The 243,793-nt window shown below is 38.4% G+C and overlaps 3 protein-coding genes and 1 pseudogene across 14 annotated transcripts; 2 read left to right on the forward strand and 2 right to left on the reverse strand.

Moving 5' to 3' along the window:
• Positions 1 to 18,897: 18,897 nt before the first annotated feature.
• Positions 18,898 to 54,453, reverse strand: FGF9 (fibroblast growth factor 9). 2 transcript variants are annotated; one of them, XM_077868401.1, is made up of 5 exons: positions 54,322 to 54,453; positions 52,823 to 52,894; positions 51,379 to 52,174; positions 42,437 to 42,540; positions 18,898 to 22,211 (listed from the first exon to the last, which is right to left on the reverse strand). In XM_077868401.1, exons 3-5 carry the CDS (start codon positions 51,653 to 51,655, stop codon positions 21,966 to 21,968), a joined length of 627 nt encoding a protein of 208 aa, XP_077724527.1. In that variant the 5' UTR covers positions 51,656 to 52,174; positions 52,823 to 52,894; positions 54,322 to 54,453; the 3' UTR covers positions 18,898 to 21,965. The 2 variants fall into 2 exon arrangements, with proteins under 2 accessions (XP_077724527.1, XP_077724526.1); XM_077868400.1 differs by lacking the exons at positions 52,823 to 52,894; positions 54,322 to 54,453 and having other exon boundaries at positions 51,379 to 52,487.
• Positions 48,200 to 66,316, forward strand: LOC144295842 (uncharacterized). 9 transcript variants are annotated; one of them, XR_013362945.1, is made up of 7 exons: positions 48,200 to 48,442; positions 50,406 to 50,715; positions 50,810 to 52,929; positions 55,239 to 55,297; positions 61,014 to 61,099; positions 63,389 to 63,468; positions 66,080 to 66,316. XR_013362945.1 is itself a non-coding variant. In XM_077868402.1 (4 exons), the coding sequence occupies exons 1-4, from the start codon at positions 53,074 to 53,076 to the stop codon at positions 66,095 to 66,097; spliced, it is 321 nt and encodes a 106-aa protein (XP_077724528.1). In that variant the 5' UTR covers positions 53,005 to 53,073; the 3' UTR covers positions 66,098 to 66,316. The 9 variants fall into 9 exon arrangements, 1 of the variants encoding a protein (XP_077724528.1); XR_013362943.1 differs by lacking the exon at positions 63,389 to 63,468; XR_013362948.1 differs by lacking the exon at positions 55,239 to 55,297.
• Positions 66,317 to 70,151: 3,835 nt separating this feature from the next.
• On the reverse strand, positions 70,152 to 70,912 carry LOC144296463 (small ribosomal subunit protein eS1 pseudogene; annotated as a pseudogene).
• Positions 70,913 to 115,675: 44,763 nt separating this feature from the next.
• Positions 115,676 to 242,583, forward strand: MICU2 (mitochondrial calcium uptake 2). 3 transcript variants are annotated; one of them, XM_077868404.1, is made up of 12 exons: positions 115,677 to 115,918; positions 149,662 to 149,806; positions 174,747 to 174,778; positions 174,890 to 174,965; positions 194,843 to 194,890; positions 195,870 to 195,952; positions 213,102 to 213,167; positions 225,205 to 225,302; positions 235,451 to 235,622; positions 238,988 to 239,096; positions 239,978 to 240,135; positions 241,944 to 242,583. In XM_077868404.1, the coding sequence occupies exons 1-12, from the start codon at positions 115,709 to 115,711 to the stop codon at positions 242,046 to 242,048; spliced, it is 1,302 nt and encodes a 433-aa protein (XP_077724530.1). In that variant the 5' UTR covers positions 115,677 to 115,708; the 3' UTR covers positions 242,049 to 242,583. The 3 variants fall into 3 exon arrangements, with proteins under 3 accessions (XP_077724531.1, XP_077724532.1, XP_077724530.1); XM_077868405.1 differs by lacking the exon at positions 213,102 to 213,167 and having other exon boundaries at positions 115,676 to 115,918; XM_077868406.1 differs by lacking the exons at positions 174,747 to 174,778; positions 174,890 to 174,965 and having other exon boundaries at positions 115,676 to 115,918.
• The last annotated feature ends 1,210 nt before the right edge of the window (positions 242,584 to 243,793 follow it).

Raw genomic sequence — 243,793 nt, forward strand, 5'->3', positions numbered from 1 at the left:
ATTGAACCCAATCTGATTTTAAGGCCACAAAATCTGACCTGCACTGATCTGAAGCTATGTGTAGACTTTACCCAATTAATGTGACACATTTTTTGGAGCAGAAATATGAATGCTTTGGAATTTGAGATGCTATCACAGATCCTACTGGTGGTGTCACATAATATATGGTATGTATAATGTGCCACCTTTCTAAAATCTACAACATTCCAAAACCCAGCAGGCCCCAGGGGAATGGGGTAGCAGACATGTCCCTTCCAACAGCTCTGTGAAGGACAGAGGGGAGGGGCTGTGATTTGAGGAGGGGAGTCCTGATCAGCTGTGGCAATATATTCAAATGATGGCAGGGGGTGGTGATGGGCTAAACCATGGTGTGGTCAAAGGATAGAGAAAAGGAAATGATTTTGAAAAATGATTTGGAGAGAAATCAGCAAGATTTGGTGTCTGTAAGAGTTAGGTTAGGGTGGGGGCAAGGACTCCAAGTCTTTTGCTGAGTGTCTGTATGGATTGTGGTGTCACCTTAGAGATGGTGTTCACAGGAAGTAGGGCAGGATTAGGAAATATTGTATCAGGCTACTCTTGAACACACTGAGCTGGAAGTACCAGTGAGACATCCAGATAGGGTTGTCTGACAGGAAGTTGAATATACAAGTCAAAAGCTCAGGGAAGATGTTTGTCAATGTGTGGTGGCAATTTAAATTTTGATAAAGTGATCCCAAACAGAGGCAATTCAGATTTTCCACCTGGCAAGCAGAAGAAGGCAGGGAGCATCTGACTGGGCTTTCCAGAAATTCCCCAAAGAAAGTCTATCATGTAGAGTTGAGGCAGGTGCAGGAAAGCAGAGAAAAGGCTCTTGAGTTGCCCTAATTGTCTGTTCTTCCTACTTTCCTTGAGCTGGCTTGGTCACATACAAAGCTGCTTGCTCACATTGGGCCCCATTAGCACCAAACACCTCTCCCTATACAGCCTCCCCTACTCTCCAACCGTGGTCAGTATCCACAACCTCTTTTGTTAATTCCAGAGAGATGACTTATCAGGTGAACAACACAGTAGCAATCCAAACACCATCATATGCCAATAAAATAGAAACCTCATTGTTGACTTTCTTTTCTATTGTTATATAGGTGGAAGAATGTGAATTTGTGCATCTTCTGAAATTGGTGCAATAAACAGATACAGAATCTTCTGAGCTGACTTTTTGTTAATTATAAGTAGATATAATAATAAGACAATCCTACATCCTTCCACCACCACACTTTTCCTAGTATTGGATTCTTTGTATACATATTTTTAGTCTTCTCCACATAATCTTTGAAATGGCTTCAAAAGTCATTTGTAAAACACAAGTGTGTCCCCTAGTAATAAACCACTGAATTCCAAATCAGAGAGAATGTATAACAGTGTACCCACCAAACAGTCACCACAAGGTGGCTTTATTCAAAAGTGTAGTTCTGGAACAGAAAATAGACAATGGAATTGCCAACAACTGCAAAGACATTTTCTATGACACAAATTCTTCTCAATAAACATAGCACACCACTTTCTGTTTTTGTCCTTAGAATTTGTTACTCATTTCAAGTAAATAGAACTCTGTAGTGAAAGACCCAGAATAAAGCTGCTAGAGATGAAGGATCTAAGAACCGAGTTTTAGGGAAAAGGCAAGATGAAATAAAGCGGTTTAACAATATGCTGTCAGTAATATCTTTCTTTATTTCTCTTCTAATAGCCCAGAGTATGTGGGCTGGATGCTCTCCTTGAGGAACTAAGGCTTCTTCCTATCACTGTCCACCATCCCACTAGCCCCTAGGACACTGGGCTTATCTTACAGTCAAAGTTGAGTCTCAAGGTCATATGTGTTCCAACTTATGGGAGAGTGAAAGATGGGGGAATGAATATGTGATGTTTGTGGTCCAAGTCCAAAAATGCCATAAATCTCTTCTGCTTGCATCCATGGCTAGAAATTAACCAGGTGGTCAAACCTAGCTGCAAGGGAGGCTGGGAAATTGAGTTTCTAGCTGGAGAGTGATGAAGTCAGCTACCCACTAGTTGGGAGAAGGGAAGAATGAACCAGAATCAACAGTGGTCCCCACCTATCTGCAGTTCCTATATCATGTCCAGTGACAAAGTAAGTCCAGGCAGGTACTATATCAGGATTCCTGGGTTACCCATAGGCCAGATCTCCTCTGTATGAAGATGAAGTAAACACACTCAGAAGATTTAACAGAAAGAAGTGTGCATGTGATTGGGATACATAAAGGGAAAATTAGATCACTGTCTTCTAAGGTAGATTGTCTCTCACTCTCAGGGGAAACAGAACCAAATCAAGTCACCACTTCTCTTGCTTATGTTTGTTTCAAACTAATAGGAGGAGGAGGAACAAAAGAAGAAGGAGAAGAACAAGAAGCTAATGCTGGGTCATCACTTCACCACTCTGGAATGTGGTGAAGGTGAATGGGATTGTGCCTTCCCTCTGCTTTGCATTCCAAGAGGCACTGCAGCTTGCAAAGGACAGTCCAGACTGCAAGTTTGGACTGCCAAAGCAGAGTCAGGAGGAGCACACGGAAATCCACTATGATTTAAGAAAAATGCTAGGTGGGAATTTCCAAAAAAAAGAAATCTTAGCAAACAGCACCCTTCTTATGTTGTAATACAATATAAAGGAGAAAAGCTTGAGCCAAAGTCCGAAAGCCTAGGTATAAACACAGATAGAGCATGAACTAGCTAGTTTGCTCTCTGTAAAGCAAGGACAGTAAGTTTCTTGTCATGTTATCTTAAGGATTCAAAAGCAAGGTACATGAGGATAGCTGAGATCTGATGAGTGCTTACTGTGTTGAAAATACTTTACAGATCCTCACGTCCTTCATCCTGACAAGAAACACTGGGCACGTAGGAATAGAGGACCAAGCTCAGGCACAAAGAGGCACACAGCTTTGTCCCAGGCCACAAAGTTGGAATAAGTGGTGGAGATGGGGTTCAAAGCCAGGCAACCTGATTACAGAGTCGGTACTTTTAAACCCAGTGCTAAGTGGCTTGGTGGAGAATAGCTATCTAGTAAATGTTGAAAATGATACTAGTGGCAATTCCACTATTCTTAAAATGTCTATTCATCTCATTAATCTTCCATCCCCTGAAAAATGCAAATAAATATGCTTTATAAATTAATATCACCCAAATGTGAATTGACACCAGTATGATTAATGTTTCACCGGGTTCTCAATCTCTTTTTCAAATAATTAATCAGCACAGTTGGAACATGTGATTCTTAAGTCCAGTAGATTCCCAATTAGTGTAGGCACAATGCTATATACCGCAAGGCACATATTGGTTTAGTTTCTATTGAAACAAACCATAGCTGATTTATTTATTTACTGCCCACCAAGTGAAAAGTTCTCATTCTAGTTGTAGAAAAGAAAGTTGAGGCTCTGATTGGCTCTCCTCTCCTTTATATATAACTTGTTTTCAGACCATTAATCCATAACCCAATGGTCTTGACTTTCATGTCATGTCTTAAATATTAAATATTATATCTCGAATGTGAGGTAGAAAGGATAATTCTGTCATTGGATACACACTGTATTAATTCTTTCCTCTAATCTCTCACAAACTTCACAGCATGGTCTGAATTCTGGCATTTGCTTCAAATACTCAGCCCTTTCTAGACAACAGTAGCTAATCAAATGGGTTTTTAATCTGTTCATACATTTGTCACATAGCCCTTAATATAGTTCCTTGAGTGTGTTCAGAACCATCGGGTGTGGTTCCCAATTTAGCCTCGTGACAAGCTGTCACGTGTTTCTGAGATAAAAACAGCTAAACAGGAATTTTGAAACTTAACTCCTGTTCCGAACTAAAAATATAGAATTAATCATTACAAAGCATCCCCAAAAAGGGACTCTATATGATACTATATACACATTTTGATTTTACTGTTGGTTTTTTTGTTTTGCTTCCACATCTCCTTTTTTGCACACTTTAAGTCAAGTCTCTCTCTCTCCTAAGGAATAGTGTGCCATCCCCCTATGAAGCTTCATTAAGACTGAGGTGGGGGCCACTTTCTCAGCCATTGTACATCAGGAAATGCTCATCCTCAGATTCATCTGCCCTTCTCTGGCTGATCACTTGAGTTCAAAACAGTCATAAAACACAAATATTTTAATACTCTTTCCCTTCCTCAGAATTCTTCTCCCTTTGCCTGCTAGTTAGCAAATTTTGGAGTTCTTCCTTGATGGGAAAACATCAGGCTATAGGTGTAAGTAAGGAGAGCTGACTTATTTTTGGATTCCCTGATGTGCCAGGCTCACACTAATATCCATCATACCATTTTATCTATGTAATGGCTCTGGAAAGTTGATATTGTTTGCAATCATTTCATATTGTTTATATTTTCATTGTGGTGTAATTGGCATACAATAAACTACACGAACCTACATAATTTTATAAGTTGGACCTATTTACACTCTTCCAGGAAATCAGGATCATTAACAACACATCCATCATTCTAAAAGTCTCCCCATGTCCCTCATAAGTTCTTCCTCCTACTCCTGCCTATCCTACTCATCTCCAGACAACCACTTTATATAACTCTACCTCAGACTGAATTTTCTAGAATTTTGCTTAAATGGAATCATATAGTACATATTCCTTTTTGTCTAGCTTCTTTCATTTAGTAGAACTGTTTTGAGATTCATCAATGCTGCAGCTTATTTCAGTAATTTGTTTGTTTATATTTTTGGGCAGTATTCCAGGGTATACACAATCTATAGTTTACTCATTCACCTGCAGTGTACATTTGGGTGTGTTTCAGGGTTTTTGGCTATTATTTTAAAAGCTGTGTATGTCTTTTTTATGAGCATATGCTTATATTTCTATGGAGTACATACATAGGAGTAGAATAGCTGGATCATAGAGTTAATATATGTTTAGTGCATTAAGAAAGCAACAAAATGTTTTCCAAAGAGATTATAAAATTTTACATACACCAGCTGTACATGAGACTTCCAGTTCCTCCAAATTCTCACCAACACTTAGAATGGTCTTTTTTTTTTTTAATCTTCATCACTTTAATAGGTATGTAATAGTATCTATCTCTTTCTGGTTTTATTTTACATTTCCCTAATGAACAATGATGTTGGGTATCTTTTAATGCATTTACATGCCATTCATAAATTCTTTGGTGAAGTGTCTATTCAAATAATTTGCCCATTTTCTTGAGTTTTGATAGTTATATAAGGGATAAAATCCCTGGAACATATAAGTCTACACATACTTTGCAGACTGTGACTTCCTTTTCATTCTCTTAATAGTATCTTTGAAAGAAATTGTGCCTTTTCTGTGTTGTATCTGAGAAATATTTACCTAACATCACCAATAACTTTTCCTTTGTTTAATTCTAGAAGTTTTATAGTTTTTTGTTTGATGTTTTAGGTCGATGATCCATTTTGAGTTAATTTCTGTATACAAGGATGTGAATTTAATCTTTTGCAAATGGATATCCAATTGTTGCACACCATTTGTTGAAAAGCTGTCTTTCTCCACGGAATTCCCTTTGCACCTTTGTCAAAAATTAGCTGTCCATGCTGACAAGGATGTACAGCAACAGAAACTCTCCTTCACTACTCATGGGAATGCAAAATAGTACACAATTTGGAAGACAGTTTGATGGTTCTTACAAAACTAAACATACTTTTGCCGTATGATCCAGCTATTATAATCCTTGATATTTTCCCAAAGGAGTTGAAAACTAGTGTCCACACAAAAACCTGCACCCAAATGTTTATAGGAGCTTTATTCATAATTGCCAAAAACCTGGAAGCAACCAAGATGCCCTTCAGTAGGTGACTGGATAAACTGTGGTACATGCAGGCAAGGAGATAGCATTTAAGGTGAAGGAAAGAAAGAGAGAAAGAAAGAAAGAAAAGAAAGAAAGAAAGAAAGAAAGAAAGAAAGAAAGAAAGAAAGAAGAAAGAAAGAAAGAAAGAAAGAAAGAAAGAAAGAAAGAAAGAAAGAAAGAAAGGAAAGAGCTATCAGACATGAACGAAACTTCAGTGTACAGTATTAACATCGGTGAAAGTAGCCGATCTAAAAGCACTACATGCTGTATGATACAACATTCCGGAAAAAACAAAGCAATTGAGACAATAAAAATATCAGTGATTGCCAGGGGTTTGAGGGGTGGAGGAATAAATAAGCAAAACACAAATGGCTTAGGGGGCAGTGAAAATACTCTGTGATATTATAATGATAAATACATGTCATTATACATTTGTCCAAGCCCATTAAACATATAACAAGAGTGAACTGTAATATAATTTATGGACTTTGATTATGAAGTGACACTGTAGGTTCATCAATTGTAACAAATGTACAACTTTTATGAGGGATGTTGATAATGGGGAAGACTATGCATGTGTGCAGGCAAGAGGCATATGGGATATCCCTGAAACCTCCCCTCAATTTTGTTGTATACGTAAAATTGCTCTTAGAAAGGCTTCATTTTTTAAAGTATATAGAAAATAATGAATTTAGCATATCAAATCTATTTTTCAGTGATTTTATTGCTAACTTACATTTTCTTCATGGATGTTTGTTTTCTAAGATAGAGAGTAATAAATATATTTTTTTATTTTTTTTAAGATTTTATTTATTCATGAGAAAGAGAGAGAGAGGCAGAGACACAGGCAGAGGAAGAAGCAGGCTCCATGTGGGGAGACCGACTGAGCTGGGACTTGATCCCTGGTCTCCTGGATCACATCCTGGGCTGAAGGTGGCGCTAAACCACTGAGCCACCTGGACTGCCCTGTATCTTTTCATTTATCTAGACCTTCTTTCATTTATCTCAACCCTGTTTTGTGGTTGGCAGCGAATTTATCTCAACTATCTTTTGTCATATTTACCCCTAAATATTTTTATCCTGTTAAATGTTGTTTTATTTCAACATCTGATTATCCATTAAGAATTTGCAGAAATACGATTGATTTTTTTGTATATTGATCCTGCATCCTACAGTCTTGCTAAACTAATTTTTTTAAGTCTAGTAGCTTTTCTGTGGATATCATCAAATTTTCTACATAGATGATTGTGTCACTTGCCAAAGAAAGACATCTTCCTACTTTCCAATATGGATATCTTGTACTTCTTTTCTTGCCTCATGACTCTGGCTAGGATCTCTAGTGGTAAGACAGGACATCCTTGTCCTCTTCCTCAATTTTGAAGTATAGCAGTCAGTCTTTGGTAAGTATGATGTTTATGTAGTGTCCTTGTAGACCTTTCATCATAGTGAGGGGATTTATTCCCTATTCCTAATTTGCCGAGGATTCTATCAGGAATTATTTTAATTTTCTCAAATGCTTTTAGTGGTGTCTATTAAGATGATAATGTTATCTTTTTTAGCTTGGCAATAAGATGAATTACATTGATTGATTTTTAATTGGTAAATCAACCATGTATTCTTGGGATAAATCCTACTTCGACATGATATATGATCCATTTTACATATTGTTGGATTCAATTTGCTAAAATTATATTTAGAATATTTATGTCTATCGAACGTTTAAAGAAAAAACAATACCTATTCTACTAAAGCTGTTCTGAAGGATAGAAAGGGATGCAATACTTCCAAACTCGTTTTATGAGGCCAGGATCACCTTAATTCCAAAACAAGACAAAGACCCCACCAGAAAGGAAAATTATAGACCAATATCCCTGATGAACACAGATGCAAAAATTCTCAACAAGATACTGATAGGATCCAACAGTACATTAAGAAGATTATTCACCATGACCAAGTGGGATTTATGCCTGGGATGCAAGGTTGGTACAACACTCATAAAACAATCAACGTGATAAGTCACATCAACAAGAAGAAAAACAAGACCATATGATCCTCTCAATAGATGCAGAGAAAGCATTTGACAAAATACAGCATCCATTCCCGATCAAAACTCTTCAGAGTATAGGGATAGAGGGAACATTCCTCAGCATCTTAAAAGCCATCTACAAAAAGCCCAGAGCAAATATTATTCTCAATGGGGAAACACTGGGAGCCTTTCCCCTAAGATCACAAACACAACAGAAATGTCCACTCTCACAACTGCTATTCAACATAGTACTAGAAGTCCTAGCCTCAGCACTCAGACAACAAAAAGAAATAAAAGGCATTCAAATTGGCAGAGAAGCCAACTCTCCCTCTTCGCAGATTACATGATACTGTGCATAGAAAACCCAAAAAAACTCCACCCCAAGATTGCTAAAACTCATACAGCAATTTGGCAATGTGGCAGGATACAAATTCAATGCCCAGAAATCAGTGGCATTTCTATACACTAACAATGAGACTGAAGAAAGAGAAATTAAGGAGTCAATCCCATTTACAATTGCACCCGAAACCATAAGATACCTAGGAATAAACCCAACCAAAGAGGTAAAGGATCTATACCCTAAAAACTACAGAATACTTCTGAAAGAAATAGAGGAAGACACAAAGAGATGGAAAAATATTCCATGCTCATGGGTTGGAAGAATTAATATTGTGAAAAATGTATGCTACCCAGGGCAATTTACACGTTCAATGCAATCCCTACCAAAATACCATGGACTTTCTTCAGACAGTTGGAACAAATTATCTTAAGATTTGTGTGGAATCAGAAAAGATCCCGAATAGCCAAGGGAATATTGAAAAAGAAAACCAGAGCCAGGGGCATCACAATGCCGGATTTCAAGTTGTACTACAGAGCTGTGATCATCAAGACAGTGTGGTACTGGCACAAAAACAGACACATATCAATGGAACAGAATAGAGAACCCAGAAATGTACCCTCAACTCTATGGTCAACTAATATTTGACAAAGTAGAAAAGACTATCCACTGAAAAAAGGACAGTCTTTTCAATAAATGGTGCTGGGAAAATTGGACAGCCATGTGCAGAAGAATGAAATTAGGCCATTCTCTTACACCATACCCAAAGATACACTCAAAATGGATAAAAGATCTAAATGTGAGACAAGATTCCATCAAGATTCTCCTAGAGGAGAACACAGGCAAACCCTTTTTGAACTTGGCCACAGCAACTTCTTCCAAGATACATCTATGAGGACAAGAGAAACAAAAGCAAAAATGAACTATTGGGACTTAATCAAGATAAAAAGCTTCTGCACAGCAAAAGAAACAGTCAACAAAACTAAAAGACAACCTACAGAATGGGAGAAGATATTTTCAAATGACAGATCAGATAAAGGGCTAGTATCCAAGATCTATAAAGAACTTATTAAACTCAACAGCAAAGAAACAAACAATCCAATCATGAAATGGGCAAAAGACATGAACAGACATTTCCCCAAAGAAGACATACACATGGCCAACAAGCACATGAGAAAATGCTCTGCATCACTGGCCATCCGGGAAATACAAATCAAAACCACAATGAGATACCACCTCACACCAGTGAGAATGGTGACAATTAACAAGACAGGAAACAACAAATGTTGGAGAGGTTGTGGAGAAAGGGGAACCCTCTGGCACTGTTGGTGGGAATATGAACTGGTGCAGCCACTCTGGAAAACTGTGTGGAGGTTCCTCAAAGAGTTAAAAATAGAGCTACCCTACGACCCAGCAATTGCACTGCTGGGGATTTACCCCAAAGAGACAGATGCAGTGAAACAGCAGGACACCTGCACCCCAATGTTTATAGCAGCAATGTATACAATAGCCAAACTGTAGAAGGAGCCTCGGTGTCCATTGACAGATGAATGGATAAAGAAGATGTGGTCTATGTATACAATGGAATATTACTCAGCCATCAGAAAGGATGAATACCCACCATTTGCTTCAACATGGATGGAACTGGAGGGCATTATGCTGAGTGAAGTAAGTCAGTCAGAGAAGGACAAACATTATATGGGTTCACTCATATGGGGAATATAAAAAATAGTAAAAGGGATTATAGGGGAAAGGAGAGAAAATGAGTGGGAAATATCAGCGAGGGTGACAGAACATGAGAGACTCCTAACTCTGGGAAACGAACAAGGGGTAGTGGAAGGGGAGGTGGGCAGGGGGATGGGGTGACTGGGTGACGGGCACTGAGGGGGGCACTTGATGGGATGAGCACTGGGTGTTACACTATATGTTGGCTAATCGAACTCCAATAAAAAAAAATATACAAAAAAATAGTGTTTATGTCTATGTTCATGAGGGATACTGTCACTTTCTCCTCTTACCATGCCCTTATTTGTATTAATTCACAAAACAAATTTTAAAGTAATTTCTTTACTTCAATTTTCTGAGTTTACTTTAAAATTGTATTACTTTTTCCTTAAGCGTTTGGTAGAATTTACCAATTATCCCTCTGAACCCAGAGTTTAATTTGTGGGAAGGTTTTTAACTACTAACATAAAGTTAATTATGAATTTACTAATGAATATTAATATAAATTGTCATGTATGTATGTATATTAATTTATTACATTAATAATATTGTATTAAATTTTAAATATGATAAATATTAATAAAAATAGGGCTATTCATGTAATCTACAGCTTCTTGGGTCAGCTTTGTTGTTTAGTAGTTTACAATTTCAAGGAATTTGTCCATTTAATCTAAATTGTTTAATTTATTCAACATTAAACATTAGCAATTGTTTCTAATATTCCTTTATTTTATTTTAACATCTGTAGAATCTGTGGCAATGTCACCTCATCCTTTTGATATCTATAAATTTGTGTTTTCTTTTTTTCCTGATCAGTTTGGCTAAAGATTTATTGACTTTTATTAATCTTATCAAAAAAACAGCTTTGGGTTTCATTAATTTTTTTCTACAGTTTTTATGTTCTCTATTTCATCAATTTCTTCTCCAACCTTTATTTTTCCTTTATTCTGCTTACTTTAGGTTTATTTCCTTTTATTGTTCTAGTTTCTTAAGATGGAATTTGAGATAATTGATTTGAGAACTTCCTTCTTTTCTAATATAGGAAGTTATTTCTACAAATTACCCTCCAAGTATTAATTTAGCAGTTTTCCACACTTTTTGATGTGTTGTATTTTAATTTGTTTGTATTCACTTCAAACCACTTTAAATTTTCACTTCTAATTTCTTCTTCAGTATTGTTTAGAAGTATGTTATTTAGTTTTCAGTATTTCAGATCATCCAGAGACCTTTAAGCTAGTTGAATTCTATTGTGATCAGAGAACATACTTTGTATGACTTAAATTATTTTAAATTTATTGAGATTAGTTTTATGGCTCAGAGTATCTTTAAAAATATTCCTTGGCCACTTAAAAAAGAATATATACTCTGCTCTGGGGGCCAAGGGTAAGTGTTCTATAAATGTCAATTAGGTCAAACTGGGTGATAGTGTTGCTCAAATATCCTATATTCTTAATGATTTTCTACTTGTTCTATCCATTATTTAAGAAGGTTATGGAAATCTCAAATTATAATTGTGAATTTGACTATTTCTCCTTGCAGTTTTATCACATTTCATTGCATGTATGTTGAAGTTTTATTTATTAGGCACACAAATATTTTGGATTTTTATGTTCTCTTGATGAAGAGACTCCTTTTTTCATTATGAGATGAGCTTCTTTATCCTTGATATCATGCTTTGATGTGAAAACGGCTTTGTTTGATGTTAATATAGCCTCTCTTTTTTTTCTTTTGTAGGATGTTAGCATGGTATATAATTTTCCATCTTTTACTTTTTATATTTCCATCTTTTTACTTTTAATCCATTTGTGTCTTTAAAGTTTGTTTCTTATAGGTAGTATATAACTGAATTTTGCTTTTTTAAATCCAATCTATCTCTGTTTGGGGATATTTGTACCATTTACTTTTAATGTGATTATTAGTATGGATAGATTCAAACCTATCATCTTATTATAACTCTTTTTTATCATTTTAGTGATTTAGAGTTTTATACCACACATCTTTAACTTACTGTGATATTATACCAGTTTATGGATATATAGTATGGGAACATTACAATAACATACTTCAATTTATCCCCTTCCTGGTTTATGCTATTGCTGTCGTGCATTTGACTTTTACATGTGTGATAAACCCTACAGCACAATGTTACTATTTTTGTTAAACAGTCAATTATCTTCTTAAGAGATTTAAATAAGAAAATTCTTATGTATTTGCCCATGTAGTTATTTCTGGTGCTTTTCATTCCTTGGTATAAATCCATAATTCCAATGTGGTTTTCTTCTTCCTGAAGGATTTTAAGATTTTAGAATTTTTAACATTACAATTAATATCTACAATATTTCTTACAGAATGGATTAACTGATGATAAATTATTTCAGTTTTCGTATGTCAGAAAAAAATCTTCACCTTTGTTTTTGAAATACATTGTTGCTGGGTATATAACTCTTGTTCAACAAATTTGTTCTTTCCATACCTTAAGGATGTCACTCTTCTGTCTTACTGCTTACTTTGTTTCTGAAAAGCTGTTATCCTTAACTTTGTTCCTCTGTATGTATTACGTGTTTTTTTCTAACTGGTTGCTTTTAATATTTTTTCTCTTATCACTAGTTGTCAGCAATTTGATTATTATGTGCCTTGGTGCACTGTTGTTTTGGTTTTCACATTTATTATGCTTTAGTTTCACTAAGCATCTTGGATCTTTGTGTTTGTAGTTACTGCCAAATTTAGAAACTTTCTGGTCATAATTTATTCAAATTTTTTTGTTTCTTCCCCTCCCTCCTCTCCTTTGAGGATCCCAATTATATTAAGCTGCTTGAGATTGTCCCACAGCTCACTGATGCTCTATTCGATATTTTTTTCTCTTCTCCTCTGTCTTCCTTTTAGTTTCTATTGCTATAATTTTGAGTGCATGTACCTTCTATTTTGCAATGTCTAATCTACCATTAATCCCATCCAATGTATTTTTCATATCACACACTGTGCTTTTCACCTCTAGAAGTCAAGTTGTAATCTTGTTTTGTACCTTCCTTGTCCCAAAATCCTCTTAAAATATGTAATATAGTTATAATAATTTCAATTTATTGTTCTGTTTATTCTATTTGTCAGTTCTACATCAGATTGAATTGAATGATTTTTTCCTTCTCATTATAGGTTGTATTTTCCTGCTTCTTTGTATGTCTGGTGATTTTAATTAGATGACAAATATGTATTTTATCTTGCTGGGTGCTAGATATTTTTTATTCCCATAAATTTTATTGTGCCTTGTTCTAGGATGAAGTTGGCTTAAAATAGTTTGATCCTTCTTGGTGTTTCTTTTAAAATATGTTAAATAAGGGGCACCTGGGTGTCTCAGTCAGTTAAGCATCTGACTTTGGCTCAGGTCATGATCTTGGGGTCCTGGGATCAAGCCCTGCATCAGGCTCCCTGCTCAATGGAGAGTTTCCTTCTCCATCTCCCTCTGCCCCTCTCCCCATTTGTGCTCTCTCTCTCAATCTCTCTCTCTCTCTCCTTCTCAAATAAATAAATATTTTAAAAATAAACATTAGATGAAAATAAATAAATAAAATAATAAATGAAATACTTTAGCTGGGACTGCAATAGTATTTAGTCTGAAGCTCATTATTCTTCACAACTGAGGCAAGACCCATCTGTGTACTGTACCCAATGCCCTATGAATCTTGAGGTTTTCTAGTCTGGCTGGTAGAAAGAGGCACTATTCTTTGTGAACTCCAAGTACTGTTGGAGGGCCACCTCATAGGGTGGTCTTTTCTCTATCCTGAGGTTATTTCCTTATACTTATGTATTCATCAGTGTACAGCCCCTTTCTAGAGAAATACTAATCAAATGTATTTATAAATTGGTCATACATTTGTCACATGCTCCTTAATATAGTTCCTTGAGTGTGCTCAGAACCATTGGGTGTGGTTCCCAAATAAGATAGCCTCATGACAAGCCATCACATGATTCTGAGATAAATACAGTCACACAGCAATTTTGAAACTTAACTGCTGTTCTAAACTAAAAATATAGACTAAACATTATAAAACATGCCAACAAGGTATGATAAATTACATCATATTAACTTAATGCATGTTTTATTTTTCAGAGACATTTTTTAATTCAAAGTGAAACCAAGAAAGAATTCCTTTTTGAACAATTTTAAGCACCCCATTGAATGAAAACCAAAAGATCTTCAAATGGCATATGTCCATTATTTAAAGTACCTGCCTTATTTTTTTTTAAGTACCTTCTTTAGAGAGATGGTACTCTGCTTCGAATCACACCCTAGGTCTCTTCTCCAAGAAGTAATATTTTATATAAGAAGAAAAACTTAATGACAATTAGTTTATCACACTTTTACAAGGGGTAGGCATAAGCCAAGTGAATATATAGTCATACTGTATATGAAAACAAATTTTATCAATTGTTTTTATTTTCATAATCCCTCGAATACAGTATATAACAATAATTACTTGCTGAATAGATTAATTCGTTTCAATGAAAAGTTCCCTTCTTTTAAATTTTGGTCAGGTTCTAAATCATCCATTAGGCATTACCTAGACATATTGAAGAATTATGGGTTTATCTAAGAATAAAACTCCACAGTTGAGCGATTTTTAAAAGTTTGTTAAAAAAAAATAAAAGCACCAAATGTGATCCATGACTACAAAAAGTAACTTTTAGTTACTCAAACTCAACAGTACTTTTGTTATTTCTATTTTTAGTTTTCCTATAATCTGAACTTCTGCTACTTTAAAAAAAAATATGACCCAAGTGTCCACAGTAACCAGCTAATTAGGACATAGAACAACTACACTGAGAGGCAGTTCAGCCATTTCAAGGTACTAATGCATTTGAGAACACATTTAGGACCACGTGGAACACAGAATAGGGCCGTGGCTCATGGGTATGAGCTAGAGGTGACTAAGCTGTATTTTCAGGCAGGTTGATTCCCTTCCTTCAACAGGAAGCATTGTTAAAATAATGCAATTCTTCCACATAATATCTATATGTTAAAAGGAATAAGTATTCTGCATCTGGAACCAAATGAAGGCTCTAAGATGAATGTAGTAGAATTCAGCCTTCTTGCTTGGAAAATACGCCAGGAGAAAGAAACAGAAAGCATGTATATGCACCCAAGAGTCACCACAAAGTTTAAAGTTACTGCTCTGAAGTAGATCATCAAGAGAAATAGCCTGATTTCTAATGTTCCACTCATTTATCAAAGAGTCATTTATAACTGGAATCTATCACACTTCAGACATTGGGCAATTGACAGCATCATGAAAATGTCCTGCCCTTAGATCTTACCCAACCGGAGAGGGTAATGGACAGTTACCTCCTGAAGGGTGGAGAACTTCCTTCTTTGCCATTATGCCCTGCTTGGAGTACTGCTCTCATTCAACTAGCCCTCATTTCCTAAGCCAAATTTAGGATCATAAACCTCTTCTAGGAAAATTGCAAAGACCACCCATCACATTCCGTCAGTTCTATTTACCCTATAACATGGACCCAAATATGTGTACTCTTTAAATGTAGAGTAGGGAGAAAGAGACCAGGAGAGTGGAAAGGCAGGACACTCCTATAACAGAAAAGGAAACAGAAGCAAAGCAACAAGGAAATCAGAAGCTGATTAACCACAGGTGTGTGATTGTGATGAACCCCAACAATGAAAGATGTAACATTTCATCTCTCTGGTATTAAAGCTGCGATTATATACCCATTTATATCTCAGTGAGGTGAATTCTATGGAAAATATTTCCTCAAGCTTCATCAGTTCTTTTAACTTCACCGAGTTCTGGCACCGTTAAAAGATATCACCATTAAAAGTGATAAACTTTCAGAATTCCATTGCCTTTTCCTTTGGATTTTCCTAGAGAGGGAGAAATGAAACAACCGGCTCTGGTTTGGATTTTTCTCTCAAAAGAAACCCATTTACTGTCAAGAAGAAGCTCATCCATTGAAAAAATCTGTATCATCAAATCTGAGGACACTCTTTTAAAATGCTATCCTCCTTAGAACAATAGGATTTGAATGGGGTTGCCTCTGAATTTTTATATATTACTGCAAATCGACCACATAGTTGAAGAAAGTGAAGTTCATGGAAACTTACCAATGTTGTCCTAATTGCCTTATAATGTGGACATCCCAGGCCTATAGTATCTTAAACGAGTATTGTATGTTTGTATAATCATTGACATAGAAACTACCCTGGTATTTAAGATCAGAATCGTCTAGGGTTTTTTCTCTATTAAAACCTCAACACTGCTCCATGTTCTATAGCAGTTGTTCAATACATATTTACTGAAAGAATGAAGTGCATGTTTTAAAAATTATGTTTAAGGATGCCCAGGTGGTAGTCTGTGAAGCATCTGACCTCTGGTTTCAGCTCGGGTCCTGATCTTAGTTAGGGTCACAGGATCCAGCCTAGAGGCTCTGGACTTAGAGGAAGTCTGCTTTAGATGCTCTCTTTCCCTCTCTCTCTGCCCCTCATCTCCTCCTCTGCTCTCTCAAATAAATCTTTTTTAAAAAATTTATGTTCTATTTTACCTCTTTTATTATCCTATAATTTAACCACTATCATATTGTGGATTTTGCCTGTGATGTAAGGCAAATGTGAGAGGGAAAACCGTAGTGAGTAATATTAACAAAAACTAACAGAGTCACCTTCCTCTGGATAGAAACCTACCAGGAACCAGCAAAAGAGCACAGCCTCAGAAAGGATAGGGCAACAGAGCTGATCCAATGCAGAAACTGAGTCTGGTCATCTCCATGAAGCAATGCCCCTTCACCAACAGTGGGAAGCCCTCCAAGACTGATGCTGGCCAAGCAGCCAGCACCTTTTACATCCTCAAGCTCAGTCACAGGCATCCAAGGAACATCAGTAAAAAATACGATGAGCCCAAATTCTCCAAGTATAAAGTACTTTTTTGACACAATTAGAATGCCAGCGACTACAACTTTTTCTGTACCTCCTATCAGCTTTCATATTTCACCTGACACATCACCAGCCATTAAGTCTGTACCAGGCACACTATGTCCCACAGCCCCTGGTGCTCTCCTTACCACACGTTCATCCAATACACCAGGATGCCTGTTTGTTGAAATGCTGTGTGTGCTATCTGGAATTGTGCCTATTTCTTGCTGATGCCAGCTCCACACAACAAAACCAAGGAGGGAGGGACAGGGACAGAAAAGAAAAACAGGGCGGGAAAGAGACTTTGGTCAACCATAAAGTGATGTTCAGAGTACGCCTTCCTTCTGAAAGAAGAGTTATAATCAATATTGGCACAGGCTAAGAAAAGCCCTCTTTTCATTAGTCATAAATAAAAATTTCACAAAGCTGTCGATTTACCCTGTACATATGCATACTCTAGAAGCCAGAGGCAATACCCAGGTGGAGCTTGCAGAATGTTTTGCAACACCCCACAAAATGGTTAGAAGAAGCCTGCATGAATGTTTTTTAAAAATACATTTCTCCAAGCTGGGCCACGAACACTCGAACACCGTCAATAATGCTTGTCCTTCCCCTGTGTGAGGAGGGCAGGACCAATTATTCAGCTTTGAATGTCCTCATTACACTTTTTCTTTTAACTCTTTAGTTCCTAGCATCAAATGTTCCTGGTTAAGTCCACTGATAAATGAGAATCGTGACCAAAAACTCTTATGTCAGTAGAAGGATCTTTAGAAGAGACGGGAAAAAAAAGAGCCAGTTATAAGTGCAGCTTGCCACAGGCTCCTGAGATCTTTGGTATGCCTACAATTTTTTTCAATTAGGTTTTAAAAATGTTTTCCAAGATATAAGATGGAATGTCATTTGGTGGGTAATAACAACTCTTCAGAATTTTCTTTTACCATTAACCAAAGTAACAAAGAGACCTCACTTTGGTGTTTCATTTGCCTCCCTGGTAGCCGTCATAATACTCATCCAACTTTAGAGCCAAATGTCTCTCAACCTGATGACTAAGCCAGCATAGAAGCAAGAGGGAGAATACACATTAAGAATATTCATTTTCACTTTCTTTCCAAGGAAAATGATACAAGAGGTTATTTCTTATTTCCACATGTTCCTCTCTGGTGAAGAAAATGTTACATCAAAAAATTCTTCTGGATGATGGAGGTTAACTAAAGTTATTGTGGTGATGTAAGTAAAATCATTATGCTGTACACCTTCAGCTTATACAGTGACACATACCCATTGGGTCTTAGTAAAACGGGGGGGGGGGTGGAATTCTCCTAAATACCTAAAGGAAAGCAGTCAGCAAAGCACACTGTAAGTAAAAGAAGAAATCACACTCCCGGTCACTGTTCACACTTCGGTAACCACACCTATTGTGGTCAGGGCCACTCTGCAAACCTGAATCCTGAAATTTGGGGCTATATACTGAAGGAGGTAGGCACTGTCTATCCTTGTAATCCCTCCCCATTCCACTTTTAACAACAAAATATCAATTCTAAAATGCTAAACATCTATGGACACACAGGGCATTATGTGGCGTGTATAACACACATACATACGCACACCTACGTGGGGCTGGGTGGCTAACACACCTTTCTGAATCCATCTGGCATAGCTCCCCACCCGCCCACAGTTTCATTGCTCTTTCGTGCAGTGGATCCACCACAAGCAGTGGATCTAAATAAAGCACACTTCAAGGTCAAATGATGCAACAAACAGAATTTGACCTCAAACAATATGCCTCTGTCCATTCACTCATCCATGTAAATATGTGCACACGCTGCGTTTTGCTTGCTGCAAGTTCATGAATCTTTATCCCAGATTACTCGTTTCTTCATCTAATGCTCACAGAAATGAAGAGACATCTGGATATGTTTGTCCTCCCCCTCCACCCTCCACATCCCCCCATCCCCTCAACACACACGCAACAGCTGTAAGAGCAAGGAGAGCATGTTTTTAAAATTCCATTGGTTCATGTAGGCACATAATCTGAAGCAGCTCCAAAATGGACATCAAGTAAAAAATACCAGTTTTCAAAAGTCTGTAATTATGTATTTACACAAATTACATAATCCTGTATGTATTTACATACAATTACAGATTATCAAGTAAATAACACAATGTTGTAGTGTTAATGAGATGAAATAGAAGGAAAACACCATAAACTAAAGCCATTCATTTATCTACAGAACAGGACCTGGCAGGGACAAGTTCCCCAACACTGACCTGGCATGTCCTTCACACTGCCTGGGGACATTCACATGACAGATGGGAGGGTGGTTCAGTCTGTGCCCATTAAGTCTCTGACCAAGGTGCAAGTACTGGCACCAGTAAGATAATGGTTTGGCTATCTGAACATCTGTTTGTGAAACCTGGAACCACCCATCCCACAGTGGCTCGGAGCTGCCATCCAATGGGCTTTGGGTCTCTTATGACAAGAACCGGCTGCAAACCCACTTGCTCTAATGCCCAACAGGACAATGCCCACGCCAAAACCCTGAGCCATCTACTCTCCCAGAACACTTATTTACATAAATTGCATAAGTCAATATTTATTTATTTACAGACCATTACAGTTTATTGTATCCATTGCCAAAAGCATATAACATTTTGTTTCTCTTTAAAAAAAGAAAAAGAAAAAGGTACCAAAACAAAATAACTCCAAAAGTAGACGTTAAAGTAGCATTTTCTGGGAATGCATGGAGATTTTAATCTTTTTCACAAGTTGGTTGCTTTCTTTTAGGCCGATCATCTAGCATCTCATGCTACTTCAAGATTACTTTTGGCTACCTCCTAAAACCAATTTCTTCAGTGCTAAATAGTGTACCTATGACATCCTAGAAACTTGATTCTTCCCTGTGGTCAGATGTTTAATGTTTTCAGCCAAAAATATTAAATGCCTTTCGGAAAAACTGAAGCCTGAATATGTGCACATTTTAGCAGCAGCAAAGGGTTAAGTAATAAATAAGAATACTACATCTCAGAATTAAATGCAGTTTCTGTTTAGAAAGTTAAAAAAAAAACAAGAAAATAAATGAAGAGGACATTCTGAGTTTATCATAAATCAACTATTTTACATTGCTTCTGTCCCCTCCCCCCAAATATTTCTTAATTCCAAATGTGAGACTTAGTTTTTCCTTAATGCACATCAGCAGGAGGGCTCTGCTACATACTCCAACTTGGCCTATAGAAGGGCCACATGTGCTCATGGCAATAAGTCATGCGCTTCTACTTCAAAACAGCTTTAACTCAACAGTGACATACTTTTATTTTTCATAAAGAATGTGCATCAGAGCAAAACAAAGTTGGAATATTAAATTTTAAAATTAGTTACATAAATCCCAACACATTTTTTAACTGTCACTTTCAATTTCCCAACATAACTGGCTAGAAAGTGTTATATGTGGTATGAGAATTTGTTATAAATTCCTTTTTCCTAAATATTGCTTTAAGAATTTGGCTCTTTTCTCCTTAGTATATAGTAAGAAATAGTCTTCCTTGCCCAAGGGCAAGTTCCAAAATTATTGCTACTAAAGAAATATGTTTTCTTATGCTTTTCAGCATAAAATGTTATAAAAGCCTTGTAAAAGATATTCTATATAGTAACCTCCCCTCTAAAAAAATTGAGCGCTTGTGAAGACCATTTTTAAAAACAAAACATAGTCAGCAAGGATAATACTTTCCCCCTCATTGTCATTATTGATGAAGATTTGTTATGTTGCACGTTTTCCTTGAAGGGTGCTATTCCCATGTATTACGACGGTTCACACCAAAAGCAATTTTCTATAAAAGATGTTACAATGACCCCTATGGTACTTGTATAACGTCATATTTGATAGCCAAGTACACAAATAAAAAGTCTCCAAGAATGATCCTGTTTAATCTGACTCTTGTCCCTTAAAAAAAAATTTTTTAAAAAATCTGTGCTATATAAGCTCTTTTTTTTTTCGTTTTGAGGATTCTAAATCAGTACAGTGTTTGATGTTAGTCCTGTTGTCCTGGAGATCGACTAAAATAAAAGCATAGTTATTGTTTAGCTTTGGTATATTCTGTAAGAGATTCAAACACGTAGGCTAGATACCAACCCTTGTATTTTCCAACCGTGAAGTTACAGTGATGGAATAAGTCACTTATGAGAGAGGAAATATTACAGACACAGAATAAAAGTTTGAGACCCAGTTTCTCTTTAATCCTCTGGGATAAGCTATGAAACAAGCAGTCTGAAGAGTGAATACTCAGTGTCATGAATGATGTGCATAAGTTTACAATAATACGGGCACAAAAGAGATTGTCGCCTTTAGTACATTAGGGTCATTAGGATTTCTCCTATCCATGCACCGTTATATTTACTTGCATGAATTTACCACAGGTTCGTAGCGGACTTTGCCATTTAATGCTTACAGAGCCTAAAGCTTCCAAAATGCCTATCTGGCCTGTACATATTTCATTAAAAATAAACTCTATATAATAAATAAATATATAAAATAAATAAAATGTTGCCTTTGGAATTTCTATAAATAAATTTAACTTTTTTTTTATTACTAAGAGGTCTTTGCTTTAAATTCACTGGGATGGCACCAGTGAGCCTTAAACTGAAAAAGTCTTGTAAGTAAGACTGCACCCTCCATGCCTTTGCAAATGCAGCGTACCCTCGCGCAGGCCACCAGCCAGAATCCTGATGAGTCGAAGTATGGCAGCTGTGCTGATACAAGGTGAAGGACAATTGATCAAAAATGTAAAAGCGCGTCTAAATCCCAGCATGCATCAGGCCGTTGTCCTCTCTGCTTCTGCTTCTCTTCAACCTCCCCTGCTACCCATCCACACACACACTCACACTCCCGCTCAGCCTCCCTCTCCTCGGCTCACAATAGACCGAGCGAGTGGGCGGCGGCGGCCCTCCAGGAGGACAAGCCTGTAAGTGCACAACAAAATCAGCATGTTCCCCTCCAAGCCTCCATCGTACAGAATGCATGCGGCAAAGTTTGGCAACAGTGGAGCTGGTGTGATGACACAGCTAATCAATAAGAACCCACCGCGTGAAACCTTTATAGTGGTTACTCTGTTAAGGGCTCAAGTGGAGAAATGGTCTTTGTCAACTTTGGCTTAGAATATCCTTATATAGTTCGGGTACTTTGTCGGGGTCCACTGGTCTAGGTAAAAAATGGGTGAATTTCTGGTGCCGTTTAGTCCTCGTTCCTTCTCTTGGGGTCCCGTCTTTATTTAATGCAACATAGTATCGCCTTCCAGTGTCCACGTGTTTATATAGATTCGAAGAGTACGTGTTATACCAGTTTTCTTCAAACTGTTCTCTGAATACACACTCTTGGGTTAGTTTTTCCTGTTAAAACAAACAAACAAGCAAACAAATAAATATTTTGCAAAAGAGCTGTTTTCTGTATTTGAAGCAACATTCAATGGCTACATAATATCACTCTGATGAGAAAACACTGATTTTAACCCAGTTTAACCATTGGGATGTATTTTCCAAAAAAGTGCCTGGCTATATAAATTTAACTACGCTTAATTGTTTTTTCATAATGGCTGAAGTGCAAAAGATTCCAAATATTTTCTGGTTAGATTTCTTTTCATACATCAATTATTTGAAAGAGACAAAGAGACAAAGGATGATCAATGCTTCGAGTTGTTCCCATTTTTACTACAGCAATTGGATTGGTGACCATCCTGCAAGGGAGAGCCTTAGCTGAAGCCAAAGGTTCAAATACCCGCCTCATCTTTAATACATGTTTTACAAAGTACTTGCCCAACATTCTCAACAATCACACTGTTGTCAGAATCCCCTGCCCTCTGAAGCAGTAGAGTTTACTTACTACTCTAAGAGTGCTTTTCAAACTTCAGGGTTACAGAACAATCACCTGCATTGCTTCTTTAAAATGCAAATGTTCAATCTCCAATCCTTTAAAATTCGGATCCAGAAAGTCTGGAAATATGCATTTTTAACAGGCCCTGGGGGGAATTCTGATACAGTTAATCCCTGGTTCACATTCAAGATAGAATGCTTTCTATGTGACTGAGTCTTCCTGGATACAAAGAAGTAAAAACAATTGTTGCAACCCTCCTACTCCCTTGAATTTAGACAGAAAGAGCCCCCCAACTTAAAAAAGCCACATTCTCAGGCACACATCTACCAACAGAAAAACTGTACTTTTCCCCACATTCCCAAAGTTAAAAGGTTCCCCATTTTCACAGATGAAGTGCACCTCTCCCTCCACCTGAGCCTTATGAAACTCTGGGTCCCACTTATCCCCACAACCCAGAGCTCCTGCAGCCAGGTGTCTCGTGAGCAGTCATAATGACCAGAAACCTCTGCCTCACATCCCAAAACCCAGTCACAAAAGTTGTCCCCTGGAGAAACGGGCCAACAGGATTGAATGGCCTCTTTGCCCCTCTCACCACCGGACTGCAACTTTTCAAATCAATACCTTCCATGATGGCACTTTTTAAAAATTAACACAAAATGACCTTTTAAAAGTATTTCTCTTGCTCTCACCCACCTGGCACCTTACATGAATAAGAAAACAAACCAAAAACCACACACATCCGTGTGCAGACTTAAAAGAGCAGCACAGATCCTTATCTTTGATATTCTTCCCTTTCTGACATTCAGACGCAGAGGACAGCAAACTAGACATCACCAAAATATAGATGTCCTTCTTACATGCACACACATGCACGATTTAGTGCACTGAGTTCACAGACGGCAGCTGCACAGGATCCATCAGATCCTTGCAACGGAGGAAGTCAGGAGAGCAAATGAAGGGGAAAGGGAGAGAATCTGATGAAATCAACAGTCCGATGGAAGGCTGGCTTCCCTACTTCTTTGAGAAACTGAGGGCTTAAGAGCCACTCCAAAGCACATAGGGCCTGCAATCCCCCCCTCCACCAATTGATTATTACTCCTCAAGGCCCTGAAAGGGTCTGTGACATAATCTTATCTCATTGGGCAAGTTCTTCTTAAATCAAATGGGGCCAAGAGAAAATGAAAAAACAATGCATCTGTCAAGGACAGAAATGCTGGGGAAATTTTGGAGCGCGGATGCTGGGTTTGTAGGGACAAAATGAATTGCGGGGAGAGAGAAGTCATCTATGGGCCGCCCCCCCCTCCCAAGCTGGATTACTCCACTGGGGGCCAGGAGGAGGAGGAGGGGGCGAGCAGCTCAGAGGCAGTGGCACCTCACTGTACACAAGGCACCTCACTCTACACACAGAAAACTAGGGGCACATTCTTCTTCTCCCCTCCCCTGAGCTGGGGGATGAGGCTGCATGTGACTTCTCTTTCATCTCTATTAAGACTGACGAAATAAAAATAGTGTGTTAAAGACATTACCAGCTATTTTAGTCTTTACTTCCATCTGTGTAATAAATATTCTCCTCACAGACAAGATTATTCCTGGCTAAAAATGTCTGGTTTGGGTTTGCGGTGATTAAGTAAATTTTCTAAACAAATTATGGTTTTGTTTTTGTATTTTTTTTTTTTTTTTACTTAATAAAATGGACCAGAGTATGGAACTGGATACTGAACCTTTAGTTCCTCAAAAAACATGAAGAACTAATTCAAATTAAGCTTTCTTTTTCTCGGCAGGAAATCATATCACTGATAGACATTTTACTTAAAAACAATAGCACACTTTCTCCTTTTGGAATCATGAGTTAGGTACTGGTTCATGTTTGCTTTGTAGACCTGTCACATCTACAGTACAGTAGCCTTTGTTGGATCAGAGACACACATGTCACCTCAGCAGAAGACAGGTAGTTGGCTGGTGAAGAGCCCACCGTGGTGCCCAAGGGCCATGCAGATGCCAACTCCGCCCTTCACCAGCTGGGGACATGTACGACATCTGTCCTTAACCTCTACGAGCCTCAGAAACTTCGTCATTAAGGCAGGTTAGTATCTTGGGACAGGGCTGTTACAAGCACACAGTCAGAGGACACGCCTGGCACGGAGGAAGGCCTCCATAAACCACGGTGGTTGTTGACATTTTGTTAACACCATAACCTCTCGCAACTGGGACCAACTTTGGAAAACTGCTAATACAACTTCGCCCATTAAATACAGCGGACAGGGAGGCTGTCTGTGAAATGGCTCGTCCCGGGTCGATGCCACAGGACCTCGTTATGATGGGAACAAAGCCACCAGAGCAAGAAGTTTCCAGGAGCCCTCCCTGCTGGATGCGCCGCACTCTGGAGACAGTCCCCTTTTGGGTTTTTTTCTACTTTTCACTAAGCACCATGGTTCCTCCTGACCCCCTCCTCGGGGAGCCTTCTGATGCTGTTTTCCAAAGGGCCAGGCACCAGGAGGGCCACGCAGGGAAACGGCGAGGGCTCACGGACCAGGCTCAGGAATCACACGCAGCAGCTGTTGGTCTAAGATTCATATATGCTTCCTCTCTTCTTTACCTTTACAAAATGTAATTTTCAGAAAACCCTATTCACTTTGGGGGAAGAATGAGTAGAGATTAAACGAAAACAGAGATTATGAACAAAATTCTACAGTGGTAGGGAAGTCACAATCTAGCAAGGGAACACATTTGTTTTTAGTATTTATGAAAAGATTCTCATTTTATATGTTTTGAGGGTGTTTTTTTAGCCCATAAAAAAATCTTTTTAAAAAAAGTTGTAAGCTAAGAAACTGAACTAGCCTTTTCACTGCTCAAAAAAACACTCCCCTAGCAGGCTATGATAGCATTTTTTATATACACATAATGGAACTTTGTAGGCAACCCAGAAAATAAAGTGAATTATTCCACTTAAAACAGTATCCTTTCTAGCCAGCACTTTTTGCGATTCTTAACAGAGTTCAATTGCCTCCTACACTAAAGAGTTGTCTGACTTAACAAGTTAAATGAGACTGTGCAGATATTCCATTGCAAAAGCACAGGTACTTTTCAACTCCTGTAATCATTACACAATTAGTATGATGCCACTCAGATAAACTGACATATCTTAAAAAATTAAAACGATCATTAAGAATTAAAGACCCTGTTACTTTTTTATGCCATGTAAATGCTTTTAAATAATTTCTTCCTCTCATGTGTGATTACATTAACACATGATTTCTGTTTTGGATAGACAGATAAAATAGCAAGATTTATAGAATTACTCTCTTTATGATCATACTCTAGAACTCAGTGACAAAATATTCAGTTGAGGTGACTATACTTATGTATTTGTACTCCACAGTGCTTTTTCTAAATTAAAAATAAGCAAATGAGTGTAAATTGGGACAGCAAAAACATATCAACCTGTATTCTTCTATATGTGCAGAGGAGGAAAAAAGTTTCTGCCTTCAAATCAACTATACACTTTAGAATTATAGAACTCAGATGTTTTAAAACTCACCACATGTTTCCAATGCAGACAGTTTATAGAGTATTCCACTATAAAGTGATCAATTCTTGTTTTATTGTATTTCCATGTTTTAATTTTTTTTTAGATTATTTAACTATAGCTGTTTATGGCATACCTATCTTTGAACTGTTGGATTATATCACTAGGCTTGGGTGGAGAATGTGGATTTAATTCAAAAGTCTACTAAAGTCCATGTTTTGGAACAAAATCTGGTGAATGTTAGCAACTATGGAAACCTCTTTTCATTTTATATCATCAAATTCTAAGCAGTGGGAAAAACTGAAATTAAAACTTCAAAACTTTTACGAATCCTATTAAATCCAAAGAATGAGATAATAATATGAAAATTACAGCACACCCTAGAGAATGTTTAGGAATGTTATAAGATAGACATCACTTTAAGATATTAGACAATTGGAAAATGTGTAGTCCACATGGGCATTATTATGCCCAATTCATATCTATACCCACTTAAAAAATGAAATCAGAATTTTTCAGAATTTGAGGCTCAATAGTTCTCATGGAAACCATACAGGCTTACGTCATATGTATACATAAATATATATACAAATATTTTTGTAGATATATATGGTGTAGCTTTAACCACAGTATCCAAAATGGTTGCATTTACTGAACTCAATGGTTCACTTAAACTAGTTGCATAAACTAGCCCAACCCGTAAATCCGAGGTCAGTGACTCTACAGAAACTAACTTGATCATAGAGTTCTCAAACACTTTGTAAGTTAATGATTTGATGTAATCGCTTGTTCTCATATCTCCCGTTTATTACAGTCATGGTATTTCAACCTCCCTCAACCACAATGACTCGTTCAGATGTACTCTCTTCCTCATTAATAATCTAGCAGTAAAGTCTTAATGGGAGTTCTTGCAAGGATCAGGGTGATTAAATATAATGACTAAAAGGACCATTAATAAGAAGCCAGGTCTTTTAACTCTTCTCTCCTGGGAGAAGTCCCCATATAGACAGAAAGCAACAAACACAGAGAATAGGCAAGAGGGCGCTACTTCTTATTTTATTAGACTCCGATTCAGAGCCAACCCTCTGTGCCCTTGATACAGCTCACCATAAGCCCCGTCTTTCAAACCCCCTTTAAAAACCCCCACTATTCCAGACGGGCCCACTTTCATACCAACCACCCTGGAGTTGTGGGAATAAGTGAATCAGTTGTGCCTGGTCAATATAAACAAAATGAAGCAAGGAGGCAGGCAATTCGGTCTCATCAAAATATAGAGAAAATTCTGAATTACTACATTTTCTGCACTAGTAACAAACAGTAAACAAAACAAACACACACAATGCTCAAGTAGAAGCTGCTTACTTGGGCATTTGGGGATTCCAAGGCCAGGGCCAGGGCCCAGTCTAAATCCAGAGACACACAGACATCTTCTACACCATGTACTCACCTGCCTTGTAGCACCAACAATGCTGCCAAAACAGAACCACGGGCAGGCTAGACAATTCAGGGGCCTTCCTTAAAAGCTGCCTATGGGCATGGATATTTGCTTAGCAAATCACAGTAGCTTGTAAACTTGTAATACATTTCCAGAGATGCAGTCCCACAGAGGAAAAAAACCTTGCTCCAGGTACAGTAGGATTCAACTTTGAGAAGTCCAATATTCACTTTAAGGGATACTTGCTTGTGCCCCTATGCACATGAGGCACAGTTAACGGTTCCACAAAGAACCCCAGGGGAAAAATTCAGGGAACTTCTCTTAGGATTGTAGAACACCAAAGTAAAAAGAAATCACATGTAACATTTCATAGCATAGATGATGGCTGGTAAGAGTAGTAAGTCATCCAGTGACCACTGAAAATACACATCAAAGACCTGCAAACACTGAAGAAACCCCACACTAGGTAAGTAGCACAAGAGGGAAGAGCCGGGAGCAGAACACCCTCAAGAATCAGACTGACACACAATGGCGGAAACATGGAAAGCTGAAAAGCTGGGAGGGGAAATTAAGGAAATAAGGGATCCAGAAAGACAAAAACAATGGAATCCAACTACTTTTTTTCCACAATAACCATCAGATATACCACAGGGAGTAGCTGGACATATTGAACAGGAAATGGAAAAAGAAATTGCAGTAGAGGGCAGCCCAGGTGGCTCAGCGGTTTAGCGTCGCCGTCAGCCCAGGGCATGATCCTAGAGACGGGGATTGAGTCCCACGTCACACTCCCTGCATGGAGCCTGCTTCTCCCTCTGCCTGTGGTCTCTGCCTCTGTGTGTGTGTGTGTGTCTCATGAATAAATAAAATCTTTTAAAAAAAGAAAAAGAAATTGCAGTGGAGGAAAACAGGGAACAACATCAAGTAAGATGTGCTGCATCAGTTGCCCACTGCGGACAGGGCTAGGGCAGCTGATCTGAAATGCAGACAGAATTAATGCTTCCAGAAGCAGCCAAGGGAATAAGGTTGCTATTTCAAGGAAGAAATGAGGACAAGGAAGAAGACATCACTTTGGCACAAGAGGCCCCTTCTTTCTTCTCTCTGGGAGACCATCAGGAGGATCCCACGCTGGAAGGTGTCTCATCTACTACACTTCCTTGCATTTTGGGACACCTGCCACTGCCCTCTTCACCATGTTGACCACCAGAAACATGCCTTATTTGATGAATGTCTGCCTGACCAACAAAGCCTACATTGTAGGTTCTCCCCAGGAGAACTGGCTTAGGAGAAAAACCAAGTCTGACAAGAAAACAAAAAGTCCGCAATATTGTAGATAGAGCACTGAAACCTATCATGGGAAAGTAGGACATGCACATAAGGCAGACAAAATACAACATCACAGAAAAATAATACCAGAACTCTTGAATTTCTCAAACACCCCCATCCCCTCCCAACACCTACAGAGAAATCCTATGTAAAATCTCAAGGTATATAAAGCTTGTCTCCCCACCCCAGTTCTTGGGTCCCTACCTCCTACCTTCAACTGTACTCATGCTAGCCCAGATTCCTCTGGAACCCAAACGTTTCCTCCCTCCTCTGAACCTGTGATACATAAATGGTCCTGATCTCTCAGAAAGTGACCAGTGCTGCTGCTCCCTCCACTTTGAACACTCAGGTGACTGTGTCTAATTCTCTCAAGGCCCCTTTCCTGCTAGAGTGTGACAGCCCACTTCCAACCATAATCAGGGCTGATACTATCAACTAATAATTCCACTGCTCCAAAACCAAATTCATATGCTGACATGGATCCTTCTTAAAACAGTGCTTTAATCCTGGAAAAAGAAACCGTTCTGACAGTAGCCATTCGGGTGCTGTGACAGCCTGGTGAATTTACCAATATGTTAACATTAGAAAAAAGAGTTACAATAATACAAAGGAAAGTAAATCCCAAAGAAAGAAACTTCTTTAACTACGTGGATAAAATAATAATGAGCTACACATAAAAGTAAAGTATCTAAAATTAATCTTGATAAGCAAGGCTTCATGGTTAATACTTTATGATTCCAGGGATGCAGGAATGAAGGAAACACATTTATTTTCAGAGACTATGTCATAAATCTCCATTCCAGAATTCAAGCTTGCAAGAAACAGAGTTTCTGTGCACCTCCCATCCAGGAAGGAGCACAAGAGGCTGTACCAGGGCAGCGTTTCATCACTGCCACACTCGTCCATGAAGAACGCTAAGGGAACAAGCCTGTACTAACGAGCCACTGCAAGCCACGCAGTGTGCTGGCTCTTTTATGGGCTTCGTCTCCTCTCAGCCTCATAGCAATGCTGACATGTGGCTGTCCTTCGCCCTGTTCCACAGTCAGAGCTCAGCAAGTTTGAGTAGACTGCCCAAGGTCGCACAGCTAGCAAGCTGGAGCTGGGATGCTAAGCCTTGTCTTTCCACTACTCTGTGCTTTACCCCCAACTTCGAACTGTTCCAAATGCAAGGAGAGGCTTCACTATTCCATCAAAACATGGCAAATGGGAAAAACCAACCTTGAAAGATAGAGAAAGAAAAAAGATACAGGCCAAGTTAACACAGTCAAGAGAAAACTATCTGAAACATGACAATTCATATGGAAAATAGATGGAGGGATGAAACCTAGAGCTAAGGGTGGACACACAATGGAACATGGCAGCTAAATGGGCAAAACTCATTCCATGCAAAGTAATCACATTAGGTACCATATGGGAAGGGATGTCTTCACTATGACCTTGGCCAGTCTGTTCTTGGAACACCGCACTGAGCTTTGAGTGCTTCATTACAAAGGAAAAGCAAGTCACGATAGAGATTTCAATGATTTATAAAATACCAAAAAAAGAATAAGAAAAAAGGGGATCAGCTTATGTCAGGATTTTAAGCATTTAGAAAGAGGACAGGGCAGCCTGGGTGGCTCAGCGGTTTAGCGCCACCTTCAGCCCAGGGCCTGATCCTGGAGACCCAGGGTAGAATCCCACGTCAGGCTCCCTGCATGGAGCCTGCTTCTCCCTCTGCCTGTGTCTCTGCCTCTCTTTCTCTGTGTCTCTCATGAATAAATAAATAAAATACTAAATAAAAAAAAAAAAAAGAGGACAAAGGAAGACAGATCCGTCTATGTCTCTCCCACTTAACACTATAACCTCTAATCCTGAGGGGGAGACCTCTGCATCAGGGGTGTCAGGAAGGCAGACACTCTTCTCAGCCACCTGTTAGGATGCTGCTGAGGTGTACCCAGTCAAAGGACTGAGAAACGACGTCTATGCACAAGTACAAATCAGTCCCCGGCACGGAGGTGGGAGGCAAGACGTAGAGGGTGGCCTGGCCTCCGCTGTCACTGCCCTGAAGGGTGCAGCTCCCACTTGGCTCCAGGGAGGCAGTCGCCTTCTTTGTGAGGCTCAAGGGCACCTCCCATGCCAGGGCTGACGGTAATGACAGAAGTCACTCCAAATGTCAGCAGTGTAGCCTCTGGCGGCAGCTGGGAAAAACAGAAGCAAAGACCATGGCAGGGGGAATGGAAGTAAAGATAGAATTAGGAATGTCCAGTAGCCACCATGATTCCAAATCCTGCAGCAAAGCTGCCTTCACACAAGCCTTCCTCTCCTAAGGACACTTGCCTGTTTTCTCCATCTCCTTTGTGAATAATCCTCAAGTTCTCTCCTGCTCCAGAATTAATCTCTCCCCTCTAAGTTCCCCCAAATCTTTTTTGTACATAATTCTATTATAACAAGTATCCTACCAAATTATAACTCTTGGTCTGTGTATCTGCCACCCACCCCCGCCCCCACACACACACACAAAGTTGCAAGTTCATGGACCAGTTCTAAGCTCATCCACAAGAGGAAATGCCCTTTGCATTTGTATGTACAGTTGATCTCATTATTCGCCATAGTTCTGTTCTCTGAAGCCACTATGAACGCTGAAGTAGTAAATACCGACACCCTGCTGCCAAGAGAAACACGGGGTTTGGTTCCACACAAGCCACTCATAACACTTTGGTCACATAATCAGTGCATAACCTTGTTTTTTGTGGGTTTCTATTTAAGTTAATATCATAGATTCATTAACAATGAACTCACCTCCAACAGTACTGTGAAGTTCATGCTCACACAAAACTATCTCATTTATCTGGTTTGCTCCATAAGACACGTCACAGCCAACTTGCATTTAGAAACACCAGCTAGCACTTCAGCACTATGCTTGGAGGGATATTTTAAACAGTAAAATCACCAACAAAAAAGTTAAAAAAAGGAAAAATGTGGCATTAAATAGATCCCCAAAAGGATATTGTTTATAGTGTGAGCTGAAAGAAGGCATAGCATCACATGGTAGGATCTCAGCTGGAAACAGGCTCATCAGGCAATTCCCTTTTGCTTCTCCTTGAATGTCTGCAAACGACCATGGAAATGCCACCAGGAATGATTTTAGGGTCACTAAGCAAATTTAATAAGTAGACAAATTTGCAAATATACACTCTGCAAATAATGAGGAGCAAGTATATTTCTAGCACCTACTACAGTACCAGCGTGTATTAGTAGTAGGGGTGTCAGTGATGTTGGCTTCATGAAAGCCAGCAGGGAAGACTGAGGGTGTGAGAAGACTGTGAACAAGCAAGGGTAGTGAAGGTATAAGTGAATGAAGGTGTGAGGGAATAAAGATGTGAGTGTGTGAGCAAATGAAGGTATGAGAATGTGAGTGAAGGTGTGAGCCAGTGAAGGTGTAAGGGAATGAGGGTGTGAGTGAGTGAGTGAGGATGTGAGTGTGTGAGCAAAGGAAGGCATGAGCAAGTGAATGTGTGAATGAGTAAAGGTATGAAAGAGTGAGAGTGTGAGTGAGTGTATGAGTAAGGACGTAATTCGTGAGCAAGTGAGGGTGTGAGTGAAGGTGAGAGAGTGTGTGAGCAAGTGAGGTTGTGAGTGAGTAAAGTATGAGCCAGTGAAGGTGTGAGGGATTGAGGGTATGAGGGAGTGAGTATGTAAACAAGTGAGTGTGTCAGCCAGTGAGCAAAGGTGTGAGGGTGTAAGCAAGTGAGTATGTGAGTGAGAAAAGGCGTGAGGGAGTGAGTATGTGAGGGAGGCAGGGAGGATGTGAGTGAGCATGTGAGGGTGTGAGTGTGAGCAAGGGGGTGTGAGCAAGTGAGGATGTGAGTGAGCAAGTGAGGGTGTGTGTGCCTGAGTGAGCAAATATGCAAATGAAAGTGTGAATGAGTGAGACTGCCCCAACTCTGGCCAGCCTGTCTGGCATGACTGATCCCAGGGCCTGGGAGGCTGACACACTTGAAAGAGGAGCAGGAGGCCATGCGACCAGCATTCGCCTCTGAAACAGGCCGCGGGCGGGCGGGCGGGCGGGCGGACGGGCCGTCCAGGTTCCGCGGGGCCAGCAGGCCGCTCGGGACCCCGGGAGACGCGGGAGAGGCGAACCGGCGGCGGGGCCAGGAAAGCGGCCGAAGCGAGGCGGGAGGCCGGCAGCTGGGGCCCGGTTGCCCTCGTGTTATGCTCTCTTGGTGGCCCTCTCACTCCCCGGTTGCAAATTCACCAGAGTTCACAGGCGCAGGGAACCTGAGCACGAGACAGCCAGGGCCAGCACCCGCACCCGGCACGGCAGGCAGCTACCTGGGTCCAATAGCCACGGCATGGATTTGCTGCTCTTTTCAAATATATACACACGAACTGTTCTGTAACGAGTGCATTTTACAATGTTAACGAATTCACAGCACTTTTTGTCACAATGTATCACCATGAATTTTTTTCAATCAAAAGACACAAGCACAGGGGCCCCTGGGAGGCTCAGTCCTTAAGGGCCTGACTCTTGATTTCGGCTCAGGTCCTGGTATCAGGGTTGTGGGACTGAGCCCCATGGTGGGCTCTGCGCTCAGATGGGAGTCTGCTTGAGAGTCTCTCTCTCTCTCTCTCTCCCTCTGCCCTTACCACCCACCACCTTGTGGTCTCTCTCAAATAAATAAACCTTATAAAAAAATAAAAATAAATAAATAAAATATATATATATGAAATATATAATCACAATTACTACCCCATGGGACTCCCTAACATTTTTTATCAAAAAGGGAACCTTGAAGCACCTGGGTGGCTCAGTGGTTGAGCATCTGCCTTCAGCTCAGGACATGATCCCGGGCTCCTAGGATCAAGTCCTGCATCACAGTCCCCACAGGGAGCCTGCTTCTCCCTCTGCCTGTGTCTCTGCCTCTCTCTGTGTGTCTCTCATGAATAAGTAAATAAAGTCTTTAAAAAAAAAAAAAAAAAAAAAAAAGGTGGGGAGAGAGCCTTGTACACAATATGGTCAGGAACCACTCCAGTCTGTAAATTAACTCTAATCTTCCTAAATTAGGTGCTTAAGAGCCAGGGTCTGCACGGTCTTCTTTAAAAACAAACAAACAAAACAGGTGACTCGGGATCCCACTGACAATACGTTCATACTTTCAACATTTAATAAGTGCCAACTACATGCAAGACACTGTTTTAACTAGTGGCAGTTCCATGGAAAACAAAGTAACCAAGTCCCTGGCTCCCCAGAGCCGCCCTTTATGAAATGGAATTCTATTAGGGACGTGGAAGAACTAGATCCCAGGGGAGGTTCTACCCCAGAAACAGCCCTTCTCTCAGCCTTTCCTCATCAGACACTGAGGCAGCGGGGCTTCAGAAGAGGCAGCAGCATGGAGCAGGGAATCGGAGTCAAACCAAAGAAGACAGAAGGGATCTTATGTGAAGTTTGCACCTGTCATGAGGAAGATTCTACTCCAAGACTCCTGAGCCTAACAAAGACCAGTCCTAAGCATGTTGCCTGGTACCCAGAATCATCCTCCTCCAGAGGAGAGGAAAGCAATCTACTGAGCTATTAATGATTAAAACCAAACCCTTTCCAAGGCCTATAAGTCTCCAGGCTTGTGTTCTGTGACTTTGGAATGTTTTAAATATGCCTCAATAAATCAGTAAAGTTACCCCCACTAAACAACATATACTTAACTAAAATTAAATAAACAAATTGATACATGTGTTAAAAGATGATTTTCCACTAATGGCATCAGTAAAGATGCTAAGGAAACAAATCAACCACAATATAAAAACTAGGCTACTAGAAACAAAAAACAGTTCGAAAATCCTATCTGTAAAGGAAATACTAAAATCCTTCTCCAATACATGGTTGATTCCAGTAGAATTATTTTGTATTCACATAAAGGATGGCAACTCTTATGTGCATGTACTGGACAAAGTTTATTCATCCGCTTATGTTCAAATTGTAATTTGTCACCATTTGACCTTGAATAAGCCACTAAGCTGCTAAACTCTCACTCTCTCCTTCTCTAAAACAAGGACAGCGTAGGAACTAAATCAAATAATATGGTAGAAAATGTTCTTCTGAGGTGCTGCCCTCTTTATCATCAAAGAATTATTACTCAATCCTTTGAAAATTGGCAATGTACATAGGCAGTATAAGGCAGTGCTCTATTACCCAAAATATCCGTTAAAACCACCTATTTCCAGAGCATACTGCTATCAAGTAGATTACCAAACAAATGACCCTTTCATTTCCTTTATATGAATTACATTCTTTGGAGACTATCCACAGGACATGCCTAAACATCTACCATCAAAGTAATGTGAACTGAAAAACCACAATGACAAATTGCTAAGTCTAGTGGTGCCCGGCCATTTGGTATGGCATCCTGTTCCACAAACACTAGTTTATGCTGCTCATTCACACGTTGCTCACGATCACCAGTGCAGAATCCAGTCGAGTGCCAGGGTTGTGCTGCCTCTCTAGTATTCCCACCAACTCTCCTGACTGGACTTCACACCTGCTGTAATGTTTTCAAAACTGGCATCTGCAGATGCCAGGAAGACAAGGGACCAAATTTGGAGGGCTGCAAGTTTTAGAGGTGAATGTTTTCATTTTGTTTTTTCATTTCATAAAAAAGTAAAGGGATTGTTTTAAGGCTATTCTGGACCCTCCAGGTGACTATCTGTAACCATATACTGCCACCCGGGAATGTATTTGTACTAAGTAGTGCTAACTAGTGCTATTCTCACTATCAAGGCTAACAGGAAAAGGAAAAAACACACCTGGCACAACAGCAGAGACCACATGACATCATCTGGTCTCCCAGGAATTGGAATAGGAAGACTTGGGGGGTTAGGGGGACAACTGCCTTCCCAAGGTGCTCCAAGGAACAGGTGGGCTCAGCTCAAAAAACCTTTAGGGCCACACTGACAGTGAAGCAGCATCTTGGCCTCAGTCAGAGTGTATCTTCCATCTCACCAAATCAACCACGCCAATCTGGATTTTCATTGGTCTTAGGTTGAGTGTAAGTTTTAATATTAATAGGTTTTGAATTGGAGTTGCCAAAGAAGAATAAGAAGTCCACATCGGTTTGTATTCAAATGACAGAATAACAAGAATTTAAATCAGTAGGGGTTTCTAGGGATCTGAGACACTTTTTTTTTTTTCCTCTTAGACTGATATATTCCTTCACTCTGGGACAGGTGGATTTACAGGATCTCTCCCCCCTGTACCCCACACCATGGAAACACTTTGCAAGGGAAATCCTTTGACTCACATACCTCTACCCAGCAGAGACAACGGCCCCAGCCAATGTATTTTTTTTCAAGTTTATACACATAGAAAACGTAGTCAAAAACCCATCACACCTTGTTATTACATGGATTCATATAAACCGGAGCCCAATTGTGTCTTTGGAAACAACCAAATCTACTGGGAAACACATGTTTTATAAGCATCTGCATCAGGATGATGATCGGGTTCCAAAGCACTGGTCTGAGGGCTGCAAGAAGTAGGAATGAGTCACTCTGCCATCTACAAGGTCTGGGTCTTTAAATAAGGAAATACAAGACTCTGCAAGCAGGAAACCACATACTAGGTAGTGCTATCGACACACGGTGCTTAAACACAGCAAGGCTCTGCATGGATGCAGGGCGTAAGAGGCTGAATAGCTGGGCCAACGAACACTGACCATATGCCAACCACACATAATGTGTACTGCCAGGCCTTTAAAACCAGAAAGATTTTAAAGACAGAGAAACCGACTCCTAGAAATTTAATCTAGTGGAAAAGACCAACAGGAATTAAAATTCTGGAGAGAATAAAATAAGTGCTGTAGAAGGGATATAAGCTCGAAATCTGCATGTCATCCTTTTGTATCACTTTTACAGATTCTATCCTTTACTTTCCTGTATCATTATAATTGTAGTGATTTTTTTAAAGAAAAAGTGAAATAACTTTTATTAAATGCAAGCTTCTTGAAGGAGATTAATTTTTCCATGGCATTCTTTTTTAAAGAGATATTTATTACAGTCAATTATTCTTGATGCTTTAAAGTATCTCAATAACATTCAGATAGGTTAGATTAAGACTCTAAAAGTAACTATCCAAGCCTTACTTAGAATCTCCTTGATAGGAATCAAAGTGACAAATGTAAACTAATACCCTAATACTATGATCCTCTGGCTGTGTGTGTGTGTGTGTGTGTGTGTGTGTGTGTGTGATCTCTCTACAACACAGGCAGGATATTCTAATCTTCACATTTGAAAGCTCATGTGCCCTAACTTGTCTGCCCTACCCTTACTGAAACTCCTATTCATCCCTCAAGATCCAGTTTAAATATTTACCACCAATGCAGTTATTTAAACACTCTTTCAGACTCCCAAGAAATTTGTGTGTTTCTCTAATATACTGCACTTCACATTGCACTGAATTATTTATAAATATATTTCTCCCTCCAGATTTTGAGATCTTTGCTGCACTGTTATACACTCAGCATAGTGCCAGGCACAGAGTAGTTATAGATGTTTGTGAATGAATGAGCAAACAAAGGAATTGATATGAATTAACACACGATTGCAAGAATCAATCCCTACCCTAGAACCAGAATTATTCAGATTGCCCTTAAATCATATCATGATACACACTAGCAATGTAGTTTTTCCTACTGCCATATTCAAATAAGGGGATCAGAATTCTAAGTTTTCTGAAGAAATATGACCCCATTGACCTCTGGCCTTTTAGATACATTCCTAAAATAAACTTGAAAACAAAAGAATTACATAGACAAAAAGAGAAAACTTATCCCAAAATACATTTTAAATTAATTTTTGCTATATTTTGCTTTACTTTTTGAGTGGAAATCTGCTATTTCCTCAATCTTCTATTAGCCTTCTTCTATAACTCTTTTCAAGGTTTCCCCAGTGTTTAGAAACAAAACATCTCCACTTTAGTTTGCTGAGCTTTACACAACTTCATATAGCTAAAAATTCTTTAAGCTGAAATTTTTAGTGTATAATTGATCCTTGAACAATACAGGGTTGGGGCACTGATCCCTGTGCAGCTGAAAATCTGCATATAACTTCTGACTTCCCCCAAACTGAACTACTAATAGCCCTATGTTGCCTGGAAGGCTTGCCAATAACATTAATATATATATGTATGTTATATGTTACATACTACATCCTTAACAATGAGGTCAGCTAAAGAAAAGACAATGTTAAGAAAACCACAAGTAAGAGAAAATAAATTTACAATATTGCACTGTATTTATTGGGGGGGGGGGGGACACCTGCCTGGAAGTGGATTCACCCAGTTCAAACACATGCTATTTAAGGATCAACTGTATTTCATAGCACAATCATTGCCTGTTTCTTTTTTTCTCCTTCTCCTAGTCTTATCACAATGAAAATGTAACATTTCAGTCACTCCTCATTTCCACTGCCACACCAGATATCATAACCACAAACCCAACAGAAAACATGATACCTAGTCACAGCGGAGCACAGATCACATCTTCATTCCCTTCTCCTGCCTTAGGTAGAGACCAAAAGGAAAACCACCTGCTTTCTTGCCAGCTCTATACGTAAGAGGCAAAAAGATCTTGCTGCATGAACACTTCGTGTACATAGAGAACATCGTGCATTAGGCAGACGAGACTTGAGAGTAAAGCCTAAAAAATCCAAGCCACAAGTTCTTGAGATCCAGAATAAGAAAAGACATCCCAGACATCCAAGTCAAGCTATTCACCTCACAGATGAAGAGAACAAGAGCCCAGCACTTCACTGGTAGTAGAGACAGAATGAGAGCTCAAGTCTCCTGACTCCTGTTGCCATGCTTTTGCCACTACACTCTTTTTCCAGCCTCAGCCTCGTCCCCCTAGGGCTGGACACACCAGGGACAGCATATCACAGCCTAACTCGGGATGGGAATGGAAGATGGGGATTCTCCCTTCCAGCAGAGTTCTCAGTACTGACTGTGTACCTGACCACACAAGCAGACACAGTGAGGTCCATGCCCATGTGTTTCATGAAGCATCAAAACAAATCGCAATGCTTAGTTCATTTCAATCCAACAAGTGTTTATTGAGCACATACCATGTGCAGATGCAGGCAAAGTGGTTGGTGAAAAGTACTGAATGTTCTGCTACAGCTCACGGTTGCTCCCCTTTAAAGGATCCACCCTGGGATGCCTGGGTGGCTCAGTGGTTGGGCATCTGCCTTCTGCTCAGGCTCAGGGCATGATCTCAGGATCCAGGATCGAGTCCCACATCGGGCTCCCTACTGGGAGCCTGCTTCTCGTTCTGCCTATGTCTCTGCCTCTCTCTCTCTCTCTCTGTGTGTGTCTCTCATAAATAAATAAATGAATCTTTAAAAAATAGATAGATAGATAGATAGATAGATAGATAGATAGATAGATAGATAGATAGATGATAAATAGATAGATAAATAATCCACCCTGAGAGGTGACACTCGTATAGGAGTTTTGAAAGGTAATGTTCCCAAGAGTGTGGCAAATGGACTGGAGAGGGAACAAGCCGGATGCAGACAAGCCGCTACAGACACTCTTCCACTCTTCCTTCCACAAAGGAAATCACAATTTGGATATTATTCCTTATTATACTTTCCTCCCAGCAGTTTCCAAGCCTGAAGATACTCTTTACAAGAGAAACTGCATTTCTCAAGCATGGGAGGAAATGGAGGCCTTTCCTTGGACCCACCCCACCCACCCCCTTTGCCCAGCTCAGGTTCTGTGACTGTGGTTTTCAGACAGCTGTGTCACTTGCTGGCCTTGCACCAGTGGGCCCAGAAGCCTGCTCCTAGCCACTCACTCTGTGCACTCAAAAAAGCCCAACACTAGGCAATCAGACTTCCCAGAAAACATGCCAAGATGGGTTCCCCAGCTCTCTGCCCCCACCACAGGCAGAACCATCGCGGACATTGATTGAGTCTACACTCAGGGCACCCTCTAGAGTCCACACTCTGTTCCCAGCCTGTGCTGCAGACTGAAGCATCCAAAGACAGAAGAGCCCCCAGAGGAGAGGAGACATGAGCAAGAAACCACCAGAAGAACCCAGACAGCAAGATGAGGCTCAGGTGGACAACAAACATAATGCCACTGTGCTGAATTCAAAGTTGCATGCTTTCCTTGCCAACCAATCAACTGCAAGAGGCTGTCATGCTGGCAAGTTCATCTGGAAGACTGGTCATCTCTCTCCAGGGGAGGGTACTCTGCAGGGGCATGCAAGGTAGTCCAGGGAGCAAATACAGCCTCCATTTGTGTTTACTCATTTGTTACAACCTTTAAAAATGTTTACCTTAATATGAGTCTTATAAAATAAAATAATCTATATGAACTATATTTTATATAGAGAAGCTTTAAGTAATTTAATATACACTGTTGAAATCCATACTCAAACAAATTTGTTTTGCTGGTGGTATGTGATCAAGAGTCTGAAGATGGTGATGATAAACCATAGTCCCTTCCACCCACTGAAGTTTGGATTGTGCCCTACACACAAGAAGCATTTTACCAAGTTCAAATGTGACCAACTTTATTTAATCCATAAATTAAATTTCCATATACCTAAAAGTGAAAAAAAAATGAGGGGGTGACAAAAGGAGAACATTAGTTTATGTTTTAGAAGTGTGAAAGCAGGGGCCCCTGGGCAGCTCAGGCCTTAAGCATCTGACTCTTGATTTCGGCTCAGGTAATGATCTCAGGGTTGTGAGGCTGGGCTCTGTGCTGGGTGTGAAGCCTGCTTAAGATTCTCTCTTTTCCTCTCCCTCTGCCCTCATCACTCTCCCTCTATAAAAATAATAATATCTGTGAAAACTTCCTTATACCTTGTAGCTTTGCACTTAAAAGTGCTGACAAAGATAATTTAGGCAGTAAATAACTTTATCTAAACCATGATCTGTGTTTAAAAAAGCTAAACCCAGGATGCCTGGGTGGCTCCGCAGTTGAGAGTCTGCCTTCAGCTCAGGGCATGATCCCCATCCAGGAATCAAGTCCGGCATTGGACTCCCTTCGAGGAACCTGCTTCTCCCTCTGTCTATGTCTCTGCCTCTCTGTGTGTCTTTCATGAATAAATAAAATCTTTTAAAAATAAATAAATAAAATTAAATAAAAATAAAACGCTAAACCCAATCTTATGCTTAAAAACATATTTTAAAATAATCTATTCTCTCAAGAAAGCTTTTTTTTTTAAAAAAAAAAAAAAAAAGGACAAATATCTAACAAAATCTACACTGGTTAGTGTAGATTCAAATTTTACCAAGGCAGAGAAACCAGTCTTGCATCATTAAAAGTGATGTGTGCTATATTCAAATTACACAGGCCAGTCACTGTCATATGCAGTGTCTGAGTAAAAGTTTTGATACTACTCCAACCCTTGCATGTGTGTGCACATGCACACACACATATATTCACTTTATGTGGACAGGCAAGGAATATATCTAGAAAACATTTATCCTAATTATATATGAAAATCCCCTTTATTTCTGTCTCCCATTCTGAGTTTCTTTTAATTTTTAACTTTTTGTAGTTTCTAATCAAAGTTCTCCTATTGTAGGTAACATGGATTAAATCCTTGGCCACCAGTAATGGCCAGGAAAAACTAAAGGTTGATTGCACTACAAGCTTTTTGTTGAAAACTTAAGTTTATAGTAACTAATAATCTATGATTCACACTCATCCATTTAGCAAAAATGTATTAAGTTCCTACTGTGTAGCATGCACTGTGTTTTAGAAACCTGCTAGCACAAGTAAAGAGATAACAAAGATCTAATGTCAGTACCCTTCTCTCAAAGCAGAAATAGGGACTTTGTCTCATTCACTGTCATCCCTAAGCACATGGAAGCACCTGGCACCTGCTAGGTCATAATAAATACTTCTTCACTGCCCCCTTCAAGGAGCCTACAACCCAGTAGAGATGGGAAGTGAGACGGGGGAAAAAAAGAAACTCATAATATTTGCAAATAATTATAATATTTTTATATTATTATTCACATACATGAATATCTGACAATAACTTCCATTTCCCTCTTCTCTCTACATAATGAAAGTCTTATGTAGCTCAAAGAAAGGGTTTATACTCACAGCATGGTTGTCTATTTCTAGTTTTAATTACACTGCTTTGCAAAGCTTAGGAGAAGATAATTTCAATTCATTTCAAAAATAACTCCCATTCAATACAAGAAGATGGGATTTTTCACACTTGTGAATTTTTTATTTACTTGATAATTAAAATGGTTTGGCATATAAATAAAGCATTTTCTTAGAAACTTTGGTCTAGTGAAGAGCCAGGGCTGATATCTATAAATAAAAACAAAGTGGTTTTTCTCCAAAAGCAAGAACTTCCAAACAGATTCAGTTTCATTTCTAGATATTTACAATCTAGAGAAAATGCAGTTTGAATCAAATGTGAGGCATAGAGATGATTGGCAAAGTCTCTCACAGTACTTACTGATCCATACAGCTCTCCCTTCTCATTCATCCCGAGGTAGAGTCCACTGTCCACGCCTCGAATGCTGACCAGGCCCACTGCTATACTGATAAATTCCAGAATGCCTGTAAGACAAACGGCAGAAGGCAAAAGACAGGTCAGAGCACAGAGCAATTCCTTAGTCTCAGCACCACTAGGACTTTTGAGAGGACACTGAGCCCAGCTCCCAACTTGGATAATCTCACACTCGTTAAAGAAGTCTCTTCTCTTAAAACCACCTCCTACAAGAGCTGATTTTTCAATTAAACTCTATAATAATGACACTAAAAGACTTACCAACACAACACATAACAAAACACTTTAAAAATGAAAAAGCTAGTATTTACAGATATCCTAAGAAGTGACATAACAGATAAACCAAAATACATCTTCTAAATAAATTTACAAGACTACAATTTAAGAGAAAGCAACTTACTCCCACTTTGTAAATATGAAATTAGTTATTTGTATATGTGTACATATATTTGTGTATATATTTGGAAATATTCTATTCAGAGAATGGTCTTCTGTCCCTAAAACAGGAGTACGAAGTGCTAACCCAAGACCTGATTGGTGTCTAAGGAAAATTATCCAGATCTTTACTGCGTAACTTTATTGAGCTCCATCTGAAAAATTACAATAGCCTATACACATCCCAAATATTTCTGCCTGAACAAAGTATTGATTTTTGCTGTACTTATCTAAGCCTCAGAGAGCTAGTTAAGCAATTAAGATAACATAATATTCGGGGGGGAGGGTGCTGATACCAAAAAAACGCTCTTGATGTAAAATAGGCATGGAAGACTCTACCCTAAAATCAAACTAACATAATGATCCTCTTTTTTAGTTTCCCCTTGCTTACCTCACTAAGAATAACAATACCTAAGCTGGGTATAAATCCAGAATTTTATGGCCATACAACAGCAGCTTTAATTTCTCTAACTATATTATTGTTTTAAGATGATTACCCAACTGTATATTTGGGACAATGCTAGTATTACTTGTGCTAGCCATTTGCTCAATTTTGTCATAAAGTGCTACATTTTGTGTAGACCTTGAGTTAACACATACCAAATACCAAGTTCTTGTATTAAAAATATCTCGAATATTAAAAAATTCACTTATATTTAAGAGTTTAGGAAAAAACTAAGGATAACAGTATGCTATAGGAAGTCTCATGTGACTAATAAAAAAGCACTTACATGGATTTTTAAACAATTAATTTTGCAACTCTCACAAAATAGACTGTGTTGCAATCGAAAGAAGACATGCACTACATAAATCTAATGAAGCAAAGGGCTCCAAGACGATGTAAAAAAAAAAAAAAAAAGAAGAAGAAGAGAGATTTCTTATAAAGGGTATTCTTAATTCTTTGATAAGCACAAAATGTAACAAATATCTTGGGTTTACATTTTATAGAATATCTATCTGGAAATGCAAGACTATTTTCATAAAATGTGAAATAGTGTATGGAAAAAAATATAAAGACAAATTACACATTGTATTTTGGATCTAATAATCCCCAACTCTATATTGGGAGATGGCATCTAAAAGCAGCTAATTTATTACTAGCCTTCCCTACCTCACAAAGCAAATGGAAAGATAAATAAGGAAATATTTCCATAGATTTATTTCACATGAGATGCACTCCCTTATTGACACAATTATTTCATTTCATTGTGCTATTTCTGATTCTTATGATTAAAAATAATTTAGGGATCCCTGGGTGACTCAGCGGTTTAGCGCCTCCTTCAGCCCAGGGCGTGATCCTGGAGTCCCGGGATCAAGTCCAGCATCCGGCTCCCTGCATGAAGCCTGCTTCTCCCTCTGCCTGTGTCTCTGCTTCTCTCTCTCTGTATCTCTCATGAATAAATAAATAAAATCTTAAAAAATAAAAATAATTTAAATCATGGCATTTTATTACCATTAGGAGCCACATGCATACGCGGTGTGTTTTAACTACCTGAAAACACACCACAATATAGGTCGGGGTGATCCTGAAATTAGTGTTAGGAATTCATTAATGTCCAACTTTCATTATAAAATGAATGATAGGACTCATTTTACACCCATTGAGGTCTGACCACTTTAATATCCCATGTCAATGGGGAAGGGTTTAATCACAAAACTAAAAGACACTTGCATCTTCCAACAGGGTCTTTCACGACCTCTCTGTTTTCCCTAAATGGGAGGCAGCTCAGAGAACTAATCATGAATATTCATCATCATTGCCCACCAGGCCCCAAAACGATGGGGTGTGTGTGATCTTACAAAACCATCTGACTAGCTTGTCTTCAGAACAACAAGAAGACTATCAATAACCACAACAATGACAATCATAATAGCTTGAACACTTGAATATTTAGTCTCTGCCAAATGAGAGGCCTTCTTTCACTTGATGCTCAGAACAACCCTTGACATTACAATATTTTAATCTCCACCTCATAAATGGGGACATTGAGGCTTAAGGATGTTAAATAACTTGCCCCCAAGCAATCAGACACCAAAGCCTATGTCCTTATGGATTATGTACATCTTATGATTCTTTTTACCTTTTTTTCATGTATCCATGATTTCTGTACCATTTTTGCATAGTCATTTCCTTACTAGTGACTAGAAAACGTTACCTAGATCAGTCTCCACAGACCCAAGGAGTAGGACTTGAAGTAGCAGAGAAAGTGAAAAGCAGGTGAGTTCCTGTGGCTGTCTATGCTCTCTCATCATGCCGAATTTGGGAAGATGGGCATCCCCTATGTATGCAGACTATTCACCCAAATTGTTTATGTGCACAGAATTAACCTCTATTAAAAGAGTTAAACACTGAAATTATTATTATATATTCTAGAAATGAAAGTATTAAGATATCTATCTGGTTTCTTTTTCTAGCAAGATGTTGATGCTAGAAAAAGAAACCAGATAGGTGTTAATTCATATGCACTGACTTATTGGATCAACAAACTATTATTGGGCAGCCTGGGTGGCTCAGCGGTTTAGCGCCACCTTCAGCCCAGGGCATGATCCTGGAGACCCAGATCGAGTCCCAGTATGGAGCCTGCTTCCCCCTCTGCCTGGGTCTCTGCCTCTCTTTCTCTGTTTCTCATGAATAAATAAATAAAATCTTTTTTAAAAAAAATAACTATTATTGAGTGACCATAAGCCAAGAAATATGCCATTTGTTAAATATACTAAGATGAATAAGATATAGCCTAAGCCCTCTATCCACAAAGAACTTACCATCTAGTGCAAGGAAAGACAAACAGATAAATATGACAATAATGTGATAAAGGCAGCAAGAAGATGTTTAGGGTATGGCCAGTGTCCAACAATGGGTAGCTCACTCAAGTTTGGGAAGGGGAGTCAGAGAGGGCATCCTGAAAGTGAGAAAAGTTTTTGAGGGGCTCTCCATGTGAGAAGGAACTACCTATATAGTGAGCCCAGGTGGAAAAGATTTCATCATCTCAACCCACCATCCATCTCTCTGCAGCTCCTTGAAAGAGACCTCAGAAGAACAGCCCAGCCTTTTATGAGGTCATCCCAGTGACCTAAGGGCAAGCAGAACACCTGAATGTGTGAGTCACAGCATTCCCCCACACACAGAGAGAACACCAATGTTGTTAAGGTCAGAAAGACCTGGCAACCTGGCTCAAGATCCTCTCCGCCCAGATTGAAATCCTTATCATTCCTGGTACCATCTTGTCCACAATAAACTCTATAACCTCTACCAAGTCAAGTAACCTCTCCCTGGGCCTGAGCCAAGTGAGTGCTTCCAACCACACTTATTTGAGCGCGGACCACTCCCCATGTTATCTGTTTGCATGAGTTTGCAGTACAGAGGGCTGCTAGATCCGGAGCAACCCAGGAGAAGGTTTCTGTGCAGCAACATTTCAATGTTTAATGAGCAACAGGAAAGGAACGAAGGAAGGGAAGAGTGAGGAAGAGAAGAAAGAAGACTGGAAGAAGGGAGGGAAGGAATGATGGGATTGTGCCCAACATTACAACCGTGGCCCTCACATGTGTACTGTGGTGGGCTGTCTCTCCTCTTAAGCAGACAATCAAGACATCAAGTCAGAAGAGTCATAGTAATGGGTAGTGATTGAGTGACAGGGGAAGCACAGGTTCGGTGGCTAGTGGCATTTGGCTGTTCTCTTTCACAGGCGCCAAGAGTTCCTTTGAGGATGTGCTCACTGGGTGGGCCCAAGGGGGGTGGGGTCTGATGGGGTGTGAGGTGATCTCTGGCCCACAGGAAGGCCAGGACAGTTCCTGGGACCACCTCAGGCAAATGACCACACCAGACTTTATCCTTGCTCCACAATCACTAGGCGTGAGCCCTCAGCCCAGAGCTCAGTTCAAATAGACCATTAACCTAAACGTGGCCCAGCTCCCAAGAGCCCCTCCACATTGAGCCTCATCCCCAAGGCCATAATGAGGCCAGCCATGGCCAATGGGAGGGCAGGCAGAAGCTGCTCCACTCTTGGCCCATGCTAAACAACCCTCTAGCCTAAGAGCCCCCAACACTTAACAGAGCTGCATTCTTTAGAGGACAAGAATGTATGCAGACTGTGGAGAGAGGCAAGACGAAGCTTTCCAAAACAGATTAACCCCCCTCCCTCCGGAGCTCCCTGCTCACCCAGAGAATCCCACACCAGGGCTGCCAAATCAATCATCTCAAAGCCCCAGATGCAATAAGTCTGAGTCTGTAGCAACTAGAGCAAACCTCAGTTTCTTTAGGAAATGACTGACTACATGGGAGTTTACAACTCCAATTTTTCAAGAATCTGAACCAATCCGGAAGACAACACCTTCAATAGGAAGTCTTTCCTTTAGTGAGGTATTGAGCATGCAGCCCCAGGCCCTGCTCCTGTGGGGTCCTGATGAAGCCTGGCCTTCCTGGCCTTTTAGTACCACCAGGCCAGGCCCAGAGGCTGAGCGGCAGAGAGAAGCAGCCACGTTTCCACGAAGTCAAGCGGTCAATCCACTCGGGCTTCCTCGCGCCAAGTTAAATAGCGGATCAGGACCAACGCTCACTTTTTTATTATTCTGCATTACCATTTCCTCAATTGATTTTCTGCTCACTTTTTTTTCCGTCTAGCAAGTGCTTTAAAGAGAAAAAATATATATATATAAATATATATATATGAAATGAAACCTCTCACTCCCCCAGCCGATTACCCAGAGATACATTCCTTGTCCCTTTCCTCCGTGCTGCACCGGGTCTCCACCTCACCACCCCCAAAGGAAAAAACAAAGGGCTCCCTCAAGGTCCCACCTAAGTTGTCGCTGCCGCAGCTCCTGCTGGGACGCCCGTGAGTCCCCCGCCCCCAGTCCCCTGCACTGCCGCTGCTGTGTCACCGCCAGGCTTGCCAGCAGCTGCAGTCAGTCACCTGCGGCTGCCTGGGGGAGGCAAAACCATTTCTCCAGCACGTTTCCTTCTACCAGTTCACTGCACGTAGAAATGCACCTTCTGTTTAATCAAGGTGTAAGCCCACCCCCACCCTCGACCCACGGCTACTCTGCTCTAGGGAATCGGGAGAGAAATCGGGGTGAAGACACAGTGCCCTGGGGGAAGCTGCAGAGACGGCAGGGAGGGGGGCAGGAGAGGCTGCGGGGAGCGCGCCGGAGCGCCAGGTGTGGCGGAGCTGCCGCAGCCCCGCCGCCCCTCCCCGAGCCCGAGCCCGAGCCCGAGCCCGGAGCCGCGGGCTCCGGGGCCCTCCCCTCGCGCTCCCCGCGGGTCCTAGCGCCGACGCGCCGGCCTCCTCCCGGGCGGGGCTGAGAGCGCGGGCTGGAGGCTCCCGGCACTCGCACCTCGCTGCGGAGGTTGCTAATATTGGGACCTGCCGCAGCGGTAGCGGCGGGAGACCGCAGCACTGCTGCCACCCCGGGGGCCGCTTCTCCCTGCCACCGGATGAAAGACTTAAATAACCCTCCCGCCTCAGCCTCTTCCCCACCCCCACTGCGCACAGCCACCCACTCGGCTCCATCCGAACGCGGGTGAGTGGCACCGCGGAACGCCGGGCGCGCCCTTCCCCCGCAGCCAGCTCCGGACGACCCTCGAGCTCGCCCGCTCGGCGACCCTTCCCCCAACCCGGGCCGGGGCTCTCCTCTCCTCCCTCCCGCGCCGCCCCCACCACCCCAGCCGACAGTGCCAACCGAGCCTAAGGAGTGGAGATGTCACTTCCTTGGCGACACCTTTCTCCAACCTCCAGGACTGGGGGTGGAGTGGGGTGGAGTGGGGTGAGGGGTGACGACGTCTAGTTCTTGTTTGATGATCTCTATTCAGCTGCTGTAGCAGCCGTCCTTGTCTGCTGACCCCAGAACTCGCTTCTTGGGTTCTCTCCACCCTCGTGGTCCCCACAATTCCACTCTCGCATCCTCACTCTCCCCTGTGGATTTACTGGATTTCTAATGACTCGACTGCATTTAGCGAACGTCCTACCCTAAAGGTGACTGCGCTAACATTTTTTTTTTTTTAAAAAGCCCATGGGGGTGGGGCCGTGGAGAACCCCCACTGGAACATCCCATAATCTCTCCAGGCCGGGGAGCAGCCGGGCTGCACCGGGTTCCGAGCGCCCTCTCCGAGGCCAGGATCGGCGAACACACACAATGAGGCTGCCCTGGCCCTGCGGCGGTGAACCCCGCGGCGCTGCCCCTCGCCCCACCCCTCCCAGCCCGGAGGCCGGGGCCCGAGCCGGGGCAGGCCGCGAGCTCCGCTCCCCGAACGCCGTCAACAATAGCTCGGCGCCCCCTGCACCGCCTCGGCGGCCCTTTGTCCCCCCACCCCTTGCCCTGTGGCTCCGGCCTTGTCGGCCGGGCCCCGGACCCACCTCCCGGGCACAGCGGAGCCATCGACTCTCCGAGACCTGGCTGCGTGCTTCGGCGGAGGGAGATGGGTCCGAGCGGACACCGGGGAGGTCAAGGGTACGACCTGCGGCCGGTCCTCGGTCCCCGCCACCCGTTCGGCCGCCGCGGTGCGCGCCTCCGGCGGTTCCCACACCGCAAAGACCGCGCTGCCCGGGGCGGCGGCCGTCGGCCCCGCGCGACCCACACTCACACACAAAGAGGAAGCGGAGGGGCTAAACGTGGGCCAGAAACAATCTCATTCCCTAAACCCCGCCAGAGGCGCGCCAGCCCCTGCCCGTCGCCCCCGACACGAGGCGTCCCTGCAGCGCCGAAGGGCGCGCTCCAGCCGGGTAGAAAGGGGGGCGGAAGCGGAGTGCGTTTAGGACCGCGCGGAGCTGGCCCGGCGGCCGCCGAGAGCGCGGGGGGCCCGGGCGGCCTCGGCACCTGCCGGCCCCGCGCGCGGGAGGACCCGGGCTCCCGCCGCCAGGCGCACCTAGGCCGCCCGCCCAGGGCCCTCGCCGTCCGCCCGCGCGGTGCAGGTGTCCTCGGTGGCCGTGCGACGCCGCACGCTCGGTCCCCCACCCACGGCCGCCCACCGCCTGCGGTTGGAGTACCGCACGCTCGGCACCGGGGCAGCCCTTAAAGCGGCCGGATACAGCAGCACTTGGAGTAAAGTTTAGTCCTCGCTGTGCAACAATCAGACCTGAGTTTATCTGGGGGTGGGGGGGATGCAGTTATATTTCAACTGAATAATTGCCAAGCAAAGAGCTACAGCTTTGTCTTTTCTTTTTTGAAGCAGAGGGGAGACTGCCACAATTTACACTAGGAGGTTCAGCTTGGGGCTTGGGGCTTGGGCTAGGCGAAGAGCAAAGGGAAAACATCCTGGGGATGGTCCCAGACCATCCCCATCCTCACCTCCTGGCATCATCGACAGCCCCACGAACCTAGACAGATAGTTTAGGCTGTGCTCAACATCTGGCATTAAAGCATGAGGAAGAAAAATCACAGGACTTCGTTTTTTACGACCTAGTTTAAGTGTTGTCAGGTGGGTTCACTGAGAAGTTAACTCCTTCCAACAGTCTGGCTGTCCAACTGGCGCTTTCTTTCTTTCTAGTCACTAAGGAGAACAACCGAGACTCCCTTCGCGGGCACTGAGCTCCCTGACACTGTGCTGGGCTCTGGGCGGCCCCCAGGCACCTGTGTGCAGGCATCAGGGTGAGCTCGGTCACCAGCTCTCGGGGCTGCAGCCCTCAGTGCTGAGTCACAAGAACCCTCCTTGGGAAATGAAATCCTCCGAATGCCCTTTAAAATTAGCTCGCAGCGTTTGCACGCGCGCGCACGCACGCCGGAGAGCCACCCAGGAGACCCACGCGGGGCTGCACACGTTAGTGATAACTTGATAGCTGCAAGGACAAACGCCCCCGGTGAGCGTTCTGCCCCTTCCCGAGTCCTGTTCCCCCAGCGCCTCTGCCTCCGCTGCTCTCCGAGTCTAAAATATGACTTTCTTCCTCCCCGCAGAACAATCCGTCAGCAACCTTCGCCTACGGGGTTTTCAGACCCTCACGGTGGGAATAAACAATACGCTTAATTTACAATTCAAGCAGTACACTTATTAGAAGAAAAGGAGAAGGAGCAAAAACTTCCTTGGGCCATAAGATGATAACCACTGCCTCAGCAAAATGCATTTTCAAGTTCTCAGTAGTTAATGATTAAAGCTTTAAACTCGTGCAATCAGCCCATTCAAAAGAAACTTCCTAAACCCCATCTTCCCGAGTATCTGATGCAAAAGAACTAGAGACTTTTGTTATATTTATAAATCATGTCCTCCTTTTAAAAAAAAGTCGCGGGGGGGGGGGGGGCTTTCAATGTAGACTTGCATCAGTGCCAGCGGCAGATCTGCAATTCCCGAGGCTTTTTGTTTTTTCCTTCTTTTTTTTTAAGCTGGCAAGACAGAGACAGAGGGACAGACCCCTTCCCGCATCCCTCCTCCCCACCCCCACCCACCCACCCCCGGGCCGCCACCTTCTGGGTACTTATAACCCGGACAGGTCATTGCACGGACATTAAAGGGTTAATGGTATACCTACCGAATCGGCTGTGGTCTTTCCTGGTTCCCTGGATAGTACCATTGGGGAAGATTTCTAAGTGAAATCCAGTCCTGCAGTATAGCTGCCTCCGCCTGAGAATCCCCTTTAAATGATCCAAGTCTGTGACTGCGGGTCCCCTGGGAAGCCCCCCTGCTTCGGACTGACCCAGGTGGTCACTTAACAAAACCGGACTGTCCACCGGCAACACGGGCACATTCCCAAACGGTACCGCATCCTGCACACCGAAATAGTTCCCAACTTCACCTAAGGGAGCCATCAGAGGACTCGGCTTTTGGAGCACAGGAATAAACAATAATGACGGTATCAACCCAGAAGATATTAGGCGAGGTATATCCAACTCCCCTCCCTTACTGCAGTTGCAGAGAGAGAAAAAAAAAAAAAAAGGTTCTTTTCTTCAATCCATTAAATGCATAAATAAAAGTAATCTGCTGTTTCACTGGCACAGGTTCAAGGTCAAACCACTGATAGTCTAAGAAACCACCACTTTATACTCACACACTGACATATTGATAAACATATCTATGTATCTCTATAGATAGATCCCCAGCTCTTAGCAGGCAGGAAGGTCTTCATCCCATCCGACCGTAATAAGGAAAAAAAATCCGTAGTTTCTCCATTTGGTTTGAGATCAGAATGACCATAGCAACTTAAATGCCTAGGCGTTATTATAGGGATTTTTAAGATGCACGGGCTACGTCAGAATTTACGGATCCCGACTCCAGGAAGGCATGCGCTGTTTTTACTCTAACCGACTCTGCAGACATCAGCATGAATCCTTTAAGGGGAAAAAAAAAAAATCTCACGTTGGCGGTGGCGACAAAATCTCCCCTCCTGGTCCCCCCTCCAAAAATAATAATAATAATTTTTTTAAAAAAGAAGAAGAAAAAAACTTTAGGCGTCCAAAGCTAGTATCCAGAATTCTCCGGAGGCTCGGCAGACGTCCATTGGCTTAGAACGGGTGGCGAGCGGCGAGCGAGGAGAGCCACGGCCGGGAGCTCGCGTGCCGCCCGGGCTGCCGCGAACAGGTGTCGCCGCGCCGGCCCGCGGAGCGTTGTACCGGGCGGAGCGCTCCTCCTGCGCAGCCCCCGCCGGCGCGCAGAGTGGCGCAGCAGCGGCATTGGGCTGGGTTTAAGGTAGCGCCGCGGCCGCCCGGGCGCCCCGCGGTCCTAGCGCCCGTCCGCCGCTGCCGCAGGCCCGTGCCGCGTGCCAGAGCGCGGGACTTCCCAGGGCACAGCCGAGGTACCCGCTTTACAGAGAAAGATGCGCGGAGAGCGCCGGCGGCCGTACGCCCGAGTGTCCTGCGGCACTGCATCTGGTAGCCTAAATCTTCCTCGGTGCATTGGTAGAGGTTCGGACTACGATTGGGAAAGTAGTTTTCACATGGACTCTGTAATGTTGCATTGCATTATAAAATAAAACTTACTTGGAAGAGTTGGAGGGACGTGGGGTTGACTCAGTTAGCTTGAACGGGCACGGCAGTTTCTCTTGCATTCTCCTGCCAGACACACAGAAGCGCCAACTGTGTTGCAGGTAAGCCGGATGGATGTGAGCCCAGCCGTGAGTGTGTGTGTGTGTATCACACACACACACACACACACACACACACACGCCCGCACAGAGGCACCAGTGGCCTGTTCTGTCCCAGGCTTCCCGGCGGCAGGGGTCGGGGCAGGTATGGGTGCAGCCCGCCGCCGGGTCCCGGCCGCCGCGGTCCAGTCGGCAGGGGGGCGCCAGAGGAGCGCCTCGGTCCCCGACTCGGACGGGCACGCGCACCTTTGGAGAGCCGGGTGGAGGAGCGCCAGTGGGCCCAGGTAGGGGAGCCGTGCCGCCCCCGCTGTTTCAGCCCGTCCGCGGTTGGGGAAGCGCCGGAGGAGGTCCGGGGTCCCTCCCTTAGGGCCGCAGGCCCCGCGGAGCCGCGTGGGGGGCGCCACGGGGCCAGCAGCCGCGCCTTCCTGCTCCGCCTCGCGGGGCCGCAAGTGGAAGCCTGAGCTCCGGAGCCAGGCTCCGCTTTCCGCTCGTGGCCGGCGGCCCTCGCGCCCAGCCACAGGCCGGACAAAGACACCCGCCACCGCGGGCCTCGAGGGGCCCAGAGCCGGCGGCGCGCTCCGCTCCCGGGACAGCCCGCGGGCTCCTGGGTCCCCCGAGCCGCCCCTGCCCCGCCCCGCCCCCGCCCCGGCGCCCACCCGCGGGCCACCCTCCTCCCCGCGCCTCTTTGTTCACATTGTCTTAGGGAGGGCTCGACTCTCGGGTCAAGATGGTGAAAGTTGCCGAGACTCGAGCTCAGCTCCAGACGGCAGGACGTTCGAGGGGGCAGCAAAGGCGAAGCGGAGCCGGGACCCCTGCGCCGGGAGGGGGCATCCGCCTTTTGCGGGGGGGCCGCCTCGGGGGTCAGCTACGGGCTGGAGGTGAGACACTGGGCTGGCCCTGCTCGGGACACAGCGGTTTCACCCGTGGACGTAGGGGAGTCGTGAATGTGCAGATTTCTCGGGCGCAGGAGGTGCGGCGACCTGGAGCGACCTTGCCCTGCCCCCGGGGTGGGAGGCGGGCTGGGGCCCGGCCGGGGGAGGCGAGAGGGGAGGTGGTCCTCCCTCCCTGCGGTTCCCACACCCCTTTGCCGCAGTCCCAGGTCATTGGGTGTCCGCGGGCTGGCTCCGTGCGTCGTGCTTACGTGTCGAGGAAGCACCCGAGCCCTGCCCCGCGGCATCTACGGCGGTCACATCCGCGGTGGGCTCCGACGCTGAGTGCCCCGGGGCAGACACGAGAAGCCGGGGCGGCGGGAGGGGCGGGGCGGAGGGGGGTCACCTCTCCTAACCCGCCCGAGTAGCTGGCATCAATCACCGAGGCAGCCGGCGGCGCTGGGCGAAGCGGGGCGGTCCTGGACCCTCGGGGACAGCCTGCTGGCAGGCTCACTTCCTTACAAACCTGGTCAGCGCAGGCGGGCGGGACCGATGGGGAGAGGGAGACCCTCGGTAAGGGAAGGCACGGGCGGCACGTGGACATTTCCACTGAAGACAGGACTGGGACAATTTCCACCAGTCGTCTCCCACCACATTCTTTCGGTCTGAATTTAGACTGTGAGCCAATGAGCAAAGACCATTTCCGCTTCCGAATCCCGCAGCCTCGTGACTGTCACTTTAAAAAGGATGCAGCAGTGGGAGACAGGGCTAAGTAGCTGATAGAGCACTTTCCCGGTTAGAAGCAGTTTGCCTGCTCGAGCATCTACTCTACTGCGGCGAATTTAATCCACATTTCCTCTGCATCCCTAACTCTACCTGCAGGAAGCTTTTGCTGCTTCCTTGTCCTCTTAACTTGCTGGTCAGGTTTCATTCTCTCCTTCTGTTTGGTCCTGTTTTCCTATTACAGTAATGCAAACAGTATCTTTCCTTTTATTGATCACATCCCTTTTTCTCCGGAACTCACTCCACTGGCTCTGTCTGGCTGACTTCCTCAAGATTCCCTTCCAGCTCTGCCATGATCACCAGCTCCTATGTCCACGCCTGTTTGCGTATATTTTACAAGTGTTCTTCAATGAGTACATAGATGTTAAGCTCCAAGAGGAATGAGGCCTTGCTTTCTAGACCTGTGGTGTAATTGGCTTAATAACACCTGCCTTGGAAGATTGTTGTTAGGAATAAAAGGAAAAACGCACATAAAACAGGCAGCACACAATAGACACTTAAGACAGAGTAGCTATTATTATGCTGATCCTAATGTAGTTCCCCCTAGATTTCTGCCCATGAGATATTCAGCAAATACTATTACTGATTTCAATCCCAATGCTCTCTCAGGCTATCTCTTTTTAAAATATTTTAATCCTTCTGGTTTTCTCTTTTTTCCAGTTTGTCATCTTTTCTGCTGATCATTTAGTGCTTACACTCAGGTGGGAATAAATGATGAGGTAAGTGAAGACAGATACAAAGATAAATGAGACTAGAATAGGCATCAGCAGATGTGGAACTAGCTTGTCCAACCCTCCCTGCAACCTCACGATCTACTCCCTATGATTACTGATACCCCCTCCATGGGCCCTGGGTAAGTCACTGTAAATATAGGTTTATGATACATGTATGTAAAAATGGCCTGTAAGCTATGAAGTATCTACAGATGTAAGGAGACCACTGGACAAAAGTACTCTGTCCATCTCTGCTGCTTTGCTCATTAACATGTGTCTCCTCCTCTGATTTCCTTGAACCCCCAAATGCATATCACCAAGGAATACTTTCATTCCTTTCCTATAACAATAGAGGTGTAACTGGGCCTCTGCCCTTCTACCTCCATTTCACACATTCTCCCACTCCCACTTTATAACCCTTTGGTCAAAGGCTTTGGATTGGGAACTGTGATGAGTGTGGAGTGGAGAGGAGTGTTTGAGCAACAGACTAGTGTCTGTTGCTAGTCTGACTCCCATGGACTATGTTTAAGTTTCAATGGTAAGAGGACAGGACTATTGTAGTCAACATTTATTGACTACTTTGCTATGTTCCAGACAGTCTACTAAGTGCTTTTGTGCTTTATCTTTTTAATTTTCAAAACTGCCTTATGAAATCGGTACTATTATTATCCCATTTTACACATGAGAAAACTGACATATTCAGGAAGGGGTACCTGGGTGAGTGGCTCAGACGGTTAGGCATCCAACTCTTGATTTAACCTCAGGTTGTGATCTCAGGGTTGTGAGATCAAGCCCCAAGTCAGACTCCATGCTGAGTATGGAGCTTGCCTAAGGTTCTCTCTCTCTCTCTCTCCCTCTGAGTGTCTGTCCCCCACCCCTCTGCTCACTCACTCTCTCTTTCTCCCCTTCCCTCTCTTAAAAAGATTAAGTAACATGCCTATTGTTACAGTGCCGATAAATGGTGGCGCTAAGTTCATGGGACTTCAGACCGCCATTATGTACACTGCCTTCTATTTTAATAGGCATATACTTCTAAATATTTATAAATGGCATGTTTCCCTAAAATAAATATATAGAAGTAAACATCTTATATACACATAGGATCAATCAGCTAAAAGACATAATAAAGGATTAAAGACCCTAGTTACAATCAGGGTGGGGGAAAGAAAGATAAATTTCCTAGGAATACAATTAACAAAATGTGCAAGATCTAAATGAAGAAATATACTTAAAGCTCCTTAGGGACACAAAAGAATACTTGAACAAATAGAAAGGCATATAGTGTTCTTAGATTTTTTTAAATTCAATTTTATAAATATGTAATCATTCCTAAATTAATCTAAAAACTTAACCTTGATGCTAAAGTTAATATAGAAAATTAAATTTAGGGGTGCTTGGGTAGCTCAGTCAGTTAAGCCTCTGCCTTCAGCTCAGGTCATGATCCCAGCCCCGGCATTGGGCTCCCTGCTCAGCTGAAAGCCTGTTTCTCACTCTCCCTCTGCTGCTCTCCCTGCTTGTGTGCTCTCTCTCTCTCTGTTATTTTTTTTTTTTTTTAAAGATTTTATTTATTTATGCATGATAGTCACAGAGAGAGAGAGAGAGAGAGGCAGAGACACAGGCAGAGGGAGAAGCAGGCTCCATGCACCGGGAGCCTGACGTGGGATTCGATCCCGGGTCTCCAGGATCGCGCCCTGGGCCAAAGGCAGGCGCCAAACCGCTGCGCCACCCAGGGATCCCTCTCTCTCTGTTAAATAAAGAAAGAAAACCTTTTAAAAAAAGAATATTAAATTTAAATTGACAAGAGATATGGAGAGTAACTAGCTATACAATATTTTTTAATATTTTAAAGCTATAGTATCAAAACAGAGTAGTGTTGCTATATGATCTATTTATATTAGAATATCAATAGGGAGATAAAACAATAACAGAATAGAAATCACAGAAATAGACCCAAATACACAGAATAAGTTAATATGTGATAAGGCAAGCAATAGGGGGAGAATGGAATGAACAATTGAGTAAATGGTTTTGAAACAACTGAATAGACAACTGGGAAAACATAAATGGTATGTACTCCTCACAGTTTACATGAGGATACAACCTAAATTGAGCAAATATTTCAATATTTTTTTTAAAAGCCGTAACAAGTACTAAAAGAAACAATGGAAGAATTCTCTTCTAATCTCAGTAGTGAAGGTCTTACTAATTGTATAACAGAACCCAAATGTCTAAGAGGGAATAATGACAAATTCTAACACATACAAAATATTTGTTTAATTGTGTGGAGGGAAAACACAAATTCAGAAGATAAATGACAAAATGAAAAAAAATGTGCATCTCATATCAAGTTAAAGAACTCATTTCCCAGGATACCTGGGTGGCTCAGTGGTTGACCGTCTGCCATGGGCTCAGAGCGTGATCCCAGGGTCCTGGAATCGAGTCCTGCATCCGGCTAACTTCAGAGAGCCTGCTTCTCCCTTTGAGTATGTCTCTGCCCTTTCTCTCCTGAATAAATAAATAAAAACTTAAAAAAAAAAGAACTCATTTCCCTAATATACAAAAAGCTCCTATAAATCAATAAGAAAAATATGACTTCTATTTTCCAGTCTGACATGTAAAGACTTGGAAATCATCACTGCTGTCCACACAAGAAAAAAGTTGGACAAACTAAAGTCAACAGATATTCTTAGATCCCTCAAAGAATTCAGGTCACAGGATAAGCTGCTGCTGTGAAAACTGAAAAGACAGATAGATGTAGAGACTCATACCTTAGAGGAACAGGAGCCCACCTCTGGAACTAGTATCAGTAAGAACACCTAACTGTCATTGATGAATTGTTAGGAGCTCAGTTTGAACAAGCTTGAGAGTTAAAAATTCAGAAAAGGCCTAATCTTAGAAGGGACCCTACACTTTCCTGACATGTACCCCCAAGAGCTCTACCAGATTCTCACTGAGAAGATCTGAGAAAAATTTCTTCCTGCTTCCTTCAGGGAAGGGAGAAAATAACCATTTTGAAATATGCCCAGAGTTCTCTATTCTTCTTAACAAAGCCTGGCCTCGAGAAAAGATATTTTGCCAGCACCTAATCAACCTGGAGGAAGGGAAATATCCACCACCAGGCCCTTCCAGACCTCACTGTGGAGAAAAGGAAATATTCAACTGGGACTTTCTAAAAGACTGAGACCTAGTCATAGGGCCATAGAACATTTCCCCTGCCCCTACATCTTACCATGACATCCAGAGAGCTCCTGTATAGTAAGAAGGATTAGAGCTAAAAGAACTGCAGGACTCAGACCCTATTTTAGAAATCTCTAGGGAAACCCAAAGACAACAAAGGAAACAAAAACAGGGACACCGGAAGAAACTTTAGCCCCTGACCCCATAGCCACTGCAAACAATAAAAACAGCCTAGTTCCTCACCAGATAAATATAAAATCTCCACTAAAGGTGTTTACCTAAGTAATTTTTACCCAAGTCATAAAATCCAGTTTTCAACAAAAAAAATTACACAGCATTCTGAAAGGTTAAAGAATAAAAGCATAATATGAAAAGACAAAGCAAGAGTTAGGAGTTTGGGGATTATCACACCAGGAGTTTGAAATAACTATGATTAGTAAGGTAAGGGCTCTAGTGGACAAAATGGATAACATGCAAGAACAGACAGGTAATGTAAGCAGAGAGATGAAGACTAAAGGAAAGAATCTAAAGGAAATATGAGAAATCCAAAACACTGCAAAAGAAATGAAGAATGCCTTTGATGGGTTCATCAGTGCACAGAACACAGCCAAGGAGAACCAGTGAGATTCCAACATAGGTCAATAGAAAATTCTAAAATTGAAATGCAAAGATAAAGGAAAGAAAGATATGGAACAGAATATCCAAGAACTGTGGGAAAATAACAAAAGAAGTAGCATCCACATAACGGGAATACCAGAAGGAGATGAAAGAGAGAAAAACAACAAGAAACATTGGAAGTGATAACATTTAAGAATTTTCCAAAACTAATGACAGATTCTAAGCCACAGGTCTAGGAAGGTCAGAGAATAATAAGTAGGATAAAAACCAAAAAAATATGCAGTGTATCTCATATTCAACACATATTCCATGTCTAAAGTATAGACAAACATAAAGAGAAAATCTTGAGAAACACCTGGGTCGCTCAGCAGTTGAACATCTGCCTTCGGCTCTGGTTGTGATCCCGGGTCCTGGGATTGAATCCCACATCAGGCTCCCCACAGGAAGCCTGCTTCTCCCTCTGCCTATGTCTCTACCTCTCTGTGTGTGTGTCTGTTGTGAATAAATAAATAAAATCTTTAGAAAACAAAGAAAATCTTGTAAAAGGATAGAGAGGGGGGAGGACATCTTACCTGTAGTGGAACAAGGGTAGAATTACGTTGGACTTCTCCTCAGAAACCGTGCAAGAAAGATGAGAGTGGAATGACATATTTAAAGTGTTGGGGGAAAAAAGAAAAATACTCACAATAGAATAAAATAGTTTACAGAAAATACAAATGGTTCTTAAACATTAATAAATATGCTCAACTCCATTTATATTAAATGCAAAAAACTGTGCAGATATACCATTTTTTACCTATAAATTTGACAAATATTTAAAAATAATATAAAACACTGTGTTAGAGTTTGGAGAATTCAGATGCTCTCATACATTACTGTGGAGATGAAACTTACACAGCTTTTTAAAAAGATTTTATTTATTCATTCATGAGAAACACAGAGAGGCAGAGACACAGAGGAAGAATCAGGGTCCCTGCGGGGAGCCCGATGCGGGACTCCATCCCAGGACCCCGGGATCACACCCTGAGCCGAAAGCAGATGCTCAACCACTGAGCCACCCAGGTGCCCCCGACACAGGTTTTAAGAAGGGCACTTTTGATAATATCTACTTATAAATCACAAATACATAGATCCTCTGACTGAGCAATCTCTCTTCTGGAAATTTATCTTCAATATCTATGTACACATGTACAAAATCACATGTGCAGAAGATTCCTTACTGTAGCACTCTTTGCAGTAGCAAAATAGTGGAAACAGCCTATGTGTCCATCGAGAATGACTGGTTATATGAATTTAAAGAAATCTATAAAATAGAATCTTAAGCAACTTGGTAAAAGAAAAAAAATTGGGAAGCTTTTTGTATACTTCCATGAACTAATCTAATCTGCCATGAACTAATATCAAAGGATATTGTTAAGGAGAAAAAAATACAATCCAGAACAGCTTATATGTTATGGCATCCTGTGTGTCCTAAAGGGAAAACTTTTATATTTATACATGTAAGTAAATATCTCTGGAAATACATACAAGAAACAAAGACAGGGATCCCTGGGTGGCGCAGCGGTTTGGCGCCTGCCTTTGGCCCAGGGCGCGATCCTGGAGACCCGGGGTCGAATCCCATATCAGGCTCCCGATGCATGGAGCCTGCTTCTCCCTCTGCCTGTGTCTCTGCCTCTCTCTCTCTCTCTCTCTGACTATCATAAGTAAATAAATAAAAATTAAAAAAAAAAAAAAAAAAAGAAACAAAGACAATGACTTTCATTGCCTTCAAGAAAAAAAATTATATAGCTAGCGGACAATGGATAGCAAGGAGGATTTTCACTATATACACTTTCTTACCACTTTGAACCACACAAAGTAGTGTTTATTTACAAAAACAGAAGTACGGTTTAATGTTTTAAAGTAATCACATATTCCTCTTTGGAAGGAACGGAAGTACAGTGCCTGATGCAAATGTCTTGAGAGGAACTACAGAAAACATGATCGGGGACCCTGTTCCTCCACACAGCCCAGGTGGGTGAATTAACACATCTCTGAAAATGTAACAGAGTCAAATCCAAATGCTGTTCCTTTCCATCTCTTTCAGTATAATTCTTGTGTTTCCTTAGCATTTTCTCCTGTTAATTTTATCTTTCTTCCTTCCTCTCCTTATTTCTCCTATCATAAAACATGGCTGGGGGGATCCCTGGGTGGCGCAGCAGTTTAGCACCTGCCTTTGGCCCAGGGCGCGATCCTAGAGACCCGGGATTGAATCCCACGTCGGGCTCCCGGTGCATGGAGCCTGCTTCTCCCTCTGCCTGTGTCTCTGCCTCTCTCTCTCTCTCTCTCTCTCTCTCTCTCTCTGACTATCATAATAAATAAATAAATAAATAAATAAATAAATAAATAAATAAATAAATAAATAAATAAATAAAAACGTGGCTGGCAAAGCCCTGGACTTTCTTTACTTCTAATTGTCCCAATATTGGATCACATTGCTAATTCAAAATGCACTACCTTCCACTCCAAGTTCATCCTCATGGCCAGCAAAGCTGCCCAAATTCCAAATGTGACCTCCCCTCCATGTTTGCCTCTTCATTCCCATTTCTCCCCACTTTCCTTTTGGTCACTCCAGCATAACTCATTTTAATTTTTTTTCTTGCCTACTTCCCTAGTTTTATTATTATTTTTATTTCCCCACTTTTAGAATATAGATGGTGTATAAATAATAACAATACCAATAATACTTATCACTCAGTACATGCAAAGAACTTCACATACACTGTTTCATTCAAACTTGATTACAGTATAAATTAGACATCATTACCTCTGCTTGTTAAGGTTGAGGGAACTAAGTTGTAGAGAGCTTTAAAACACTTGACCAGAGTCACACAGCCAGGGAGCAATGGAGCAGGATTCTAATGCAGACCTTCCAACACAAAAGCCTGGGTTTTCCCCTCCTTCTTCTTCCCAGTTTAGGTTAAATTTGTAATCAGACTCCCACTGAGTTATCTGTCTATATTCTCTTCTCCATTTTTTTCTAACTCTGCCCTTTGTTATCATTAACAAGAATGCTAAATTTAATGGAATATCTGTCTGCTTCATTTCTTACACTCCAATGCTTTTTAGTGACTCAATGGGTAATTACCAAGTTAGTATTTTTTAGTAAGTACCTCAAAACATAGACATAGGAAGAATAGAAAAACTTTGAAAGCAAAAATTGTATTAAGAAGAATAAAATAATTCCAGAGGTGTGACTTACATTTTTTGAAGCCATATTTTAAATATAGTAAAGGATGAGCAAAAAACAACAGGCATCTAATTTCTCTTATCTATTAGCCAGCATAAACTTCCTACTTTTGTCAAAGAGTTGCTTCTCTGATTAGATTGGAATCTCTTCACAGTGGGAGAAAACATCTAGAAAATGTTTATTTTTGTACAGCCTATGTTCATTTATATCCATGCACGACTAGATATTGTTGACTATATGCCAGATGTTGCATATAGAAAAGTGGAGGTTATTGCTGATGCTCTATTGCACTAGACAGTGTGTCCCTTTTTTTCTTAGATATGAGGGCTTGATCACATGAATCCAATCAGGAATTTAACTGGTTTGGGGCAGGGTTGCAGTTTTAGGATGAGACTATAGGCCTTTGTCTATAGGCCTTTGTCTATATCCACCCTGTTCCTGGGGCATAGCCCTGCCCTACTTCTGATGGAGAGCCCAGTGGATGTCAGTTTCCTCAACTCTGGGAGATTTCAGACGTTTTCAAACCAGCTTTCCAGGTTCCTTCCACACACACACACACACACACACACACACACACACACACACACATGTCTACATCTGGCAAAAGTCTTAAGGCCAAGAGGAAACAGCCGTGTGCTTGAAGTAGGCCCTGTCCCCCCAGAGGCTTCTCGTTTTTTAAGAATGTAAGCTTGTGGGAGGTTTCATTTGCCCTGTAGAAACTTCCAGCCCCATTCCCCATCATCCTATGAATCCTGATAACTCAGCAAATATTTTGCAGAGAAAACCAGCTCTGCGTGTGAAGCGTTTCAAGTTTCCAATTTGTCACACTAGGCCCTGTATTGTTTAGAGCTTTGCTGGTTTCTCTTCCTTTCATGAGGACCATCTGCCTAAGCCACATCTGATTCTAGACCTGTACCCCAAATCAACAAATGCCACTAGGGCCAAGAACACCTGTCAGTCTTCAACTTGCCTGGGAACAATTCTTCCTTCTCTGTCCTTTTAGTTCATCTAGTACTCATTTCTTCCATGACTGCCTTGTGCCTTCCAAAATCTCATTTTCGTCATTCTTCCAGTTCCTCCTAGTGGCCTGCCTCCACCAACTACGTTCTATCCAAAAGGAAAAGTTTCACATTTTAATCTTGAAGATGTGAAGGTGATTATCATAATGATTCTACCTTATACGTCACCGTGTTTAGTCCTTTCTGAAGGTCTTACACATTCACTGTCTCACTTGGTTCAAGACTTCTCCCGGGATCCCTGGCTGGCGCAGCGGTTTAGCGCCTGCCTTTGGCCCAGGGCGCGATCCTGGAGACCCGGGATCGAATCCCACGTCGGGCTCCCAGTGCATGGAGCCTGCTTCTCCCTCTGCCTGTGTCTCTGCCTCTCTCTCTCTCTCTCTCTCTCTCTCTCTCTCTGTGACTATCATAAATAAATAAAAATTAAAAAAAAAAAAAAAAAAGACTTCTCCCAAGTCTGGCATAGGTAAACGAGGCTACCCGACTGGGCAGGAAATCTCTGAAGCACACCCCCCAGGCACAACTGGCACTGAAGGGGAGGAGGCCTCTCCTCAGTTCTTCTGAGACCTAGCTTGTCTACAGTCTCCAAATTAAGGACATAAAAATAAATGGGAGATTTTTACCACGCTAGACAGCATAGTCTTCAACAACTGACTTGCACTTGTTAGCCTTCATTTACAAGAATGCTTGAATACAGACAGATTCAGTGTGGGATTTAAGATGATTAGTGAATCACCTTAAATCTTCATAAATGTAGGTTTACAACATTTATGAAACAATCACCTCAGACAGCATTTTCCACTGAGTTACTGATTGAAGAAAATACAAAATCAAAAATAACATTCCAAAATTTTCTAAGGATATATATATAGCACTAAAAGTGTACCCTATATGAACCTCCTGGCACATAAATTTCATGAATTATGCTGGTATGTAAACTCACCTCTAGATAACCATGCTTGCTTCTCAATGTTGTAGAACTGGGAGGATATGTTTATCCTTAGTATCTCTCTAGATAGGTTTACCAAGCTGACCTTTCAAAGAAATGGAATGTACAACATGTTTAAGTACCTTCTAGAGAGCTTTTGCAATTCAACAAAGTCCCTTTCACTGTAGCAGAGTAGTTCTATTCAGCTAAGCTGGTCTTTGACATGGTGGCCAGCACTACTCATTAGGTATTCTCTGAAGGAGGTCCAGAAAGTCCCTGTGGTCAGAAATCTTCCCCCAGCATTAATGCATAATTTTTTTTTATTTTAGAAATCAGAGGTAGAAGGGGAGAGAACAAGTCCTACTCATAAATTGGCCAGATCCAGAAGACACAGAGTTAATATCAACTTGCATATTTTACTCAAGAACAATGAAATAGCACGAATCCACAAAAAAGTTAAAAAACATAACCATACTCAGCATACAACATCACTATAGATAATTCTGGGGAAGCATTCTTATTTGCAATATACAGGAGCTACTTGAGGGCAAAGGAAGTGAAGTAGTGTTTTTCATGCTATAATTTGATCATGTGCAATTAATTTTAATTGATCAGTCACATTTGGGATTGTTTAATGTGGCCTTATTTACTTCAATGTGTTGAACACCCAGTAAAACAACCAAAGTTTCATAGTATTTCTAATTACACCCAATATGGAAAGAATGCTGTTACTACTTCACATGAAAAGGAGATTCAACTGACAGTGCCCATTCTTAATCTTTGAACATTTCTTTAATCATAGCTTCATTTTACTTATTTTTATTTATTTATTCATTTTACTTTACATCCTTCCATTTGAGTTGAATGATGATGTAGCACTTTTCTCTGTCAATTTTTAAGCATGTATCTGTCTGTGGATTTCAAATGGGAGGGGTGCCAGTGACTAACCCAAAGTCTAAAACTATGGTTTTCCATAGTTAACTTTTCCTTGGTAAAAATTATTGGAACGTGAACTAAATTTGAAAACATAGATTGAAATGAAGCATAAATAGTCATAAAAGAAAAAAAGACATCCTCACTTTGTCAAACTTTAGAAAAATGCTGGCACTGTATGATACAACATCAAACCAGATATTGAGTCTTTGCCCATATTCTTTCCCATGGAACAAGATGAAAAAGAGTGCTCTCCCACAGTCTGTAAATCCCTTTACCCACAGAAGAGAATATGGTGTAAAATAAGCAGACAAGACAGCATGGCAAACTAGAAAGAGTGCATTTTTTGAAAGCTCTGCCATGGCAGACTGGACAAGCTCTTCAGCGACACCCAGACCAATTTCCTCATCTGTACAATGGGGATGCTAATATTTGCCGCATGCTTGTTTAGAGGATAGAAAGGGATACAGCCGATGTGAAATGCCGAACATCTAAAAGGGGCTTACTTAAAGTACATCTTATCAAAGAGTATAAATTGACTTCACTTAAATGGTAAAGCTATTTTCAACAGAAAACTAAATAAATAAAGGAAAAAATGAGATTTATGAAGATTAAGCAATAACAAAGCAGCAAGCAGGGGAAATTTTAAATACAGCATGATTGCCTCTATACAAAAACTGGCATTTGCTTGGGGTAGGGGTTCAGAACGGAAGCCTCAAGGAAATGCACCAAAATGCTTACACTAGTTATGTTATGACTGTGAATATAAGGTATTTTTCCCTCTATTTTCCAGATTTTCAATAATGTGCTTAGTGTTACTTATATAATGAAAATACTTTTCTTTTTTTGAATTTTGAAAGCTAAATGATGCCCCTTTTTTTCCATAGAAATCACCAACTTCCTAGCAGAAACATTTAAAATATTGTTTTAAATACTCCAGAGGGCAGCCCGGACGGTTCAGTGGTTTAGCGCCGCCTTCAGCCCAGGGCGTGATCCTGGACACCGGGATCGAGTCCCACATCGGGCTCCCTGCATGGAGCCTGCTTCTCCCTCTGCCTGTGTGTGTGTGTGTGTGTGTGTATGTGTGTGTGTGTGTGTGTGTGTCTCACGAATAAATAAATAAAATCTGTTTTAAAAAAATCCCTCCCGCCCCAGTGATTGTATTTTAAAAAAATAATACTCCAGAGCTTTTTGCAGTAATTGCTAATAACGTATTTCATTCGATTCATCATTTATTGAGAGCCATGTGCCAGATTCCAGAAGAAAACAAAATAAACAAGATAGGGGCTTGTCCCCATTCTGTCCCTTGATAATAACAATGCTTGTAGTTCTCCTACTGTAAACCAGCTTGAACATTAAGGCTTGAGGTGAAACAGAGGAGAGAGTGAGAGAGGGGAGGGAGAGATTTATTGCAAAAAATTGTGAGGGCTGACAAGGCAAATTCAAAATCTGTGGGGCAGGCCTGCAAACTAGATCTGCTGGAGCAGAAGCTGAAGCTGCTGGGGGAAGGTGAAATGTTTTCTACCTCAGGGAAAGCCCTCAGTTACACTCAAGGTCTTTCAACTGATTGGATCAGGCCCACTCATATTATCCAGGGTAGTCTCCTTTACTTAAAGTCAGCTGATTGTACATGGTACCCACATGTGTAAAGTATCTCAAAGTAACACCCAAATGAGTGGTTAAATAACTGGGGACTATAGCCTCACCGAATGGATGCATCAAATGGACCCTCATGGTCACCCAACATTTCTGTTTTCTCCTACTTCCTCATTTAGTTAAAGCCACTAGTTTCTTAGCTCATTCCAGACCTCACCAAAAATGGAATTCTCAGGAAATAAGGTCCTTGCTACATCCCTGTCTTCCTGCCAAGGCAGGGGTAACATAAAGCTTGGTCAATTGGGAACTTTATTACTTCGCTGAACCATCATTACATCAAACAAAATCATCACAGAGGTTTAAAAGCTCTCTCACTAGAGAATGCCTTAACAAATTAGGAGAGTAGTCTTATTCCAGGTAGGCTGTTGCCTTAAATTTGGTGAAAACCAAGGCAGAGAGGCATTACAAAAGTCAGTGTAAAGCAAAATCAGCTCCCTATTAACCACAATGTCAAATGTGAGGAGGCAAAAGGTGAAGAACAGAACAGCTATGATCCCTACCCCATGGAGTCCAAAGTTTTTTGATTGTTGTTCTTTATTAAATTTTATTTTTATTAGACAATCCCTTATTTACATGTATTTTAGGCTGTGATCTCTACTTATTCATGCAACTAGCCTTGCTCGTGCCATATGTGTTCGCACCAGTGGTTCTCGCCTGGGCTGATTTTGCCCCACCGGGAGACTTTCTGCACGGTCCAGATACATTTTTGGTTGCTCAGTCAGGGGTACATGGTGGAGGCCAGGGTGCTGCTGAACATTCTAAAATGTAACAAAGAATTATCCAACCCACAATGTCAGTAGTGCCAAGGTTGAGGAACCCTGGTCTAGATTGTCCTGGTGTGAGCTCTGCCACAAATTCCAATCAAGTTCCTCAAAAACTAGGTCTATGGAGAAAATAAGTTGTTAATTCCTTTAACCTTCAGTTTCCAGACTTTGCTGAAATTACTCTTTAAAATCATGTCAGAGTTTTTAGTGATTTTGGAAGGGTAAAATGAAGAAAATATGTTCATTTTTTTAAATGACTAAAAATACTAATGTTCTAGGTCAATTAAAGTTATTGATTATAGATAAACTTTCGGGGCACATGACTGGCTGAGTCAGTAGAGCCTGCGGTTCTTGATCTTGGGGTGGTGGATTTGAACCCCACGTTGGGTGTGGACATTACTTAAAAATAAAATCTCTAAACTATTAAAATTTTAAATATGATAGTATTTTGACATGTCAGTCACGTTGCTGAAACATAAACTCATGAAACAAAATTTACATTATTAACGTTTTAAATTACATATCTCAAGTGACTTATTCAATTTTCATTTATTCTTTAATGGAATTTATATTAAACATTATTTGCTCTTTTCAAAATCTATTTCATCTGAAAAGTAAAATAAAAGGAAGCTTTCTAAATTTTTTTAAAGATTTATTTATTTATTTATTCATGAGAGACACAGAGAGAGAAGCAGAGACACAGGCAGAGGGAAAAGCAGGCTCCATGCAGGGAGCCCAACGTGGGACTCGATCCCAGGACTCCAGGATCACACCTTGGGCTGAAGGCAGGCGCCAAATCGCTGAGCCACCCAGGGATCCCATGAAGTTTTCTAAATTATAGCTATAGCACCCTCATGCCAATGATTGTAATTCACAAATAACACAACATATGTTTTTCTGCTAACAATCCCATATTGTCACTAAAAAAAAACGTTTCTAAATACAATGAAAGTCATGTGTTCTTCATCATCCATTGTATTAGTCAGGGTTGTCCAGAGAAACAGAGTCAATATGATATATACATGTGTGTAAATATGCATATATACATAGAGATTTATTACAGATATTATTAGACTTTGCATATAAAGATTATATGCATATAAAGATTATTATATAGAGAGTGATTACAGGAAGAGATTTATATAAGGAACCGGCTTATGAGATTACAGAGGCCAGTAAGTCCAAAATCTGCAAGGCTGACGTCCCAGTTCAGCTGGAAGCTGCCAGGTGGAAGAGCCAATGCCTAGGTCAAACGCCATCAGGGCAGAAAGTTTTTTTCTCTCTCAGAGAAGAGGGTCAGCTTCTTGTTCTATGTAGGCTATAAACTGATTGTGTGAGACTCACTCACATTTATGGAGGGCAGCTTCAATTCAGCCTGCTGATATAAATGTTAACCACATGCAAAAACACTCTCACAGAAACACACAGAATATTATTTCACCAAATATCTAATATCTAAACTGACACATAAAATTTATCATTACACCTATTCAGGAAGAAAAAGACATCTGAAAAAGGGGAAGAATGAGAAATAACTTACGATGGCCAAGATATGTCTATACACACTGGCATATTACTCAGCCAGAAAAAAAAAGATGAGATTTTGCCTTTGCGACAACATGGATGCACCTAGAGGGTATTATGCTAAGTGAAATAAGTCAGAGAGAGAAAGACAAATACTGTATTAATTTAATCATGTATGGAATCTAAAAAACAAAACAAGTGAATAAATAAAAAGCAGAAGCAGACCTTTAAACACAAGAACAAAGTGATGGTTGCCAAAGGGAGAGGGTAAAAAGATGAGCAAAATGGGTGGGTGGGGAGTAGGATATACAGAATTCTGGTTAGAGAATGAATAAGTCATTAGAATAAAAGGTCCAGCCTAGGGAATATAGTCAATGATATTTTAGTAGGTGCTATATGGAGACCAATGGGAGCTCCACTTGTGAGCATATAGCATAATGTATAGAGATGTTGAATCACTATTGTACACCTGAAACTAATGTAACATTGTGTGTCAACTAAACTCAAAAAACTTTTTATAGTTGGAAATAACATGTTCAATAATAAGGAATCAGTTAAACAGACAAATTCAGCCCCACAACAAAACCATTATTTTCCTAGTGTGGTAGAAAACTGTTTAGTGTAAAAGTTTCTTAAATACCATTGACCAGGCTCAGCCATTATATACATGAATTCTTACAATACCTTGAGAGAGAGATGAGAATACTATTTAGATGAGAATACTCCTCTAAAAATGTAAACCTATTTAGTATACTCAAATACTCACTTATCAGAGCCATTAAATGGAATCATATAATTGGAAGAAAACTTGGTGATAATCTCCAACTCCCCTCAATAGTGACAAAGAAAAACAAGATGGTGATTTAGATTTTTCTGCAATTATTGGCAGAGCCTTGATTTCAGACACTTGAGAATAATAAACATTTATTTTTTTTCATCACAAATGTTTTTATTTGTCACCATTAAATGTCTGAATTTTAAACAGATCCTTGGACTGGTGGTTCATATCCATCAGCTCATTCAACTTTAGCACTGGTCTCATCCCCCCGTAGCTTTTCCAGAACTACTACCTTCACCATGAAGCTCCATGAGTTTTCCCAATTCAAACTTGGGCTTCTTCAGCATTTTTACTTTTCTAACAAAAACATCATGGAGTGGATAAATAGACTGACAAGCTTTTTCTATATCTTTTCTGATGCTGTCTGGAATCAATTTATTGACCACTTCTTTCAAGTCATTTGTCTGCACCTCTCGAGTCATGATTTCCATCATCTTTTTCCGGATTTGGTGGACCTGTTGGTGCTGAGCGTAAGAGGTCTTCCGAATCTGATTATTGCATTTTTTAGTAAAACCAACAAAAAATAGACGAAGCAAATAGCCATAGGTAGTCTTTACATCAACATGAGCTTCAATCATGGTCTGCCATTTTTTGACCATGGAGCACATTTTGTCACGGGTAAGATCCATGCCATGAAAATTAGTCAGGCAGTTTTTGCCCTGCACATCCTCAGTGATTAGCTTGAATTTCCTAAATGCAACTTCATCATTCTGCAGATCAGCAAGACTAACTTCAAAAACGCAACCCTTGAGACCATCAGACGCAATTTTGGTTCCTTGAGTTCTTGTGACTAGTGTTTCTCCAATATTTCTTATATTGAACATAGCTGGCGCTTTCACATCATACCAATCTTTCTTAGAAAATGGATCAACCGCTGTCTTCTTGGCTCCCTTTTTGCCGCCTTTCGTAAGGCGCTTGTTCTTGCCGACTGCCATGGCGCTGCTCTTGAGAATAATAAACATTTAAATATCAAAGTAGGATTTACGCTGACCACTCAAATAAATGGGAAAAGCACAAATCTGGGTTGGCAAAATAATTTGTCACTATTCCTATTTTTTGTTAATGTCAAGATTAGATTGGAGAGATTGCTTTTTATTCTGCAGAGTATGGTTACTGTTGTAGGAAACCCCAGGAGTAGGTCTCAGTTCTGGCTATGCCTCAGTTTTATGTGCAGAGTGACATAAAAATACAGCTGCTTGGGACCACTTCAGACACTGCTAGGATTTCTCTCCTCTTTTAGTAAGAATGCTAATCTAAAGTTTTACTAAAACTTTTGACTTACTCTACATAGACATGCCCAAAGGAAAAAAAAAACAGAAAGGAGTATTAGGCATAGAAATTATGACTACAATTTGGGAAACAGCATTTTCACAATTACTCTTTCCCACCTTTAAAAGTTCTGTATCAGAGAAAGTCTTACTATAGTCATTTCTGAAGTTAATCACACACACAAAAGTAAAAATACAGAATATTGAATTTAATTTGATAAATCTGGGACAAGCCTTTCAGAATTCAGTTATAAGTCTGTGATACATATATCTGTTAACAATATTTAAATATCTAAATGCCACCCCATTCAATTTTAATGCTCTGACATTAATGACAAAAATTTTCCTCTTGTACCATTTGGTGTCTGTGAACTGCAGTGAAGTCTAGAGAAACACTGGCTTTTATTTTCTAGATGTGACTTTTTATTATGAATCTGTTGCTCTTGAACTGAAAAGTGAGGACAGTAACGTTTACAACCTCTGTCAAAACCATTATTAGAAGAACGCCTATAAGATACGTTGAGTTCCTTAGATAAACGGTGCCACAATAGACACAAACTCTGAAGCTATAGCATTATTGTACCTTATCAACATAATCAACATAATCAGAAATTTTCTCTTTCATTGTGCAAAACTAGTTACTGAAGTGCATTACCTCTATTAGGAAGGTCAATACATTGATTCTTAAACATAACTCAATAATTTATCAAGGGACCCTCTTTCCACTGGAAACAGTTTCCTAGAACTGGCTGCCAAATGCAGTTGCTGCTACTGAACCAAGTCTATGTACCAGGAGTTCCAGAACTTTTCCTGGAAATCTCAGGATCCTTATCTACTGCACATGCCTGTGTGCAGTAGAGACTCCAATTCAGTATGTCTGAGGTAGCACCAAAGCATCTACTTTATTTGTTTGTTTGTTTTTATTTTTTAATTCAATTTAGTTAACGTATAGTGTATTATTAGTTTCATTGGTAGAATTTAGTGATTCATCAGTTGCATATAATACCCAGTGCTGTTTCCATCACATGACCTTCTTAATGCCCATCACCCAGCTATCCCACCCCCTGACTCTCCTCCCCTCCAGCAACCCTCAGTTTGTTTCCTAGAGTTAAGAATCTCAGGGGCACCTGGGTGACTCAACTGGCTGAGCATCTGCCTTAGGCTCAGGTCATGATCCCAGTGTCCTGGGATCAAGCCCCACATCCGGCTCCCTGCTCAACTGAGAGACTGCTTCTCCCTCTGCCTATGCTCCTCCTCCCACTTATGTGTTCTCTTTCTCTTTCTCCCCCTCCCTCTCTCTCATAAATAAAAAAAATAATAAATCTTTTCTTTTTTAAAAAAAGAGTCTCTTATGGTTTGTCTCCCTCTCTGATTTCATTTTTCCTTCCTCTAGGTTCATCTGTTTTATTTCTTAAATTCCACATATGAGTGAAACCATATAATTGTCTTTCTCTAATTGACTTATTTCACTTAGCATAATATCTACTAGTTCCATCCACATCATTGCAAATGGCAAGACTTCATTCTTTTTGATGGTTGAGTAATATTTATATGTGTGTGTGTCTATGTTTATATGTGTGTGTGCTCATCAATATATATTTATCGATGGGCATCATGGCTCCTTCCACAGTTTGGCTATTGTGGACACTGCTGCTATGAACATTGAAGTGCAGGTGCCCCTTTAAATCACTATGTTTGTATCCTTTGGGTAAATACCTAATAGTGCAATTGCTGGGTCATAGGGTAGCTCTACTTTTAACTTTTTAAGGAACCTCCATACTGTCTTCCAGAGGGGCATCCACACTTTTAAAGCATGCCCTAAGTGACTCTGGGTGGTGACTGGGGAACCTGCCTTGGGAGGAACTCTGTAGCCTTTGGCAAAGGGAGAACAGAAGTAGGTATAATGACCACACCAGGCCCTGCTCTTAACCTTCCCTAAACTTTTACTAATTATGCTCCCCAGAGAAACCTACCTTCTGGGATCCCTGGGTGGCTCAGCGGTTTGGCGCCTGCCTTCGGCCCAGGGCCTGATCCTGGAGTCCCGGGATCAAGTCCCAAGTCGGGCTTCTTGCATGGAACCTGCTTCTCCCTCTGCCTGTGTCTCTGCCTCTCTCTCTGTGTGTCTCTCATGAATAAATAAATAAAATCTTTAAAAAAAGTAAGAAAGAAAGAAAGAAAGAAAGAAAGAAAGAAAGAAAGAAAGAAAGAAAGAAAGAAACCTACCTGCCCACTCTCTTAGTACCTGCCTAACATTCAAGGGATGAACTCACTCCAAGCACATCTCCAATAGTTCTCCTCTGGGAGATATGTTTGGGAGATATGTTGACTATATATATACATTGGAAAGAAAAGTTTAAAAGACCAACCCAAACAACAGTAAACATATAAATATATTTCCTATGCACATGCATTGTGAGGGGGTTGGGAGTCTAGAAGTGATGAACCAGCCTCCTCCACGAATGTTACCTCAGATGGAAGAAAAATGTCTGCTCTGTGTAAACCCAGTCCTCTACATACAAGTTAGACACAAAACACACGTGTTACTCTACATGTACGGGTCTCTGTATGGTGCACTAGTCTGTGTCTATCTCCCTTAGACAATTTACTGCTTATTCATGTTCAATACATTTACAGCTATTTTGAATTTTTAAATGTAGAATAAATAAAGCTTAAAGATAGTTCATGCCAGTTATGGAAAGACCACGTGTAATTTATCTCATTGTTTTTCCTTCCATTGGCACTGCATTCCAGTTCTCATTGCCATTCTTCCATACCTTTGAGTTTAGATTTCCTTCCTAGCAGGTGGCTTGGCTCCTTCTGTACCACCCTCAGTGGAGATGGCCCCCGTCCTCTCCAAGGTAACGATTCTGCATACACTTGAATCATGCCAAAAAGTCTAATTTCAACTGTGTCTCCCTCAGCTACATAACACTGATTTCGTTATTTTGCTTTTATTTTCCTCACCTTCCAAACTTAGGCTGGAGGTGTGGATCTTCTCTGCACTTTCTATTCAGTAGCGCATGCTCACCAACATCACCCAGATGTAAACTCTGCTAAGTCAGGGCTCTTTGTCCAATATATCCAAGTTCCAGAGAGGTTACTTGAGGGGTTACTCCAACTTAGGTGCTCAATAAAGATTTGTTTATTGACTGAATGAATGTTCCTGTCTCATCTTTCTGTGTTTCGAGTCAGATTATATCTGATAAATAGTATGTTACAGCATTAACTTTGCCTTCAACTCTATCTCATTTCTGGTTTCTAAAAAATGAGGTGATGGCTTTGTGCCAAGCCCCACCTTTGCCATGACTGGTAAGTAAGCATAGTGTCTGGCATTATAGGTCAATGAATGCTGACACCTGGATCAGAAACCAATTTTTGAACAAAAGACTAATGCTAACATTTTTCTTTTCCTTTGTGAGTGATTATGTTTTGCTCAACTTTTGTTACTGAGCACAGTGATTTCTAGAAGAACGTCTTTGGCTTGGAAAAGCAAGGGTAGATTGACTCTCCGATAAAGTAAAAGCTACCTCCTTCACTTTGCCTTTACTCCAGGTGGGTTTGCTGTTGTTCCCTAGATTATGCAGAAAGGAAGGGAAGTCCTGAAAGAGAAATCTGAATAGCTATGAAGGGTCCATTAGACTTTGGCAAAGGCCCAAAGAGACCACCAAGCTTGCTCATAAATGCACAGTGTCTAATAAAAATGTGATGATGATTATTATTATTATGCATTTATTGAGCAGCAAAAATGTGCTAAATTTTAAAATGTATGCACTCTGTTATTCATATCTCCCGGATGGGTGTGTAGAAACTTCTTGCTGTTTGTTTTCCCTGGTAATTGGCATGTTGTTTTCCTGGCTTGATGGCTGCCAAAGGTCACCATTCCACTCACGCTTGAGGTCTCTGTGGCCCAAGAGCGATGCCTAGGTAACCCCACCACCTCAGGCTGGTACCACTTCGTTATAGGCCAAGTTCCATTCTATGATGGAATCAATATGGGACAGGCGTGTTTACCAAGTGCATTGAATTTCTTTGCTCTCTTTCTCCAAAGAAAAACATTTGTTTGAGCCTTCAAAGTGAGGAATTTGCTTCTTAACCCAGAGATCACACATAAAAAAAAAAGTGACTTCATACCTTAAATCTACTTCTGATTCAAAAATCACTGCAGGAAATTGCTGACCTCTTAGGCAAACTCCCATTCTAGTCAGAGAATAAAAACAACAACAAATTAGTTCCTGGGGGATTTCAGGCGCTCCCAACAACCATTACTTTACAAGCACTTTATCAACTCTTAGGCAAAGTGTCACAAAAATATAGACAATGTTTAATATGTGGGAAACGACAACCTGGATTGCCAACCAGAAATAGGTGCTTTGTGAACTGCTTGCTTTCTCTAAATTCTGCAATGAGAAGAGTCAAATCAGTCAATAGGAAACTCTTGTTTTAAATTAGGTGAAATCTGTGATTTTTCCTTGTGCTTCTCCTCTTAAGAAAAAAGAAAAAAGAAGAAAAAGCTATAAGTCACTGGAATGACTCAAGCCAAAGCAGAGAACAAATACTACAGGATTCAACTTGACCAGGCATTATTATACCAGCACACCTAAGGCCGGTTGCTCAAAAGGTTCACGCCCTGTTTGCACCTGCAATTATTTTCATGCATAAATAATCTAAGTCAATTTGGTCACTTGTGAGCTGAATTCAGCACTGTCCCCTCATTCTGAATGGATAAAGGATCATCTTCTAGTGAAATTATATTTTACGAGTCATTTTTGTGTTTGCATGTTGTGGTTGCAACAAACGCTTTAAACGCTTAAACCAATGACAACTAAAACTCTTTAGAACTCAGTACACTACATGTATTTGTTGCTTTCTCTCATCTCCACTTTTCTAATGATGATTAGTCAATAGCTATCATATGTGAACAAACCCCAGGAAGCTAAGGCAAATCTGAAGCCTCTTGGGATTTTTTTCCAAACAAAAAATGTCCAGATTTGAGTCAACCAATGACGCTCAAGAAAAATTATCACAATGAAAAAGACCTAGCTTATCTTGAAATCTACCCAGTACCCATACTGCTGTCTTAATTTTTTTTTCCTTCTATAGTTTTTATATTCAAAAACATTTGCAACTCCTTCAACACCTCGGTCTTTCCACCCAGGAGATGAAGTACATGTTTTCATATTATACCAAATTTACTAACATATTAATTCAGTAAAAATAAATGAATCCTATCATTTGAAGAAAGAGTGTTCGTGGGGAAAAGTGGAGGGGTTTTTCCCAGGTGGGGAGTAGGGTGATGCAAGCGAGGGGCCTGTGAAGAGGGCCTGACAGGCACTCACACAGAGGAGCTGACCCTGCACCAGATACCCCTGCAGGAGAACGCTCTCCTATTCATTCTCAGAGTCTGGGTCCTTCTGGGGACAAGTCAACACTGCCATGACAGCGCAAGACTGGTCTTTCCAACAGATGAAGTAAAGCCAAGTCGCTGACCTTAAAATATGGTGACTCTCACAGCCAGATCTGGAAGCCCCAGTTCTGTCACCAGAGGTGTTAAAACCTGTGACAGGGGACACCCGGGGGGCTCAGTGGTTGAGTGTCCGCCTTCAGCTCAGGACGTGATCCCAGGTCCAGAGATTGAGTCCCACATCAAGCTTCCTGTGCGGAGCTTGCTCCTCCCTCTGCCTATGTCTCTGCCTCCCTCTGTGTGTCTCTCATGAATAAATAAAATCTTAAAAAAAAAAAAAAAACTGTGACAGTAAACCGGTTGGATCATTTTCAATAGCATTGACCAGCTCTCATTCACGCCCCGAGGGAACTGCCCCGCATTCATGGGTTCTCATCATGAAAAGCCTCTTCTGCCTTTTGTCCCTCCCACTTTCTCCAAGATGTTCCCGGTGAAGTGAAGGCCAAGGCCCGGAGGGAGGCCATGCTCCGTCCTTGTTAAACAGAGTGCCCTGGTGCAAGAAGGGGCTGCCTCGGAGGAGGTGGATTTTGAGGCAAGGCATGCTTCCTTCCTCACTTGCTGTTGCAATTTCAGTTTTGGGGAGGAGAATGGGTCAGTGTCACCTTCTGTCTGTTTTGGCTTCCTCGGGAGACACGAAAACCACCTCGACCAGCAGCGCTGAAGTACTGGTCCCTGAATAGACGTTGTCACAGGCCTGTTGTTGCTCAATGAGATTAGTCTCTAACTGATGCACACGGGTCTTATTGAAAAGGCCGGTCTGTAATTGTTGCCATTAGCGAGGCTACCATCAGGCCGTTGCCTCAAACTTCCTGGAGGGACTCGCTGGCGGCTCTGGCAGCCCCGGCTCCCTCATGGAGAACAGCGGGAGCCGCGCTAATTTCCAGTCCCCCAGCCATTAGGGGACAGAAGCCGCTCATTAGAGGTCCTCCCCTCTCAACTCCAATTACCCCGAGATAATGACAGAACATGGAGCACACTGGAGACTTTCAGAGCTTCCCAACCATCCCTCCCATTCATGCTCTCTGCTGATTGCCTCCACAGAAATCGGCCCCGGGCCCCAAACCTCCTCGCAGGCAGAGGCAGGCGTGTCCACACGGTCAGCAGTGTGAACGCGGGGTCACGGCAACTTAAAAGCCGAAGGCTTTATCTACCCTTGAGACTTCTTAAGAGAACGCCCAGCGTAAGAGTAGGATAGAAAAGGTCCCCGGCCCCAGCTCTTCTTCACCTTAGGAGGGAAGAAACTCTCAGAGCAACGTGAGCCAAGTCATCAGGCCCAGACGTTTCCATCTCCCTCACCCTTGCAGAAAGCTGTGCGAAGGTAAAGCCTGAGTTAGGCTTCCCCTCTCCCCAGGTCATATTAATTTAGGAGTAAAAAGGTAGGGGCCGGCAAGCGAAGAGGGAGAGAGGGAATTATTCCCCAGGAAACCAGAAAATCACACAAATCTCCTCTCAAAAGGGCATCTCCACCCACGGGCCCACGTATCAGACCCAGACCGCCAGGTAGGGCCGCAGCCCGAGCCACAGGGACAATTCTTCACACGCTTTTGTCTAGTGTCGCCAACACTTAGCTCCTATTTCTTCCATCTCTTATCTGCCTTCATTATCTATTCATTCATTATCACTTCATTATCGATTTGCACTTTGACAATAAATTCAGAGGCCACAGATCTTTATTTTCAGATCTCTCCACTCAGCCTTTCGGGACACTGAAAGGAGTTTGTGTATTTACACACATGTGTCTACCCTCCTCCCCCTGCCCCCCAGCCCCCTTGGAGACGGCCAGCCCCTTTCTTATTTCGGCGTGCGATCTGCAAAAGTGTCATGTTACTCACGTCTGAACTTATTAATGGCAATGTCTCCATGGTGCTGTAACTGTCTGAATAATAAGAAAAAGTACTATTCAGTTGTTTCACCATTTTAAATGAATCAACCACTTGTTTTCTGTATTATGTAAATATTCTCTCAAATATGCAGAAGCCTATTTTGAAGACTAATATTTTACTGACAGGTCTTGTTCATAGGCACTAATGAAGGAGATGTTTTTCCAGATAATCCAAATAGCATAGACCTCATCTATTATAAGGATATTGTTAGGAGATGAACAGCCCATGTTTTTCTCATGTCCTCATCTAATATTCCCAAGTCCCAGTGGAAAAAAATTATAACCGTTTGGAATGTAATACAACTGTCAAAATTTACATGAAATTAGCTCAGCAAACAGCAAAACATAAGTCACTCTTCTGTTTATCCTGTGCGGGTAGGAAAATTGTTTTTTGCTTCCAGATAGAAAATAAAAACGAAGAATATAGGCGCCCTCTTGTGGAGAGAACCAACGCTACCGCTTAGATCTCACCACATCAGACAGGGTCCCAAACCATAAATACATACACATTTTTGAAGATGTTCGCCTTCCTAGTTATTGCCCAAGCAGACACTTACCCTCTAGGCTAGGGAACCACAGTTTCATTTTTGTACAGGCCAAGGCCTTGCCTCCCAGGCCCACCTGTGCATTACCTTAGCCCCAGGAACTCCATGAGGGGCTACACACAAGGCGCCTCCTCCACTGGAATTTCAGATCAGACCTGGGGCTAGCCTGGCTGGTGGAGACTCCTGCTGGTCTCACATCAGGTTTTGCCCATTTGGGACATACTGAAACCATCACAGCCTTATAAATATACATCTAGTGAAACTGATCCCTCTCTTCATCAAACATTGTACATTAGCTTTATCTTCATTTATATGAATAAATCTTATGATCATTGATCTTAGAGAAATAATAGTGCTGTTCTTACGTGCTAGGGCAAGAGCTCTTTTGCCAGCATTTATTATGATAGATGTTCATTGCTTAGCTGCTGGTGGTCTCTCCCCAGGCCACAAGTGCGGTGAGGACAGAGACCACCTCCCCTTTCCACATGGCACTGTCAGGGCCTTGCACGGTTTCTGGCACACAGTGTGTGCTTTATAACTAGGTCTGCATAAATAAATTCCTTTCAATGCCCAAAAGTGTCTTGCTAGAAGCAGCAGCCTAGAGCCCTATATATAATAAGCAGCACACGCACATGGTAACAGGAAGTAGGAAGAATCGTGATAGTATTGCAAGAAGCTTCCCTTTTGCAGCCACAGGAGAGCAGAAGTGAAATGAGAGAAAAGGCCAGGGACAGCTAAACCTCGGAAGCTGAAAGAAGGCACACTCAACCTAACACTGAGGCACCCAAACCTGAGCGGGCACCAGACTCACCTGGAGGGCTTGTTACTTGCAGCTGGTGGGCCCCCCTCTAGAGTCTCAGACTCAGTAGGTCTGGGTGGAGCCCAAAGAGGTGCAGCTCTAACAAGTTCCCAGGGGATGTTGATGCTGTCGGTCCAAGGACCACTCTTCAAGAACCACTGATTGAAAGCTATGTTTGATTCTCACCACGGCTGCGTATTAGAACCACCTGGAGATTTTTGAAAACTTGGGTTGCCCAGGACAACTGACATCAGAATCCACGTGGATGGGATCCAAGCAGCAGTAATTTTAAAGCCCTCCCCCAACCCCACCCAGACAGAGGGCTTTTCTAGACAGAAAGGCTTTGCCAAAGCCTGGGGCCCAATGCCTGTATAGGTAATCCATTTCAGTGCTGGAAACATCAATAATAAAACATCTCTTTACTGCAGAGTCTTCCCCTATGTTGTCTCATGTGAGCCTCAAACAATCCCAAGAGAAAGAAGGCAAAAGTTTTAACCGAATTTTAGAGAAAAGAAGGCAGGTGGTGACAGCTCTTGGGTTTAAATCCATTTTTTTTTTATGTTAACTTTTGAGTAAACTTTGGAGTAAACTTTTTTTTGGGGGGGGTAAACTTTTAAGTAAACTTGGACTAGAGGTGTTACAGAGGCCATGGAAAAGCTGAGTGAAGCAGTCTGCAGATTGGCAACAACATCCTGAACTAAAAGGGCAACGTGTGCTATCAGAAACCCAGGCTCTCAGCGGTTGAGCATCTGCCTTTGGCTCAGGGCGTGATCTTGGGATCCGGGATCGGGCTCCCTGCATGGAGCCTGCTTCTCTCTCTGCCTATGTGTCTGCCTCTCTCTCTCTCTCTCTCTCTCTCTCTCTCATGAATAAATAAATAAAATCTTAAAAAAACAAACAAACAGAAACCCAGGCTCACTCGGTGGAAGCTGAACCCACGATAGACCTTGTAGAGCCATGGCAAAGAAAGAGATACCCTGGCTTCTCCCTTCCTGCCAAGCTCCTCCTGGAGCCCTTTTAGCCCAACCAAGGTAGAAGCCAGCTGACATGCGAGCTCAGGAAATGCAGCCTACAGGGCTCAGCACACAGTGAGGATCTAAGTGTGAACAGGCCCACAACAGGCCATGTGGACATCAGCAAGTCTTGGGTCTGCCCATATACGCTGGGCCACAGTGGTCAAGTTACCAGACCTCTCAGGAATGGGAGTCTATCTCTCTAGAAAATGAAGATTATACATCTAGACTGAATAACCACATGAGGTGATACTCGCAGTCCCTAGCACAAGCCAGGCACTGAGTTGGCATCTCAGAGGCATTACTTCCCCTCTCTTTACCTGGCCCTCTGCTAGCAAAGCTGTTGGTCTTCCTGTGATCCCACAGCTCCGAAACTGCTAGAAACGATGGGCGCACACATTAGTAATGCCTGAGATCTGAGTGGGGCCTTTTTCCAAGGCACACTGCTCTTACTGCTTCCATTACCATAGATCTCTTTGTGCCAGGACAGCTGGCACTGTCACAGGTGAGTTAGACCAATATGAGAGAAAAGTAGCTATTATGGGCTATGGCAGAGCAGTGTCCAACAGGTGCTAAAGACAGGGTGATGGTCAGTTTGAGGACCTGCTAACAATATTGCCCAGAGGAGGAATGCCTTTACCGACTAGATCAAGAAGGAGGTTTGAGGTGTAGGCTGCCTCCAAAATATTCTTGCCCGTGCCTTAGGTTGGTGGCCACAAGCTAAGGAATTCATCTGCCTCTGCCTTCCAGTAGGATATCCACAAGGGAAAACATTGTCTGAAGATATTTTCATGAACACATAGAGCATTTATTTTTATATCACTAATTTTTATTGTCCATCAAAGGCAGCAGATTCATCTTGCAGTCACCTTTCATCTATAGAAACTGGACACACACTATATAAGAATTAATCAATAAAGACAAGTAAGAAAAAGAAAGGGTTGAAGGCAGGAAATGTAGCTTCATGAATATTTGGTAAGAAGTAAACAAGATTTGCAACATTAAATGTAACAGGGCAGGCTTTGGTTTTGCTAGTCTATACTTAAAAGGCTAAATTACTAAAGTCTAATAGAAAGATGGAGTTTTAAAAAAAAAACACAAAAAATTTTATCTAGAAGAAAGTACTTATCTAGAAGTCAGGAGACCTGGGTTCTACTGCTGGATCCAGCACAAAAGCTTCAAGTCTCTGAGGTCATTTGATTTGTAGAATTAAGGAGTTAATAAATAATTTCAAAAGTTTCTTCCAAATCCAAAATTATATAATTCCTTTATTCAAAAAGGGGATTTAAAATTCCACCTCTTATTTTACTAACATTAGTTTTATTTACCAATATATTGTCTTCATTGTGTATACACAAATCAACTACTATCCCACTGATAGTCAAAGAAGGATTAGGTTTTTTTTTTTAAGGTTTTATTTTATTTATTCATGAGAGACACAGAGAGAGAGAGGCAGAGACAGGCAGAGAGAGAAGCAGGCTCCATTCAGGGAGCCCGATGTGGGACTCAATCTCGGGATTCCAGGATCATACCCTAGGCCCAAGGCCAGCGCTCAATTTCTGAGCCACCCTGACATCCCAGAGGGTCAGGTTTAAAAGAAGCAATATATTAGTAGAGTGGTACACTGACTTCCTCCCTGGGAGGTAACACAGCATCAAAATTAAGAAGAAAAACTCAAGGGACTCCTGGGTGGCTCAGTCACTTAGGTGTCTGCCTTTGGCTCAGGTCATGATGGAGCCCAGTGTAAGGCTCTCTGCTCAGTGGGGAGCCTGCTTCTCCCTCTCCCTCTGCCTGCTGCTCTGCCTACTTGTGCTCTCTGTCAAGTAAATAAATAAAATCTTAGAAGGAGAAGGAGAAGGGAGACTGGAATAGGACTCTCCTTGGGCAAATCTCTGAGCCTCCATCCCCTGTGAAGTCAAACATAGCAACTTACCTCCTCAGGCTGGGAAAGTAAATGACATACATATTGAGCATGATGTCAGGTGCTAGGCATGTGGCATCAGTTATGTTGACCATTATCACACCACACTTAAGTTCTAAGAAAAAAATTTGTTCTTTTTTGTTAGTATACAAGAAATTTGCAGAATATCATACCAAAATTTCTTATTAAAAACAGAGTATCTTATTATAAGGTCAATTAAATCAGCATTCAAATATTACCACATATAATGGACAAATGGGTCTTTTCCCTTTGTAATATAAGAATAATAATATGGGGATCCTTGGGTGGCTCAGTGGTTTAGCGCCTGCCTTTGGCCCAGGACGTGCTGCATGGAACCTGCTTCTCCCTCTGCCTGTGTCTCTGCCTCTCTCTCTCTCTCTCTCTGTCTCTCTCATGAATAAATAAATAAAATCTTTTTTAAAAAAGAATAATAATATATTTTCCCTATTCAGATAACACTTCTATTCCTAAAATGCTTTAAGTACTTTTCTTAAGTATTTTCTTTAAATATCTTGACTACAGGAAATAATCCCAGTTAAAATGTGATGTGCTTTACAGGAAATAATAATTATGATGCAGTTTTACAATCTTCAACTTTATTAGGGAAAATTTATATACACTTTGTCATCTTCAATATTATTTTTAAAAGCATCAGATTTTAAGGTAGATTTTACTATTAATTACTATTATTATCAATAATAATAATAATTATAACCATTAGCCCTTGGCAGCTGCTCAGAGAAGTTAGAGACTCAATAAGCTTCTTCGAGTTTAGCATTTTCATGCAACATATAATTTTAAAATACTGAAAATAGATTTAAACACTAGTAATTCTATATTTGTTTCTTTAATAGTGTTGTGACGTAATAGATTTCTTTCCTATTTAAGTTGTTTCTTCCAGCTGCACACTCCAATTATTCAAAACTCTGGAATTTGCATTAGACTTAGATATAGAGATGCTGGTAAATCTTACTTGAGTTTGGAGTAAAATGTATCAGTTAATATTGTTGGTCTTGACATGCTTTATTAGACTTCTTAATCCAGTTTATTTCAGAGCCTAGAGGCACACGCACACACATACATATATATACACATATATATAAATTTTCGTATTTTAACACCATCTTAAAAAAACTATCAATAAAAAAGTAACAAAATTAATAATTTTAATAAGAATTTAAAAGACCTAATTTCATTAATGTTACACATCTTAAATGTTCTAGAATTGATCATTTCACCTGAGTACCCATTATCAATACTTGCCAGAGAGGAATCTGAAAGTGCTCAACTGCATCAAAGGATCCTGGTAAAATGATAGCATATGTGCCTTATAAAGTTTTCCAAAAATCACTCACCTTTCTCAATCCTGTTTAACTTGCGTTTTTTCAAATATCTTCTTTTATATAAAAATATATATACTCTGTGCTACCTCTATCCAAATTCATATCCACTATATTCTATTTTATCACATTTAAAGAATACAAGTATTTGCTTTGGGGTAAATAAAATTAGGCAATATCTCATTATTCCATACACCTCATCAAAATTAGTCAATTGAGTTTTTATTTTATTTTATTTTTTAAAGATTTATTATTTATTCATAAGAGAGAGAAAGGCAGAGACATAGGCAGAGAGAGAAGCAGGCTCTTCACAGGGAGCCTGATGGGCGACTTGAACCCCAGGACCCAGGACCATGCCCTGAGCCAAAGGCAGACACCCAACCACTGAGCCACCCAGGCATCCCAATTGAGTTTTTAAAACTCAAAGTAGAACTTGTGACATCTAGTGGCTCTCAAATCTTAGTGTGCATAACAATGAGCTATGAGCTTCCAACCAGCAGAGTTGCAATCTAGGTAGTCTGAAAGGCCCTCACACCATGCAACAAATATATTCTGTATAAAAAGCTGTATTTGCTCCATTGCTGCACTTTCAGCAATTAAATTGCAGTAGGCATTCTTAGGAGTTACCAATATCTGGTTCTCCTTTCCTTCTGGAGCCTATGGAAGGTTGTATGTCCCTGGACCCCTGCAGCTGGAAGAGTCACATAATTCCCCCAATAAATATGAGCTGGATGACAAGTGTCCTTTTGGAGTTGATAGAGTAAAGGCTTCATATATAATTCTCTACGCTCTCTTTTCCTTTTACGCCGTGAAAGGAGAGGCCTCACATTGAGACAGTCAAACCAGAAGAACAAAGTAACCTGGGCTGCTTAGTCACAGCATGGAGGACAGGTGCCCTGGCAAGTCCTGTGACCTGCATCAGGCCTTATGTGGGTGACAGATGAACTTTGGCTGTTTTAAACCACTAAGATTTTTGGAATTGTTAGTTAACACCATGGAGCTTACAGGGAAGAAAAATAACCAGCGAGCTATACACATAAGTGCTGTGTTGCATGGCGATATCAACCTATTCCTCATGAAGGGAGAGAAGTTGAAATAAAGACATGACGATTGGGGGGGGGGGCACCTGGGTGGCTCAGCAGTTGGGCATCTGCTTTCCGCTCGGGGCATGATCCCAGGGTCCTGGAACCGAGTCCCACATCAGGCTCCCTGTGGGGAGCCTGCTTCTCCCTCTGCCTATGTCTCTGTCTCTCTCTGTGTGTTCTCATGAATACATAAGTAAAATCTTAAAAAAAGAAAAAGAGAGACATGATGATTTAGCCAGAGACTCAATACAGGTCCAATGAAACCCCTAACTTCCGGACAAAACAAATGTTCTCAACTGAAGTCCTAGGTTTTCCACATACTAATTAACCAAATATGAGTTCTCAGGACATATGTGTGAACTGTGTGGCTCAGCAGTTGAGCATCTGCCTTCAGCTCAGGGCGGGATCCCAGGGTTCCAGGATCAAGTCCTAAATCGGGCTCCCTGTGAGGGGTCTGCTTCTCCCTCTGCCTGTGTCTCTGCCTCTCTGTGTGTGTCTCTCATGAATAAATAAATAAAATCTTTAAAAAATATATGAGTTCTCAATAAAAAAATCACAAAATCAGAAGGGAAAAGATAGATCACCATAAATGAGAGTTAGCAGAAACAACAAAAACAATTTGACTCTCAGGGACTTCAGATATTTAAATTACTATACACTGGACCATAGACTATAAAATACTTATATATTTAATGTTTAAATGGAATGGCTAAAATTAGCAAGCAATAAGAGACTATGAAAAACAAAATATTTAAAAATAAAAATTAACAATCGCTAATTTAAGGTGCTAACATATTTGGGAGAATTATTAGTTTACACATTAGGGCTCACAATGTATAAAGATGTAATTTTGTAACATTAACACTGAGAGTGGGGGCACATAGCTGTAAAAGAGCACTTTTATATGTTATTGAAGTTAAACTGGTATAAATTCAAATTAGAATATTGTAACTTCAGGAAATTAAATGTAATCTTCTTGGGTAATCGCACAGAAAATAGACATTACACACAAAAGGAAATGAGAAGGGAATTTAAACATTTCACTACAAAACACTCAACTAAGCACAAAAGAAGACAGTAATGCTGGAAATGACAGACAAAGGGCCATAAAGCAGATAGGAAATAAATGGCACAATGACAGTAGTCAGTCCCTTCTTATCAACAATTATTTTAAAGGAAATGGATTAAACTCTTCAATCAAAAGACAGAGACTGGCAGAATGGAAAAAAACACATAATCCAATTCTATGCTGTCTACAAGAGACTTGCTTGAGATCCAAAGACACAGACAGGTTGAAGGTTGAAGACTGTAAAAAAAATATTCCATGCAAATAGTAACCAAAAGAGAGCAGGTGTGGCTATACTAATATCAGACAAAATGCACTTTAAATAAAAAAAATTAGAAGAGATAAAGAAGGACATTATATATTAATAAAGTGTTCAATACAGTAAAAATGTTCAACAATTATGAATACTTACACACCTAATGACAGGCCATCAAAATATAGAAGCAAAAACTGACAGAATTGAAAGCAGAAATACACAGTTCTACAATAATAGTTTGAAACTGCAATACCCCACAATGATGGATAAAATAACCAGATAAAAGATAAGGGAAAAAGACTTAGCAGCACAATAAGCCAACTAGATCTAATAATCATATAGAGAACACTCTATCCCAAGAACAGCATACACATTCTTCTTAAGTGCAGGTGGCAGATTTTCCAGGATAAACCATGTGTTAAAAGTTGTTTCAGTAAATTTTTACAAATAGATATCATTCAAGATATCTTCTCTGACCACAATGGAATGAAGTTAGAAATCAACAGCAAAAGGAAAACTGGAAAATTCACAGAATTTTTTTAAAGATTTTATTGATTTAGAGCAGCCCAGGTGGGTCAGCGGTTTAGCGCCGCCTTCAGCCCAGGACGTGGGATTGAGAGAGAGGTGGAGACCTAGGCAGAGGGAGAAGCAGGCTCCATCAGGGGAGCCGGACGTGGGACTCGATCCCGGGACTCCAGGATCATGCCCTGAGCCAAAGGCAGACGCTCAACCGCTGAGCCACCCAGGTGTCCCAAAATTCACAGAATTGTGGAAATTAAACAACACACTATTAAATAATCAGTGAATCAAAAAAGAAGTCACAAGGGAAATTATAAAATACTTAGAAATAAACAAAAATGAAAACATAACACGCCAAAACATGGGATGCAGTGAAAACAGTGCCAAGGAGGAAATTTATAGCTATAAAAACAGACATTTAAAAAACAAGAAAAATATCAAATCAGCAACCTAACTTTACAACTTAAAATACTAGGATAAAAAAGAGCAAACTAAACCCAAAATTAGCAGAAGGATGGAAATAATAAAGATTAGAGCAAAGAAAAATAAATAGAGAATAGAAAAACAATAGAGAAAATCATAACACCAAAAGTTGGTTCTTCAAAAATGTCAACAAAATTAACAAAACTTTAGCTAGATGAACTAAGAAAAAAGAGGGAGAAAACTCAAATTACTAAAATCAGAAATGGAAATGGGAATGTTACTACTAATTCTACAGAAATAAAAAGTGTTTTAAGATTGTGTTATGAACAATTGTACACAAAAAAATTGGATAAACAAGGTGAAATAAACAAATTCTTAGATCACAAAACCTACCAACATTAAATCACAAACAAATAGAAAATCTGAATAAACCTATAACTAGTAAGGACATTGAATCAGTAATTTTAAATTTCTCGACAAAGAAAAGCCCTATACCTTATGACTCTGTTGGTGAATTCTACCAAAAGAAAAGAATTAGTACAACCCTTCCCAAACATTTCCAAAATACTAAAGAGGAGAGATCATTTTTCTAATTCATTCTGTGAAGCCAGCACTACGAAAGTCAAAGAAACAGTAAGAAAACTGCAGACCAATATTGCTAATGAATATTGTTGCAAAAATTCTCAGAAGAAAAATACTAGCAAATAGAATTCAGCTGCATACTAAAAGGATTGTGCACCATGACCCAGTGGGATTTATTTATGGAATTCAAGAATGGCTCAATATATGAAAACTGATCAATGTGATATGCCTTATCACATGAATGAAGGGGGGGAAATTACATGATCATCTCAATTGATGCAGAAAAAACATTTGACAAAACTCAACACCCTTTCATGATTAAAAAAAAAAAAAAAAAACCACCAAACAAACCAGGAATAGAAAAAAACTAGGGGATTCCTGGATGGCTCAGCGGTTTAGTGCCTGCCTTCGGCCCAGGGTGTGAGCCTTGAGTCCTGGGATCAAGTCCCACATCAGGCTTCTTGCATGGAGCCTGCTTCTCCCTCTCCGTGTGTCTCTGCCTCTCTCTCTCTCTCTCTCTCTCTCTCTCTCTTTCTCTCTCTCTCTGTCATGAATAAATAAATAAAATCTTTAAAAAAGAAAAAAACTGCCTCAAAGACATGAACAGACATTTCCCCAAAGAAGACATACACATGGCCAACAAGCACATCAGAAAATGTTCTGCATCACTGGCCATCAGGGAAATACAAATCAAAACCACAATGAGATACCACCTCACAACAGTGAGAATGGTGACAATTAACAAGACAGGAAAAAGACAGGAAACAACAAATGTTGGAGAAGATGTGGAGAAAGGGGAACCCTCTGGCACTGTTGGTGGGAATGTGAACTGGTACAGCCACTCTGGAAAACTGCGGAGGTTCCTCAAAGAGTTAAAAATAGAGATACCCTACGACCCAGCAATTGCACTGCTGGGGATTTACCCTAAAGAGACAGATGCAGTGAAAAACTGAGACACCTGCACCCCAATGTTTATAGAAGCAATGTCCACAATAGCCAAACTGTAGAAGGAGACTTGGTGTCCATCGACAGATGAATGGATAAAGAAGATGTGGTCTATATACACAATGGAATATTAACTACTCAGCCATCAGAAAGGACAAATACCCACCATTTGCTTCAACATAGATGGAACTGGAGGGTATTATGCTGAGTGAAGTAAGTCAGTCAGAGAAGGGCAAACATTATATCGGTTCACTCATATGGGGAATATAAAAAATAGTAAAAGGGATTAAAAGGAAAAGGAGAGAAAATGAGTGGGAAATATCAGCGAGGGTGACAGAACATGAGAAACTCCTAACTCGGGGAAACAAACAAGGAGTAGTGGAAGGGGAAGTGGGCAGGGGGATGGGGTGACTGGGTGACGGGCACTGAGGGGGGCACTTGACAGGATGAGCACTGGGTGTTACACTATATGTTGGCTACTCAGACTCCAATAAAATATATACATATAAATAAAAGTGCCTCAACATAATTAAAGCCATATATGAAAATTTCATAGTAAACATCATGTACAATAGTAAAAGATAGAAAGCTTTTCCTTTAAAATTAGAAACAAGGGAAAGATGTCCACTTTCACTATTTATATTCAACACAGTACTGAAAGTTTTAGCCAGAACAATTAGGCAAGAAAAAGAAATAAAATGTGTCCAAATTGGAAAGGAGGAAGTAAAATTATGTCTGTTTGCAGGTGACATCATTTTACATGTAAAAAACCCTAGAGATTTTACACCCGCACACACAACTGTTAAAACTAGTGGCAAAGTAACAAGATACAAAGTTAACATACAAAAATTTGTTGCATTTCTATACATGCATAAACAGTGAAAAATCTGAAAAGAAAATTACAAAAAATAATTTAATTATCAATATTAATGAAAAGAATAAGGGGATGAAAGACTTGTACAATGAAAACTTCAAAACATTTCTGAAAGAAATTAAAGAAGATTTAAATGAATGGAAGCACATTCTTCCTTTAAGGATTAGAACAATTAATATCATGAAAGTGCCAATACTACTCAAAATGGTCTATAGATTCAATGCAATCCCTATCAAAATCCCAATAATGATTTTTGCAGAAATAAAAAAGCCCATCCTAAAATTCATATGGAGGGCAGCCTGGGTGGCTCAGCGGTTTAGCGCCGCCTTCAGCCCAGGGCATGATCCTGGAGACCTGCATGGAGCCTGCTTCTCCCTCTGCCTCGCTCTCTCTCTTTCTCTCTCTCTCATTCTGCTTCTCGTGAATAAATAAATAAAATATTTAAAATAAAATAAAATAAAATTCATACAGAATCTGAAGGGATTCCAAATTACTTCAAAACCATCTTGAAAAAGAAGAACAAACTGGAAGACTCATACCTCCTGATTTCAAAACTTATCACAAAGCTGAAGTAATTAAAACAGAATGGTATGGACATAAAGACAAACAAATATACCACTGGAATTGAATAGACAGCCCAGAAATAAGATCTCATGTATATGGCCAAATGGTTTTTGACAAGGGTGCCAAGACCATTTCATGGGGATAGGACTGTCTCTTCAATAAACGGTGCTGGAAAAATTGAAGATCCACATGCAAAAGAATGCAGTTGCATCCTACCTAACACCATATACAAAAATTAACTCAATATGGTTTAAAGATCTAAATATAAAATAATAAAATTCTTAGAAGAAAGTATAGGATAAAACCTCATGACATTGGATTTGGCAGGTATTTCTTAGATATGACACATGGCACAGGTAATAAAATGAAAAATATACAAATTAGGCTTCATAAAAATTTTAAAACTTTGGCGGATCAAAAGACACTATGCACAGAGTAAAAAGTCAACTTACACAATGAGAGACAATATTTCTAATCATATTTTCTAATCTAATTTCTAATCATTTTTTCTAATCAATATTTCTAATTCTGATAAGGAATTAATATCTAGACTATGTAGAAACTTGAATAAACATTTCAAAGGTCAAAGGCCAAAAGACTTGAATAGACATTTCTCCAAGTAAGTTATGACCGACCAATGGCCAACAAGCACTTGAAAAAATGCTCAACTTTACTAATTGCCAGGGAAATGCAAATCAAAACTACAATGAGATATCACCTCACAACCATAAAGATGGCTACCATAAAGATGGCTACTATTAAAAAAAAAAAAAAAAGACAGAAGACAATAAGCACCGGCAAGAATGTGAAGAAATTAGAAGATTTTGGTAGAAATGTAAAAATGGTACAGTGGAAAATAGTTCCTCAAGAAATTAAAAGCAGAATCACCATGTGATCCAGCAATTCCAATACTGGATATACACCCAAAAGAATTGAAAAGAGGGTCTCAAGGAGATACTGTACAATCACGTTCACATAAGCATTATCCACAGTAGCTAAAATGTGGAAGCAACCCAAGTGTTCATTGATGGATGAATCGATAAACAAAATATGGTTATACATACAATGGAATATTATTCAGCTTTAAAAGGAATTAAATCTCCAACATGCTATAACATGGATAAACCTTTATGACCTATGCTAGGTAACAATAAGCTGGTCACAAAAAGACAAACAATGTATGAATATATTTATATGAGGTACTTAGAGTAGTCAGAATCATAAAGACAGAAAGTAGAATGGTGGTTGCCCAGAGCTGGGGGAAGGGACAATGGGGAATTGCTGTTTAATGAGTACAGAGTTTCAGTTTTACAAGATGAAGAGTTATGGGAATATATGGTGGTGATGGTGGCACAACAATGTGAATGTATTTAATACCACTCACATAAAAAATGGTAAAAATGATAAGTTTTATGTTAGCTGCATTTTATCACAATAAAAAAATTAATAAATACTTTAATAACAGTTGTTAAAAATTCTAAAACCCAATAAATAAAACAACAGAAAACACAGATGAAGAGGAAAGTCAGTGAACTGGAAGACTGATCTAAAAAAAGAAATAGAATGCATATAGAATGATAGGAAAGTGGAAAATTTGAAAGAAGCATTAATAGATACAGGAGAATGGAAAGTAAAAGTCTAATAGGCAAAAATTGTCAGAATGAAGAAGAGATCGGAGTAGAAAGGTAATGACAGAATTTCCAGAAAGGCATGAATTTACAGAGATTGGAAGCAAAACATGTTTTGAACATGAAAATTTTTTTTAAATCCCCAGCTAGACACATCTTAGTAAACTATTGTTTACCATATATAAAGTTATCTTAAGAGCAAAAGGACAGATCACCAAGAACCCACAACTGGATTGCGAGCAGACATCTCTGAAGCAATAACAGAAGTAGGAAAGCAATAGTATATCTTGAAAAATCTAAGAATAAATAATTATCAGTACAGAATTGTGTACCCAGAAAAGTTGTATCTCAAGACAGAGTTCAAAATAAAGAAATGTCCTGATAAATTAAAAAAACAAGCCAGTAATAGACTATGCTAGAGGAACTTATAAAAGATGTATCCAGGAAAAGGGAAAATGATCTCAGAAGGACGGACTGAGATACAGGAAGGATAAGTAAGCAAATAAGTTGCTTAGAATGCAGGAAAATAATTTGAATCAATAATAATGTTCTATTTGGAAATATAAGGCTAGAATAAAATGTTGAATAAAAATATCATTTAAATTGGGATAAAGTGATCAGCTAAAGTGTTCCAAGGACCTGAACTGTTCAAAAGAGGGCTAAAATGTTAACTTTAAATGTTGATAAGATAATCATGCATAAGATTTCAAATATGAAAATAGAATGTATCCTTTCCAACCAGTAGACAGAAAGTGAATTAAATGAACAATTATTTTTTTTAAAAAATCAATACTTAAAATATAAGAAAGTAAAAAAGCATAGGAAAATGTAGTCAAATAGAAAGCACCAAGTAAGATATTCAAATTGAAATATGTCTATAATCATGATAAAAGTCAGTGAAGTAAATTTGCCAGAAAAAAGATAGGCAAAATCCAGTCATATGCTGTCCACAAAATGCAAAACATACAGATACAGAAAATTGCAAAGTAAATTTTAACTCACCTTTACATATAGAAAAAGAATTCCAGGAAACTAATAAGCAAAAGATAGCTAGAGTAGCTATACTTATTTCAAACAAAAGAAATTCTCTGACCACAAGCACTAATAAGGATACATCACTACATGACCATAAAAAGATTCAGTGCACCAACAAATTACTACAATTACAAAATTTATATACCTCAAAATGAAAAAAAAATACTGCTAGAACTATAGGAAGAAAGTAACAAATTGGCATCATAAGATATGTATATGGATTCAGGAGAGTAACATATTTTTCCCAAACATGAAATAAGACAGGTCAATGAACAAAAAAAGCAATTCCAACTATAACCATAAAAGAATCAGAAAATGCACAAACAAGCTTTACTTATTGAACTTATCCAGAATTGATCCAATAATTAGAAAATGCACATTTTTCTCAAGCACAAAGGGAATATTTACAAAAATTAAAATAAAACTAGTCTCTACATTTAACTGAAATATCACACAAGTCATATTCTCTAGGCACAAGACAGTATATTAAGCAAAAGATAAACAAAAGTCTCTATATTTGGAAATTAAAGAAAATCTTCTAAAAATGGGTCAAGGAAAATATAGTAGTGAAAAATCTAAAACATTTATAAATAAATAATAGAAACACCATATTTGAGGGACGCCTGGCTGGCTCAGTCAGTAGAGCATGCAACTTGAGCTCCATGCTGATGGTAGAGTTTACTTATATACATTACATATATACATACATAAAATTGATATGATTAAATTAAAAGAGAGAGAGAGAGTGGAACCATATTCGAAAACTTGTTAGGGGTATAGGAAGAGCAGTAATTCATGAAAATTTAAAGACTTAGATGCTTATTTTAGAAAAGAATTTACAGGGGTGCCTGGGTGACATGGTCAATTAAGTGTCTGACTCTTGGTTTTGGCTCAGGTCATGATCCAGGATCATGAGATCAAGCCCCACTTTGGGCTCTGTGCTCAGCATGGAGTCTGGTTGGGATTCTCTCCCTCTCCCTCTGCTCCTCCCACTCATGCCCCCCACCCCAAATAAATAATCTTAAAAAGAAAAAAGAATAAAGATGAAATTTAGGTGTACACTTAAGAAAGAAGTTAGTAAGAAGGAAAAAAAGATAAAAAGAAACTACAAAGAAGGAAGTAATAAAAAAAAGCCAAAATTAATTCAATCTAAAAACAAAAACAATAGGAAAGAAATCATACCCTAGGAGGTGTCTGATTTCTTTATTCAGTGATCTTAAACTTCACCTTGCAACAGAATCATATGGAGGGCTTGTTAAACATGGGCTGTTCAGAATCATCCCTAAAGTTTTGATTCAATAGGTCCAGGACAAGCCCAAGATTTTGCATTTCTAACAAACTGCTACATGGTGCTGATGCTGCTGCTCCAAGGATCAAACTTTAAGAACCAGTGATCTAAGTTAATGTCTTTAAATTCTAACCAAAATAACTATAAAAGTACTTTTAATTCTAGTCATACGAGACAAATTATACACATGCATTCTTCTCTCCATTCTGAGACTCTGCTAAAATGTAAACCCAAATAAATAATGAGACCAAGAGGAGTCTATCAACAAGTGAGAAATCACAACAAAGTTCTGGAAGAAAACAATTGGAGTAATGGTTGCAAAGTCCATGATGAAGAAAAACCACAACTTTCTTAAGGTCAAAAGGCTACTTAATTATTTCTGATAAACTCTGGACAGGATCAGAATCAATCTAGCATCTGTGATAGAAATTCAAAGGGGAAAAAAAAGAGAAGGAAAATAGAGCAAAAAAAAAATCAGTAAAATACACACGAACATAATTTGGATTATTTTCTTATTTGGATTACTGAAATACACAAGAAAACCTTAGGATCTACTTGGAGAGAAACATATACAAATGAAGACAACAGTTACCAAATACTGTCAAGCTGGGTAGCTAGGAATGTAAGAAAAGATTTTACAAAAGAAGTAGAACTTGACCTCATTCTTAAAACCACCAGATGTTATATGAGGGACAAGAGTTTGTTTTTTTTTAATTTCCTTTTTAATGCTTCCTCTTCCAACGTAGTTTTTATCATTGATTAATGTCGAAAGTAGGTTACAAAGTCTACTGAACTACTAAGGAGAATTGTTCACCTTAAGTATTTGATACAAATTAGAATTTTAAACATATTCATAACTTTAGTAGTCAAGCAGGAAAAGTAGATGAGAAATCTTTTATTGATAAAAGATATTAAATAATGCAAATATATTTAAAGCAATATATTTTTACTCCAAAGACCATAGAAATCCAGGAATACCTGAACTATATTATTGCCTATAGATATTTGACATTAGAAAAGATTCAAAATAAATTTGTCAACTTATTACTACAAGGAAAAAATTTTAAGGATTAATTTTATTAAAGCATTAATAATAAATACTTAGTTGTACTTTGGGTGCTTATTATTTCTTTAAATTTTGCTCTAAATCATATGTCATTCTTATATGCAATGTCATAGACCAGCAGAGGAATATTAAAAATAATCTAGCCCTTACATTTTACCAATAAGGAAAAGGAGACCCAGAGGTATTGTGTGAATATATTAATTGTTGTGCTCTTATTCTAATAAAGTTGTTAATTTAAAGAAAAGCCTCAATAGCAATTAAATTTTTATGTAGCAGTATAAAATTAAATCTAGCTTATTTAAGCAAGAAGCATTTGTTTGACTATGGTTAATAGCAATCTAACAAACACTCAAATTGCAATGCTCCTTAAGTGGATTTTAATAAAAGTAAAGCTTCATGTGTGCTAGCTTTGCAAATGGAAAACCATAATGTGATTATGGCTGAATCTTGAACAACAAGGGTTTTAACTGCCTAGGCCCACTGTACATGGACTTTTTATGGTAAGTACAGTACAGTTCTATAAATGTATTGTCACTTAAGATTTTCTTAATAACATTTCTTTTCTCTAACTTAATTGTAGGATAACAGCATATAATACATATACAAAATATGTGATAATTGATTGTTTATGTTATCAGGAGGTTGCTGGTCAACAGTATGTTATTAGCAGTTAGGTTTTAGGGAATCCAAAATGATACAGGGATGTTTGTGCAGTGCCTAGTTCAAAGGTCAACTGTACAAACATAATAATTAGTCAATTCATCATCATCTTCATTGGTTTTTTTTTTCTCCCCAGAGGACATTTTCTTGGACATCTCTGAAGTCATTACATTTTGTATACTTTTTAGGAAGAAATAGGCAGAGAGTATGCAGCACCCTTTTGTGAAGTTTCAAATACCTACAGCATTCAATCATCATCCTATTTCTAAACTTCTCTCTTTTTTCTTCCACATATTCTTCTACACTTCTACTCCTGCTAATGTTGCAGTAGGATGTGAAAGACAATCCTTGGTTTCCTTCATTCTTTGGAATTTATTTTGATAAGTTAGGTAGATTTGCTGGTTAGATATTCTCCAAGAGAGCTGGGTTTTATTTATTTTATTGTTGTTCTCCTCAACAAGAGACCAGACTACCTCATATGCTTAGGCATCTATGCTCATTTTCTGAAGTGTCTTCCTGCCCAAAAACTACTTGTATCTCACATGACTCCCCAATATATCTATGTTCATCAGAACTGAATTCTCCGTCTTCAGGCATGTCTTATATTTCCCTCCCACTTATTAACATTTCTGTTGGGGTGAATACACATGAGAGGCTTGTATGCTAGTGCCACCTATTGTTGAAAAAATATATGTGAATATAACTCTTGCTAATGAGACTAGAATTAGATCAAGATTGGCTTTAAGACTACTAAATGATAGAACCACAACTTTATTACAAAAACACTAATGTAGTGGGAGAGGATACCAAACAGGTATATTTTATCTTTGTTTTATTTAAGATTTACAAAGGCTATTTTCATTTTGCCATAGTTAATTGGACTAATTTTATATTTATAATAAGCATAAGCACATATTCCAAGCACAGAAAGGAGTAAGTTCAAATGAAAAAAAACAAATTAAACAATGAGGTGCTTCTCTTCTGTATAGATAAAATTGTCAGTGTTATAGTCAATGCAAAACTTTAAGATATTTTGTATTAATAGTGAAACTTTATACCAACATAGGCATACTTGGATAATTTTTCCATTTAAACTCCAAGAATTGACTTGAAATAAAATTTTTAAGATACTATTTTAAAGTAAAGCTTCTCTTTGTGGCTGCCTTCAAAATTCAAACAAAACAAAACATCCCATAAGATACATTTCCATTCTTACTCTCCACAACCAAGAACTAAAAATGTTCAAAAGTTAGAAAATAAGAATTATGAGGAAAGATAAAAGACACTAAGATTATTTACAATCTCCTGTGATCCTTTTGACTTTGGGTTCCAAGAGAATCAAGAACAGAATTGCCATTGGAACCAAAGGGCAATAACCAGCCTCTCACCCGGGGAGCAACTAACACAATCTTTAACGTCTAATACTGAGCTCATGGGTTTTGGGTGACATTTAGGCCAACTTTTTCTCCCAAAGTAAAAATGCCTTTTGAAATATCTCACAGATGGCCAACCATACTTTTCTTGAACACTTCCTGAGTGGGAAGCCGAAGTCTTCCTGAGCAAGACTGTTCCATTGTTGGACACTTATTACTGTGAGGAAATCCACCTTCAAGTTAAATAAAACTAGACATGCCTCCTGCTTAATTAGAAGGACTCAAACATAGAGGACAAAACTATTTTCCAGTTAATGGTCTGTCCACACAGCTCTCTGTTCTGACTGTGCCATTCAAATATTACAGTAACACTTTTATGTAAATACATTCTACAACCTTTCAATGACCCATTACAAAATAAAAAATCTGTCAATAACAAGACTTCCCTCAATCAATAAACAATTCTTTAAATCAGGCTGATTCCCCTCTGGAATCCATAAGTCTTTTCTTATTCCACTTAGTGTTTTTCTATTTTATACATTTTTCCTCTTTGGACAAAGTTATGTTTAGTAAATGCCAATGCATTTGTTTCTAAATGTTTCTCCAATATAATAAATGTGCTTGAAGTGTAGATACATGGTATTTCCATAGCATAGAAAGGGCTGATCACCCCCTTTCTCTCTAAAATCCATTCTTTAGTTAATAATATTCATCCCTGAACTCAAAAATACTCTGACTGCTCTTCAAAACTCTAAACAAGCATTTTCACTACCTGCTGGACTACTTTGCTGCATCAACATTTCACAAATACTGCAAGACCAGAATAGAATTTTTATTCCCTTCCTCACCACATCCTTTCTCTCTATATGACCTTCTTCACTGCTACTGCCTCCCTTCATGGTACTGCCAAGATTCCAATTGTTCTATATTCTTCCCCATCTTCAATATCCAATCAGCTGCTTGGTTTTTTTTTTTTTATTTTACTTCTATCTTGTACTTCAAATCCTCCTATTCTCCATATCCTCTGCTCCTTTCCTTGGTCAGGTTTTTATGTTCTGACTCCTGGACTATTCAATAGCTTCCTAACTGATCTTCCAAAAGTCCTCCAATGAGAAACGTTGATGATTCTCCATTAAACATAGTATGAAAACCAAATACTTCAATCTAGAACTCAAAGGAAAATCCTTCACTCTTGGATCTTTAAACTTCTCTACAGCCTTATTTTCTACTTCACTTCTCTTTATCCATACCATATACCTGTTACTGTTCTCTCAGAATATATCCTACTCTGTCCTACCTCAACACCTTTGCTCAGTATCCTGATGGTAATGTTCCTCAAGGAATATCTGCTACTTGAGATAACTCTCCATTCTTGAATTCCTATTGCAAACTCCATTACCTCTTCCAAGAGCACTCCCAGTGATAATCAGTCCCTCTTTCCCCAAATACTCCCCAAATACTTTGAACCTGTCTGCAGCATTTATCTCACTTTACCTTATATCTGAATTATTTATATATGAGTCTTTCTCCCACCAAACTGGAAACTTCTTGAAAGCAGGCCTGTGTCTGATTTATATCTGCATCATTTACAATTCTAGGAAAATTCTTTGTTCATAGTGGGTACTTTACAAATATTTGCAGTAAGAATGAACAAAAGTCTCAGGAAGATCAGAGTAGATTAACATATAACATGGTCAGCTCTTTAGGGAATGTTGTATATTTCGATAATGTGCCTTGGGAATTAATAAAACAGGACAAAGGATTTTAGAAGATTGATTCAACCAAAACTTGGTTGACATCAAACAAAAGAATTTTACAAACCCTGTCCTATCATTTGTCCTCAGAATCCTAGATTTAGGTAGTTTTGTTTGAAAAAAATAAAATTTCATAAAGCACCTATAACCTAATGGAAACTATGCAAGTGTCTTTTGAAAGTTCTTTGATCACATAATATATTTCTTCTTTGCTTTTGGGCTCAAAGGAAAGGGATGACAGAGAGACTGAATGGAAAATGGAAGGGGAGGGGGAAGAGGGAAAAGAGACAAATAGAAGGAATAGTGGTAGAAGAAAATAAAAGGCATAAGAAGTAACTTAAAAGGACTAGAAGTGATTTATAATCCGTTTGGTGTCCAGTGTGCTCATCACTCTGCCCTCTGGTCCCGGGTTGTCTTTGATCTTTCTCACGGCTCATCCCATCTGCTCCCTGAAGAAGCTGTAAGGACCAAGGGTCAGAGTAATGTTATTTCTTCTCTTGTTGAACCTCAGGCTCTTCTTGTAGTCCCGCTTCCTTGCTACTCTTATTGGGGCTAAAATCAATGACCTGCATATACATGCATGTGCTTATATACTTCAAGTGACTGTTGTGGATTGAACTGTGTCCTCCAAAAAAGATGTTCCTCCAACATCTTTTTGTTCCTCCAAAAAATCCATAACACCTGGTACTTGTGACCATGACCTTACTTCAAAATAGTCTTTACAGATGTAATCAAGTTAAGATCGGGTCATAGAGGCTAAATTGGACCCTATTCCAGTGACTCCTGTCTTTATAAGAGAAAGGAGCAGGAGATTTGGACACAGAGACACTGAAGCACACACATAAAAGATAGCCACATGATGATGGAGGCAGCTGCCAGCCAAGGAACACCAAGGATTACCAGCGAGCACCAGAAGGTAGAAAGAGGCAAAAACGAATGCTTCCTTAGAGGGAGCATGTCCTACTGACACCTTGATTTCAGCCTTCTAGCTCCCAGATCAGGGAGAGAATACATTTCTATTTTTTGAGTCACTCCGTTGGTGGTAATTTGTTATGGAGGCTCCATGAAATAGATACAGGGTCTAAGGCTATTGAGTGATCAGAGGGGATCTTAAGACTCAAGAAGAAAAAATTATAAAAGTTCTCTCTTCCTAAGATAGAAGTTAATCCATTTGGCCCAGATTTCCAAACAATGTGGTTTGCTCTACTTAGAAAATATTTTGTAATATTAAGTTCAGCCTGGGTAATTTCATTTTGTTATGTTCAAACTTTCAACCAGAAGAAAGACGCTGTTGCTGTAAAAGAGAATAAAGGGGAAGAATCAACAAGTCAACTTGTACCTAATAGGTGTTTAATAAATACTTGTTGAACAAACGAATGAATGAAAACAGAATTACTAAAAAATGTCATAAGACATAAAAGCAGAACCTCTGATCCTGATATCTGAGCACCAGAGTAAAGCACTTTCATAAACTGAGCTAACACAGAATGCACATCTACTACTGGGCAGACATAAAATCAAGAGTAGTTTGCATAACATAAAATATGTATAAAGCACTGCAGAAAGCACTATGTGCTCTGGTAAATAAAATGTTTTCCTAAGAAGATGGATTTGGGGATGAATGTGTGAAGAAATGTAGTGTGTACCCACTGTTCATTAAAAAAAAAAAAAAAAGGAATGGGGATCCCTGGGTGGCGCGGTTTGGCGCCTGCCTTTGGCCCAGGGCGCGATCCTGGAGACCCGGGATCGAATCCCACATCGGGCTCCCGGTGCATGGAGCCTGCTTCTCCCTCTGCCTATGTCTCTGCCTCTCTCTCTCTCTCTCTGTGACTATCATAAATAAATAAAAAAAATTAAAAAAAGGAATGAATCAAAAGAATTGCTTATGATGTGATACAATGTGAGCAACTAATTTTATCCTTCCTCTCCCCTCTCCCCACACCAAGCCTGCCCCATTCCATTAGCCTTCTCCAGTTTGAATGTTGTTTTCAAACAATCATTGTCTAGTTACACATTTCTTCAGTAACTTCCAGCCTTCACTCAAATCAAGCTTTCAGTCCTTTTTTTTCCCCCTTATGTCTACTAATACTTTCTGAGATGATGAAAATGACCTTTATCTACACTGCTACCCAACACAGTAGGCACTGGCCACCTGTTACCAAGCACTTCAAATGTAGCTAGTGCAACTACAGAACTAGGTTTTCATTTTTTTCACTTAATTTTAGTTAATTTAAACAACCATAAGTAGCTAGCACCTACTGTATAGGACAGTACAGCTCCAGACTACTTTTGAGAAAATCTGTCTTTGTCAATGCTTCCATCTCCCACTCTCACCCTCAAACTCTGGTCTGACAAGAAAATGGTTAATAGCCATCCATCTACACACAGTCCGTCCTTTAGCCTTGAAACCTGCAGGATCTCCCTAGGAATTGAAGACATGCCTGCTCTTTCCCTTGCCTGTGAAGTGGCAAGAATTTGGGGGAATTAATGAAGTTGCAAAGAAATCCAGCATCCAGCCATTCTGATAATCCATTACTGAAAGGAGTGTCACAAGACTGAATGTTCTACTTTTACCTGGATATTTCCAGTGACCTATGGTAATGACCGTCATTTGGCATTTCTCAACAGCCTCTAAGTAATGAGTGGTTTTCTACACCGTATAAAAAGTAAAAAAGGGACTCACCAGGGCAGGTTTTTCCTCTACTTAGAAAAAGCTAACATTGACAAAGAATAATATACATATCTAAAAATCAGATATTCAAGATATATTTATTTGTTGTCTGGTTTTTCCTTATTTTTTTCATCTGGGATTTGAAGTGCAAGTTCTCTGTCAGAACCACACTCTTCTTAGGGCACTGAGGGTCTTCTGTTCCTATCCTGAACCCCAGCTGTCACATGAGAATCTCTTGGGAGCTTGTTAGAAATGCAAGCTCCACCTTATTACTATGGAACTCAACATGCGTTGTAATGAGATGCCGAAGTCATTTACTTGCACATTACAGTCTCAAAAACTGATCTAAACTATTCAGAATAGCCCACACTGATTCCAATAAATCTTTTTGTGCTCGTTAGAAGGATGGTAACAGGCTAGGCCTCAGCTGGTATTATATTTTATGGATATTTAAATTATTTGGGAAAAGCTTGTCAATTAACTGTAATTAAATGTTAAATTTGAGAAGTAGTATACTCTTATAGAAAGAGTGCTCAATTGAGACTAGAAAATCTGAATTTTCTATTCTTGACTTTGTCATTATCTGGTGATTTAACTTTGGGCAAGCCATTAATTTTGTTAGGTTTCAGTTCTTTTGTTTTTGTTTTTATTTATTCATTACTTATTCATTTAAATATATAAAATGAGGGTTTTCTAGTAGTTGCTCCCAAACTGGGATCTTCAGAATTTCACGAATAAATAATGATCAGACTTCAAATATCTTTTTGTATACATAAAAAAGACTAACATTGGTATCACACATTCCACTATAATACAGTTACCTGAAATTTGCTCTTTAGCTATCACATCTTCATTGCCTCCCAGATTAATGTTAAGATTTCAGCTGTCTCAGACACTGGAGGAATTCTCTCATTTTGAAAGACTTCCGGAATTACGATGGAACTGATATTTACCAGTCTTCACTGTAAACGAACCTAAATCCTTCCATCCGTAAGCTGTAGTTTGAGCCTGATTCCTCAAAGTCAGCGGAGATGAGGGACAGCTAGTCCCTATTTTCTGAAAGAAACCTTTCACATATACTTTCCTGGGGATTAGCTGGCAGTTAGCTTAGGACAAGGCCCTCCAGGAATGGTACCCGGGCTACTTGCAGGGGCCTGTAATGGAAGGAGGAAGTCTGATAAGACAAAAACAAAAGTGGTCTACTTCACAGGAGTGCCCAGGGTCAAAGGCCTTTCAAGTCAAATACAAAAAGAAAGATGGACACAGTTCTTCCTTTGCTCACACTTTTGTTCAGCTTACTTCTTTTGTGGGTTTTACATTGAATCTGAAGTCTTTTTTTCTGTTCAGCTCCAGTGACTTCATACAGTCACCACTTTGTAAAATCGAAAGTAGATCTGTCCCCAGGAGGGATACCTGAACATTTTCCAGTACCTCAATGTTTGAGGGACTTAGTCAAGGCTATATTTAGATACCATGCCACATTTCAGACATGATTTTCCTTGAAGGGTTTGCTCCTATATCCCCTACTTCACCCAAACATACTTTCCAAGTTAATAAAAGCTCTACCTGCTGAGGCAGCAAATCTGACTATAATTAAAAAGGAGGAAACATTTTACACAAGAAAATGTGCTATTTGGTCAAAGCATAAAGATGAAAAACTGTGAAACATGATAGCAAGATATAATTTGTATTCCTGTTTTTTATTTACTGAACAAGAGGTTGGAAGAAAATTATTGTAACTATAACTTACTATATTCTAATACCTTCAAATGTTTCACATACTGACTGCAATCGAGCCTATAAAAATAACCTTAAATTCCAACGTCAAGTGGAGCATGAAGATTTGGTTTCATTTTCAAAACTGCTCTGTTGAGAAATATGCCCTAAAAGGCAATTCTCAATTTACTCCAATATAGCTCCAACAGCTGCAGGACAAAATATAAAATGTATTTAACCCAATCTGAAATTTAGAATTTTGATCTCTGACAAAAGTATTTTTGAAGAGTCTCACACATGCTAGAAAAAGGATTTAGAACTTTGATAAGACTTCACCAAGAGAGAAGCACTGTAAAATTTCAACAAAGGATTACCTTTTTTTCCTCAAGAATGCTTCAGATCCACACTATATAATTTAATACTTTATATACTGTATTATATACAGATTAGTAATATTTTACTTTACTCCTAAATTTTACACCCTCCAGACATATCATACTATCATATTCTGAAAGATCCTTCATACAAATTCAAATACTTGTTTGTTCACAAACAATCAAATTTTTTCACACACACACATATACATACCCATATATATTGGTTTTCTGACAGTTCACCTATAAAGAAACCATGCTTTCAAACACAGTGTATCTTTCTGAAGCTGCAGACAGTTCTTTGAGGAGTTACTAGTTAATAAGGACCAAGAGCCACAGTGATTTTTCAAAGCCTATCCCAGGGGATCATCACAGACATCTAGGAAAGTATGGAAATTGTCCACAGTGCCTTCGTGTCTGCACGGGTGAGCCTTTACTTGAGCACAGCATGGCTGCCTTCCCACCTGACATTGGCCGATACCACGACTGCCTGTACCTTATCTTCACTCACAATGACATGTAATTCATCATTACTGTCATCTTAAAAAAAAATCACAATGCTGTATTTAGGTATCTGTTTTACTGCAGCCATGATAATTTGGATACTTGCATTAGGGAAAATATACCTAAGTAATTCTTATATTAACAAAAATGTCCCATGTGCTACTTCACTACTTTTTTCCTTTGACTTCATTAAAGTCAAATTTAATGACATTTGTAAACACTATATTCCTGCCCAAATCATAAGTTATTTGATATCCACATTTGAGCAAGAAATGAAATAGTTCTTACAAAAAGAGCACAATACACACTGAGATCATTTGAACGGAAATGTAGACAAGTATAAATGTAACAAAGTCATGCACACCATATAGATTTATCTATACTTCATGTCTAATCTCTACCTGTTTAGTATTATAATATTCCTTTTCCTAACTTCTGTGTCATTGTAACATCTAATTCATTTTAAATTTATAAGTTTTAAATCAACACATATACTAATATCTTTGTTAATTAATCAACCAAGAAATATATATTAAATGCTATTGGGAGATATACCAAAATTCTAGAAGACACGTTACAAACTCTCAAACAAACTCTCTTTTCATTTTTTACTGAAAATATGACCAAACAGATAACAGTAAAAGTCTACATATTTTTAAATGTATTCATAGCAGCTTCTTTATCAAAAAATATTTGAGGCATTAAAATAAACATTAAAAACACTAAAAGAGGGATTTATTTTTATGTTATAGAAGAAAGTACAGTGACACAGGAAAATAAAGGCAGAAAATCAGGATAACGCATATAACAAAAATTAATAATGTATATCAGATTAATATACATTATACAGTTAGAAGACAGAAGCCACAAGGTTGGCACTGAAGAAAACATGATCAATTACCAGGCATGAAATGTCACAAAATAAAGAAGACCAGGTACAATGACTGATGAGGGATCCTTTCTTACTACTGGAACTAAGAAAAATTTCCCCCTCTAGATTCTAACTAGGAGATACAATATGACTTGGTGGGCTATAACTTCGACACTCTTTAAACAATTTCACAGTGAGTTTCATTTTCCTGTCTTCTTCAGAGTGATGTCAGTGAAAGACAGTCAATAATTGAGAACTGTACTGGAGAATTTAGATCGGGAATATTAACAGAGAACCTGTGTATCAGGCAGGGCAATTCATGCCAGGTACTCTAATATCCAATCACAAAGCCTAGGCTGTTTAACACAAAAAGGGTCAAAGTCATATGTAGACTGTCCATTCTCCTTGGCAGCTCTCCTCCAGCAGGGGATCTCGCTCTCTCTTACATCTCCACCATCCAGAATGCATGGCTTCCAAGATTACTGCAGAAGATGATCAATGCAGAGCACGGAGAAAGGTATACTGACTCAACCCCCTTGGCTCAGAATGAACACAGGCCAACTCCCTTTAATTGCACACCTTGCTGCAAGAGAAGCTAGGAAATGCAACTTCCTGTGTGCCCTGAAAGAGGAAAATAAAATAAGATTTGGCTTATTTATAACACTGTCTTTGCGACAACTGAGAATATGAGGCTGGGAGATAGATTTGACCCAAAATGTACTGGACCTGTGATTCTCAAAGGTGAATGTATATACCACAAATGACACACAAACAAAATATTACAGCTTCTATGTACTATGTTATTTTAATCCAACAAAAAGAAAAAAAACACCTATAAGCAATACATATATGCAGTACTACCCAAATATAAATAATACACATACATGATAGAAGATAGCCTCGTATCACAATATGTGAAGTATCTTGACAAAAGATTAAGGGTTCTACGACCTGAAGGAATGTACCAGATGCCAGTAGTTGATCATTGTCAGGTTTCTGCACACCCAGAATAGATTACATTATCTAGCGTTAATAAAAATAAGTCTGATGATAATGGATAACTAGCTTTAAAAGACTCCTGCAAAAACCAAAAATAGAATATAATACTAAAATTCCAGTGAGCAAGGTAAAAATAGCAGGGCACATGCTCCTCCTTTCCTATTATGAGATGAAAATAACTATCTAATCAGACAAAGTCAGTAAAGACAAAACAAATTATCAAGGATATTTGAAAATGGATTTATATCTATTATCAGTAATAATGAACTTAATCCTAAGTGTATATTGTCTTGAGATAATTAGTTATTAATGGTACAGCACCAAAGAAAGAATTCAAAATAAACTATCCAGAACATGAAGATAAGCCTCTACAAATCATTTTTTCCAGCAACATCCAATTCAGAAGTTAAACAAAATTTTACTAAATTTAAAGATAAATGTTCACAAAGTCCTTCTGAGATTTGTTAATCACAAAGACAGAACCCCCATGAGGTGCTTGGGTGTCTCAGTCAGTTAAACGTCTGCCTTCAGCTCAGGTCATGATCCCAGAGTCCTGGGATGGAGCCCTGCATCGGGCTGTCTGCTCAGTGATGAGCCTACTTCTCCCTCTGCCTCTACTGCTCCCCCTGCTTGTGTTCTCTCTGTTCTCTCTCTCGCTCACTTTCTCAAATAAATATATAAAATCTGTTTTAAAAATTTAATTTTAAAAAACCCACAAAGACAGAAGCCCCAAAACTCATTGAGAAAATCCTTGTTTTTCCTGTTAAAATAAAAATGACTACAATAATATTCATTCATTTAATAAGTAGTTATTGAATGCCTATGTGGTAAGCATTGCTCTAGGCACTAGGAATAATAGAATGGTTACACAAAACAGGAAAAATTCACTCCCTTCCTACAGCTAACATCTTAGAACACTGGTTTTCAATTGGGGAAGATTTGGCCCCCTGGAAGACAATTCAGCAATATATGGAGATATTCTTGCTTTCACAACTAGGAGGGGTGCTATTGGTATCTAGTGGGTGGGGGCCAGGTATGCTGCTAAACGTGCTGCAGTACACAGAACAGGCCATCACCAACAAAGAATTATCTGGCCCAAAGCGTCAATAGTGCTGCAACTGAGAAACCATCAAGGCTTAATTTCTTAAGAAGATGTTTAATAGGTCATAGAATATTTGCTACACTCTTAAAATGAGATAGAAAGTGATTATGAAGCTTTTTCTGGATCACACAACAGTTTGCTAGTCAACTGACAGCAAAGTAATTTAAGCAACTGTCACTGGAAAGATGAGTTGTACACTTTTCTTTTAAAAACGGTGTGTTCCAGATTTGTTGCCCACTTCTACAAGCGGCTGTTAGTAATACAGTAAATTTTTTAAAAACCCACATTAATCTATTTTTTAAGGGCAAAAGTGATGTCTAATATTGACCAACCAAGAAAGTAATTGCTGTTTGAAAGAAACTTGTTCTCGGAAAGTACATTTTGGAAACCAATATTTGGAAATGACTGCATCACTCTGTGATATGTTGCCCTCAAATAATGCAAGTGTGACTTACAAAAACTCTTTTATCTACACATTTACAAAGCCTGAACACAAAATTTTCTAACCCATTTGAAAATCTTTTTTTTTTTAATTGAAGTATAGTTGACATACCATGTTATATCAGTTTCAGATGTACAACACAGCAATTCAAAAAGTCTCTATGTTATAGTGTGTTCATCACAAGTTTAGCTCCTATCAGTCCCCATAGAGCACTGTTATAATACCATTGACCATATTCACTGTGCTGTACCTTTCATCCCCATGACTTATTCATTCCATAACTGGAAGCCTGTACTGCCCAACCCCCCTCACCCATTTTGCCCATCTCTTTATCCCTTCAAAATTTTTGAAGTAAACATTTTTGGCAAATTTCAAGCCCAATTAGTTTGAATGAACAAGTGAGTGATATCAAGGAAATCAGAGGTTTCAGGGGTCAAACTAACAAAATCTTCCCCTAACTGGTGGCTGGAACTGATATAAATATCAGGGCAGTATTTTAGACTTGCAGTCAGAAGTGCCAGTCATGCAACTAACTGCCTGCTGTCCTCACCACACCTCATGCCCAGCACATGGGATGACAGCTCATCCACGCAGGACAGTTACATGTGAGCAGCAGAGAGCAGCCAATGGCCAGCAGCCCTGCTGCAGCCCTGGAAGAAACTCCTAAAGCAGCAGTACTTGCCCCTGGTAGGAAGCTCTTACCCTGTTACTGCACATATCAGCAACAGGTACAGGGGCCTCCAAACCTTCCATGCCTGGGCTCAGTGCTCACACTCTGGTTTCCTGGTGTTTCAGTTCACTTGCCCTCTTGGTTCTAGATGTGGCTTCTACTCAGGCCCTCCTCCTGAAGGGGAGTAGCTCTCTCAGCCCACTCAGCCAGCCTATCCTTGCAAAACATCTCAAGCTCCTGAAAAGGCCAAGGGGATCTCCAAAGTGTACCTGCAAATTGGCCACTAGAACCTAATGTCCAAGTTCCGGGCTTAGGTGGAACAGGCCAGATGGGCCATGTGGCTGTTCCTTGAAGACAGACTTCCAGTGGTCCCCTCTTCATGGCAGGCAGTCCAGAAACAGCGCTAACACTCTACCTGGATGGTCTATAAACCCTACTCCCCACACTGAAGCACACTCCCAAACAAGATGTTGCTCTGCACTTTACAGATTCAGCTGTACTGGCTCCACTTGTGAATACATCCCCTGTTGTGTGGCAGGAACTGCTGGCTTTCAAAAGCCAGCCAACTTCTGCACAGCTTGTCTTTGTTACTGACAACTACTTCTGGGTTTGCAGGCTTTTCTCTTCAGCTGTCCTATCTTCAACCCCTAACCACCAAAGGTTGCAGCTAATGGCCTCATAACTAGAAGTCATGGAGATCATGGCCAGGAAGTAAGCCAGACTGAATCCCTCATCCCTCAAGGCTACCTGCACCACCTCCCTGCAAGCCAAGAAGGCAGCAGATCAACAGCCCAGCCATCATTCTGCATGTGTTTCAGGTGCAGATCTGTCCACCCTGTGAGTCATCGGAGGGTCTCCTATCCCAATTCCCCCCCTATCCTCAAATGTTGCCAGAGCACTAACATTTCTTGACACCTCATGATCATCATTGTCTCTGAGAGACCTACTGAATAGTGACCATATCAAATTATTTTTTCTGAGTCTCTGAAGCACAAAGCAAACTCAGGGCAACCGAATCAGTTGGAGGAAGAAGCTTCTGAAAGAAACTCAGATTCTTCTGCCGGATGACAAGCGTCTAGTTCTGCTGGCCTCTGCTGCACAAATCATCTTGGGCTAGTGGTGCTGCTACCACATGTTTACATAGTTTGGTGGCCTAAAGACAGAACCAACAGAACTACTCTTGGGAGAAAGAAAAACATAATGAAATTGAAATTTTTTATTTTTTTTATTTTTTATTTTTTAAGAAACAGCAAAAATGTGAAGCTTTTGTGCTAACTTAATGCCTTCATCTTTTGCACAGTTTAACGTAGGCTAACATATTCTGGATGTCCGGATGCACATGAATCCATATCATGGACTTAAAAATTTCTGCTGAAACCTTGGATCAAGGAGCATTTCATTAGATTCTTTAGTTCTTGCCCAGTTCTTCCTCTTGCTCATTTGGACATGCCATGTTTCCTAACTCTTCCACTGGTTATCTTTGATTCGCTGGAAATACATGATTTACAGTTGAAAGGGGGCAAAGGAAGGAAAAGTGTTATTTTTCTTTCTTGGTGAGATATGCAGAACTTTGGAGATACTATAACTGACTTGAAAATAATCAACTTTCCCAAGAAGATACAATCTGTTACATAAATGTGTCCTCAGAGAACATCTTATTTGCAACTTCAAAAGTTGTACCATCACTCATCCTCCATAAGTGCACTTCATAATAGCACAGGTCACTTTCCCCATGACTTGGAAGTGTTACACACGCTTGCACAGCACTCTGCTTCTTCCCATTGCCCTTGTGTTCCCCTGACTTCCCAGCATTTTATGTCATCTTTGTGACTTTTTTCCTCAGTGAATGTTTGTGTGTCTATTGGATTACAAACACTACTAAAAAATACAAAACAAAGAAATAGGTATGTGGATTTTCTTTTAAATCATCTTTTTAAAAAATGCATACTCAAATATTTAGAATAAAATTGTGTGAGTTTGAGAATTACTTCAACATAATCTAGTTGGGTGAAATGGGAGTACTACAGATGAAACAAGATGGGTCATGAGTTGGTAACTGTTCAAGACAGATTAGATGTACATGGAGGCTCATCATTTTATTCTCTCCAATTTCATATGTATTTTAAGTTTCTCAAAATAAAAAGACACATATATCATGATTCATTACTTCAGTTAATAACACACCCACTCCCTTCCTTTGAATTAATATGTTTTTATGAGATATCTTTTTGAGTTTTTATAGTCATTAAAAACTGTCTAAATTAACCAAACATAAGCCAGATCTTTGTACTTCTCACAAAACTTAAACCAAAATTATCCAATTTAATAAAGCCAATTTAAGCACATTGATCTCACTAGATATTATTAACATTTTTTGAGAGCAAAACATTTATTGCACCTTTAATAACAAAATTAAAACTTTATTTTATAAATACTGGCTAATTTTTATCATCATTAAAATTTTTACTCTGTGCTTTTTGTCATTTAGTTGTAAATGTATAGGTTTAAGAAATAAAAAAAATGTACATAATTAGGGGCAACATGCTTTAAAAAGCTTTAAATATAGGGGCCACACTCCAATGTGTGGAGACCCCTCTCATGACAAAACACAGCAGAGAGAGCTATTATTTCTTTGTCTTTGCATCTCTAACTTATGGCACTAAGCTTGGCACATATTTCACACTCAATACAGTTTGCCGAATTAAAAAAAAAAAAAGCCACTTTGGAATGGCATAGAATGAAAATTTTAGAACTGGAAAAATAAACTGAAACCAAACCCCCATTTTCCAACAAGGAGACAGAGGTTTAGGAAGGTTAAATCACACAGCTAATGGAAGTATGGTGAAAGAAATGTTTTAGGAAGATTGATCTGACATAGATCTATGAGATGCTTCAGAGGAGAAAAAGACTGGAAGCAACAGTACGTGTTAAGAGACGATTGCAATCATCAAAGCACGCAGTAATGAGAGTGTAAGCTGGGATGATGGGAAGGGAATGAGAAGCAGAGGAGGATCTGAAAGACATTGAAAATGCAACCCTTGGCACTGCTTTTTCACTGTCACTAAGATTTAATCTTGACCTATTTCTACACAAGCTGGTATCAATCATGATACCCAGATATTTTTACCCATGGCCCCAAACTGCACAAAAAAGACATAATTAGCAATTCTTTGACTCATCTAGGGCCTCTGAGAGTGATTCATACCCTTCGCTACACAATTATCCACCATAAATATAGTTTAACCTCTGTCTATTCCAAGCAATGGTTCTTTATAATGTCCATCTGTATGCCACTTGCTCTATTGCTAAAGGATTGAGTCCAGCCTCTTTATCTTTTGAGATCCTCCATATTTTTTTCTTCTCCATCTAAGATAATCAATCTTCACATTATTCTGTAATGCAACAGCAAGGACTCTTTCAGAATCAGGATAGCAAGTTTTATTTATCTTCCCTAAACATGTTAAGATCAAAGATTGATTTGACTTAATGTCATGAACGTACAAGAGTAAATGTCTTCAATAAGAAAAGTTAGTTGATCTCTTTTGTTCAAGACCAACAACACCAAGAAAATCAAACTTTTAGTTGTAGGTAAGAAGAATAATTTAGAGAAGCCCCTGGATAATTTAGAGAAAGGCCAGAACAGGAAGAAGGTAAACACTGGGTAGAGAGTGTCTGACGTACAAAGGAGGAGATCAGACACAAGGTGGATGAGGATATCAGAAAAAAGGCATAAATACCCCAAGACAAACCTGTATAGAGGGTCAAAAGAGCTAAAAGTTGTTCCATATATTAGTGGAAACACTGCATGATACCCTTGTGGCCCTCAAGCCACTAAAGGCCAGACCTACACCAGTCCTTCCACTCCGTGCTAGGTAAACACACACCATAACACGGTTTCTCCCATCTCTCAATTCTACTGTTCCTACAATCTTTGAGGTTCCTATCTATCCAAATCTTTCTCACTTTCCAAGTTCCAGATCAAGTCTCCTTCCTTCCCTAGTTGTCTTTGACTATTCTAGCCAACCACACTCCTCCTCCTCTGTATAACAGTTAAATGCCATCTTGCATTGTTTTGGATTCAGGCCTGGCCTCCAGTAAAAGTGAAGTCCCCCGAGAATAGTTCTTCTGTCATATAACTTATGTCCCTCCTCCAGAAAAGAAGCACAGAATAAGTGAATTTAGAATGATATTTTAGAACTATCACTGTTTCTCTTCTGTTTTTCCTCCAATTATGATTTAAAACAGCATAGATCTTTCAGTGTTAGAAGCAGTTCTTTACTCGGAGATTACTTTATAAACTACATGGTTGAAAATACATCCCAGTCGAGGATGTATATTTTCTCTACAGCTAATGATGAAGAAATGAACAAAGCTGGAGCCTAAAAAGACCAATATAGTCAATGCACTTAGACAAATGTCAGCAGCTGCCAGGGAAGATTTCATACTTAGAACGGTTAGTCGGCTAGAGATTGGTTCTATTATAAGAATTTGTTTCTCTGCAGAAGAAAAGTTTGAATAGATTAAATCTTAATGAGAGTTCTACAGGCCTGGGCACATAATGCAGAAAACAAAAACAAAAACAAAAAAAGCAACAACAATAAAACCAAAACCAAAAAACCAAAGCAGTTTTCCAAGTACATTCAAAGATTTTCAGCAAAATAATTTAAAGTAAGGTTTTTGTCTTGAAAAAACTAAACTATATATATTTCTGTATGTTTGATATCAAAGAATGGAAATAGATCCACCAGTTTCATTTGTGCCCTCTATTTTTTTTACTTATTCATATATTCACTCATTGAATGTCTAATATGTGTTGGGCATTGTACCAGTCCAAAAGAAGATATAGCCCTTCCCAAAACGATGTCAAACTGTGGGATAAATAGAATATTTCTAAATATGCCGAATGTTCTAATGGGAATATGCATTTATTTGGGGCTTGGAGCCATGACTAAGCAATAGATGTGGGGCTTCATTAAATGGATAGAGGGACTGTGTGAATTAGACATTTAACTACCATTTTAACTATGGTTTGTGGAAATCAAGACTATATTACAAGGTAAGCAGAGGTCAGGTCTCAGCCAATTTCATTTGTGATGAGAGGGCGGGAGTAAGCCAAAATTTGAAGAAGGTAAATGAACATCTGTGGTGAGCCTACAATGTGCCAGGCATTCTGCTAGTTCTACAGAGTATCTCAGTAATCCCCCAATCCCAAACCATGAGAGTTGTTTACAGTTAAGAAAACTGAGACCGAGAGATTAAGTAATTTGCCCCAAATCACATGGATTATCCTAGTACAGACAGGATTCCAACCCTGTGGTTTGGCTCACAAGTGTGTACAGTGAGTCTCATCTGCTTACTTCTCGCCTGGAAAGGCACATCCAAAGTGGTTTCAGCAGCTGGGGGGCGGGGGGGTAGCGAAGAAGCTCTGACTGCAGATTTAGACAAGTTGGCTCAGAAAAAGGGAGCAAGAACTAGAGGCAGATCATGACAAAACAATCCGAGAATTAAGTGGTCAAATTAGATTTAGTGTGGCACTTGCTTTTCAGTTTTCGGTGTTTTGTTTGTTTTACAAACGTCAAGATGGCACTGATTATGTGCTAAGGATCTTGGCATCTTTTAGCTGTAAGTTACCACATGTCCAAGTAAAGCTTCTATGACTAAGGATATTTCAGAGGCTGAACAAAGTTTATTAAGTAAATGTACTCTGAAAAGTAAAGACTGAAGAATGGAGGACCAGAGGCTACAAAACAAAGGCCTCTGCTAGAGGCATGAGCCTCCTGCAAATCATTTCCCATGACCAATGGAACACCTGGGACTGAGGTATTATTCTCAGCCTTTCCAAGGGGAAACACTGACAACAGACAACAGTGACTGTTGGGGTAGTGGGGTAAGTGTTCTTCTGCATCTGACTCGGTCCTAGATGTGATAATAGGTAACAGTTAACTGGAACAGAGTTTAAATTCAACACTGGGCAAATAATGATTGCCTGAAATAGAGAGGCTTTGTTCCGGAGCTCATTAGAAAATACTGCATCAAAGTTAGAAGGCTGGGATAGGATAGGATTTAGCAAAAATGAGACATCAGTCAAGAATATAAGAATGGGAAGGATGAAGAAGACAGATGGGGAAGACACTTTTTTTTTTTTTTTTTTTAGTTTGCCTGTTTTGCAAGAGGAAAAGAAGTTCTGGAGATGGACGGTAGAGATGGTTGCTCAACGTCAATGTCCCCAACACAACTGAGCTAATAACCGTACACTTAAAAATGGTGAAGAAAATAAATAAATAAATAAATAAATAAATAAATAAATAAATAAATAAATAAAATAAAAATGGTGAAGACTGCGGTGTGTATATTTTACCACACTTCAAAATCAATGAAGTTTGCTTAGCCATTAGAGTAAGAACACGCACACAATTTTTTAAAAACCATTTTTAAAAGCTTTTTGTTTACTAGAAGCTGGGCGAGCTAACTGATCTTATTTTAAACCGCCTGCGGGAAAGTATCTGCAGCTTCTGCACACTTCAGAACAACAATGAAGAAATCGTTAACACGCGTGGGCTTGTGGAATTTGGAGCGAGTGCAGTTGTGGGGAATGTGCAGGGCTGGGATTCCAGCGCTCAGACGGCTTCCACACGGTCCAGCTCCTCACTAGGAGGATCCCGTCCACCCGGGCCGGACCACACGATCCAGCACATCCCTGTCCCGAGGGCCTGGCTCACCCACCCGCGCCTCCCTCGAACCCGCGGGGCCTCAACACGGGCTTCCCCCTAGCGAGTGACACACTCTCCCAACGAAAAGAGTAGGGCCTGCCTACACAATACTGGAACTCTCTTTCGCGACCGGGGAGGCCACTCGGGGTCGCGTCCTGACCACGTCCCGGTTCCCCCCGCAGCTCTCCCCGCACCGCTGCCGGCCAGGACGCTAGCTCCAGGGGCCAGGCGGAGGCCGGCCGGGTCTCGCGATATCCGCGGCTGCGCGCGACTTCTCCGGGCTCCTAGATGGGGCGCTTCCGCAAAGATGGCGGCCGCTGCGGCAAGAGGTGCTTGGCTGGCAGCCTGGAGCGGAAGACTGCGGCGTGGGGTCGCGGCGGGACGGCGAGCTCTGCCCGGCCTCGGCCCCCTGACCGCGGCCGTGGCCGGCGCAGCCCTAGCAAGCACAGGAGTGGTATGGTACCATGGCCGCAAGAACGTCGCGGCACCCCAAGGCAGCCTCACCGTCTTAGCACAGGTACGGGATCTGTCCTTTTCGCCAGCCCAGCCAAGCCCCTCCGCCCTCAGACCTCCGGGGATGGAGGGTGAGGGTCTGGAGCGGGCAGCCCCGGCTCCTCTTCCCGAGTCCAGGTAGGGGCCGTGCTGCGGGAGACCCCCGACAGGCAGCGAGCGTTCCTTCCGCGCCCCGCCCCCCGCGCGCCCCGAGGTCATTCGAGGTCAGGGCCCGGAGAGTCAGGCTCTTTGGTGAGAATTCCGCGAAAGGCAAACACACAAAGCCCCCTGCGTGAACTGGCGGTGATGAGTGGGAGCCTGTCTCACTTCGGCACTCGTGACTTGCAGCGTTCTCGCAGCACGGCGACCCCTGTCCCTCTCTGTTGTGGGGAAGGGGTGCTCAGATCCGTGATGGCTGTGTGTCCAGGTCCCCACCCGACATAAAGTCCACCTTTGTAACTGAGGCTTTGGCTGGTTCTTTGTATAGCACGGTGAAGCTGTCCCTAAGAGATGACTTGTTTTTAATCATGAAAGTGTCAACCATAAAAATTAGCTGGCTGATAATTTACAGATTGTATGATCTACTGTAAAGGAACATCATTACGTGATTATAAACCTTAATGCTTCAGTGGACTACAAGCACTAAGCAAAACACATCTCTTTGAAAACTTCCAGGTACTAAAGGTAAAAAGTTCCCCACTTCAATATAAAATTGCCATGTAAAGTGTTTGAAGATTTGAAAAATTACTGCTTTTTAGATATTTTATAGACTTTTAATAAGTTTTAGTGTGTGCATTGCTTTGAAAACCAGCAGCAGGTATTCTTTCTGTTTGTTAAGTTTACATTATTCCTTTCTAATGAAAAGCCCAAGGAACAATCAGATACGATGAAAGAGACGGGAAGAGGCCTTGTGAATTAAAATCAAATTTTACTTTAATATAAGTAAAAAATATCATTTGTCAATGATATTTTTTACTTATTATTTGATAATGTCATTTGTCAATGATATTTTTACTTAAATTAAGATGCTACACAGATAATGCAATAAATTTCTCATCCTTTTGCCATTTCTGATCATAGATGGAAGGATCTGTCTTGTGGTATTTTGTAGCATTTTTGTTAGTTCTTCTGGTGCTAGGGATTCAATTTATTATTCATCTTTGGTTTCTCTCTTTTCTCAGCCTCTTAATTCATCTTGTGAGGACCCTTGGGTTAATCATCCCAAGTATATCACTCTTTAACCACAGAATCTACCCTTCTTTAGAAACCATTACTGCCTCATTGGGCCTAGGATAAAATCCACATTTAAAAGTTTTGTCATTCGGGAAGCCCAGGTGGCTCAGCAGTTTAGCACCGCCTTCAGCCCGGGGTGTGATTCTGGAGACCTGGGATCGAGTCCCACATCAGGCTCCCTGCATGGGGCCTGCTTCTCCCTCTGCCTGTGTCTCTGTGCCTCTCTGTGTCTCTCGTGAATAAATAGAATCTTTAAAAATAAATAAATAAATAAATAAATAAATAAATAAATAAATAAATAAATAGTTTTGTCATTCAAAGCCCTTTGTAGTAACACTATAATTTATCAGTACTCAGAAGTTACAGTAATTCACTCCCTTTCAGAACATGACTTCAATTTTTATCCCCTCAGCAATTTGTAGATTCTCATTTCAATTAGTCGTCTCATTGTATTTTTGGGGGGTGGGGGTACCACTTCTAGCCCACCTGTGTTTTCAATTTTATACCAGTATATTTTGAATTTTCCCCAGCTCTCTCCCCGCCTCCAACTTGTAGTACTTTCGGCCTAGTTGAAGTAATGCAGAAACGATTTTATTATCCACTGGTTTTATGTTTTTTTTTGTGTTTTATTTTGTTTTTTTATGACAGAAGGAGAAAGCAAGCGAGCATGCATGAGCTGGGTAGAGGGAGGAGAGAGAATCTGAAGCAGGCTCCACAGTCCAATGAAGAGCCCAAGATGGGGCTTAATCTCATGACTCTGAGATCAGGATCTGAGCTGAAATCAAGAGTCAGTAGCTGAACAGACTGACCACCCAGCCTCATTTTATTATCCATTTTTTAAGAAGTCTTTTGACACAGCATTTGCTTGATCTGCTCTTGGACCAATTCAAAACAGTGGTTCTCATCCCTTTTACCACCACGGTAGACTTGCAGATGACCACACATTCCTCTCAGCAACAGTGGCTCAATTGAGGGGCTTGTAGTTTGAAAACTCTCCCTCTCCCTCAGTCATTCTGATAATACTGCCCTAAAAGGGGGCCTCTTAATCCCTCTGCCACAACCACCACTTTGGAGTCATGTGTGCACAGTTGAGAATTACTGATGGATACATACACATACCATCTTGATAGTATAGTTATTGCAGGATGGTAGAATCTTCCTGACATGGATATTTAACAATAGTAATAATGACCTTCACTCTCGGTCATCACAGAGGTGTTTTCCAGTAAAAATAGGGAATTTAGGGCAGCCCGGGTGGCTCAGTGGTTTAGCGCTGCCTTCAGCCCAGGGCCTGATCCTGGAGACCTGGGATCGAGTCCCATGTCAGGCTCCCTGCGTGGAGCCTGCTTCTCCCTCTGCCTGTGTCTCTGCCTCTCCCTCTCCCTCTCTCTCTCTCTCTCTCTCTGTGTGTCTCTCATGAATAAGCAAATTAAAAATCTTTAAAAAAAAATAGGGAATTTATATTAATGAATTCTATACTTTCATGATTCCCATGGTGACCAACAGCTTGCATTTGTGAGGGTTGATCAGAAAGTAAGGGTAGAAGAAATCAAGGTCATGAAACAACAAATAAATTGGAGTTTCCTTCTTTCTTTCCATCCCTCCGTAATTATTGAAGTGCCTGTTCTGCAGCGGTATGCAAGGACTAGCAGTTCGAAGTACAGTTCAAATGCTTATGTTTTAATAGGGGAGGGCAATTTTAATTCAGGTTGGTAAATGTGATAGGGGTAAGTTCTGGGTGCTATGGAAGCACAATGAAAGAGCACCTAACAGTTTTGGTTTTTTGAAGTAATGATAGATATATGGGCACTTGTAGAATGACTGGAAGTTTGCTGGGCAAAAGAATGGGAAGAACATTATACGCAAAGGGATTATGTTGCAGAATTCTGCAGAAGAGTGACTGTGTAGAATGTGAGCTGTAAAAAGATAAGGCTCAAAATGGGATGAGTGGTAGCAAAGAATCATCAAGAGGTGCCCTTAAGCTCTATGACAGAAATTTTTATCTTGAAGATAACAGGGAGATGTTGTGGGGGTTCTTAACCCTCCTGTACCCCAAAAGGTGCAGACATAGAATTCAGGGAGTTTATGACTTTAAATAGAAAAATAATACTTTCTTTTTTATTAACCTATAATTTAACATTTTCTTCAGTTACAGATTTAGGCAAAAAGATGTAGTACTTATAACAGCTGACTTTGTTGTCAACAGAAATCTCAGATATTTTCCTGTTATTGTTACAGGTATCTCAAAGTATCACATCTTTGAAATCAGAGTATTTATCCAATCTGCCACTATATCATGTTATTTCATGCATAAAGTTACATATATTTCTCTATCACAAATTTGGCTTTGACCTTTAGAAAGAGTATCAAGACTTTAGTGAAGACAATGAATTGAAAACTGGGTGAGGGAGCTGTTGGAATTCCAGAGAGAGATAAGTTAGTGGATAATTTGAAAGACATTTAGAAGATAAATTTGCAAAGAATCTGAGTTGCAGATGTTACATAAAATGCAATTGTAGTGTTTTTAAAAATATGTAGTGACTTCAGCTGAGCAAGAAAACACTTCATCCTACAGATCCTTAGAGAATTTGCTTTGTAGCACCTGAGCATAATATTTACTTTTTTGTAAATTGCTTCTTCTGAAACATTTAAGAATATTTGAAAACTGTTCTAAGATTTTACTATTACTCCCTTTAAAATATTATTTTAATTGGTTCAGACATAGTAAAATCAGATAAATGATTAGAAGGGGAAATATAAAAGTGTTCTATTATTCCAGTCCATTTTTCTATAAAGGGTAGCTGCATTGTTAATAAACAATGATATATTTAAAAACAAAATTATTTCAGCGGTGAAAGCGGTTAGGAGTGGTTAGAGTCAGAATGGCAAAATTATTTTCTTCCTGCAGGTATTTCAGTAACAAAAGCTGTTATTGTATTTTGTTTTTATAAGCTAGAGGTAATATATTGATAAACTACAACTGATGAAAACAAATTTTCATATCACTAAGTAAATCCTCAATGCTATGTCAGATCAGACTAACTATAAAGCTTTTCTGAACCATCCATATCATTGTAATAATAAGACCTAAAACTGGAGGGGTTGGGGGGAAGGTAAAGAAAAAGCCATAAAGCCAAAGTAAAATGCAATATAGTTCACAGTTGACAAAACAGTAATAGTATTTGCCTTCTTTTTAATTTTATCAATATTTCATTTATTCTCAAAATGTTTGTATTTTTGGCCTTAATTTCCAAGTTATTTATGTGACGTTGAATGCTATGTTTCCCTGACTGCATAACAGGATTTTTTTCATTTGCTTTTAATGAAAAATTTGTTTAAAAATTATATTTAAAAAGTGAAATTATTGGGGCACCTGGTGACTCTGTTGATTGAGTGTCCAGCTCTTGATTTCAGCTAAGGTCAGATCTCAGGATCTTGAGATCAAGCCCTTCTTTGGGTTCACACTCAGCAGGGCAATTCCTTGAGATTCTTTCCCTGCCACCCCCACCCCTCCATGCATGCTCACATACACATGCTCTCTTTCAAATGAATAAATAAATCTTTAAAAAAAAATTTTGAATAACTTAGTCTATAATACTGTATAAATGTTTTTTATTCTAAATAAATTCAAATGTCATATAGTTTCATAGGTATTCGATTTCCATGATATGTGTATTTGTGTATATTTATATATCTTTGAAATTTCCCCCACTAACATTTCATCAGTTTTTTCTTTCTTTCTTTACTTTTTTTTTTTTTTTTTGAGATTTCATTTGTTCATTCATGAGAGAGACAGAGAGATGGGCAAGCCCAGACAGAGGGAGAAGCAGGCTCCCTATGGGGAGCCCAATGTGGGACTCAATCTCAGGACCCTGGAATAACACCCTGAGCCAAAGGCAGATGCTCAACCACTGAACCACCCAGGTGCCCCCTCATCGGTTTTTTCCTGAGTAGAATTTATTACTCTCCAAAGTTATTTTATCTATTTGTTTATTTTGTCTTTTCCTACAAAAATGGTCTCTTCATCTTATTCACCTTTGTATGTTTACAGTCACGTAATGGGACATAATATGTTTATTTAAAGAGTGAATGAATAACCTGCACTGTATAACAAAATGACCTTGTCTAACTTTTATTTGATTGGCATTTACAGAAATATTAGACAAGCAGTATCTAAAAATGGTTAGAATCAGCTAAGTTACTAAATGTTCTGTATATACTCAATTACACACTTCAGCTCATAAAGATCTGTCATCTCATATTCCCAGTAGAACATATAAGTAAATAAGAAACCTTGCTCTTTTCTGCTATATCCCAAGGGCCCAGAAAAGTCTTGTGCATAGTAGGTGTGGTAAACATTGAATGGGTGAATAAATCGATAGAATTTGTAGCAATAATAGGTATACCTTTCTCTCAAAAGTTTAAAGATGAGTCCATTTCATCTATTCATGTGTATGAGATTTCATTTTTAATTCACTTTTATATTTGTCTTTATATAGTAAGCTTTTGTCCTCTGCTATCATATTAAAATATCAAAATTAATTTTAGAATTTAAATAAAGGTAATTGCACTTTCATTCTAGTTACTGAGATGCTTCAACTTGTGAACCCCAAGCCAGTTAAATTGTTTTTGAATTTGGAAATAATCCTGACATATGGTGAAAACTAACCATATAAATAAAAACTATATTTTGATAATAGTGATGTTATATTTTTTGTGTTTTTTGTGATGTTATATTTTTATATTATTCTGATATATTTTGATATTATAGTTAAATGCATAGTATACATTATATATACATATATTTCTTACACTGAAATATTAAGATGTAAATATAATGAGATCTGTACCTTCATAATTGGTTAAAATTTTTCTTAGGGAGAGTTTTGGTTTTGGTTTACCTACTAAGTTTCTGGTGGAGAGTAAGCCCCATAAGAGCCTGAATGTAACTGGCTTGGGCTTCAGGGGCAAGGAGAGGCAGAAGAATATGGAGCACATAAGGAAATGTGGGCATAGAAATGAAAGGGAGAAGGAAGGACAAAATTGGAAAGACTGGATTCTCTGTAACCTTTCGATCTCCCCATTGCCCTTCTAGTCTTCAGTAAAGTCTAGTATGTTCACAGATGCTTCAACAGAGTTACACAAAGTTCGTGTGGTTTAAGCACTAGATGAAAGCAATAGCCAAAAGAGAAGGCAAGAAGAATATAAGTTCCTCCCATTCCCACATTTTTAGCAGCACTCCTAGAAGGGTGTTTTGTTTTCTAGCTTTATTGAGGTATAATCAACATAAAAATTATACATATTTACAGTGTACAACTTGAGGGGTGCCTTAGTTAAGCATCCAACTCTGGATTTTGACTCAGGTCATGATCTGAGTCCTGGGATAGTGCCCCTGCATAGGGCTCTGTGCTCATCAGGGAGTCTGTTTCCGACTCTTTCTTCTTCTCCCCCTCCCTCTACTGTGCATGAGCACTCTCTCAAAAATAAATAAATCTTTTTAAAAATTTTTAAATACATGTAAAAATTTTTAAGTATACAACTTGATTTTTTATACATTGTGAGATGATCACCGCATCAAATTATTTATCATATCCATCACCTTATGTAGTTATCATTGAATGTATATATGTGTGTGATGAGAACACTTAAGATTTACCCTGTTAACAAATTTCTGATGTATCATAACAACATTTATAAATGTAGTCACAATGCTTAATGGTAGATCTCTAGGATATGTTCATCTTGCATAATTGAAACTTTTACTCTTTGATCAACATCTTCCCATTTCCACCAACTTCGAGCAACTACTTCTATTTCACTATTTTAGATTTCACAGCTAAGTGAGATCATGTCACATTTGTCTTTCTGTATTTGGCTTATTTCACTTAGCGTAATGTCCTCCGTGTTCATCCATATTGTTGCACGTGGCATGATTTCCCATTCAAGACTGAATAATATTTTGCATATCACATCTTTTCCATTCAGCCATCAATGGACAACTAATGTAGACAATGCTGCAGTGAATATGGAAGTGCTGATTTCATTTCCTTCAAATGTATACTGGAAAGTAGTATTACTGGATCATATGGTAATTCTATTTTTAATTTTCTGAGAAACCTCTGTACTGCTTTTCGTAGTGGCTGTACCAGTTTATATTCATTTCTTTGGCCACTTAGTTGTGTGAGTTCCTTATTTATTTTGGATATTAACACCTTATCAGATAATGCTTTGTAAATATTTTCTCGCATTCTGTAGGTTGCTTTTCACTATGTGGTTTCCTTTGCTGTGCATAAGCTTTTTTTTTTTTTTTAAGTTTGATGCAATCCCACATGATAATTTTTGCTTATGTTGCCTGTGCTTTTGGTCACATTGAGAAAAATCATTACCCAGATCACTGTCAAGAAGCTTTTCCCCATTGTGTTCCTCTAGTAGGTCTAATGTTTTGGATCTGTCATTTAAGTCTTTCATCCTCTTTAATTTTCATATGTGGTATGAGATAAGGGTCCAATTTCATCTTTCTACGTACGGATATCCAATTTTCTTTACACTATTTGTTGAAGAGACTATCCTTTTCCTGTTGTGTGTGGTCTTACGTCTGGGCTCTATTCTGTTCCATATGTCTGTTTTTATGCGAATACCACGCTATTTTTATTACTGTGCTTTGTAGTGTATTTTGAAATCAGGAAGTGTGATGCCTCCAGTTTTGTTCTTCTTGCTCCAGATTGGGTTGTCTTTTCAGGATCTTTGTAGTTCTATATGAATTTTAGGATTTTTTTTTTTCATTTCTGTAAAGAATGCCATTGGGATTTTGATGGGGACTGCATCAAATCTGTAAATCACTTGGGCAGTATGGACATTTTAACAATTTTTTAAAGATTTTATTTATTTATTTATTTATTTATTTATTTATTTATTTATTTATTTGAATGGGAGTGGAGAGGAGGGGCAGAGAGGGAATGCAGATGCTTAAGTGACTGAGCCACCCAGGCACCCCAACATTTTAACAATATTAGTTCCTGGATTGGTTTTGAACAGTTATAGATTATGAAATTAAAGGTAGGATTGATCTCTGTCAGAGTCCAGTCAGGAGACAGAAATTTAAAACAGTAATTTGAATGACGAGGTTTAATATAAAGAATTATCTAGTAAAAGGTGGTTGACTTCTAAAGGAGTAAAGGATATTAAGGGCTTCACAAGTAGTAGGTGTCAAAAAGTAGCCTCAAAAAGAAGGAACTAAGGACTTGGGAAAGCTCCTCCAACCCCAGAAGCTGAGATTTAGCCTCTTTGAAGAGGGCATGGTTACCAGAGAAATAGTAAGTCCACTGTTAGTAGCTCTGGCCAGATGGTACAGACCAGAGCTAGTCTTTGGAAGAAGCTTGTCATTGCTGCAAGGTGTGTGGGGTCTGGAACTGGTCCATAGAAGCAGCCCACTGAGTGGAAGAATGTGGCCTGATGGCATGGCCAGAGCTGCTTTAGAAGTAGCACCTGGAGCTGCTCATAAGAGGTATCTGGTGGGTTGTGTGTGGCCTAATGGCCCCACCAGAGCAGCCATGGAAGCTGTCCACCAAATGGGAAGTTTGCATACTGAGGGTACAGCCAGATTACTTTATCTGCTTGCTGGAGTTGACTGAAAGTGGCCCTGGCTGGTCTGTGAGGGACGCTTGGCTCTAGCTCTGAATAAAAAAGGCAGAAATGCCTTCCCACCTCTATTTTCTTCAGTGTCACTCCGGTGCCCTCTATTGACAGAAGCTAAAATTCTTCTAGCTAACAAAGGAGAAAATTCTGCAGGGGGTTCAGTTCCAGCATCAGAAAGCAGGACAAAGAAGAGTAAAATAGAAGCTGAAACAATTGACCCTAGAGTTGAAGAATGTCTGACCCAGGTTTCAACAGGAAAAACTCCAGTTGACCACTTGTTACAAAGGGCACTGACTGGATTTCTTACTGGCATCATATGCAGTGCTGAGAATATGTGAGCATTTAATAGAGTCCAACTTCTACTTTGTGTTTCTTCAGTTATTTGTTATCAAGGAATAGAACTCAACAAAATGAGCTTTTCTTTCATATTGTCTCTCTAATGCTAAACTTAAATGTTTGTTGGATGTACATTTCCATAGTTGTAAGATACATCCTCCTCCATCAGAGATTTCTCATGGAATTACTTGTTACTGCTCTTTGTAAAATTCCTGATATTATGGTATAGTAACTGAGGTTTAGAATATTTTCATTGTAGTGAAAAAAATTAAAAGGTTATAAACATTGTTGAAATTATCATTTTTATATTATTGAGACATAACATTAATGATGACAGGAAATTAGTGAGGTCAGTATGATTGTTAATTTTATGTGTCAAATTGGTAAGGCTGTGGTTCCCAGTTGTTTGATTAAACAGTCTACATATTACTATGAAGATTTTCTTTAGATGTGATTAACATTTAAGTAGGCTCCATGCCCAGTGTGGAGCCCAACTCGGAGCTTGAACTCACGACCCATAGATCAGGTCAGATGCTGCTTCACAACTGAGCCACCCTAGCACCCAGAGATGTGATTAACATTTAAATCAGTAGACTTGAGTAAAGCAGATTACCCTCCATCATGTAATCCAGTCAGTGAAGGGCCTTAAGGGCAAAGCAGAGGTTTCCTGAGGAAGAAAGAATTTGGTCTCTGAAGGCAACATAGAGACCTTGCCTGAATCCAGAAATTACAGCCCGCCCCACACGTTTTGGGTTTGCTGTTCCCCACAATCCGATGAGCCAGTTTCTTAAAATAAATCTCTTCCTCCCTCTGTCTCTCTCCCTTTATACATATAGGATATAGGATTACCTTATTGGCGCATTTCTAGAATGGATTCCTCTCTAGAATCTAGAGAACCCTGACTAATAACAGATTTTGGTACTGGGAATTAGAGTGCTGCTGAAACAAATACTAAAACTGAAAGTGGTTTTGGATTAGATAAGGCATTAATGGATAGAGGCAGGGGAAGTTTTGAGACATATGATACAAATGGTCTAGATTGCCTTGAAGAGACTGTTCCTACAGCTATGAATGTTACAGGTACTTCTGGTGAGGTCTCAAATGGAAGCGAGGAACATGTTAGTGGAAACTGGAGGAAAGGCAGTTCTTGTGATAAAGTGACAGGGCACTTGGCTAAATTGTGCAACTACCATTCTAAAGTACTTATACATAATTTTTCATTTTTATTATTTTACTAACAACACTTAGCAGTCTGTGGCTCATAATAGTTATTTAATTGAGGAATGAATGAGTGAATGAATAAATGGAGTATGCAACTAAAGCTATGTTTAAAATGGCTAAATTCAGTTCAAAATTAGTGTGCCTTTCCCTCCAAGCTTCAGTCCATGTATATTGTTCTAAGACTTGTTTGCAATTTTAAAGCCCTTTGACCTCACTAAGCAGAGGCTAGTTACCTTGCAGAATTTAGATCCCTAAATTTAGATTTGGCTGATATTTCCTCATGATTTATGTATTTTTGTTAAGAATAACACTACAGCTTTGCTGTGTTCTTCTCAATGTATCATATTAAGGAGGCATATGATATAGATTGCTACTGATGATACTAATTTTTATCATTTGGTAAGATGGTGTCTGCCAGGTTTCTCCATTGTAAAGTTAATGTGTATTTTATAATCATTAATTAGTGTTTTGTGGGAAGATAGTTTAAGGCTTCATGAGGCTTTCTCTTCTCCACTGTTCTTTCATTCATTCATTCATTCATTCATTCATTCATTTGGACTCATGGATTCCTGCTTTATTCAGAGGGTTTCAATCCATGACCGTCATAATTTGCAGACAGTCACCAACCTCTGGTGATTGATTTACAGTTTTTAGACTTTACAGTGGTGCAAAAGTGATGCCCATTTGGTGGAAACGATACTTTGAATTTTGGCCTTTTCCCAGGCTAGTGATGTGTGGTACCTACTCTCATGATGCTGGGTAGCAACAACAAGCTGCAGCTCCCAATCAGGCATGTGATCACAAGAGTAATTAACAGCATATACCCTTACAACCATACTATTTGTCAGTTTCAGTAGTTTAGGTCAATTACATAATTTAGCCAGTACTCCATTATAAGACTGGCTCTGTGTTCGATGATTTTGCCCAACTGTAGGCTAATGTCAGTGTTCTGAGCACATTTAAGGTAGGCTAGGCTAAGCTGTGATTTTTCGTAGATTAGGTCTATTGGATGCATTTTTGACTTAGGATATTTTCAGCTCACAGTGGGTTTTTTGGGGGATGTAACCCCATCATAACTCAAGGAAGATCTGTATTTTTTTTTAATCTTTATTTATGATAGAGAGAGAGAAAGAGAGGCAGAGACACAGGAAGAGGGAGAAGCAGGCTCCATGCCAGGAGCCTGACACGGGACTCGATCCCGGCTCGCACCCTGGGCCAAAGGCAGGCACCAAACCGCTGAGCCACCCAGGGATCCCCGAAGATCTGTATTTGAATAGTGGATCTCCCTGTATGTAACCAGTCTCCTGGAAGCTATGCCTTGGACATGCCATGCCCTACACTCCTTATCCCTGGCAAAGGGGAAGAAGGAAGAGAGGAGCTGCAGCCAATTCTGAATTGTTCTAAAAGAAGAGGACTTTTAGCCTAAGTAACACAAAACAACTTGCTAGGGGATACTAAGTAATAGGTTCTGAAAATCAGAAGGAAAGAGGGAAGAGGATGCCTAGAAAAGCCACTTCTAAGAAGTTGAAGTAGACAGCTTCCCCCACTGACCTTGTTGCTGTCATTGTTTTGGTTTTTTTTAAAACTGTATTTGAATGTTTACCCTGAGCTTGATGCTGAGAGGATTTTAAATGGCTTTAAAAAGTGCTATTGTGGGCAATAAGTGGAGAGAAAAGTAGTATTCAGATGAATATAGAAAAAATAAAATAATGCTATAAGATCTTGTGTTATGCTTGAAGTTAATCATAAAATTGATTTTAAATTTAGCAACAAGTTCAAAGAGGAGAACAGGCCAGTTATATGCTTCATAGTAGTCAGTTGCTTAGAAACAACTAAATCTGTGAATAAGACAATTATTTTCTACAGTTTCATAAAGAGGATACTGTAGCATCATTATGGTAAGAAGTATAGCAAGAAGTTTCATATGGTAGTTTTTTATAATCTCAAAGTGGGACATTTGCATAACCAAAACAGATAAGTGGCAAAATGTTCTACATTATAGTATAGTCTTGAGAAAACCTTTCAAGGGGTGGGGTGTTTACTTAGGTCTGTTGGCTGCTGAGATGGTGAGAACAGAAAGTTGGGCTTTGGGTGTGGCAGTAGGGAATGTGTTCCTGACCTTGATGAGAAATTTCAGGGAAATCCTGGGGACAGAAATTTAATTGGAATGTGCTAAGAAATGATAAAGAAAGGAAGCAAAGAATATGAATAGAGATTCATTCTTCAAGTTTAACTGTGAAGGCTATCTATCCAAGAAGAGGCAAGATACGAGACCAAGGTTAGGTTTTGTTTTTAATGTGAGACAATAGAGGCATTTGAATGCTGATAGAGCTGATGTAATAAAAAGCAAAAATTGTTACAGATATTTCAGGGGATAATTATAGGTTGAGGTCTTTGAGAAAGGAAGTTATATGGAGTCAAGACCATAGGTAGAAAGGTTGGACTTTGACAATAAAAGAGGATTCTAAAAAAAAAAAAAAAAAAAAAAGAGGATTCTTCTTCTGTTGTAACAGGAGTGAAAGCAAAGGTTTGGGTTAGTCCTAGAAGCTGGCCATTGACCTAATTCCTAATTTAATAGACTTTCCGTCTATTAAAAAACAGGCAAAAAGAGCCTGGTTGTGAACTGCTCTGGAAAAATAGACCATATCAGAGGGACCTATAATGACTGCTACTAAAGAGAAAAACCCAGAGTTAGTGGGAAGGGGATAACGGAGTTCTTGAAGAATGAGAGCTTAGAAACAACAGTATGATGAATACAGGGCTAAATACCACAAAATTCTAATGGCTGTGTTTTGGTGAGTTTTTCCATTGCTGCTAAAAGTATCATCTAATAAGTTATTTTGAAGAAAAATTGGTATTATGAGTTTAATATGAGTAACATACTCTATCATGGCATTAAATTTTAAAATATTTTTTAATGGGGAGATTTTCTTTTAATAATAATTTTATTTTTTATTGATGTTCAATTTGCCAACATACAGAATAACACCCAGTGCTCATCCCGTCAAGTGCCCACCTCAGTGCCCGCCACCCAGTCACCCCCACCCCCCGCCCTCCTCCCCTTCCATCAGCCCTAGTTCGTTTCCCAGAGTTAGGATTCTTCCATGTTCTGTCTCCCTTTCTGATATTTCCTACTTATTTTTTCTCCTTTCCTCTTTATTCCCTTTCACTATTATTTATATTCCCCAAATGAATGAGACCGTATAATGTTTGCCCTTCTCCGATTGACTTATTTCACTCAGCATAATACCCTCCAGTTCCATCCACGTTGAAGCAAATGGTGGATATTTGTCGTTTCTAATGGCTGAGTAATATTCCTTTGTATACATAAACCACATCTTCTTTATCCATTTATCTTTCGATGGACACCGAGGCTCCTTCCAAAGTTTGGCTATTGTGGACACTGCTGCTATAAACATCGGGATGCAGGTGTCCCGGTGTTTCATTGCATCTGTATCTTTAGGGTAAATCCCCAGCAGTGCAATTGCTGGGTCGTAGGGCAGATCTATTTTTAACTCTTTGAGGAACCTCCACACAGTTTTCCAGAGTGGCTGCACCAGTTCACATTCCCACCAATAGTGCAAGAGGGTTCCCTTTTCTCCACATCCTCTCCAAAATTTGTGGTTTCCTGCCTTGTTAATTTTCCCCATTCTCACTGGTGTGAGGTGGTATCTCATTGTGGTTTTGATTTGTATTTCCCTGATGGCAAGTGATGCAGAGCATTTTCTCATGTGCTTGTTGGCCATGTCTATGTCTTCCTCTGTGAGATTTCTGTTCATGTCTTTTGCCCATTTCATGATTGGATTGTTTGTTTCTTTGCTGTTGAGTTTAATAAGTTCTTTATAGATCTTGGAAACTAGCCCTTTATCTAATATGTCATTTGCAAATATCTTCTCCCATTCTGTAGGTTGTCTTTTAGTTTTGTTGACTGTATCCTTTGCTGTGCAAAAGCTTCTTATCTTGATGAAGTCCCAATAGTTCATTTTTGCTTTTGTTTCTTTTGCCTTCCTGGATGTATCTTGTAAGAAGTTACTGTGGCCAAGTTCAAAAAGGGTGTTGCCTGTGTTCTCCTCTAGGATTTTGATGGAATCTTGTCTCACATTTAGATCTTTCATCCATTTTGAGTTTATCTTTGTGTATGGTGCAAGAGAGTGGTCTAGTTTCATTCTTCTGCATGTGGATGTCCAATTTTAAAATATTTAAAGTCTAAAATAGTAAGAGAACACCAGGGATGGTTTGTTTTCCTCTTATAATTTTTAAATTCACATTTGAATTCCTATTTTGTGGCTATGACCCAACTTAAACAAATGGTCACAAATTTTAAATAAAAGCAAGGAATATGGATCATTGTGTTTAATCCGTCAAACAAATATATTAATTGGGAATTGAACTTGTAAGTTTCATTCCATGTAATGCATTTCTATTATGTATCAGTGAATAAAAACCCCAATTGTGTAATTAATACAGTGGAGCTATTTTAATTTGCTGTGATAACTCTATACAATTCATAAAATTAAGTTGGTATTGCTTTCTTTGCAATAGTTGTCTGACTATATTTGTGGTGATTATTTTTGTGAAAAAGGGGTAAAAGATGTTAATATCATTATCAATGGGTAACACGAACTTACTGTAGTATACTTGAATTGGAATGTGTATGTGTGCAGTACATTGGGTTTAATGATAGTACATTTAAAATTGGTATGCCAAGGGCAGTATACTTTACAGCAACATACAGAAGTTTAATAGCCATGAAATGCTGAAAGGCCAGGGAAGACTAAAGCTTCCTTTAGTCAACAGTAAAGCAAGAATGTGAAGACATTTTTATTCTTTATTGCCTCAGGTAAAAATGTCTCTAGAAACAGATAAGTGATGACAAAGCTTTGATGTTAATAAACCTAAATGGAAGTAAAAAAATCAAAGTGTGTAAATGGCTAGATTATGAAAAGAAAGATGACAAAGTTATACCCTGTAATTAGATGTAATTTGTGCTTTTGGCATAGCTATTTGTCTTACGTGAATGAGAGATTGTCTTACTTTCCTTCCTTGTATACTAGGAGGACAGCAGCACTTACATATACTACTGTAAATCTTTTGTGGTACTTTTCTCGGGGGTAGGGGGTACCAAGAAAAAAAGAAAAACAAATTGTAATATCAAAGCAGAAACTTATTTTAATCTTCCCTTTTGCAATTAGGTTTGCTTAGCTGGACCCACGCAAAAAAATTCCTATTTACTCATATTCTACAAAACATATATTGTAGTAGATCATGTATACAAATTAATGCTCTTATTATTGTGAATTTTAGAGTTTCATGAATCACAACACCAAATAAACATATCCTAAACCACCACTAGTAGCAGTATATGGATTAAAAATTGAATAAGATTGAATGAAATAAGATTGTTAAATGTTTCATATTATAAATAGCTTCACTCTAGAAATAATAGTTAATAAATCATGTGTTTAAGTACAGCCTGGTCCATGTAGAAAATTTTTATTGACATCTATAAAAGTTCCATGAATCTGCGATATATAGAATAAGAGTTATGGTTACTGTTGAGAAATACAGCCTTATAAAATCCTAAATTTATCCATATATATTATATGATTTATGTATTATGTACTAGGAACTCTATACCTTGTTTCATGTTATGTCTGAGTTCCAAGCGTCTCCCTTCTCAGTTCTTCATGACTTAGCTGTTGTCTACCCTGAAAATGCAAACCATTTTTTGAATTAGACATAATAAACCTTAAATAGTAAAGTGCAGTTTTTTTTCACAAATTATCCTAGATATTTCAAAACAAAATATGATCAACTTAGTGTATATCTGCTGTTTGGGAGTATCATGTCATTTTTCTCATTTGCTAATATATAGAATTAGAAGATTATACATAATAAGAAATTATAGGTGTGCCTGGGTGGCTCAGTCAGTTAAGCGTCTTCCCCCCCCCCCCCCCCCCCCGCCAGGTCATGATTTCAGTGTCCTGGGATTGAGCCCTGCATCACTTCCCTGCTCAGCAGTGAGTCTGCTTCTCCCTCCTCCTCTTCCTCTGTGATAGCTCTTGCTCTCCTCAAATAAATAAATCTTTTTTAAAAATTATAAATGGGTTGATTTCTATGTTTTTTGTGTGTGTGCACTGTAACCAAGAGATTAAATCACACTCTTAAAAGTGTTTTAAAGGCAATTTTTTAAGTTTATTTGCTCATAATTTGCCCAGTTAGGAAAACCAGCTCAAATCAGAAGCAGAACCCAAATGTGGCTTCTGCCTCTGTTTAAACCCATAGTCGAGGAGTTGTGGAATGCTTGGAATTGCTCCAGGGTTGAAGTCCATGTCAGGAAACTGCTGTTGTGGTACAGTACTGCTTTTATGTGTTGCTTCAGTGTGTGTCCCATGGCTGTGACTGAATACTGCAAAGAGAAAGTAGTAAACAGCTGAGCACTGGCTAAAGGTTCATCTGATTATCAGTCCTACATTCATCGAAGTATAATATGAAAGTCTTATCTCTTCTAGTACACCTACCAAGTGTAGGATAGGTTAATGGCAAGCTAGAAAAGAATGACTATAAACAAACATTGGTATTTAATCATTGCAACAGAAAATGGACAGTGGTATAATGTGAGCCAAAGACACAGACTTAATACTAACTAATCATGTTTTAGTTGTAATTTTTTATGTAGTACTACAATTGTTTTGTTTTTAAATTAGGATTTTGAGTTTCAAGAGTAGACTTGACCACTAGACAGTGATTAAATCTATCCTAAATTACAGTCATGAAAAGATTGCTTCTTGATACACCATCAAAATACTGTTTTATTATGGTTATTGAAATTCATTGGAATATATTAGGAAAGGGATTTGGAGCTGTTGGCTATATCTTGATTCTTAAAGATTACTTATATTAGCTTTTTTCTTGAAATAGGTGTATATTACAGAAAATTGAAAAGGCAAAAAGAATGTAAAAACCATCTTCCTTTTACTATGACTTAAAAATACTTGTCATTGTTAAAGTTTTGGGTTTTATATCTTGAGTAGGAAAGTTTTTCTTAAAACTTTGCAAGATAATATTATTAACAAAATACTACACTTTCATGTTATTGAAATAATGGCTCATTATAGTGAAAGTGAGCTGTCCTTGTCCTTTTGGAGACTGTCTCTTGCCCCATGTCCTTGCTGCCCAGTCTCTTCTTATCCATGTTTCTCTAGTAGCCTTTCTACTAAAAGCTGGTAAGTATTTATTATGCTTAGTGTGATGATGGTTTCTTTATATAGAGTAGTGTCTAGTTTGAGGAAAGCACCCTACAATGGCTTTAGCACCATATCGGTGGAAAAGTATAGTGATACAAAAATCAATATTGTGCATTATAGTATTGTATTTCAATTATACCTCAATTTTTAAAGAGTTGTAAAGATAGGCATATAAGATTTCATTAAGACCAAACTTCTGTTTGGTATTTTTATACAGCAAAGATGTCCTTTAGTACATTGCTTTGTTTCGGCTAGACAGCAATTGTGTATTCTTTATTTAAATTAATCTACATTAATTGGTGGAAAATGTAAGACCTTTTTAAAGGACCTGGAATTAATAAATTTCTTATTTTTACTTAGTCCTATTTGGGAAGCTTTTTTTTTTCTTTTAAATTTTAAGGGATCCCTACAACTGTATGTTGAACAGAGATTGAGTCTAATATGGCACTAAAATTGGAACATTTTATTTTACTAATCATTGTATTTTACCATATTATCACCTATGTTTGCCGATTCATCATTGTCACTTATTTCTAATCTTTAATTAGGCTGTGAATCCATTTAAGAATGTGATCAAACAGGGCATCTGGGTGGCTTAGTGGTTGAGTGTCTGCTTTTGGCTCAGGTCGTGGTCCTGGGGTCCTGGGATCGAGTCCCATATCAGGCTCCCCACAGAAAGCCTGCTTCTCCCTCTGCCTCTGCCTCTCTCTCTGTGTCTCTCATGAATAAATGCATAAATAATTTTTAAAAATTTTTAAAAGAATGTGATAAAAGGTATATACTTTGTTCCTAAAAGTGCATATACACGTTTTCACATGAAATTTCAGGGAGTTATGAACACTAAGAGATATGACTATGTAGTGTGGGGTTTAGAACCTCTGCTCTAATTTTTTAAGTTTTATCCTTCGTCCCTCTGGCTTCTAAGTATTTGTTTTTCTTCATATTATGAAATGTTTGAAATGTCTAAAATTTAATCTTCTAGTTCACTGCTTTTATCATGTCTTACTCCATTACTCCTAGCTTTTCGATGATTTTACCTTCAAATCAGATAATTAACGGTATGTACCTTTACTTTTCGATATTTACTCTTCCCTCTCACCAGTTCTTCACTTCTGTTCTGATTGTACATTCTCTTTTCTAGCCAGTGTGTTTCATTAGCCTTACTGTAGTAGCTTATCCTGTGTATAGCTTTATAAATGGTACACATACTTTGGTCAATTACCATATCCCTCTCCTTTAAATATTAAAGGCACATTGTCTGAAGGAGAGTCTTCAAGTTTATTCTCTTTACCCTCTATCCTGTGAGCAGGTTGAGTTATTCAAGTTCTCAGAGCCTAAGGGTCTACTTATAAGTTCATTGGAATATTATTAATACTGATAATACATAGTACTTATATGAACTTTTTCTTAAAGATTGATTTATTTATTTTAGAGGAGGAGGGTCAGAGGGAGAGATAGCCCCAAGCAGATTCTGCACCTATGTGGGAACCCCATGTGGGGCTCAATCCCATGACGCAAGCCAAAACCAAGACACCCAACTGACTTGTGCCACCCAGGCACCCCTATATATATAAGTTTTTTAAAGTTGGTTAAGTGTTTGTTTGCCTTCAACTCAAGTCATGATCCCAGGGTTGTGGGATCAAGCCCCACATCAGGCTCCCTGTTCCGTGGGGAGCCTGCTTCTTTCTCCCTCTCCCTCTGCCTGCCACTCCTGCTTGTACTCACTCTCTTTCTCTCTCTCTCTATCAAATAGTCTTTAAAAAAAAAATAAAGTTTGTAAGTTAAAAGTATCTAAACAATAGCCATAAATATTTAGAAACTAATTTTACCCTCTAAGTGACAGAATCCATCCAAGTCTTTAATTAAATATTCAGAGTTACTCTTTGGGACTTTCCTAACAATTCAAGTTTGGAGATTTGGGTTCCCTGAATCATTTCATTACTTTAGGCTCTGTTTATTCTAACCTACAAATATATCTGTTTTTTTCTTTCCTTACTTTTCCCAAGAGTTAACTAAAATTATTATTCTCTTAGTTACAGAGTACAGGACTAAATTATCACCAAGTAAATTTTAACAGAATTACCCAAGTGCTAGTTCTGCCCGTACCTACCCTTAACGTACATATGTAACAACTTACCAGCTACACGTTTTCACTGGTTTTGTTTTCTTATGTAAGATTCTAAAATTCTCAGGGGTCAAAATAAAGATTTTTCGTTAACATGCACCCAGAGAACTTCATATTTAGTACACACCTCACTGTTGCCTAGGCAAATGCTAACAATTCTGCTAATTTAGTATATGATTTACTGGCACACTTTTATACTGTTTCTTTCCTGTACTTGCAGGTTAAGTTATAGAAATTCATGATTCCTCATTTGACACCAACTGCTGTAACAGTGGAGGAGGATTTGAAGGAGAAAAGTGACCGAGTACTAGAAGTAGTGGCATCTGAAATAGTAAAGTGGAAAATTCTTTTCCATTTATTTATTTAGCATTGGTTTGCTTTAGCTGTGCTTGGTGCTACTTTAAAGCAAAACAAAACTAAACTAAACTAAAATAATCTGTTTGGTTTTCCAGTCAATATAAAGCAGAGTCTGTTATGGAATCTTTTTAAATCTCCACTGTTGCACTCTCTTCAGAAATTATTAAATGAGAGCATGGATATATTCTCATGAAACTTGTCCAGGGAATATGGTAAAAGCAGAAAGATTTAGGCAAATCTTTATTAGGTCTTAAGTGATTTGCTTGAATAGTAAATTAATTTGCCAAAATATATAGTCATATCTGTTTATTAGTTGTCTTTTTGTATTGTGTAATCTATATATTACTTTATTTACTGGTAATTTAATTTGTAAACATCAACAGAAATACAAATGACATGCATCTCAGTGCCTTTGCTAGTAAAATCTACCAGTTTTGCCAATGCTTGGTAAAATGTCTGGCTTATCCCCTGCTCATCTCCTACAAGTACATTCTAATATCAAAATGTTATCATAAATATACTATATTAAGTTATGTCAGTGAACTCCAAGCCAAAGCTGAAAAAATCCATTAAAATCTAAACCACACATGGTGTAAGGTCTGAAATACATTGGATCATTCATTAAGATTTATAGGAGAGTGTGAAGCAGCTGGTGTAATCCAGTTTCAGAGCATTCTATTTCTGAGATTCCATGATTTCTACAATAGGCAAAAAAATAAGGCAATATTCTTTGATATGGTTAACATTGCCACCACCTGTCAATGGCTTTACCTCTTTACTCTTGTTATGAAGGCATTTTTAAAAATCTGAAGTACTTAACAAGGTGCAGTGATTTGTGGTTATAATAAAAGGAAACAAAAGGCCTTTATTTCCATTTGTGTGCAAACTTTAGTGCAGTTGCACACAACAGAGTACCTACGTAGCTATCTAAAGATATTTCAATAAATAGGGTTTAAAGTATGTAAACACAAAAAAAACAAACTTTTGGATATTAGTTCAAAAACCAAAATCTTTTCTTTTTTTTAAATGGTTGTATTTATTTAATTGAGAGAGAGTGAGCACAAACGGGAGGGGTAGAGACAAGAGGCAGAGAGCAAATCTCAAGCAGACTTGAGCGTGGAGCCCAACACAAGGCTCCATCCCAGGACCCTGAGAATCATGACCTGAGCCAAAACCAAGAGGCAGACACTTAACCTACTGTACCACCCAGGCACTCCCCAAAAATCTGCTTTTAAGTTAATTTTTTAATGTCACACTCTGAGTTGGGAATTGATTCCCATTCATAGAGATCCATGCATTCCTGGCACACTTCTTTTTAAAAAAAAAAAACAAAAAACAAAAACCATTTAGCAATATTAATCATGTAGTAGGCACTGGTGATACAGAGGGAAAAAAGATATCTCTGTTCCTAAAAAATTCACTGTATTGGGCTCTAGACAGTTCCAGTTAGAATCATTAGGTCTTGAAAAAAGTTTACTCAGGGATCTCTGTACTTCTACTGAGATGCTACCGAACCTAAAATGGGTACTCAGGGAAGGACTTCTAGAGCAGTAACTACCAGAATTAATTCTTAACTAATAAGGTAGCCAAATGAAAAAAGGTACAAGAAGCAACTAACTATATTACATGCTTAGCTTTGTGTAGTGTTTTAATTGTAGTCAAAATCAATAAATGGTTATTTAATCTGTCTTCTAGAAAAGTATGCAGCAAAGGTTTGTTGAAGCTCATTGAAGGGTAGCCAGGTCAGTACTGAAGCTAAGGACACTAGCAAGCCAATCAGTTTTAGGAAAATCCTATTAGCAATGAACAAAACTAAGGTTGACATTTTAATTAGTACAATATTTTGCACAAAGACCCAATTCATTGAAAAGAAAAACAATAGTACCAATGGCATTTTTAAATAGAAACATAATTTTGTTTTTAATTAGAGATTGCAAATCTGCCCCTTTATTCAGGTTTTCATTATCTTTCCACTTACCAAAAGGTTTTTTTTTTTTTTTAATTGTTTTATTTTTGGTTTGGGTACAATTTCTATTTGTATGCAAGTAACAGTGCTGTTTAAAAAAAAAAAAATTCCAGTTTTTGACCAAATTTTGTGTAGGGTTAGGGTGTGGGGCTTAAGGGACTTGGTGAATGGCAAAATTGCTATCAGTATTCAGCCACAGGCTTTTACACAGCCGTTCTCACAATGGGTTTCCTGTTAACCAAAGGGACAGAAAGTCTTTTGCTGGGAACTGGGGATATGGAAGTCTGAGTAGATCACAGAGAATGTGGGAGCCTGGGGGGAAAGCAATGCAAAATACTATAGGAATGAATTACTTTCCTTCTGCAGTCCCAGACTATAAAATACTTACAGCTATAGACTGCAGCTGTTCCTCATGAAGGGGTGGGAGGGAGGAGAGAGGGATTCTTTAATCCATCCCTTCATTGCTCCATACTGTGTCATGTATCGTAGGATACAGTATCCTAAATGTTATTATCTTTAGTATCCTCTGTTTATGACTCAGCCCTTTGACAGCAGCACTTTCTCCAAGCTTACTTGAAGTTCTCAGTTTTAAGGAGACCTTCTTGCATGGATATATAAGGTTCTAGAAATTAGATCATGGTTTCCATCACAAAGCTTAGTTGTTACTGCTCTGCTGCCCAAAGAAGGGAGATCACAATCAAGATAAAGTTACTGATACTAGACCTGTTACTAGCTTTCTACTTAAATTTAATTGTACCGTCTTGAAAAATATTAGTCTGGCGCATATCTCATTATGAAAAGTGAGAAGTCAAAATGTCATGATTGATAAATAACATTTTAAAATAATTATCATAGTTTGAAATTTATCACTGTGAGACATACACACTTGCTAAATGATAGTTGCTCCTTTCATACTGCTGCCTAGCACTTCCCACCTTCCATTCCATTATGCTTCTCTCCTCTAGGTTAACGTCTCTCATTTTACGTCTATAAATGAGAAGATGTCTCCAGATGTCTCCAAATGGTCATTGGAGACACATGATATTTATTAAATAAGTTGGCATTGAATAGTTGTAGAAAGTTCACAAAATAATGTTTCTCTTGTCCTTTGTGGGGGTAGGGGCAGTGAGGTGGGTAATAAGCTGAAGTAACTCTGCACTTCCTTAGAAAAACATTTTTAGTTATGGTTGCGATGAATGATATTGTTGAAACTTTAAGAGGGGATTGAAGTTTTAAGTTGAGATTTCTAGTCTTTTTTTTTAATCACATGAAGCCTAATTTAAACTTTTCATTAAGAACATAAACAAAAACTTATGTAGTTGTTATATACCTCCTGCAAGGTAATTATGAAGGAAGGGAAAGTTAATATTCTGCTCAATGACCTTATCAGGAAAGAGAAAGCAGTTACTAGAAGAGACGATGCTTATTTTTTTACTTATCAGCATCTCCTGACAGTGGCTAGTTCTCTACACAGAATTCTGTGGGTTTTTAAAAAATTAATATATATAAGCATGTGCCATTTCATTACCACGCTTATCTAAGAAAAGTCACATTAGCTGTTTTTCAGTCTGTGGGACAGTCTAGACAAGGCCGTCACTAGATCAGACAATGTTCAGAAGCCACCCAAAGTAGTTCCCAGAGCTTCCAGGTCTCCCAGGAGGGACTTTTGTCTCCTCGGCTAATACTCTGTGAATTTGTAGAGTTTATTGTAAAGTATAGCTTATGCAGTGAATATTTCTAATTTAGTCTGGCACTACTTTGTTTCAGGTACAAAAAAAAAATCTCCCCAATTCAGAACGAAATGGGAAAGTTCTAATGACTGAAATTTTCCAATTGTAAAGTTTTCTTTACGAAGAAAAGATTAGTCTTTTCAATTGCACCACAGAAAGTTCAAAAACAATAAAGCAATTACATTGTTTACAGATTATTACAAATTCCAAAATAAAGGTCCCAAATGAATATTGTTTTACTACATTTTATCTAATGCATTGTAAGGTATATTGTATATATTAAAAGCATTGCAAGGAAATCTCTTTCTCACTTTCTTCCTGAGAATGCAGAAATCAAAGAATGTCCAACAAAGAACAGAGAACTAACTTTTTCAGATTTGTCACTTCATGGATAAAAAGTAGAGACAGAATGGTGAAGCACCTGTTGCTTTAAAGGCAATAAACTAGGGAAATGTTTTAACAGAAGTCATCAGCTTTCAAAGATCTCTTTTATCCAGTTCACATCACTCATTGCTCTTAATTCCTTTGTCACATTTTTTCCTGCATTACAAGTAATCCTTGAAATCCATGGAGCATTTTATATATAACCAGAACCATGTGGATGGTTCTCACGTGTTCAGTATAGCCCCAAATCCCAGCATTTCTGCTGCCCCTCCTTTCTCATGTATTTAGCTGTAGATGCAGGTTTGAGAAGCAAATAGTTGTGGTAATTGGAATTCATCCCCACCACCATCACTTTCCACCTACCAAGACTCTAAATTCAGTCTCTGGTGGGTTTCGGGTAACAGAGAGCCACCAACAGGCTCTCGGCAGCCCTTTGATCTCCACCACTGCATTCTATACTCTTCTTTCTGGAGAGCTCGTTCCTCTGGCAGCTGCTTCCCTCATGCCAGTCCATTGATTATTTATGTGTAACAGTATACATTGGCCAACAGAGTAGATTTGTAGAAGTTTCTTATGAAATCTCATTATTCAGATAAAGGTTAAGATTAGTGTTTAATTCATTCCTAGTGGAAAAGTTCTCTTGAACTGCAGTAAATAAGTTGAGATGAGGAGAGGCAAAAAAGTTCTGTCCAGCCCTGTGGGTTGAGTAGCTTCAGTGTGCTGTCTCCTTTGCATTGCTTTAATTTCCCCCACATAATATGTAAGTGATACATGTCTTTTAAGAATAACCTTAGAAATAAATGACTTATCTCTTATGGTGCTCTTTCTCTTTATTAAGTCCTTAGAAGACAGTTTTTAAGATATCCAGCAATAGGGGCATTGTGGTTTTAACCTTATTTAGATTTTCTAACATTTACCTTATTTAGGTTTTCTGAAAGAGATTAAAACTGATCAATGTCCCTTGAGGTCTTCTAGGATTATTCAAACCCAAAGTACATACATGGAGGACAGTGGCAAACAGAGTAGCAAATTCAAGTCTCCATTTCAGTAAAGTTTTTTTTTTTCTACTATATTTTGGAAATTGATGTTAGATTTTGCTCTTTCTCTTCCTGGAGTAGAGCAGTTATTCATATGTTGAGTCCTTCATGTCTGTCACACATATGGATATTCTTCCCCTGATTGCTTTTCTTTGCCTTCTGTGTGATTTTTTTTTTCCTATCACACCATCCATACATTTTCTGCAAGGTTGATTCTAATCTTTTGTTTCTTAAAGTATTTTAAGGTTTGTAATGGTGTTTTCCTCCTATTTCTCTTATTTAGCTAGACCAACTCCCTTTTCAGGTATTTATTTCTATTGTCTTGCATCTTATCTTTGCTCTCTGATGTTGTAAAGTTGCCACTTTCATTTCCTGTAACTTTTTCATATTTTCTTTCAGAATGTGATTTTCATTGTTCATTGTTTCTTATTGCTCATCTTCATTTTTCCCCCACAGAATTTGCATAGGCCCAACACTAGGTTTTAAACACACGTTCTAGGCAAATATGTTGTTTGCCAAAAATAATGTGAATGTGTATCTTTCACAGCTTTCCATCCTGATCTGAGCATCTTTTTTATCTTCTCATTAGAATATTAGCTAAAAAGCAGGATGTTAATAGTTATATCAACTATTCAGTCATTTAGCTGCCTAAGGGATCTGTGGTCACAAATACAGTATTTCCCTCTGCCCAACCAAGCCACCTTAGTGATGCTGGCCCTCCTTTGATAAAACACAGGAGGGAAAAAGGCCAACTGTTGGGCCTCTAGTGAACACGGAGTGACAGGAGCTTCCTATGGGACATCCTGTACTTTCCTCTGGCCTGCATAGTCCCTTCAAGCAGAGACACATCAGTGACAGCACTATCCCATCTCATGTGGTAACTTTGTACAGTTAGAAAAGCATACCCCTTCCTCAGTGCACTTTGCTGTCATTTGCTGAACAACCTCATGGTGACTCAAGTGAGTGGCACTCCCTTAGATTTGTGTAGTGCACACAGTTCTACAGGGTGGCCCTAATCGGTGAGGAATTTCAGGATTTCAATCTCTCATTCCCCCCTACATGGCACTCTTTAGAAGAAGAAACTAGTTTTCAGTCTTAGTGTTGTCTTTCTAGTTTGATCCAGATTATCAGAAGATCCTTCTAGGACCAATTTAAAGTAGGAGGTTAAGAGCTAGCATCAGTATGACTGGACTTTTGTTTTTTGTTGTTGTTGTTGTGTTGTAGGGGAGGTTTTAAGAACTTTGACTTACCCCTTCCTCATCATTTTGGGAGGTTTCATTTTTGTTTTGCTTTTTAATGACCCTTTGATTTTATTAGGAGTTAACTCTCTCAAGAAGGTAACTTATAGCCCCCTTTTTAGAGGAAACTAGTAGAGTTGAAAGGATCTTCCCAGATTTTATTTTCAAGTGGATCACTATATTGATTTAAGATTCAAAATAAAAAATCCAAAGGAAAAAAGAGAACACTTGTTTATGTAGTAGATTCTTTCTGGTGCTCATATACTCTCCAGAGCCTGGAAATAGCCCTCAGTACTTAGAAGGATTTTAGACGTGAATATTGATATTTATGCTGACATTTATATCCTAAATAAATTGTTTAAAATTATGGGTTGCCTTATAATACTTTTATCTTTGAAAGGAATTGATTTAGCCCGAAGAAAAAGCAGTCACAGTTCTCTTGACATCCTGAAATCCTCCAAACCTATACGTCAGCGTACTGAAATGCTATTTATAGATGCTTTTCCTGTAAGTGATACCTCATTATCACTAAGAATACACTAGTGGTAAGTTCTTTTAAAGGTGTATGTTAACAATATTGGAAAGATGAAAAGACTTACATCCTGTTATCTAATTTTATTTGACATGTAATAGTATTTATGACAAATCCAAACTATGTCTAGTTATGTTTTTCTGAAAGATACTGTTTTTCAGTCACAATTCTAATCATTTTCGGTTTGTATAAACATAGTCATGATATATAACATGCATTCTACAAAATAGTTTGGATATATAGTAGATCAGGCAGTAATGCTGAATTTATATAGCATCTTAGGAGTGTGCATGTGAATGAATCTTCCAGATGACAAAAATTACCCTTGTAAGTAATTAAACATCCTTTTTATGCCAAACATGCATTAAGAACAGTTAAACTATGTTACATATTTTCATACATTTTTAACAGAACATTCCCTATATAATTAGCAGTTTCTCAATGCCTGAAGATCATCACCAAAAATAGACCTAGAGGCCACTGATTGGTGGTTTAACAGTGATTGGTCCAGACTATTGCAGCCATGTCTGTTTTATATTATTTTTCTCTCCTATATCACTGTCAGGCTATTTGGATCTCCCTTCTCTAACATTTATAACTTATTATGGGTTGCCTTATAATACTTTTATCTTTGAAAGGAATTGATTTAGCCCTAGGAAAAAGCAGTCACATTTCTCTTGACATTCTGAAGTCCTCCAAACCTATATGTCAGCATACTGTAATAATGTAATAACTTATATGGTGACAGAAGTTGTTCCGAGGGTTGTGGGTTATTGTTAAGCTGTTTATATGGTGACAGATAGTGACTGCATTTATCATGGTAAGCGTTGATTAATATATAGAATTGTTGAATCAATATGCTGTATACCTGAAACTAATACAACATTGTATGTTAATTATACCTAACTTTTTTTAATGAATAAAAAATAAATAAAAGGCCCTTAGAGGTAAATACTACTATTTTCTCCATTTTCTGGATTAAGGTTAAGTAAAGGAGAACAGTAATATAACTTGGCCAAGTGATAGAGCTGGGATTTATTGAGCAGTTTGATTCCAGTTTTCACATTTTCCGTATCAGTCAGATGAAGCACAGAGAGGTAATTGGTCCAAGATCACATACCTAGTAAGTGACAGTACTAGAATTTGAATCCCAGACAGTTTGACCTCAGAGACAGTGCTCTTAACTATTTATTTGCTGTCTTACACTCTCCTTTGTAGACTCCTTAAGGGAAGACCTCATAGTACCATCATATATCTATGGAACAGTGACACATAAGAGGTTCTTAAAAAGGAGGGCTCTTGATGTAATGACCACTGGGTGTTGTATGCAAATGATAAATCACTGAATTCTACCCCTGAAACTAATAATACACTAGAAATTAAATTTTTAAAAAAGAGATTCTTAAATGTTTGAGAATAAATTAATGAACTTTTCACTGCCAGATACGTAGCAATACTAATAAGCTAGGATTTCCTTATATATTGTTACTCTCAAATATAACTTTAATATTTTGAACTTTATTATTCCTCCTCATCCTCTCCATCCAAACTGATATTTTAACTACATTTACCAAAGTCTACAAGCCACTGTTTGCCTTAGTTTAGTTTGCCAAGCCCAGTCTCCCACAGATGGGCCACATATCTGCCAAAGTGAGAAAGAGACTAAAGGAAATGAGTGAAGATTAAAAGGAATGAGTACCTGCAACAATATCAATAACAATAATAGTTCAAATAGTTTCAAACAAAAATACTACAAGCTGAAAACAGCAACCAATTATTTTTAATAAGCCCACTGAAAACTCCTCTGTTTTTGGAGCACCTGGCTGGTTCAGTCAGTAGAGCATGCAGTTTTTGATCACAAGGTTGTAACTTTGAGCTCCACATTGGGTATAGAAGTTACTTAAGGTAAAATCTTTAAAAATGATAAAGCCACCGAAAACAGGCAAGGGAAGAGAAAGGAAGGGGTGGTGAGAAAAGAGAGAGTGTGCAAGCATATGAGTAGGAAAAGCATAGAGATGAAAGAAAGGCTTGGAGAGGAAGGAGAATTGTTAATTCTTGACAATTAAATCCATCCAATAAGCCTGAGTTTTGATCAGAATGATTATACAAATGAAGTAAGGCTGGAATAGGCCTTATAGGTAAGTAAAATATTAAAAATGGCAAATGTAACATTATGTGTCATGCTTATACTTTAATAAAGGTAAATTATCTAAATTCTATGAAGTAAGCATAAATATATAATGCACATCAATTATACTAGTGGTCCTTTAAAATGTACTTTTAACATTCAACTACTCGGGCTCCTTGTTGACTTGGTCAGAGGAGCATGCAACTCTTGATCTTGGGGTCATGAGTTTGAGCCTATGTTGGGTGTAGAGATTATTTTAAAAAATAAATAAACTTAACTTCAACTATTGTATGATAAAGGTAACCTAAATAAAACTAATTTCTTGGTTCATTAACTCTGAATTACAAAAGCTGTAGCTTTAAAACAATACTTTTTTCCCCACCCTACATAAACTTATTATAGCAAAGAAACATATTAGAAATCCTACTTACTTTTAAGTTTGATTGAACAGGAGCAGTAATACATATCATTTAGGAAATGGACAATAGTCCAGATCTAAAAGATGGCTAATTCTTGTTGTAGTCATTTTTTTTTTCCTCTAGCTTAAATCCCACTGTTTTCATGAATTACCTCAGCTGTCATTAACCACACTGCCTTGTTTTCCTAATTTATGTAATTCTTAGAGAAGCTAGTTTAGGATAGTGGTTAAGACTGGGGTTGTTGTCATACCACCTGTGCTGTCAGCTTACTTGCTGTGCAAACCTAGGCAAGCTGATAAACCCTGACAAGGCTTGGTTTCTTCTTTTGTAAAATGAGGTTGATTAAAGATGATGTCCATCCTCAGGGGTATTGTGAAGGTTGAGTGAGACCATGTAAATAAAGATGTTAGCATCTTGCCTTCATATACTACATGTTTAATTAACATAAGCTTTTATTGTTAGGGTATACTACTGTACAATTGCCTCCTTCATACATGTTCTGTTTCTTCCTAGAGTGTTGTCAAGTTAGTAGATTCTCATAAATATTTACTTGAAGGGTGGATTAGGATGCAGGGAAAGACCAGTAGTAAGAGATTGTACTTTGGGGGCTTCCACTTTATATTCCATAAGAAAAGTAGTAGGATTAGAATCTACAGTGGTGGTGACCTCCAGGTGGTAGCTGGGTACTCAATAAGCAGAGTATGAGATGTAATAGAAAGGATCAACAAAAAGAAAGCCATTATTAGTGTTGGCATGGGAGTTAAAAGATTTGAGGGGTAGGAGAATAGGTTTGTTTATATCATGAAGTAGCAGGAATTAAAGGCCACAATACCAGATTGAATTGTGAGAATGTTGGTAGGGGTTGTTAGATGGTTGATATGCGTATCAGCCATCTACCAATAGAGTCATGGTGGTAGGACAAATTTGGAGGTCATTTGTTTATAAGTGACCTTCTAAATTCATGACTTGTAATTCACATGACAACTTTAAGCTCAGAAATAAACCCTTGAAAGGAAATTTTGGTTTTACCCTCTCTACTTTTTTTTGTTCACTGGAGAGGATATTTAATCAAAATTGGAAGAGATGACCACCCAACCAACCGTTATTTAAAATGGTACTTCCCAGAATAATTGATTCCTCTCAAGACTCTTCAGAAATGTTATGCTTATACAAGTTATAGATACACAGGCATATGGAAAAGGGTAACAATGAGATGGGATTCTTAGATTCTAAAAATCTAAAGAAGGAAAAAAATAGAATTTGTTTGAAAATAGTTTTCATGTCCTGCTATAAAAGAGTGAGGTTAAACCTGTGTTTTTACTTCTTGGTCATTTTCAATATAGTAAGAGTAGAACTGCTACAAGATGGAGGATAACATGAAAACTAAGAGAAGCAGAGTTAATATCTGTCCTGTTATGAGACCATTTGAAGAGGAGAATAAATGAGTAATTGACTCCTTTAAGTTGTTTGAAATTTGAAGAGTTTATGTATACAAAAAGGATTGAGTTGGGTAAAAAGGTACTCTTTTAATTAGTCAGGAACAACTTAGATATTAGAAAGTATAAAGAAAGAAAGACAACATTTGTTTAAGGGCTTGGAAATATACTGTATTTCCATGTGGATTAGTTACTTTTGTTAACCTTTTGATAGACTATGTATTAACTTTAGTATAATAAATAGAACTGTTCTCTAAGCTAATAGTGTATATGCTCTTCTTTCAGTTCTTCTAATATGCTATATTTTGTCTCATATATAGGACTTTGACAATGCTGTGACATTTACTGAGAAGACTCTTACACCCTCTCTTCTCTGTCTCAGTTGTACACTTTCTGTAATTTCACTACTGAAGCACTTAGTGTATTCTGATAGGTATTGATATTTATCTTGTTTGCCACTGTTTTCCTACACATACTCAGTATCAGTTTGTTAAATAAAATAATATATCTGTTACTATATCTGCCTCATATGTAAAATGTTCAGAGTATTAATAAAATTCAGTTTTCTGACTCATGATAAAAGTATGGACTCATGTAATTAAAACATGCCTCGTGAGTCATTTTTATAGTAGTAATTTAGGGGGAAAGAAAAGGAAAGACATGAATAGACAATTTCTGAAGAAGATAGGGGTTCAGTTCACTCTGGTATTATTGAGTAGTCTATATATGTCCAGTATTCTGGTATACACTGTGTAGAACATAAAAGAGGTATAAAGCTAACTGCTCAAGGAAAGCAATTGTCAAAATGAGAGAGAATTAATAGTCAGAAAACTGAGATAGCCAAAAAAGGAGCTATTAACTTTGAATTTTGTTAGCTTTGAATTTTTAGAGGTTTAAGCAACTAGAATTCACATTCCCCCCCCCCCCGCCCCCCATTTCAGTTCTAGTCAGTAAATGTCACTGTGTGTCAGGGTAAATAATAGTTTCAGTAGTAGTAAGTGTGAAAAGGAAGTGATATGTGTTCAGGAAGGATGTTGTGGTCCAGGTCAAAACAGTGCTTTAAGGAAAGCAATCCAAGGTAAGAGTATGCTTTTGGATTTCACAAATAATACTTTCTTTCTGTGTCAAGATTGCTATATTGAGGGACACCTGGGTGGCTCAGCAGTTGAGCATCTGCCTTTGGCTCAGGGCATGATCCTAGGGTCCTGGGATCAAGTCCCACATCAGGCTCCCTGTGGGGAGCCTGCTTCTCCCTCTGCCTATGTCTCTGCCTCTCTGTGTCTCTCATGAATAAATAATAAAATCTTTTTTAAAAAATTGCTATATTGGGCAGCCCGTGGCTCAGCGGTTTAGCACCACCTTCAGCCCAGGGCCTGGTCCTAGAGACCTGGGATCGAGTCCCACATCGGGCTCCCTGGGGTCTGCTTCTCCCTCTGCCTGTGTCTCTGCCTCTCTCTTTCTGTCTCTGTGTCTCTCATGAATAAATAAATAAAATCTTTAAAAAAAATTGCTATATTCATTGCCATGTTGTCTTCTTCCAGTCTGCATAGGATACAATGCCTAGCCATGGATAGGTTAGTGTGATAGGTAAGGGATTGAACACACTTTGAGTTGGACACCCTGGTTTTTTATCCTAGCTGCGCCATTTACTTTAGTTGCCATACTGCTGTAGTATCTGTTCAGTTATTGTGAAGACTAGCTAAATAAATCATGTAGAGTGCTTTATTAGTATAGTCCCCAGCACATGGTAAGTGCTCAAAAAAAGGTTAGCAATAAAGATTTCAGTATCCTCTCCATTAGCATTTGAGTCAAGATCTAAGTAGGTGCCATTGCCTCTGTTATACAGACTTTTACACTGACAATATTTTACCAGTTCTTGTCCTTTTAGCACTCTCCACCCATAATGTAAACATATTTCCAAAAGCAGAGCTATTTATCAGACATGGTATATTTTATCTTTGTGGAAAAACACAGCTGTATTTGGTCTCTTGCCTACCTCTCTCTTTCATCTTCTTTGCCACACTATTCCGTGAACACATCAGGCATACCTTGGACCACATACACGCACATACACCAATCTCATGGTCTTTGATCTTCACCTCTTGCTTCAGATGCTCTTTTTTTTTTTAAATAATAAATTTATTTTTTATTGGTGTTCAATTTGCCAACATACAGAATAACACCAAGTGCTCATCCCGTCAAGTGCCCCCCTCAGTGCCTGTCACCCATTCACCCCCACCCCCCGCCCTCCTCCCCTTCCACGACCCCTCGTTCGTTTCCCAGAGTCTTTATGTTCTGTCTCCCTTTCGCTTCAGATGCTCTTCCTCCAGAGAGCCCCATAGCTCACTAACTGCACCTCATTTGGTCTCTTTAATATTACCTCTTTAGAAAGACCTCCCCTGAGTATCCTATCTAAAAACTACTCCTTATGATTTTCTTATCCTGCTTGTTATTTCTTTGTGGCGCTTCCCATTATCTCACCTTATTTTCTGCATGTATTCATTGTCATTTCCCCCACTCTGGAATGAAAGTTCTGTAAGTTAGGATCATTCACTGTTTTATCTTCATGCCTGAAAGAGTGATAAGTAGACAAGTAAGTAAGTATTTATTAGTGAATGATTTAAAAATGTGGAGATTGTTAGACCTAAACATGAAAGCTACTCTTTAATAATTATTCTAGAAGTAGCTGAGTTGGAGAATCCTACTGAAAAAAAGTCTTAAATTGCAATTTCTTTTTCTTTTAGGAAAATATTGACTCTGGAGAGATGGGAGAAAAATTGTCCCTTCGTAAACAGCGCTTCATGCAGTTTTCTTCACTAGAACATGAAGGAGAATATTATATGACACCACGAGACTTCCTCTTTTCAGTGATGTTTGAGCAAGTGGAACGTAAGTTGTTTTTGGATTTTTTTTAAGTTTTTTTTTTTTTAATCAAACTTTAAGGCTAAAAACCTTCTATTTTTCAGAATTGGTAACAGCTCTTTTTCATTTCAAGTATAATTCTTTGTACCATGCATTTGCTTATTATTTAGACTTTATATTCTTCATGAAAGAAGTGTAGTTGAACTTTTTATGTATTTAAGAAATAGTTATTTTGTTTTGTTCGTAGGTTTTTCTAAAGAACCAAAAGAAAAACAAGTAAGTTTTTAATGTCACTAAATATGTTAACAGAATAATTAAATTATCTAGCATATTAGTTTTTGGTAGTATTGATGTTTTAAATTGGGCAAAGAATGAAACCAGATTAAAGCAGTTGGGGAGAACCCCAAAAAAATACAATAAGAAGCAAAATCCAGAAGCTATAATTATGTAATTTTATTTCATAAACCATCAACTTTTAGTTTTTCCACATGATGTTAGAAATTCTTAGTTTAATCACCTAACCTAATCCCTTTTACTTTGCAGAGAATAAATATGGCCCTGTCCTCTGTGCCTTTATTATAAAGGTGTTCTCTGGAAGCTTCTTGACTTCCTGACACCTCTCAGGGGTGCTGGAAGTACTACCCTGGAGGTAGCTATAGGTGGGACAGGTGATATGGGCTAGGCCAAAGTATGCAATAACAAGTATAAATTGAGTTGAAAAAGACTACAAAGACTTTGGGGAACCATTATCAATATAAAACATCAATACTACCAAAAACTAATATGCTAGATAAATTAATTATTCTGTTAACGTATTTAGTGACAATGAATATAGGTCCCTTTTACTTTGCAAAGAATAAATATGGCCCTATCCTCTGTGCCTTTATTATAAAAGTGTTCTCTGAAAACTTCTTGACTTCCTGACACCTATCGGGGGTGCTGGAAGTACTACCCTGTAGGTAGCTGTAGGTGGGACAGGTGATAGGGGCTAGGCCAAAGTAAGAAATAACAAGTATAAATTGAGTTGAAAAAGACTACAAAGACTTGGGGAACCATTATCAATATTGAGAGATGACTTCAATAAAAAACTTGTGAAGACCCCACCATGAGAGTCCCGTGTACTTTTGTGAATTTTACCTAGAGGAGTCCCACCAGGTTCTCACAGTGACTATCTAAGAAAAATCTTCCCTCGGGAAGAGGAGAAAAGTAATCATTTTGAAAATACTTCCAGAGCATTCTGTTCTCCTTAGTGAAGGGCTACACAGACAGGGAACTTTTACCAAAGTTTAAGCAACCTAGGGGAATGGAAATATCCAACTCTGGCCCCCTCTAGCTTTCCTGTTTCACTTATGGAGGAAAACAAAAAACCTAAAGCACTAGTGAATATCACAGCTCAGGGACACTGGCTCGCTAACAGACCAACACCTAATCATAAGGTTATAAGCTCCTCGCCTCCCCGCACACGTCACCACACGTCACAAAGGCTCCTGTCTAAGGAGAATACCACAGAAGAACTGCACCCTCAGACCTTATATATGAAGGAGTCTCTAAGGAAATGAAAACAACAGAAAAAACAAAAACAAGGACAACAGAAGAAGTGTTTAAAAGCCTCTCACACATACAACTGTAGCAGAAATTAAACTCATCCTAGTTTTATCCATATAAAATAGAACCTCACACTTAAGATCTATCTCTAAGTAATATTTACCTAATAAATCCTGTCTGATTCTCAGGAAACTCAGTTGACATGTTAACAGGCAAAAGACAGTCTGAAGAGACAAAGCAAGCATCAGAACCAGATAAAAATATAGCAGAGATTTTGGAATTAGCAGACCAGAATTTAAAATAACCATGGTTTTTTTTTTTTTTTTTTTTTTTTTTTTTTTTTTAAAGATTTTATTTATTTATTCGTGATAGTTACACAGAGAGAGACAGAGAGGCAGATACACAGGCAGAGGGAGAAGCAGGCTCCATGCAGGGAGCCCGACATGGGATTCGATCCCAGGCCTCCAGGATCGTGCCCCGAGCCAAAGGCAGGCGCCAAACCGCTGCGCCACCCAGGGATCCCTAAAATAACCATGGTTAATATAACTAAGTGCTCTAATAGAAAAAAGTACACAACATGTAATAACAGATAGGCAAGGTAAGCAGAGGTGGGGAAACCCTTAGAATCAAAAGGAAATGTAGAAATAATAAACACTATAATAGAAATGAAGAATGCCTTTGATGGGCTCATCAGAATAATGCTCTGGGCCAAGGAAATAATCATTGAGCTTGAAGACATGTTAATTAAGACTCCCCAAACTGAAAAAAAGAAAGACTGGGGAAAAAAAAAAAAAAAAAACAACATCCAAAAAGTGTGGGACAATTCAAAAATTTTAACATGAATGTAATAGCAATACCAGAAGAGGAAAGAACAGGAGAAATATTCAGAGTAATTAATGCTGAGAAATTTCCAAAATTATTAGTAAACACTAAGCTACAAATTCAAGAAGTTCACAGAATCCTAAGCAGGATAATTTTTTTTTTTTAAATCCTATACTTAGGCATATCATTCAAACTATGGAAAATCAAAGACAGAAAGAAAATCTTAATAGAAGTTGGGGAGAAAACCTTTACCTAAAGGGAAACAAGGTTAAGAATTATACTTCTTTTCCAAAACCATGCAAGCAAGAAGAGAGTAGAGTAAAATAGAATTTTGGGATAGGGGGAGAAGCTAAGATGGCGGAGTAGTAGGGGGACCCTGGAACACAGCTAAATCAACATCAAGTCATTTTGAACAACTAGGAAATCAATCTGAGGATTAAGAAAACAATTTGCACAATTGGGGCAAGAACGTGACAGACGTGAGGTTCAGAGACATGAATTGGGAGAGCGAAAAGTCATGGCACTACAGAACAGTGGAAACCCTTCTCACAGAGCAGAGTCAGGGATGGAGGGAGAGAGTGGTGTGGAGGGCGGGCCAACCGCCAGGCACAGATGGGTTGAAGGCAGGGTTCTGATAGCCTGGGACACAGAAGAGGAGATCATTCACTTTTCTGTGAGGGCCTTGGGACAGCGGCAGCCATAAGTTCCTTTCCTCAGGTTGAGAAGGCAGGTTGACCCCATCTGCCCCCACTGCACCCCCACTCCTAATAGCAGCACAATTAGACTTCAGACAGAAACACAACCCCTAGAGTCACTTAAACCAAACCCCACCCCCCTGCAGTGGCCAGGGAGGGGAGGTGGTGGAATCTTTACAAGGGTAGGTCTACTTGTGAGGCAGTGCAGCAGGCCTCTCCCTCAGAAGACCAACAGAGGCCCCCTGCTTGCGTCAAGACTACTGATTGTAGACTGCTCCAAAGGATCCGTTTCAGTTCAGCTCCCCCTACTCCTTCCTCCCTTCCTCCCTCCTTTCCTTCCTTTATCCCTCCCTTCCTCTCTTTCTTCCTTCCTCCCTTCCTCTCTCTCTCTCTCTTTCCTTATTCACATATTTTTTTTAATATATATTTTTCCCCTGCCATCAGGCTTATAGTTCTTTTGTTCATTTGTTGGCTTGTTTCTTTTTGTAGTTTTTTGGATCAGGCTTTTTTTTCCCCTCTTGCCTTCTTTTTCTTTTCCTTTGGAATCAGGCATATACTTTCTTGTTTGTTTATTTGCTTGCTTGTTCCTTTTCTTCTCTTTTCTTGGATTGGGCTTTTTTTTTTTTCTTTCTTATCAGGCCTATCCTAAACAAACCCAAGCATAATGGCTTAAAGGTCCAAACACTCATCACTACAAGCATGGAGGAACTCAGCAGAGGACCGGCCTGTGGGAAAGAGCAGCCAAAACACAACAGCAGAATGTACACAGCATACACCAGAAATACTTCCTGAAGCACCAGGCCCTGGACAATGTACTCCATATCATAGGAGTACCAGAAGAAAGGAGGGGAAAAGCGGGCAGAAGGTCTGTTTGAACAAATTATAGCTGAGAACCTACCTAACCTGGGGAAGGGAACAGGCATTCAAGTCCGAGGCACAGAGAACTCTCCTCAAAGTCAATAAAAACAGGTCAACACCAAGACATGTGATAGTGAAACTTGCAAAATACAGAGATAAAGAGAGAATTCTGAAATCAGCTAGGAACAAAGGTCCGAACTTACAAAGGTAGACACATAAGATTAACAGCAAACTGTCCACAGAGATCTGGAGGCCAGAGGGAGTGGCATGATATATTCAGTGTGCTGAATGGGAAAAATATGCAGCCAGGAATACTCTATCCAGCAAGGCTGTCATTCAGGATGAAAGGAGAGATAAAGAGTTTTCAAGGCAAGCAAAAACTAAAGGAGTCTGTGAACACCGAACCAGCTCTACAAGAAATACTAAAGGGGACCCTTGAGCGGAAAAGAGAGACCAAAAGGAACAGAGACAGTCTACAGGAACACCGACTTTACAGGTAATATAGCACTCAATTCATATTCATCAGTAATCACTCTGAATTTAAATGAACTAAATGCTCCAATCAAAAGACGTAGAGTATCAGAATGGACAAAATTTTCAAAGAAAAATCCACCAGCCTAGAGTTCTGTATCCAGTGACGTTATCCTTCAAAAGTAAAGAAGTAAAGAATTTCTCAAACAAAAACTGAGGGAATTTGTCACCAGTGGACCTGCTCTAAAGAAATGTTATGTTCTTCTGAAAGAAGGAAAGTGATATAGATCAAAAACTCAGGTCTACATGAAGAAAATAAGAGAGTTAGAAATGGAATAGATGAAGATACAAGAAAATCATTTCTTTTTCTTAACAGATCTGACAGTTTATTCAAATAACAATAGCAGCAACATAGTGGATGATTGATTATAGCTTATAGATAAGTGAAATGAATGACAGCAGTGTTCGAAGGAATGAGATTAAGAAATTTAGGATACTCTGCTATAAGGCACCTGTACTACCATGAAGCAGTATAGTGTTACTTGAAAGTAGACTTAGTTTGGTTATAAATGTATATTGCAAACCTTGCGGAAACCAATAAAAAATATTTAAAGAAACATAATTGGCATGCTATGAGAGAAGAGAATCAAATTGTACTAAATGCTCAGTTAAAATCAGAGAAGGCAGAAAAAGACAAAAAAGGAAAGGTAACAAAAGCAAGAACAATGAATAGAAAACAGTTGCAAATATGGTAGATAGTAATCCCAACTATATCAAAAATCACTTTAGATATGAAAGATCTAAATACACCAATTAAAAGACAGGTAGTAAAAATTTTTCAAAGATAATTTTAAAAATCTGTTTCCTTGTGTTAGAGAAACATTTCTTAAATAAGACACAAAAAGTAGAGGCATCTGGGTGGCTCAGTCAGTTAAGCATCTACCTTTTGGCTCAGGTCGTGATCCCACATCTGGCTCTCTGCTCAGCAGGAGCAGGTCCACTGCTCGGGTAGACCCTCAGGTCCCTCTCCCTCTGTGCCGCCCTCATGCACACATGTGTGCTCTCTCTCACTCTCAAATAAATATTTTAATAAATAAATAATTGTTTAGAAGACACAAATAGCATTAACATAAATGATTGACAAATTCAACTATATTAAAATTAGAACTTCTGTTTATCAGCTCTATTTGCCTTAGAGAAATTGAAAAGACAAGCCACAAACTGGTAACATTTATGTATAATATATATGACTGACAATTAATACTCAGAATATATACAGATCAATAAGAAAAAGACAATCCAATCAAAAAATGGAAGAAATAAATAGCATTCACAGAAGAGAAAACATACAAGAACAATAAACATACATTTACCTTTATTAGTGACAACAGTAAGATACAAATTTTTACAGTGTAGGTTGGCAGCAGTTAATTCTGTTAACAAAGGTAGTAGAGGATCTAGATCAATATAGACTTTCATACCCCAGTGGGTATAAGTACCAATTGAAACAGCTACTTTAGAAAACACTTTGGCACTGTCTTATAAAGTTAAACATTTGCATAACTTTTGATCTAGAAATCCCATTCCTCTGTGTATGCATACTGTACAACCCAATTGGAATACTTGCCCATGTACATACAGTGGGATATATGTATAAGAATATTTTATAGCAGCAGTATTAGAAAAAAAAAAAAAAAAAACAAGAAACAACCCAGACATCCCTCATTTGGAGAATGGATAAATTGTCCCATATTTGTACAATGGTATCTTATTTAGTACTAAAAGTGAACAAACTGAAAAGATAAACTCCTATCACATCAGCATGAGGAGCTCCATGGACCTGCATCCCACTGACACTGATTGAATATTTTAAAATATCATTTAAAATCTCAGGAAACATTCCTAAGGTCATACAGCAAATGAAGAACCATATATTCAAGAAAATCTGCTAAAATAGGATAAAAAGTGAGAATCTGTGCTGTTTGAACTAAGACTAATCCCTTCCTCATTCCAGGGGTGAAGCCAAAATTCCCTTCCAGACTAGTGCAGCCAAGAACACAGGGTTCTCTCTATCCCCAATTCCCAGTCAGAAGGTTACGTCCCAGGGGAGCAGGACACTAGCATTTCTCATCCTGCCTTCAGTTACTTGCAGAGGCTGATTTCTGTGCAAGTGCAATTGAAAGGTGGGAGCTTTCTTCTTGTCCCCCAAACCTCACTCATAGAATGGAGGCTCTGCATGGGCTCCATGCCACTGAGAATATTGGAATCTTGATGTCTCTTCTCCCGGCTCGTAAGGCTTTGCTTCCACTCTGAGATCAGAGATTACTACCACCCACCTCTTACAATAGGGGTGTCACTGAGAGCCCTACTCCCAGCTCCAGAGCCCTGGCTAAGAGATTTTGCCTGGGGAAAGAAAGAGGTGGCAAAAAAAAAAGCTTCTGATATCTCTGCAAAGAAACTGACATTGTTTTAAACAGCATAGAGAAGCTCAAGCCCAAGGGTGCTTTGAAAAACAAGTGGAGGTTGTGGTGAAAGGTAATTGGGAGATTATTGATAGTTTCAATGAAGATAGCTGGCTTTAACTGTAAGCTGTCTAGTTTGCGAAAGAGAATGAATGAAAGATAGCTGGAAAGAGCACTAGAGGGTTCATAACAAATATTAAACACTGATCATGGGAACTATTCCTTCAGGGATCCCAATTTTGATTTTATTATTGTCCAGAGCAGTGCCTATGTCCCAAGCATTCTTGGAAACAGTAAAGCAGTCAGCTGAGGATGGAGTTTAACATCTTGATATGGTCAGGAAAAGAGACCAGGAGAACTGCCAAAAGTATTACCATCCCAGTGATTGTGGGCATACCTAAAGTTGTGCCTCCCTGAGAAGTGGAGGCCTAACGTACCTAGAAAACAAAAAGTAAAATGCTAGATACAAATTCAGCTATATCAGTACCACTGTCAAATGTGAATGTATGACTCAGTACAATCAAAAGGCAAAGTTGTCAGACTACATTTATTTTTTTTAGGTTTTTATTTTAATTCCAGTTCGTTAACAGTGTTATATTAGTTTCAGATGTACAATATAATGATTAAACAATTCTATACATTTCTCAGTGCTTATCATACAAGTGCCCTCCTTAATCCCTATCACCTATTTAACTCATCCCCTCACACCTCTCCCCTCTCATAACTATCAGTTTATTCTCTGAAATTAAGAATCTGTTTCTTGATTTGTCTCTCATTCTTTTGTTCCCCTTTGCTCATTTGTTTCTTAAATTCCACATACGAGTGAAATCAAATGGTATTTTGTTTTTCTTTGACTTATTTCATTTAGCGTTATACTTCTAGCTCCATCCATATCATTACAAATGGCAATATTTTATTTTTTTTTCTATGGCTGAATAATATTCTTTGTGTGTGTGTGTATACGTGTACCATCTTCTTTATCCATTCAGCAGTTGATGGACACCTGGGCTTCTTCCATATCTTGGCTATTGTCAGTAATGCTGCTATAAACATAGGGGTGCATGTATCCCCTTGAATTAGTGTTTTTATATTCTTTGGGTAAATACTCAGTAGTGTAATTGATGGATCATACGGTAGTTCTATTTTTAACTTTTTGTAGAACCTCCATACTATTTTCCACAGTGGCTGCACTAGTTTGTGTTCCCACTAGCAGTGCAAGAGGGTTCCTTTTTCTCAACCTCCTCACCAATACTTGTTTTTTGTGTTTGAGATTTTAGCCATTCTGACAGATTTTAGCCATTCTTATAGGTATGAGATGATATCTCATTGTAGCTTTGATTTGCATTTCCCTCATGATAAGTGGTGATGAACATCTTTTCATGTGGTCACACTAGCTTTAAAAACAAGATCCAACTATTTGCTGTTTGCTGTTAACAGGAGATAGTTTAGATGCAAAAACAAACAAAAAAAGTGAAAGTAAAAAAATGGGAAAAGGTATACAAACAACTGCCACAAGAAATCTGGAGTGGCCCCTCAGTATTTTATTCCTTTTGATACTATTGCAAATGGAATTTTCTTAATTTCCTTTTTGGATTATTCATTGCTAGTGTATAGAAATACAAGATTTTTGTGTGTTGATTATTTTATCCTGTTACTTTGATGAATTCATTTATTCTAACGGTGTTTAGTGATTTTCTTAAGATTTTCTACATACAAGATCATGTCTATTGTTAGAAATAATTATACTTCTCCTTTTCTAAATGGATGCCCTTTATTCTTTTTTCTTGCCTAATTGCTCTGTTGAGAACTTATAGACACTTGTTGAACTGATTGGTGTAAACAGCTGGTCATCCTTTCCTTCTTCCTAATCTTACTCTTAAGACTTTACCATTGAGTATATAGTTCTCTCTCATTTTACAAATATGCCCTTTATAGAAGATCCCTTCTTTTCCTAGAACATTAGGAAATTGAGTGTTTTTATAATGAAAAGATGTTGGATTTTGTCAGGTGCTTCTCAGACTCATTGAAATGATCATGTGGGGATTTTTCCTTTGATTCTATTAAGTGATGTAATACATGGATTGGTTTTCGTATCTTAAATATGAAGGAATCCCTTGCATTCCAGGAATAAATCTCCTTTGGCCATGGTATATAATCCTTTTAACATGCTATTGAATTCTGTTTGCTAGTATTTTGTTGAGAATTTTTACACCGATATTAGCAAGAGGTATTGGCCTATGGTTTTCTTCTAATGTCTTTACTTTTGGCATCAGGGTAATAGTGGTCTCTTAGGGTGAGTTTAGACTTGTTTCCTTCTCTTCAATTTTTGGAAGAGTATGAAGAGTATTGGTGTTAATTCTTAATTTAAAATGATAGAATTCACTAGTGAGGCCATCAGGTCCTGGGCTTTTGTTTGTTGGACACTTCTTTATCACTGATTTAATCTCCATGTTTGAGTATATTCATATTTTCTATTTTTCTGGGTTCATTTTGCTCATTTATTTCATTATTTCTAGTTATTCACCCATTTCATCCAGGTTATCCAATTTTTTGGCATATTAATTATAGTATTCTCTCAATTCTTTTTATTTCTGTAAAATCGGTAGTAATGTCCCCATTTTCATTTCTGATTTTAGTAATTTAACTTAAGCTTTTATTCTTTTATTATAACCAAACTAGGTTAAAGTTTATATTTTGTTGATCTCTTCAAAGAACTAATTTTTGGTTTTGTTGATTTTCTTTACTGTTATTCTGTTGTTTTGTTTATCGCCACTTAAATCTTTATTATTTTCTCCCTGTGCCAGCTTACAGTTTGGTTTGCACTTTTCTCTAGCTTCTTAATGTGTACAATTGATTTGAGATCTTCTTCTTTGTTAATGTACACATTTATAGCAGTAAATTTCCCTGTAGGCAATGTTTTTACTGTATCCAATAAGTTTTAATATGTTGTGATTTTATTCCCATTATTCTGAAGGTATTCTGTAATTTCCCTTGTGATTGCTTCTTTGACCCATCAGTTATTTGAAGAGTGTGTTGTTTAATGTCCATAATATTTGTGAGTCTTTTAGTTTTCCTTCTGCTGCTTATTTCTAGTTTCATCCCACTGTTATTTTATGTGATTTCAACTTTTAAATGTATAAAGACTTGATTTTTAAACTAGCTTATGGTCTATTCTGGAGTATTTCATGTGTATATGAAAAGTATGTATAAACTGATATTCTTAAGTGTTCTATTTATCTGTTAGGTCTAATTGGTATATAGTGTTATTCTGGTTTTCTAGTTCCTTTATTACTCTTCTTGGTGGTGGCTCTGTTCATTGTTTTGTTTTGTTTTTTTTAAATACATCTTTTTTTTATTTTTTTATTCATAGAGATGCAGAGAGAGAGAGAGAGGCAGAGACACAGGCAGAGGGAGAAGCAGGCTCCATGTAGAGAGCCTGATGTGGGACTCGATCCAGGGTCTCCAGATCATGCCCGGGGCTTTAGGCGGCACTAAACCGCTGCGCCACCGGGGCTGCCCTGTTCATTGTTAAAAGTAGAATATTGAAGTTTCTTATTGTAGAACTGCCTTTTCCCCTTCAATTCTGTCGATTTAAGCAGGTTCTTAAAAAGTGTATAAAGAGTAAGAGTGCATATTTTTCTTATTTATATTTGTTTTTAAATAAAATACAGACTGCTGTAGTACAAATTCTAATAGTACACTCTTGGCTTTTGGCATTATTAGTTTTTATATTTTGTTTTTGTTCTTGCAATTTTCTAATTCCTCTGCAAAATATAATATTGGTCTAAAAAAGAAAATTTTAAATGCTTCTTAAGTGTACATTTAAAAGGTAAATGAAGCAAAAGAAGCAATTGATTTTTAAAATAAGACTGTTGACCAGAAACGAGAATGCAGTGTCATATGAGTCAGAAAATGTTTGGTCAGTAGTATGGATGTTCCAGAAAGGTCTGGTAGAATGATAACTGGAAACAGGTTATTGAATTTGGTCACTAGCATGAGTCATTAGGACCTTAGGTAGATCAGTTTCATGAGAGTAGTGGGCAGTAAAAGAGAGAATTAGAAGGAATGAAAAAAGCAAGTATAGATTACTTTTTCTAAGAATTTTGATTCTAAAGGATACAGAACGAAGAAGATGATATTATAGGAGGAAACAAAGGATAATGGAAGAATTCTTTAGAAATATTTTGCAGCCAATCAACTCTTGGTTATCAGAAATGTCAATGCTGTCTATGTCTTATACTATAATTTGTGCTCATTTGTTTGTGCGCTTCAAATAGAAGTTGTAAAAATTGATCATCATCCTCAAAATATTAAAGTATACCTGTAAATAATATGTATTAGTGTTTGTTTTCTTTTCACCTGATTCAGTGTTTTCTCTTCACCTAATTCAGTGGTTCACTTCTTTGATTTTCATTAAACATTTGTATTTTCTTCTTCATCAAACTATTACTCTTGTGCTTAATATCATCAGAGAATTTCCTCCCTTTTTCAGTTGAATCTAGTTTTTGCTTTACCTTATTTTAGCCACAGACCTATACTATTCTTCTAATCAAATTTAAAGTTTATGTGGCTTTTTTTCTTTGTTTCATTGTTGTTTTTATGCAACCATTGGTTTAACCAATTTGGGCTCTTATAACTTTTGCACTTTTATTGTTCATTGGAATGCAATTAAACTCTATCAGAAGGCATTTAGCTAAATCAAGAATTCAGTAATTTGCAGGCCAAATAATATATCCTTTATGCATATGATGTACTTCATCTTCATTTTTCATCATGGATAAGAATAATAATAATCTTGGTTGCATTCCTATGGATCATGGTGAACAGCAAAACAAGGAAAACTAGAGCCAACCCAATGACCCATGGTCTTCATGTATAAATAGAAAGAAACAAAGCAGTCTGAGATTTATTAGATCCTAAACTCATTTTTGCCTGGTTTGTACCTTTCAGAACTTTTTGCAAATAATATACTTTGCTAATGTTCTTTCAAGTGGATGCTGGATGCTTCTTCATTTTTTCCTGGGTTTGGGGGAGATCAGTGTCATCCTTAATTCCCCATTGTGTACTCTAAATACTATAAAAAGCATGCTCCTTTAAGAACTAGGTTATGTGATTGAAACATCATTTTCTCTTATTTAAGTTCTTTTACATTGAAATCTCTTTAGCCTTACAGTTCTTTGGTTCTCAATTCCAGTGACCTGTATTCTTATCATTCACATCCCATGTCCATTTCCTGGAATTGCTCCAATTTAGAAATTGCAAATTACAGAAACCACTCTCTAGCAACAATGTATCAATTATCCTTCCATCTTACCCACTTCCTAATACCCAATACACCTATTCTTGGCCTCAGAAAAGCTTCTAATCTCAATTTTTCTATTATTCCCAAGCTCTCAGCTCTTCTGGATTTTCTTCCTTTTCTGTAGCTACATGGTTTGTCATTTTGTCACTCACTAATAGTTGCTTTCAAATATCTTTATCCTTTTTAAAGGATAAACCTTGCCTGCCAAGAACTATTGGGAGAAAATCACATTATTGTGCAGTTTGGAGCCACTAAATTCATGTTCTTCAACTTCACTTAGATTCTCTAAAGCACTTACACATCCGTCATTAGCTTTCTCCTAGTGGTGTGCTCCTCACCCTAAGACTAATTCCACCACCATCTCCTCTAGTTTTGTCATTCTTTTTATCTCTACTGCCTCCTCCTCTGAAATTTACAGGTGGTCTTATGTCTTTACTATCTTGAAAAAATCCCTAACATGATCTTACTTCTCTCTGGCTGTTCTCTCCTCAGCCAGATTTCAGCCATCTATGCTCCTTCCTTTATAGCCCACTTACTCCCTCGTACACCACAACCTGGCTGCTTCTCTCACCTCTCTACTGAATATTATCTTTAAGATTACCAGTGACCAAATTGCCAAGACCAATGGCTGCTTTTTCTGCCTACTTCTTAATTGATCTTTTAACAGCATTTACTCTCTCCTTGAAACTTCATTCTCCCCAAGACACATTCCCTAGTTTGTTGGGGTTTTTTTTTTTTTTTTTTGCTAACAAATATATTCATTACTTTTCAGTTGCTTTTATGATTCCTCGTCTTCCTGTCAACTCTTAAATGCCCATGTGCTCTTAAGCTCTACTCACCTTATAATCCCTGAATGATTTTATTATCACTTGTGACTGTTACTTCAGACATTTTTGTCTTTAGCCTAAAACTCTTAGCTGTCCATTAGAAACTTGTGTTACCCCACAGACATCGAAAACTCAACATGTCTGAAATGAATTCATCATCTTTCTTAAGTCTTTTCCTGTATCTTTGTGATGGCACAACTCTCATCACATCCCTAAGTCACTCCATCTTTTGGGAGTTTTCATAAACCTCTCCATCTGCCTCATCTTTTATATCCAGTTCATCACCAAGACCTGCTTGTTCTGCCTCCTTAATTTCTCTTTTATTTGTCTTTCTCTATTTTTATTTCTTTTGCTTTATTTTAGGCTCTCAGCACTTCTCTCTGGATTATTGCAACAACCCCCTTTCCTTCAGTCTAGACATCTTTTTCCCATACCAACAATTGTTCCTTTTACTCTCCTACTTAAAATTACTTAGCATTTCCCATAACTTTTAGCTTAACACTCGGAGCACTTGTTGCACTGACTTTTACCTCCTCTGTATTATGCCCTTTGCTTCATTCATACAGAGCAACTTAAGAACCAACTCTTTTGTAATAAGGCTATGTATGTAACAAAGCAGTAATACATCCTTGCCATGAGAAGTACACTTCATTTGGAGAAATGTTATTAAAAATAGTCAAATTTATAAAACTAAAAGGCAGCCTATGAAATGGGAGAAGATACTGCAAAGATATTATCAGATAAAGGGCTAGTATCCAAAATCTATTAAGAATTTATCAAACTTAACACCCCAAAAAACAAAAGATCCGGTTCAAGAAATGGGCAGAAGACATGAACAGACATTTCTTCAAAGACATTCAACTGGCCAACAGACAAATGAAAAAATGTTTAACATCACTCGGCATCATGCAAATACAAATCAAAACCACAATGAGATACCACCTCACACTGGTTAGAATGGCTAAAATTAACAACTCAGGGAAATAGATGTTGGCAAGGATGCAGAGAAAGGAGAACCCTCTTACACTGCTAGTGGGAATGCAACCTGGTACAGCTACTCTGGAAAACAGTATGGACATTCTTCAAAAAGTTAAAAATAATGTTACGTTAAAGTATTTTATAAAGTATAAACTTATCTGTCCACCACTATCACCTCCCTAACCTGAACACTTGTTATTCTCTTAGCTCACTCCATTCTAGCCACATGGGCACCTTGCTTTTCCTCAAACAATAAACATGCTCCCACCCTACAGCCTTTGCACTGGATGTCCCCTTTGCCTGAAACACATTGTCCAGATATCTTTTGGCTAATCCTTCCGTTTGCCCTAATTGCCTACTCAGGGAAGAAATGTAATCTCACACCACACACACACACCTATCCATTCATTCTGCTGCCCTTTTAATCCCTTTTACCTTGTTCAGGTTTTTCTCCTAGCACTTATGACAATCTAATATATACTATATCTGATTTACTTAATTTTCTAAGTTTATTGTTTATTATCTGTGCTCCACCCCCAGAATGCTTGTTCCATGACAACAGGGATTTTTGTCTCTTGTGCTCAGTGTCATAGACCAAATGTTCAGAAAAGTACTTGACACACAGTGGGTATTCATTAACAAGTTTCTACTAGAGTTCCAAGAAGAGTAAGCAGTTACACAAGTAAGGAGGTGAACTGAACCAAAAGTATAAATTTAAGACTTTTCAGCGAATTTGTGCTATTTAAAGTTAAGATACTTGATGAGATTGTAAAAGTGAGTTTAGATAGAAAAGATAAGCAGTAAAAATGAGCTCTGAGGTATTCTGGCATTTAGAGTTGGAGAGATGAGAGAGAAAGCAGTAAAAGAAACTGAGTAGGGGCAGTTAATGAAGAAAACCAGTAAAGTAGAGTATTGCAAAGTGCAGGAAAGTATTTCCAGGAGGAAGGAATAATCAACCATGAAAAATGTCAGTAACAAGTCAAGTAAGACAAGGAGTAAAAATTGACTATTGGAGGTGGTGTGGAGCAGATGGCAAAGTAGGAAGATACTGAGTTCACCTCTTCCCATAAACAGACCAAGCCTGCAACTACATGTAGAGCAACTTACTCTGAGAATAACCTGAAATTAGCACAATAGGTATTCCATGAAATTAGCTACAGACATGAAGAAAAAGCCAAATCTAAATGAGTGGGACATGATGAGGTACAGAACCAGATCCCCAGCAGAGAAAACTACAAGCCAAAAGGATATCAAAGGCACAGAGGTTTACCCTGCAGAAAGAGGGGGTCAGGCCCAACGTTGGGCACCCCCACCCTGCAGATCACACCCCATGATATCTGGCTTTGAAAATCAGTAGAGCTTAACTGCCTGAGGAATCTTCAGTTTTTTGGAATAGTTTGAGTTTACCTTTTCAGAGAACCAGCTCTTATTTATATTGGTCTTTTCTTAAATTTCTATTTCGTTTGTCTGATCTTTATCATTCCTTTCCTGCTACTAATTCTCACCACTTTTATTCAACATGGTACTAGGAGTGCCAGCCATGGCCATCAGACCAAAAAAAAAGGAAATAAAAGGCATCCAATTGGAAAAGAAATAAAATTGTCCCTGTTTGCAGATGATAGGTTACTGTGTATAGAAACCATAAGGGCACCACCAAAAAGCTGTTAGAACTAATAAGTGAATTCATTAAAGTCACAAGATACAAAATTAATATTGTTGCATTCTATTGCCTAATTACAGACTAGCAGAAAGAGAAATCAAGAAAACAGTCTCATTTACAATTGCACCAAAAAGTATAAGATACCCAGGAATAAATTTAACCAAGGAGGTGAAAGACCTGTACTCTGAAAACTATAAGACATTGATGAAAGATATTTAAGATGACACAGATAAATGGGAAGGTATACCATGCTTGTGCATTAGAAAAATAAATATGGTTAAAATGTCCATACTTCCCAAAGCAATCTACAGATTCAGTGCAATCCCTATCAAAATTTCAGTAGCATTTTTTCACAGAACTAGAACAGATCTTAAAATTTGCAGGGAACCACAGAAGACCCATAATAAACAAAGACAGTCTTGAGAAAACAGCAGAGCTGGAGGTATCACACTCCAGATTTGAAACTATCCTCCAAAATCAGAGTGATCAAAACAGTATGGTATTGGCACAAAAACAGACACATAGATCAATGGAACAAAATAGAGCCCAGAAATAAACTCACATTTATATGGTCACAATCTACAACAAAGGAGACAACATTACAAAATGGGAGAAAAGACACTTTTTTTAATCAGTGGTGTTGGGAAATCTGGACAGCTACATGCAAAAGAATGAAACTGAACCATTGTCTTTTACCACATTAAAAATAAACTAAAATGGATTGAAGACCTAAATATGAGACCTGAAACCATAAAATTCCTAAAAGAAAACATAAGTGAAAAACTCTTGGACATCGATCTTAGTAATATTCTTTTGGATCTGCCTCCTCAGGTAAGGACCACAAAAGTAATAATAAATAGTTGGGACTACAGCAAATTGAAAAGCTTTTGCATAGCAAGGAAACTATCAATAAAATGAAGAGGCATCCTATTGAGTGGGAAAGATATTTGCAAATGATATATCTGATAAGGGGTTAATATCCAAAATATATGAAGAACTCCTACAACTCAACACCAAAAAAAACTAATCTGATTAAAACATGAGTAGAGGGCCTCAATAGACAGTTTTCCAAAGGAAACAAACACATGGCCAGTAGACACATGGCAAGATGCTGAACATCACTAATCACCAGAGAAATACAGATCAAAATCACAACGACATCACCTGTCAAAATGGGTAGTATCAAAAAGAAAAGAAATGTAAGTATTGGCAAGGATATGGCAAAAAAGGAACCCTTGTGCACTGTTGGTAAGAATGTAAATTGGTGCAACTACTGTGAAAACAGTATGGTGGTTCTTCAAAAAATTAAGATTAGAATTACTGTGTGATCCAGTAATTTCACTTCTGGGTATTTACCTAAAGAAAATGAAAACACACACACAAAAAAAAAAAAAAAAAAAGAAAATGAAAACACTGATTTGAAAAGGATCTGCACCCCTGTGTTCATTGCAGCCTCATTTATAATAGCCAAGATACGGAAGCAACTCAAATGTCCTTCAGTGGATAAATGGATTAAGATGCAGTGTGTTTGGAACAAATCTATGCTTATGAACATAGCATAATATATAAAGTTAACCAATCACTATGTTGTACACCCAAAACTAATGTTATGTATGTTCAACTATACTCATAAAAGAAGAAGGGAGAGAAAAGATATGATACATCTTTATACCACAATGGAATATTGCTCAGCCATTTAAAAAAATGAAGTCTTATTATTTACAGCAACATTGATGGACCTAAAGGTGGTCCACAGGGCAGCCCCGGTGGCTCAGCGGTTTAGTGCCACCTTCAGCCCAGGGCCTGATCCTGGAGACCCAGGTTCGCGTCCCGTGTCGGGCTCCCTGCATGGGGCCTGCTTCTCCCTCTGCCTAGGTCTTTGCCTCTCTCTCTCTCTCTCTCTCTCTCTCCCTCTTTCTCTCTAATAAACTCTTTTAAAAAAATAAATAAATAAATAAAAATAAAAACCAAAACAAACGAATAAACAAAATAGAAACACTCTGATAAATACAAAAAATGGACCTAAAGGGTCCCTATTAGGCTAAGTGAAATGTGGAATCTAAAAACCAAAACACATGAACAAACAAAATAGAAACACTCTGATAAATACAAAAAATGGAGTTGGTGGTTGCCAAAGGGGAGATGGGTTGTGGAATGGGTAAATAGCTGAGAGGGATTAAGAGGTACAAACTTCCAGTTCTCAAATAAATAGTTCAAGGCAATGTAAAGCACAGTGTAGGGAATATAGTCAGTAATATTGTAATAACTTTGTATGGTGACATATGGTAGCTACCTTGCCATAGTGAGCATTTTGTAATGTGTGTTAAATGTTGAATCGCTGTGTTGTACACATGACATTAACATAATAGTGTTTGCCAACTATACTTCAGTCAGAAAAACAAATAAGTAAATGAATGGATTGACCACTGGATTTGACAACATGAGGGTTTAGTGGTGATTTTCATAGGCACAGTTTTGGTGGAGTGGTATGAAGATGAAAGCCTATCTAAGGTAGTTTTTAGTGGACATGGGAAAAGAGAAAATGGGAAAAAACAAATATAGATACTGAGGGATTTGCTGTAAAAAGGAGAAAGTTGGAGCAGTAGATGGAAGTGGAAGTGAGTTCAAGGAAGAGTTTTTTTTAAGATGAGAAAAACAATTGTGTATGTATAGACAGATGAGAGAAAAACTTGACAGTGAAGAAAAGAAAGAGAAGAATTTCTAGGACCCAGCATTTCCACTCCTAGGTAGACCATACAAGAGAAGTAAAAACATACCTCCACACAAAAACTTGCACATGAATGTTCATAGCAACGTTATTCACAATAGCCAAAAAATAGAAATGACCTAAAGGTTCACCAACAGATGAATGGATCCAACAAAATATGGTAGATTTATACAATGAAATCTTACCCAGCTCTTTTAAAAAATGAAGTACTGATACATGCAATAACTTGCATGAACCTTAAGGACATAATGCTTGATGAAAGAAGCCAGTCACAAAAAGCCACATATTATATGAGTCCATTTATATGACATGTCCAGAAAACACAGATCTCTAGAGACAGAAAGGAGATTAGCAGTTGCCTAGGAGTGGGGAAGAAGGAGTGACGGCTAATGGATTTTTCATTCTTTTGGGGGTAGTAACATGTTCTGAAATTAGATTGTAGTGATGAGTGTACAATTCTGTGAATATACAAAAAACTATTGAACTATACAGCTTAAATGGATGGTTTTTATGGTTTATGAAATATAATAAAGCTATATAAAATGCATGTATAAAAAATACTAATCCTATACCCAATTGAAAATACTAGTTTTAGAATTACGATATTTTAGGAAAGATAAATGGAGACACTAAAATAATAAAAACATGACTATATGCTTTTCTAAAGCAGAGAACTCCTGTGGGTCTAAGCAGGTATGTAACCAAAATATTCATCTAGGGTAATTCTAATAGAAAAGTGAACTGATTTATAGGAGGTATCTTGTCTTTATATAATCAAAAATTTTAAAAGCACAGATTGATGATAGACTCATTTTCCAAAAAAGAATTGATGTGTTAGGCCTCCAAGGACTTTATGGCACTTTTTAGGCCTAAAAGGCCATATGGACATAGAGCCAGTTGCTATTATCATTTTTAATGGTGAAAGATTGACTGCCTCCAGGATCAAGAACTAGGCAAGGCTCTTCACTCTTACCACTGGTATTCAACAGTGTACTGGAAGTCCTAGCCAGTGCCAAAAGGCAAGAAAAAAAGAAATGAGACCTATAGATTTGAAAGGAAGAACTAAAGTGGTCTTTGGTCAGAGACATGATTACCTATGTAGAAAATCCCAAAGCATCTACAAATAATAAAACTACTAAAATAAGTGAGTTATCAGGGTCAGGATATAGCATCTCTACACAAAAGTCAGTTTTTCTTTATACTAGCAATCTTTGGATGTCATGCTAAGTTTCTTATACTTTCTCCTACATGTTCGAGCAAACTACCTTGATCACCTACTCAAAGAGAAAATAGAAGTCTTTAGGTAGCAATTACCTCAGCTTCCTGCCACCAAAACTACCACACACTCTTCCCTCCTCATCACAGTAGAAGTAACTGACAGGCCCCACTCTGTTCCTACAGTGCTCCAACTCTCCTTGTCTCAGAACTGCACATGCTGTTCCCAGAATGCTTTAAACCCCATTTCTCTGAGCGAATTCATGCATACCTTAAGATGTTCACTTCAGCATCTCTTGTTTGGAGATTTCCCTGTCTTCCCCTCCCCCTATTACTTACTTTCTAGCTGCTGTATTTACCCCTTTACATCAGGGTTTTTTGTTTTTTGTTTTTTTTTTAAGATTTTATTTATTTATTCATGAAAGACACAGAGAGAGGCAGAGGGAGAAGCAGGCTCCCTACAAGGAGCCTGATATGAGACTCGATCCCAGGACCCCGGGATCAGGACCTGAGTCCAAGGCAGATGCTCAACCACTGAGCCACCCAGGTGCCCCATACATCAGTTTTAAACTGTAATTAAATTATTTGTTGTGTGAATAAAGAGACCTATTGCTGTTATTATATACTACGTTACTATTTCTGCTGGAATATTTTTGTATTCTGTGTTCTGTGTAATGTTATTATTTCACAGTACTTGAGGTTGCAAAAAATAGTCACTTTTTTCCCCTTCAAAAATAATTTAAATATATTTGAAGAGCAGTTTAGCAAAGTTGACAAGTAGGCAAGTTTCAGACATTTTTGGAGGTCACTGTTTGTCTCCCTGTGGAAGAAATACCAACCAGAGGATATCTCTTGCTCTCATTATTTAAATATTCCAGTAGAAATGAGCAAACCACATACTTTGTTGAAGGAAAATAGCACCATTTAATTTGCCCTCCTTTTTTTCCCTCCAGTTATCACTTTTATTTAGTGATATTAGGAAGTTTGTTTTGCTAATATGTCATTTTCTCCCTTAGTTTTCATATTAGCTGTGATTGAATTCAAGCAAGTATTGGAGTAACTAGTTCTGTCATACTATTTTTAACATTGATGCCAAGTTGTTCCATATATTCATGCAAAAGACCTGAAATGATGGCAGTGTCTCTGCTGTCTAATTGTTATGTATCAAAGGCTGCTTACCTCCAGCAAAGTGAACTGGAATTAGATACCATTAATAATGTTTTTATAGTTACAATCATCAAATAACTTTATTTTGGCTAGCAGCAAAGATTTATTCGACCTGTAATAATACTTAATATGTATTAATGCAGTTTTACGTATTTTAAGTATTAAAATGGCTGTTTGTCTTTAACAAGATGTGCCTGTTCCTGATTTTTACTTTGGAAATCCTCTGTAAACAGTGAAAGCCACATGGCGGAATCTCTACAAAGAGATGGAGACCTTTAAAAACATTCTACTTCCTGAGCCAGAATTCCATTGTAGTGCTTCATAGATCTTCAAGATCTGTGCTTCCCCCTGCCAAGAAAAGCCACAATGTATTTGCCATTCTTCAAGCTCATGTAATAAAACATTACAGCCTCAACTCTAGCTCTACCTTTTTGCTGTTTTTCCCCCATTCTGTTATTTCCATATATGAGTACGTGAATATATATGAGAAAGGTATGCATATAAAAAGACTGGGTTTTTTTATATATTTCCAAAGAAAGGAAAGCAAGAATTTTCCCCTCCCTCCAAGAAAAAACCAGACAGACAAAACAAACACACACACACAAAAATTTTTTTTAGATAATTTAAAATGGGTTTCGGGACGCCTGGGTGGCTCAGCGGTTTAGCACCTGCCTTCGGCTCAGGGCCTGATCCTGGAGACCCGGGATCGAGTCCCACGTCGGGCTCCTGCATGGAGCCGGCTTCTCCCTCTGCCTGTGTCTCTGCCCCTGTGTGTGTGTGTGTGTGTGTGTGTGTGTGTGTGTGTGTCTCATGAATAAATAAATAATAAAATCCTTAAAAAAAAAAACTTGAAATTAAAAAATAAATTAAAAAATAAATTAAAATAAAATGGGTTTCATTTTTAAATAGAAAAATGTGGCCAAAAATATTTGGGTATATTTAATATGTCCTGATGTTGTAGTTGCTGTCAGAAGAATGAAAGTCGTGGTTTATCATACCATAGACCATGGACCTCTTATTTTTATCTGTGGTATCCTTAGTACAGTGCATGAACAAGTGGTATACAGGTAGGCACACCTGGGTAAGACACTTTCTACCCTGGTGTTCTGAGTTTGAAACATCACAACCCCTTCTCTTACTGAAAGAAAAGTTTATTGACTTAGGAGGAAGAAGAAACAAGAGAAATTAGATGTTTACCCCTAGTAGCTCTGACTTATTTTTTTAATCTAAAAATGAGTTTTATGTAAGAGAATGACCTCTTTTTGTCAGCTAAAATGATTTGTCATTTAAAAAATTATTGATTCCATTTTGAAGAGTATTTCATACAAGAGAAGCTCATTAGGTACATTAGTTTCTCCATTTTTGATAAACATGTATGCTAGTACCAGCAGAACTTGTAATCAACATGAAATAACCATTGTTCCCTCTCTAACCATCCCATGTTTAATCATTCAGTTCTGTGAAATTTCCTGAAGTGTTGAGAGTGGTCCACAGGTTCCCAATTGCTACTTTAATAGAACTGAAGACATCTAACACCTGTTTTTGAAAAATCTTGATGAGAAGAGAAATCCTCGAGTGCCCACATTGTGACCTAATTCCTCTTGCCTGTCAGCCTTATTTGTTTTATTTGTAAAATGAGGATAATAATTATTAACCACTTAAAGGCAGGGATCTGAATAAGAAGACTTCCTGGAATCTTTTCTAATTTTTTTTCAGTTATTCACTCAACCAATATTTAAATGCTAATCACTGAGCTACATAAAAGGAAGGACAGATACGGAATCTGCCTCAATAGGGTTTTATAGTTTCATTCTTACATGTGATTTTTGTAGTTCATGACTTTATTGTTGTATTTTATTCATATAGTATTGAATTTTACTGGCTTAGGTATTTGGCATCAAGACTTCTAGCCCACAGGGAAGCAAAGGCTACCTTCTTTCCTCACTCAGTATTAAGTAGAAGGATTTTTTAAGCACATAAATTGTTAAAAGACCAAAAAGAAATCTAGATATGAAGCAAATATAAGATCCCTTAGAAATAATCTTATTACTTAGAAACCACCCATATTGTCAACTTCAAGATGTCAATTATTACTTCCTAGAATCCTTTTTTCTGTTGGGTACAAGGATTAATCTCTTTGGGGAGTAACCTTAATTGTTTAAAAATAAAAGTGCCTAAGGTAATGAATAATCTGAACATGAAGAAGAACAACATAAGGTATGTGAATCGTGATCAGTTTCTTTTTTTTAATTTCTTTTTTTAATAGAATATACAAAGGTAGATAAAAATATATGTATTACATATTTTTCTGGGGTTTGTTATCAGCATTGTATTACCATCATCTCTCTATATACACATTCACACAAACCCTTAAGCTTGTAATTTAGGTGATAACTTTTGACTATTTGATGATCTAAGGGTATATTAGCACCTAACATTAGAATCTAGGGTTCTTTGTCATTGGATGACACATTGTTTAAAATTATCCCAAAATAGTAACACCTAAGTTTATAAACATTTGTCATAGATGTTTCTAAAAATGATACAGTCATATCTGCAACCACTATTTTCTTTTTTTTTTTTTTTTTTTAAGGATTTTATTTATTTATTCATGAGAGGCAGAGACCAGGCAGAGGGAGAAGCAGACTCCATGCAGGGAGCCAAATGTGGGACTCGATCCTGGGATCACAACCTGAGCCAAAGGCAGTGCTAAACCGCTTAGCCAGCCAGGCTGCCCACAACCACTGTTTTCATTAATAATACAAAACTAAAGGGCGCTTGGGTGGCTCCGTGGTTGAGCCTTTGGCTCAGGCCATGATCCTGGGGTCCTGGGATCAAGTTCCACATTGGCCTCCCCATGGGGAGCCTGCTTCTCCTTCTGCCTATGTCTCTGCCTCTCTCTCTCTCTCTCTCTCTCTCTCTCTCTGAGTCTCTCATAAATAAATAAAATCTTTTAAAAAAATAATGCAAAATTAAAATTCTGACAATTTGTTAACTCCAAATGATAAAATGTGTCCCCAATAGATATATAGTCCAAATTAAGCATCCTGAAGTACAGAAAAGGCACATCTGAAAGTATTCATTTTTTTTAACCTGTCACCTGAACTTTCATAGACCATGTAATTATACTGAAGGAACTTCACAGATAAGATAATCTTGAAGCAGAAAGGGAAGTTTGTGATGCATATGACTTATGTAAGAAAGTAAAACATTTTTCAGCATTCTGGATGTGTAAATGACTTGAGGCCATCTTCAAAATAAGTCTCAACAAAAGAAGCACCTGATTGCTTTAGAATTATAGTGGATATGGATGGCTGGGTGGCTCAGCAGTTGAGCATCTGCCGTTGGCTCAGGGTGTGATCCTGGGGACCTGAGATCGAGTCCCACATTGGGCTCCCTGCATGAAGCCTGCTTCTCCTTCTGCCTGTGTCTCTCTGCCTCTCTCTCTGTCTCTCATGAATAAATAAAATCTTTTAAAAAAAATTATAGTGGATAAGAGGAAAATGATGTAAGCAATAATGAGGATGTCTAAACACCTGAAAGAATTATAAATCTGTTGTCCAATAGGAAATTATTAAAAATAACTTTGGAATGTATAGTCACGTTGGCTAGACTTTTAAATTGACTAGAGAGCTGAAAACTTAAGAGAACTTTTACGGTTTAAAAGGGCAGCTTTGTATTTTTTTAATCAGTGAAAGCAAAAAGATTTTTTTTTAATCAGGTTTGACAATTTATTTATGATGCAGACAACTAAGAGAAGTAAAATATGGTGGTAAGATTTTATATGTCTAGGGGATCCCTGGATGGCTCAGCAGTTTAGTGCCTGCCTTTGGCCCAGGGCATGATCCTGGAGACCTGGGATCGAGTCCCATGTCGGGCTTCCCGCATGGAGCCTGCTTCTCCCTCTGCCTGTCTCTGTCTCTCTCTCTCTCTCTCTCTCTGTGTCTCTCATGAATAAATAAATAAAATATTTTTTAAAAAAGATTTTATATGTCTGAAATAGGGTGAGTGAAATTGAAAAGTAGGTCTTAAAAACAACCCATGATGTCTTTGTGTTTAGACTTAGAATTCTCTAGCTCATAACTTTGGTTTAAAGACACGAGCTAAATTGCCTAAGTTTTATTTCCTTAGAAATATTTAGTTGTCTGTTTTGTCTTTTAAATGATTTTCGTTTTTAGTAGAAGTTGAGTTTTACCAAGGAATGTGGATATTAAATAATGTTTCTTCTTTGCTGTAGGTAAAACTGCAGTAAAGAAGCTGACAAAAAAGGTAAGCAGGATGTATGGGAGAGAGTTCTTTCTCCCTTTCTTTTTGTTTTCTTGGTGACAAAAAAATGAACTTTTATAAGTTAAATTTAAAGATTTTAATGTGCATTCAAAGGATATCGAGGATATACTGGCAGGAATCCAACCAACTCGTTCTGGAGCAACCTTTTTCAGAGACCTTGGTGATAAAGGTAATTTTGACTTGTTAAATTTCTGTTTACTTGCTTTATTTAACCAGTATATTGTTAAGGAATTGTTGTGAGGCCAGCAACAGTATGGTAGAGAATATACAGTAGAGAACCTACCTAAAAAATGTTTTAATGCCAAGTTCTTTAATGTTTTTAAATTATAATAAAATACTCCTTAAGGAAGAAATAACTTTCTCAAGAGAGATTACAACTTAATTATTAAAACATCAGTTTTATTTAAAGCTGGGGGAGGAGGAATGTGGCAAAAGAACGCCTCGGGGAGATCCGAGGAACAGCAACATTTAAGGGAGTAGAAGAGGAAGCAGTGCCCATGAAAGAGACTAGGGATGAGGAGAGGCGACTTTGGTAAATGACCACTATGAAGAAAAAGCAAAAGGTGGCCTGGCTGGATAGCATTAGAGAAACAGAGAATTTTATAAAGAGGTTAGAAGAGAAAGGGTCTGGAATTAGCATTGAAGCAGAAAAAAATTAGTAACTTCCATTTCAGAAGTCTGTGAAGGTACCAGTACCCTTAGTGGCGATCCGGGTTTTGGATTTGGCAAGACTACACATACAATGAATAGGTTAAAGAGGTGTACTATGGAAAGAGAATCTCAGAGAGCACAGTAGGAAAATTTGGGTAGAAATAGAGGAGTAGAGGAGTAGGAGATTGGTTCAGTCAGGAAAGGTGAAGGATAGACCAGCATCCAGATGTATAAGCAAAGAGGAGAGATACCATTTTGGAAAGAGGGATGAGGCTGCTAAGGATAGTTGGACATAAACCAGAGAGTTAATGTAGAGCCTAAATCATATATCCCTTTATAGGGAAGTGAAGAGTTTAGACCTTATCCTAAGAAGAGTGCATTGCTATTGAAAAGTAAGAAAGTGACAAATCAGAGTAGAACAGTCACTCTGAGGGTTGAGTGGATTGAGGGAGCAAAAGAAACAGGAGGTGCAAGGGGTTATAGGCTGGAGAAGAGGTAGTAGAAATGGAGAGAAGAGGATAAATTTGATAGGTATTTTGGTGATAGAATTAGTAGGATTTAATGAGTGATTGGTTATGAGAAGGGAGGAAGAAAAAGGAATCGTGTATAGTGCTCAAGTTTCTGGTTTGATCAGCAAGGTGAATGGTTGTGCCATTCACCAAGATACATGGATCATAAGGAAAAGACTAAGTTGGGGGAGGAAAAGGCAGGGAATGAGTCCAGTTTAGGACATACTGAGTTCAGATTTAAGAATTGTGAGCCATCTAAATGGCAGTTGAAGTCACAGTTACAGATGCAACCATGCAGGAAGCACTGAGGAGAGAAGAGGCCCTGAGATAGAACAACTTAGTTTAAAGAATGGACAGAAGAGAGAGCAGCCCTTTACGAAGTTCGAGAAGGAGTGGTCAGTCAGGGACTCACCCAGGGGAGTGACCTAACCAGTGCTGTGCTGTAAGTGCTTCCAAAACAAATGCACGTGATCAATAACAGTTTTAATAGGTGTAAATCCTTACTGATGGTTTCCTATACTATACTGAGCCTCTTATATGTATTACTACATTTAATCCTCACATCAGTCCTTTGAAGAAAGTAACTTCATTTCATACCCCCATTTTATAGAGTAGCTAACAGAGGCACAAAAGGATTAAGTAACCTTCCCAGGGGGATCCCTGGGTGGCTCAGCGGTTTGGCACCTGCCTTCAGCCCAGGGCGTGATCCTGGAGTCCCGGGATCGAGTCCTGCATTAGGTTGCCTGCACGAAGCCTGCTTCTCCCTCTGCCTGTGTCTCTGCCTCTCTCTCTATCTCTCTGTCTCTCATGAATAAATAAATAAAATCTTTTAAAAAAATAAATAAATAAGTAACCTTCCCAAAGTCATGTATAGGAGTAAAAGCAATTTATAAATAGCATTTAGTGAAAAGGAGTTAAGATGGGAGAGTAGGGATGCCTGGGTGGCTAAGCAGTTGAGCATCTGCCTTTGGCTCAGGGTGTGATCCTGGGGTCCAGGGATCGAGTCCCGCATCAGGCTCCCTGCATGGAGCCTGCTTCTCCCTCTGCCTGTGTCTCTGCCTCTCTCTCTCTCTCTCTCTCTCTCTCTCTCTCTCTGTGTGTGTGTGTGTGTGTGTCACATTCATGTGACTGCCCTTCTGGGACAAACGTGCACCAGCCACAGTGCAACAAGACCCTTCCCCAGAGGATCAGAGTGAGTCTGCATCATGCCTAGTCTCTAAAATTTGAGGTTTTCAAACCCAGTCTTTCTGAAATAAAACACAGGAGCACTGTGCTGCCAGGTGGGCACAGACAGGGTGAAGGCAGAGATCTGGGGGATGTCTAGGTAACAAAGGAAAGATTGATAGCTTTTCTATGAGGGCTTTCTGGACAGTGGTGGTAGTGCAAACTCCCCACTCCAGGGAGGAAAGACCTGACTGATGCCATTTTTCTCCCCTGTCCATCAGCATGGTCTGACTTCAGTGAGCAAACAGCACAGTACCCACAGACATCCAAATCCAAGCTGCTTATTCCAAGCCCCACCACCCTGCACTCTGCAAGTGCTTTTTTACTAAGGCAGGCATGCCTGAGAACCAGAGCAGGAGTGGGCCCCCTCCCCCAGAAGAACAGCACAACCCCCACACACACACATACACCAAGCCTACTGACCATAGAGTGCTTCAGCTCTGGTGGAAACAGGATCTAGCCTCTTAACAAGCAGACCAAAGCACACCTAATTAAAACTTGCCAAACACTGGACAAGGTCTAAACACTCCCCAGAGCAAGCAAGGAGAAACTCCACAGAGGACTGATCTGAAGGGAAGAGCAGCCAAAACACAAGAGCAAAGTGCATACAGCATACATCAGAGACACTTCCTGAAGTGCTAGGCATATAGCCATTACCCTCAGGAGCAGGGAACATAACAAGCTTTCCTAACACACAGAAGACAAAGACCTAGACAAAATGCAAAGACAGAGTAATTCATCCCAAAAGAAAGAACAAGAAAAGGTCATGGTCAGGTATCTAATTGAAACAGCTCTAAGTAAGATGCCTGAATCAAAATTTAAAACAACAATCATAAGGCTACTTAGCTGAGCTTGAGAAAAGCATAGAAGACACCAGGGAGTCCCTTACTACAGAGATAAAAGACCTAAAAACCAGTCAAGCCAAAATAAAAACTGCTGTAACTGAAATATGAAATCCACTAGATGTAATGAGCACAAGGATGGAAGAATCAGAAGAACATATAAGTGATATAGAAGATAAAATTATGGAAAATAAGCTGAAAAGAAGAGGGAAAGGAAAATATTGGATTACGATTGTAGACTTAGGGAATTCAGCATAACAAAGCATAATAATATTTGTATCATTGGAGTTCCAGAAGAAGAGGTGAAAAGGGGGCACCAGGTTTATTTGAGGAAAATATACCTGAAAATTTACCTAATCTGGGGAAAGAAACAGACATCCAAATCTAAGAGGCACAGAGAACTCCCATCAAAATCAACAAAAGCAGGCCAACACTAAGACATATCTTAGTAAAATTTGTTAAATACAGAGATAAGGAAAACGTCCTGAGAATAAGGGAAAAGAAATCCCTAATTTACAAAGCATAACAAGCTGCAGACTTAATTCACAGAAACTTGGCAGGCCACGGGCTCCTGAGTAGCTCAGTTGGTTAAATGTCTGCCTTCGGCTCAGGTTGTGATCCCCCCCACATCAGGCACCCTGCTCAGCAGGGAATCTGCTTCTCCCTCTTACACTGCCCCTCCCCCTGCCATTTGTGCACTTGCTCTCTCTCTCTTTCAAATAAATAAGTAAAATCTTTAAAAAAAACAACAACAACAACTTGGCAAGCCAGAAAGGAGAGGCATAATATATTCAACATTTGGAGTGGGAAAAATGGGGCCAGGAATATTTTATCCAACAAGGCATAATAGGAGAAATAAAGAGTTTCGCAGACAAACAAAAAATAAACGAGTTCATGACCACTGAACCAGCCCTGCAAGAAATATTAAAGGGAACTCTTCAAGTAGGAAAGAAAGATCAAAAGCAACAAAGACTAGAAAGGAACAGAAAAAATCTCCAGAAACAACTTTACTGGTAATACAATGGCACTAAGTTCATTACTGTCAGTAATCACTCCGAATGTAAATGGACTAAATGCTCCAATCAAAAGACATACAGTATGGGAATGAATAAAAAAATAAGACCCGTTTATACACTGCCTACAAGAGACTCACTTTGGGCCTAAAGACACCTATAGACTGAAAGCGAAGAGATGGAGAACCATTCATCATGCTAATGGACATTAAAAGAAAGCTGAAATAGCCATCCTTATATCAGACAAACTAGATTTTAAACCAAAGATTGTAACAAGAGATGAAGAAGGTTACTATATCATAATAAAAGGGTCTATCCAACAAGAAGATCTTTTTTTTTTTTTTACAGGATTTTATTTATTTATTCATGATAGACACAGAGAGAGAAAGAGAGGCAGAGACACAGGCAGAAGCAGAAGCAGGCTCCATGCCGGGAGCCTGATGCGGAACTCGATCCCGGGACCCCAGGATCACGCCCCAGGCCAAAGGCAGGCGCTACACTGCTGAGCCACCCAGGGATCCCCCCAACAAGAAGATCTAACAATTGTAAATATTTATGTCCCTACCTTGGGAGCACCCAAATATATAAATCAATTGATTACAAACATAAAGAACTGTAACAATACAATAATAGTAGGGAACTTTAACATGCCACTTCCTGCAATGGATAGATAATCTAAGCAGAAAATCAACAAGCAAACAGTGGCTTTGAATGACATGCTGGACCAGAGGGACTTAACAGATATATTCAGAACATTCAAACTAAAGCAGAAGAATACACATCCTTTTCGAGTATACATAGAACATTCTCCAGAATAAATCACATTACTAGGTCACAAATCAGGCCTCAACAAATACAAAAAAAGATTGAGATCATACCATGCATATTTGCTGACCACAACTCTTTTGAAACTTGAAATCAACCACCAGAAAAAATTTGGGAAGACCACAGGCACATGGAGGTTAAAGAACATCCTAGAAAGAATGAATAGGTTAACCTGGAAATTAAGGAAGAGATTTTAAAACATGGAAACAAATGAAAATGAAAACACAACAGTCCAGAATCTTTGGGATGCAGCAAAGCAGTCATAAGAGGGAAGCATAGGGACGCCGGGGTGGCTCAGCAGTTAAGCGTCTGCCTTCAGCTCAGGGCATGATCCTGTAGTCCCGGGATCGGGTCCCACATTGGACTGCCTGCATGGAGCCTGCTTCTCCCTCTCCCTTCTCTCTGTGTCTCTCATGAATAAATAAATAAAATCTTAAAAAAAAAAAAAAAAGAGGGAAGTGTATAGCAATACAGGCTTACCTCAGGAAGCAAAAAAAAGTCTCAAATACACAACCTCATCTTACACCTAAAGGAGCTGGAAAAGAAACAACAAATAAAGCCTAAAACCAGCAGAAGGGAAATAAAGATTAGAGCAGAAATAAATGTTATAGAAAAGAAAACAATAAAAAGCCTGTAAAACAGATCGATTAAACTAGGAATTGGTTCTTTGAAAGAATTAATAAAATTGATAAACCCCTAACCATCCTTATCAAAAAGAAAAAATAAATAAATAAAATAATGAATGAAAAAACTCACAGCACCATAGAAATACAAACAATTAGAATATTATGAAAACTTATTTACCAGCAGATTGGGCAATCTGAAAAAAATGGATAAATTCCTAGAAATATACAAACTACCAAAATTGAAATAGGAAGAAATAGAAAATTTGAATGGACCTATAAACTAGTAACAAAATTGAATTAATAGTAAAAAAATCTCCCAACAAACAAAAGTCCAGGGCCAGATGGCTTCCTAGGGAAATTCTACCAAATATTTAAAAAAGAGTTAAAATCTATTCTTCTAACTATTCCATAAAATAGAAATGGAAGGAAAACTTTCAAACTCATTTCTGAGTCCAGCATTACCTTGATCCCAAAACCAGACAAAGACTCCCACTAAAAAGGAGAATTATAGGCCAATATCCCTGATGAACATGGTTGCAAAAATTCTCAACAAGATACTAATCAGTAGGATCCAACAGTGCATTAAAAGGATTATCCACCACAGTCAAATGGGATTTTATTCCTGGGCTGCAAGGATGGTTTAATATTTCCAAATCAATCAACCTGATACACCATGCTAATATTTTTTTAAAAAGGATAAGAACTATATAATACTGTCGATAGATACAGGAAAAGCATTTGGCAAAATACAGCATCCATTCTTGATAAAAAAAAAAAAAAAAAAAAAAAAAAAAAAAACTCTCAACAGGGCAGCCCAGGTGGCTAAGCGGTTTAGCACCGCCTTCAGCCTAGGGCCTGATCCTAGAGACCCAGGATCGAGTCCCATGTCAGGCTTCCTGCATAGAGTCTGCTTCTCCCTCTGCCTGTGTCTCTGCCACGCTCTCAATCTCTCTCTCTCTCTCTCTCTCTCTCTCTCTGCCTCTCATTAACGAATAAAATCTTAAAAAAAAAAAAAAAAAAAAAAAACTCAACAAAGTAGGTATGGATGGAACATACCTTAACATTATAAAGGCCCGCAGTTCATATCATCCTCAATAGGGAAAAACCAAGAGCTTTTCCCCTAAGGTCAGGAACACAACAGGGACGCCCACTGTCACCATTATTACTTAACATAGTACTTAGAAGTCCTAGCCTCAGCAAACAGACAACAAAAAATAAATAAAAGGCATCCAAATTGGCAAGGAAGAAGTCAAACTTTCACTATTTGCAGATGAAATGATACCCTATGTAGAAAACCTGAAAGACTCCACCAAAAAATTGCTAGAACTGATCCACAAATTCAGTAGTCACAGGATACAAAATTAACATACAGAAATCTATGGCATTTCTATACACCAATAATGAGCAGCAGAAAGGGAAATCAAGGGATTGATCCCATTTACAATTACACCAAAAACCATAAGATACTTAGGAATAAACGTAACCAAAGAGATAAAAGGTCTGTACTCTGAAAACCATAGAACACTTATGAAAGAAATTGAAGAGGACACAAAGAAATAGAAAGACATTCCCTGGGACACTTGGGTGGCTCAGTGGTTGAGCTCCTGCCTTCAGCCAAAGGCGTGATCTTGGGACCCTGGATCAAGTTCCATATCAGGCTCCCTGCATGGAGCCTGCTTCTCCCCCTGCCTGTGCCTGTGCCTCTCTGTCTCTCATGAATAAATAAAGTCTTTAAAAAAAAAAAAAACCCAAAATTAAATAATCCAGTTAAGAAATGGGCAGAAGACATGAATAGACACATTTTGAAAGAAGACAGCCAGATGGCTAACAGAATGAAAAGATGCTCAACATCATTCATCATAAGGGAAATACAAATCAAAACCATGATGTGATGATACCACCTTGCACCAGTTAGAATGGCTAAAATTAAGTTAGGAAACCACAGATTTTTGTGAGGATGCAGAGAAAGGGGAACCCTCTTATACTGTTGGTAGGAATGAAAGCTGGTGCAGCCACTCTGGAGAACAGTATTGAAATTCCTCAAAAAGTTAAAAACAGAACTACCCTGTGATGCAGCAATTGCAGCACTAGGTATTTACCTAAAGGATGCAAACATACTGATTCAAAGGGGCATATATATGCACCCTGATGTTTATAGCAGCACTATCAGCAGGCACCAAATTATGGAAAGAGCCCAAATGTCCATCCATAGATGAATACATAAAGAAGTGATGGTGTATATACATATGTACAATGGAGTATTACTCAGCCATCAAAATATTGAAATTTTGCCATTTGCAATGGCATGGATACAGCCTGAGTATATTATCCCAAGTGAAATAATAAGTCAGACAAAGACAAATACCATATGATTTCACTCATCTGTGCTTAAGAAACAAAATAGATGAATTAGGGGATGGGGAAAAAAAGAGAAAAGGAGACAAACCATGAGATTCTAGTATAGAGAACAAAGGGGAGGGTTGCTGGAGGGGAGGTGGGTGGGGGCTGAGCTAAGTGGGCAATGGGCATGAAGGAGGGCACTTGGGATGAGTACTGGGTGTTACATGTAAGTCATAAATCACTAAATTGTACTCCTAAAACCAATTTTATACTCTGTTAACTACACTGTAAATAAAAATTGTTAAATAAATAAAAAGCATTTAGCTTTACTGTCCTGTCTGTTCAAGCTGAATTTCATTTCAGTGTCACTGGGATATATTTGAATATTCTCGTACAAATAGGCAGAGGGTCTCCCGTGGTCTTTTTTTTTTATAATAATTTTATTTTTTATCGGTGTTCAATTTACCAACATACAGAATAACACCCAGTGCTCATCCTGTCAAGTGTCCCCCTCGGTGCCCACAACCCAGTCACTCCCCACCCCCCGCCCCCCCACCCTCCTCCCCTTCCACCACCCCTAGATCGTTTCCCAGAGTTAGGAGTCTTTATGTTCTGTCTCCCTTTCTGATATTTCCCACTTATTTTTTCTCCTTTCCCCTTTATTCCCTTTCACTATTATTTATATTCCCCAAATGAATGAGAACATATAGTGTTTGTCCTTCTCCGATTGACTTACTTCACTCAGCATAATACCCTCCAGTTCCATCCACGTTGAAGCAAATGGTGGGTATTTGTCATTTCTAATGGCTGAGTAATATTCCATTGCATACATAGACCACAGCTTCTTTATCCATTCATCTTTCAATGGACACCGAGGCTCCTTCCACAGTTTGGCTATTGTGGACACTGCTGCTATAAACATCGGGGTGCAGGTGTCCTGGCGTTTCATTGCATCTGTATCTTTGGGGTAAATCCCCAACAGTGCAATTGCTGGGTCAGGGCAGGTCTATTTTTAACTCTTTGAGAAACCTCCACACAGTTTTCTAGAGTGGCTGCACCAGTTCCCATTCCCACCAACAGTGTAAGAGGGTTCCCTTTTCTCTGCATCCTCTCCAACATTTGTGGTTTCCTGCCTTGTTAATTTTCCCCATTCTCACTGGTGTGAGGTGGTATCTCATTGTGGTTTTGATTTGTATTTCCTTGATGGCAAGTGATGCGGAGCATTTTCTCATGTGCATGTTGGCCATGTCTATGTCTTCCTCTGTGAGATTTCTCTTCACATCTTTTGCTCCCGTGGTCTTTTTTATATAAGGACCAGTCTGTGATAAGTAGAGAAAGTCTTCACCTGAAGTTGGTGATAATGTTCTTTCCTCTTTTCTGAAGGAGTTGGAGAATTAAGCCAACTTCCAAATTAGTGGCTCCTGACCTGTTTATTCAATACGGAAGGCTTGTGACAATTAGCTCGAGAGATCTGCAATGCTGTCTTGTCAACATTTGTTTGTGCCTTGTTTTTGCATGTGAACGTTAGTTTTAAAATGTCAGCACCCCAGCTCCATGAAGTCAGTAGCAGTCAGATTGCTTATTTTAGTATCAATTCCTGCTCACACTTCAGTGTGTATTTAGTGGACTACATAAACTTTAAGTCTATTTTACAAGTATTAGTTCCTTATACTAAACTGTCTAATTATCTTTATACCCCTCCACCCCACCTCTGACCTGATTCCTTTCAGTAAGCACCAGAACATGTATTTAAAGAGGTTAAAAATCTCCTTACTTTTTTAAGTGGCAGTTTACTGAGAGGTAGTCTCTAGGTAATAAATAAGAGCATATGTTCTGGATCAGCAGACTTAAATTCAAATTTTTCCTGGCTTTCTGTCCTCAGGAAGTTATCTCTTTCATTGTCATTTTCATTGCCTTTAAAACAAGAGAGTAATGCCTGCCTTTATGGGATTGTTGAAGAATATAATAAAACAAGATGTTTTTAATGTTTATAGTATCTCCTTGAACTGATTAGGAGCATAGGCGTTAAGCTTCCCAGCTCTATTAGTTACCTATCTGATCTTTGGCAAATTAGTCTCCGTTTCCTTACTATGTGTCTGGCACATTGGAAATATATAACTGATAATATTAGTAGCATTGTAATTGCTCTATGTTTTTGTAAGATTTTAGTATTAACTGGATCTTGGCCTCTTATTAGTGAGTTAATAAGTTAAAATAAGTAATGCCTTTTAAATTGTAGTTGATACAGATTTTAGGACATTGTCAGTAATTTGGCACTTCAGAGATTTTAGGAATCATATTTAAACTCCAGATACTGATATTTAGCTCAGAGCTACAACTTTGAGATATCTTTTCTTGACAAATACTTTCTAAACACATTTTGGATTTGAAGAAAAATATTGTATTTTCTAGTTGTGAAAATTTGAGTGATGTCTATGGATATAAACTCAGTTATTTTATATTTGATTGTTTCCCCCTCCCCCGCCTCCCATAGGAAGAAAGAAGGGTGGGGAGAATTCTTGAGTAATTTTGACCTTGTGGCAGAATATAGAATAAGGAGTAGGTTAATTCAGCATTTTTATAAATCATTAATATAAGTATATAATTTTAGGAATTCTATTAAAAGTTATTTTAAGACAGAGTCATAAAATAAAAACTGAAGTTTAGATTATTTTAAGAGAAAAATATCTAAAAGATTAGAGATTAATCTGTAGTACCTAGAAGAGAGACTTATTTTCAAAGACCTTAGAAACACTCTTCACTTCTGAAAAGAATTTCTTCCACAAGCCTCATCTCCTGCATTAACTAATCTTCCATACTATCAGGAGTGCCTCAAATACCACCTGCTATATCAGCTAGGCTTCCCTCACCTGCCAACTTCCTGCTCATCAGGTGTCTTACTCTGTGAAAGTAATCTCTGAAACCACCAGAGATCTTGTTCTCTTTCATTCTTTGCATTTTGTTGCACTGTACTGTCTGTCATATTTTTTAATTAAACCATAAATTCTCTAAGAGGATAAATCTATGTGTGGTCATTTGCATAGCACGTTGCCTAAAATGTTCTTTAGCACATAACAGACGCTCATCTAAAATTGCATGCCATGCTGATAATGTTAATAAGAATATGATAATTACAAATTATTCTGATCTATTTCAGTGAGTCCCTTGACTTTGTTATGTAATTTGAGTCAGCCTTTCTATGAATTGAAAGTACAAAAACTACATCTTTTTAAAAAATATTTCCAATTAAAACTTTTCAATAATTTGTTGATCTTCCCAGTTAAAATTAATTGGTATTACTTTATCAACAGAATTAAATCCAGCTAGCACTAATGTTTACATCTGAAAAAAAAATGAAAATTATCAGCAAGTAATTTTATCTTCTTTTTCATTAAAACACTTCCTTTTGATGTAAAATATTTCTAAAATAATATTAGGTAAAACTTCTGCCTCCTAGTAACTAACGTTTTATCAGCTTAATGCTTAATGACCTGCAACTATCCTATGGAATATTTTTGCTTTTCCTGAACTGGATATTATTTAAATTAAAGTTATTCATTGTATTACCGTATCTTATGTGATGTATAGTTATTTCAAAGTACATAACCTATAAAGTGCATTAAGCTAATTGAACTAAATAAACCTGATCTTGGCAGTTAAGCACAAAACAGTTTTTTAAATTGCACTACCCTACCATAGATTATAAGAATGTATCTCTAATATCATATATTCTGTGTTCACAATCTTGGAGATAATTGTTAAAATTAGTAAAATTCATTATGATGTATATCCTATGCAGAGAAGAATTTAGTGAATTTTAAAGGCATTTTTTTCTTTACATGAAGGAATGCCTCCAAGTCTGCTGTATCCACATCCGGCAACTATGTTTGTTTTTCCACCTTCACTTTGTTATAGAAGTACTGTTCCCAATAGCAGAAATAGTGCTGCCTTTCTGTATTTGCCCCAGGCCTCTTCTGTTGTCTTCCCAAGGCTTCTCCACTCTGGTGTCATTCCTTCCCCCTGCCACATTCTCTTTCTGGGCACCATATCATTCCCGTCTTACATAATAACTTATGAACATCTCCCATATTTAAGGAAACACATTCCTCCTGTGACTCTCTCCATACTTTGTAATCCCTTTTCATAGCCAAGCTCTTTGTTTTGTGTTGTGCTCAGTTCCTCACCTCTCAGCCATCAGCCCACTGTAGTCTGGTACTCATCCTCTAACACCACCACTCTTAACAAAACCATCAGTGATCTCCTTGTTATTAGATCCAGTGAAGATATTCTGTGTTCTTGGCACCTATGACCCCAGCCGTACTGATGCTATTACCTGTTCTCACGTCAGACTAGTCCCTTCTCTTGGCTTATAGTACCCCATACTTTGTTTTGTGTTGTGTTCTTACCATCCTAGTGGTATCTTCTTTGTCTCCTTTGATGAAATTCAACCAGAACTACCTAAACTGGGGAAATCAAACAGGTCATTCTGATGAGGTGAGTTTGAACACAGAGGCTGACTTGTCAGCCCTAGCATGAATGTGAAACTCTGTTTCACAGGAGATAATGGAGTAGAAGGCAAGACGTAACAAACTAAAGGAAGTGGGAGGCCATCTGGCAAATGAAGGGTGGTATTTTTGAGACCTAAAGCGTGATGTGGGAGTTGAGATTTCTAAGAGCAGTAAGCAAAAGTTCATTTTCTTGGTATAGAGAAGTAGCAAACAGTGGTGGAGCTTCCATAAAACAGGCTATAATGGAAGCCTTGTAAGTAACAGTGAAATTTGAAGGGAAGATAGTGTTGTGCCCAAGATCGCAAATCCAAGAAACCGCCAAGGAGCCGACACGGATGCAAACACACGAGGGTTTTACAAGCTCGAGACTGGGCCCAAGTATACCCGAGGCAGCGGAGCAGGTACTTGGACCCCGAGACTAAGAGGCTTAGCAACTTTATAGGGGCCAGTGGCCAATGGGATCGCAGAAAGTTGCACAGTCATGCTGGTCCGCTGAGCCGGATTTCCGGTGAGGGTGTGTCCTGGTCTTTGACTAGGGAGGGGCAGTGCCCTAAGTAATAAGCAGGTCAGCGCAAGGCGGGTGCAGCCCAAAATAGAGTCAGTCCTGTTCTGCTTGTCCAGGGGTAGGGGATTTTGTTCAATTTCCTGGGTCCCACAGATAGAAAGTTATTAGGTTTCTTTTTTTTTTTTTTTTTAATTTTTTATTTATTTATGATAGTTACACAGAGAGAGAGAGAGAGAGGCAGAGGGAGAAGCAGGCTCCATGCACCGGGAGCCCAATGTGGGATTCGATCCCGGGTCTCCAGGATCGCGCCCTGGGCCGAAGGCAAGCACCAAACCACTGCGCCACCCAGGGATCCCAATTATTCGGTTTCTAAAATGTGTTTCAGACAGGAAAAAATATCTGTATATTTTCTTTATTCCTTTCTCCTTTCGGTGGGAGGGAAGGTTTTAAAAGGTTTTATTCACTTCTTGAAATTGAGGGTACTATTCTCTCCATTCAGCCTCTGCTTGTAGTAGCAAGATTCATGAAGCAGTTCTGCATATCAGCATATAAGTCAGAGAGGCATCCTCATGAGAGGCATTTAGTCAGGACTCTGTTAGAGTGTGGTCACTTCTGGAAATCATGGTTCTAGTTTTCAGGAGCAGCACTATGACTCTGTATGTCTTTGCCAGCCTCACTGTGTCTGTGCCATAAGGGAGATAAAATAGATGTTTGTTTTCAGAAGGCATTGAGGAGGATTTTCAGTAACTTCTTTAAACTTTCAGTTACAGGCACATAGATCTCTATATGTCTGTCTCTGTCTCTCTTTCTATATATATATACACCTTTCCAACTGTCAAGGAGATAAATTCATCAACCTACTCACACATTTTCCTATTGGATAGTTCTCTCTCCCTGTTAGGTAGCTGGAGAGTTATTTATATTCTCAGAATGAATAGGGGCATCGTGCATCTCCAAGATTTCTAAAAGCATTAAAAGCCACTATTTCTGGATGGCTGGGGAGGTGGAGGGAAGGCCTTTAGTGATGGCCTATTAGAAAAAACAGAAAGTGGAAGTCCACAGCAGAAAGCTTTGTTTTTTTCCTTTATGCAAAGTACATGAAGTTATTAGTATGAGAAATAAAGGAAAGGAGATGATAAGTGAGAGAAAGGGAGAGAGGCTTTAAGAGGATCCAGGAAGAATAAATGACTGCAAGTATAGATAAGATAGATAGCATTCATTTCAAAGTCAATGAGAAGGAATAAGTAATTTGCACTGGGCACCTGCAGGAGGAGACTTTTAAACATATCTCCCTACCACATAGGAGATATGAAAGAACAGCCTTCATTAATAAAAGACTGAAATCAGGACTCAAAGGATGACCTAACCTTGACAGGGAAACTAAGCAGCTGTCAGGAAAATGAGGAACAGCAGGGTTGTTATGTACGTAGGAAGAATTAGAAATGCCATGAAAGGGCAGGGTAAGAACTGCTAGCTCACCATTCTTCCAAATGCTGGTCTCTCTTAATGTGGGTTTTCTTATGCTTGCTTGTACTCCACTCTGCTTGGAGTCTCAATCCTACCCCTTCATATTCTCCATCGCTCGGACACATCCACTGTATCATACTGTAGCTGAGAAAAGAGCACCCGTCCCTAAGGATGCGAAGTGTCATAGGCTGAACCTGTGGATCTCCATAATTCCTGGATACCCTGAGTTTGTAACTTTCTTTAACATCTACTTCATTTGTAAAATAAAGGTTACAATCTCTATCTATTTCCATGGTTCTGGTGGGAATAATATACATAAAGCTCCTCCACTGTGCCTTGAGATCAAGTGTCACTAAAAGATCTTTTTATTATTATTAGGCAAATTCATGTGCCACAAGTTCTCTTGGATTCTTGGAAACTACATTGTCTCAGTTCTCTTGGTACCTATCTCTGTTATTGGTTTCTCTTCCTCCTCCTGCCCTTTAAGTGTTGGTGCTCCCTAGGATCTCTGTCCTTTGTTTACTGCTTTCCTTCTCCTCTTGGTTTAGCACCCATGGATAATGCTGCAAACTCTCAAAACCCCTTCAGTATCTGTAGCCCTGGCTACTCTCCTGAGCTTCAGACTTCTGTACCCAAACCAGCTGCCACACGCCTGCTTGTGGGTCTTTCAGTTACCTTGAGTTTGTCATATCCCAAACTGAACTCACGGTCCTCCCTAAATCAGCGCTTTGTTTTCTTGGTCTCATTTGGTAGTACTACTTTTCACCTACCTTATCAAAACCCAGGAAATATCTTTGAACCCTTTCTCTTTTTGCCATTTTCATCTTTCACATGCAGTCAGATACGAAATCCTTCTAATTCTGCCTCCTAGGTATTTATCAGATTCATCAAGATATATAAATATGTTCTTATGATGGATATGTTAATTTCTCTTTAGGAAACAGAATTCTCAAAACTGCACTTAGTAGCGAGTCATATTTAGAATGGTTCCAAATTTAAAATGTTTGTAGAGAAGCATAGCAAATAACAGAATTTAGTCATGTCTTCTAATGGCCTTTCCTTAAGGATTTATTAACAAATTTTTAAATATAATTATTTAGGGGATCTCTGGGTGGCTCAGTGGTTTAGTGCCTGCCTTCGGGCCCAGGGCGTGATCCTGGAGTTCCAGGATCAAGTCCCACATCAGGCTGTCTGCATGGAGCCTGCTTCTCCCTCTGCCTGTGTCTCTGCCTCTTTCTCTCTCTCTCTGTCTCTATCCCTCTGTCTCTCTCTGTCTCTAATGAATAAATAAATAAAATCTTTAAAATATATATAATTATTTAAAATACCTATTTAACATGTACTTTTAAAACATTGCCACTTAACAGCATTTACTTTATAATTAAATTTAAAAATACATATATTAAACTGTTTCTCCTATATTCTGAAGTATCAGTTTTCTTTAAAAGCATTTTCAGAGGGCAGATGCCTAGAATGCTATTGTAGAACCATACTGTTTATAATCTATCTTGGGAGTGTAGTTGCTGTTTTCACATCATCTCAATTCTGTTTATTCAAGCTTTTTATTTAAGTCAGCATTTCAAAGAAAGACACTGGAATTTTCTTTCTCACAAAGTCCCATTGTAGAGACACATACGTGTGTGTAAAGAAGAATGAGGCCCCCTCTTGGCACCAAGCCCACGTCAGTCTAGCAGTTTGGCCATTTTTTTCACATTGCCGTACTCCCTTCAAAATGAAAGGGAAAAAAGCTACTCTCCATTTTTTTTAGTCTACCAAGGGATGGTATTTCAAAGTATTTCATCCTTTAATCCTTCAACTAATATTAGAGCACTTCTCTCAGGTATTATGATAATGACAAAACATTTAATTTATTCTCCTTCCATATAAACACTGAATATTTTTAAGGAAAAATATCTGAAGACACTGGGCTTTTTTATTAAAAAGAATTACACCTGCTCCAAGATAAAGACAAACATAAAGTTTGTAATGCACAAAAATGTAAGTCACTTAAAATGCGTACCTGAAGTTATTTGCAACTACAACACTGAATTACCTAGAGATAAAGTCCTCACCTGGCTTGCTCTGAACTTGGGCCCTCACTCTGTGTGTTATTTGATTGGGAGCCAGTAGGGCAAATCCACTGTCATCACCCTCTGCCTTCATTCTTCATGTCTGGGTACCATCGTGGGCTTATTTCCCATTGCTTCTTCCATATGGACGTTATTTCTCTCAGTCACTTTTTAATTTTCATATTTTTATATTTAGTTTTCATATTCAGCTTCATATTCATATTCACCTCAGTTGGTTAAGCATCCAAACTCTTGATCTCAGCTCAGGTCTTGAGCTCAGGATTGTGAATTCAGGCCCCACATTGGGCTCCACACTGGGCATGGAGCCTACTTTAAGAAAAAAAAAGATTTAAGACACAGAGAACAAAAGAAAAATCTAAAACTTTTGTGAATCAAAGTACACTATCAAAAGAGTGAAGAGATGGGATCCCTGGGGGGCGCAGCGGTTTGGCGCCTGCCTTTGGCCCAGGGCGTGATCCTGGAGACCCAGGATCGAATCCCACGTCAGGCTCCCGGTGCACGGAGCCTGCTTCTCCCTCTGCCTATGTCTCTGCCTCTCTCTCTCTCTCCCTGTGTGACTATCATAAATAAATAAAAGTTTAAAAAAAAAAAAACAAAAAAAAAAAAAAAAGAGTGAAGAGACAATCCACAGGAAAGGAGAAAATACTAGCAAATCATATATAGGGAGTTAAAATCCAGTATATAGAAAGAACTCCTATAACTCAACAACAAGAAAACCAAACAACCCAGTTAAAAAATGGGCAAAGACTGGAATAGACATTTTTCCAAGAAGATATACAGTTGACTAATTTACACGTCAAAAGATGCCTGACATCACTAACCATTAAGGAAATGCAGATCAAAACCATAATGAGATACCACTTAATACCATTATTATCAAGAAAAAACAAGTGCTGACCAGGATGTGGAGGAATCATAACCTCTGTGTACTCTTGGTTGGAATGTAAAATGGTACCACCACTTTTGAAAAACGTATGGAGGTTCCTCAGATTAAGCACAGAATGACCGTATGGTCCAGCAATTGCACCCTGGGTAAATACCCCAAATAATTAAAAGCAAAGATTCAAACAGATACTTGTACACCAGTGTTTATAGCAGCATTAATCACAATAGCCAAAGAATGGAAACAACCCAGATGTCCATCAACAGATGAATGGATAACCAAAATGTAGTATATATACATATAAAGGAGTATTTTTCAACCTTAAAAAGGCATGAAATTCTGACACATACTACAATATGGATGAACCTTGAAGACATGCTAAGTGAAATAAGCCAGACACAAAGGATAAATACTATATGATTTCATTTGTATGAGGTCCCTAGAGTAGGCAAATTCATAGCAACCGAAAACAGAAGAGAGGTTACAGGGGCTGGAGGCAGAAAAAAAATGGAGTTAGTGTTTCATGGATATGGGGTTTCAGTTTATGATGATGAAAAGTTCTGATAATGGTTGCAAAACAATGAATTGACTTAATGCCACTACACTGTATACTTAAAGATAGCTAAAATGGTAAATTTTTTGTTATGTGTATTTTACCACAGTAAAGAAAAGTGACTTGAGACCTGTTGACCAAGTGCAAATCAAGGACATTTTCTGAATCCTGATTTGAGCACACTTGAAAAAAGCATTTCTGAAATAGGGACATTTGTAAAAGTGATGTGAGTTTGATGATATTGAGGAATTACTGGTAATTTTTTAGGTGTGGCAAATATATTTGTGGGGAGGGAACTTTTAGAGATAAAGCTTGAATTTTCTACTGTGAAATAAGATATTTAGATTTGTTTCAAAATAACCCAGTGAGGGGGTGGACAGAGGTGGTGCCTGGGTGGCTCAGTCAGTTAAGTGTCTGTCTTCAGCTCAGGTCATGATCCCAGAGTCCTGGGATTGAGCCCCACATTGGGCTCCCTGCTCAGCAGGGAGTCTGCATCTTTCTCTGCCTCTGTCCTTCTCCTCACTTGTGCACGCGCTCTCTCTCTCTCTCTCTCAAATTAATAAAATCTTTTTTAAAAAAGTAATCCAGTGCAAAGTGGGGGGGAAGGGAGTGAAAAGAAGTACAGATAAAATAAAATCTGCAATGAGTTGATAATTACTAAAGTTGATATGTAAGTTACTCATTATATTCTCTCTACTTTTGTGTATGATTGAAGTTTTCCATGATAAAGTTTAATTGTGTATTTTGCTATTATATCAAATTTATGATCCAGAAGGAAAAATTTTTTAGCTTATCAGGAAGCCATGATTTATAAGACATTGTTTTATATTTATTGCTATTCTTTTCATTGCAAGCACGGAAAACTAGACACTATCTATTTGAGCTAGTAAGGACAGACATAGAGCTAGTGGCCAGACACAGAGCTGGCTTCAAGTTCAACTTAATCCAGGGCTCAGACATCACCAGTATCCATCTTTCAGGTCTGCCAATTAAAGATTGGCTGCATTCTCAGGCCCTAAACACTGGCTGTCTGACAGTTCCAGGCACTCTCTCCATTGCCTCACATTCCTAAGTGAAACATTCTCACATCATCAAAATCCAGGGGGGTTGGGGAAGGAAAAAAAAAATAATAAAGTGAATGATTAAGCATTCTTGTCAGAAATTCCACTCTAAGCGACCCAGTTTAGGTCAAGGCCCATCCCTGAACTAGTCCCTGCAGCCAGACTATTGCAACCTGCTCCTTAGCTTGGGTCAGCTCTTTGCCATCTCTGTACCGATTCACTGAGAATACAGTGATTGACTTAGGCCAGTCAGTATCTACCTTCAAAGGTGAGGATGAATCATCCTACCAAAACTGCATGTTTGAGAAGGGGAAAGGAATGGTTTCCCAAAGGAAAATCAAGTTACTGCTGCAAAGATTTAATTACCTCATTTTCAATAATATAGTTTGACCTTTTATATATTGAGATCTTTGTTTTACTCAACTGAATTTTTAAATTTGCTCCACTTGAGATGTTATGAACAGTGAAATTTGAGCAGAAATTGCATGAAGTGCTGTGCAAATAAAACCTGTGCTGGATACCTATTATTTGCTAGCCAACATCCATTCCCCTTTTTTAATAGTATAGTATCATTTTAAGTATAAGTACTATACTTAATTCTCTGTTACAGAAATTTTCCACTATACCAAAGAGAGAGGTAAATTAAAGTAAAAATGTGTGTTCTTATTTTTTCTCCCCCCACTTCTTTTTGAGGGGGGTGGGTGGCGGAGGGGAGAGAGAGAGAATCCTAAGTAGGCTCCATGCCCAGAGCCAGACACAGGGATTGATCTCATGACCCTGAAGTCATGACCTGAACAGAAATCAAGACTCAGATGCTTAAGCAACTGAGCCACCCAGATGCCTCAAAAATGTGTGTTTTTAATTAAATGAAGTTTGCGTGTAGTATTTATGTATGATTACTTCTAAACCTGAAACTTACTTTCTGATGTTTTTATTTTATCTCTTTCAGGACTGATTTCATATACTGAGTATCTTTTCTTGCTTACAATCCTTACTAGTAAGTACCCTACAGTTTTTGTCACTGATCATGTGGAATTATCTGTTCTTAGCAAACAAGGTTTTGGAAATTTGGTATTTATGTCTTTATCATTAAAACATTATTGCTACCTTAGTTTTTATTTTTTAACACAATGATACTGTTGGGTTAGATTAGCCCTTCTATTCCCTTTGTACTATGGCTCCCTGTAACTTTGTCTCCTTAAAAAACTTGTTGAACAGAAGAATCAGACTTAGCCTTCACATGTTAAAAAAAATCCCTCATCAGACATTCTTCAAAATTCCTGGTCAGTACTTTTCAGATTAGTCATGAAAATCAAGGAAGGACTGAGAAACTTTCACAACTTGGAGCAGAATAAGGAGACCTAACAACTAAATGCAACATGGTTTCTTGTATTTGATCCTAAAGTAGAAAAATAGCATTAGTGGAAAAACATGAAATCTAAATAGTCTGTAGTTCAGTTAAAAATGCTAAAAATGAAAAAAAAATGCTATTACGGGTGTTAATTTCTTAGTTTTGACAATGATGCTATAGTTATATAAGATGTTAACATTAGAGGAAGCTGAATGAAGAGTATATGAGAACTCACTATACACTATCTTTACAACATTTCTTCGGTCTAAAATTACTTCAAAATAAAAAGATTTTTTAAAAGCCATACTCTGAGAAAGGGAAATAAAGACTAATAATCAGTATGAAAATAACCAAGTTACTATAAGAATATAGGAAAGCTCCTGGTAGAGTTAAAGAAATAAATTTTCAAATTAATTTTGCTTTGAGAAGCAAAGCACTTAATAGCAGAACAACGCAGCCAGGAAAACATATCAGCCCTTGAAAATTGTTATGAGAAGAGATTATTTTTTTCTCTGTTTAGGCACTTGTATAATAGTTTCTGGAAGCTTTTGAAGACCTATAGATCAGTAAATAATTTGCATTTCACCAACATTTAAATAACTATTCACTTTTCACTTAATTGCAGAACCCCATACTGGGTTTCATGTTGCTTTTAAAATGCTGGATGCAGATGGTAATGAGATGGTTGAGAAAAAGGAATTTTTTAAGGTAAGTAGATTCTACTTATTTTTGGTTTATCATAAAGCATTTGGATGCTTGTGTGATGTACATTTCCATAAAAATCAAAATTATATCCACTGCTTACATATGAAATGTCCAGAAATCATTTATACATTCAAAAGTGTTAAATTTTCTATATTACAACCTTGAAAAAAGTGTAATGGAATAGAGCATAAGATTCCTGTGGGAGAAATGAGCTTGTGCATCTACATTTTTTAGAGTTTTATTTTTATGATTTCAGCAGGAAATAAAATGGAAAGGGCCTCATAGATATGTTCAAAATTACTCTTATAAAAAAAAATTACTCTTATACACCCCTACCTCCACAAAAGGAACAAGAAAAATAAAAACTTAAGCCTTCATAAAGAATAGAGAAAAATGAAAAAACTACAATAGGTATAAATGGATGCAGATTTTCCAGAAATTTGCCATTTGAAAAGCTGAAAATATGTTTCCAAGACAACTCTAAGACATACAACCAGTAAATTTCACTCCATTTCAAGAATGTTGATGACAATATTAAAAAAAAAATACCTCAGTGCATATAAACTTTTGGGTATGTGCCAAAGTTAAATGTTTTTAATGTATTAGAGTCTTTTGTGAAGAAAAAGATAAAATATGTAGATAAATATATAACACAGCATTTGGTACATACTAACTTCTTAGACCTACCATTGATAACTACTGAGTACATATATAAATGACTACTTTATGACTTTTTTTAAAAAAGTTTTTGAGACATGAAACATGGAGCTCTCTTACATTGCTGATGGGAATGTGAAATGATACACACATTTTGGAAAACAAAATTGGTAGCTTCTTAATGTATACTCAGCATATGACATGGCAATTCAGTCCTATGTTTTTATTCCAGAGTCAAAGAAAAGAAAACGTAGGTTTACCCAAAGGCCTATATGTGAATATTCATAACAACTTTATTTATAATAGCCCCAAACTGGAGACAACCTAAGTGTTCACCAAGTGACTAGACAAACAAATTATATCCATACAATAGAATACTACTCAGCAATAAAAAGGAAAAAATTACCAGTACATACAACAACATGGATGTATGTAAGTGAAACAAATAGTGTACATACAGTATAAGTCCTTTGACATGAAACTCTAGAAAAGGAACATATCTATACTAACAGAAAGCAGATCACTGGTTGCCTGGGTCGAGAGGGAGTAAGGGAGTAAGGAATTGACTGCAGATTAGCTGCAGCTTCCATAAGAGAACATCTTTAAGTGCTGGAAACATTTTAAATCTTGGTTAGGATACTAGTGACTTGGTGTATAAATTTGTTACAACCCATCAAACTATATTTAAACAAGTGCATTTTATTACATATGAATTATACCTCAGGAAACACCTTTGACAAAGTTCCATTCCACAGGCTTTGCAAATTTAATTACTGAGATACTTGGTTTTATATACAAGACACCATCTCACAGTCTAAAAACAAAGGACATGACAAAAGGTTCTAATCAGAGATTAAACTTATAAAACCAGATCCAAAAAAGGTAGGCGTATTTGACATTTTAGAAATTATCTGGGGATCCCTGGGTGGCGCAGCGGTTTAGCGCCTGCCTTTGGCCCAGGGCGCGATCCTGGAGACCTGGGATCGAATCCCACGTCGGGCTCCCGGTGCATGGAGCCTGCTTCTCCCTCTGCCTGTGTCTCTGCCTCTCTCTCTCTCTCTGTGACTATCATAAATAAATAAAAAAAAATTAAAAAAAAAAAAAAAAAAGAAATTATCTGAAAGAGTGTATAAATCTAAGCATACGGAGAGAGATTCTCTCTCTCCCTCTCCCTTTGCCCTCCCTCCCAGTCATGCTTGCTCACTCTCTCTCAAATAAATAAATAAATAAATCTAAAAAAAATGGGACTCGGGAGAGGCAAATACTGTATGGTCTTACTTCTGTGTGGACTCTAACAAAAAACCAAGCTCATAGAAAAAGAGATCAGATTTGTGGTTACTAGAGGCAGGGTTGGGGAGGAAGGAGACTAGGAAGAAGATGATCAAAAAGTATAAACTTCCAGTTAGTTGATAAATAAGTACTAGTAGTGTAATGTACAACATGACAACCATAGTTAACACTGCTATATGATACATAGCAAAAGAGTAAATCCTGGGAGTTCTCATAACAAGGAGAAAACATTTTTTTTTTGCTTTTGCTTTTTATTGTGTATATATGATATGATGGATACTAACTAAACTTACTGCAGTAATCATTTCAGAATACATGTGAATCAAACCATCATGCTTGTACGCCTCAAACTTACACAATGATGTATGTCAGTTATGTCCCAGTGCAACTGAAAAAAGCTAATATTTGTGGACTATTAACATACTAGAAGGATCAAAGTCTATAAGTCATAAAACAAGGCTACAGATTTTCCAACACAGAAGACATCCTGTTGAAACCTCTTATGACAAAGGTTAGAATTTATAGGAGTAACACTAATACTTCCTTAGTTGGCAGTATCAGACAATGAAATATTTCATATAAATGATTTTTAAAATTGAGAATTACCTTTAACATTAAATTTTTAACATTTGTAATTCTTTTTGATAAGCTCTCCAAGAATATATATATTTCCCTGTCTTTTCAAAGTAGTTATAATGTGCATAATTTATCTTTTTTTTTTTTGACAACTTAGTATTATCCTTATGAAGATCAGTTTCATAATGATGGGCTAGTTAGATTTTGAGAGTTTCCTAAGGGCATGAGATACTTATCCTTACACTGAATGGCCTTAGACTTTCATGCTTTTAATTCATATTTCTGGCTTTTGTCCTCATTGTTAGGATATCACTAGTTTTTTATCACTGATATCAGTGAGACTAAACAGTTGATCTTTCAATTTCAGTCATCTAGTTTTTCTTCCAGTCTCCAATGCAGTGGGAAAACAGCAATAAAGTTTGTTAAAAATCATATGTAAAGTACAGAATTTTTACTTGCTCTGTCCAGTAAATTAGCCAGTAGCCACATGTGGCTGTTGAGCCCTTGAAATAAGAAGCTTGGTTCTTATTGTGGTTAAGAAGCTTGAGTTTTTAAATTGTAATTAATGTAAAATTTAAATTTAAAACCTGACATTTGCTTCAGATATTGGGAGATTTTCATATATGTTTGAAGCAAGTTGGGTATATGGATCTACTTTTTCAATTGTAAATTTTATGAAATCTAAAAACACAGATCAAGAATTTCCAATGAAATGTAACATCTGAATTGAGATGAACCTGTAAATGTAAAATGCACACTGGATTTTAAAGAAAAAGTGTAAAATATCTCAATTTTTATATTAATATATGATGAAGTAATAATGTTGGTATATAAATTCATCTTCATCTTTATTTTTACTTTTTTAAATCTGTCTACTAGAAAACTTAAAATACTTATGTAGCTCCATTATATTTCTGTGGGACAACACTGCTTTAGAATATACAAGACTATAAATTCTGATAAATATTCATATATATTTTATTATATGTCCCTCATGACAGTTGTTTCAAATGCTGAAAAACATCTTTCTTCTGGGTTTGCAACTTAAGAAAGAAAGCTGGAGTATTCCAGAGGATTGAGGTTACCTGAAGTATACCTTTAGACACATGAAGTTTCACTTACTGTTCAGAAAAAAAAGTATTCACTTTCTCAAAGTGGTAGAAGTTAAAAGTAACAGAAAGCTATAGAGAAAACTATACTGTGTAACTGCTTAAAGAATAGTTGGGGGGATACCTGGGTGGCTCAGTGGTCGAGCATCTGCCTTTGACTCAGGTCGTGATCCCAGGGTACTGGGATCAAGTCCCACATTAGGCTCCCCACCAGGAGCCTGCTTCTCCCTCTGCCTATGTCTCTGCCTCTATCCCTATGTCTCTCATGAATAAATAAATAAAACCTTTTTTTAAAAAGAAAAGAATATTTGGAAGGTTTCATGTATTCAAACATGTTATATGTAAGAGATACAGGTTTAAAAAAAAGAAATTATTTTATTACAAAATCATTGTGAACAAATGTTAGCAAATCTGCCTTTTACCAAAAGAATAGTATGGATAAAATTTACCATTGTACATCAACTGGTTTACAAAGCAGCCTGGAATTCCACTTAGACATTGAAGGTGCTTGTGAATAGACAAAGTGGAAAAAAACAAGGATTTCCAGATAACATGGCTCTTACTTAGGACCTCAGGTTAAAAAAAAAAAAAAAAAAAAAAAAAGGCAGGAAAGGAAATACTAGATAGTCATCATAGATTTATCTTAAATTCAACTTTATTCAGGCTAAGGAAAGCAGAAATAACCATATTGCTCTATTTAGCATCAGTAACCATTATTCATGGTCTCTTGAGGAAACAAACTTTATAAAATATAGACCACTATAAAAGCATTGTTGCTGTTCTTATGTGTCAGAAATGTGAACAGAGATACCTAAGAGGCAGAACCCCCTAATGTGAACTGTACACTGCTGTCAGGAGAAACCAGCAGGCAGTTATGGAGAGAATTGTGCTTCAGTGTTCCAGATTCATCTAACACCACAGTGTGAAAGCTGAATTAATAGAGAAGAGATTGGGGGATGTGCAGGTGTTCAATTGATTAAGTGTCTGCCTTCACCTCAGGTCATGATCTCCAGTCCTGGGATCAAGTCCCACATCAGGCTCCGTGCTCTAGGGGGAGCCTGCTTCTCCCCTGCCTCTCCCACTCCCCCTGCTTGTGCATTTGTGCGCGCTCTCTCTCTCTCTCTCTCAAATAAATAAATCTTTAAGCTTTAGAGTAGTCCAGTTTACAATTGTGAATGAAAAGTAGGAAATATAATCAAGATATGCTGTGGAATAAACTCTGTAAATCTGGTTTCTGACTGATTTGGAGAGATGAGGGGAAAGGAGAAATCAGTGGTCACTCCTTTTTCCAGCCAGCCTAACTAGAAATAATTATAGTATTAAGTGATCTAAGAGAAAAGGTGACTAGTTCTTATTGAGGATTGGTTATTTTCAACATATATGTTACATTATTTAATCTTTACAGCATCCTACAAGGTAGGTAATAGTATCCCCATATTAAAGATGAGAAAATTGATATGCAGTCAATACTGCAGCCAAGATTTGATTACAAGTCCATCCAGTTCTAAAGCCCTGCTCTTTCCTTAATGTTAGGCTGCTTCATTTGAAGGAGAATGCAAGGGAGGACTGGGTTGAAAAGATCTTAACTCTGAGCTTGGAAATGTTGACCTTTATCGGCTGTTGGGACATCCCTGTAGAGATAGACAAGTGTAGCAAGCAACTGTCTGGAGATAAGTATCTAGCCTGGATTAGGAACCATCCTGATAAAGGTGATAATTAAGTCATGAGAGTATGTGATCTAAAGGGGAGTATGTAGAGTGAAAGGAGATAAAGATCAGAGTCTTGGAAAACAGTTGAATTTAAGAGGTTAAAATGAGACTGAGAAGCCAAAGAATCAAATTGAGAAGAAGCATAGTAGTAAGCAGAATACCAGAGAAGTAAGAAGAAAGCCCAGAGAGTGCAGGATAATGGAATCTAGGGAAGAAAAGAGCAACCATGAGGAAGTGTTTAATATCAGACTTTTTAAAAGTGGTCAAGTAGGGTAGCAACAGAGTTAGAGAACTCCTTAAATTTTGTAGGTGTTTGGGAACCATTATAGAAGCAGTTTATAAAGAGTTGTAAAGAACGATGCTTCAGAGCAAAAGGCTAAAGAGGAATGGATAGAAAATGCAAAATCAATGGCAGTTTCTTCTGAGATGCTTGATGTTTAAGGAAGGAAATTAATTAGATACTAGTTTAAGGTAGAAAACCTATCTCTCCACACAAGTAGGACCTGAAATACCAGTGTCATAAGTCACAAGATATCATTATATCCTACCTAACTCAATCTACCTCAGGCATAAGAAAAGGGATATATTTAAGATTATTATTCAATATGAGGCTAATAATTATGAAAAGGCTATTCTACATGAATGTAAAATTCTGTTATGTAAATTAAGCTGTTAGAATGTGCACAAACCATAATTCCCTTAGCCCTGGATGAACTTTCTGCTTCTATTTCTAGGAGTCACAAGGCATAGGGAGCCAAATCTTAGAAGTACTGTGTCCACTATCCATACATCCCTGGATTTGTAAAGTTGGAGGTAATTTTATAAAGTGGACATAATAGAGCCTTTGGTAATATCACTGTCATACTTACCAAACCAAAGTTCTGATTTATTATTCTAACATTTGATGATAATCAAGTCTGAATGACAAAGCCTATAGATAAAGGAGACACTGAAAAAAGGCAGTAGAGGACATGTTTTTCTATTTGTCATCTTCAGGTCTCTTCTCACATTGAAATGTAGAGTTTCCTAGTTCAAGAGACTAGACAAGTCTCTTTTACAACATATACAGCCTCTATTCCTGAAATTGTTGAGGATACCTATGTTAAAAGTTTTCAGATACCTTTTCTCAACGTAATTTAACATCCTGAATTTATGGGACACTTTCTGAATACTATAATTTTTTCTAAATGTTTGGAAAATTCTTAGATGATCAACTCATGAATTAAAACAAGGAAAAAAGCATGTTAGGATATGGCACTGATTTTTTTTTTTAAGCGTAACACTATAAAGATCAACCTTCTAAGCCAATACAGGTTCTTTTATGCTGATCATAGAAATAAAACAGTAAACTTAATAACTCACAAAGTATGATGTAGTCAATTTAAAATGACAGCATAGAGAAGATGAGGGTGTAGAATTACCCTAAACTCACTTCCTCCCTGGATACACCAAATCTATAGCTGTGTACAGATAATTCCCTCTGAAAAAGACCAGCAAACTAGTTGAACAGCCCCTCCACACCAAAGGATAAAAAGGCCACATGGGAATGAATAGCAGAATTAGAGACATGTTCTTACGAAAAAAAAAAAAACCTTACCCCCAGCATGGCAACCTATAAGTGGGAGGGATCTTACAAATAAATAAGAATGTATTCCATGGGCAGGTTGGGTGGCTCAGCAGTTTAGCACCGCCTTCAGCCCAGGGCATAAGCCTGGAGACCTGGGATTGAGTCCCACATTGGGCTTCCTGCATGGAGCCTACTTCTCCCTCTGCCTGTGTCTCTACCTCTCTCTCTCTCTCTCTCTCTCTCTCTCTCTCTCTGTTTCTCATGAATAAATAAATAAAATATTTTTTTAAAAAAGAATGTATTCCTGAGGAATAAGGAGTTCAAGCCCCACATCAGGCATCCCAACCCCAACCCTTGGAAGCTATGCTGGAAAGGTAAACCTTCAAAATAACCAGCTTTGAAAACCAATGGAGCTTACATCCAGGAAACCCAAAGGGCTGTCGGCAACTGAGACTCTACTCTTAAAGGACTCATGCATAGATTCACCCTGAGATTCAGTACATAAACATCAGGTTGAAAAATACTTGGGCCATATGTGAAGGAAATTCATTGGCTAATTTTAAAGCATCTGCTGGAGGAGTAGGGGTCTGTTGAAACTCTCTCAGGGATGGAGGTTCTCACAAGCACCATTTTTTCAGTCCCATTTTACCTTGCTACTGCTGTTTGCCCCACCTGTGCACTCTCCCATGGGCCAGCCCTTCTAAACCCAACAGCAGGCTTGCCCTACCATGCCAAATTGACAGGTATGTGCAGTCCACACAGGGGATGCCCTTTAAATGCCTGACTCTAGTGGCCAAGGAGCATTGCATTCTGGGCCCCACGTGACTAAAACAATTGAAGAGACTATTCTTAGGAGGCTGCCACCCCTAGGGCACTGCATAAAAAGCAACTGAAACGCATCCCCTGTCTTCCTATGACTGCTCCATCAAGATGGAGATACTGCTGTTTTGCCTTATACATAGAAACAAATACAAAGTCAAACAAAATGAAAAAACAGAGGAATGTGTTCCAGATGAAAGAACAAGATAAAACCTCAGAAAAACAACTTAACAAAATAGAGATAAGTAATTTACCTGATATGACCACTTTACCTTCTTTCTGTTTCTCTCAAAGCACCCCTATTTCTTCCACAGACTGTCTTTTTCCCCCATTCCTTTGGTACCTTTTATCATTCAGATCTCAGCCCAAATGTCATGTTCTCACAAAGAACCACACAGAATAAACCTATCTAATAGTAACCCATGCCCAGTAGTCTTGGAATCCTGTTAGCCTACTTTTATTTTATCTTATTCTAGTTATACACTTGACATTATTTGAAATTCTCTTATTTGTTCACTGTTATCTAGCCCATTAGAATGTAAATCTCATGACAGCAAGGATATTATCTGTCCTTAACTACTATATTCCCAACACTTAGAACAGCACTTCCACTACATGATAGGCATTAACTATACTACTATCATGAATCAGTGTCATGTACAGCTATTTTAGAAATTGTCTTAGGATGCCTGGGTGACTGAGTGAGCGTCTGCCTTTGGCTTAGGGTGTGATCCCAGAGTCATGGGATCAAGTCCCACATCGGGCTCCCTGCATGGAGCCTGCTTCTCCCTCTGCCTGTGTCTCTGCCTCTCTCACTTATGAATAAATAAATAAAATCTTAACAAAAAAAAGAAAAAGGAACTGTCTTAAAACCATAGAATCCTTTTACATAAGAGGATACAGTTGACTCTTAAACCACATGGGTTTGAGCTGTACAGGTCCACGCAGATTTTTTTTTATAATACAGTACTATAAATGTATTTTCTCTTCCTTAATGATTTTCTTAATAACATTTCCCTTCTCTACTTACTTTATTCTAAGAATACAGTGTATAATACAACATACACATATTTTTATGTTATCAGTAATGCTTTCAATCAACAGTAGGCTATTTATTAGTCATTAAGTTTTAGGAGACTCAAAAGTTACACATGGATTTTCGACTGCATGGGTTCGGCATCCCAACCCCCATGTTTTTTGAAGGCAGCTGTGCCTAGTATAACATGTCTGTGCTCTTTCAAATGGACCTTTTACTATAGAACTAAGTATACATACAGCACTATTATCTTCAAAGTACACTAAAACCTGCTATAACCCTCTCCCTGAGTACAGATCAAAATGTTTTGGATAAGACTAACATGACAAGGTTTTTAAGTTCTTATTATTTTATTTTTAGTTTTTCTGAGTATAGTTGACACACAATGTTACATTAGTTTTAGATATACATCACAGTGCTTCAACAGCTCTGTTACACTGCACTCACTATAAGCATGGTTAGCCTCTGTCACCATATAATACTATTATGGTACCATTAACTGTATTCCCGATGCTTTTATTTTTGTGACTTATTTGTTCTATAACTGGAACCTGTATCTCCCACTCTCTTTCACCCATTTTGCCCATCTCCCTGCCACTAACCTCCCCTCTGGCAACCATCAGTTTGTTCTGTGTATTTATAGGTCTGATTCTCCTTTGTGTTTGTTTGCTTATTCATTTGCTTGTTTTGGGGATTCCATATACAAGTGAAATCATATATTTGTCTTTCTCTGTCTGACTTATTTCATTTAGCATAATATCCTCTAGGTCCATCCATGTTGTCATGAATGGTTAAGATCTCACCCTTGTGGCTATGTAATATTCTGTTGTATGTTTATACCACATCTTTATCAATTTATCTGTGGATGGGAACTTAGATTGCTTCTGTATGTTGACTAATATAAATAATGCTGTAATAAACATAAGGGTCCGCATGTCTTTTCAAATTAGTGTTTTTGTTTTCTTTGAGTGAATACCCAGTAGTGGAATTATTGGATTTTATGGTATTTCTATTTTTAATTTTTTGAGATACCTCGATACTGTCTTACACAGTGGCTGTACCAATTTACCATCCCTACCAACAGTGCTTGAGGTTCCTTTTTTCCTCTGCATCCTTGCCAAAACACTCTATTTCTTAACATGGCAAGCTTTATCTCGTACCAGACCCACTCAGATAAAACTTTGGGACATACCCTAATTCTTCTAAATTCCACATCCTATTGGAATAAGCCTCCTAAAAAATTCTCATTTCAGTGAACTAATTAATCTTTGCTTTAGTTTGCTTGTCACTATTTAATGACTGTAAAGATTGTAACAACTATATTAAATGTCATAATAAGAGAAATATGTTTTTAAAATTTTGCACAAAAACTTACAACCATTATGGTTAACATCTATTTTTATTTTTAAATTGTTATATGTATGATAAATTTTGAATAATTTTCAGTACTGGATCTAATTTTAATACTTTAAGAGGGTCCAAATTACCATTGTTAGAAATGAAAAGGAGATATCACCACAGATTCTGCAAATATCAGAAGGATTAAAATAGATATTGTGAACAACTTAATTCATATGTGACTAAATTTGATAACTCAAATGAACTGGACAAATGCCTTAAAAAACTTATCAAAACTAACAAGATAGAAATCCGAATAGCCCTTTATCAAAGAAATTGAATTTGTTATCAAAAACTTCCCCACAACGTGGGGATCCCTGGGTGGTTCAGTGGTTTAGTGCCTGCCTTCAGCCCAGGGTGTGATCCTGGAGTCCTGGGATTGAGTCCCACATTGGGCTCCCTGCATGGAGCCTGCTTCTCCCTCTGCCTGTGTCTCTGCCTCTCTCTCTCTCTCTCTCTCTCTCTCTCATGAATAAATAAATAAAATCTTAAAAAAAAAAAAAAAAAAAAAAACTTTCCCACAACGTAATGTCCAGACCCAGATGGTTATACTGGTGAAGTTTATCAAGCGTTTAAGGAAGAAGAAATACCAATTTTCACAAATTTAAAAAATACAAGAAAAAGGAGCAATTCCCTCTCATTAGATCAGCTTATCCCTGATAACTACAACTTGGCAAAAATCTAACAAGAAAAGCAAATTATAGACTAACTTTTATTCTGGATAAAGATACAAAATACTTATTCAGAGCAAAACACATTATATATTATATAAAGTAATGCACCAAAATGAAGTGAGATTTATGCAAAGAATACAAAATTTGTTTAATTATTGAAAATCAGTGCAATCCATCATATTAACAGAATAAAGGAGAGATTAACATGATCCTATCACTACATGCATATAAAGCATTTAATAAAATAAACACTTTCATAATAAAACTGAGCAAAGTAGAAAGTGAGAAGAACTTTTTCAATCTGATAAAGAGCATTTATAAAATATTTAAAAATGGCATCAAGCTACAGATGGAATGCTGTCCCTTTATGATCAGAAACGAGGCAAAAGATATATTATCTCTTCTTTTGAACATTTTACTGAAGATTCTAATAATAGCAATACAAGTCGGGGGGAAGCAATAAAAAGATTGGAAAGGAAGAAATAAATCTGACTTCATTCACAGGTATCAACAAGAAAAGGAAAGCTGCTAGAACCAAAAGCAAATTTAGGAAGGTCTCAATATAGAATGTCAATATGGAGAAATCAGTTATATATCCACATACTAGTAGCAAATTGTTGGAAAATGAAATTAAAATCAGTTCTCCTTTGGATGATATCAATGTAAAGTAAGTAGATATTTAACAAAAAAACATTCACCAAAAACTTCAGATATGACCAATAGAAACTCAAGGAAACTTAAATAGAGGAACATAGCATGTTAATGGTTAGAAGATTCAGTAGCGTTAAGATGTCAGTTCTTCCCAAATTGGTCTAAGATTTAATTTACCAAGCAAAATCCTAGCAGGCTTTTTTTTGTAGAAATTAACAAGCTGATTTTAAGTATACGTGTAAAAGTAAAGTACCTAGAACACTCAAGTCAATCTTTAGAAACAAGAGCAACTCTGGATAACTCACACTACCTGACTTTAAGACTTAACTGCAAAGCCACAGGAATGGTAACATTGTGATATTGATCTAAGAATGGGCAAGTAAATCAGTAGAAGATAATAAAGAATCTACATGTGGTCATTTAATTCTCAGTAAAGTCACCAATTTAGTTCACAGGAAAAGAAAAATCTCTTCAATAAATGACTAGAACAAGAGGATATGTATATGAAAAAAAATTAGTTATAACCCCTGCCTCACATCATATATAGGCATACCTTGGAGATACCACAGGTTTAGTTCCAGACCACCACAATAAAGCAAGTCAAATGAATTTTTTGGTTTCCTAGTGCATATAAAAGTTATGTTTGCACTATACCATAGTCTGTTAAGTGTGCAGTATCATTATGTCTGAAAAACCGGTGCACATACTTTAATTAAAAAATACTTTGTTGCTAAAAAATACTATCTGAGCTTTCAGTGAGCGGTCATCTCTTTTGCTACTGAAGAACCTTGTATCAATGTTTATGCCTGCTGATTGATCAGAGTGGTAGTTGCTGGAGGTTGGGGTGATTGTGGCAATTTCCTAAGACAGTGGAGTTTGCCTCATCAATTGACTTTACAAATGATTTATTTCTCCCTAGCTGTTTGATAACATTTTACCCACAGTAGAACTTCTTTCAAAGTGGGAGTCAGTGCTCTCAAACCCTGCTGACTACTTTATCAGCTAAGTTTGTGTAATATTCTAAATCCTCTGTTGTCATTTCCACAGTCTTCTCCAGGAGTGGATTGTATCTCGAGAAACCATTTTCTGTGCTCATTCATAAGAAGCAGTTCTTAATCCATTAAAGTTTATCATGACATTACAGTAGTTCAAATATAAAAATAATGAAAAAGCTTAAAATCTTGTGAGAATTACCAAAACGTGACACAGAGACACAAAGTGAACAAATGCTGTTGGGAAAATAGCACCAAGACTTGCTCAATACAGGGTTGACACAAATCTTCAGTTTCTAAAAACTGCAGTATCTACAAAGTGTGATAAAACAAGGTGTGTCTATACAAAAATGTATTTGAGATGTATAGATTAAACATAAAAACTAGGGATCCCTGGGTGGCGCAGCAGTTTGGCGCCTGCCTTTGGCTCAGGGAGCGATCCTGGAGACCCGGGATCGAATCCCACGTCGGGCTCCCAGTGCATGGAGCCTGCTTCTCCCTCTGCCTGTGTCTCTGCCTCTCTCTCTCTCTCTCTCTCTCTCTCTCTCTCTATCATAAATTAAAAAAAAAAAAACTATAACCATTAAGCTTCTGAGACAAAACATAAGAGAATAATCAGAATCTAGGAAGTTCAGAGTTTCTTATGGCACTAAGCAATAACCACAAAAGGAAAAGTAAGTTAGTCTTGATCCAAATTAAAAACTTTTGTTCATTATTAAACTCAACACCAAAGAAACAAACAATCCAATCATGAAATGGGCAAAAGACATGAACAGAAATTTCACAGAGGAAGACATAGACATGGCCAAAATGCATATGAGAAAATGCTCTGCATCACTTGCCATCAGGGAAATACAAATCAAAACCACAATGAGATACCACCTCACACCAGTGAGAATGGGGAAAATTAACAAGGCAGGAAACCACAAATGTTGGAGAGGATGCGGAGAAAAGGGAACCCTCTTACACTGTTGGTGGGAATGTGAACTGGTGCAGCCACTCTGGAAAACTGTGTGGAAGTTCCTCAAACAGTTAAAAATATACCTGCCCTACGACCCAGCAATTGTACTGTTGGGGATTTACCTCAAAGATACAAATGCAATGAAACGCCGGGACACCTGCACCCCGATGTTTATAGCAGCAATGGCCACGATAGCCAAACTGTGGAAGGAGCCTCGGTGTCCAACGAAAGATGAATGGATAAAGAAGATGTGGTTTATGTATACAATGGAATATTACTCAGCTATTAGAAATGACAAATACCCACCATTTGCTTCAATGTGGATGGAACTGGAGGGTATTATGCTGAGTGAAGTAAGTCAGTCGGTGAAGGACAAACATTATATGTTCTCATTCATTTGGGGAATATAAATAATAGTGAAAGGGAATATAAGGGAAGGGAGAAGAAATGTGTGGGAAATATCAGAAAGGGAGACAGAACGTAAAGACTGCTAACTCTGGGAAACGAACTAGGGGTGGTGGAAGGGGAGAAGGGCGAGGAGTGGGAGTGAATGGGTGACGGGCACTGGGGGTTATTCTGTATGTTAGTAAATTGAACACCAATAAAAAATAAATTAAAAAATAAATAAATAAATTAAAAAAATAAATAAATAAATAAAAACTTTTGTTCATTCAGAGTCCCAATAAGAAAATGAATAGGCAAACTATAGGATGGGAGAAAATGTTTCCCAAACAGATATCTAACAAAAGACTTGTACCCAGAATAAAGAACTCAACAACTTAATAAAGAAGGATTTAATTGTTCCCTTCCTAGGAATTCATCCAAGAGAAATATTGAAACATAGGTACACAGAAAACAAAAGAATTCTATAAGAAAGCTTATGGCAGAGATGTGCAATACAACATAGTACATATAGCTAAGAATACAGTGTTGTGCACTTAAAAACTTAGGAAAGTACATCACATGCTACGTGTTCTTATACCAAAGGAAAAAACAGTTACACAAATCTTTTGGACGTAATGGAAATGTTTATTACCTTGATGTATCTCAGATGTATGCATGTGTCCAAACTCACCAAAATGTATACATTAATGTGTGCAATTTTAGCATATTAAGTATACCTCAGTAAAGCTGGAAAAAAAAATTATGGTAGCTTGATTCACAATGTCAAAAACTAGAGACAGTGCAAACACCTGTCAATAAGTGAATGGATAAATAGTGATATATTCATACAATGGGATACAGCTCAACAACAAAGCCTGCCCTACGACCCAGCAATTGCACTGTTGGGGATTTACCCCAAAGATACAGATGCAATGAAACACCGGGACACCTGCACCCCAATGTTTCTAGCAGCAGTGTCCACAATAGCCAAACTGTGGAAGGAGCCTTGGTGTCCATCGAAAGATGAATGGGTAAAGAAGATGTGGTTTATGTATACAATGGAATATTACTCAGCCATTAGAAATGACAAATACCCACCATTTGCTTCAATGTGGATGGAACTGGAGGGTATTATGCTGAGTGAAATGAGTCAATCGGAGAAGGACAAACATTATATGTTCTCATTCATTTGGGGAATATAAATAATAGTGAAAGGGAATAGAAGGGAAGGGAGAAGAAATGGGTAGGAAATATCAGAAAGGGAGACAGAACATAAAGACTCCTAACTCGGAAACGATCTAGGGGTGGTGGAGGGGAGGAGGGCGGGGGGTAGGGGTGACTGGGTGACGAGCACTGAGGGGGACACTTGACGGGATGAGCACTGGGTGTTATTCTGTATGTTGGTAAATTGAACACCAATAAAAAATAAATTTATTATTAAAAAAATAACAGACTACTTATATGCAAAATGAATGAATCTCAAAACTATTATGCAGAGTGAAAGATGGTAGTAGCACAAAAGAATATATACCAGCTGGTATAATTTATTTGAATTTCTAAACTAAGTGAAACTCGTTTAGATGGGGAAAAAAACTAGAACTCTGATATTCTTTCTGTGGGATGCAGAGAGAAAGGATTGACTGGGAAGAGACACAATGAATTTTCTGAGAAAATAGAAATATTATTATATTCCAGGTTAGGAGGATGGGTTACATAGGTATATCCATTTGTCAAAATTGTGTGGCTATGATTTATACATTCAGTGTATATAAATTTTCCCTCAGGAGCTATAAATAATAATTGAGAAGGAACTGGGAATGGGTAGAGGTATAAAGAAACCAAGAATAACAGAATACTGATAAATTGAAGCTGAAGAATGTGTGGTTTATTACAGATTTCTCTCTTCTTTGCTGTGTTTCAAATTTTCCATCATAAAAAAATTTTAATGGAGGCATGGTAAGCAAAAGGAGAACGATACTGAACTTGGCATTATATATTTGTCAACCTAAAAAGTAAAAATAAAACAAATGTAAAACCTTTCAACACTTTTTCCCTAAAATGTTATGCAGGGAGGAGATGTGGGAAAGTTTGAGGGACTTAGGGAATTAGAGATAAACTATTTGCCTAAAAACTAACGTAATAGAGGCAGCCAAACTTGAGATAATTAACTTGGAATTAGTTGACTTTGAATTAGCAGTTTTCAAACTATTAACAAAAAGTAGCCTAGAAAAAAAATGAGTGAAGGTTTGTCTCCTAATTCATTTGCATCCATAGTTTCAGATTTTTGTCTGCATTTAATTTTTTAAAAACTTTTTTTTTAATTTGCTTTCCATATGAGGATTGGTACAAATGACTCTGAAAGGTAGGCTTTTAAATGTACTTGGTCTTAAGATACTATTGATAATTTTATAATTGGCAGAAATGTATGTTTTTAAATTATTTTGATGATTAGGGCACCTGGATGGTTCAGTCAGTTAAGCATCCAACTCTTGGTTTCAACTCAGGTCAGGAATTCAGAGTTGTGCCATCAAGCTCCGCTTGGGATTCTCTGCCTCTCCCTTTGCCTCTCCCCCATTCTCTCTCTCTCTCAAATAAATAAATAAAATCTTTTTTAAAAATTATTTTCATGTTTTATAAATGCATAAGGAGAAGAAGATCACTTTTATATGATGTAAGTAGCTTTTTAAGAGCTACATACTTGAGGGGCACCTGGGTGGCTCAGTCGGTTAAAGGTCTGACTCTTGATATCTGCTCAGGTCATGATCTTACATGATCTCAGGATTGTGAGATCCAGCCCCAAGTCTGCTCTGGGTAGAGCCTGCTTAAAGATTTTCTCTCTCCCTTCTGTCTCCCCCTTCACTCATGCACAGGCTCTCCATGTCCCCCCTCCCCACCTCAAAAAAAAAAAAAAAAAAAGATTCTCTGCACCCCCTTTCTCTCCCTCTCTTAAAAAAAAAGCTCTATACTTGAAAATGTGGCCATAAACTATCAATGATACAAAAATTATGGATAAAAATTATCTTCAAGAATGAGGGTAATCATGAAGTTTTTGTAGGGTAATATCTTTGGAATATGTGTGTATTAAGTAGCTTTCTTAGAAAAAAAATGATTCAAATTGTAATAATAGTAATGTAAGTACTCTTCTTTGATTCTTACATGATTCAAGAAAAAATAAGTAACAATATTAGCTATAATAGAGAAAGAATTTAATATATAGCAACTGGTATAGGTTTTATAATAAAAACATCTGTTTTAGGCTTAGGCTGTCTTAGGCTACTTTGAATAGTCTAGTAGTCACATATCTGAATTCATGTTTGCTATCTTTGTAGCTACAGAAGATCATAAGTAAACAAGATGACTTGAAGACAACAATAGTTAATGAAACAGAGTCCCAGGTATGTGCAAATAAAGTAAATATTTCCAGACAGACTGATATTTATAGTAGTTTCTCTATTCTGTTTGTCAAATAAATATTCTCACATAGTTGGGAAAATTATCAGTAACTTCATTTTTCTAAATATTTTGAAGAGACGTGCTATATTCCCATGGTCACGTGGTCCAGATTTCAAAAGGTTCACAAGAGTATGTGGAGAGTGCAACATTTTCTTCCCAGTCATCCAGTTCTCCCTGAGCAATGAGTGCTTTCAGTGTCCTGTATATTCACCCAGAGATACTCATGTGTGTATAAGTGTTTCTGTAAAGAAGTGACTAAATATATCCATGTCTTCTTTTCTCCATTTTTCTACAGGGAGTAGCACACTGTGCATTGTTTCACACTATTCCATTTTTTCTTCAATACATCTGAATATCTCCTTTTTAACAGCTCCATAATACTTTGTTGTATGGATGTACTAGTTTATGTAGCCATTCCCCTCTATAAAGACATTTACCATATATCCAGTGTTTTGATCATGCAAATAATGCTGCAATTAATAATCCTATAATTATGTCATTTTATACATATGTGAATATATCTGAGGGATAACTTCCCAGAAATTTGATTGCTGGGTCAAAAGATATGACTATTTCTAAGGTTGTTGATAAATTTTGACAAGTATTAGCAAGTATTTCCTATAGAAAGTGAACCGATTTTCATTCCCACCACTAAAGTAGATCAGTAAATTTTCTATTGATAATCTTTCAATCAGTTCTAATTCCACAGCATGCTTTCCATGAGATTTTCTTAAATTTCCAAATCAGTCCATCATTTCATTTGAGCATGTATGCTTCAAATTTTGTGAATTATTAAAATCAGAGTTCTCTCTTATATTTCATCATTTTGAGCAATCCTGTGCTGAACTTCTTTTTCCCACATCCAAGTCCTTGAGTAGTATTCCCTTTTCCTAGATTAGATGTATGTATCCTACGTGTTCCCATCATACCCTGTATGTCTGCCATCATAACATCTGTCACACATTAGTATAATTGTTTAATTGTGTCCTGCTTTGAACTGTAAGCATCATTCCTCTCTTTACAGTTGTTTGAAGTTAGGGAACAGTCCACAAGACCACCTGCTTTTGATAGCAACTGCAAATTCAAGGGACCCTCAAGACCTCCATAATTCACTGGAAGAACTCACAAAGCTCACTGAAAGTAGTTAGGTTCATGGGTACAGTTTCTTACAGTGAGCAGATACAGATTACAATCAGCCAGAGGAAGAGACACATGAAGCAGCAGTCCAGAAAGTTCCACCAGCAATTTCCAGTTGTCCTCTCCTCAATGGGGTCATGGATAACACTAACTCTCCCAGCAAGGTGTATAACTACACACAGAGTCGTGCCAATCAGGGCCCTAATGTCCAGAAATTTCCTGGGACCAGCTATGTAAACTTGGTTGGCTGCCCATGTTGCTAACCCCCATCTCTAGCCATTCTGGAAGTCATGCTGATACCCCATGACACAAGCCAAACCACCTTAAATCTCACTGTTAGTCTGGTATGACCCAAAACCCCCAAGTTCACAAGACACTTATTGTAGAAATCACCTCCCAGCAGCCCAGGACAAAAGCTAGACCTCTATCTGGGTACAGTAAATTCTTTACTGCGTAAGTTGTATCTACATAGCCTGGGAAAACACCAAAGCATCCTCTACATGCTCAGTAAGTATTTTTAAATGAATGAACAAATATTTAATCATATGAATAGACATTTATATTACTGATTTTTAAGATTGTTTCCAAATATTTGCTATTAGAATCATGCTGCAGTAAATAGTTAAACATGTAAATTTAGGAGAGAATAATAAAGGTGAGATTTAAGAGTATTTTATATTTAAGAATATTAACCTATCAAAATTATTGAAATATTTAATAATTACCAAATTACATTTCAGTGATCCAGAAAACTAGGATTATCCTCTGGTTTAGTTATGCTTTTGGTTTTTTATATTTAATTTTTTCATTCATCTGAAATTTGTTTGAGGGCATCCTTAGTGGCATTACTTTTTTACTATTATAAATGGACTCCTTTCCCTCAAGGGAAAAATTATTGCACAGGAAATCTATTTGATTTTTATTTTTAGCCTGACTTCCTAAAAGTCATTCCCGTGTCTGCACAGCTTTAGTGTCCAGCCAGAGATTGTACTAAAGACACAGAGCTAATAAGGTGTGTCCTCTCTTCCTGCTGATGCGTCTGTGTGAGAGTATATTCACACTTAGGCTCTTTTTAAGCCTGCCAGTACACACACGTGTCAGCTCTTTGAGCTGAGGATGTGTTGGCAGCTGGAGCTGATACAGTCTCTCCTGTAAGTGCAGCACAACCTGGGCTACAAGGAGAGCTCAGCAAGTCCTTATGGTTGTCTCAGCTCCTCAAACAAACCTTCAAGTACCTGCCCATCTGCCAGTCCATTGTTTGCTCCAAAGATGCCTGCAGTTTCCATTAAGGAAGCCACCAAGATCACCAGGGAAACTGGTTTTGGACAGCTTGACACTCTCTGGTAAAAATTCCATGGGGTAAAGCTGGCAAGGCAAGAAAGCCATAGATTGTGTGCTGCCCAAAATTGAGTAGTTCATCTGAAAAACACTTCTCATTTTGTTGATTGCCTTTGGTTAGATTCCACAGCACTGAATAGTTGTATTTTGACCATTTTCTCCAGTTTTTTTTTTTTGTCATCTCATTCTATTGTATGGTAAGTCGGAAGGCAGTTATCATATTTTAATTTGCCAGTAGGTTTACATTGGCTTTTAATAAACATAGTTAATAAGTTCTAAAAGTTAATATTTTAGGTAAACTGATATAGTTAATACAGTATAAAATTTTGCTCTTTAAAATAAATACCATACTATATACCAAAAGCATGAAGAATGTATTTTGATGAGGCTTATATTAATTACACTGAATATTTAATAATTAGTTTTTAAGATATATGAAAAATAAAGGTTAATATTTTAAAGATCTAGGGTAACCAAATTATTAATCTATAGCATTGTACGATGACAGATGGGAGCTATGCTTGTGAGCATAGCATAATATATAGAGATATGGAATCACTGTTGTACACCTGAAACTAACAATGTGTGTCATCTATGCACAAATAGAAAAATATAAAAACAAAAAAGCATTTAGAAGAATCTACATGAAGAAAACTATAAACTATAAATTTTAATTGAGGAAGATAAGAGAAGATTGAAATAAAGATAGGCTTTATTCTTAGGTAGGAATGGTGAGCATTGTAAAGTGTCCAGTTCCTACTAAATTAACATATGAATTCAGTACAATCTACATCAGAACTCAACAACTTAGCACTTGATTTTGGTTTTGTTTGGTTGTGTTTTGGGGGAGGGTTGGTTTTGGATGGTTTCCTTTTTGGTCCTAGTGTTAGAGAGGTAGGAAGTGTACAGAAACTTGGCAAAATGATTCTAAACTTCATCTGGGAGAATAACCATGAGAGACTAGCCAAGAACATTCCAGAAAATGCAAGTAATGAGAGGGATAATGAAATGTTATAGTGAGCAATAGAATAGTCAAAATATAAACTCAAATACATATGAGTATTGGCATATAATATAGATAACATTTTAAATCAGTAGGAAAAAAACTAATTACCAAATTACATTTCAATGATCCAGAAAACTAGGAGTCATCCTTGACATCTTCTTACCCCTCACATCCATTCAGTCACTAGGTACTGTCTGTTCTACCTTTTAAATATTTCTCAAATCTTTCCTTTGTTCTTCTCTTTCCACGACTGTCATTTTATCAGACAACCATCATTTCTCACTTGAGTTATGCAGTGGCCTCCTGACTGATCTCTCTGCATCCAGTCTTGTCTCTTCTATTTCGTTTTCACATGATAGCCAGTATGACCTAAAAGGACAAATAGGATGTAACTACCCTCAAGCTGACTGTTCTTGCAACCTCCAGCTGTACCATTTTTTTCTACAGTATAGCACAATGGTTAAGAACTCAGACTCAGAAAGACCAACTGCCTGCATTCATATACTGCTCCATCACTTAATAGCTGCATGGCTCTGGGTTTAGCGTACCTCTCTTTGCATAAAATTCAATGTCTTCATTATAAAATGAGAATAATAGGGCTGCTTGGCTAGCTCAGTCAGTAGAATGTGTGACTCTTGATCTCTTGGGTTAAAGTCCCATATTGGATGTAGAGATTACTTAAAAATAAAATATTTAAAAACCGAAAAGAAAAAAAGAATAATAGTAATCTTCTCAGTAGGTTGTTTTGAGGATTAAATTAACTAATTTAAATCTCTTTAAATTAATTTAAATCTCTTAGAACTGTGCTTAACACATAAGCGAGAATATATATATTATATTATATTTATTATATTATATTATATTATATTATATTATATTATATTATATTGATTATCATTGCTTTCTACTACCAGCCATAAAGCACCATGCTCTCTAGCACCTTCAGACCTTTAATTTCCTGTTTGGAATGTTGTATTCCCACTTCTTATTTTCTTAACTTCAACTCAAACATTAGATCTCAGCTTAAATGGTATTTTTCTCAGGAAAGCCTTGTCTGAGCTAAGTGAGTCAGACACCCTTTATATGCTCCCAAAGCTCCTTGAACTTCTTAATACTTTCATGCTTGGATTACTATCTTTAATAACTTGTTGAATGCCCAGTTACCCAACAGGAACAGAAAACCATGAAGCCCCAAGGCCTAACATGGTGTCTGACACATAATAGGCATTTACTACATCCTTGTTTATAACTAATGGTGTGACTGACTACAGTGCTGGGTGTATATGTCAATTCTTATAGCAAAGTAAATTCCAGAGAAATCAAAGATAATGTCAAAAATCAAACTATGGAAATACTTAAGAAAATGTGGAGCTCTTCTGCAAGATGACAGCATGGGAAGATCCTGAACTCACCCTGTCCCACAAATACACCAAATCTATCGGGACATGTGGATCATTTTCCTCTGAAAACTAGATGAACTGTTTCTCGACAACAAAAGTCAAAAAGACCACATCAAGATAGGTAGGAGAGTCAGAGATATGGTCTTACCAGAAACATCCCCCCAGCACTGTGACACAACAGTGAGGATTCCCACCAGTCCAGTGTTTCTCCTGGAAGAGTGAGGGGACAGTGTCCCACTTAAGTCACCCCCATCCTTGGGATCTGAGCCAGAGAGATGAGCCCCCAAAATATCTGGCCTAGGAAATGCAGAGGGGCTGATATTCAAGGGACCCAAAGTGCTATAGGAAACAAAGATAACCCTTTTAAAGCACTCACATGCAGTCTCATGCTCCCTGACCCAGCAGAAAGTAGTAGCTTGAAAAGTACCAAGACTCCAGGTAAAAGAAATTCATTTGACAATCTAAAAGCATCTTCTGGAAAGGCAAGGGATCAGTGAAACTCTCCCTGGAGTTAGAGGTGCTGGCAGAAGCCAATTCTGCACTCTCCACTTACTCTGCTAGCAAAGTGGGTAGGCTCACAAGCAGCACCCTCATGCTGCATTGCTAAGACAGGTGGGGACAAGCAGTCACCACACCATCCCACTGCCTTCAGGATGCTAGAGAGCACAGAAGGTTGCAGCACTCCCCCACTCTGTAGCTGGGACAGGCAAGCACAACATTCAAGGTATCTTCTCATTCCCTAAATAAAATTGGTAAGGGTAGGCAGTTGCAACACTCTGTAACTCTGACTGGGGCTGTCATTCTCAGGCTCCCAGCCTAAAGCCAGCATTCATGCACAGACAAGGGACTCTCCCACTCTACCCTGAAGCACACAGGTATACCGTCAAGATTTTGCTGCTACTTTTCTGACACTAGCAAACATGATTTGCCCTATACACTCTGCCTAGATAAAGCCAGGAGATACATGCTGTCCACACAAGGGACACCACTCAATTGCCTGGCCCTGGTAGCCAAAGTGATTGACAATCCTGAGCTCCACAGGAATATAACACTCAGGACAGTTCTTGGCAGGCACCAACTCAGGACACTGCACAGCAGCAGATTGAAACATAACCCCAATCTTCTGGGAAAAAGGCCTATTTACTTAGCTTGGAGCTTCAGCTTAAGGGACAGGCTTTAGGTTTCCCATGCATATGGAAATTAAGGAGGTGCTCCCAGGGAACCCAGTTAGAGACACACCATCCTTGCACACCTCCTTGGCCTTCCTACATCTCAACTAGACCTGTCAGAAAGGAGTTTATACTTTTAACTTATCTGGAACCCCAATTTTTGCAAATGTCACCCAGGGGTATCCTCTCAATCTCCTGGTCTGGTGGCAGCATGGACCATGCTTGTAGCCCCACAGCACTGTATGTATTTTTTGTTTTAAAAGCTGCTGCCATTGTATACATGAACCACATCTTCTTTATCCATTCATCTTTCGTTGGACACCGAGGCTCCTTCCACAGTTTGGCTATCGTGGCCATTGCTGCTATAAACATCGGGGTGCAGGTGTCAGTCGGAGAAGGACAAACATTATATGTTCTCATTCATTTGGGGAATATAAATAATAGTGAAAGGGAATATAAGGGAAGGGAGAAGAAATGTGTGGGAAATATCAGAAAGGGAGACAGAACGTAAAGACTGCTAACTCTGGGAAACGAACTAGGGGTGGTAGAAGGGGAGGAGGGCGGGGGGTGGGAGTGAATGGGTGACGGGCACTGGGGGTTATTCTGTATGTTAGTAAATTGAACACCAATAAAAAATAAATTAAAAAAATTTAAAAAATTAAAAAAAAAAAAAAAAGGCTGCTGCCTGGGCAGCCCGGGTGGCTCAGCGGTTTAGCGCCACCTTCAGCCCAGGGCGTGATCCTGGAGACCCGGGATCAAGTCCCACATTGCACTCCCTGCATGGAGCCTGCTTCTCCCTCTGCCTGTGTCTCTCCCTCTCTCTCTCTCTCTCTCTCTCTCTCTCTCAAATAAATAAATAAATAAATAAATAAATAAATAAATAAATAAATAAAATCTTTTTTAAAAAATAAATAAAAGCTGCTGCCTGGGAGTCTGTTTCCAATCAACCTAAAGTTGAGTGTTAAATGAGATTCCTCCCCCTAGAATAGGCAGGTCTTGGCATTCCCTAACAGTAGGGTCATATCAAGAATAAATCAAGTAGTTTAGACAATCACAAAGGTTCAAGAGACAACAAAGAACCAAAAAGTAAGGTTGAAAGAGAAGTTTCATCACCTACACAAGGGGCACTACTTTAAGAGTGGGAGAGATAGCTGCTTCCGCTAATACATAGAAACACACCAAGAGTCAAGCAAAATGAAGAAACAGAAGAACTAAAAAATAAAAAAATAAAAATTAAAAATAAAAAAAAAGAAACAGAAGAACATGACAGAACCTCAGAAAAAGACCTTAATGATACAGAGAAAAGTAATCTATCTGAACAAGAATTTAAGTTAATGGTTATTAAGAGGCTCATGGAACTCGGTGGGGAGAGTAGGTGAACACAATGAGAACTTCAACAAAGAGAAAGTATAAGAAAAGACCAAGGGGCGCTGAGTGGCTCAGTCAATTAAGTGTCGAACTCTTGATTTCAGCTCAGGTCATGATCTCAGGGTTGTGAGATCAAGCCTCACATTAGGCTGTGTACTGGACATGGAGCCTGCTTAAGACTGTCTGTCTCTCTCTCTCTCTCTCTCTTCCTCTCTCCCTCCATCCCCTCCTTTCCCTCCCTCCCTCCCCCTCACCCCTCTACCTTCCACCCCTCCCCACCTCTTTCTCCCTCTCTTAAGAAAAAGACCAAGAGGGTCTTCAGTGGTAGACTAGATGAAGCAGAATAGATTAGTGATCTAGAAGACCACAGTGGAACTCACCAAAGCAAAGCAATGAAAAGGGAAAAAAAAAATATTTTTAAAGGTAACTTAAGAGACCTCTGGGACAACATCAAATAGAGTAACACTTGCATAAGGGTCCCAGAAGGAGAAGAGAGAGGAAAGGGCAAGATACGTATTTTTTTTTTTAAATTTTTATTTATTTATGATAGTCACAGAGAGAGAGAGAGAGAGAGGCAGAGACATAGGCAGAGGGAGAAGCAGACTCCATGCACCGGGAGCCCGACGTGGGGTTCGATCCCGGGTCTCCAGGATCGCGCCCTGGGCCAAAGGCAGGCGCCAAACCGCTGCGCCACCCAGGGATCCCCTGGCAGGGGAGATACCATGATCACGAAGATACGTATTTGAAGAAATAATGGCTGAATACTTCCCCAGCTAGGGGAAGAAAATTGATATCCAGGTACAGGAAGTTCAGAGGGTTCCAAATAAGATGAGGTCAAAGAAATCCATACCAAAACACATTATAATTAAAATGTCAGAAGTTAAAGACAGGGGGCGCCTGAGTGGCTCAGTGGTTGAGCGTCTGCCTTCGGCTCAGAGCATGATCCCAGGATCCAGGATCAAGTCCCACATCGGGCTCCTTGCAGGGAACCTGCTTCTCCCTCTGCCTGTGTCTCTGCCTCTCTCTCCGTGTGTCTTTCATGAATAAATAAATAAACTCTTTAAAAAAAAAAAAAGTTAAAGACAGAATCTCAAAAGCAGAAAGAGGAAAAACAAATTACTTCATACAAAGGAAATCCCAATAAGGCTATTAAAGATTTCATGGCAGAAACTCTGCAGGCCAGAAGGGAGTAGCATGACATTTTCAAAGTGATGAAAGGAAAACATCTTCCAACCAAGAATGCGCATACCTCAGATATTGGGGGATATTGAATCAGTAATCAGAAACCTCCTAACAAAAATCTAGGATGAGATGGTTTCACTGGTGAATTCTACCAAACATTCGAAGAACATTTAATGCCTATACTCAGACTCTTCCAAGAAATTGAAGAGGAAGGAATGCTCTCAAACTCATTTTGCAAAGCCAGCATTACCCTGATAACCAAAACCAAAGGACACCAGAAAAAAAAGGAAGAAAGAGGATGTAGGGAAGGAAGGAAGGGAAGGTAGGAAGGAAAAGGAAATTACAGGGCCAATATCCCTGATGAACATACATATAAACATCAACAAAATATTAACAGGCCATTTGACAATACATTTAAAAAAGATCTTAAGTCATGGGCAGCCCGGGTGGCTCAGCGGTGTAGCGCTGCCTTCAGCCCAGGGTGTGATCCTGAGACCAAGGATCAAGTCCCATGTTGGGCTCCTTGCATGGAGCCTGCTTCTCCCTCTGCCTGTGTCTCTGCCTTTCTCTCTGTCTCTGTGTCTCTCATGAATAAATAAATCTTTTTTTTAAAAAAAAGATCTTAAATCATGATAAGGTGAGATTTATTCCAGGGATGCAATTATGGTCAGCATCCACAAATCAATCAAGATAATATATACCACATCCACAAAATGAAGGCTAATTATTGTATCATTTTAATAGATGCATAAAAAGCATTTGAGAAAATACAGCATCTATTTATGATTTAAAAAAACTCAACAAAATGGGTAATACCCCATTTGAGGTATGTTGAGGGAACATACCTCAACATATTAAGAGCTGCGTATGACAGGCCCACAGCTAACATCTTACTCATCTTACTCATCTTACATCAGCAACAAGGATGCTTACTTTTACCACTTTTATTCAACATAGTATTGGAAGCCCTAGCCAGAGCAATTAGTCAAGCAAAAGAAATAAAAGGCATCCAAATTGGAAAGGAAGAAGTAAAACTTGCACTATTTGCAGATGACATGATAATGTATATAGAAAACCCTAAAGATTCCACCAAAAAGCTGTCAGACTAATAAGTGAATTCAATAAAATTGCAAGATAAAAAATTAATATACAAAGCTGTGTTGCATTTCTATACATTAACAAAATATTGGAGAAATCAAGAAAATAATCACATTTACAATTGCATTAAAAAGAATGAAATACCTAGGAATAAATTTAACCAAGGAGATGAAAGGTCTATACACTAAAAATTATAAGACATTGATGAAAGTAATTGAAGAAAAAAAAAAGAAAGTAATTGAAGGTAACACAAATAAATGTAAAGGTATTTTGTGTCATATGTTAGAAAAATCAAAATTGTTAAGTGTCCATTCACCCAAAACAATCTACAGATGCACTGCAATCCCTATAAAAATTCCAATGACATTTTTTACAGAATTAGTATACCATAACTTATGTAGAAGGAACTGCAAAAGACCCTAAATAGCCAAAGGAATGTTAAAAAAAAGAAGAACAAAGCCAGAGGTGTTACTGTGCATTATTTCAAACAGTATTATGAAAAGCTGTAATAAAACAGTGTGGTATTGCCACAAAACAAACACAGATCAATGGAACTATAGATATAGATAATCCAGAAACAAACCCACATGTACATGGTCAGTTAATTTTCAACAAAGGAGACAAGAATATACAATGGGGGAAGAGCAGTCTCTTTAATAAATAGTGTTGGGAAAACTGGACAGCTACTGCACACAAAAGAATGAAACTGAACGCTATCTTAACCACAAATGCCCAAGAAGAAAACAAACAATTATCTCCTTGACATCAATCAGTAATTTTTTTTCTAATCTCAAAATAGAAAACATTTTAATAAAGGGCTTATGGGGACATATATTGTTCCTTGCATTATGTGTTCTAGACTGGGTGTTTTGTGTCTTGCTGATTTGTTCTATTTCTTGCTATGGTTCTGTTGCTTAGTTGGCATGCTGTTTCTTTTGCTCATGCTTATGCTCTGTCCAGATCTTCTCATTGCTATGGTAAAGCACAAATGAAATACTCTTCATGCCTTATCTAGAACAAATTTGTCTTTGTCCTTTTGAGCTGCAGGCATTGCATTTTGGTCCATTGTTCTGTAGACCAAAGGTGTAGAGGCAAGGGGTAAGAGACTCCTCTGGACTAAATGCAGCCCTTCTTCAAGAACCTATATTCTGTTCATTCTTCTGATCTCATTAAGCATCGTAGACACAGTTCACTCCTCCCCTCCAAGGTACATCCCACCCCATACAGAATCTTTCCTAGTGCCGTGAAGGATTCTGCACCCTGGAAGCCCTCCTTCCCTCTGTTTAAGCTTAGCAAGTTCTATTAGAGCTTCTATTGGAGTTGTCCTCAATTTGTCCCCACTAATCTATCATTAAGTTGAAGTTTTTACTGAAGTTCTAATGTAATAGTCTCACTCCTGCCATTTCTGAGAAGTAGAGTTAGGGATGGGATTAGAAGACATGGGGGACCATCCAACACCTGAATCTAGTGTTTCTTTTCCCAGCTGCTCTTTTTCACGGTATTTGGGTTAAATTTGTAATCCCTCTTATTGTTTAGTTGCAGCTGATAATCTTTTAGCAGTTCTGTTTTGTGATTATTTTTGTTTACTAGAGATTTGAAGGAGAATCTGTGAATCTGCTTTACTCAGTACTTAATGGAATTATCACATTAATTTTATAATTATGAAAAGCAGATGTTTTTCAAGTATTTCTAATATTCAGCAAAAATTCACAGACCTTCTGACTTTCAGTCCTGCTTCATTAAAAAATGCCTCAAGATCACATTTTGAAATAATATTTATTTCATTTCTAAGCTCTCTTTTTGGACTATTCTAAGATTTTGTTTACTGCTGAACTCCATCTTGAGTATATTGAGTGTTTTAGCCCTCATTGTTTTTCTCCTGCTTAAGCAGAGATAGTTAAAGAATAGTACTATATGAGACATCTGGGTGGCTCAGCACTTAAGCATCTGCCTTCGGCTCAGGGCATGATCCCGGAATCCTAGGATCAAGTCCCACATCAGGCTCCCTGCACGGAACCTACTTCTCCCTTTGCCGATGTCTCTGCTTCCTTCTCTCTGTGTCTCTCATGAATAAATAAAGAAAATATTTTTTTAAAAAAAAGTATATGCAAAGCAAGAGATAGGATGGCTACACCTTTTTCTTCCACCTTTGTTGTTGTTGTTGTTGTTGTTGTTACAAGAATCTTTTATGGATATTGTTCTAAGAGTTCCAGGCTACCATGTCCATTTTTGTTCTTTGGTATAATTACTTGAAATTATTGTATCCCTTTTTTTTTTATAGGAATCAACAGTAAAAGAACCTGAAATTACCACAACCCTTCAGATACATTTCTTTGGAAAAAGAGGAGAAAGAAAACTTCATTATAGGGAATTTCGAAGGTAAATGCAATATTTATATTCATTTAGGGAAATTTATAGGTAAGAAGTTACAAAACAATTGAATATACTCATTTCCCAGAGCTGCAGACATGGTATTTATAAAATATAAAGTTACATTCTCAAAAATATCTAACCTATTAGAAAAGGAGGTATCTGTTTTCTTTTTCTTTTTTTTAAGATTTTATTTATTTATTCATGAGAGACAGAGAGAGAGGCAGAGACAGAGGCAGAGAGAGAAGTTCCCTGCATGGAGCCTGATGTTGGACTTAATCCTGGACTCTGGGATCACACTCTGAGCCAAAAGCAGACGCTCAACCTCTGAGCCACCCAGGCGTCCCAGTATCTGTTTTATAGAATACAATTTATTTTATTTTATTTTTTAAATTTATTTATTTATTTATTTACTTATTTATTTATTTGTAGTCAGAGCTATCATAGATGCATAGGGGTTTTTGATAGCACAGATCACATTGTGTACTAGTTTGGAGTTTGGGAGTAGATGATCAGGGAAAACTTTGTGAAGGAAATGGCATCTAAGCTGAATCTTGACAGATGAGCAGGAATTACCCAGGCAAAAATAGTCTGGGCAGAAAAGCATTTGAGGAAAAGAGAACAACATTAGAAAAGACATATAAGCATGAAAATGTATGGTTTGTAAAGGGAATTATAAGCAGTAGAGTCTAGAGTAGTAAGCATAAGGTACTATGGTAAAACGAAAACAGAGGTTGGAGAAGTGTGTACTTGCCTGCAGAAGATTTTGTACTCTGAAAGATCAAGCTTGAATTAACTCAACAGTAGGAGGCCCTGAAGAATGAAGAATGAAGGGTACCTGGTCAGATGTGCCTATCATTCTGGCAGCAGAATAAAGGATAGATTTTATGAGAGAGATACTCCAGATAAGAAATGATGAGAACCTTGAACTAGTGTAGCGGCAATAAGGATTTTGAAGTAGAGTTTTCAAAAACTAGTTAGGAGATGAAAATGTGGGGTTTAGTGATTGAGGATTGAGGTAGAATGCATGAAGACCCAAGTCTGAATTATGTCCAATCACTATGTTCTCCATAGCAAAACTCCAGTAGGTCATTTAACCTCTCTAGAAGTTTTTCTCCACAAAATTTTTTGTCTCTTTTTTATATACCTGAAAATACTACTATCTTAACATTTCTTAAAATTTCAAAGTATGATTTAAAACCAAGCAAAGCCATTGTCATATCAACTGTACTTGTTCAAACTGATACACCACTCCCCCTTCATTTTAAGACTCCCTGAGCTAGTTAATTTTTAAAGTTGTTGTAAATTTAATTTTCTTTAAAGGGAGTACTTTTATTTAAAATCCGGGCAGCCCCGGTGGCGCAGCGGCTTAGCGCAGCCTGCGGCCTAGGGCGTTGAGACCCGGGATCGAGTCCCACGTCGGGCTGCCTGCATGGGGCCTGCTTCTCCCTCTGCCTGTGTCTCTGCCTCTCTCTCTCTCTCTCTCTCTGCATCTCTATGAATAAATAAATAAATAAATAAATCTTAAAATCCTTACTTATTTTTTTTTTAAAAATTTACTAGCATTTCTCTAAAAAATGAACTCCGTGAGATTTGGCTTGCCATCATGCAGTTTAAAAAACATCCAATTAACAACAAATGCTTTAAATGCAGTTTTTGAAAATTTGTCTCTTGGACAGAACAAAGTTCTCCTAGGGACGCCTAGGTGGCTCAGCATTGAGCCTCTAGCCTCGGCTCAAGGCGTGATCCCAGGGTCTTGGGATCAAGTCCTGCATCCAGCTCTTTGTGTGGAGCCTGCTTCTTCCTCTGCCTATGTCTCTGCCTCATGCTCTCTCTATGTGTCTCTCATGAATAAATAAATAAAATATATTTTTAAAAAAAGAACAGAGTTCTCCTAAAGTTAAAATTATTATTATACTAGCTAGAATTAATAATCATAAAATGTCTTTAAAATTTTGCATAAGTCATAAAGTAACAGAAAATAGCTTCTGTGTATATATATATAATGTTTCTAAAAACTTTTTACCAACATACTGACCAAATTAATAATAAAATTTCCATGAAAATTTTTGTGGTCTGTGTTTTTTTGTTTTTTTTTTTTTTAATTTATTCATGAGAGAGAGAGAGGCAGAGACACAGGCAGAAGGAGAAGCAGGCTCCATGCAGGGAGCGTGATGTGAGACTTGATCCCGGGACTCCAGGATCACACCCTGGGCTGAAAGCAGGAGCTAACCACTGAGCCACCCAGGGATCTCCCTGTGGTCTGTGTTATTTGGAGCTTTGAGTTTGATTTTTACCGTTACCGGAGTATAATTAATGTATCCTTTTCTTTAGAAAAGAGATGTTTGAGCTTGGTCTCAGCCAACCTTCTTATAGCTTCTCTGATAAGGGATATTGTTTCAGGAGATATAGTTTATTAGTTTCAAGGAAAGGCAAGGAAGGTGACACAAAATTACAGCTTTTGTAGTAGCTACTTAAAATGTTTGCCTATAGATATCAGCATCTCATTTAGAGAAAACAGTATTATTGATTTTGAAAAACACATATTTGCAATTTAGACATACTTAGGTTCATACTTCATCATTTATTAAATGGGATTTAACCTGAGTCCCTAGTCTCTATTTCTTCATCTGTGAAATCACAGTGCTAATATCTACTTAATAAATGTGTATATATATATATATATATATATATGTTAATTTATTGTGTGATTATATATAATGAATATATTGAGTAATATATAATTTTAATATGTTGGCTATATATAATTATTCTGAACAACGGTCCAGCTATAAATTGGCATTTGTAATAGGATATAAGTAGATGGGGAATCCTTGGGTGGCTTGGTGGTTTAGTGCTTGCCTTTGGCCCAGGGCGTGATCCTGGAGTCCTGGGATCAAGTCCCACATCAGGCTCCCTGCATGGAGCCTGCTTCTCCCTCTGCCTGTGTCTCTGCCTCTCTCCTCTGTGTCTTTCATGAATAAATAAATAAATAAAATCTTAAAAAAAAAAAAAGATATAAGTAGATGGCTTATCAGAAACAGGTGAGAAGGATGAAGAAAAGAAAAACAATGATAGTTTCATAAAATGGAGCCAGCAATTAGGCTAATACACAAAGTGCAAATCTTGAGATTCTATGCACTTGATAAGAATAAACCACAAATTTGACAGATGATATGAAGAGGGTTACATGATCAGTTACACAATTCACTGCATCCCTAAGTTAGAAGCTCACTGATTCGACACAAGGTGGGGGGACATTTGTCCCCCATAGGGCCAAAAAGAAAGCTTCCCATGGGTCCTATAAAAAGGATACTGTGTAATATATTTTTTTTAACAACTGTAGTAAGACCAGCAATAAATTTTAAATTACATAAACTTTTTTTATAGCATCTATCAGCAGAGAACAACTAAAATCACAGTTTTAAGCATGAAGTCATACTTCAGCTTCTGAAATTCAGCTGCTTTTTCTTTAAAACCACTTTATATTTTAATAGACAAGTACAAATACTAAATTCCAAAATTTTAGAAGTTGGCAGCAGTCTAAAAGAGAAAAAGCACTGGACTTGGGATACAAATAGCTGTAATCCTATTTATGCGGTTTATTTAGCTGTATGGTCTTGAGAAAGTAATCATGTGCCTTTTTTTATTCTTTGTAAAAATTTATAAAGTGATGCTTGTCCTGTCCACTTTAGAGAGTTAGGAGTAAATATAAAAGTAAATTTAAAGATTATAAATTATAACAATTTTACTGTAACCTAATAAAGGAAAAGAGATCTCTAATTCATGCAAATATCTCCTTTCTTAATGTTTATTCGATTCTTCCTACTCTTATTTATGTTAATATCCTATCCTCCCACATGAAAAGTCTAAGAATTAAGTGATATAATATATTAAAGTACACACAATGTAATACATGGTAAGCTCTCAGAATATGTGTCAAACTCATATCAACTTAAATTATTTTTAGACTTTTTGGCAGCTTTGTTTTCCAGCTCCCAGATCTCTCTTCTTAGGGAATTCTTTTCTCTGACTGTTTTCTCTGTTTGCATATACCCCAGCTCTCTTGGTCAGGATATTTCTTTAGCTTAGAGTTTCCTCAGCCTCTTTTCCTGAAGGCTCCTTAATCCAACATCTAAAGAAAAAACTCAAAACTAAAATAAAATTATAGCATATTCATCTTTTTCCCCAAGGACTGACTGTTTTAAAATTCAGAGAGAAGGATTTTTTTTTAGTTAGAAGAGAAAACCAGACACCGCTTGTATTTTTCATCACAAATGGCAAAGTTGTTTCCACTTTTATTACCAATTTTTGGATTTGAAAATTCAGTAGTAATTGAGAAGTTGTATCTGTTTTATGAAGGATCCCTAGCCTTATAAAGTCTTCTGAAAATATGCTAGTAATGTAATTAAACCTACCAACAAGTAACAAAGTTACAAAGCAATGATATATATATATTATATATATATATATATATATATATATATATATATATATATATATATATATATATATATATAAGGCATTTCTTTGGGATCTTAGGAATTGCAAGTTCAGGAGACAGAAATTAAGGCAGCAACCCAGATTGCTCCAAAGAGACAAAGAAACTTGGGATTTTTAAAATTAAAAGAAGAATTTTTGGCACATCACATAAGTTGTTCTTTTATGATTGGCCCTGTCAGGGTTATAGTAACACTATTCTGTATGTCGGTTGCTAGGATCACTACGAGACAGAAAGTCCATTCAAGTCTATTCTTGCACATAGCACGTGTTCATCCAGGATGTTTGCAGTTTGCCGACAAGCCAAGTTTAGCATTTTTCTGAGAACCAAGACAGGAAATGTGCATAGGCCCTGCCTCAGTGTCCTCCCAACTCCATTTTAAGTGACTTTTTTAGCCACGCTTACTCCATTCTATTGTTCTTTTATCAATTGGAAAAGGTACTGATGTCAGATTTAACCAATCAATATTCCAGATTTTGTTTCATGTGTTATTGAAATTCTTAAATTATAAATTTAAATTCTTCACACAAAAGAACATAGAAGTCTCTGGAACAAAAACCTTTCTTAGCCAGTGTAGACTTTACACTAAGGATAAAGCAATTAAATTCAAAAACCTGTTTTACAGTCCAATAAAACAGTAATTTTGTTTAAATCTCTGGGTCAGATTTTACTTTATACAATATTGATGTTTTTATCTATTTGGCCTAAACTAGATTACAGACTGACAATATACAGAATGTCTTACCCTAGATAGGTTCATTGGTACTGCCAATATACAGTGAATTTAAGTTAGAAAAAAATTCTCAGAAATATTTTAAGCTTATTTTCATTCCACAGAATAATTTAATTGATGTAAATGTAGATAGACTGCTGCTCTGTTCAAATAGTTCATGTTTTTAATTTCCCAGAAGAATCCATATTTCCATAATGTTGGCAAGATTTATCAAGCCAATGTTTTCCAAACCCAATAATTACTAAATAGATAAGATGTCCAAATGCAACAGAAGATGTGGCAGGTTCAGAAACTAGAAGTTTGTTGTGACTTAACCAGACATGTAAGAGATGAAGGTGGGAAGGTCAACACAGACACAGTTGTGAAGGCTTTTATGCCATGCCAAGAACAACAGAGAGCCATGAAGGCCTTGAAGGAGGGGAGTAAGGTGATCATCAGATCCACAGATTGGCCAAGGAAATCAAACAAAAGCCAGGAAGATCTGTTAGAGACTTGCATTAATAGAGAAGAGAGGATCATGATTAGACGAAGGTGGTAGCAGTGGGAACAGAAAAGAGTGGAGGAGTCCAAGGGATTATTTAGAAGGGAATTAACAGTATTGGTGACTGACTGGATGAAGAGTAAAGGGGGAGAAATCTGAGCTACTGCCTGACTTCTGATTGGAGCCAGTGAAACAGGTGATACCTGTTCACTGAGCTAGAGAACACAAGGAAGAACAAGTTTAGGAAAGAAAATGATGAATGTAGGGTGGACGTGGTCGATGGGAGCAGAAAGCAGATTGCAGTGGGTTGAGGAGTGAGTGAAGGGTGAGTAGAGAAAAAAATATAGGTAATTCTTTCAAGGAGATTGACTATAGCAAAGGAAGAGAGGGGGCAGTAGCAAGAGAGGAATGTAAGAAAGATTTCCTCACATGTTTAAATGATGATGTGAAGAGGGAAAGACTGAATGCAGGTGTGAATGGGAATCACTAGAGGAGCAAGTCCTCTGAGTAGAAAGAAATAAAGGAATATAAGTGGAATTCAGAGTACAGGTAGCTGCCAACAGGAAAAGGGACTCCTCCTTTCACTGAGACAGAAAGGAGATTGGAGGTGGGGAGAAGAGGACTGCATGCTTTTAACACTCCCCAAGTGATAGCAAGACAATGAGAGCATTTCCTAAGTAGTGACCTCTAGTTTCTCTGAGAAGTTGGCCAGATCATCTGCTGAGGACAGATAGAAAGCCAGTGAGATAGACTTGTAGAGAATATAAACGGATTGAAATAGCCACAGAGTGAAATAAAGGAGAGCTCTCTAGCCTAGCAGCAGGGTGTGGGCAAGGCTGAGGACCCTGTTAAAGGTGGAGACCATTAATTTCTGCTGGTGTCACTATGTGCAGTTGTATGATTTTCTCCAGGCTGCCCTTGGAGAAGGCCTTCCACAGCCCCAGGGAGCTGAGGGTGTGAGCAAGAGAGAGGCTGAAGCAATTCAGAGTCTGCATCCTCAGTGCCATCACTGCATGCCTGATATTTGTCTGAGTATTTCACATACATTATTTCACCTGTTCTAAGAAAGTCATATAGGAGTCTTCCCTTTATACAACTGGAATTTGAGGAGATTAATAAGGGGCTTGGTCCAGGTTATATATATTAGAAATTGAAGAGGTAAGATTCAGACTCAGGTTTCTATTAAAAGATTTAAATCACATAGTTTCTGAAAGAATTAGTCCCACAGTAGGTGGTTGGGTACACTGAATGGGCTTTCAAGGAATTAGCACTAGACCAGGTGACCAGAGGGACAGAAGACACATTAAGTAGATACTACCACATGTTAGGAGAAACTTATCAGTTAGTGAGGGAGCATGTGGATAAATTGTGATTTGTTTGAGTTGTTTTTTAAATTGGTTTGGTTGGTTTTTGGTTTTTTACTTTTACAATTAGTCAAAAGACTAAATACTTTGGAGCACCTAGCTGGCTCAGTTGAAAGAACATTCGACTCTTCATTTCAGGGTTGTGAGTTCGAGTCCCACACTGGGTTTAGAGATTATGTAAATAAACTTTTAAAAAATGTCTGAAATGCGTGTTAGCCAATTAAATAAAAACCAAAGTATAATTTAAGCTCTGTCTGCTGGAATTTCAGTGTTTATTCATTATTATAAGGGCACCTGGGTGGCTTAGTGGTTGAGCATCTGCGTTCGGCTCAGGTCGAAATCCCAGGGTCCTGGGATCAAGTCCTGCGTCCAGCTCCCCCTGGGGAGGCTGCTTCTCCCTCTGCCTATGTCTCTGCCTCTCTCTATGTCTCTCATGAATATTCATTGTTATGAAATCAACAAGTGATTTAATTGTTAAAATTCCATTCTTTATCAGTATATATATATAGCTCAGGAAAAAAAAAATGATGCTCAGCCTACTCAGACAGTTGTTGATGGCACTTACCAACTCTGCATCACTACCTCTGTTTTTCCAGCCTTGTTTTTCCTTTTTTCTACTTTCTTTAGGGCCTTTTCTTCTACATTTCTTTTCTCACTTTTTTTTGTTTCTCCCATTGACTTTCAGGGCCAACATTTTGGGAGCTTGTCTCTGCAGTGTAGGTGCCAGGGGTTGGGATGCCTTATGATAGAGTAGGACTGTTACTCCTCAGGGATATGCTCCTTATTTGTGAGATCCCTCCTAATTGGTTATGCTGGGTTAGGGTTTTTAGGAAGATCACAATGTGGCCCTTTTGTCCTTTGCCATCGGGAGCTCCAGCTAGTTTTGAAGTCTTTTTTAGAGGGAGTTGATTGATATGTAACTGTAGATTTTGTGTGTCCGTTGAAAGACTTGAGTTCAGGATCTTTCCATGTGCCATCTTCTTGATGTATTGATGTACTAATTCTAAAATACCAATTAGTTGACAATGTTCTAAATTCATGAGGAGTTTTTATAAATTCAAAGATGTCTATAAGCAGTGCTGTGCTAATAAATACGTTTAACAATCTGCTCTCAGGAAGAACAGCCTGACTTGTAGCATTTGCCAATGAGTGATGTAAATACTATACCAAGCCAATTTCAAGGTACTGTACATTAAAAAGTAGAAAAACGTGTGCACAATGGATTCTCAGAGCTGATAAGAGCCAGCTCTAGCACCCCATGACCTAAAAAATTAATAATAATAATAATAATAATAATAATAATAATGAAAAGCCATTTTTTCCCATTGTTCCCAATTAATCCACTAATTTGTAAACTATTTAATTTGTTTAGAAAGTATCTAGTGAAGGACGTCTGGGTGGCTTAGCGGTTGAGTGTCAGCCTTTGACTCAGGCCTTGATCCCAAGGTCCTGGGATCGAGTCCCACATCAGGCTCCCTGCATGGAGCCTGTTTCTCCCTCTGCCTGTGTCTCTACATCTCTTGGTGTCTCTCATGAATAAATAAATAAAATATTTTAAATAAAAAAATTTTTAAAAAGAAAGTATCTGGTGACTTGATGTACTATATAAATTCTTCAATTCATATATTTATGTCCAGTAATCATGTTCTAAGATTTTCAAGTCATAACAAGATCTGTAATTTTAGAGATAGGAAAGATGGTTTTCCTAAAATATACTTATGTTCTTCAAAAGTAGTATAATTAGTCAGATAAAAGTAGCTTAAACTATACCATGTATAGTTTAACAGCAGTTAAATTTATATTTCAACCTCAGGGCCTGAAGAAAAAGAGAAAGGAAAGGAACAAGTTAGTAATATGTTTATACCATATTTTCTACTTTCATAAATTCACTGTACACTCATTTGAAAGTAAAGCATTTTTTTTAAGAATCCTAATAAGTTGAATTTTCTCACGGTACACTGTATAATAAAACTCAGTAAAACAAAGGACAAGGCATATCAGTAAAAGGTTTGTTGATCTTTCAGCCCAAACTGGAATTGCTTCAAATTTTAGATAAACCTCTGCCTGAGGTTTATTGATAAATTGATAAATCTATGTATGCTAGCACATTCAGAAATGTTGTAGGTAACAGGCTCTTACCTGTCACACTAGATAGAAGCCTAAAATCAAACTCCTCCTTCATGCTTTTAAGGTTTATGGGATAAAGGTAGAGCCAAAAGCAAGTAGTTTTTTAACAGTGGCAGTTTTTCTCCCACTGAACTGGAATAGACCTATTTTTCACCCCATACATAATTCCATTAAATTGTGACATGACAGATTGTACAGTTCTTTTATCATGTAGAAAAGTGAATAGAACTGTCTGCAACATATTGAGACACATGGAAATAATAATACTTTTCACATGATTTAGGTTAGAAATAAATCAGGTGCAGCATTTCTGCGTTCTTGGTCAAAGAAGATTTTTTTAAATCTGATATCCTTTCAACCTGCACTTTTTTAAGGGAGCTGTTGATAGTTTGATCAAAGTGCCATGTTTTTATTTTTAAAAGAATGTTGATCATATATTCATATGCTATTGTCCAAAGGATTATAAATGTTTTTAGGTAAATCTAAGTTTTTGATGCAAAGCCATTGATTATGCTGGTCAAGTTTGGTATCTGAAAAATATTAGGAACCATTAATTACAATTAACATTCAAAAAACAATAGCCCAACTGAATTCTAAGTATCTCTGATGATGAATAATTTTTCTTTCTATGTTGAAAAAAAACTATTATAGATACATCAATGCAATGGTTTACATAATTTTGTAAATCTTTATCAGAATGTAGGTTGCCAAGTATAATTTGCACAAATTGAGTATAGGAAGTGACAGATGGAAGCAGGTATTGGACTTAATCAGCTTCTCTGTGTCCTCTACTCCCCCACCCCTTGCACAGAACTAATACTTTGTTTGACTCAACATTTTAAGATCCCGGCCACTCAGTAGGTAATGTTCAAGGTGCCTTGGAATCCCGTTTACAGCATTAAAGTTGAATACTACTAGTTCCTTACATCAATTTTGTATTTTAACATTTAGATTTATGGAGAATTTACAAACAGAGGTTCAAGAAATGGAATTCCTTCAGTTTTCTAAAGGTTTGAGTTTCATGAGAAAAGAAGACTTTGCAGAGTGGCTACTTTTTTTCACTACCACTGAAAATAAAGACATCTATTGGAAAAATGTAAGAGAGAAGTTGACAGCAGGAGAGGTTGGTATACCTTTTTATTATGCTTCTTGGTACAGATGAAATAATGTTAGAAATATTTGTGTAATTAAAGTAACTTGCACATTAACAAAAACCATGTTGCTGTATATTATTTAAGTATAAAATCAGGGTGAGAAATGTTCTTTACATACTGTTTTCTTATGAATGAATTATTACCTAAGATAGAATCTGTATAGCAAACATGAGTTTTTGGATTTCCAGTAAAGTCAGGAATAAGACAAGAATGTTCACTGTCACCACTGTTACTTACTATTGTTCTGGAAATCTTAGCCAGTGTAAATTAACAGGATAAAAGAAAATAAACATCTGAAAGGAGTCACAGTTGTCTTTGTTGCAGAGATGTTATTATATGCCTAGAAAACCCAAGAGAGCTGAGTGAAGTAAGTCAGTCGGAGAAGGACAAACATTATATGTTCTCATTCATTTGGGGAATATAAATAATAGTGAAAGGGAATATAAGGGAAGGGAGAAGAAATGTGTGGGAAATATCAGAAAGGGAGACAGAACGTAAAGACTGCTAACTCTGGGAAACGAACTAGGGGTGGTAGAAGGGGAGGAGGGCGGGGGGTGGGAGTGAATGGGTGACGGGCACTGGGGGTTATTCTGTATGTTAGTAAATTGAACACCAATAAAAAATAAATTTAAAAAAAAAAAAACCCAAGAGAATCAAATTGAAAAGCCATTAGAAACAGTAAAAATTCAATAAAGTTCCTGTTACAGTGCTGATATATTAGCAGTAACTGCCCTATGTACAGATTAAAAGTTAGAAAATGTTTAATGGCACTAGTGTGTGTATATAAATGTGAAATGATGATTGCCAAACTACTAATAATGATTAATACACTGTTGCGAGGGACACCTGAGCATCTGCCTTTGGTTCAGGGCTTGATCCCAGGTCTGGGATCGAGCCCCACATCGGGCTTCCTGCATGGAGCCTGCTCCTCCCTCTGCCTGTGTCTCTGCCTCTCTCTCTGTGTGTCTCTCATGAATAAATAAATAAAATCTTTAAAAAAAAAATACACTGTTGTGAGATTTTAAATGATTTTTTTAACTTTATGAATTGGTTTTATTACTTCATTGTTCCAATACATGTTTTTGAAGTGGGCATATATTTTTATATAATTTTTTAAAGCTATTTCTATAACAAGGAAAAAGGGAATAAGATATAATGAAGATCCCATTTATAATTACAATAGAAACATACAATTAAAAATAAATTTAACAAAAAAAATAAAATAAAAATAAATTTAACAACAAATACATAAAAAAAACTAAAGTTTTGATGGATCTAAAGAAAACTTACCTAATTATATTGACATCTCTGATTATTGAATGGGAAATCTTTTTTTTTTTTTTTTTTTAATTTTTATTTATTTATGATAGTCACACACGCAGAGAGAGAGAGAGGCAGAGACACAGGCAGAGGGAGAAGCAGGCTCCATGCACCGGGAACCCGACGTGGGATTCGATCCCAGGTCTCCAGGATCGCGCCCTGGGCCAAAGGCAGGCGCCAAACCGCTGCGCCACCCAGGGATCCCTGAATGGGAAATCTTAATAGCAGTTCTCCCTTAGATTCATCTATAAATGTAATGGTTATATTAGTCAGAACAGCCTAGGTTTGTTGCAATTACAAATTAACCCTGAAATCTCCATGACTAACACAAGAAAGATTTCTTTCTCAATCATGCTACATTTCCATTGTGGGCTGGTAGGAGGCTCTGCATACAGTTGCGCAGTGACCCAGACTCTCCCAAGTTCTGTCATCTTGGAGCTTTACCATCTGGAAAAAACATCATCTGCAGAGCTTATGTCAGGAAAAGAAAGGAGGAGTGAGTACATTCCAGCAAGTAAATGTTTTGGCCTAGAAACATCACACTTGGCTATTGACCAGACTAATCACATGACCCCCACGTAACTGCAAAGAGGCAAAAAAGTGTAATCTTTCATATGTGCAGGAATCCAAAGAGAAGAGATAATGGTGAACACTAATGGGTTCCCATAAAAATGCCATTAGATTCTCACAAGTGACCTACACAGACCATAGTTAGAATTTTTCTACCATCTATATGTTACCTCTTCAAAAACTTAGTTAAAATTTTAAAAGTAAAAATTCCATAAGTTCACAAAGGTTGAAAGCAGTAAAACTTGAATAAGACCACACATAAGGGGGAATCCCTGGGTGGCTCACCGGTTTAGCACCTGCCTTCGGCCCAGGGCGTGATCCTGGAGTCCCGGGATCGAGTCCCACATCGGGCTCCCTTCATGGAGCCTGCTTCTCCCTCTGCATGTGTCTCTGCCTCTCTCTCTCTCTGTCTCTTACGAATAAATAAATAAAATCTTCAAAAAAAAAAAAAAAAAAGACCACACCTAAGCAGAGAACATGATCCTGAAGGGTCCCTATAAAGAGAAACTTTTTTAGACTTAACTTACTTTTTCAATGGAAAAACTAGTTTTTCTAACTTATTTTTTGTTTTGTTTTTATGTGCATAGGTTTTAAAGTCAGATGAACCAAGGTTCAAATGAATCCTGATATTCCATTTAGTAGATGGTGAACAAATCACTTAATTCGTGAAAGGTTACTTACTTAAGGCTTAAAGAGGCTAAGACCATGCACATAGTAAATGGCAGAACTGGAATTTCAACATAGGTTCCTCTAACTCCAAAACCCAGTGCTCTTACTCAGTGCTGTGGGCAGAAAAGCAAGGAGGCGGACCACTTAACAGTATGTATTAGTTTCCTTAGGCTTCCATAAAAAATACTCCAGGCTGGATGACTTAAACAACAGATTTATTTTCTCAAAATTCTGGAGCCTGGAAGTCTAAGATCAGGGTGCTGGCAGGTTGGTTTTCTGTGAAGTCTCTCCTCCTGGTTCACAGATCACCTGTTTTCTCACCGTGTCCACACATGGCCTTTCCTCTATACTTAACACGCAGAGTGAGAGAGCACTGGTAGTCTCTTCCTTTATTTTATGGGGACGCTAGTCCTCTATCAGATTAGAGTCCTACCCTGATGACTTCACTCAGCCTTAGCTGCCTCCCTAACAGCCTTGTCTCCAAATACAATCATATTGGGTATTAGGGTTTCAACCTATGCATTTTGAGGAGACAATTCAGTCAGTAACACAAGGCCACCCCAGGTCTTGCCCTGCTGCAGGAGACCCCTTTCACCCAGTGTGCAGTCTGTGCAACCATACACTGTGGCCTTACCCATTCTTTTTAATAAACTTTCTTAGAAAGCTGTAAAAGTTCATAAGCTTTATGATAGAAACAGGACTTGTGTGTATATTCTAAGATTATTTAATGTATTTACAAATTTGTAATTAAAATTCACTTTTGTTATTTTATTAGAGTATTAGTTTGGATGAGTTCAAGTCATTTTGTCATTTTACGACTCACTTGGAAGACTTTGCTATTGCCATGCAAATGTTTAGTTTAGCTCATCGTCCTGTCAGACTGGGTAAGTTATATGACTTAGTTTAATTTTTGTCATCTATAAACAATATCACTCTGTTCTTCAACTAGAATGTATGTCAAGGAGCCAGTTGTCAGTAAAACAATTCATTGGCCTTTTAATTAATTCATTGTGGTTACTCTGGACTTAACACATTGACTCTCACAGTTAACAGTTACTTTATTTGCTTTTACTTCCTTATTTCTCCCTAAGAAGGGAAAAGAAATATTTAAATACCTTCTTTAAAACATTGATTAAGGGATGCCTGGGTGGCTCAGTGGTAGAGCATTTGCCTTTGCCCCAGGGCTGATCCCGGGACTCCGGATCGAGTCCCACATCGGGCTCCCTGCATGGAGTCTGCTTCTCCCTCTGTCTGTGTCTCTGCCTCTCTCTCTCTCTCTGTCTCTCATGAATAAATAAATAAAATCTTTAAAAATAGTAATAGCTAATTAATTAATACAAATTTTTTTTAAAAATTTTTTAAGATTTTATTCATTCATTCATGAGAATACACAGAGAGGAGAGAGAGAGAGGCGGAGACACAGGCAGAGGGAGAAGCAGGCTCCATGCAGGGAGCCCAGTGTGGGACTTGATCCCGGGACTCCAGGATCAGGCCCTGGGCTGAAAGCAGCGCTAAACTGCTGAGCCACCCGGGCTGCCCTAAAATTTTTTAAATTAAAATAGCCTGCTTCTCTTTCAGTTACTTTCATGACATTTCTCAACCAAATTTATTATTTCAATATGTTCTTAATGAGTATTTTTGGTTTTGTTTTACTTTTCATTAATGAACGTTTAGATTTGTTTTTGCTTCTTAAATAATAAAATGTAGATTAATTCCACTTAGACTATTTCACATAGTTGATGAGTTGTCTTATGTTTTCTTTCAGCGGAATTTAAGAGGGCCGTGAAAGTAGCAACTGGACAGGAGCTCTCAAACAATATTTTGGACACCGTCTTCAAGATCTTTGATGTGGATGGTGATGAATGTCTTAGTCATGGAGAGTTTCTTGGGGTTTTAAAAAACAGGATGCATCGAGGTTTATGGGTAAAGATTTTGATTTTTTAAATAACTATGTTTACATGTAATTAAATGAACGATATTACACCTCGAATTTGGGCAAATCTGTAGTCTTAAGTGGAAGTTTTATTATTTATAAAGAGATTATAAGCTATGATCACAACACCGAGATATCTCCTAGAGGTGGGATCCAGTATGTTTTTTTTTTTTTTTTTTTTTAATAAATCTAACCAGAAATCCGGTTCAGAAATCATAGCCTAGAATTTTGCTTTGGGCTCTGTAGTTAGACACACCTAATTTCAAATCCCAGCCCTGTCACTTTAATAACTGCCTAATCTTGCAAAGCCACTTAATTTTTCAGAGCCTCATGTTTCTCATCTATGTGCAATGAGGAAACAGGATCTCCCAGAAAAAATTTTATAAGAATTACATGTAGAATACTTAGTATAATGCCTAAGACACACAAAATACGTGTTAGCCATTATCATTGCATTCAAATTCACATATTAGTCTGTGGGACAAATAAAACTCAAAATTTTGTTTAAATTCGAATCTGCGGGATCCCTGGGTGGCGCAGCGGTTTAGCGCCTGCCTTTGGCCCAGGGCATGATCCTGGAGACCCAGGATCAAATCCCACGTCGGGCTCCCGGTGCATGGAGCCTGCTTCTCCCTCTGCCTGTGTCTCTGCCTCTCTCTCTCTCTCTCTCTCTCTCTCTGTGTATGACTATCATAAATAAATAAAAATTTAAAAAAATAAAAAATAAAAAAATAAATTCGAATCTGCTATGCTAGAAGCACTCCCATAAAATAGTCTGCAGGCTGTAAACAAGAGTGGAAAGAGAACTATGTGATAAGCAGGTTAGGCCAGAAGATGAGAGAGAATGAGGGAGAGAATAAAACTATCTATTTACAACTCAGAAAAGCACATTCATTTCCTCCCATGAACATTATTTATGGAAAATGAACATGTATGATTTCTTTAAGCAAATATGTTTTACAAGCTTTGTAGTCACCCGGTACCTCATAGTTAATCGTATCCCTGGAAATTAAACCAGCCTTCACAGTTAACAATTTAATATACCAAGCAGTCTCTGCCATTTCTCAAAAGACACTAAATAGAAGACCTGTAAATCGATCAGAAAAAGAACATATATATACACACATACATATGTGTATTTTATATATTCTATATATTTATATTATATATATAAAATCTAAATTAACTTTTGCTTCCATTTGGCAGATATCCAGTAATGCTTTGATCCTGTGATCACCAGGATACAAATATTTTCTAACCTTTACTTTCTTGTTTAACCGAGAGGAATAATACCCATACAGAACTTTCTAATTCACAGAGCACTCAGGTGAAATATATTATTTCTTCTTAAAGATTCTTATCAAATATAGTTTCTTTTTAATTTAGGCAAGGCTAAACCAAAGTTTTAGGCTTAGAATTTTTATTCCACATGGCTAAATAAAGTTCACCGTAAAAAGGGAAACATATCATAAAGCATTATGAAATAATTACATTTTAAAACCAATAGGTGGAAGAAGATCACCCAAAGTCTTCATTATCTTCTTAGGGAGGAAGTTCCAATCATGTATGCTTAGTCAGCCTCCATTCTTTAGTTACCCTAAGGATAATCTTACATCATGTTCACTGTTTTGCCTTTTATCCTGTCTTACTTACAGTTAGTTCTGTTGCAGTCATCTTTTACAACATAATCTACCTCAAGTACTTTTTGGAGGCGTGTGGGAAATAGTAAAAGAGCTCACATGAAATCATGTTTAACCTTGAAGAGAGTGATCTCTTTACTTTTATCTTTGGTTAACAGGTACCACAGCAACAAAGTATACAGGAATACTGGAAATGTGTGAAAAGAGAAAGCATTAAAGGAGTAAAAGAAGTCTGGAAACAAGCTGGAAAAGGTCTCTTTTAGAAAAAGCTAATATGGGAACTATATTGCTCAAAATGTACTAGTAATTTAGAAATTTTTTTAAGTACTAGATACTTATCTTGATTTTCTTTGTAATATAAAGATGCCTTGTATTTACTTTCTGATTCAATAATTTCTTAATAAAATTTCATCAAAGAACTTAGTAAAAATAGATACTGGATTCTATCAGAGGATCTAGAATTGAAGTAATGCTTTGTACTTTGATAAGATGGAAAACCTAGTTATTCACGGACTTCTTAGACGCAGTATTACCATGTGCTCTTCAGAAAGGTGTCGGCTAGTACTTACAGAAAAAAATATTTGATACACAGGCCAATATCACATCCAGGAGTCCTGATGATCCCAGTAAGGCAAATTAAATTTAAAACATCTCAGGTTTTCTCATTGTATGTCATATCTCATAAGCTCCTTGTGTATTTTGCTTGTTAGCTGTATATTAATTTTCTCTAAAATAATATGTAAATCCCAATATCCTATGTGAAAACAGAATAAAATATTTATACAGATACAAAAATTACATGTATTGTTTTACATGTGTTTTAAACATTATTTTTTTACAAATGTAAATACTCTCATCCCTTTACAGCCTCATTAGTTTATGTTCTTAAAAACTAGTGTGAGTGGTGGGGCCCCTGGCTGGCTCAATCTCTTGATCTTGGGGTTGTAGGTTTGAACCTCCATTGGGTGTAGAGATTACTTTAAAAAATTTTTAAACTCGAGGATCCCTGGGTAGTTCAGCGGTTTAGTGCCTGCCTTTGGCACAGGGTATGATCCTGGAGTCCCGGGATCGAGTCCCACATCAGGCTCCCTGCATGGAGCCTGCTTTTCCCTCTGCCTGTGTCTCTGCCTCTCTCTCTCTCTCTCTCTCTCTCTCTCTGTGTGTGTGTTTGTGTGTGTGTGTGTATGTGTGTGTCTCATCAATAAATAAATAAATAAAATCTTTTTTTTTTTTTTAAAGGTTTTTTTTTTTTTTAATTCAAAAACCTAGTGGGGCACCTGGGTGGCTCAGTTGGTTGAGTGTCCAACTGTTGAGCTCTTAGGTCTTGATCTTGAGGTCATGAGGTTTTTTTTTTTTAAAAAGGCAAACAAAAAAAAAAATCAGTGTAATTGGGGGAATCTTGATCATAATATCAGGGTCTCATGGGATATATTGGATTGTGGGTAAATGTTTAAAATGTCACTAAAAATTGGCATTAAATATAAAATGCTGTTATAAATGCATTTTTTAACACAGTAAATGCAAATTATTTTTTTTAAATATGCTTTTCAAACAAGAATTTGGCAAATATTTAAAACATGTTCCATTCCCTGGTTAAATGGCTGATTCTGAGACTAGAGCAGGAAAAGTACCAGATGAGCCTGGAGTACATATTGAAAGGACAATGCCAGGGATCCCTGGGTGGCCCAGCGGTTTAGCGCCTGCCTTTGGCCCAGGGCGCGATCCTGGAGACCTGGGATCGAATCCCACATCGGGCTCCCCGTGCATGGAGCCTGCTTCTCCCTCTGCCTATGTCTCTGCCTCTCTCTCTCTCTCTCTCTCTCTCTCTCTGTGTGTGTGTGTGTGTGTGTGACCATCATAAATAAATTAATTAATTAAAAAAAAAAAAGGACAACGCCAATGTAAAGGGGCTCTCCCTGGCCAAATATGGTTCCATTTGAGTATCAAAGTAATTAATGTCAGTAATGGAACATAGCCTATTGAATAAACTAAGAATCCGTGAGTTTAC

The sequence above is a fragment of the Canis aureus genome, chromosome 24, assembly GCF_053574225.1.
Source record: "Canis aureus isolate CA01 chromosome 24, VMU_Caureus_v.1.0, whole genome shotgun sequence".
NCBI classification, from domain to species: Eukaryota; Metazoa; Chordata; class Mammalia; order Carnivora; family Canidae; genus Canis; species Canis aureus.

Excerpts from the sequence above, each read along its gene's own strand:
- FGF9 (XM_077868401.1), bottom strand. The coding sequence starts at position 51,655 with ATGGCTCCCTTAGGTGAAGTTGGGAACTATTTCGGTGTGCAGGATGCG. Across the intron at positions 42,541-51,378 it reads GAAAGACCACAGCCGATTCG|GCATTCTGGAATTTATCAGT; the intron begins GTAGGTATACCA and ends TTTGTCTTACAG. Across the intron at positions 22,212-42,436 it reads AGGGAGAGCTGTATGGATCA|GAAAAACTAACCCAAGAGTG; the intron begins GTAAGTACTGTG and ends TTGTTTTAACAG.
- LOC144295842 (XM_077868402.1), top strand. The coding sequence starts at position 53,074 with ATGGGTGCAGCCCGCCGCCGGGTCCCGGCCGCCGCGGTCCAGTCGGCA. Across the intron at positions 53,211-61,013 it reads AGGAGCGCCAGTGGGCCCAG|GAACGGAAGTACAGTGCCTG; the intron begins GTAGGGGAGCCG and ends CCTCTTTGGAAG. Across the intron at positions 61,100-63,388 it reads TGTTCCTCCACACAGCCCAG|TTCCTCCTAGTGGCCTGCCT; the intron begins GTGGGTGAATTA and ends TCATTCTTCCAG.
- MICU2 (XM_077868404.1), top strand. The coding sequence starts at position 115,709 with ATGGCGGCCGCTGCGGCAAGAGGTGCTTGGCTGGCAGCCTGGAGCGGA. Across the intron at positions 195,953-213,101 it reads AGAAAAAGGAATTTTTTAAG|CTACAGAAGATCATAAGTAA; the intron begins GTAAGTAGATTC and ends CTATCTTTGTAG. Across the intron at positions 240,136-241,943 it reads GGATGCATCGAGGTTTATGG|GTACCACAGCAACAAAGTAT; the intron begins GTAAAGATTTTG and ends TTTGGTTAACAG.